The sequence below is a fragment of the Heloderma suspectum genome, chromosome 2 (genome assembly GCF_057233095.1).
Source record: "Heloderma suspectum isolate Gila_16-S chromosome 2, 16-S_ref, whole genome shotgun sequence".
Taxonomy (NCBI): Eukaryota; Metazoa; Chordata; class Lepidosauria; order Squamata; family Helodermatidae; genus Heloderma; species Heloderma suspectum.
Window position 1 is genome coordinate 126,402,859 of NC_139459.1, and position 229,099 is coordinate 126,631,957.

General features: G+C 45.1%; 1 protein-coding gene across 1 annotated transcript; it reads left to right on the forward strand.

The window, feature by feature from the left end:
• Positions 1 to 12,599: 12,599 nt before the first annotated feature.
• Positions 12,600 to 224,005, forward strand: PLPPR1 (phospholipid phosphatase related 1). Its single transcript, XM_084834727.1, has 8 exons — positions 12,600 to 12,714; positions 117,222 to 117,326; positions 177,943 to 178,131; positions 197,568 to 197,700; positions 203,387 to 203,637; positions 218,342 to 218,518; positions 219,504 to 219,635; positions 223,564 to 224,005. The coding sequence occupies exons 2-8, from the start codon at positions 117,264 to 117,266 to the stop codon at positions 223,594 to 223,596; spliced, it is 978 nt and encodes a 325-aa protein (XP_084690853.1). The 5' UTR covers positions 12,600 to 12,714; positions 117,222 to 117,263; the 3' UTR covers positions 223,597 to 224,005.
• Positions 224,006 to 229,099: the final 5,094 nt, after the last annotated feature.

The following is a 229,099-nucleotide window of genomic DNA, read 5'->3' on the forward strand; positions in this document are numbered from 1 at the left end:
ATAAACATATGGTGCAATCTACATGTGGATAGCACATTCATTTGTGTGTAGGAATCTAGCCATGTGTGAAGTGATCCTTAAACACTGGCATCAATGGAGGCTTTTTTTCTTTTGTTAACCCCACCCCTGCCCCAGATTTCAGGAGACAACCGGTGTGCGGGGAGAAGGTTTAATTGTCCCCTCCCAATGTGCTGTCATCCCGTCCCAAATCAGGGCTGTATGTGCTTACAGTAGAGTAAAAAAAACAGCTAACTCTCAACTACATGATTAGCATAACATATAGTTTGGCTCTAAGTGCTTAAAAAATGCAAATAAAGCATCAATACCAGAATGGAAAGACAAATGAAAGGACAAATACCAGATCCCTAGAATATACATGTTTTCTAAAACCACAGCACATCCAAGCAACATAGTAGACAGGATAATGGAAGTGGTGAGATAGATGGTGAGCGCAAACATACGTCAAGGGGATGACATGTGCACACAAGCAGACAAACCCATAACTCCATTATAGGAATGTCACAGCTCACTGAGTGTCAGTTCCAAAAAGCATTTATGTGTCAGCCACGGCCAGCTGCCCTTTTCAACTCTTTTCAGAAAGGTTGATCACATGAACCCTTCTTTCAGAACTAGTCCCCTGCTCCTGGCATTGTGTGTGTTTTAGTGCCACAGTTCGACTGGTTTTTTGTGTTCTTTCCCTATCAACAAAAGTTCATGTTTGCCATCTCTCTCTATTCCTCCTTCCCTCCCTCCCATCCTTTTTCTTTTTACTCCTGTGACCCTGCCTTCTGCTTTCATGCAGTTCATTTTCTCATGCTTCCTAGCAGGTTAATTTTGCTCCCAGGCATATACTTAAGCACCTGTTCTAACATGTCTTCTAGCAGCTGGTCTTTTCCATCTGACTGCGGCCCAGAAAGTGCCAGTTTTTTTATGGGCACAGAGCTTTATATCATATTGCTGCTCAGTCCCCATCACTGATTTGACTTCATGCGATGCATTGCTCAATACTACCTCTGAAGAGAAGGCTGTGCCATTGAATGATGTCTAAATAAAGGTTGTTCCGTGCATCCCACTGAAAAATGAGGCAACCTGAGCTATTATTGCACTCCATAGTGAGGTGAGCTGTTCACCTGGCTCTTCAAATTAAATTACATCATGCCATAATGATTTGTCCATGTCAGCAATATTTCATCCCATTGGCCACTGACCAGTAGATAAAGACAGCCAGGTAGAGAGGCAGTTACACCTTCCCTCATCACCAGGTTTATGTTGGCTTAAGGAAAATTAATACAAAGTGTTAATTCTATTTATATATTTATGATGGTATTTTAAAAGAAGTGTTATTTATTTAGGCAAACCCAGCAAATTTTATGCATATAAAGTTCAATGTGTGAAAGGCTGACACTACAGCTTAGCTCTCTCAGAGATAGCAGAGATAGTAAACTAGTTCTCCCTGACATCGAGTTTTCTATTACCATTACTACTACTATTATCATCGTCATCTACATTTCTATACAGCCCAATAGCCAAAGCTCTCTGGGTGGTTTCAAAGACTAAAAACATTTAAAAAATACAGTATACAGAGATTAAAAGCCATTTACATAAAAACAACAACATATGAACAGACAATATGCACAAGAGAACATATTAGGGGGTGTGTGGGCATGTGGGTGTGTATGTGTGTGTTCATATGGAGGACCATTCAGTCATGTTTGTTCCCACTTGCAATCTAAAATGGTACAACCCAAGGTCTGAGAGGGCCCTCATCCAGGACCAGATGCCCTCTGGTGGGCTTACCTGGCAGTGGCAGGAGTAACTGGCACCACCGGTAACACTCTCAACAGTTGAGTGGCCCCAGTGGGGGTCTGAGGGCACCATTTAAATTTCCCACAATAACCCCAATTCAGCATTATGGGTAATTAAAATGGCAGCCCCTAGTCTCCCTTGGGAGCACCATTTTACTTTTAAACAATGTTCCAGAGGAACACTATGTCAGGGAATTGTGGGAAATCAAAATGCCCAGTACGAGGAATGAAATGTTTAAAGGGGGGGCAGGTGTCAGTGTTGGGATGCTGAGATGCCAGCAGCTGCCCAAGAATTCCAGGTGCTGATGTGACTCCAAACACAAGTTTACTAAATGTGACTGAATGTTCCTCTGTATGAACACGCACATACACACCCACATGCCCACACACACCCTAATATGTTCTCTTGTGCATATTGTCTGTTCATATGTTGTTGTTTTTATGTAAATGGCTTTTAATCTCTGTATACTGTATTTTTTTAAATGTTTTTAGTCTTTGAAACCACCCAGAGAGCTTTGGCTATTGGACTGTATAGAAATGTAGATGATGATAATAGTAGTAGTAATAGTAATAGAAAACTCGATGTCAGGGAGAAAGGATGTAGCCCAGCCTTTTCTGTAATGCATTGGTCTTTCTGTGTGATATTTTAAAATCTGGGTTTGGTATTTAACCATGTGGGACTCCCCTTGTTGTCTGAGAGTCAGGGCTGAGCCACAGACAGTGTGCTGGAGCAAGCTGAGAACTGGGAGGCAGGACTGAAGAGCAATCAGGATCAGTGGCTAAACCAGGAGGCAGGATGAAAGAGCAAGGACAGAGCGGAGGTAGACTTTGCTCGAGCAATACTCAGCTGCAACAGGAAGTTCTTTATACTCCTTCCTGCCCAGAAGGATCCAATGGCCAGCCAGGGTAGGCGGGATCAGTCCAGGGCTGGAATGCTATTCCTGACACTTTCCTAGGAGCCTACAGTTATGCCCTTCACCGCACGAGGGAGTGGTCAGCAGTTCTTGACACTGATGCTCAAACTATACATTGGGAGGACTTCCATGTTTCTTTCCCCAACACATTTTTTTAAAAAATCAGCATGGGCTGGCTGAAGTCTGAAGATCAGAGTGAAAGAAGGGTGGGTGGCAAGAGGCAGCTTGACTCTTCCCCTCTACTTGATTTCTGGCTCAAGATCATTTTTTTTTCATACTTGCATGTATGAAAGATACAGGGAACATAAGGGAGAATCCTGTGTCTTCTCTCACCCTGAAGGTGGAAATGCTGCTGGGAGGGGGTAAGTCTGAACTGGAAAATGACCGAAGGAAAAGGGGTTGTGCAAATCCTCTCACCATTTGTCCATTCCAACTCACAAGCTAATTTTGCTTTTTAAAAAGAGAGGAAAAAATCATGCAACCCACGTAATGTAAGGTGCAGGTTTATCACCTCAGCAGCAACCAGCCAGTGCTGATATTTCTGCACAGCCTGAGATCACCTGGAGAAATACTGTTCACAGATCAGATGTTAGGCTGAAACCTACTAGAAGCAGGTCCTGGTTCTATTGGCAGTGGCTAATCCAGGGTTATTTCCCAAACTGCTGATCACATTTGTCTCTGCATTCAGTTGTGTAATTGAATATGTGAAAGGACTGTGAGTCTTCATGTATATGTAATTAGAAAGAGAAGAAAGGGCTAATCTCCCTCTGGCCACCTGCTAACTCTCCTTGAGAAGTCCATCCATCAACCTTCCCTAATCTTTCTCATTGTGCGGGCACCAGCCTAATTCACAATCTGTTTTGTGGGAGCAGTAATGGCAGCGCACTGAAAACAAAGGCCAACAATTTCCACAGGCAAACCTAATGGAGGCTCGATTTATTTTACCTCTCATCTGATATAAACATGATAAGGGATCAGACTGATAAGACAATGCAAGTGGGAAGCAGTGGGTTCAAAACATCTATCTTGAGACCGGTTTGTTGCCGTCATTAAGGACCACTTGTGGACTGAAATTATGCAAGATGTCCTGCTGTTATGGGCCCATTCCCTTGTCATTTTTGGAATGGAACTTTAAAAACACTCCTGACAGAATCCAATAATTTTGCAGGAATAGGCCCCAGGAGCTAGAAAATTCCTAGAGCTTTCAGTTGTTACCAGTGCTGCCACAGCAGTTAATCTAGCTACTGAGAAGGCAGAAAGATTGACATGCTTGTCAACATATAGAAAGGAATTTCTCTTAAAAACAAGTCTCCTGGGATTATTCTTACATCGGCATTGCTAGTGATGAATTATGGGTAATGTCTCTTCAAGATGGTGGAAAGAAATAAAACAGAGTGAAAAAGATCCTCTCAGAAAGAAACCTGTAGCGCTTGTGCAGCACTTAGCTCTGGTGGGCATATTACTGACAGACAAAGTAATTCATGACTTGTGCCATCCAGAAAATACTAGATGTGCCTACAGCAAACCTGCAGCATTGCATTTAATTTGTAAATGTTTCTTTTCTCAGTGAAATAGTAGATGCCATGTTCAACACCAAATTTTTAAAATGCATAAAATGAATGTGTCAGTATCACATCAATAAGACTCGATGGTCTTGTAGGCCCCTTCCAACCCTATGATTCTATGATTTAACTATGATCTCTGATCTCTGATTTTATGATTTAACAACAGTTCAGGAAGGGATGGTTTCAAGGGGGTATACTGTGAATCACATAATGCATTTATGTGATTGGGCATTATCACTTACAAAGCATAAATAATAAAAGTCATTGCTAATTATTAATCCCGTATCATTTTGGTACTTGGAAAAAACCCACAAGGCTCAAATACACACATAATACTGGCCAGTAAATCAAGCACACTGCTCACAGCAACATGCTGTTATCACCGCATGATAGCAAACCACACAAGCCAGCAGATGTCATGTATTACAAAGATGTGGTCATGCTTCTATAACAGTAGCCTCCTGTGCAAGGCCTTACCTCAGAGTACTACTGCACATGCAGGGTAACACTTATAAAAGCTAAACCTGTGTTTAAGGGAGGAGCATTTTATATTTATTTATGGGAAAGAAACAAGATTCCTTAGAAATGGAGCCAAGCTTTTCTGGAGTACTATTTTCTATCCTGGTTTGGTTATTGAAGTGGAACACCTTTTGGTTATGTCCTTTGTTTATTTTCCTGCTTTCTGGTAAGGATTTTTTCTCCCATTGAAAAATATTCTCCCTGATATAACTTCTGGGGGTGCTTGGCCTAATTTAGGCTAAAAATAGTATTTTCTGCTGCTGTCTCTTCATGCAAGCGACACAAGACCACCCACACGCAGAAAAATTGTTCCCTTGCTGTGTTTCCTTGAAACCACAAGCAAGTAAAATCCATGACCATTGGGACTGAGATTCAAACTCCGTCTTGCTCCCCCTTTTTTTAAAATGATTTTATTAATTTTCCAAATACAAACAAACAAAAAGAGAAAATTCCATCTTCCTGATACTTCCACTTCATTTCTGCTGTTTTAGGTTTTCTTTTAATGGAAGTGGCTCAGAAAGCAAATGGTTTAACAAGCAAAAGAAAGAGATGTAAAAGGAAACTGTAAATAGAAAGCAAACCATTTCAGGGCTGTATACATGGCAGGGCAAAAAGTAGGGCTGTCTGCCAACTGCTGATTTTAGAAACACCATCCTGTCCCTCGGATGGGGCTGCAAGATAGAGCAAGGATAGATACAGCCAGTGCAAGATGACAAGTCAGGGCTGCATCAGGGATGGAATTTGGAAAGCCATGAGCACAGAATCATAGAATCATAGAATAGTAGGGTTGGAAAGGGCCTACAAGGCCATCGAGTCCAACCCCCTGCTCAGTGCAGGAATCCAAGTCAGAGCATCCCTGACAGATGGCTGTCCAGCCTCATCTTGAATGCCTCCAGTGTGGGAGAGCCCACCACCTCCCTAGGTCATTGGTTCCATTGTCGTATTGCTCTAACAGTCAGGAGGTTTCTCCTGATGCTCAGCCGGAATCTGGCTTCCTGTAACTTGAGCCCATTATTCCGTGTCCTGCACTCTGGGAGGATCGAGAAGAGATCCTGGCCTTCCTCTCTGTGACAACCTTTCAAGTACTTGAAGAGCGCTATCATATCTCCCCTCAGGCTTCTCTTCTCCAGGCTAAACATGCCCAGTTCTTTCATTCTCCCTTCATAGGGCTTTGTTTCCAGTCCCCTGATCATCTTTGTTGCCCTCCTCTGAACCCTCTCCAGTTTGTCTGCATCCTTCTTAAAGTGTGGTGCCCAGAACTGGATACACTACTCCAGATGAGGCCAAAATGTGCTGAGTAGAGGGGAACTAGTACTTCCTGGGATTTGGAAGCTATGCTTCTATTAATGCAGCCCAAAAGAGCATTTGCCTTTTTTGCACCTACATCACATTGTTGGCTCATATTCAGCTTGTGATCGACAACAATTCCAAGATCCTTCTCGCTTGTAATATTGTTGAGCCATGTATCCCCCATCTTGTAAGTATGCATTTGGTTTCTTTTTCCTAGGTGCAGAACTTGGCATTTATCCCTGTTAAATGTCATTCTGTTGTTTTCTATCCCGTGCTCTGGTCTATCAAGATCACTTTGAATTTTGTTTCTGTCTTCCAAAGTATTAGCTATCCCACCCAATTTTGTGTCATCTGCAAATCTGATCAGCATTCCCTGCACCTCCTCCTCCAAATCATTAATAAAAATGTTGAAAAGCACTGGGCTCAGGACTGAGCCCTGTGGTACCCCACTTGTTACCTCTCCCCAGTTTGAGAAGGTCCCATTGATGAGCACCCTCTGAGTCCGATTCTGTAGCCAACTGTGGATCCACCGGATCGTTGTTTCATCTAGCCCACTTTGAGCTAGTTCGCTCATCAGGATATCATGGGGCACTTTGTCGAAAGCTTTGCTGAAGTCGAGGTATATTATGTCTACAGCATTCTCACGGTACCCAAGGGAGGTTACTTGATCAAAATCATCCAGTGGATCCAAATGGGCTGGCTATTTGGCCGAGCAAGGCAGCCCAAATCAGGCAGCTGTTTTGAGGTGTCATGAAAGGATGGCAAACTGTCCCTCACTCAGCTGGAGTCCCTCAGTTCTGGAAAAGGCCACGGAATATTCATGAAGGAAGTAGGCCCTCATAGCCCACTGTGGGCTGTAAGGGCCTGCTTCCTTCAGGAATATTCTGTGGCCCTTTCCAGAACTGAGGTGCTCCAGTTCAGTGCCTTCTTGAGTGTCATCCTGGTAGAAAGGCAGGGTATAAATTAAATAAAGAAATACAGAAAGACGTTTTTAGTGTTGTAATGTATTATCATTGCATTTATACTGCTGGGGGTGGGGAGCCATTTATTTATAATACTTTTATACCGTTTCATATAATAAACTCAGCAGTTCACACGTGTGGGACTTTCTGCCTCAGCAGCCAAAATAACTTGACCAGCCTTGGGTAATATGCCTCCTATCTTGAAGGGAGGGAAGACATTTGCTGCTTTGCCTCTGGCCTACAACTCCCATCAGCCCTGGTCAGCATAGCCACTGGTGATGGATTGTAGACCAAAACATTTGGAGGGGCACGGAGATCAAATTTAAAGTGTGGAGTGGGCTGGCAGGGTGGGCTGTGAGGGCCTGTTTCCTTCAGGAATATCTCATTGCCCTCTCCAGAACTGAGGTACTGCAGCCAAAAGGAAATGCTGTGTGTGTGTTCCAATAGGATTGCGGATAGCAAATGTTCTCTTTTTCTTCAGGGCGTTCTTTAATTTGTTATTTTTTCTTCAGGTATTCCATACAGATATGTGGATCCAGAGTCAGGGATGAAAACCATTCAGCCATCGATGTTGACATTGTGGTGTCTCATAAAAGTAATTCACTTCCAACCTAACAGCAAGATTGTATGTGGGTTGTAGGCAGATTTGAGTCTGACATGAAGATAATGCACACAGTGGGTAGTTATCTTGCATTTTGTCCAGGCCTGGTTTTGTGCGAGAAATGCTAAATGTAGGGCCAGATCCTGCCCCTTTCAGATATGTGCAAATGGTTTCCCCCTTAAAAAGAGAGAGCGAGGATATAGATATAGATGGGACCGCAGTGGCTTAGTGGTTAAGACGCTGAACTGCAGACTGGAAGGTCGGCAGGTCAGCAGTTCGAGACCCGAGTGCCGCGTGACGGAGTGAGCTCCCGTCTTCAGTCCCAGCTCCTGCCAACCTAGCAGTTCGAAAGCAAGAAATTGCAAGTAGATAAATAGGTACCGCCTCGGCGAGAAAGGTAACAGCATTCCGTGCACCTCGGTGTTCAGTCATGGTGGCCACATGACCACGGAAGCGTCTTCGGACAGCGCTGGCTCTTCGGCTTAGAAACGGGGATGAGCACCGCACCCTAGAGTCGGACACGACTGGTTGGGGACACCTTTACCTTTTTATAGATATAGATATGCTGGGCTAGGGGTGGGGCTTGAAAGAATAAAGGGACATACCAATTTTGAAATTATGAAATGTAGAATTTATAGCAATAACAGGAACTTCAGAAACATTCTTATACTGTACCAAGTTGGACCATCAATCCTTCTAGCACTGTGCCGGCTTGAGGTTTCTGAATGCTCTTGGGCAAGACAGCTTCAGTGGGCTTCTTCCCTCAGTGAGTCACCTTCTCACCACCATTGTCACCAGCTGCTATTGCTCCTCATCCTCTTTCTTGTCATTGCTACTATTTGCTTTCTTAACAGGCAGAGAGCCAGTGAGCAAGCAGCCGATGGCATCTACGGCTCCTCCTTCTCACCACCACCATTATCTGGGCCAGAGCAAGAAACAGATGATCAAACAGATTGCAGTGGTGAAGAGGAGGGGCAACTTCAAGGAGCTTTTGTCAGTGGGCCCCTGCTGGGGTGTGGGAACTCAGTATGTGCCCGCCCATGCCTATCTTTGACACCAGCCCTGATCTTGCTCAGTGTCAGTGTTGTCTATACTTACTAGCAACACCTCTCCAGGGTTTCAGGCAAGGGTCTTTCCCAGACCTATTTGGAGATGCCAAGGACTGGACTTGGGGACTCCTTTTGCATACAAACTGTGTGCTCTACCACTGAGCTACAGCCCTTACCCAATAATACTGCTCCTAAGGCCAGGCTTGAAGTAATAATAATGGTAATATACCATTGTTGTTTATGTCGCACATTTATATTGCGTGTTTCGAGCATTCCAAATGCCTCACATACTTCAGGACTGCACAATTTGTGATCACCAAGCTGAACTCATGCCACCAGCCATGTATGGCAATCCACCAAGGGTTTGATAAACCTCCTGGTTTTGCTGCCAGAACTCTTTATACGGCAAGGCATGGAGCGCACAGACAGCAGCCAGACATTTCTAAGTGGAGGACTCAGTACAGCTCACACTTCTTGCATACATCATCTGTTTAACCTTCATACCGTAACTCCTGTAGTACTCAAGACTCCACAGCAGATAAGGTACACCCAACAGTCAGGCTTATTATTGAGTTGCGTGTGTGTGTGTTTTGTTTTTCCAAACTTTTTTTTTTTTAGCAAATCAGAAGGCAAGTTTAGTATATATTAAAATAACTGAACAGAAACAAAATACCAACAGCCTTCCCCCCCCCCCCCGGGACAAATGGCAATTGGGCAAACATCAAGGGAGAACACAGCTTTGTCCCCCAACAAAGATGGCTGTGCTTCCCACCGGTGCCCCCACAGTTCTCTGGTCATGGGAATAAAGTGATGTAGCCCAATGTACTGTGTATCTTAATACATCATATACATAAACTGTGTTCTCATACTAGGCTATGAACTCCTCATGCTGTGTCACAGTTGGCTGATAGGTTAATCAGAATCCCACCCTCCAACGTGGCTGGGGTGAGGGGGGATTTGGGTCTCTCCATTGATTCCAACGAGAGTGTTTTTATGTATTTATTTAAAAATATTTTAAAACTGCCCTTCGTCTTTATGGATACCAGGGTAGTGTATCATGCGTATGATCATAAATAATCGTACAATACATTCGCTATGTAATAAAAGAGCAGATCTGTCCATCGATGCCATAGCGCCAAGACCATGAAACGTGGATGCCTGAAATGTGCATGCATGCTAAGGAGACACTAGGGGGTCACCTTGGGCTCGTTTTTGTTTTTAAAACACATGGAGAGAGCAATCCTATGCCCCTAGACAGCATCTGGGGAGATAGGATTTTTCGGTCTCCCAGCTCTGAGCTCATAGCTGGGAAACCGTGTTCCCCACCCCCTCCCCCTGATAGCTGGGGTGGAGAGAACTGCGGCAGCTGTCCCTCTGTGCCCGTCCATGGTTGTAACATGGAGCACAGCCAGGGAGAAAAGGGGAAGTTCCCGGGGGAGGGGAGGAGACCACGGAAGCTGTTTTAGACAGCTTCCTGTGAGGTCTCCAGCCCCGTTCCTGCCCCCTCCCCAAAGCCATGCTTAGATGCCCAAAATCAGGTGTCTGAGGAAAACTGCAGGGCAGCCAGAGCACGGAAGGAATCCTGTCCTCTGTGCTTCAGCTGCCCTGCATTGGATAGGTGGTTGCCTCTGACTTCAGTCTATCTCAATAGGATTGCGCCCTGATGAATTTTATTAATGTAAATGCGTTCATGTGTTTGAAGCCTGTGGTGCCACCTTCAGTCACTAGATGGCAGACGCCCCTAAGCAGTGCACAGCTTGCAGTTGATACTGGAGCCAGGAGGGAGTGTTCCAAGGGACAGAGTGGGCTGTCCCTTTCCCCCTGCTGTGAGGAAACACCTCTTCTCTCCTCTGGGTCCATTTGCTAGAATATAATAAAACCACAACTGATAATATATCTCTGTACAATATACACTACCTAATTTGCAGGCATAACCCTGCTATGGTTGGGGCAGGATGACCTTTGAGTATGCATAGGATTCTGACAAAGTTCTGTTCCTCATCTTCTATGTTCCCAAATCTGGTCATTTTTTACCTTTGCACCTCCATTATGGTTACACCAGTAAAGCATTCAGCCAGTGCAACAGTATAACTACAACAACATGCCCCCATGATTCCAGCATAAAACTGCTACACTGGCAGGAACAGTTTATTCTCCCAGGAGAAGGAGATACAGTTATGCCAGTTGACAGGCTACTGAATATGGTGGAAGCCACACTGCACTGCCAGAATGCAAGATATGTCACTGTCATGATAGATATCCCAGCAAAAGCCCCTCTGATGCACCAGTAGAACAGCTAAATGGGAAGAGGACCTTGGAAGCAGGGCCATACCGCAGCTCTGGCTGCCAGTTGCCAGTCTTGATAGTATTGCAAATCTTTAGAAAGATGAAAGATTAAAAGCCTATCCATGGCCTATCCTATCCTACCACAATATAATCTGGTGCGTCAATGTAGCAGAGAGTAGCTCACCCTCCAAAAAAGTGCTCACACAAAGCCCCATAAGTCAATATCCCCATAAGTCAATATAACAGTACAATTGTGGTTGTATTGTTATATTGTGGTTTTAATGTTCTATATATTTTTAATTGTTTCATTGTGTGCTGTTTGGTTTTAATTTTTGTGAACCGCCCAGAGAGCTTCGGCTATTGGGTGGTGTAGAAATGAAATAAATAAATAAGTAAATAAATAAATATCCGACACGTGGCATTCTCTGGAGAAGTGAGACTGGTGCAATATAAATGCAGGGGAGATCTTGAGGCATTGCCTTCGGAGGGCGCACTTAGTGAAGGACGCCAGATTTCGCCTTAAAAATCCGGCCAAGGAAGCTCACGAGGCCGGACCATCTGGAAACAACCTTCCAGTTCCAGCTCCCCTCCGTGCATTCCTAGTTTTGACCTTTAGTTCTCTCCCCCACCCGCGCCCCATCTACAGATCAGCCTTCCCCAACCTGGTGCCCTCCAGCTGTGTTGGGACTACAGCTCCCAGCATGACCGGCTGGGGAATGCTGGGAGTTGTGGTCCAACACGCCCGGAGGGCATCAAGTTGGGGAAGGCTGGAATCTATCGGAAGGCGTCCTACAGCCCTAATGGAACTACCAAGAGCAGGAGCTGCTGCTGCTGCTGCTGCCGCCGCCGCGGTCGCTGAGCTGAAGATCGCAGTGCTACAGACTGCAAGAGAAGCGAATACACGCGCACTCTGTTCTCACGCACGCGGTCTCCGCCCCTACCTCGCTGAAGAAAGCCAAGAGGAAGACGGGATGTCCATTAGGCAGCACTAGAGTCTACATAGGCGCTACACGCGGAGGGAAGAGGCATACGGGCTGGAGGGGGAAATCCTGGAGACAGGTGGAGAGCGCGCGCCTTGGCGCAAAGGGGGAGAGAAAGCGCCTGAGGTTGCTACCGAGAGGGCGGGACGGGGAGACACACTCCAGCCCGGCGCCACGCCCCTTCCCCTGAAGGGCAGCTCCGTTCCTGCTTCCAGGACAAACCGGAGGTGGGAAGCGCAAGGGAGCTTCTGAGCACGCCTGAGCGAGCGCTTGGTGTCCCCTGCCTTGCGCCTGCGCGATCCTCCTCTCTCTTCCCCCCACTCACACCGTCATTCCCCACCTCCCATCATCATCATCATCATCATCATCACCACCTCCCTCCTTTCCACCCCTCTCTCTCGTTATTTCGCCTTCTGTGAAGCGAAGATCCTAGACCTTGTGGAGGAGGAAGACCAGAAGGGAAGGAAGGCAGGAAGAGCGTTGCCAAGCGCACTCCAAAATTAGACTTCTCTCCCATACATACTTTATATATATATATATATATATATATATATATACACACACACACACACATATTTACATATATTTACATATATATATATATATATATATTCAGAGATCATCATGCATTGGATGGAAATGGTGTCTCCCGGCGGCAGCCTGAGTGGATATTGCTACTCCTAGCCTGGATAGCGGCGCTGAAGCAAGGCAGAAGGTGGAAGCGGGAGAAGACGACCCAGGAGGTGAGGCAAAGGACAACTCGGGGTGTTGCACGCTTTTGCGGGAGTGGGGGGGGCGTCACTGGGACTGGGGTGCGGGCTGCCGCTGCTGTGGGAACCTTGAGGGATTGGCGCTGAATTGAGTGGAGTGGGGAGGAGGAAGCTTATGGAATGGAGGAAGCTTGCTGGGAAGGGGGAAAGATGCAAGGTTGGATTTTAAAGCAGGAGCTGGCTGGGTTTTTTGGCGGGGGGAGGGAGGGTTAGTCCCACCAGGAAACTTTTATCTATTTATTTTCCTGTCTAGCTCAGGCAGGGAGCAAGGTGGGTGACTCCAAGAGCACTTGTTAGGGTCTGCAGACCAATTGTAGGGGTTTTTAAAATGTAGATTTGTATTTTTATTTTTTGCAGAGGGAACAGCATGGGATTATGTGGGTGTTTATGTAGAGCACTCTGGCTGCATGGGCATGTTTATCATGCACCACCTGCGGTTGTGGGTCTGTCTGGATTTCAGGGTGCATTTCACAAGGTGTGTGTAGCAACCTGCATTTGTGGGGTTGCATGCGTTTGTCTTTGTATGTGAAGGGCATGCATGCATGCCTGGGACTGCAGCATGGCTTACTTTCAGCCTTTCAGTGTGGGTGGATGCCAGAGTGCGTATCTGGGTGCTTGTGAGGTTTGGCTCATGATTTCTTTGTGTGTGCAGTTGAACTCCCCATATGTAATCATTTTGGGGAGACAGTTGCAGCTAAAAAGCTCGTTTTAAATTAATGGGGGCATGAAACCTAGAAGTATGTGAGAATGAGGAGCATTAAATAGTGTGGCTATAATGGAAGCATTTGGACTTGAGAGGTTCATTTGAATAAAGTTTTGCTGCGTATGAATTTGCAGAAATGGATTTTCCTGTACCTGGGTACTGCTAAGGGTAGGTTGGCATCTCTGTCTTTGTGAGTGGGAATGCTGCTCTCTTTCATTTGACATTTCATTTGGCAGTTTTCTTTTGAGAGGTTCACACTATGATAAGATATTCCATTTTTTCCCCTGATCTGCCGTTGCCCGAGAGACTCCACCCCGTGTCACCAGCTGATGAAAAGTGACCGCTGTGAGAGAGTGTGTGAGATGGGTATGAGAAGAGATGAGGTTTGTTGTTCGTTGCTCTTTTGGAGGTGCCTTGCTAGGCATGTGCTACAATCAGCCAAGGTGAAGTTCAGGGCATTGATGGACACTGAAAAGGACTTTGTTGCTGAGATGCGGGTTTGAAAATCTGCCCCTAAATAAGAAAGGAGGCATAGGTAGAAGGTACAATGTGGATATGTGTAGTGGATATGTGATTGCTTGGTATATTTCAGGGAACATTTCCAGGTGTTGTATCTTTTTCCGTCTAATGCATGCCAACGGGAATACTGTGTCACTAAATATTTCCTCTCTACCTTTAACATTCCCATGGAGAATAACATCCCTTAAGAAAGCAAGCTGTGGTTGTCCAAGCACCAGGGCATCACTCCTGTAATGAATGGTGTTACACTGCAAGCTAGCCTGGAAGTTGTGCCCTCTGACCTGGAAGCTCTTCTTCTTAATTCAAATAAATGAGAGCTTATAATGGTTACACGGTGGTGAAAGGAAGGCAGTTTCTTCATGGTCACTGAAATCAGGTTTGGAGGCTAAACCTCAGCTCAGATTAAGTCCTGGCAAATATTTTATTACTGACTTATTCTCTTTGGAAGTTCCTTGGTTTCACTTTACCAGTGCTGGTTTATCAGGGCCTGTTTCCACATTATACAGAAGCAAACTTTGGGGTGCCACTGAAAGTACACCTGTCAGAAGGCCAATCTCCATTCCTTCATGAGTGTATCTATCTGATACAAGCGCTTGAAAAGACAAGCTGATCCTCACTTACTCTTCATGCTGTACCTTTTGAAATGAAGGTGTAAACGTAAAACACATAATATGTGATCAGCCTTCAGATTTTGCCACTGCAGGATGATCCAAGTAACACTGGAGAAGTAGTATGGATAGTTCTCAGATTTGGAACAAATATTCTTGTCACATATTCTTGGCAAATGAGGGTGTACTTCAGTTGCAACGAGACTTTTTGGGCGCTACAGAAGTAAAATGGTTAACACTTAAGAACATAAGAAGAGCCATGCTAGATCATACCAAGGGTGTATCTAGTCCAGCATTCTTTTTGCACAGTGGCCAACCAGTTACCTGTGGGAAATCCACAAGTAGGACGTGAATGCAATAACTCCCTTCTGCTTGTGCGTCCAAGTAAGTGCCTCTGATACCTGAGGTAACATATAACAATTATGACTAGTAGCCACTGATTGTCTTATCCTCCATGAATTTGTCTAATCCCCTTTTAAAGTAATTTATTTATTCATTTCATTTCATTTCTATACCGCCCAATAGCCAAAGCTCTCTGTAATCCAAATTGGTGATCATCACTACACCTTGTGGTAGTGAGTTCCATAATTTAACTCTGCATTGTGTGAAGAAATACTTCCTTTTATCTGTCCTAAATTTAAAGTTGCCACAAGACAGCAGGGGAGGGGTGGGGGAAAGTACACATTAAAGCAGTTACGGAACTCCTTCCACTATGCCAGACTTGTAGCAGGAGACATTATTATATAGCATAATTTTTGGCTTGGCCCAATTGTGGTTCTCTGTTAATAGCAGCAATATTAATAGACGAGGCGAGGGCCTTACCAGTTACATGCAGATGTATCCACAATGCCCCTCAGAAAGGGGTTGTACCTAAGATAAGAACACCCTCGGTCACAGGAATAACCCGTTGGCTAGTCCTGGCAAGTGAGAAAGCTGTATGATTCCAATAAAAATGGAGGCTGGTTTGGGATTTGAATCAAAATGAACAGTTCATATGATAAGAGTTGTATGGAGGACAACAGGCTTGGATGGTTGAGTTCTGAGGAGTCAATATTTTGACTGTTGCTGGTTTCTTAACCTCCATCCTGTCTCCTTTGATTTGCAGTATAGACTATGCTCTAATAAGAGAAATATACTTCCAAAATCTGAAATAACTCTTTAACTAAAGGATGTCACACACAGTTTTGTGGAAAATAAGAGGTTCCTGCCTTGCTTGCAAATCTCCCATTGGAACACTTGACTGAAGGTTGGGAAGGGTTCACATTTTCTTAAAGAACTCTAGGTTTTCTTTGTTTTGAGGGAGCTGATGTAAAATAATTTGATGCAATGGTGTCTCAGTCCAGAGAATAAACGAGATCTATTTTCTTAACAACAAACAGACTCTCTCTGAAATATGGAAGAACGGAAAAAACTCCCTCTGCCTTTCTTGTGCTCATTTGTCTCACAGAGAAAAGGAGTGGGAAACTGGAATGAAAGTAGCACAGTCTGCTACATAACTGATGTGCAGTATGTCTAAAAGGATATAAGGCCATACTGGGGTTCCAGCAAATGTTCTTAATTGGAGAACGAGGCATGGCTCTGCAGGGCTTTTCAGCGGCTACACCAGTACTGTGAAACACAGTATTGGAGGTTGATGAAGACATTTCTGTTCTGAAAGGGTTTTGCCTGAGAAGTGCTTGTTTTGTTTAAATGTTTTATTTATGGTCTCTGCCTCTGTCCTGGGACATGTGTCATCCCTAAGGGGGAGGAGAGGATGGGGACGCCCTGTTGCATAAGTGGAAGTCCCACTGCGTGATTATATCTAAGCGACACCCAGAGTCTTTTTGGCTGAGGAGTGGGATAAAAATACTGGTTGCAGGACTTACAATTGGAAAAAAAATGACACACAAGGAAAAAGGAATGAGGAGGGAAGAGGGGAAAAAAATTAAGTATTTCCGCAGGGCTGCTGGAATGGTCTCGCTTCCTCCTCTCATCTCTCTCAGTATGGCCTGCTTGAATGGCCGCTACTGGCTGCATTTCACACACACATCTGGATTAATTGTCATGCTAAGTACTCCACTGAGTACTTTTCTAAGTGTTACCTAATTATCTGGAGCTTCCTGGTGTGAAAATCTCCCTACCTTGCTCCCCTCATTGGGGTTTTCTTCAAATGTTGGCTGTCACAAGACTGGGAGCCATAGCAGCGCGACTGGATGAAAAGATACAGTTATATTTGTAGCCTGGTCATCTTGTGGAGCAGGGTAACCTCTGAAGTATGAAAGAATGGCTGTGTTTATTATTCAGTTCTGCACAAATATCTAGCAAGTGTCAGGCCATTGTGACTGCAAAGATAGACTTGAATGGGGCTACATCTGGTGAAATCTTAGAAGGCATATGGGGGCTCCTTAGAATTTCTGGCTGCCACGGGTTTCAGTCTTCAGTGGCCATACTCAGGGAATGAGTTCACTATTAGTATATAGGTTAATAGATGCTGGTGAAAGAAACGTTGCACTATATTATAGGGATTTTCTCTCCTGTACTTGGTTATCACAAAGCCTTTATCTGTTTTTGGCTGCAACCTATGGAATATTTGGTTAAGTTAAGGCAGTACAGAAACACATCTCATGAAGCAAGGTTTTGCCCATGTGGTTTAAGAGCCATTAAAGAGCTTCCTTACTCAGTATGTATTGTTTTGTTCCCCTTTTCGGGGCTCCAGTTTTTAAACAATCAGTGGCCTGTTGCCGAATTTCGGTGGCAAACCACTCTAGCGCTACAGAAAGCTACAAGGGTTACATTTAGCTTGTTTCCAAGCTGAATTTAACCATTTGGATGCTCTGCAGTAGTTACTGAGTGCCCAAAGGGCCAAACCTAGCTTGCAAACAAGCTACATTTGGTCTCTTTGGCACTCCATAGCTATTACAGATGCCTTTTCTTTTTTCTTGTAGATTTAAAAAATTGTGGAGCCGCAGAGGGTGGTGGGGACTTCACTGGGGGGGGGGGCAGGGAAGCACTATGCAGCACATGGGTCACAGCTCCTGCGTAAGGGGTAGTAATTACACTGTCTAGGCCCTGTTTGTTCTCTCTTCCTTCCTTTTTATAAAAAAAACTCTTGATCTCCAGTCATTCACTACTGACTTCCTAATATTTCTCCATGTGTAGGTCAGCTGTAAAATAAAATATAGAGAACCCTCTCTTAGCTTTCTCTGAAGGCTTATCTGTCCTTCTTTAATTTGGATGGAAAAGGCATGCTATCTTGGAAGTTTGCCTTCCTAGACTCCCAACTGTCTTGCCCTGGCTGACCTGAGGATCATAGGAGACTTCCCAGCATAATTTGATAAGGCTTCAGGAGGATTATTGGGCCTTGGGTTTTTCCCTCTTCTCTAATAGGTTCTTTAGCATTTCCCCTGAGGCCAACTGCCATAAGATTGATGGCTTGTCTTTTTTCTTCTCCTTTAAAGCAAAATTCAGTTTGTTTTATTATGTGCTAAGTAAGACTCCTGGATTTCTGAGGATGGACGAGGCAAATTTTCCTCCTACCTATTTCCCTGCTTAAGAGAAACAGTGGGCAGGGAGAGCGGAGACCAGATGGTAAAACTGCTGGCAATCTACATACAGCACAAAGGCACTGGGGAAGAGGAATTCAATATATTAGAGCTTACCCTTTCATCATAACCATTTTTTAAAAACCCACTAGACTCCCACTCATTGCATTAAAAAGGGGGATCAGGTTTGGCTAAGTTGTGAAGGGAGCACCTTCATATCAGAAAAGACATAAGGATGCACAATATAAAGCTCTCCCTAAGTGTACAGAAGCAAAGCCTCCACCTAATCTAGTCAAACTCTAGGTAGTTATGCTGAAAGGGTTGTGGCCAGTTTGGAACCTTTGTCTCCTTTGGTGGGAATGCCCAACTACTTAGCAGTTGGGAGGTGGGCTTGGCAGCTGATTTTTTGCCCCAGGAGCATCAGTTCCATGCCTGAGGTTTAGCTTTTCCAAGTTTTTGCTGCTCAGATAGACAGCTCCTGTTTGGAAGCCGCTGTGAAAAAGCCTGCTGGCTCCTACTGTTCAGCGTCTCTGACTTTCTCCTCTTCACCTGAGCAGCAAGTCATGGCTGAATGTGCTTTACTGTGTCAGGCTGCGGGCTAGTCAGAAGCTGCAGTGTTGCCACTCTTCTTGGCCAGTGTGGTTCTCACTAACCCCCTGAGCAAGTGGCTGTCAGGCTTTTCATCTGCCATCTTGAAAACATGCTTATTGTTCTGAAAAGAAAATGTTGTCTAATTGAGCATACTGTCAATGGCCTAGTTAACACATAACGCTAATCTATGATTTATTTAACCCATGGTTTAATTGCCCTACCAGGTTTTGTCTGGCAGATGATCAAACAAACCATGGTTTGTTTTCTCAATCCCCAGGTTGTTTGTTTCCTTGTTGCCTTCTCCCTCCCTGTATCCCAAATGCCTTTGTGGCGCTGTAGTATTGGCATGTAGAGCAGCTGTGTTTTGTTTTGTTTTTACCACTCTTACCCACCACCTCTGTAGCCTGGTGAAACAACCAATGAATGACCCGCAGTTCTGGGTTCATATGGAATGACAACCTATGGTTTAAACAGCCCAGAGTTCACAACCCAACAACAAAACATGGGTTCTCTTTCTGGATTGTTTGTGGTTAACAAACCATTATTTGGCAGTATAGCTGGATTCTTACATCATGACAACCCAGAATTCAACAACCCCAACCATGGTTAGTGTTATATGTCAATCAGGCCAATATCTGCTGATGCTCACTTCGCTTATCTGACCAAGGGGCTAGGGAAAGTGCCCCTTGTCACCCCAATCTCTCTACATTACTGAAGATGTGAAAATGAATTGGATGCATATGCATTGCTGTGACTTGGCAGGGGTTGGGGGATAGAAAAAAAAGCATAGTAGAGTCTTGGAAAGGTGCAGCTGGGAATGGAATTTCTTCTTTTTTTAGTAGGGAATGGAGCACTCATTTACCCAATCTGGTTTATGTGGTGGCATTTCCCTTTTTCTGCATGATAAACCGCAGCTATCGTTTTATTGCTTGATTGTGTCAAATTGTTATGGTACCATAGATCATTTCTCTTTTATCGTGTCGGCTTGGCACCAAATAAAAGGATGCAGGCTGGGATGTGATAAGGAAGAGCAATCCGTGATGATGTTTCTAGGATAATGGCTTTACAAAATGAAGCAATCAGTTCATAGTTGCTGTTTATCATGTGGTAAAATGTAGATTCTGTCACAAAAAATGATCATGTACATTGGCCCTGAAAAACAAATGTGCAAGTGTGAATAATGAAAACACACTGACCCTGAAGGGGTCGAATGATAGCAGGTTTTGCCTTGCTGGCTTTCCTAAGGTAGATGCAGAACAGCGATGGCCAGGGAGTTTGTGCCGAATGATGGAAATCCAGTGATCTTTCTAATGATTAACCTGCAGCCTCAACAGGAGATGGGAGAGAGCTAGAAATGTATCAGTCCATTTTGCTAGACGTTTGTGTAGGCCACAGAACAGAGACAGAGCAGAATGGAACATGAAGCAGGGCCTTGGCCTTACAGGGGAGATACAAGGAACATAGGAAGCTTCCTTATATCAGATCGGACAACTTTGGGTTTCAATACTCTTTAGCAAAAAAAGAACACTTGAGATCAAACATGCTAGGTAATACCATTACATTACCATAATGTTGTCATTATTTATTAAATTTATGCGTCTCTTCCCACTGCCACGAGCACACACACATATAAATACAGAAATCCATAATTAATATAAAATCTAAAAACAAGACAATAGGAAAAGTGTTCATCCACAATATGCACATCTCTACCCACCCACCCCCTCCCAGCCTAGAATGAACACTACAGAAGCAGCCTACAACAATTGAGCCATAACTAATGACCACATGCCTGGGAAAATAATACGTCTTTGCCTGGCAGCGAAAAAATGACTGTGCCAGTAAAGATATACTTATTTTCCTAGGCATTTGGGCATTAGTGATGGCCCGATGCAAGTTTCCATGGGGAGAGAGTTCCAGAAACCAGCATCACAAGCTATATGTTGTAGCAGTGTTAAGGAAACATTGAACATGAATAGACATAGAAAGCCAGCCTAAACCAGCTCCATCAGGCTGCATTGCATTTCCTCTGACTGGTGGCAGCCCCCATGGAGATCTGGGTGGAGCTCTTTACCATCACCTGACCTTTTAACTGGAAGTGTCATGCAAAGCATACATTCTGCCACTAGGCTAAAGTCCTTGTTCCTGAAAGCACATATATGTGAGCTACTTACAATTGCCACATACGCATATCTTTTATAGAGTGAGGAGCTGAATATTTGCAATATATAGGGCAGGGGTGCAGAACCTTCTGCCCCAGGGTCCCAATTCAGCCTGCCTGGGGTCCCAATCTGGCTCTCTGGGGTTTCCCAGAGAGACATGCCCCCTTTCCCTGACCCCACCCACTGTCACATTCCTTCATCCTCCCCCTTCGCAATCAAACACACTCTAGGAAACAAGGCTTCAGGCTAACACTATTATTTAAGGACTAGCTTCTTTACAAATGTAGATTCTAGGAAACTTTCAGACTGCAATGAAACAGCTAATCCACACATTTACACAGGTTAGGGAAGGTGCCAGCAGTCTCAGCCAGACTAGCTTTGAAGGGATGCCCCTCCCTTAGGCTGGCTTCCTCCTACGCTGGCTTCCACGAGTGGCCAAGCTGGCAGAGCGTCTGAGCCCTGCCTCTAACTTTTCCCACTTCACTCTGCGATGGAACCTAGCATCCCTCGAGTCATGCCCCTCGCCATTCTCCTCCTCTCCCATCGAAACTTGAGTTCTCATGGAGGAGGAAAGGGGTGTGTGTTCAGGCTGCATCTGTGTGTCAAGGTCATGGGAAGGAAGTCTCACTGTATCTGGGCTCCCTAGGGAGGGTGCCTCCTTCTGTTCTGGCTGTTCCCATTCTGATTCTGAATCTGAGCTGCCAGACACCTCCACATGCTCAAATTAATTCCTGACAGCCACTTTCTCCCGACCACCGATCTTTTGGTGGTTTCCTGGCTTTTGTGCAGTTTTCCCCCCATTTTGAAAGATGGAAATACCTCTCCTAAGGCTTAGTTACTGGCAGTAAAGAACTTTAAGCCTAAAATATGTGTGGTGCTTTGGATACTTGGCCTCACCCCCTTTCGCTTTCAGCTCCACCCCTTTTGCCTTTGGCCCTGCCCACCACTGGAATGTGGCCCCCAAGAGTTTCTCTGAAATGGAATTCAGGCCTTCTGCTGAAAGAGTTTCTTGGGCTTATATAGGAGATGCTGTTCCCCTGTTTCATACAATTGCAGTTAGTTTTTGCATATTTGGGTTAGCCATCATTGACTGTTAAATGTGTCCCAGGGAAACAATGGCATTTTTTCCCTCCCTAAATGGCCACAGAACCTACTTTTCATAGGTTGCTTTTGAAAGCATAGTTGGAATTCTAACTGTAATCTTTCTGACTCTTTCATTTTAAGATGAACATTCAGCAAGCTGCTAAGGAGTGTGATGCTAAGTGATCCTTGTTCTCACCAGCAATACATTGAGTTTTCTCTGCTGGAAAGAACGGCTGTCAAAAAATTAGGCCCACAATTATGTATCTACTCTATGAAAGAACTCTTATGGATTTAGTGATTTATTTATTTTTCAAATGTTTGATACCGCTGTATTAGGCTGTCCTCTTGCCAGGAGAAATCATGTTGCCAATCTAATCTTTTGTCAACATATGAATTTCAGTTTTTATTTGAGAAAGAGGTAGCACATGAGTTCTGGGAATGAACTAGCTTTGGATTTCCTGCATCGAGCAGGAGGTTCGAGTCTATGGCCTACAAAAACCCCTCCAATTCTAATTCGATGATCAACAGTAAAATCCAAAAATTGAACGCTTGGATCAGGGACTGCTGTTTGATCTGGATCTTTGTGTGATTTGGAGTAGATCAGCATGGATTTCTGACTTCCAGTTATTTCACAATAGCCACACTGAAAGGACCGAAAGCCCCTCCCAGGGCTTTAAGGGTGCTGCTGAAATGAAATCTTGGGGTAACTAAGAATGGATTTTTGTGTGGAAGGACTGTGAGCTCTGTTCTCTGTTTGTAATATTTATATACCACTAAATATAATAAAATCCCTCAGTGGTTCACATATAAATATTAAAATGGCATTAAAATACAATATTAAAAACACAACATTAAAAACAATTCTAATAGAAGGAGCAGTAAGATGGAGTGGCATGATTAGTATAATTACAGCCTGGGGAAAGCCTTGGGAGAACAAGTATGTTTTCAGGAGGCGTTTAAAAGATGCCATACTTTCTGCCTCCTGAACTGCACGAGGGAGGGTTTTCCAAAGGGGGGTGCCACTACCAAGAAGGTCAGCCAGTGGGGTATTGCATGGTGACATTCCGTTAGTTTCTGAATGACCAGTTTTTGGTACTCAGAACAAATTCCTTGACTCAGAATTCTTTAATTCTAAGTCTTTTACACCAGGCTGTGGTCGGTAGATCTTGGGGTTCTATAAAAGAAAAAATAGATCCCACAAGCCTGAAGTCTGCCCACTTCTTGTCTAGAGAACTTATCCCCCCCCCCCGACTCTGTCTCTGTCTGTCTCTGTCTGTCTGCCTCTCTCTCTCTCTCTCTCTCTCTCTCACACACACACACACACACCAGCGAGCCTCACTACTGGCTATGGAAGACAAGCACAAATCATTACATACCCAAAGAGAGAGAAAAACAGATGACTTTGTTCATAGTACTCAATCACTAGATTATGGCCAAGACAAGCAAGGAAAAAGGGTTCTGTCTTTGGCTTTTGTATGAAGAGCCCACAACTCTGTTGTGATCCCAGTAAAAGTCATGTGTGTGTGTGTGTGTGTGTGTGTGAGAGAGAGAGAGAGAGAGAGAATATGGTTCTAGTTCTTTAAGAACATATTTGGCTAAGGGTGGAATCCTATTCAGATAGGTGGCCGCCTCTGAACTGGGAGGCGACCGCCTATCCAAAGCAGGGCAGGAGAAGCACGGAGGGGATCATTCCCTCCATGCTTCTCCTGCCCTGCCTGTTCAGCTAGACAGCTGATTGCGGCTGTGTAGCCGTGGGAGAGCTGAGTGGGGCGGGGGAGGTTGCTGTTGATACATTGGATGTGTCGTACAGGCATTTCCGCCCTCCCCATCCTGGAATGCCCCCCGGAACGCCCCTTTTCAGCCACTCCACACTCCTCTTGCAAGCGCAGAGGACGGGGCTGTTCCATGCTGTGTCAGAGGCAGCGCGGAAGTGAGGGAAGGTCAGTTCCCGGAAAACCAGATATCCTATGGCCGTCTAGCCACTGTCTAGTGGCCATAGGATTGCTCCCTCCAACACTCTATGATAAAGATGGTAAACCAAAGCTAGAGGGTTAAAACAAAAACAAAAACCCAACACAGGGTGAATACAGGTGGCCATTTATTTATTTTCAAACTTTGGACCCTGTTTTTCCATTTGTAAACAGATTTCCAAAGTCACTGGCAACTCTGCTCCCCAAAATTGCAATTAAAATGTAGCAACAATTAAAATCTATTCTCATATCAGCAGGTCAGACGAATAATAATAGCATTGCCAGTAAAAATAACAAAATGCCAGGTGCGACAGTAAAACGATCTACACAAAAGTTCTCAGATTAAAGAAGTTCTCTGATGGTAAACAGTACACTTCTGTGTACATTTACTTGGAAGTCAGTCCCACTGACTTAAATGGAGATTACTCCTAAGGGAGTGCACACAGGGCTGCAGCCTAGAAAATGCTTTTCCACATACTTGTGAAACTGAAAAAAGAATTTCAGACAGGCCCATAGGAGGGACAGAGTGCACCAGCAACAATGGCCCTTCTTAGGTTACCACCCATCTTACCTTTGATGATAGGTTATCTGATGGAGGAGGGGCTTTTATAGAGATCTCCATAACTAGGCAGGTTTGTATTAACCAGATGGTAACTAGCCACATTGGGCATGTAAGTGCCACTTGCCCATTTGACAGATTGCCTATAACATCCTGCCACATGACAAAGAGAATTATATCACTCCAGTGCTTCCCCAGAGTTCCCACTGCATGCAGGCAAAACAGACCAGATTATCTGAAGGACCAGTTTGAACCATATAGTCCCGCTCATACGCTAAGATCTGCTCCAGGGGTCTTTTTCCTTTGCCAGTGTTAAGATTGGTTAGCTTGGCATGCACAAGGGACAGGGCCTTTTTGGTGGTCGCTCCTGAATTGTAGCCCTCCCTTCCAATGGAATGATGCTAGATGTTTAAGCAGGTTTTGAACTCTTTTCTCTTTACCACTGCCTTGAACTAGGAACATAAATTGTTTGCCTGCTTCAGAGCAGCTTTCTAACATTAACCATACACCGATATGATGTTGTTGTCTATTGTATCTATTATTGCTTATATTGCTTCTTTCTTTGTACATCACTTTGTAATGATGTGCCCTAAAAAGCAGTTTATAAATACCCTGATGTACATAAATGGATCAATCTTATTTATTTATTTAAAATATTTCTTAGCTCTTCTCCATGAAATGGATTCCAGGGCAGTATACAAAACTGTGAATAAACTATTCACACAAACATGTAAATAACAATATAATAAAAACAACAAAGAACCAAAAGGAAAACAATCAATTGAACTAAAGAGGCTAATGCATAAAAAGAAAAATTCCTCCAAACAAAAACATTCCCTCTAAAATGCCTGGTTAAATAGAAAGATCTTATGCTGGCCCTGGAAAGATGAATTTATCCTCACCATTATAGATGGCTGGGCTTACCAAGGATGAATATAAGCAACCATTTACCAAGTGGTACCTCGCCATTGTGTGTATGTGATAACTTGGTAGGCCAATAATATTCTTCCAAATGGTGAGATGATTTTTGCCATGCCTTTTCCCTATTTGATCAAATGCTAAGGGTGGTGTTCAAATTTTCCTCACTACTTGGCAGGATTTTACAAATGACCAGCTTACTAAGAATTTGCAAGCAGACTGCCTAAGGGTTAGTAGAGAGAATCATTTATGAATTTGTCATTTAAAAAAAAAAAAGGTAAAGGTATCCCCAACCAGTCGTGTCCAACTCTAGGGTGCGGTGCTCATCCCTGTTTCTAAGCCGAAGAGCCAGCGCTGTCCGAAGACGCTTCCGTGGTCATGTGGCCAGCATGACTGAACACCGAGGTGCACGGAACGCTGTTACCTTTCCCGCTGAGGCGGTACCTATTTATCTACTTGCAATTTCTTGCTTTCGAACTGCTAGGTTGGCAGAAGCTGGGACTGAAGACGGGAGCTCACTCCGTCACGCGGCACTTGGGTCTCGAACTGCTGTCCTGCCGACCTTCCGGTCTGCAGTTCAGTGTCTTAACCACTAAGCCACCGCTTCCCTTCATTTGTCATTTACCACTTTGTAAATAGTTGTCTATATTCATCTACAGCCAGAACCATATATTATGATATACACATGGCTGCAACCGAAAATGGCAGCAATGTATCCTATTTCCCCTCCCACTTTTTAATGTCTAGAACAGCTTTCCCCAACCTGGTGTCCTCCAGATATTTCGGACTTCAACTCCCATCAACCCCAGAAAGCATGTCCAATGTAAGGAATGTTGGGAGTTGTAGTCCAGAGCATCTGGAGGGCACCAGGTTGTGGACAGCTGGTCTAGAACAATTTATTCATATGGCGTCTTCACAACGTTGTGCATTTCCCTGTGTCCCACAAGCAGCAACTAATGTTGTGGGGTGCCAGCAGGGAGTAACAGTATGTTGTGATGTCAGGACATGGGCAAGTTGTGGTAGACATTAGAGAGTGGAAGAGGAAAGTAGACTCATTGCCATCATTTTGTTGTGCATATATTATAATCACCAGTCATGTCTTATCTAGAATGTGTGTGTGTTTTAAAGAACACAGTATATGGCTCCAATATTTTGGCCACCTAATGCGAAGAGAAAACTCCCTGGAAAAGACCCTGATGCTGGGAAAGACTGAAGGCAAAAGGAGAAGGGGACGGCAGAGGATGAGATGGCTAGATAGCATCACGGATGCAATGAATATGAACTTGAGCACGCTCCGGGAGAGAGCGCAGGACAGGAAGGCCTGGCGTGCTATGGTCCATGGGGTCACGAAGAGTCGGACACGACTGAACGACTGAACAACAACAACAACAAATATGGCACACTCTCACTAGTTTTATGCTGCTAAATACCTGCTTCCATGTGTGTTCCTTCATGCTCAGTGTAACACACACACACACACATACACACACCTGATTTTGCTCTTTCAGTAGCATCATAAGTGTAGGATTGGATGTCTTGCTCACGATACTTCCTGTCAACAATAGCAATGAAGCTCATGGACATGCTTCCTCCAGGGAAGAAAGCCATTCAAGTTCATGTGATATTCTTAAATGTGTATATGACTTTTCACAAATGCACGCCATATATTTATTCTGTCTTCTGGGGTTCTCCCTGGAGAGACAAGGTAATTTTCTTCGTTCCAGTGGTGCTTATGGCAAGAGCTAGTGCATTTATATTGAAAAGTCTGATGTGCCTACCTTATTACAGTTTCTGATTTGCCCTGTGCAGCTGAGATCTTGCATATTATGTTAAAAACAATATATAGTAAAATGCTGAAGATATAATTACTTGGGAAGGGGAAAAATGTCAGCTGTTGGCATTTTGCTCAGCTCTCGTACAAACATAGAGTTCCATCATTATTCTCATCACCTAACCAACCCAAGATGTTGCTTTTGGGCAGGCTCAGATATGCACATGATGTAGTAGTAATCAGTCTAAAGAAACCTCTCTGGCGTGGTTGGAAACAAAAACACAAAACACTGCCTTGCACACTGGTATTAAAAATAAAAAAGTAACTGGGAGTGCAGTCTTCCTCTTTTATTCTTTGTGCTTCAGATAAACGTTAACCCCGATTTCTTTGGCCTGAAACCAAAGACCTTCGAACTGATGTTACAGGAGCCTTGTTTTACTCATGAGAGAAAGGTAGATTGAATCTCGCTCTCTCTCTCTCTCTCTCTCTCTCCCCCTCACTGGGGTCCCCAGTGTGGTGCACATGGGTCCCAGTGTGCCCACAGACACCTCCCTTGGCGCTTGCCAGGCTCTCTGCCCCTCCTGATTTTTAACATTCTCTGGCAAGTTACTTTTCTTTTAGCCTTACCAGTTTGTCTTCTGGGAAATGGGTGTTTTGTGACTGGCCATGTCCAGCATGGAAACCATTTTGTGAATAGGAAGGACCCCCCATGGTAGCAATTTTGTGAGAGTACCCACGGCACTGTCTCCAATTCCAAATGTGTCCATCAGTCCCAAAAGCTATAATTTTGATAACAGTCTTTCAATTATTGGCCGTTTCTTTCAAAAGGTAGCTCTTCCAGGGCCAAACAAGATATTACATACAGATATGTATAACATTACCTTCATATGATCTTTTGAAAATAGGAGACTCCTTACCAGAGGGGCAATTGAGGTAATAGTGGGGAAATAGGAGAAGGGAGGTGCTTAACCCTTGTCCTTCACCCCCACCCCATAGTGGCCTTTCTCTTTGTGGAATTCCAAATGCTGGGCAGTAAAAGATTCTGACTGGCGTGATGTTGGGAAGCAGGACTGGCTAGGGAGCAGGAAGAACAATCGGAGACTTGAGAAAACAAAGAGTCTTTCTAACTGCTACCTGTCCTTTTTAAGAATAAACTACTGAGACTGTGCAGAGGTAATAGGTTTTTGATTTGTTTGTGATTGGGCATTGATTGCCCTCAGGAATGCACATCTGGGGGTTTTCTTCCCCACTGCAGTCTCTGCTTGAACACATTTTGCAGGTTTTGAAAGCAAAACTGCAGAACCTCAACAAAACATTGCTTGACCAGAAACTGTAGTGAGTTAGAGGGGGCGGGCGGGGGTGGTGGTGTCTGTGCACTTACAGGTCCTGATCAGTGGTGTAGTGGAAAATAATGGAAAAAATGTTTCCAGCCCCCCCCCCTCGCTATTTTTTGTTTATGCGTTTGTCTGTGTGTTTGGTGTGTATTCATATTTCCAGCCCCACTCCCAAGGAGAGTTCAGAATTCAGGCAGCTCTGTTGATCTCTGTCTGTCTGTCTGTCTGTCTGTCTATCTATCTATCTATCTATCTATCTATCTATCTATCTATCTATCTAATCTCTCTGTCTGTGTGTGTATTGTGTGTGTGTATATATGTATGCAGACATATACAACACGGATACCCCTTTTGGATACCCAAAAGAGCAGCAGTACATGATGGCACCATACCCAATTTATTAGGATCAACTGAAAAGCCATAGAATAGTGACCTGGCAAAGGGCAGTGCAGTGGTTAGCATGTTGGACTTTGGCTAGAGATTGCAAGAGAAAGGGAGAGGGACGACACACCATGTCCCCAAATAGTATAAGATGATCAGCTCAAGATTTTCAGGAATTTCTTTCCCGGGACCAGGGAGAAAATACATTTCCTTACAGCTACTGTGAAGATTCCAGCTACCCTAATCAAAAAGTCCTGGAGCTTCAACCCTGCAAAGCCTGGCTCCACTACGCCATTGGTAATGATGGCTTTTTTTTACACCATCTTCAAGAGTATGAAACTCACCTATGTATATCAGTATTTTAGCATTTTAGCTTCCTAGTGTTTTAGGTTTGGTGTTTTAAATCTGTAAAATCTCTGCATTGATGCTAGGTTTTATTATGGTTATATTGTTATATTGTGGTTTTAAGCATTCATATTTTATATTGTTTTATGCTGCTTTTTGTGGTTTTAATTTTTGTGAACCGCTCAGAGAGCTTTGGCTATTGGGTGGTATATAACTAACTAACTAACTAAATAAATAAATAAAATATACACAGTGGTAGCCAGCTGCTGTTAGCATCCTGCATATCCAGGGCTTAAACTGTGAACCTCATAATCTGTGGTTGGGACCAAGCCTAATGAGCTACAATGGATGTGTGGGCTCAGCCCTCCGAGTCCTCTTCAGGTACATAAGACAATATGGATGTCCAAAATCAACCCTTGTGACTAGTTGGTAACATGAAGCAGGGCCGGCCCAACACATTTTGCTGCCTGAAATGAAGGAGAAGATGGTACCTCCTGAATTCTGTGTACAAAAGCCAAACAGACTGGCAGTTTTTACTTCAACACTGGTGATGGGACAGCATCCTCTGCTAAATCTGAGGGCAGTAGGCTAGCTTTGGGGCGCATGGCAGTCTGCATGGCACAGATGGTTGTGTCTAGTCACCACTCATCAGCACTTGGACTTGCCCTCTTTCCAAACCCCGGGATTGGCCAGGGATGATTTGGATAGGAGGAGCTTGGTCCTCGGCCCATGACTGGTCCATAGAGCAGAGCATTCTGCTTCTCTAGCTCAGGGTTGGGCAGAAAGTAGGACTCTGGATGTTTAGGATATCAAGTCCAAGAAGCCCTTGCCAGTGTGACCAGTGGTCAGGAATGCTGGGAGTTGATGTCCAAAACATCTGGAGATCTATTTTCTGCCCACCTGCGCTGTAGCACATACTGCTAACCTCAAGGACCCTGGCTTAGAGAGTGCACCCTCCAGGTCTGCATTTGTGTGCAGCTGCTCATGGCTGTAGTCTGTCCCTGAGCCAATCTATCATTGCAGGGGAACAGAGGACAATGAAGATTGATGTGCCAATGTGTATACAAAACTGACATTACATTTAGATAGCACTGTACGTTCTGTCACCCATGCTTATAAAATATTTGCAGACAAACAGCATTTTATTTCCTACAATAAATTGTAACTGATGCTTTTCCTTCCCTGCTCCCTCTTTCTCTTTCTCTCTCTCTCACTTTAGCAAGTGCTTTTATGCATACAAAAAAAGTCTTGCTGAGTCTTCTTCCATATCTTCCAACTTCTCCCAGAATATGTTGGCATACTTCCATTTTACAAATGATGGAGTAGTCGCTGATTGTGGTTTTGCTGACAAGCAAGTGGCATGAACAAGCTGCTTTGGGGGGTTTCAGTGATTGGCATCTTCAGTTCAAGAATCCCTGAAAGTTAAACTTCAAAGTATCCCATTTCCCTATCACATCAAAAAAGTCACTTCTTCTTCTTCTTCTTCTTCTTCTTCTTCTTCTTCTTCTTCTTCTTCTTCTTCTTCTTCTTTTTTGCATTTCAATAACCCTGAAAGTATACATTCCCAATGTGCTGCTGAATGTAGCTCCAAAATACTCTGTATTCTTTTACACCAGAGTGGAGGACCCTTTTTCTGTCAAGGGCTGCATTCCCTGGCAGGTAATTAGTCAAGGGCTACATGTCAGCAGTTGCGCGCGTGGGGGGGGGGAGGAGCAAAGCCAGTGGTGGGAAGAGCCAGAGCTCAAAGTGGGTGGGTCACCCCCTTTCCCTTTCTTTTACTGCCACCCCATTCTCTCTCTCTCTCTCTCTCTCTCTCTCTCTCCCCCCCTCCCTCTATCCCTCTCCCTCTCCATTTTCCTCCCCATCCAGTGGGCTTCCAGGGAAGGGACAGATCACTTTTGCCAGAGGTCTGAACTGATCCCAGGCAGAGGGCTTTGGAAATGAGGCTGGGGGCCACATGAAACAGGGCAGAGGGCTGCATGAGAGAACACTTTTTGATACATACTCAGTAACAAACCAGCAACTGACCTAGGGATTTAGACAGTGGAGGCTGGTGGCTCCGATGTCAGTGGGTTATTGAATCCGATCTGGGTTTCAATCAGAACCAGTCAGAACTCTAAAGGAGCTGTCCAATGTGCGAGCACCTGCTTCATTCACAGAATTTTATGGGGGTGGGGGTCCAGATGAAGACATCTACCATTTCTAATCCTCCTGTGTTGTCATTCATATTTTTTTCTTACTACTGAAAATCTGTTAAGGAAGGAAAGGCAGAGTAGCGTCACAGTGCCTTGTGGTTGGTAGCATTAGGAGCTGCCTGTCTGGAAGTGCCTGTCTGGAAGCGCCCTGTGTTTATTAAACAGGCACAGTTAGAGGGATATTGCATATAGATGCACTTCAGCCTGCTACTCTTGATCCTGCTGGGTTTCTAATCCAGTGAGAGCCAAACTACAAGTTCTACTAATCGTGTTGGTGTAGTTGAACCTGCTGTTTTTCTTTACTCTTGGAGTAAGCACACTTGGGGAGGGCTTCTGCCCCTTCTGTTCACGCTTCTGCCCCCACCCCTCCCCAATTCAGCCGTTCTTCCTTGGCCATGCTTAAATCTTTTTTCAACCGCTTTAGAATTCTGCGGTGTCTTCTCTGATTATTAGACAATGGAGCTGAACAACGGGAAAAGCCATCACAGCCATGACGTGCTTGTGAGCTTCAAAGGCGCCTGGTGACCTGCTGTTGGAAACATAATAATTTTTTTTCTGTAAAATTTTAACAAAACAAAAACCAAGGAAAAGAAAAAAACAATGTTGCTACATAGGTTTGAATATAACATAAACATGAATCTGGACTGGATGATGGTCTCAGTTCAAATCCAGACCAGTTGTCATGCTCTCCCTTGTCTTCTGATAAAAGGGACAACCATGAAATTTTGCGTTGCAGAGATCTTTAAGGCTGACCTGTGCAAGGAGCACAATGGGTGTATTTTTCCACACTAGGCCACTTCCACCTAGTTAGACCACATGCTGGAGCCCACATTTGTCAGTCTTACCCTATTGTGCTGTCCCACTCTATGGTCTGTAGGGGAAGGATCATAACTCAGTGGTAAAGCACGTCCTGTGCATGGAGAATGTTCCAGGTTCAATCCCTGGTCTCTCCAGTTAAAAGGGTCAGATAATAGGTAGTGGGAAAGGCCTCTACCTGAGAGCTGCTGCCAGTCAGAATAGCTAATACTAGGCTGGATGGACGAATCGTCTGATCTGATATACAGCAGCTTCCAATGTACATCATGGTCACTTTGGGCCTTGCTAGTGATGGGTTGTTGACATAAATGTGGAGGTTTTACATAGGGCTACTTATTTACTAATTACATTTATAAGGCACCTATAAAGCAAGTTCTTAAGGCATCACACAATTTAAAATAGGATAAAATGCACCATTCAAAGAAACACAGTCCAATATATGAACAACACAATAAAAACATACGAACACACATACAAAGCGAGTATGATAAAAATGCAACATAAAACCAGCCTGATCAAATACAGTAATAATGGGGAGATAAAACCAGCCAAGAAATAAACAGGAGTTAAAACCACCAACATCAAGGCAGCAACATGATGAAGCTTAAAACAGCAGCCAGATGCCTGGCATGCATCTGTACTTTTCCTCACCTGCTAAACCTGGATTGTAAATAGCTGCTCACCTCATCACATGAGTGTTGGCAAGCCAGCTAGTAAAAATTGCTGTGGACTAGTAATTTTGTGGATTGTTTGCAAGGTTGCATTAAAGTAGTTCTGTACCTATTCATGAAACACTGTAAGAGCTCCAACAAGCAGAAATCTGCCTCTGATTTCTAGGCTATGAAATCTTCTGCTGCAATCACTTTACTTGGTTTTGAAATAGGCTAACACTGCAGACCGGAAGGTCATCCGGACAGCAGTTCGAGACCCGAGTGCTGCTTGACGGAGTGAGCTCCCGTCTTCAGTCCCAGCTCCTGCCAACCTAGCAGTTTGAAAGCAAGAAATTGCAAGTAGATAAATAGGTACCGCCTCGGCGGGAAAGGTAACAGCGTTCCATGCACCTCGGTGTTCAGTCATGCCGGCCACATGACCACGGAAGCGTCTTCGGACCGCGCTGGCTCTTCGGCTTAGACAGAGTCGAACATGACTGGCTGGGGACACCTTTGTCTTTTTGTTGTTGTTTTTAACATTGCCATGCATTCAAATGTGTTCAAATCACAGCGTGCAATTGACAAGCCTGCAACTGACAGTGTGTCTAAGGCAGGCTTGTATGTAGTTTGTACAAAAACAAAACAAAGAAAGCCTGTGCCAAGAGAAGCCAAAAATTAAGGCCTGTATTAATTGCACTATTTTGCATAAGTTCTTCAGCAGTATATTTTTATACTATGTTTATAGGGAGGAGAAAGGAGTGACTCAGTGCATGAAAGTCCTGCCCTTGACACTGTTCAGGTACCCCTCTGGCTTCTGAAATGTCAGCAGGCATTGCCCAGACAATTCCAACCATATCTGTGCAGCCATGAGGGTTTGAAACTTGCATTTAAAAAAAGTTGAGATTCTCAGCACTCAGTATCCAGTGCTATAGTATGCGGGCTTTTGGCACTTCTGCGGAATTGCAGCATATGCACAGCCCTACCCAAACATTGACTGACTCGCCCTGCAATCTGGGCATGTGGTAGCCCCAGACTGTCAGGGTGGAAACTGAGCCCATAGAGCCCCAGAGCAGTTCTGATTCTGAGGAAGAGCAACAACCCGTGGGAGAGGAGCTCGCTCATCGCTCACAGGCACAGCGGCAGGGAGAGATTCCTCCTGCCTGCATTCCTGAGGAGATAGTGACCCTGGCAGTCAGAGAGCGGGGGAGGGGGCCTTGCTGGATGCTCGGCGCAGACGCAGGGAGCGGCGCCAGATAGAGGGCGCCGAGAGGAGGCGCTCTGCCTGCTTGGCTCTAAAGCAACGGTCGCGTCCCGAGGACCTACGGGTAAGAGGGAGGACCTCTCCATAGCCCATAGGTTCAGAGTCTTCCCGCCCTCCTCCTTCAAACGGGGACCAACTGCCTTACCTGGAGCTTGGGCTATTCTGCTAACTACCCCAGTGCAGTTCCTGGCTTAGTCGCTCGTGATTAGCATCTGAAAGAGTCATTAAGTTGTAAAGGAATAAAGCCTTGGAAAGAATCCTTTTCGTCTGTGTTTTGAGTTGGCTATTGGAGGGGACTGTAAGAGACAGCTAGGTTGCTCCTGACACAGACAGAGCCTGCTTGCAGTGGTTCCCAGGTCCTTGGTGAGCTGGTCGTGCACATCTGCTAGCTTTGGGCATGTTGTCACAAGCATCTCTTTTCAAGTGTTTATGGTAGTGTGCCAAAAGCTGAATCCTGCGCTTCACAACAAATGCTTATGGTCAGCTTGCCATGGGCTAGGAGCCAACATAAGGCAGGCATTCTGAGCCCTTTCACTATGGCCATCGTGTACACACCATAATCATGTGAATTCCTCTAATGTGTTGAGATTGCAGTAATCCAGATGTGAATTGTTCATTTATTGTTCATAGGGTGCCGGCTGACAGTGACGGTGATAGAATTCTGGCATGCGATTCCTCTGGAGAATGTAGGCTACCCTTGGGTAAACCTTAAGATTCTAAGCGGCTGAGGTTGCACAAGCTTGCATCACACTGTGGAGTACAAACTCTACTGTTTCAAGGGTGTGCATGTGCTTTTATTTGAAGATGCATAACGAGATGTATCCTTTCTTAGCGGATCTCCCCTCCACCCACCCACCTCTCCGTATGATTTGATAAACAAAACAGTTCAGGGAATCAGTTGCTTCTGTGAACTCTGCCTGTGCAAATGTTTTCCCTTTCTTCTGTAAAAATTGTCTAGCTCTCTTTTTTTTAGTTCTTATACAGGCTGCTATAACTATTTCTGGGCAGGAGATCATACATTTTGGCTGGTCTTGGTGGCCAACTGAAATTCATGCCTGCCACTGATGCTGCCTGACCCCCCAAGGGGAGGGATGGTGACTTGACTTTGGAGGCTTACTGAAGAAGAGGCCCCCCTCCTGCCCACTCATGGTGTTCTTCAGCCTTTCCCAACCTGGTGCCCTCCAGATGTTTTGGACTTCAGTCCCATCAGCCCCAGCCAGCATGGTCCATGGTCAGGAATGTTGGGAGCAGTCATTGAAAACATCTGGAGATTTGGGGAGGCTGGTGTGCTTAAAAATGCCCCCCCACTACACACAGGATTGTAGCTCTAATCTGAATCGCTTTCAGCTCTTTTCAAAAACCGTATAGCTCTAAAAAAAAAAGAACACAACAAAGCTGTTATAGGACCAGCTAATCCATTTCTTGCCAGATCCCCCTCAGTAATTGCTTTCTGTCCAGACGTCCTGAAGGCACTTAAACAACTTTCAGGAAAATTAATTAAACTGCCTGCTTTGTTATTTATCAAATGACTGGCTCGTGCTATTCTGCTTGAGCTTATTTCAAATGAGAGTATGGACAACAGAAGCCCCAGACTCGTACATCTCTTGACAAAGGCACCAGTCAATTTAATTGCTTTTGGGCATATTTTCTGACCTTGCATGAGTCTTTGGATTTTAAATTATTGATCTGTATCCAAGAACTCACCAAAGGGATGTATCAAAGAGTATTCCCTCTAGTTAGGGAAAGCAAAGGGCATGAACTGACAAGCTGTATGTTTTTATTGGAAGCTGCTTGTGCTTAGTGAAAAGATGCATCTCTCTCTAACATCCCACTGCCGTCTGAATGTTGATGCTCGTGCAGTGCTGCTGCCATAGAGAGTTTTCTCAGTATATTGCCCAGCTTTGTTGTCAGTTTGCTCTGACAGAAGCTAAAGAGGGGAAGGGAATGTACACTCAGCATAATTCCTGGCCAAGCAAGCTGGAGACATCATGTGTGTGATAACAATGAGAGTAAGGATGAAGACAGACATAAAATTATGATCTATGTTTCACAGCTTGCCATGCACACATATGTACCATGTGTGTTGAATGTTGGTTCAGCTAGCTGTCTTTTATATTTTTGATATATCAGATGTGTTTTATATTTTAAATTGTTCTTATGGTGATATAATTTAAAAATGTATTTATACTAGTCTGGTTATATTTGAAGTCGCTTTATGGAGGCTATTTGTCTAGAAAAGTGGGATATAAATACTTAAATAAAAGACCCTTATGCTTCAGGTGGGCTGTCAATTTAAAATAAATAAACAAACAAACAAACAAACAAATAAATAAAGGAGCATATGTAAGTGTATGTATGTATATGTCCGTCCTCTGTCTTATATAGTGTGCCATCTAGTCATGTTATGGATACCTTTTGGCTTGTGCAACGTGAGGATGTGGACAAGCTGCTTGGAGGACTGAGGCCTACTACTTGCCCTTTAGATCCTTGTCCATCCTGGCTTGTGAAATCTGCCAGAGCTGGGCTGGGTACCTGGACCTCCAAGGTGGTAATTGAAAGAAGCTTTGAAAGAAGCTGTGGTGAGGCCTTTGCTGAAGAAACCAAATTTTGATCCTATGGTTTCAGATAACTGCCTCCCTGTGTCAAATTTGCCATTCTTGGGCAAGGTGCTGGAGCATGTGGTGGCCTCACAACTCCAAGCCGTTTTGGATAAAACTGATTACGTAGATCCATTCCAATCAGTTTTCAGGCCTGGTTATGGGATGGAAACAGCCTTGGTTGCCCTGGTTGATGACTTATGCTGGGGAATGGATGCGGGGAATGCAACCCTGTTGGTTCTTCTGGACCTCTCAATGGCTTTTGATACCATCAACCATGGTATCCTTCTGGATCATTTATCTGGATTGGACTTGGGAGGCATGGTTTTACAGTGGTTCCAATCCTTTCTGGAGGTGTGCTCTCAGAAGGTGGTGCTGGGGGTCTTCTGTCCCACTGCATGGCCATTAGCCTGTGGGGTGCCACAAGGTTCTGTCTTGTCCCCCATGCTTTTTTAATATCTACATGAAACTGCTGGGGAAAGTCATCAGAAGGTTTGGGCTGAAATGTCATCAGTATACGGATGATACTCAGCTGTACCTCTCATTTCCATTTGCATATCCCAGGGAGGCTGTTGAACTCATGAACCAATATGTAGAGGCTGATTTGGGATGGATGAGGGTGAACAGGCTGAACCATAATCCAGACAAGATGGAGGACCTGTGGGTTGGGAAAACAACTACCCTGGATGGAGGTTTACAACTGGTCTTAGATGGGGTTGCACTCCCCCTAAACGACCAAGCACTGGGAGTCTTCCTGGACTCTGTGCTAACTGAGGAAGCCCAGGTGGCTGTGGTGTCCAAGGGCAAGTTTTACCTGCTTAGGCTGGTTTGCCAGCTGCGGCCCTATCTGGAGAGGATGGACCTTGCCTCAGTTATCTATGCACTAGAGATGTCCAGGCTGGACTACTGTAATGGCAAGTATATGGGGCTGCCTTTGAAGATGGTTCAGAAACTTCAGCTGGTGCAGAATGCGGCTGCCCAAGTGTTGGTGGGAGTAAGCCAATTTGATCATAGAACTCCTATACTGCACCAGCTGCACTGCTTACTGGTATGTTTCTGAGCCCAATTTAAGTGTTGCTTTTGACCTTTAAAGCCTTATATAATTTGGGACCAAATTACTTGAAGGACCACCTTCACTCATATCAGCAAGAGGAGCCCTTCTCTTTGCCCACCACCAGTGAGAGCAGTTAGGTGGAGGAGCACACATGAGAGAGCCTTCTCTGCAGTGGCCCCACACCTCTGGAATAAGTTGCCATTTGGGGTTCCGCCATGCTCCATCATTGCAAGTTTCTAAGAAAGTCTTGAAAACGTATTATTACTCTGGCTTTTGCCTAATATACTTGTTGTTGCTGCTGTTTTTGTTGCTGGCTTTGTTGTTGTTTTTACTGCTGCTTTTATTGTGTTTTTATCACACTTAATATTATACCTTTTTGTGTTTTATTGCTGTATGTCAAGGTGGCCAAGAAATATTATAAATAAATAATTACATAAATAAGAAACCATTGTAAAAAATCTTGGGGATTGGGAGAGCAGATATGTTGGTGATGCTATGGGTGCTAGCCAATAGGTGGTCTCCTCAGCTGCAGTATTCTTTGTTCAGATTGAATCCCACTGAAAACCTGCAGAGCTAGTTTTTCAGAGCTTGCTCCTGGACAGAAAGCATTTGTTTGCATTGAACACAGCCAGGGTGTGTTCAAAGCACCCCCACTGCTCATAAAATATTGTGTATGTTTTCAGCCTGATTCATGGTCTGTCAAACAAGCCAGACTTTGCCTTGTCAGATATTAAAAGTATAAAATGTTTTAAGCCCTGATCATATCTGAGCTATGAATATTTAAAAACACGTCACCTAAGATGGTCTGACATTTCCTGTTGTCAGATGTGGATTTCTGTTGGCTGGCGTCTCTGATGTAAGCACCCACTCTTTCCTTAGATGCTACCATGTTTAACATGCGCCTATAGTGGTTTCAGTAACCTCGTATTTGATAATGGATGCTTTCATAATGTTTGCTTGCATTATTAATGTTCTCTGCCACTCAGTAGCGAAGTGTCATTTGTCTTCATACTTTACCCTCCCTGCTTATATATAATTGAGTCTTCTTCCATCAAGTAGTCACTGCCACTGAGGTCCTTGGAGATGACTTAATCTCATGTAAGGACTACTGTCCCCCATTACAACTATTGTTGTTGAGAGCGCACCCCCACATCACTCACATAATGAAAATACTAACGTGGGAAGGATGGATTATATCAGGCAGTCACAGTTTATGACCCACCAAACTGAAGGCAATCCACTATATGGTGGTGGCTCACTATATGGTGAGGTGATTGTCAGCTTCCCTCCCCATCACTGAAGCTCAGCCTTCTCCGTCCTGGAGTAGGGATGAGAGAAACAGTGAGCTTTCAGCTCATAGACATTCTCCTATAAGGGATGATGGAAAAATTCAAGATGGACTAAAATGAGCTCGGATTTCTAAAAATCTGACCTGCGGAATCCACTGTGGAGCGACCCCCTCAGGCTGCGTGGAGTCCATGGACTTTCAGGTTTTTTTTTACTTTCCCAAAATTTACACATATTTATTTGTAGGAAAATATGCAAGTTTCTTCTGAGGAATGTTATGTACTAAGGTAAATTATGTAAATTCTTATGAAACCTCATACATAATTATTTGTGTATTTTTCCACATGATGAAAAAATATATACTTGCATCTGTCTGAGAGTGGACGACGGAACAAAAGGCACCTGACAATCTGCAAAACACAGAGTGGATTTTACACAGTCCGTACACCCCTGTCTCCTATTTTCATCTCTATGTTTCGTTCTTCTTGCATGTGAGGATTTTTCTTTTCAAACCGAAGAAATGCGCATTTCAGTGTGCATTTCTGTGCACATTTTTAAAAGACCACACTCAAAATGCACACATTTCCCCCACAGATTAAAGTGTGAAAGTGCGCTTTTTAAAAAAGTGCACTTTTAAAAGTGGCTTTTTTTTTAAAAGCACCCTTTTCAAATGCAGCCACATATTTGGGAACTTGCAAGCTTTTCCAGAACATGCTCCCCCGCCCCTCTTTTCACATTTGTGTTCAGTGTTGCGGATGAGGCAAATTCAAAATAAAAACAAACCCAAATGAAATCCTCATACATCCTTAACCTGGAGCCATCCAAATGTGGTGGACTGCAACTTCCATAATTCCCAGCAGTCCATCACTTCTGGAGGGCTCCAGCATGGGAAAGCCTCTTGTAGCCCTATGCAGACAGCAAAACTAGGAGGTTTATTGACACCAGATGGGTCATCATACATATCTGATGTTCTGCCCTCAGCTTAGTGGGTTAAATGTTTTGCAGAGCGGATGTAGATCCACATCTGTTTGCAACATGGATAGAAATGTGTTGGAGAATCTGGAGTTGGCTCAGCATACCTGTATGTTGATTTGTGGGTACGTTCCAGTTAATGGAAGGTATACATTGGGGAACACTACTCTTAACAGTGAAAACCTAAATGTGTTTACTCAGAAGTAAGTCGCAGTGTATTCCAAGGGATTTAGTCCTAAATGAATTTAGCATTGCAGCCTAAGCATATTCACTGACTTCTTCAATGTATAATTGAGGAAATTCAATACGGTACCAAAATTTCAGTGGTGGTATGTTGCTATCTTTAATATCTGAGCTTCTCATAGTATTTCATGTATTTTTATGTAGTGCACCTTGCTGAAAAATATACCTGAAGTATGTTTATTTTATTTATCCGATTTATGACTCACCCTATAGCCAAAGCTCTTGTGGCAACATACATAATAAAAGCAAATACAGTAAAACCAATGATAAAACACATTGAAATAATTGTTTTAAAGCAGCAACAATAATTCAGAAGAATTTAAAAGAGATGAATAATGAAGCAGCTAAAACAGAGAGAAAGATGATTTTAAGATGCAGCATTAAACGTATCTTTAAAAATAAAGCATGCAGCAGGTTAAAACATTGGTTTAAGACCTGGGGAAATTTTTTTTAAAGCCTTTGCTTGTTGCCAAAAAGTCAATGAAATAAGCGCTAGGCAGCCATCTCTATGGATGGCCTAACACAATTTGGGGGCCATCACAGAAAAGGCCCATTTACACAAGTACCATCCACTGAATCTCAGTATGTTAGGGCACTCAGAGCAGGGCCTCAGATGATGATCTCAGGGCATGGGCAGGAACATACGGGAAGAGACAGTCCTTTGGATACTGTGTCCCTATCAAGTAGGGCTGGGGCAGGCAACCTGGTGATCTCCATGTATTTTCGACTACAGCTTCCATCAGCCCAGCCAGCATGGCAAATAGGCACAGATTATGAGAGTTGTAGTCTAGTGCCTGATCAGGACTCCGCCCCCCCCCCACACACACACTACCCTGGTATCCCACTCAATGCTTAAATGTTGGGAAATGGGGCTAGTGGGGTGTGGCAACTTTGGGGGCAAAGCCAACAGAACTCAGTTATGACTCCCCCCATGTATTTAGTGTATGGATAGAAACACATGTGAAGAGGCCGAAAGTAGCAGCAGCATCCTGTCCAGGCCCAAGGAAGCTTATCGCTCTGCAACTTTTCAGTTACAGTTCCATTATATTGTACCATTAGGACCAGTAGTACGTCTGTTAAATTATGTAGATGAATGCGTATCTCATGAAAAATGAGATCAGGTTCTGTATATACCAGCCTTCTCCAACCTGGTGGTCTCCAGATGTTTTGGACATCAACTCCCATCAGCCCCACCCAGCATGGCCAATCAGGAAACCTGGGAGCTGTAGTCCAAAACATCTGGAGGGCACCAGATTGAGGAAGGCTGGTATATACTAACTACAAGGGTCTTCTTCGCTAAGACTGGGGAAGTAATCCAAAGCCAAGCAAGTAAGAACTATTAAAGAAAAGTTGGAACAGCTGGAGTTGGTGAAATGGACTGCTTGAATGTAAAATCCACAAAAACATAAAATGACATTAAAGAGATTGGACTCGGGAATTAGGATGGGAATTCTTCTTGGCAGAGAAGTTAGGATTAGAAGTTGCAGGAAGTGAGTTTGTAGTGCTGTAAGCAGTTTTTCAAGTGGAGAACAAACACTTTTTGTTGTTATGTGATATTCTTAGACATTAATATTTTTATATCTCAAAAGGATATGATTCGGCATTTAATTTCTGTTTTGGTAAGGAAGGAACCATAGCCCTCCCATAGTGAGCCATTTGGAATAGAGATGGAGAGATTAGGCTATTGGGAAGGGAGGGACCATAGCTCAGTGGTAGAGCCCATTCTTGGCATGCAAGAGGTCCTGGGTTCAATCATCGGCATCTAGAGGTAGGGCAGGAAAGACTCCGGAGAGCTGCTGCCAGTCAGTGTTGACAATGCTGGGCTAGATGGACCCAGGGTCTGACTCAGAATAAGTCAGCTTCCCATGTTCCTGTTTCTGGACCACATACGTTTTGCCTGTGATTTAAAACACATGCATACACACACAAATGTATTTTTGTACAGAGTTTTCCCCGATATATGTATTTTTGTATGTAACCTTTTCTAATGTATACATTTTTGTAATATATGCCATTTTTGAAGGGAGAATAGCATTGTGAAATCCGGAGAAGTGTGCGATCCAAGGGATAACTGTGTTCTGTTCCAGGTATTAGTCTAGGAAGTGCAGATGCAAATGTAATCACCACCTGTAGGTTAGTCGTCCCCAAACCTGTTCCCATCCCTCCCTGATCATACCCTGCTCCTCCATCCCTGTGCTGTGCAAGCAGCTATCGGCACTGCTCCAAACCCTGCTCTGATACACGGATGCTTGGAGCGGTCGCCATGACACCCAGACTGGCTTGGTTCCAGCCTCTCTACGACTGTACTTCAGGACAAGGGGATGAGGTGCTGGTCAGCCGTTGCAGTTGCTCTGTTTTCTTGCTTGTCCCCAGTTTCTTATGGCTTCATTATTTTTGGCTCTTGGCTTGGTTTTGGATACAGTGGTTCCTTCTGGCTAGACAGACTAGCTTGCTGTATTGGTTTTGACCTCTGGCTTGTCTAGACCAACCTTCCCCAACCTGGTGCTCTCCAGTTGTTTTGAACTACATCTCCCATCAGCCCCAGATAGCACTAATGGTTAGTGATGCTGGGAGTTGTAGTCTAAAGCATCTGGAGGGCACCAGATTGGGGAAGGCTAGGTCTAGACCATGTCCTTGCCCCGTCATGATTTGGCATGGTCTTGATCCTACTAGGTGCACTGGATCTGCCTGGTGCTATCCCATTGGGGAACTGTTTCAGCTTACTTCCTGGGGGCTGGATGACATTGGGGTGGACTATCCCCCCAAGCTTTGCCTCTCCCCTGAAGTCCCACCCTCTGATGCCATAGCAGAGTTGCTCCATACCTCTCCCTGCATGGAGAAATGGCTCTTTTTCCATGCAGAGAGAGGCGGGAGCCATCGCTCCCTGCCTTTCCTCACAGAGAAACTGCTTTTGTAGCAGGGAGAGGAATCCCTCTTGTTATCTCCAATCAGTGATTGGAGATAACAGAGGAGATTCCCCTAGGAGGGCAGGGCTTGGGCAGGGAGCCTGATGGGGCTGCAGGCCAGATGTGGAAACTCTGCAGGCCGAGTTAGGCCCACGGGCCAGAGGTTCCCTATCCCTGCTAATGCAGATGTACAATATGCTGAATTGGTCATGAAGCTGGCACACCATAACATTCCAGAAGACCTGCTTTTGCACACCATTCTAACTGCAATGTATAGGGATGAATCTTACATGTAAGGGTAACTTGGAAATGTAATAAGTTGCCTTGAGAAGTCCTGGTGCCATCTGGAGAACATCTTCCCAGGATGTGTGTTCGGGCAGAATGGTGTGGATGATGTTGAAGGACTCTTACAGCCATATGATTATAGGTGGGATTCCAGTCATTTCAATCCTAAAGACATGCACCTCTTTAAGATCAGCGGTGGAGGAGGTTCTCCATGTCCCATTGGTGATGTAAGCATGACTGTCTGAGACAGAGAAGAGGCCTTTTCTCTGGCCACACCTAAATCATGGAACTCCTTGCATCAAAAGGTCCATTTGCCCCCCTCTGTCTTGACCTTTCAAGACAGAGGGGGAATGCTGGGAGTTGTAGGACTTTCTTCTGTCTAAACATGGATAGGATTGCACCCTAAGCCCTTGTTTTAGGCTATTTTATGCTCCCATCTCTTGTTTTTGTTGTTCTACAATATGGTTCCCCTTCATGGATCACTGCCTTGTTGTGGCGAAGGGGCTTGCGTAACTCAATGAAGCCATAAGCTATGCCATGCAGGGCCACCCAAGACGGACAGGTCATGGCAGAGAGTTCTGACAAAATGTGGTCCACTGGAGAAGGAAATGGCAAGCCACTCCAGTATTCTTGCCAAGAAAACCCCATGGAACGTATCACAAGGCTAAAAGATATGACGCCGGAAGATGAGCCCCTCAGGTCGGAAGGTGTCCAATATGCTACTGGGGAAGAGCAGAGGGTATTTCCAAGTAGCGCCAGAAAGAGTGAAGCGGCTGGGCCAAAGCCGAAAGGACACTCAGCTGTGGATGTGTCTGGTGGTGAAAAGAAAATCCGATGCTGTAAAGAACAATATTGTTTAGGAACCTGGAATGTCAGATCAATGAATCAAGGTAAGCTGGAGGTGGTCAAACATGAGATGGCAAGATTGAACATCGACATCTTGGGAATCAGCGAACTCAAATGGACAGGCATGGGCGAATTTAATTCAGGTGACTATCATATCTACTATTGTGGGCAAGAATCCCTTAGAAGAAATGGAGTAGCACTCATAGTCAACAAAAGGGTGGGAAAAGCAGTACTGGGGTACAATCTTAAAAATGATAGAATGATCTCAGTACGAATCCAAGGCAAACCATTCAACATCACAGTAATTCAAGTCTATGCCCCAACCACTGAGGCCGAAGAAGCTGAGGTTGATGGGTTCTATGAAGACCTACAACACCTTCTAGAACTAACACCAAAAAAAGATGTCCTCTTCATCATAGGGGATTGGAATGCTAAAGTAGGAAGTCAAGAAATCACCGGGATAACAGGCAGGCATGGCCTTGGTGTACAAAATGAAGCAGGACAAAAGCTAATAGAGTTTTGCCAAGAGAACATGCTGATCATAGCAAACACTCTTTTCCAACAGCACAAGAGACGACTCTACACATGGACATCACCAGATGGTCAATATCGAAATCAGATTGATTATGTCCTTTGCAGCCAAAGATGGAGAAGCTCAATACAGTCCGTAAAAACAAGACCTGGAGCTGACTGTGGCTCAGATCATGAGCTGCTTCTTGCAAAATTTCGGCTTAAATTGAAGAACGTCGGGAAAACCACTAAACCGTTCAGGTATGACCTAAATCATATCCCTGATGAATATACAGTGGAGGTGAGGAATAGATTTCAGGGATTAGACCTGATAGACAGAGTGCCTGAGGAACTATGGACGGAGGTCCGTAACATTGTTCAGGAGGCAGCAACTCAATCCATCCCAAAGAAAAGGAAATGCAAGAAAGCCAAGTGGCTGTCTGATGAGGCTTTACAAGTAGCTGAGGAAAGAAGGGAAGCGAAAAGCAAGGGAGAAAGGGGAAGATATACCCAACTGAATGCAGAGTTCCAGAGAATAGCAAGGAGAGACAAGAAGGCCTTCTTAAATGAACAATGCAAAGAAATCGAGGAAAACAACAGAATGGGAAAGACTAGAGATCTCTTCAAGAAAATTGGAGATCTCAAGGGAACGTTTTGTGCAAAGACGGGCATGATAAAGGACAAAGAAGGCAGGGACCTAACAGAAGCAGATGAGATTAAGAAGAGGTGGCAAGAATACACAGAAGAACTATACAGGAAAGATCTGAATGTCCCTGATAGCCATGATAGCGCGGTCACTGAACTTGAGCCGGACATCCTAGAGAGTGAAGTCAAGTGGGCCTTAGGAAGCATTAGTAACAACAAAGCTAGCGGAGATGACAGTATTCCAGCCGAGCTATTTAAAATCCTAAAAGATGATGCTGTTAAAGTGCTGCATTCAATATGCCAACAAATCTGGAACACTCAACAGTGGCCACAAGACTGGAAAAGGTCAGTTTACATTCCAATTCCAAAGAAGGGCAACGCCAAAGAGTGTTCAAACTACCGCACAATTGCGCTCATTTCACATGCCAGCAAGGTGATGCTCAAAATCCTACAAGCTAGGCTTCAGCAGTATGCGAACCGAGAACTACCGGAAGTACAAGCTGGGTTTCGAAGAGGCAGAGGAACTAGAGATCAAATCGCCAACATTCGCTGCATCATGGAGAAAGCAAGAGAATTCCAGAAAAACGTCTATTTCTGCTTCATTGACTACGCTAAAGCCTTTGATTGTGTGGATCACAACAAACTGTGGCAAATTCTTAAAGTGATAGGAGTACCAGACCACCTGACCTGTCTCCTGAGAAACCTGTACGAGGGTCAAGAAGCAACAGTAAGAACCAGACATGGAACAACCGATTGGTTCAAAATTGGGAAAGGAGTACGACAAGGCTGCATATTGTCACCCTGCTTATTTAACTTATATGCAGAGTACATCATGAGAAATGCCGGGTTGGATGAATCAGAGGTCGGAATTAAGTTTGCTGGGAGAATTATCAACAACCTCCGATATGCAGACGATACCACCCTAATGGCAGAAAGCGAAGAGGATCTCAAGAGCCTCTTGTTGAGGGTGAAAGAGGAGAGTGCAAAAGCTGGTTTGAAACTCAACATTAAAAAAACTAAGATCATGGTATCTGGCCCCATCCCTTCCTGGCATATAGAAGGGGAAGAAATGGAAGCAGTGATAGATTTTACTTTCTTGGGCTCCAAGATCACCACAGATGGTGACTGTAGCCATGAAATTAAAAGACGCTTGCTCCTTGGGAGGAAAGCTATGGCCAACCTAGACAGCATAGTAAGAAGCAGAGACATCACCTTGCCGACAAAGGTCCGTCTAATCAAAGCTATTGTTTTCCCAGTAGTAACGTATGGCTGTGAGAGCTGGACTATAAGGAAGGCTGAGCGCCGAAGAATTGATGCTTTCGAACTGTGGTGCTGGAGAAGACTCTTACGAGTGCCCTGGACTGCAAGGAGGTCAAATCAGTCCATCCTAAAGGAAATCAACCCTGAGTGCTCATTGGAAGGACAGATAATGAAGCTGAAGCTCCAATATTTTGGCCACCTAATGCGAAGAGAAAACTCCCTGGAAAAGACCCTGATGCTGGGAAAGACTGAAGGCAAAAGGAGAAGGGGACGGCAGAGGATGAGATGGCTAGATAGCATCACGGCTGCAATGAATATGAACTTGAGCACGCTCCGGGAGAGAGCGCAGGACAGGAAGGCCTGGCGTGCTATGGTCCATGGGGTCACGAAGAGTCGGACACGACTGAACGACTGAACAACAACAACAATATGGTTATTGTTTTATTTAAGGATTTTGTTGTTTTTACATTTTGTTGTTAACAACCCAAAGTAGTGTGGCTGTAATAGAAGGGGCAGGATATAAATCTGCTTCAATAAATAGAAATAAGTAAAGACAGGGAAATAGCTTTTTATGTGTCAAGTGGGGTAGTGGATAGTTTCTTGGACTTGGACCAGGTGATCTAAGTTAGAATCCCCACTTTGGCCACAAAGCTCACTGGGTGACCTTAGGCCAGTCATTCTGTCTCAGCCTAATTTACCTCCCAGGGTTGTTGTGAGGATAATGTAGCATTAACCCCTATATACACCATCCTGGGCTCCATGGTGAGAGACAGATATGTTAAATAGCAAAGTGCGAAATTAATGTCCAAATGACATTTAGAACATCATTGGCTGAATTGTCATCAGTATATTGTTTGTTTAAAATCTACAACGGACATACATGAACTCTGTAATCTTGTACAGTCTCTCCAATATTTTCCATAACACCACCTGGGAAGCATGTAGAAGAAATCAATTTGATCTTTATTCCTCAGGTATCAAACCAGGTTACTCTCCTATGTACTGCTGGCTTAAAAGGACTGCAGCATGTTGGATAAAAATTATAGGAAAAATCACTTAGATTAATCTTTAGTTGTTTCTAAAATACCTATATTGATACTGATAGAGCTATCACTGAAGAAATACAGCCTCATTTTGTCTTGGATGGTCCAGAAAGCTGAACAATGAATCCCTGTACACCAATATTGCATCTAATAACATTTCGTGGTGAATTTTCTCCTCTTTCAGACCTATCCACCTCTGAAATCCCATTTAAACCCAATGTGTGCAATCCCTTCCCCAAGCAGAGGAACAAGCAACTTCTAAATTGTGACTTAATCCCTATTTTTTTAGGTCTCTGTCCCATCCCAGGTTCAGACTGCAAATTTATCAAGGAAAGAGACACCATGTTCTGCTATTAAACTCAAAGAACCAACTGTTTCCTTTATTTTTGTTGTTAATTTTACAACAGACAGATTTGGATTAACTTGTCTCCCAATCATTCCTCCACTTTTCACACATGAAAAATGGCCTGCATTTTAAAGCATTGGGGCATTAATTATGTGAATACTGTATTTTAATATCCTTGTAAAATACTGAGTAATCCATATCAACCACTAAAAGGAGCCAGTGTGGTATAGCAAATAGAGGTAGACTGGGACGATGTGAGTCCAAAGGCTAGCTCAGCTACAAAGGTGGCTGGATGACTTTCACTTATGGATGGGATGAGCAATTTTCAAGTATGACACCATTCTCCGAACGTCAGCTCACCATGTGTCTTGCACTCAATTTACGTTCATGTTTGTGTTCACTGCTTGCTTTGTGCAAACAGGAGAGTTGTGCTAAGCAAACAGCTATCAGATGTGAAAGTTGTGCAAAAATCCCTAAATTTGCACAAATTTCCAAGTTTGGGCAAATTTCCCCCGTAGACTAAAGCGGGCTGATTTTAAAATTTGCACAAATAGAATGGGGAAATCGCACAAAGTGAACAAGACCACGTGTTGTGAACATTTTTGGCAGACAGGTTCTCGCGCTTGCATTCCGGGTTGTGAACAGGGTGTGCTCACCTATTTTGGAAGCAGAAACAAAAGTCTCATACATCTCTACCTTAGCTCAGACTCTATTTCTCAGCCTAACTCACCTCACAGGGTTGTTGTGCAGATAAGAGAAAATTGGGAAGATCTATGTGTTGCCTTGAGGTCCTTGTATGTGTGTTTGGGGTGGAACGTGGATATACATTTGATAAATGCATAATTAAAAAGAATCTGTTTTTTTATGCAAAGTCCACAAATCCACATGCCAGAGATAAGTGACACTGATTCTGGTAAGATGGATGCCCGACAATATGTATCCCCTTTTCTAAACTCTCACTTGTTCTGGTGTTTGGACAAGGTAAGAAATGGCATAGTGGGGTCTTTCCCACCGTTTCTTATGTTCTCTATTCCCTAGCACAAGTTAGATAAATTCTTATCTCTTACCCAACTCTCTGCAAATGTTAAGAGGGCTAGTGGGAAGGGACAGGGTTTATTTATATTTATTCATTTATTACATTTATATCCCACCTCTTTTCCTCCTGTAAGGAACCCAAGACAGCTTACATGATCCTCCTCTCCATTTTATCCTCAAAACAACCCTGCACGGTAGGATAGGCTGAGAGTCAATGACTGACCCTGTGAGCTTCATGGCAGAGTGGGGACTAGAACTTGGATCTTCCCAGTCCAGCACTCTAACTGCTTTACCACACTGGCTCTCAGTGTTAATGGCAAGCCCAAATGAAGACTGGATAGTGAACCCACCAGTGTAACTAAGGACTAGTGCGTGTCTTTGGGGCTTTTCCCCTCCTCCCTCCCAGCCCCTTTTTCCTTTTGTGTTATGTCTTTTGGGGCATAAGCCCGAGGGCAGGGAGTCTGTTATTATTGATCTTTGTAAGCAGCTCAGTTTCTGGCCCGCTGTACAGTGCCAATTTTACATGCTGTTTTTCAAACTGTGACAAGTAAAAATGAGGCCAGTCGTAGGATCTTAGGAGGCTGCTTTATACGAAGTCAGATCATTGCACCCTCTAGCTCAGTATTACTTATTCCAGAGGTATAGAACCTCTTTCAGCCTGAGGGCTGAATTCAGTTTTGGAGAAGCACTTGGCGGCTTCATTCCAGTAGTGGGTGAGGGCCAAAGTCGGGGGGGGGGGACCAAAAGCAAAAGGGGTGGGGCCAACAATATTTGTATGTATGTATTTATTTTATTTGTACCCCACCTTTCTACCAAAACATGGCACCCAAGGTGGCTTACAGAAACAATTAAAATGGATTAAAACAATAAAACAGTACACTCAAATACAATAAAAACAGAAAATTACAGAATTGGCAGAAAACAAAATCTTATTAAATTACTGAAACAATTAAAATGGATTAAAGCAATAAAACAATACATTGAAATAAATAAAAACAGAAAATTACAGAATTGGCAGAAAACAAAATCTTATTAAATTACTGAAACAATTAAAATGGATTAAAGCAATAAAACAATACATTAAAATACAATAAAAACAGAACATTGCAGAATTGACAGAAAACAAAATCTTATTAAAAACAGCAGCACCCAACCCAACAAGCCCAAGTAAAGGGCTTCTTAAATAAAAGCAGCCTTTGCCCACCAGTGGAAACAGCAGCACGTTTTAACTTAAAAGCTGTTCCTGCCAGTAATTAATCATTAGTAGAGGCATTTCAGCCTTTTAGAATGGGGGAAAAAAACTGCAAAAGCTGGGAAACCACCAAGCTGGGAAACCCCTTCCAGGGGAAGGGTGGGGCCAAGGGAAGGGAGCGTGGCCATCCAGCAAACCCCTAGGTGGGCTACATTTGGCCATGGGCTGAGGTTGAACACCCCTGGTATATGCTGCTTGGGAGCACTCACTAGCATCTCAGGTAGGAGTCTTTCCCAGCGCTGTCTGGGGATTGAATCTGGGACCTTTGGCATGGAAAGCATGCGCTCTGCCACTGTGCTGTGGCCCTGCTCATGGCTCTCAAGGAGCTTCCATTTTGGGTACCTGCTGGTGCTGATCCTATTCTCAATATACCCCGACAGTAAAGCTGGTTCTCTAAAGCTGCTGTTTGTTCCTCTTTTTTTCTTCTGCAGCGAGAGTGACGGGCTACACGCTGAACGAAATATGTGCACGGTATTGGTAGCCCTGCAGTGTATCGTGTTGTCGTAGCCACCTATCAGAAAATGGCACAACTCTTATGAGTGTGAGAGGCGCTCGCATGAGGTCTGTGCTGAGCACACAAAGAAGGCATGAGCAGAAAGTGGGGCTGGGGGGTGGGAGGAGATGTGGAGAAATGGCTAATGCCTTCCTATTGCTTGAGGGGAGAGGCGGATGGGGTATGGGCAGCAAATGGAGAATTAATTATAGAGAAAAGGAAAGCTATGACAGCAGGTGTGGCAGGCACCCAACCCAACAAACCCAAGTAAAGGGCTTCTTAAATAAAAGCAGCCTTCGCCCACCAGTGGAAATGCTCAGACACAGAGGGAAGAAAAAGTGGTCTTCGGAAGTTTCATTTTGTTTTGCAGAGACAACGCTATTGACTACTGATAGACTTTTTACACCAACCACACATTTTTTTTAACAGTGTTTGGACCCCATCCACAAGCCAATTAAGCTGGAATGCTTGGATGTAAACCAGTTAATAACTACTTTGGTAAGAGTACATGGACCAAAATCCAAGTACCGTGATTTAAATTTGAGGAGTGTGGTGTTAGCATGAATACAAATTCTTTATTGGATTCCACCTTCTACCCCCCTGAAATACTTCACACTTTTAACAGGGTGTGTGTGGGGGGGGGGTGACTTAGAATTTATACTCTTTGGCCCAGCCCTGCAAGCCATTCTTTAAAGTGCACCAGCGATCTCCAAGGAGAAAGGAATCAAGACATCCCCGACAGGAGAAAGCTATTAGACTGGCCCACTTTTAAAATGGAGAGCTCAAGTGACAGCATTCACTGCATTATCTCAAGCTTAGAATTTGCTTTCCAGGGTGGCTTGCCTTTGATCCTCTGGAAGGTGTCCTAATGGGGAACAGACCTGCTAAGAGGATGGCACAGGATTGTGGGGCAGGGAGGGGGGCTGCAGCTTCAGTGGCTCTTCCTCCCAATGGATTTGCAAAATGGAAGATCAGTGAGTTGAATTTTAGCTCTTTTAGTTTTCTACTCTAGATCTTCTTTGTGTTATCAAAGCTACTGTGATGTGAAATCAAGGGTTGAAACAATGGTGACTAGTTTTACTAGCGGCAGGGGGTTTCTGCTGTGGGCGCTCCTTAGAACTTCGCTGAAGCTTTAGATGAGACCAGTGGGACTGCAACGATATGTTGCAGCATGGAGTGCTTTTATTCAGGATTCTAGCCATTCTGTTCCCCACCCCCACCCCACCCACTCCAATGCTCAGCATTCTGTGGCGACTGAGCAGGCTCAGTCCTCACTGTTCTGCTGATTCAAATCTGTTGTTGTGGTCGTTCAGTCATGTCCGACTCTTCGTGACCCCATGGACCAAAATCTCTCAGTGGTTCACAATATTAAAATATACCATTTAATCACGTTCTCTTCTTCAAAGTGTTGTGTTTGTCTTACCAAACAAAACTAACCTTGTTCGCATTGAAATACAATCAGGCAAGCTGATGGCCTGCACTTCAAACAAAGCAGGTGAAATAAAACCCAGGAATGGTACCAAGATGAAATGCAAAAGCAGGGGCGGGGATATAACTGTAGACCCAAATCTGGGTTCTGAATTGTCGTTCAGTCGTGTGCGACTCTTCGTGACCCCATAGCACGCCAGGCCTTCCTGTCCTGCGCTGTCTCCTGGAGCATGCTCAAGTCCATATTCATTGCATCAGTGATGCTATCTAGCCATCTCATCCTCTGCTGTCCCCTTCTCCTTTTGCCTTCAGTCCTTCCCAGCATCACAGTCTTTTCCAGAGAGTTTTCTCTTCGCATTAGGTGGCCAAAATATTTGAACTTCAGCTTCAGTATCTGTCCTTCCAATGAGCATTCCGGGTTAATTTCCTTTAGGATGGACTGATTTGACCTCCTTGCAGTCCAGGGCACTCGTAAGAGTCTTCTCCAGCACCACAGTTCGAAAGCATCAATTCTTCGGCGCTCAGCCTTCCTTATAGTCCAGCTCTCACAGCCATACGTTACTATTGGAAAAACCATAGCTTTGACTAGACGGACCTTTGTTGGCAAGGTGATGTCTCTGCTTCTTACTATGCTGTCTAGGTTTGCCATACTTTTCCTCCCAAGGAGCAAGCGTCTTTTAATTTCATGGCTGCAGTCACCGTCTGCGGTGATCTTGGAGCCCAAGAAAATAAAATCTGTCACTGCTTCCATTTCTTCCCCTTCTGTATGCCAGGAACTGATGGGGCCAGAAGCCATGATCTTAGTTTTTTAATGTTGCGTTTCAAACCAGCTTTTGCACTCTCCTCTTTCACCCTCAACAAGAGGCTCTTTAGATCTTCTTCGCTGTCTGCCATTAGGGTGGTATCGTCTGCATATCTGAGGTTGTTGATAATTCTCCTGGCAATCTTAATTCTGACCTGTGATTCATCCAACCCGGCGTTTCTCATGATGTACTCTGCATATAAGTTAAATAAGCAGGGCGACAATATGCAGCCTTGTCGTACTCCTTTCCCAATTTTGAACCAATCAGTTGTTCCATGTCTGGTTCTTACTGTTGCTTCTTGACCCTCATACAGGTTTCTCAGGAGACAGGTAAGGTGGTCTGGTACCCCCATCTTTTTAAGAATTTGCCAGAGTTTGTTGTGATCCACACAATCAAAGGCTTTAGCGTAGTCAATGAAGCAGAAAGAGACGTTTTTCTGGAATTCTCTTCGTTTCTCCATGATGCAGCGAATGTTGGCGATTTGATTTCTAGTTCCTTTGCCTCTTTGAAACCCAGCTTGTACTTCTGGTAGTTCTCGGTTCACATGCTGCTACTGTGTTTTAAATCTCTGCATTGCTGTTACATTTTATTCTGGTTTTACTTTTATACTGTAGTTTTAAATCGTATACTGTAATTTATGCTGTATTTTGTGGTTTTAATTGTTGCGAACTGCCCGGACTGCTTTGGCTATTGGACAGTACAGAAATGTAATTAAATAAATAAATAAACAGCTATCAAAATCTAAAAACTAAGTATCTAAGGGTACAATCCTAACGAGATAGGCAGCTGCCTCCGACCTCAGAGGCGACTGCCTATCCAAAGCAAGGCAGGAGAGGCATGGGGGGATCGTTCCCTTCACGCCTCTCCTGCCTTGCTCTTTTTCACTAGGCAGCCATTTTTGGCTGTCTAGTGGCAGGGTGGCCGGCCGGCCGGCCAGCCGGGAGAGGAAGCTGCCATACGACACATCGGATGTGTCGTATGCACAGCTCCGCTCTTCCCGCCCCGGAATGCCCCCCAGCCCCAGCCCTTTTCAGTCGCTCCACACTCATCTTCCAAGCACAGAGGATGGGGCTTCTCCACGCTGCCTCCGAGGCAGCATGGACGAGGTGGGAGGTAGGATTTCCGGGAACCGACCTTGGAGTGCAAGCTCAGGTTCCCAGAAAGGAGCATATCCTATGGCCCTCTAGACAGTGTCTAGCGGCCATAGGATTGCTCCCTAAGGCTTTCCCCTAAATATTTGCTGTACTTCTGTAAACCTTGGCATGGTCCCCTGGCCTGCTGTTAACAACACAACTAGCCACTCTGAAAAAAACAAGGGTGTCAACCCAGTGTGGGTTGTCATGTTGTGTGAACCAGGTCTATATAGGTCTCTTCAGCCCCCCTGCCCCAAGGTAGATAGACCTATGTATGACATCTTAAGATCCTTCTTAAGGGACCTCATGAACTGTTCCTGGCTCATAAGTATTTGGGATGTGTTTCCCCCCCAGCCCTGTTGTCTGTATTTTATTTACAAACTACATGGTGGATTTGCAGTGGCCTACAACAGCCAAATTATTACACTTTTTCCCCCATTTCTGCCTCAAAAACATCAGTCAGATCTTTAGTGCCAGATGTGGACTGGTGATCTCCAGCTCCAGTGGACTCAAACCTGGCCATGTATGTATATAATATAATTTCAAATCCTTTAACTCAACTAATTTATGCTAAACCAGGGCTGACTTGGAACTATTTACCTAGTTTTGTGATGGTTTCCGTAGATGTCGAAAAGCGCTCCCCTTTTTGGTGGTTTTGGATTTCATGAACACGTTTGCACTGCTTTGATGTTGTTCAGTGCCTTTTTGTTCTCCTGGACTGCTGCTTCTCCTCCTTAGCACTGCTTCACATCTTCTTCTTTGCCATTTCTGCCGCCTGCCTTGGTGTCATGTAAACTGTCTGGCTGTGACAGTGTGACTTTGTTGATCATATCAGAATGTTATGTCTGATATGGTGATGTTATGATTGGCAATAAGCAAAATTATGTGGACCACTACAGCCAATCAGATTAAATGGCAAATGAGGAAGGGAAAATGGGGGCAAATGAGGAAGAGGACAGTGGAGGCAGTGATGAGGAAGAATAGCATAGAGAAGCCCAGGTTCCAGGGAAACAAAAGGACACTGAGCAGCATTGAAACAACTAAATGTTTGATGAAAGGTGTTTTTGTTGTTGTTCAGTCATGTCGAACATGCTAATTTCAAATTTTGAAATTCAATAATATTTGATGTAGCCCTATTTTAATCTCTACCAATAATTACCCTATTTGTTTAAAAAGCAGCTTTTTCTAAAGACACCTTTTACCCCAGCGGGGAACACACAATGCTGGAGAGAGGCTATTAGCTTTACAGCCATCCTGAAGATGAAAAGAAACTGGAAAAATGAACAATGAGACAAAAAAACAACAACAACACGTGGCCACTCTGATGCATGTCTGAATTTCAAAGGATGCATTTTTTTTCTTTTGATGTCCCTTTCATGCTATAAATGCAGCTATCCTTCAAGATAATGTTTTTCTGTAGACAATGATCACTGTTCTACCACTGCACTATATTTGCGAAGCTCAGGACCTCTTGGAATTAATGGTAAAAATTTTGTTCACTCCAGCAAGGTTTGACCCACAGCATGCTTCTGATAATATCTTGTGGGGGGCACAGTCAGATGTCACCATTTTTGTTCATCTGGTGTCGAATATATAATTTCCTACCAACGGAACTGTATTTACTTGAATGAAATACTCGAATGATTTTAACACTGAGTTTAAACTATCACATCAGTGGTTAAAATCATGAGCTGTATTCGATCTTACTTGTCCAGCAATTGTTTGGTAGTCTGTCTTGAGCCAGCGAGGGAGATCCACACACAAGAACATCTTCCTTGAACCATGTGCCCTCAATGCATGTGGATGCAGTTATTGTATCTGCTTTGCGGTGTTCATTTGGGTGTAAGGCAGCTGTCCCCAACCTGGTGCCCTCCAGATGTGTTGGACTTCAACTCTCAGCATCCCCAGCCAGCTGGCAGGTGTAAGGCATCCGCACGAGCGCTAAGGTGTGATTGAAGGCATGTGTTTCTGTCCACGTTGTAATACAGATGGGAATGCCAATACTCAACCAGTGTCATGGGCTATGTACATGTTGCACCTGGATGTATAATATTAGCATTTCAATGTCCTTTTTGTTGATGTTGTTGCATTTTCATAGTATCTTATGTACAATATTCCAATAAACCTTACAACAAGCCTGTAAGGTAAGTCACTGTGATAATCCACACACTGCAGATGGGAGGCAAAGGCCAAGAGAAAGCGGCTTGCCTTAGGCCACCATCTCAACTGATGGGAGAGATTTGAACCAGAGCCTTCCTGGTTCACAGCTTAGCTCATGTGCTATGTTAACATTATATCTGGGTTGGGGCTTCTGCGTTTACCAAGCCAGCAAGTGTTCAGGACGTACCTTGAATTTGTACTCCAGCAACCAGCTGTCAGGAGGCGTTTCATCTTCCTACTGGCTGTGATTTAGATGGGCACACAACCTGGGGGAGAATTGTTGCTGCTGCCCCAGATTGCTAAAATTGCCTTCGAGTATACACACACACCAACAATCAAACCTGTGTGTCCACTTTTTATTTGTTTTTCACATGCTTCATGCTTCATGAGAAGCTCTGACAAAAAGGCAGTTGTGCTCCTAACAACATCAGTTGCTTTTTCAGCACTGGCTGCACCAGTTTGTCAAATGATTGATTGATTGATTGAATTTCTATACTGCCCCATTCCTGAAGCTCTCGGGGTGGTGTACAGAAGTTAAAACATTAAATACAATATGAAAAGTTTAAAAGCCATTTACAAAAAAGCACACAGACAATATACACAAACAGCACATACCTAAAAACAACACTGAACTATCAGTTATAACTAAAGACACATCCAGGACTGATTAAAACTCATCGAGTGCTGCCAAATGCCTGGGAAAAGAGATAAGTCTTAACGTAGCTTCTAAAAGGTAATAATGTTGGCGCCAGGTGGACTTCAACAGGGAGCCTGTTCCACTGATGGGGGGCAACCACTGAGAAGGTCCTCTCCCTTGTTGCTGCCTTCTGAGCTTCCCTTGGAGGAGGCACTCAGAGGGGGGCCTTAGATGCTGAATGCAGTGTACAGGTAGGTTCGTTTCGGGAGAGGCATGCCATCAGGTATTGTGGTCAAGCAAGTTTTAAAAGGCGGTTTGAAAATTCTGTGGCCATAAGCTGATGATGGGGAATCTGGACCTGGAGCTGATGCAGATATTCTATCACAAGGGTGGGGAGCCTCAGGTCCCCAGGTCAAATCTGGCCTGCCTGGGGTCCTAATCCTCCATAGTTCCCCAGATGGCCCCACCCCCTTCATCTGGTCCCACCCACTTTCCCCTAACTACCAATTGTTTTGTGGCTTCCCAGCTTTTGTGCAGCCCCCTCCCATTCTAAAAGGTTGAAATGCCTCTCCTAGGGCTTAGTTACTGGCAGCAATTGCTTTAAGGTAAAATATGTATGGTATTTTGGGTGGGTTTTGGCCCTGCCCCTTTTGCCTTTGGACTCACCCACCGCTGGAATGCAGCCCCCAAGAGCATCTCCAAAATTTAATTTCACCCTTGGGCTGAAAGAGATCCCCCCTCCCATTCTATCAGCTAGCTAACCCCTACAGATAATTACTAATGCAAACCATCTGTTTGCAAGAGCAGTGTAACTTCAAATAAGAACGCTCGTGGAGATTGGAGTGGCTGCTTCCGCGAAGACTGCCTATTGGGGATGCAGGGATATCTACTCCTAAAAGCAGCTGCTCTTACTTCCATAAATGTGATCATCAGAAATTAATGCCATTCATGTGAGTCAATTGCTTGCATGAGTAGCTCTTTGCAAGGGCTAGTCAGCTGAGAAGATACCCATAGCAATGCTCAGCCTGCCCTACCTCACGGTTGTTGTTAAGACTGAAATTCTTCTCCTTGTCCCTTGGCAGCAGGACAGGTATTAAACAAACAAGCAAATAAGATAGCTACTCTTTTGGAATTTGAAATAATTGACTTCCTTTCATTTGTGTAATTGGAGGGCCCCTGTTGCAAAGCAGCCACTGACGTTCCAGTGTGGATTTTAGAAAAATAGAATCTGAGTACCTTTTTTAATGTGGAAGGGAAGCCTTTCTCATTCAAGGTCAATTTCAAATCTTCTGGCCGTTTCATTCCATCCCACATAATCTATTCATCATGTTTTCTGGCAGCTTATTCACATCCTACCTAGTCTTTTCCCTGATCTTGAAAAGAAAAATTGGAAACTGATGAAACCAAACAAGATTCTCCATGGGAAAAAAGAAAAGACATCATAAGTGCTTTTCCAGACTCATCGTTCTTCCATTGGACAGCCTGTGATGCAGAGAGATGGTCCTTGAGGGGGTTTTGTTTCATTTTGTCAGAGATTTCACCAGAAAGCTTTTTGTGTGCATGTGTGGAACAAGCTAAGATTCGAATGGGTTCAAGTAAATCGCCGTGCGTATGAAATATATTAAGTTGACAGCAAGAAAAGAGATTTAAGTCCTTATACTTTAAACACAAACCAGCCTCTGTCATTCCCCCCCGCCCCCACCTAGTAGATGGCATTCAAACATCCCTTTCAAATGTGTGTGTAACTTCCGTACACTGGACCCAGTTTAACCTGGAGCTAAAGGATATTTGAGAGTATAAAAGGTATTTGTTTATTTCAAATACTAATACCCCGCCTTCTTTACAAAGTGAATTTAAGGTGGCTTACAGAAAAGTACATCATATGATAAATAAGAAACACAATATAAAATTACAAGAAAACTAAACAGCTCAAAGAAAATATCAGTCATGGAATTAAATATCACTAAAATACTAAGGCCAAGTGAACACGCAATTAAAAGCCTTCTGGAACAGCCATGAGTCTGACAGACCAGCCACATTTTCATGCTCGGTTGCTGTGCTTATTAGGAGATACTCTCCTGGTGGTACCCAAGAGTTTGGAGGTTCAGTCCATCACAGCTCGGAATAGAGCCTTTAGTATCATGGTGCCCACTTTCTGGAACTCCCTACCACTAAAAGTTATGTAGGCACCAGCCTTTGGGTTTTCAGCTCCTATTAAAAACATACCTTTTCCAGCAGGCATTTCCACAACAGTAATCTTGTCCTCTGTATGAAGACTTGTTTTGTACATCACTTAGAAATGTCTTCAATATAAGCATTCGTAAGTATTGTTAAATAAATAAAATAAATATGGAACTTAGTATACTGTGTTGACAAAACTAGGGGACGTACCTATCTTCTTTCAGTGACTGCAGAAAATGAAGTTGTAGAAAGGGAAGGAGACCCCTAATAAGGATCTTCTACAGCCCTGGTCTGCAAGAAGATCAAACCCGTCCATCCTCCAGGAAATAAAGCCAGACTGCCCACTTGAGGGAATGATCTTAAAGGCAAAACTGAAGTACTTTGGCCACATCATGAGAAGACAGGATACCCTGGAGAAGATGCTGATGCTAGGGAAGTGGAAGGCAAAAGGAAGAGGGGCCAACCAAGGGCAAGATGGATGGATGATATTCTGGAGGTGATGGACTCAACCTTGGGGGAGCTGGGGGTGGCGACGGCCGACAGGAAGCTCTGGTGTGGGCTGGTCCATGAAGTCACAAAGAGTCGGAAGCGACTGAATGAATAAACAACAACAACACAGCCCTGGTCAGAAAATAGTTTTACTGGGGGCCCACTGTCAGTAACCATTGAAGCATAAGCATGATGTGCCTTCTACACACACACCCCACAACCACCACATACCAAAGTGCACCACCAGTAAGTTCCATGGCCACTTCTGCCACTCCCTCCAGACTGCCTTCTTTCTTCCACTTTAGTGACTATGGAACAAGTTAGCACCCTTCAGAGGGCTGGATTTGGTCCAGGGGCTGCCATTTCTCATTCTATGTCATTGCCCTTCAGTGGGTGGGTCATTCCCTGGCTTAAAGTGGGCTGCCCTGTCAGCATCACCGCCACTGCCATTTTCTTTTGCAAATAGTTTATAGTTACAGAGAAGGGGGCAAATGGGGGAGAAGGAAAAAGAAGAGTATATAACTGAAAATGGGGTCCTGTTTTACAGGCTGGGTGGAAGTGGGTCCCAGGTTTGGAAAGGCTAGGGACTAGTCTTCTGCACTAACAGGCAGGACTTTACTTTGAGACACAGCCGATTTCAATGGTAAGGCTGAGATGCAGAAAGTCAAAACAATAGAGAGAGAATGCCTTGAGGCAGAATGCGTTCACCCTAGAGTAATCACAGCTTGGCCCCAGAGATCTCTACATCCATTTCACAGAAGGTAAGCTGATGAGGCTTAGAGTTAAGTAACTTGGCCAAGGAACTGCATACAAGAGAGCAGTGGGGGCTGATCCCCAAATGCCAAATCACATATTTGCCTCCACAAAGCACAACAAAATTCCAGTTTCACACAAGGTACACTGGTAATACTCAGAGAATTGCAAACACACACACACCCACACACACCTACAGGCAAAAGGCCCACCCACACCACAAACCAAAACAACAAAAAATCAGGCAAAACACATCACACATAGGCAAAACAGCCACCATGCCAAAAGAGCCACCCACCATTTTTATTTTCTAATGGCGCAATCCTATGCATGTTTAAACGGGGAATGTCCTCAACTCCATGCTGGCTGGGGAACTAAATATGCATAGGATTGCACCTTAAGAATGTGTCTGGTGCTCAAGAGGCATCCTTGGAAATAAAGATGCCACTAGAGGTTGGTAGTGTATATATGTATATGTGTGTGTGTGTGTGTGTGTGTGTGTGTATGTATAATAAAAATCAGGAGAAGCCAGGTAGGCACTGAGAGAGGTGTCCATGAGCCCATGGGTGCTACACTGGAGACCCCAGCCATAAGGATTGAGTCGTGTAATGTCATCTTTCTGTTCCTACCTCCACCCCCCCTTAATCACTGGTTAGCCAGGTTTCTGAGTGTTCCCTGAGGAACAGGGAAGCATGTAGGCTGTTGGCTGGTTTCAGGACAGTGCCCATGGGAGGCCACAGGAGGATCAGCAAATTCTTGCCGGATGGGCAGAACTTGCTGCAGGATGTGCCGGTAGGTCTCTGTCCCTCTGCTCTGTCCTTATGAGGGCTCACATCAAAGCTGAACCTTTAATAATATAAGGACACAAGAGCTGTGCTGGATCAGACCAATCTAGGCCTATCTAGTCCAGCCTTTCTTTTTCCACAGTGGCCATGTCCCTTTAAAAAGAGATGGGATTGCTTCTCTCGCGTTCCCTGGTAATGGGGCTCTGCATTACCCCATGGAGGATTCATATGGGTTGCAGCTCACCCCACCTCAGGGGGAGCCCTTGGTGCCCCCTTGTATGCTTTCTTAGCCTGAGGATGCAGCTCTCCCATTGACGTCTGGCTCTGAGCATGACCTCCCTGCAGCTTCTCCATCCCCTCAGCCACACAGGAGCATGGGACTGCAGGAACAGACACCAGACCTTTAAGAACTGCAGTCAGCTTCCAGCAGGGGTGCAGCCACAGAAAGACCACCTCTGCCGGCCTTAAGACCTCAGTTTACTGCAGTTGTCGTCGCTGGGACAACAGATCCTTACAGGAGAATACTCCAGGCAGCACCCCTGCAGTGTGCTATCCAAGGTCCTGATGTGACTACTGCCTAGCCTGATGTGACCAAAAACAGACAGTTGCCCTGTTGCAGTCTATTTTCCTGGACTTATGCCTATATACTAGGGGTGTATGAAACCCCGCTTACCTGGCTCCGCCAGGTTCCACAGGTGGGGGGAGGCGCTCCGGCCCTCCCCCCAAAATCTTCGCTGGGGGGGAGGCGCTCCGTGCCTCCCCCTGGAATCCTGGCCGGCTGTCTCCACTCCACGGCCAAGCTGCGGAGCCACTGGCCGGCTCCAGCTGCCCGCAGCTGGACATCGGGCTGCTGGGCAGCCCTGCAGGGACACAAATGGCGGCTGTCGTAGCCGGCGTCATTTGCGTCCCTGTAGTGAGCCATGATAGGCTACGTAAATATTTACATAGCCTATCACGGCAGGGAGAAAACCCCAGCATACGCAAATGGCAGTAGCCGCCGCCTTTTGCATACGCTGGGTTTTTTTCTCCTTGCCGTGATAGGCTATGTAAATACTTACGTAGCCTATCATAGCCTCCACAGGGACGCAAATGGCATTCCTGCGTTAGCCGTGATAGGCTACGTAAGTATTTACGTAGCCTATCATGGCTGAAGAAGGAGGAAGTGAATGGCGGCTGCAGGATGGCCGCCATTCGCACAGCAGCACGGACGGGAGCAGGTAAGTGCTCCGTTTGGTGCGCCTTTCGTGGGGTGGGGGCAGTGGGCACTTCGTCCCACGTGCCTTTCGTGGGTTGGGGGGCAGGGGCTTCATTCTGCGACAGTTTTCGGGGGGCTGAATGCACTGGCATTTGGCCTCACCGAGATCCATCATGGAATTCTCTGACATCCCTACTATATACCTTTCCAGCTGCATTGGCTGCCAGTCCATGTCTGGGGCTGATTCAAAGTCATGGTATTAACATGCAAAGCCCTAAATGGCTTGAGGCCAGGTTATCTGAAGGATCGCCTCTTCCCATATGTACCTGCCTGGACCCTAAGATCATCTTCAGGGGTCCTTGTGAGGGAGCCCCTGCCAAAGGAAGTGAGGCGGGTGGCTACCAGGAAGAGGGCCTTTTTTGCTGTGGCACCCCGGCTGTGGAATGAGCTCCCTAGAGAGGTTTGCCTGGCACCTACATTGTACTCCTTTCAGTGCCAGGTGAAGACCTTTTTATTTTTTTCCCAGCATTTTAGCACTCTAGTCTTTTAGCTCAGCTGTTTTCAACTGTATTTTAAATCTCTGCATTGCTGCTAGGTTTTATTCTGGTTGTACTTTTATATTGTATTTAAAACTACATTATAAAACTACAGCTTTCATATTTTATATTGTTTTATGTTGTACTTTGTGGTTTTAATTTTTGTGAACTGCCCAGAGAGCTTCGGCTATTGGGTAGTATAGAAATGCAATGAATTAATGAATGCCTAGTCAGGACAGCTTCATGCCACTGTGGGCCTGGGACTCCTGCCACCCCCACCAACATTCTCCCAGCATGCCCACCCCAACTGGGCTGTCCAGTGACTGAATTCTTGCCCTATCCCACACCAAACCCTTTTAGCTGTAATCAATAGAAGTTGTGGCCATTTTAACCCACTTCTGTGTACACATTGTTCTTGCTCCCACGCCCAGCCCCTGTTCTGTAGGAACAACCCCATTTTGCACATCACCCTGTGATGAGAAAGAAGAGACAATCTCTTTGTTAGCACAGAGTATAGCTGCCCACTGTCAATAGCTGTCATGTGCTTCCTCACATGGACAAATATTCCAAGTGAACATATTAACCAATGGCAGCTAAATTACGTCTTCCTTTCTATGCCGTTCTGATAAAGGCTGGAGGGACAGCTCAGCCTTTTTCTCCCTGCTCATCTCTTCCTGTGTCATATTCCCCTTTATCTCTGAATCTCTTGCTCTTTGACCTTTCTTCTCTTGAAAGCCTCATGAGGGTTAACCTTATGAATGTTATTTTATGCTGACGGCCAGGTTCAACCTTCTGCAAGGGGAATTGTATTCAGAGAAGCAATGAACTGCATCTCTCTCTTTCTTTTGCTCACTGGTGCCTACAGATCACAGAGCCCAATATGCTTTGCTGCCCTTAGTGCTGGTTTTTCGAATGTAAAAATTATGTTTATTTATTTTATTACATTAATATCCCACCCTTTTTCCTCCTTAAGGAACCCAAGGCGGTGTACATAGCCCTCCTCCTCCATTTTATCCTCACAACAACAACCCTGTGAGGTAGGTTGGGCTGAGAGTCTATGACTGGCCCAAAGTCACCCAGTGAGCTTCCATGGCTGAGTGGGGACTAGAACCCGGATCTCCCGACTCCCAGTCCAACACTCTTGCCATCTTGCTCTGCAGAAAATGGCTTTGGACTGCTGATTAGTTCTCACCCTTGTTTTCTTGTTGTTCATCATTATTTCTCAGGGGCAATTATATTTCTAAGTATGATCAGGTATAAAAATTAAAACGTAACAAATACTGCTTGTCATTTGTTGCCAAGCACCCAGCCACATGCGTACTGGAAACCTAAATGGCATTGCTTACACACATCTTCCCACACTACGTTTAGAACCTTTAGTACAGGGGTGCAGAAGCTCTTTCAGTCTGAGAAGCAGATTCAATTTTGGAGAAGCTCTCGGGGGCTACATTCCAGTGGTGGGCAGGGCCAAAAGCAAAAGAGGTGGGACTAAAAATACCAAAAATACAAGCTCTTACTGCCAGCAATGAAGCTTTAGGAGAGAAATTTCAACCTGGGGAAGAAACTGCACAAAAACCAGAAAACTACCACACATTCAGTGGGTGGGGCCAGGAGAATGGCATGGCCTTCTGGGGAACCCTGGAGAACTGTATTGGAACCTTAGGAAGGCCAAATTTGGCCCCAGGCCTGAGGTTTTGTACCCAGTTTTAGTGCTAACTAGGTGCATACCCAAGGAGGCCCTGTTTATCTGATCCATCCGTCCACCCCCACATCCATTTTCCACAGCAGATGGATTCTGTGAACAGGGCCTGCTCACAACATATCCTCTTCTGCTTATTAGCTCCTGCTCAAAGAAATCAGTAGTGTGTTTTGGGAAAAAGTTTCTAAGCCCAAGGCTCCCAACCCCACTGCATATACAACCTAAAAGCTGGTGTCATGTGTGACCAGTCCCTTTCTCTGATCATGTACCCTCCAGGAGTGTATATCCACTATTGCTGAGTAACCTTTATTTGAAAGGTTTATGGGTGTTTTCCCTAGAAAATTTCTGGAATATTGCCTTTTATTTCTTATTTTTAATACCACTTTTAAATTAAAATATCAAGAGCAGTTATAGTATCCCACACAGCCATTTTGAATATTTTTATGTGAGTAAAATATGGATGACCCATATTTCAAAATGGGGCCGTCATGAAACATGAGAAAAATGATTCCACAGTTCACCTTAGGATTTTTATTTATTTTCATTTGATAGGGAAACTGCATCTGCATCTTTGTGGTCTCGTGCAGCTGGATCCTTTCTGGGATACTTACTTTTATAGTTTCAGTTAAGATATATATATATATATATATATATATAGAGAGAGAGAGAGAGAGAGAGAGAGCGGAACATCTAGGAGACTAATAAAATTCTAGGCCTACCTCAGAACAATTATGATTTTTTAAAAAAACCAGTTAATGGTATATAGACTTCAGCTTTTTATCATTTTGCGGTTCACTCTTTGAATCTCTTTTCAGTAGGTTCTAATATAATCCTTTCAGAATAGAATTCTTCAGTTTTAGCCTGTGAAACAAATCAGGCACTATTGGCTGCATACAAATGTTAGTATATATTAATACAGTGCAGGTACATGACTTCTGTGGAAGCCACAGCTTAAGGGCAAGCTTAATGAATTGATTTAGGCTGCAATCCTATACCACTTGCCTGGGAGTAAGCCTCAGTGAATTCATTGTGACTTAGGTCTGAGTAGGGATGTGTGAATTAGCAAAACTCAAGCTCACCAAAGTTCTCTGAATTCCATCTCAAAGCTCATTTTGACTTGAATCTGTATTGAATTGTGAGCTTGGGTCCCCCGCCACATGAAATCCATGCGTATTTTTCCAAATGGACACATCAGGTTCGTGCATCTTTGAAATGTATGCATTCTGCTCCCATTAGTTAAAGTGTATTTGTGTGCATTTTTCAAAAGGATGCATTTTTTTATGTACTTTTCTCAAATGTATGCACGCTGTTGAATGATGTTGTTTCTGGTCTGGGAATCACACTGCAAGCTTTGAAATGTACATACGTTGACTACAGATTGCATCTGAGTCCGTGTTCAATCCAGAAGGTGCAAACTGGGTAAATCCTGATTTAAAAAATGAACTGAAATGAATTTCTCGTACACCCCTACGTCTAAGCAGACGTATTCTGAATGAATACACCAGGGGATGGGATATATCTTCAGAAGGGGGCCAGATTGCCTCCCAACAGGCCCTCCTTGAGCTGGATAACATAAGTGGGCATACTGCACCCACTGATGTCATCAGCCCTCACACATTTTGACTTTCTCGGTGCCTCTCCTCAGCATGGAGGAAGGGACTTGGTGGCACGGGGAGGAGCAGGGATAGCAAGAGGTATGCGAAGGAAGACTCGGCTAGGAAGAGTGGTTGTTCTTCCCAGCAGTGGCTGAGTTCCCAATCACCCACATCCCCCTGTTACCTCTGACCTCAAATCAGAGATAGCAGCAGAGGATTTCTTGAGAGAAAATCACCCAGGGGGCTCCAAAGGCCAGATTGCAGAGCCTGGCAGGCTGTATTAGGCCCACGGCCCAGGGGTTCTGCATCCCTGGTATACACTCTCCCCACCGGATAAATGTGACATATGTCTGAAGCTCCCGCTCTTCAGCGAACACTGAGAGCTAGTATATGTAGTACTCTTGTCAAAGGGATGCAACCAAATATTTATTTATTTAGAATATACCCCACCTCTCCTTACATAGTTCAAGGCAGTATCCTTATGTGGCATGCTCCCCATGCTCAGTTTTCCATGCCTCTCGCCAGCAAGAACATGAAAAATAACTTTAATAGTACAGTCCTATGCACTGGAGTAAGTTCCATTGAACTTAATGGGATAGATATGCATAGTAGCTTGTATTGCACCATAAGTCAATGACCTCAATAACCTCAGAAATTGCAAGCAAACCCTTGGGTGGGAAAATAAATTCTGTAACCGAATTTTATTGCCACCCTCTTTAGTACTGTAACTTTTTTTTCAGGCAGGCCTTTGGCACTGGAAGCTAATCTTCTGTTGAGGGGGGGTTGAGTGCTGTCTATTTCTTTTATTGATGTATTTTAATTGCATTTTTATGGATCTTCTGATGTTTTAATTAAGATTTTGCTTTTAACCGGTATTTTTATTATTGTTAGCCGCGTTGAGCACCATTTTCAATGGAAAGGCGGGATATAAATTAAAAACTAGTAACTTGGTGGTAATGAGATCTCTTTCTCAAAGACCCCAAGAAGCAGCCCTTTGTGCCTTTAGGCAGTGGAAGAAGAATAAAGATGACTATTGTTTTGGATGTCTCATTTAATTGTATTAATTGTACAGATTTTTTGAAGAGATTGTGTCAGAATAAAGCCATGGTGCACATCCAAGGAATTACTAACTAACAATGGTACAGAACTTTGCTAATTTGTTATGGGATATCCATAACTCACTATTTGTTAGTGGATTTACCAAGCTGGATAATTATGGAATCTGTTCTTGCTGCTGGCCCTGGTTTCATGTTCGATTCCATCCTCTACATGGAGAGAAAGATAAGGGGAATAATCTGGCTTAGACCTGTATTGTTATTTATGGCTGACTCTCTGAATCCTTTTTATTCTTATTGATTAAAAAAAAGCTAGCTCTGCATTGACTGGGAGACAAGTTAATACCTCCATCTCGGGCCAGTGTTAAATTCTATTATCAAGGGGATCATGGAAAAGCTGTGTAACATTTGAGAAGATATCCTAAGTTCCTGCAAGAAAATAAAGTCAGGGTTTTCCATTCAGCCCTACATTCCTTTACACATGAGAGTAACCAGAAGGTGATTTGGACAAGGTGTTATTACTTTCTTGTGGCTAGAAAGATCCGGCATTGTTGGAGCATCTAATATATTATAGATTGGGTCCATTGTATCTGTAGAGCTTTAACCTCTCAAAAGGGAAAGCAAACACCCCCCAATCTGTTTCTCTACACCTGCATTCATGTATGAAAGGGCTTTCACATTTGCTCAAGTAAATCACACAGTTAAGACAAGAATGTGAAATTTTCCCAGGGAAAATATTAAAGAATATTTTTAACAGAACTATTTCCCCCCTTCTCATGTCTTCCAGATGCTTTTGACTACAATTCCCATAAGCCCCAGCCAACATGGCCAATGGTAGGGGATGCTGTAGTCCAAAACAGCTAGAAGGCACCAGCTTGCCTACTCCTGTTCTAAATGAATGATACCGAAGTGCTGTCATAAAGTGGGTTGGATAAGTACATGGAAATAGGGCCCTTCTGGTGCCACCACACTGGATGAGTTGCTGACGGACGCTTAATGGCCTTTTTTGCCCATCACAATTTATTTATTTATGTATTATATTTTTAATCCACCCAATAACCAGCGTTCTCTGGGCAGATAACGTGTGCAAAGGAGAGTGAAGGAGGTTCTTGCCCTTACTTTAGGTGCACCACCAAGATTCATGGAGGACAGAAACGTCTCACTTGATTTCCATAGACTAGATTTCCAGTGCCAATCCCATTGTCCATACAAGTGCTTACTAGAGCCCCATCCTTTCTGGTCATCACAGCACCAAATCCACTGGCCTGTTTCCAAAGAACTGCATGACTAAGGCTGCAATCCTATGCCTGTTTAGATAGAGAAAAGTCCTACAACTCTAACTATGCATAGGATTGCTCTCTAAGTTTCCTAAGCCCAAAGAAGTCCATTGTACCATATTTCAAAATCTGTTTTGAGACTGAGGGGAGTTTTGTAAGCAGTTTCTGATAGGGATGGGGACCTGCTGTTCAAAGTAAAAAAAATAAAAAATACATAAATAGCAAATTCAGCTCACCCAAGGCCGAAAGAAGCTCTTTGAATCTTATCCAATATGTATTTCTCTGAACGATTGCACAGGCCAAGATTGATGAAGATTTTCTACAAGCAATCTGATAGTTAAATAATACCAAGAGGCACCCAGCATAAAGAAATGGGCATGTCTGATGTAAAATGCACTCTACAATTTCAATTAACATCTAGAAGACATTATTTTGCATCATTTGGGTAGTTCTGCTTTTTGAATCAGGATTATTAGAGTCAGTGGGTAGCCTCTGAATTAAAATGTCTGACAATGTGAAAAGAGAATTAAATTCTCTCTCTCTCTCTCTCTCTCTCTCTCACACACACACACACACACACACACACGTTGTTGTTTTGTTAGCATCTGGAAGATGAATTAACAGGGATCAGAATGGATTTTTTTTTTCACCAGGGCGTCTCCCAACTTGAAGTCCCACATTTTTAATCTGCTGTCACTGAGCTAATTGATTAATCAGACTGATAAATGGACTAATGGGTTCAACCCCAGCCAAACACCAGTCCAAATTGGCCCCCACTAGAATTTCTGTTGCTCTTTTAGAAAACTGTTTGCTGTTAGCTTCATGTAATGTATGACAATCAATCATAAGAGGCTCTGCCTTCCTGAGCAAAGATTTCATATAGATTTCTTTTCCTAAAGAATTAGAGATGAGTGTCTGGACAGCTTCTTCACAGTGAATGTCAGTCCTGTACATTCTTCAGTTTTTGTTAGCCGTGCACAGATTCTTGGAGGGAGCAATCCTACGGCCGATAGTCAGCGGCTAGACAACCATAGGATACGTCACTTTCCGGGAACCGACCTTCCCCCCTCCTGCACTGACTCGCAGGCAGCGTGGTATGGCCCCGTACTCCGCGCTCGGAAGAGGAGTGCGGACTGGCAAAAATGGGGCATTCCTGGGCGCGTTCCTGGGCAGGGGAGGTGGAAATACTGGTACAACACATCCTATGTGTTGTCCAGCAGCCACTTCCCCCACTCCGCCTTCCACAGCTAGACAGCCGAAATCGGCAAATGCAGGGCAGCTGAAGCACAGAGGGGATGATCCCCTCCACGCTTCTCATGCCCTGCATTGGATAGGTAGTCATCTCCGAGTTCGGAGGCAGCTGCCTATCCTGATAGGATTGCACCCTAAGTGTTATAGACTGTCAGCTCAGTGTATTAAAACTAAAGATGGAAGATGGATCCTTTGTTGTCTAGTCACATTTAGACTACTGCAATGCATTCTATATGGGGCTACTCTTGAAAAGCGTCCAGAAGCTTCAGTTGGTGTAGAAAGGGGCAGCTAGGCTGATAACTGGTGCACAGTATCAGGATTAGAGAAGTGATAAAAAAACAGCAGCAAAGCAGAATTATCAAATAAGTAGGGCCTTCAAGAAAATGTTTCAGTGTATCCACTTTCCTAACAGGAGTTGGCATACATAATTTCCCTCGCTTTGCAACCAGAGGGAGGGAAATTGTAAAAGAAAGCTGGGGGGGGGGAATACTGCTCCCCCCTTCCTTCCACCCCACTTCCATGAACATGGCAAGGCTTTGGATAAGATGGTTCCTCCACCTTCAGATCTCACCTCGCCACCAGTAGGATTGGTTTGCCGCTCTGATAGATTTAGTTAATTTAGGCATAATGGTGCATTCAAATAGTTTGTGTTATTGCTCCTTTATAGGATGGCCACTTCTGAATCACTCAAAAAAGAGGACATCTATTTGCATAAAATTTGCATATGCTAATTTTTATGTATATGCAAATTTAGAAATACTTATTATAATTTAAATAAAAATACTACACATCTCACCATAGAGTGGAAGGCTTTGACCAAGCTGCTGTCCAGGTGCTGTTGATGGACAACTTCGAGGCCCAGCTCTTCCTTCTGATGGTTCTTTATCTTTATACTGGACTTGGACTGGGCAGTCCTTCAAATAGAGGATACCTTCAAAACAGAGGACAGTCCTCTGGCAATCCTTCAAATGGAAGACTGTCCTCTGTAAAAGAGGACACATGGCCACCCTATAAGGTATGATCTCATTCCCTACTTCTCCAACCCCACTAAGCTTGTATTATCATTCTTGAGGCAATCATCTAAGATAAAAGTTCTTGGTCTTTGTACCCCAAAGATTTAGTGTACATGAACAACAGAGAACTGGGTTTGGTTCTAATTATGCCTGACCTGTTATTTCATTAACAGTTTCTACAATAGTATTTATTAAAATATTTATACCTTCCGTATCTGTACATTCAAGACAGCTAGAAAATGTTGTGGAACCCATGAGTAAGGTGATAATTTTACATGGCTATTTGTGTGTGTGTGTGTGTGTGTGTACACACATTCAGGCTAGGTTTGGGGGGGGGATCCTTAAATCAGATGAAATGTTCAGGCATATGACAAGTTGAGTAGCAGCACATGTATAAGCTGGCACAGTCTTCCTTAAAGCCACTTGCAGATGCTACCTTTGTTTTGAATGAAGATGTATTACATCTTGTTGTTGTTGTTGTTCAGTCGTGTCCGACTCTTCGTGACCCCATGGACCATAGCACGCCAGGCCTTCTTGTCCTGCGCTCTCTCCCGGAGCGTGCTCAAGTTCATATTCATTGCAGCCGTGATGCTATCTAGCCATCTCATCCTCTGCCGTCCCCTTCTCCTTTTGCCTTCAGTCTTTCCCAGCATCAGGGTCTTTTCCAGGGAGTTTTCTCTTCGCATTAGGTGGCCAAAATATTGGAGCTTCAGCTTCATTATCTGTCCTTCCAATGAGCACTCAGGGTTGATTTCCTTTAGGATGGACTGATTTGACCTCCTTGCAGTCCAGGGGACTCGTAAGAGTCTTCTCCAGCACCACAGTTCGAAAGCATCAATTCTGCGGCGCTCAGCCTTCCTTATAGTCCAGCTCTCACAGCCATACATTACTACTGGGAAAACCATAGCTTTGATTAGATGGACCTTTGTCGGCAAGGTGATGTCTCTGCTTCTTACTATGCTGTCTAGGTTGGCCATAGCTTTCCTCCCAAGGAGCAAGCGTCTTTTAATTTCATGGCTACAGTCACCGTCTGCGGTGATCTTGGAACCCAAGAAAGTAAAATCTGTCACTGCTTCCATTTCTTCCCCTTCTATATGCCAGGAAGTGATGGGGCCAGATGCCATGATCTTCGTTTTTTTAATGTTGAGTTTCAAACCAGCTTTTGCACTCTTTTGTGAAGCTTTTGCTTCTTGACCCTCGTACAGGTTTGTCAGGAGACAGGTAAGGTGGTCTGGTACCCCCATCTCTTTCAGAATTTGCCACAGTTTGTTGTGATCCACACAATGAAAGGCTTTAGCGTAGTCAATGAAGCAGAAATAGACGTTTTTCTGGAATTCTCTTGCTTTCTCCATGATGCAGCGAATGTTGGCGATTTGATCTCTAGTTCCTCTGCCTCTTCTAAACCCAGCTTGTACTTCCGGTAGTTCTCGGTTCGCATACTGCTGAAGCCTAGCTTGAAGGATTTTGAGCATCACCTTGCTGGCATGTGAAATGAGCGCAATTGTGCGGTAGTTTGAACACTCTTTGGCGCTGCCCTTCTTTGGAATTGGAATGTAAACTGACCTTTTCCAGTCTTGTGGCCACTGTTGAGTGTTCCAGATTTGTTGGCATATTGAATGCAGCACTTTAACAGCATCATCTTTTAGGATTTTAAATAGCTCGGCTGGAATACTGTCATCTCCACTAGCTTTGTTGTTACTAATGCTTCCTAAGGCCCACTTGACTTCACTCTCTAGGATGTCCAGCTCAAGTTCAGTGACCGCACTATCATGGCTATCAGGGACATTCAGATCTTTCCTGTATAGTTCTTCTGTGTATTCTTTCCACCTCTTCTTAATCTCATCTGCTTCTGTTAGGTCCCTGCCTTCTTTGTTCTTGATCATGCCCGTCTTTGCACAAAACGTTCCCCTGAGATCTCCAATTTTCTTGAAGAGATCTCTAGTCTTTCCCATTCTGTTGTTTTCCTCGATTTCTTTGCATTGTTCATTTAAGAAGGCCTTCTTGTCTCTCCTTGCTATTCTCTGAAACTCTGCATTCAGTTGGGTATATCTTCCCCTTTCTCCCTTGCTTTTCACTTCCCTTCTTTTGTGAGTTACTTGTAAAGCCTCATCAGACAGCCACTTTGCTTTCTTGCATTTCTTTTTCTTTGGGATGGATTTCGTTGCTGCCTCCTGAACAATGTTACGGACCTCCGTCCATAGTTCCTCAGGCACTCTGTCTATCAGGTCTAATCCCTGAAATCTATTCCTCACCTCCACTGTATATTCATCAGGGATATGATTTAGGTCATACCTGAACGGTTTAGTGGTTTTCCCGACGTTCTTCAATTTAAGCCGAAATTTTGCAAGAAGCAGCTCATGATCTGAGCCACAGTCAGCTCCAGGTCTTGCTTTTACTGACTGTATGGAGCTTCTCCATCTTTGGCTGCAAAGGACATAATCAATCTGATTTCGATATTGACCATTTGGTGACGTCCATGTGTAGAGTCGCCTCTTGTGCTGTTGGAAAAGAGTGTTTGCTATGATCAGCATGTTCTCTTGGCAAAACTCTATTAGCTTTTGTCCTGCTTCATTTTGTACACCAAGGCCATGCCTGCCTGTTATCCCGGTGATTTCTTGACTTCCTACTTTAGCATTCCAATCCCCTATGATGAAGAGGACATCTTTTTTTGGTGTTAGTTCTAGAAGGTGTTGTAGGTCTTCATAGAACCCATCAACCTCAGCTTCTTCGGCCTCAGTGGTTGGGGCATAGACTTGAATTACTGTGATGTTGAATGGTTTGCCTTGGATTCGTACTGAGATCATTCTATTATTTTTAAGATTGTACCCCAGTACTGCTTTTCCCACCCTTTTGTTGACTATGAGTGCTACTCCATTTCTTCTAAGGGATTCTTGCCCACAATAGTAGATATGATAGTCACCTGAATTAAATTCGCCCATGCCTGTCCATTTGAGTTCGCTGATTCCCAAGATGTCGATGTTCAGTCTTGCCATCTCATGTTTGACCACCTCCAGCTTACCTTGATTCATTGATCTGACATTCCAGGTTCCTAAACAATATTGTTCTTTACAGCATCGGATTTTCTTTTCACCACCAGGCACATCCACAGCTGAGTGTCCTTTCGGGTTTGGCCCAGCCGCTTCACTCTTTCTGGCGCTACTTGGAAATATCCTCTGCTCTTCCCCAGTAGCATATTGGACACCTTCCGACCTGAGGGGCTCATCTTCCGGCGTCATCTCTTTTAGCCTTGTGATACGTTCCATGGGGTTTTCTTGGCAAGAATACTGGAGTGGGTTGCCATTTCCTTCTCCAGTGGACCACATTTTGTCAGAACTCTCTGCCATGACCTGTCCGTCTTGGGTGGCCCTGCACGGCATAGCTTATGGCTTCATTGAGTTACGCAAGCCCCTTCGCCACAACAAGGCAGTGATCCATGAAGGGGGTATTACATCTTACCTAGATGCTAATGTTACATTGTGAAATAATAGTTTCCATTGCATTAAAAATGTCTTGGTGGATAAATTCAGGGTCTTCAACAGAATGTATTCATAAAATTTCCATTCGGGGCTGTCACTATATCACAGCATGGGGAATGGTGTCATTCTGCTTCTGCAAAGCTTCTACTGCTTGCAGAAACATTGTTTTCATCTTTGCACAAGTCTCAGATCCAATAGTTTGATTGTGCGCTCATGCACACTGTTGCATCTTCTTTAGGGCTGGATGTTATTTGCGCTAGTGGTGCTAGTTTTGCCAGCAGTTGTGAAACTGCTAGCAGAACAGTGCCACTGCTTGCAGTTTTTCTGCTAGCATAAAATTGGGCATGACCCATAATTTTCCATTATTTTCCCACTTATTGCCTCTGTGTTATTGGAAGAGAGCAAACAAACATTCTTTTGGTAGGAAGAAGTAATGCAATATCGTTTATTCATTTCACATTCACTCAAGCCCTATACAGCAAGGGAGATGTGCATGCAAAAGCATCCTTTCTTGCACAGAACTGAAGCAGATACACATCTGGTTGCGCATCACCACCTGCGCTGCAGTGCTCTTCTGGGCCCCACTGAAGTGGCTAGATGCATTTTAAATCTTTTCATATGCACATGGGCCCACATCCCGATCTAGAAGAACTGGTTGTTAAATGCCACTCCTTGCCCACACTGAATGTATGTGAACTAAAGCTAAGGCTGTACCCCTGTGCACACTTACTGGGAAGTAAGTCCCATGGAACTCCGTGGGACTATCTGTTGTCAGAGATTATTACTCTTTCAGTTTCCTTCTTCTAAGGGAATTCATTTCCCTCTGAGGAAGTATCTTTCAAACTGCACTGTTATTTTTAGTGAATCATTGAGGGTCTGTCTCTCTCTTGTCCTCTCTGTCTGTCCAAGGCCCATAATCAGTGCTTCACCTGCCCCCATATGTTCTCTTTTTTTAGAAGTTTTCTTGTTGCTACCCTCCCCAGTATCACTTAATCTTTATACTTTTTGTCTAGGTCACATTCCCCCAACAGTTTCCCCGTGAATTGAGATAATCTTCCCCCATAGCCCCAATAATAGTTTTCTGCAGGGATTTACTGAGAATTTTGTTGTTCAGTCGTTCAGTCGTGTCCGACTCTTCGTGACCCCATGGACTATAGCACGCCAGGCCTTCCTGTCCTCCGCTCTCTCCCAGAGTGTGCTCAAGTTCATATTCATTGCATCGGTGATGCTGTCTAGCCATCTCATCCTCTGCCGTCCCCTTCTCCTTTTGCCTTCAATCTTTCCCAGCATTAGGGTCTTTTCCAGTGAGTTTTCTCTTTGCATTAGGTGGCCAAAATATTTGAGCTTCAGCTTCAGTATCTGTCCTTCCAATGAGCAGTCAGGGTTGATTTCCTTTAGGATTGACTGATTTGATCTCCTTGCAGTCCAGGGGGGGTTAAGTTCTCGTTACGGTTTTAATAGGGACAGGTGAACATGTGATGTTCAAGATGGCCAGGATTCTCCCAACATCGTCTCAGCACTCATCTCGTGCCTGCTCCCCTTTGCGACTGCTGCTCGCTCTGTATGAATGGAAAACTTGGGCAAATTGAGCAGTGATCAGACGGGGAGATTTGTGCATTTCCCAAAATTTGCACAAATTTCCTAATGTGCACAACTTTCCTCCATAGGCTAAAGTAGGTCTGATTCAGTCTATGGAGGAAATTTGGGCAAATTAGGGAATGTGTGCAAACTGAACTGGGAACTGGGAATGAGACAAAGGCAAGCACATGTTTGGACAGTTTACGAACATTTTTGGCGGGTGCAGACTTGTGCTCGCATTCAGAGCTTTGAACTGGGTTTGCGCTCATGTTTTGCAAGCAAAAACGATATTCACATATAGCCCTCTTTTAAAAAAATGTTCAGCTGTTCATGGTCTTAGCTTTTGGAGTCTTTTCACTGCTGCTGTTGGGATAAAATGTGTCCCTAACAGACATGCCTGGTTGCAACCCAGAGAATAAGTATTTACATTTAATTACAGCAAGAAAGCAGGAGACAGGGTAGTTGTGGATGCCTCTGTCATCTCCCTTCCCTGGTACAGAGCTGATAGGGGAAGTGGGGCGTGAACCCTACACTCAAATCCAGCTGAAAACCCTTTATCAAAAAGTGATACTTTTTTCATAATAATTGCAGGATTTTTCAAGTGCTTGAAATAATGTATTATTCTTAACTAAGAGGCTATCAAGCTGTTTGCCTTTCTACATTGTCTCACACACAAATGCTCATAAAGCACAATAGCCAGATAAATGTGCATTTGCTTGTTTTGCTCTGGAGCATAAGGACAGTCGCTACAAACTATTGACACCGTGGAGGATGAGAGACATAAAAATGGGCTGAATGAAAAGCAACCAAGACTTAATAATGGATTCTGATCTCGAGCAGTTGTGTTTTTCTGCATCTTTGTTACATCCTGTCATAACTTAACAGCCAGGCCCTTTTGTAGCTAAAATGGGAGTTATCTATGCACAAGAGGGAGGTATCAGGAGACTTTGGGGAACACCGGGGTTTGCAGAAGTACAAAATGGTTTTATGGGGATCTCACCCCCCCCCCCTGCAAAATGGTGGGAAACCCAAACCAGCTCAATGAAGGCTAAGCATGCTCAGGAGGCACAGAAAGCTGACTGAATGCTGGGGAGGATGGAACAGAAAACTTGGATGGGGAATGCAACAGAGTAGCCTGGAGAAGGCTGGCTCACTGACTTGCAGTGTGAACACGACCACTCCACACTGCAACATTTTGTTGCAGGTCCTGCATGTTATCCTTATTTTCCTTGCAGAGCAGATCTTAGTGTTGCTGTCATATTCCGGAGGACCAGATTCTCAGGGTGCAAAATGAAGATGCTTAAAGAGTACTTTTGTGCAAGGCACATTTCAAGCAAGTGTCAAATAAGCTGACACTCCAGATTTGGCAAATTCTGTGTAGGAGTTAATATAGTTGCCTAGAAGGGAGAAGTTCCTGTACCGTATTGTATCAAGGTGCCTTATGTTGAATCAGCCCAGTGATCTGTATAGCCCACTATTTTCTCTTCTGATGGGCTGTGTCTCTTCAAGATCTTGGGGCCAAACTAGATGTGACATGAAATATCTATGAGCAGGGTTTCCCTCATGGATTTTTGAGGCTGCAGTCTGATAGATGTTAAACTCAGTGGGATGTACTTCTGAGTAGACATGCATAGAACCGCTTTGTTAAAATATTAATAGGAGTTACCAGGGAGCCCAATTTCAATCAGGACCTGGTGCTGTCAAAAGGTTTTTCTTTTAATTCTTCCCCCATGCCATTTTCCTGATTAATATCTCAGAGCTCCTCTCCTGGAGTAAAACATAGTTATCATTTGGGTACTTTTGTGTTTCGCCCTCAGGGGCCAATAGCAGTTTTGGAATGGGAGCATTTTAATTGGGAAAACAGTACTGGGGCGGGGAGAGTTAAGCCCATCTCCCCTAGCACCATGGTCCTAGTCTGAATATTGTCCCCCATGGTTGCTATTAATGCTTTTAAGACCATGGGAGATATCTCCTCCATGATCATATCTACTTTGGTCCACAGGCAGAAGTCATTCCCATCCCTTCTTAGCAGAGATGTTTTCGCTGGACATGGTAGGGACTTTGGCATGCATAGCATGTGGGCTACTGTTGAGCTATGGCCAAACCACTCCCATCATGGAGCCATTGTTATGGGAGAAATCTGCTGCTGCTGCTACCACCACCATTCTCCCTTCTATATAACTAATGAAGGGACTCTGGCAACCCTACCACCAGAAAGGAAAGGCACCTTTTTGTTTTCCTGGGTAAAGTCTCTATATCTTTAACAGCTGCATAACAGGTGGAAATCCAGAGAGGAAGCTTTCCCCTTTGTGGTGTTGCCATACAGGGAAGAGCTTTGCCTATTGATTTCTGCCTGCTAAAGGCACAAAGTCTCTGTCCATAAAAAAAAAATGTTGGCATGTCTTCCATAGCTTCACCAGGAAATCCTTATCATACAGTGTGTCTGAACATACTATGATCTGTGACAGCTGTCTTCTGGCCCTGGATGTTAGAGTGAGCAGATGCAGAGGGGTGTTGTGCATCTAAGAGCTGTGTACAAACACAGCTGTTCTTGGGTTGGATCCAGATTTAAGCTGGATCAACTGTGCTGGGGGAAGTGGATGTCCTTCCTCTTCCTTCCCAGGGCAGACCTTCCAGCCCCCTGAAAATGCTACCCAGAAAGTCAGGAGACCCTGCTGAATGGGGTGAGCTGTGTTGTGGGAGGAGAGGGGGAGATCCCCCAAAATCAGGCAGAGGGAACTTTCACAAGCAGATCCCTTCCTCTAGCAGACAGCAGATCCTGGATCCAACCCCTCATCTCCATGTGACAAGCTGCACTTGATAAAATGTAGTCATCCTACTCAGTTCACTAAGGAGCCCTACTCACACATGAGACATAGGCTTGCCAGGTCCTTTTTCTACCAGCCCCTACTCCTGTGGCTTTAACAGCACCATGATCTGCAGGTGTTCATGTTTACCTGGATGTTGTGAACAGCTTCACCCACCAATTTCTGCAGGTCAAGCCATTATTAAGGGCACAAGAGCAGACTAGGGTTTTTCTTGTGTCTTTTTCCTACTGGTTGGGGTTGCATTGAGGTGCCATTTGTGTCAACAGCTATGTTGGCTGGGGGATTATGGGAGTTGTAGTCCAACACACTGGGAGGGCACCAGGTTGAGAAAAGCTAGTCTACTGCTTGCAATCAAGCTCCAGGGCTCTTGTCTTTCAGACACCAACAACCTGCATCACTTTGAACCTGTCTCAGTACAACATGTCAGAAAGGGGCAGAAACATGTTCACCCTTTCATCTGGCTTGAGGCCAAAACAGACGTTCCTTTAAATCTGTGTCTACCAGCTATGTCCTTTTCATTTTTACTCTAGAGTAGGTGCAGGACATCAATCTGGATCTTAAAAGCCCCCTGCCCCCCTCAATGCTAAGGGCTCCAATCTGGATAGGGGGTTCTGCACCTACTCTAGAGTAAAAATGGTGGGGATGCAGCAGCTAGACACAGATTTAAAGAAATATCTGTTTTGGCCTTTGGTTGGCAATGTAGAATTGCTCAACATTTTTGCCCAGCCTCCCTTTGATTGTCAAGCTAACTTATCACAATAAGCAAGCTGTTTATATGTAACTAACTAGTATACTCAAAATGGATACAAAAGCTTTTCCACTCTGGCACTTTCTATCATTCAGCTAACTGGGAAGCTAGTCTGAAAGAGAGAGAGAGAGAGAGAGAGAGAGAGAGCGCACTCCATCAGTGTTGCTTATGTAACTTTTGGCTGTAGATGAACTATGCATTATTAAAAATAGTATGTTCTGCCTTAACATCACAGTTGAATTTAAGCTGGCAGTGCTCAGGGAGCCTTGCTCTTTTGGGGGAGGTTTTTGCTCACCTTTTAGATCACTGTCGACAGAAGATAGTAAAGAAATCTCGTTGGGGAAATATTCCTAGTATGGGCAGAAGTCTGTCTTTTAGCAGGTACATCTCATAGGAACCTTTTGTAATTCCCTGTTCTTCCAGACATTTGTGTCTTCCCGAGGAGTTGCAAGATTTAAAAAGGAACCAGGACCCTCTACTTTAGATTGTTGCATAGGTAGGAGAAATGTAGCTGCCGTAGGTTCTCTAACCACTGCATGTTGTGCTCCTCATTATGACAATCATCCTCCTAGAGTAGGGGTGGGGACCTCCAGATGTGACTGGGACTGTAACTCCCATCAGCCCTCACCAGCATGGCCAGTGGTATGGGGTGAGTGGAGTTGTAGTCTCAGCAAAATCTGGAGGGCCACAAGTTCTTAATGAGATCTTAATGATATAAGGTGGGATATAAATGTTTTAAATAAATAAATAAAAATAAGTTGCCTGCTGTCCTAGACAACCCTTCAAGGCACAGGAGCCCCATCTTCCCTTGCCAGTAATGGAAATTGGCTTCATTCCTAAGCCACCATTTTCCATCTGGCTTTGGAGTGAAGCCAGTTGCAAAAGTTGTAGTAGGAGAGGAAAAAAAGATCCCGCACACCTGAAATCTACACATGCAAAGCAGCCATCCCCAACTTGATACCCTTCAGATGTCTTGGGCTTTAACTCCCATCAGCCCCAGCCAACATGACCAATGGTCAGGAATGCTGGGAGTTGTAGTCCAAAACATCTGGAGGGCACCAGGGTGGGGAAGGCTGGCCTATTGTGTCACCAGATGCAAAGGAGGACAGAACTCCTGTGTCGTCATGTCCAGAAGAGAGTTTCCTCATGTGTCCCTCAAGTGCCTTTTTCTACACAACTTGTTAAATGATGGGAATCCTGTTCTCTTTTTTGCCTTTGTTCAGCCTACCGGGCCATGGGCTGGAAGGGTCAATTGCCACACAATGAAAGAACTTCCAGTCAAGTTGCTATGTCACGTAACTCCCCTGGTGCTGTCAGAGACAAGGTGGCTTCTCCCACAGGTTTGTGCCCTGATGCTGCTGCCCTCCTTCCCCAGGACTCCATTTGTGACTCGTTATCTGACCAGGAGAAAATGGTCCAGCTTGCTCTTGTGCCATTAACAATGGCTGAAGCCACAGAAGTCACCAGGTGAAACGTTTCATGGCATGTAGAGAAGCATTGTCACATGCTAATTCCTGCAGATCATACTGCTGCTTAAGGCATCACCACAGGCCTAGGTGAAAAGGTGGGGCTTTAGGGGAAAGGGACAGATGAGAGAACTGAAGGCAAGAAGCCACAGGACTCTTATTGCTGGCTTCTTTGGGGAATTTAAGGAATCAGAGCAGATCCCCAGGTTGAGGCCGAAGAAGCTGAGGTTGATCGGTTCTATGAAGACCTACAACACCTTCTAGAACTAACACCAAAAAAAGATGTCCTCTTCATTATAGGGGATTGGAATGCTAAAGTAGGAAGTCAAGAAATCACCGGGATAACAGGCAGGCATGGCCTTGGTGTACAAAATGAAGCAGGACAAAAGCTAATAGAGTTTTGCCAAGAGAACATGCTGATCATAGCAAACACTCTTTTCCAACAGCACAAGAGGCGACTCTACACATGGACATCACCAGATGGTCAATATCGAAATCAGATTGATTATGTCCTTTGCAGCCAAAGATGGAGAAGCTCCATACAGTCAGTAAAAACAAGACCTGGAGCTGACTGTGGCTCAGATCATGAGCTGCTTCTTGCAAAATTTCGGCTTAAATTGAAGAACGTCGGGAAAACCACTAAACCGTTCAGGTATGACCTAAATCATATCCCTGATGAATATACAGTGGAGGTGAGGAATAGATTTCAGGGATTAGACCTGATAGACAGAGTGCCTGAGGAACTATGGACGGAGGTCCGTAACATTGTTCAGGAGGCAGCAACGAAATCCATCCCAAAGAAAAAGAAATGCAAGAAAGCAAAGTGGCTGTCTGATGAGGCTTTACAAGTAGTTCACGAAAGAAGGGAAGCAAAAAGCAAGGGAGAAAGGGGAAGATATACCCAACTGAATGCAGAGTTCCAGAGAATAGCAAGGAGAGACAAGAAGGCCTTCTTAAATGAACATTGCAAAGAAATCGAGGAAAACAACAGAATGGGAAAGAGTAGAGATCTCTTCAAGAAAATTGGAGATCTCAAGGGAATGTTTTGTGCAAAGACGGGCATGATAAAGGACAAAGAAGGCAGGGACCTAACGGAAGCAGATGAGATTAAGAAGAGGTGGCAAGAATACACAGAAGAACTATACAGGAAAGTTCTGAATGTCCCTGATAGCCATGATAGTGCGGTCACTGAACTTGAGCCGGACATCCTCGAGAGTGAAGTCAAGTGGGCCTTAGGAAGCATTAGTAACAACAAAGCTAGCGGAGATGACAGTATTCCAGCCGAGCTATTTAAAATCCTAAAAGATGATGCTGTTAAAGTGCTGCATTCAATATGCCAACAAATCTGGAACACTCAACAGTGGCCACAAGACTGGAAAAGGTCAGTTTACATTCCAATTCCAAAGAAGGGCAACGCCAAAGAGTGTTCAAACTACCGCACAATTGCGCTCATTTCACATGCCAGCAAGGTGATGCTCAAAATCCTACAAGGTAGGCTTCAGCAGTATGCGAACCGAGAACTACCGGAAGTACAAGCTGGGTTTCGAAGAGGCAGAGGAACTAGAGATCAAATCGCCAACATTCGCTGCATCATGGAGAAAGCAAGAGAATTCCAGAAAAACGTCTATTTCTGCTTCATTGACTACGCTAAAGCCTTTGATTGTGTGGATCACAACAAACTGTGGCAAATTCTTAAAGTGATGGGAGTACCAGACCACCTTTCCTGTCTCCTGAGAAACCTGTACAAGGGTCAAGAAGCAACAGTAAGAACCAGACATGGAACAACCGATTGGTTCAAAATTGGGAAAGGAGTACGACAAGGCTGCATATTGTCACCCTGCTTATTTAACTTATATGCAGAGTACATCATGAGAAATGCCGGGTTGGATGAATCAGAGGTCGGAATTAAGATTGCTGGGAGAATTATCAACAACCTCCGATATGCAGACGATACCACCCTAATGGCAGAAAGCGAAGAGGATCTCAAGAGCCTCTTGTTGAGGGTGAAAGAGGAGAGTGCAAAAGCTGGTTTGAAACTCAACATTAAAAAAACGAAGATCATGGCATCTGGCCCCATCACTTCCTGGCATATAGAAGGGGAAGAAATGGAAGCAGTGACAGATTTTACTTTCTTGGGTTCCAAGATCACCGCAGACGGTGACTGTAGCCATGAAATTAAAAGACGCTTGCTCCTTGGGAGGAAAGCTATGGCCAACCTAGACAGCATAGTAAGAAGCAGAGACATCACCTTGCCGACAAAGGTCCGTCTAATCAAAGCTATGGTTTTCCCAGTAGTAATGTATGGCTGTGAGAGCTGGACTATAAGGAAGGCTGAGCGCCGCAGAATTGATGCTTTCGAACTGTGGTGCTGGAGAAGACTCTTACGAGTGCCCTGGACTGCAAGGAGGTCAAATCAGTCCATCCTAAAGGAAATCAACCCTGAGTGCTCATTGGAAGGACAGATAATGAAGCTGAAGCTCCAATATTTTGGCCACCTAATGCGAAGAGAAAACTCCCTGGAAAAGACCCTGATGCTGGGAAAGACTGAAGGCAAAAGGAGAAGGGGACGGCAGAGGATGAGATGGCTAGATAGCATCACGGCTGCAATGAATATGAACTTGAGCACGCTCCGGGAGAGAGCGCAGGACAGGAAGGCCTGGCGTGCTATGGTCCATGGGGTCACGAAGAGTCGGACACGACCGAACGACTGAACAACAACAACAACAACAACAACTCTAATTACATCTTTGGTTCCATGCATACTGGATTAACCTTTTCATGCTCCCGAAAGGGACAGAAATGAGATGTATTTATTTATTTCAGCAATGTTCATGGTTAACATGAAGCTGACAAATAGCTTATCCATCTTTCTTCTCGGTGCCCCAGTAGAGCAGTAAAGGGTTATTTTGCCCCATTTTGTAGAAAGAGAATTGAACTACAGAGGGCTTGATCATGCAAAACAACAAGCATATTAACAGTGATCCTGCAGTGTCCTTAAGCACATTCTTAATTAAGTACTTTTGATGGCATCCCTTTGTTATTTGATTATTTAAATGCAATACATTTATTCTCATTAAAAGTTAATCTAAAAGCAGTGTAATCCAGATGCAGTCTATTTTAACCAAGGTTGTCTTGCTTAAATACAGCAACCAATTCACAAGGTTGGGTTAAGCCTCTTCTTTTTTTTTAGCTGATTGCAGAACAGCCATTAGAGTGAAAAGGAATGTCCTTACCGGGTAACATATAACTGTGGTTTTATTTAAAATGATGGAAACCCACACAAAGAGCATGTTGGTTCACTCTGAAGCCGTCTCCTTGATTTGTTTGGTTCATATTGTTCGAAAACCCAGGCCAGGAAGACAGAAGAGAGCGAAAACAAGCCTTAAGCAGGCAGAATAGGATTAAGGTCTTACCATGCAACCTAAAGCTGCAATCCTATGCATGCTTACTTAGGAGTAAGCCCCACTGAACTCAGTGGGACTGATGTATGAGTAGACTCAAATGAATTGGATTACATAGCACTTTTTCTTATACGCCTATGTCTTGTAATAACTTTGTAATATGGCCATTCACGTTCATGGCCTTGCCTGTGTTGGCTCCCACTCATGTCAGCCCATGCACATGCCCATGTGAACTAGCCCTAAGGATGAAATGGAGGGCCTTTCAAGGCAGATGGTATGGTTTTGCTGCTAGCTGGACCTTCAGCCCTACCCCTTTAAGCTTTGGGTGTGGTGGGAAACTGGGATGAAAAAATGGGTGTAGTGAGTTATAGCTCCCTCTGTTAGGGCACAATCCGATGCATGTTTAGACAGAAAAAAAGTCATGGCTTGCTGGGGAATGCTGGGAGTTGTAGGACTTTTTTTCTGTCTAAACATGCATAGGATTGCACTCTTACTATAGTAAGGAGAAATCTTTGCTTCAAGGAAAACAGCGAAACATAGGAAGTTGCTTTATTACAAGGTCAGTTTATCTACCTAGCCCAGAGTTTTCTCCTCTTAATCATAGCAGCTTTCCAGAGTCTCAGGCAGACTTTTTACACATCGCTTGCTCCACTGAACAGGAGATTCTGGTGACTGAAGCTGGGAATTTCTGCATGCAAAGCATATGCTATGCCACTGAGCTATGGTCTTTCCCCATCAGCACATCCTCCAGGTGAGAACCAGTGTGGTACAGTGGTTAAAGTGTTAGACTGAGACTTGGGAGACCCAGGTTCTAGTCCCCACTCAGCCATGAAGTTCACCGGGTGACTTAGGGCCAGTCGCTGACTCTCAGCCTAACCTACCATACAGGGTTGCTGTGAGGATAAAATGGAGAGGAGGAGAATCATGTAAGCCATCTTGGGTTCCTTGGAGGAAAAAAGGCAGGATATAAATGTAATAAATAAATAATATAACTTCATTTGTTTTTAATATTTTGATTTATTTAACTGATTTCCAAAATCTGTATAAACTTTAAACTCGGTGTTCCCTACCCAGTGCCTTTTTAACAGGCACTTTTAATGCAGAATAAAAGCAAAACGATTACTTCTGTAGAGTACATTACGTCCTTGCTTGATTTGTTTTTTTTAAAGTTTTCCTCTCCTTCCAAATGTCATTGGTTGAAACTATGAAACGTTCTGTTTATGTGTGATGGTGTCATAGAAAGATATGTAAGACTCATCTTTTGTTGTAGGGATATGATACTCCATTTCACAGCAAATGTTTTGGGATGTGATTGGCCTGCTATGAAGATAGGAGGTTACTGGGGGCAGCCAGGAATTTCCATGTATGTTCGGTGTTACTACATGGTATTCAGATTTGGGTGTTGTTGTTTTTAATTGATTGTGTTAAAAATCACAAGTACATCTCCTGACTGGGTTCAGCTTCCAATTTCTGATGCAGTTTTTCTTGGAAAGAGGGACCATGTCGCCCACTGGGATTATGTTCCAGAACAAACACTAACTTGGTTTTGCCTGACAACTTTTAAGATGACATCCATTGGACATCTACACATGCAAACCAAATGCAAATAAAAATGACTTTACGTTTTCTAGTTCATAAATATTTTTTATCTCCTAATAATTTGAAGCATTATCTCTTTGCTGTGTTTGGTGCCCTCCTGCACTGCTTTTGTTTCGTTTTGTTTGTTTCAGTTTCCAGTGAACTGTGCATTAGTTGGTATAACAGCGAAATGGCATAAGCAGTTATTCCATGCACAAATGCATAACTCAGCCATTGCCTTCTACAGAGAGAGCAACCCTATGGCCGCTAGACAAGGATTTTCTGTTTTCTGGGAACTGAGCTTGGAGTCAGGGCTCCGGGTTTGGTTCCCAGAAACTGTGCTCCCTGCCCCCTCCCCTGCCACCTCATAGGTGGCACAATTCTTCCCCATCTCCTTGCTCATAACTGCAGCAGGGAGTGAGCGAAAGGGGGGCATTCCTGAGGGCAGGGAGGGGAGGAGACAGCGGAAGCATCCTTATGATGCTTCCTATGTGCCATGCAGCTTCCCCCTCTCCCACTCCGAGTCCCCAGCTAGACAGCCAAAATCGGCTGTCAGGCCTCAAATGCAGGGCGGCTGAAGTGCAGAGGACAGGATCCCCTCCATGTGCCACCCACCCTGCATTGGATAGTCATCTGCCTCCCAGTTCAGAGGCAGCCAAGTATCCTAATAGGATTGTGCCCTTTTTGCCTGGATACTTGTCATCTTTGAATGACAACATAGGTAGAGCAAATGAAGACTATTTAAATAGTTGAAATGTTCTGAATTTATTAACACAGGTGTTGCATACATGGGAGATTACTTTTTTCAACAGTGATTTAAAAAATTGTTTCTCTCTCTCTCTCTCTGTTTGAATAACTGTAGCTTGTTTAGCTGCATTAAAGCTGTAGGTTTTAAGAGCCCAGCTTAAGTCATTTGAACATACTTTTAATCGTACTGATTTGTCCTGTAATAGCCAAGAATTTATTGACAATGAACTCTCATAGTTAAGTACTTATCTGAAGTGAGGCAACTATATAGTTTAAATTCAAACAAAGGGGTGGCAACCTGTGGCCCTCTAGATGTTTTGGCCTACAGCTCCCATCAGCCCTAGCCAGCATAGCTAATTGTGGGAGATCATGGGAGCTGTAGGCCAAAACACCTGGAGAGCCACAGGTTGCCCACCTCTGCTTTAAATAGAGGCAGCAGCATCCTACATAGCTAATCTCCAGGTTGCCAAATTTGTAATGGGATTACCCTACATTGAAGTTAGTTTTGCACTTTAATAGCTTTCAAACTAAAGACTGTTCTCAAAGTGTATTTACATAGTCATATGTCAGTAGATGTGCCAAGGGAACACTCAGTTCAAATTATACTGGGCATGAAATAAATAAATAAATAAATAAATGGATAGCTGGGATTGGATCCAGATTTAAAATGGTGGGAATGGACTTCCCCGCCCCCTCCTTCCCAGGGCAGCCCCCTAGTTGCCTGGAAATGCTACACAGAGGGTCAAGAGTCCCTGCTGAATGGGGTGAGCTATGGGGGGGGGAATACTAAAAATGCCGGTGGAGGGATCTTCCACAAACAGAGGAGAGCAGATCCTGGATCCAACACTTTATTTCCTATGTGAAGTGGACTGAAGCATTGTATTGCCATTAAATTCCATTAGGAACATAGGAAGCTGCCTTATACTGAGGCAGACCATTGGTCCATCTAACCCAGTATTGTCGAAGCCAACTGGCAGCAGCTCTCCAGGGTTTTAGGCAGGATTTTTTCCTAGCCCTACCTGGAGATGCCGGGGATCGAACCTAGGACCTCCTGCATCCAAAGCAGATGCTCATCAACTGAGCTATGGCCCCTCCCTGAGTTACTGACATCTAACCAAAACAGGGGTGGGCAACTTGTGGCTCTCCAGATGTTTTTGCAAGCATAGAGAATGGTGAGGGATTATGGGACTTTTAGGCATGTCTCTTCACAAAGTACACCCATCTCTCTCTCTTGCCCACTGTGACTTAGCATTAATTAAACTGTGCTGTATGTTCCCTCTTGATTTCAGCAGGGCTTGCTGAGGGGAAAGCCACTGGGGTCTGGGTCCTTGTCCTTTTGTCAACTGCTAGTTCTGCCTTTCCCAACCTGGAGAATCCTAAGGGGATTCTGGGAGTTGTATTCCCAACACATCTGAAGGGCACCAGGTTGGGGAAGGCTGTGTTAGTTGTTCAAATCACTGCAGCTCTTCAGACAAATACCATTTTCACATATTTCCCAGTTCATTCCAGGTTATTCATCCCCTTGTAGAATAGAGGTGGGGAGAGAGAAATATAGGGTAAAGCTCCAACATAAGTCCTACCTAGAGTAGCCCTATTGAAATGAATGGGCATTAGAATAACTTAAGTCATATTCATTTCAATAGGTCAACTCTAAGTAGGATTTACTTTGGATTTTACCCATGGTTCTGGAAGAATGGTCTCCCTCCAATTCAAATGCCCCATTCTCCTTGTTGAAACTTCTGGGTGAACAGTGCGAGATCAGGCATCGCTGCTCTCCCCCCACCCCACCAGAGTGATTGGCCAGGGCACATGGACACAGCTGCTTAACTGAGAGGGAAATATTTTTCCAGGAGTGCAGTTGTAATCTTTTGTGTGGACACAGCTAACAGCCCTTATATGCCTGAAAAGTACCTAAAATTAAACCTCAATGGATCCAACGTACTGTATCTGTCACTGGTGAGAAGCAAGATCTGGAAATTGAGCAAATGCAAAACTGCAACAGAGACAGAATGTTTTGTTAACTTAAAAGCCACCTCTCTCTCCCACCTGAATTCATTCATTCTTATTTTGTAAGGCAACTCTACAGTCCACCTGTTTGTAACTTTTTAAATAGATGTATTACCAGAGAGGGAGAGAGAACATTTCCCAGATGTCCTGAAAAAAACAGAATGCTCATCTCTCTTATTTCCATTTCAGTGGCTTTATCCATCCCAGTATTGTAACTAAGGGTATTTAGTCTACTTCCTATTTGGAGCATTACAAATGGTGGTGGTTTCTGCTGTTGGGAAACAGTTTTGTAGTAATTGGCCAACTCCCGTGATTCTGATGGGCCAGATTTCCTAATGTATTTGTACCCATTTCTTCTGAGGGTTGTGAATTGGGTGCTTTATTTCAGTGGGGGAGTTTGTATGTGTCAAAAGCATGTAGTTCTGGATATCATCTCTGCCCACATCCCTCATGTTCATTTTTGGTGTCGTTTGCCCCTGAGAGTTAACTTCTGTTATTTTTATGTGGCCTAAAAATAATTTTAAATAAAATAAATAAATAATTGCATTTACTATTTCCTGTAGAACATCATTGGATCTTCATGAGATGGTAAATAGATCTCATCACGTGGGGTGCATTTTACAGGGAAAGTTCACCAGTGGGAAGAAGAGGTATGTTATGGTGACTTCACCACGGCAGAAACAAAGATAAGAAGATAACAAACTGTCTTAAGCAGACAGCATGGATTAAGTACAGATTCATATTTCTAAATATGTGATTGATTATCTTTGCTCTAACCTCTTGCAGATAGCCTAGATCTATTGAATGATGACAATATCAGTACATCCCAGGTAACAAGGTAGCCTCCTGCTCTATGTGGGTACATACAATCATGGCATTTAGAAGGGGAGGTTCATGATTGCTAAGGGGCAAATAGTATTGCACATAATCAAACAGGGATCTCCATATTTAAAGGAGATTTAATCAACGTTTCTGTTTGCTTAAGTCTACTGCTTTGTTGAGCTGGCTGGTTGTTGTTTTTAAAATTACCTTGTGCCATGTCTATGCTCCTAGCTGCCTAAGAAATCATAAATATTATCTAGAAATAGTTCCTGATTTACCCAGCATGGATTCAGCATTGGAACTGAAGGATGGAAAAATATACTCAAGTATGCCTTTGGGTATGTATTATCAAAGTATAATTAGAACACACATGATTCAGCCAGAATTGAAGCAAAATGTGTGGGTTTAATTGGTTTGTTTTCACTGTCCTCCTAACATTTTATTATCATGCAAATCTATAATGACCAACAGTAAACTAGAATAATGAGAAATCATGGAGAAATGCTGCCTGCCAAACTATACAGTCCACAAAATCATGTGGTTCAGCTCTTCACCAGGAGAGGGATTTTATGGCTGAATTCTCCCCCATATAAAAATAACTTCCTACAAATAGAAAACAAGCATATGAGGAAGAATAAGGATTCTGCCCTAGACACCTGTCAAGGCTGGCAGCCAAGAGGAAGGCCTACCAAAGGAGGTTCAAACAGGGCTTCAGATTGTCTGTGAGGTGTTCTAACTAAAGAGCCAGGGCAAAGGCAGCACTTATACAAGGTCCGATGGAATCCGATTGGTTTCTCAGGTCAGCTGATCCTTGAAAGCTGTAGTACACACGTTGGCCTGCTTCAGTGGTGGTGTTGCACTGCCCCAGAGTTCAGTCCTCATCTCTCCTCACAAGCTGCCCCCTGATGGCATAAATAAGGTGTACGGAGTCCTTGTTGTGAGAACCCCAGCAGGTTACAACTTCTCCCTGCTAGTTTTCTGTGCACAGGAAACTTTTATGTTGGGGATCATTCATACATGCACTTCACTACCCGCAGTCTAAAGCGGTAATCTCCAGAAAGAGCTGTACCATGTGGTTTTGTTGACTGTGCTTCATCTCCAAGTTACAGGGTAACTAGTGGGTAGAAAGAGATCCCAGTAGAGTTAGGGTCTCCAACACCAGCTCACTGTGCCCTCAGGCACCTTCCTTCGTGCCCGCCAGGCTCCCTGCACCTCCTGATTTTTTGTAAATATTTATTATTTAATGAAACAAACAACAACCACAAACATGGCATGCCACAAAGCAAAGGGTCAGTGTCCAGTGCCATCTTCATTTTCTAAGAATGCCTCTGGGCCGCATGTGGGCTATAGAAACATTCTTGGTAAATAAATATGGGGGGTGGCTGCAGCCCAGTGTTTCATTTTAAAGTGTGCCTAACCAGCCAGAAAAATGAAAAGGTAAGCTGCGGAGTGGTAGGGAGTGCCCTGGTGGGCTGGGGGTGGCTGGGAGAGAGGAAGGAGTAGATATGTCCATCACTGAGAAATCCAGTTCTTTTTTTGACTCAACAGAGTTCTGTGGCATGTACAGCTTGATTTGTGTTTGTGAGCTGAGCTACAGGCTTTCCCCCAAACTCCAGGAACACTTTTTGTGCATTTTCTGCAGATTCTGCAATTCGCACAAATTGCTGAGCAATTTGCACAAATTATGGCCAAATTTGTGCAAATCACAGAACCTGTGGAAAAATGTGCAAAATGCCCAGAAAATTCACAAACTGGCCCAACTCGCTGCAGATCAAGTCTGGTGCGTCAGTGGGAACTGAAATGAAATCCGGAAGCTGAGCCTAGGAAAACCCGTCAAACTCCACCCTCCAAACAGATTTCTGCAACATCTCTACTAAGGAGGGAGTTTTCCCTGTGTGTGTTTTGCCTCTTTAAAAAAAAAAAAAAGTGGTGTGTGCATGTCTTAGCTGGTTGGTTGGTTGGTTTTGATACAGTATGTGTTTTGTCTGAAGGGTCTCTGTGTGTGTGTTTTGCCTGGAGCCTTTGTGTGTGTGTTTCTTTGAGCATCTGTGAAATGGGTGTTGTGCTTTGTGGGGACAAATATGTGATTTGGCATTTGGGGTTCAGACTCCACATCTGCCTTGTACTCAGTTTCTTGGTGGTTACTTGTCTCTGAGCCTCATCAGTTTGCATTCTGTGAAATGGGTGTTAGTTCAGAAAACTGTGGGTTCAGCATAGTGGTTTTGTGTTTTGGAACTCACACCTTACCTCTGCTTTGTACTTGTTCTAGGGGAAAGTTACTTTTGTTTTCTCCTCACCAGTTTGCCTTCTAGGAAATGGGTGTTTATGGATGTTTTGTGAGTGGCCAAGCCCACTATGACAGTGTTTTTGTGGATGGACAAACCCCCATGTCAACTATTTTGTGAGAGCACCCATGACACTCTCAAAATTTCAAATGTGCCCACTGGCTAAAAAAGTTGGAGACCCCTGAAGTAGAACAATAATGAAAGGTGGTATCCTACTATAGTAAAGGTCTCTGAGAAGATCTTCCTGAATCCCATAGAGAGTGTCACATTATTATTCAGCAGTTTTGATATAGGGTGATGGATGTGCGTCCAGTTCATAACCCACTGACCCCTGCAATTTCACCAACACCAAATCCCTACCCAGTGAGGTTATAGCAGAGCAAGAATTCAAGCCATTGTCTTGCTTATATTTTGTTCATTGAACGTTGCTGGTTTTCAGTGGCTAGCAAAGCAGATATGCAATATAGCATAGAATATACGAAACAGCCTTCAGGGATGACAAAAGTAAATATAGTCATGTGATCTTCACTTTTATTTATGTCATGATCAGAGCTTTCCAGGTGATATGCTGAATTTAAACCAATTAATTGTCGCATTCTAAAAAAAGATCATTTTTATTACCTCTATTGTTTTAAAGAAAATAGGAATATTGATTAAATAAAGGCAATTATTTTTCCAGCCCTTGAGTTTTCAATGCAGTCTTTAATTTCCCAAGGAGCCCTATACCCTAAGCCCTCCAATAATAATAATAATAATAATAATAATAATATGGAAGCAGCTTAGCAATCATCATGTTAACTTATTATGGAGATTGCTCAGTGCACACTTATTTGTACATAATCGTATCTCATTGAAGTCAAACCCATTGTAGATCCCACTCATTGTTGCTAGGTTACAAGGAGTGATCAGGATCACCATTTGATAGCTTCCATAGAGCTCCTGTAGTGCTTTCCTAGTTTGTTGAGGAAGCATTTCTGTTCCATGACATGTAGATGGATACACGCATGTGGTACCTGGTTTCTTCTGGCATTTGGAACAGCAGAGGAACGAGGCAGTCATAGTTCTTGTTTTATGGGTATTCTAGAGATCAGCAGCTGGCAACCCTAGGCCAAATCTAGCCTGTTCGGGTATGTTTTTTCCCCATGCAAGTGCCAGCCCAGACATGAAAGGGGTGTGTGGGAGGGAGTGATGGGGCTGCCAGCAACTGGACTACCACAAGACATGGTGATGGCTCCCAATTTCAGTGGCTTTAAAAGGGGGTTAGATACTGTCAAGGGCTCCTTGGAGGGCTGTCTCAGTCTAATCCAGTAGCCAAGTCCAGACACAGACAAAGGGATTCTTTTCAAAGCTTTATTCTTCTTTTACAACTTAATAACCCTACAGGTAGCAACTAGATCTGAGCAGCAGCATCCCTATGCCCTAAGTTGGAACAGTTGGTCCCCGTTTGAAAGGCAATTACTGACAGACCCCTGAATATAAGGACTAGGGAGAATCCCTCCCCTTTTCCCTTGGATCCTCTGGGCGCAACCGTTCTTTGAACGCCAACCGGGCGCTACGCCTCCTTTCCGCGCCCTCCATTTGGCGCCGCTCTCTGCGTCTGTGCCACGCATCCACCCAGTCTGCTATCTGTGCTGGGTCACTCCCTGGACTGCTTTCTAATCTAGGAATGTTGGTGGGAGGAATCTCTGTCAGCTGCGGGCCCTGGGAAAAAGGGGCGTGCTCCTCTCCCAGGAACGACTGCTCTTCCTTCAAATCAGAACTACTCTGGGATTCTATGGGCTCAGTGTCCATCCTGACAGATACATTCCTGGAGGAGAAGGAGAAAACTGGCTACTAGTCTAGATGGCTATATGCTACCTCCATTATCAGAGCAGTATGCCTATGTGCACCAGTGGCTGGGGACATGTGCAGGAGGTGCTGTTGCACTCATGTCCTGCGTGTGGGTTTCCTGTGGGCAGCTAGTTGCCCACTGTGTGAAGAGAGTCCTGGACTAGATGGACCCTTGGTCTGATCCAGCATGGCTGTTCTTATGTTCTTATGGACTTGCATTTTCAAATACGTGTAGTATACAGGCACACTCATGACAGAGCTCAGATTCAAATCAGCTCCCTGGTGACTGTACACTCTGTAGTATTCACTGTTTGCCACCATTACATGGCAGCCTCAAGGCCATTGTCAAATTCAGAATTTCCATCAACTTCTGTTGCGTCTATACAGCTATTTTCTGTGAATGTGGCTTTCATTTTCATGGTGCAACTTCATGTTGCATTTAATTCCCCGAGAATATTTCAACACCTGAAGGAATTTTGTTTTTATTTTGCTGTTGATAGTATAAAGTCATTGTGATTACCTTTCTTAGCTTACAGGTCACACCTTTAGACTGAAGTATTTTGCAGTCTGTCACAGCCAGAAAAGCATTTTATTTTCTCCATTATTTTAGAGAAAGTGATTGATAATGGATTGTTTTCTCACTCCTTCAACTAATTGAAATGTAACGTTTTACCTGTTCACTGCAGGATGTACTGCATATTTTATTACAGAACATATCCCCTATGAGGGGACAATTCTCCAATGCAGAAAGGTAACAATGTCTGGGACTATCAAAGAAGCGGGTATGGGGAGACAAGACAAAGGTGTACAAAATTATTCATGTTGTGGAGAAAGTGGATAGAGAGACATTTTTCTCCCTCTCCCACAATACGGGGACCTATGAAGCTGAACGGTGGGATATTCAGGGCAGATAAAAGCAAGTATTTCTTCACACAGCACATCTCTGAACTATGAAATTCACTTCCAGAAGATGTAGTGGTGGCCACCACCTTGGATGGTTTTAAAAGGGGATTAGAGAGATTCATGGGGGATAAAGCTGCCAATGGCTACTAGTTGTGATGACTATATATTACCTCTAGTATCAGAGGTATATGCTTCTGTGTACCAGTTGCTGTGGAACATGAGCAGGAGGGTGCTATTGTATTCATGTCCTGTTGTGGGTTTCCCATAGGCATCTGGTTGGCCACTGGGCCTTTGGAATGCTGGACTAGATAGGCCTATCTTCTTATGTTCTTATGTGGAAGAAAATATCTGATTTTAGAACAGTTCCTATCTAAAGGGGGAAGCTGTACTACTTTTTAAGAGAGCTTCTGCAACATGGTTGATATGCTTAAAGAATTTGGTGCTATTTCTGGGGGTTATTTGCCATGCCAGCTGGGCTGGAGAATCTGAGAAGGAAGCTAAAACTCTAAAAGATCAAATCAGACCCTGAGACCTTTGGTGGGCCCATACAGGACAACACTGGAGAAGCTGGGCAGTCTTATAGCCTTGCCTGCTCACTAGAGCAGTGCCTTCTGACAGATCCCTGGTTCCAGCTTTAGCAAGTGAGCTTGGGGACCCTGTTCTGACTCTGGATAGCCACCCACTTACTTGGCCTGGTTCTGAGACAAAGCTTGCTCATGAAGGGACTTTTTGCACAGCCAGGCCTGGAGCCAAGAGAATGTTAATGTGCCTTTCAGAAATCCGCAATGCGGCTCTGAGGAAGAGGAGGCCCGTTACATCCTTAGCAAAAATGAATAACTTAGCGCCACCGCCAAACATTACCTTGTCTTTCTAATGACATGGTTCCTTTATACCGTGCTGCAGTGATGACAGCTCTGTGATCAAAGAGTAATTCAGAAGTTGAATTTCAACTCCTCTATTAATATGCTATAGGGTAAATAAAGCCCTACTTTATCCAGGATAATACGTAATCACTTCAGAAGCTGCCTCGCATTACAGGTGTAATGAATGAGTCACACAGAGCAAGACTCTTTTTCTCTGTCGACATCTGGTATAAATCCAGAGTAACTCTTTGCTTTCTCCAGATTTCTCACTTGTGTTGGTGCAAGAAATACAGCAGCCACGAGCAGCCAGTAGATGTAAGAGCTCTTGAAAGAGAGCAGGAATAATTAGCATTCTTGGCTTCAAGTGAGTCTTATGTGATCAAAATGGGAAGACAAATGAAGAGCAAGTTTTATGTTTCCTGGAGGTTTTGTGTATCTGAAAAGGTGACAGTATTTCAAGTATTTATAGGATTAAAACAGGATTTAGATTAACTGCTAGGGTCTTGAGTGGAAGCTCTTCTCCAGTGGCACTTAGTGTCTGCCCCAAGCTGGGAGTCAAATCTGTAATTTTCCAAACAGTGGAGCCCGATGGTCATGGGCTTCTTGTGCATGGGATCACCAGGTTACCAGCGGTGGTTCTTGAAGGCAAGATGGAATCATGGGAAGCTAATGATTGGCTGGCTGGTGTAGAGTATGACAGACAAATGGGTGAATACACTCTATTTATTGTTGAGCCCCTTCACACAGGGCTGGGAAGTACAAATACTTCAGTGCCTGCATACACTGCATGTCACTGGGATTCTTCCAAGTAGCCAGTATTTTACAGCCCTGACTAGTTAATCCGTGCTCTGTCTGAACAGTCACTGAACAGCAGATCCTGCTAGGTGCTTTCTATGGCTGTCTGGTGCTAACTCTGCCCCTTGACTTCCCAGATTTTTCTAGGCCAGGTGCACGCAGAAAGCAGATCGGGATCCACTGGCAGATTTCTGGGAGATTTCGACTTGATTGGCAAGGGTGTCTGATTCCCAGTATTTTAACAATAGCAAGTAAAATTGAAAGGTGTCTTTTTTTCCCTTTGGAAACCTCTCCTAATTGCTTATCTCAGGGGTGCAGAAGTTAACCTCTTTCAGCCCAGGGGCCAAATTCCATTTAGAGAAGCTCTCAGGGGGTGGTGGGTGGGTGTGGATGAAGGCAAAAGGGGGCTGAGCTAAAAATACCAGCATATTTTTGCAAAAGCTCTTTCTGCCAGCAACTAAGCCTTAAGAGATGCGTTTCAACCTTTTAAAATGGAGGAAAAACTGCATAAAAGCCAAGAAACCACCAACTGTTCTGTGGTCTTTAGGGGAAAGGGTGTCAGGCCAAGGGAAAAAGCGTGGCCTTTGGGAGAATATTGGAGGGCCAGATTCAGACCCCTGGAGGGCCAGATTTGGCTTCCAGGCCTGAGGTTCTGCACCCCTGCTATAACTGCTTACCTGGAACTAACCCCATTGAACTCAGTGGCACTTATTTTCGAACAGACACGTTCAAGTTAAGTATCTGTTTCTTCCAGCTCTTTTCTATTGCATGAGATCTTCTGCGCTTTTAACAGTGCAATCCTAGATAGTGGGTGCTACCCTTAAAGGTGGCCTAAAATCATTTTAAATAAATGGAACAAATAAATACGTCTACTCAGAAGTAAGACCCATTGAGTTCAATGGGACTTACACGACAGAGGATGAGATGGCTAGATAGCATCACTGATGCAACGAATATGGACTTGAGCACGCTCCAGGAGAGAACGCAGGACAGGAAGGCCTGGTGTGCTATGGTCCATGGGGTCACGAAGAGTCGGACACAACTGAATGACTGAACAACAACAAGTCTAAACCTGCCTGGTCACTGAGGTCATTGGAAGGCATGCTTCTGGAGGTTCCACATGGACCTATGGCCCAACTGGAATCCACCAGGAGAAGAGCCTTCAGTGTGGCGGCCCCCTTTCTTTGGAACTCCCTGCCCCTGGAGGTCAGGCAGGCACCAACACTGTGTTGTTTCCAGCACCCCCTGAAAACAGCGCTGTTCCAGTAGGCATTCCTTAATGACCAGCCATGGTTTCTATTGGCATTGTTTTTTAAAACGCATAATTTTAGTATGGTGTTTTAATCTTTTTTCTCTTTCACTGCATTATCTTTTGTGGTCACCACTCCTAAATCTGTATTGTAAATAAATAAATAAATAAGTCCACTGAACAAGCAGAAGAGGGAATTGTCTTATTGAAAAATGCAGTGAAAGAAGCCCTTCAGTGGATCCTTCTGGTTCTTTTGCATTCCATTCCTTTTGCTCTCCTTCAGGGCCATCTCAAGGGATTTTGGCACTCTAGGCATGGTACAATTTTGCCCTCCCGCGCACACACTCTATTAGTTTCTGAACTGCATGAAATCGATTCATGGGGCCTCTAACTGCTGCAGTGCCCTCATTGGTTACATACCCCCCCAAAGATAGCAAGCTGATTGGTTCAGCGCACAGCCTCACACACCAGGGAAAATATTGTGATTTAAAATAGCACACAGCTACAGCCTGAACTGGCCAATGGAGCGCTTTCCTTTACTGTGCGATACGGATGCCAGGTAAATCCGAAACAGAATCAAATGAGTTCGGATTTCCATGAATCTGACCTGTGGATTCCACAGTGGGCCAGCTTTTTCCTGAGTCACATGGATTTGATGGACTTGCGGACCAGTTTTTTTTACTTTCCAGAATTTTATGCAAATTTAGTTGTAGAAAAATACGTAAAATTAAGAAACACCAGCTGAAAATGCACATTTCCCCCATTGGCTAAAGCATGAAAATGCACATGGGGGGGAGAGATGTGCGCATTTTGGGGGGTTACATATTTCATTGGGGGTTTACACATTTTCACAAGTGCGAATTTGGGAAATTGGAAAAGATCCTGTTCCGCCAATTAGTGGATGATGGAATGAAAGGCATCTGACAATCCGCGAAATAAAGACAGAATGGATTTTACAAAATCTTACATCCCTAACTGTGTGCCACTATTGCTGCTGCCTACCTGGGGGTCGTTTGATGCCCTGGATCTCTTGGGGCCCTAGGCAACTGACCACTTTGACACCCCCTAGATACTGCCCTGCTCTCTTGTTTCGCTGGGCTTATGCCAGTATAACAGATTAACAGAGCTGTGTCCCAGACTGTGAGTTTAGTCAGATTCTGTTTTGAAAAGGAATAAATACATTCTTACCTCTTATTTTTGGTTTGTCCAAGGTAAGAGACCTCTGAGCTACAGCCGGCCTTTATGTTTCCAGAAATGGAGATCAACCATTGCATCTTTCTCCCAGAATCCTCGATTCAGTAATACTGGCAACACCTACCAGGGACTGAGTCTGAGCTGTAGACCTCATGACCACAACATTTTTGCACCCCTTTGTCCCTCCTATCCTGCTTTTTGTACCATCTAGCCCAGGGGTGGCCAACCTTTTTTCTGTTGAAGGCCACATCCCCTCATGGGTGATCTGTGAGGGATCCATGTTAGTGGTGAGCAGGACCGAACAGTGGAAGGCAGGGTCAGAGTCCAAATTTGGTGGTCTTTTCTCTTCTACCCCTTTTCTCTCCCCCACTTTCTTCCTATACAGCAAGCTGCCAGTGAAGGGACAGATGGCTCTTGCCAGAGGTCTGAACAGATCACATGCAGAGGGCTTTGGAAATTAGGCTGAGCGTTGCATGAAATTAGGCTGAGGGCCACATGCGGCCCACCCCTGACCTAGCCTGATGAAGAGTTCTGAAGAACTCAAAAGTTTGCATGCTCTTTTGTGGCATTGGTATCGCCCAACTGGATTTTGGATCCCACCCGCCCTTACTGTTGTTCCTAGATGAATGGCGCATTTGTGGAGCTGCCTCCCGGGGAAATGGATGGAGGTTCCCAAACCATTCTTTCCTCCTGCGTGGTTTCTAATATTATACTTCACCTGCCATGCTGGTGAAGCAGTTCAGAAGCAGGAGGTGAACAGATTTGTACACTGGAAGACATTTTAAAACATTACTGGTAGAGATTCCAGTGTCACAGTCCTCTTCCCTCTACAAGACAGGCTACTGCAGGGTGAAAGACTGGGAAGGAGAAAGAAATAAAAGAATGGATACCGCATCCAGTCATAAAGTAAATGTGACTTTTTAAAGAAAGAATCTGAAATGTTCCCCAGAGAATTCTGTATGTCTCTGCGTTCTCGATTTTAAATTGATAGTAATGGGTAGCCAGAAATAAGTAGGACTCTTACCAGAATTTTATAGAATTTGCTGATACTTATTTATGCAGTTTGTTTATTTTAGCAATTTTGTAAAATTCTAAGCAGTTTACAATAAAAGACCAAAGAGATGATTGGAACATATTCCATATTTGAGGGGATGCATTCTCTGGTATGATCCCAGTCCCTCTGTTTTGAGATCAAATGATGTCCAGCCTTGAGTTTCATCTACCAAGGAGATTAACTGTGCCATCCTGTGTACGTTTGTTTGGAAGTAAATCTTGCTCCATTCAATGGGGCGTATTCCCTAGTAGGGGTGTTTAGGATTGCAGCTAATGAGAATCCAGGGCAGTACATTTTCCACAATGGTGCCACAATTCTATGGAGATCATGTAGAGATCCTTTTTTCTGTTTTTAGGAAGAAGGAGTTGCTTTTATAAAGCTCTTCTCAGGCTATTGAGTCCAGTGGAACTACAACCAGGTAAACGTGTATTGGATTGCGACTTTGAAGAACTAGAAATATATTACTAATGAACTGAGCTTGTTGCTGTGGTTTATTGGTGATTTGGTTTTTGTCATCATTCGTTACTGTCCTGTTTTTCCAACATAGATTTTTTACATTTTAATTTGCTTTGAGCTTTCTCAAAGGAGTGGAATATGAAAGTGGAATGCAAATATGATAAGCAAACAGCAAAACGAGTGCTAAAATACAATAAGGGAGCCCCAATTTTGTTCTAGGTGCATTCACTGAATGTGACACTGAGTAGACCAAGGGGGAACTCACACCCCATTTGCATAAACAGATGAACCAATCGAGTTCATTGGAACAGGATAAGCACAATGGAGATGCGCATGCACCTAAACTCCATGCGCGAATCTCCAATGCTGTACCAAAGCGAATATTGGCACTCAGGAAGCAGCTGTCATCTAAATGCATGCATAAAAAAGACCGGAAAATGCACATATTAAGGCAAGGAATCAGTTTACTTTGGTAAAAGAGTGAATTGAGTAAAGGCTGTTCTGATTAAAATAAATCCAATGGAAATGTATTCCTTGTTGAAGCTACGTGCCACAGGCTGTTGTGTGTGGTCATTTGGGAGAGTAAAGGAGCAGAGATGACCTACCGTATATAAATATTGGCTGCTCCTTCAGCAAGTCTAAACATACCCAATACCACAAATGGAACTACAGCATCAGTCAGACCACCCCAGAGAAACAGTAATTTATAGGTCAGCCTTTAAAAAGAAGTTGCTTAATGCTTCTTTCTTTTAAACTTTGAACAATCCTCCCTTTTACAAGCTTAAAGAAACTAAATGACAAGCAGAGGAGATGCTGTTACCCCAAGTCTTGTGTTATTTATCTTCCCCCCTTTTCAGACGTCTGTAATAAAAAATAGTTTGCTCAAGTGGCTATGTTTGGAAATCGTTGATGGTTCCCTGCTCCCTTGAGCAGTGAGAGTTACAAGAGTGTCTCTGTGTCACATGGTGTAGTTTCCTTTTGATTACAGCAGGGGTGTTGAACCTCTTTCAACCTGAGGGCCCAATTCCATTTCAGAGAAGCCCGCAGGGGCCACATTCCAGTGGTGGGCGAGTGAAAAGCAAAAGGGGCAGGGCCAAAAATACCAGCGTATTTTAAAGCTCTTAATACCAGTAAGTAAGCCTTGCTTAGGAGAGGGATTTCAACTTTTTAGAATGGGTGAAAAACTGGGAAACCACCACATGGTTTGTGGCCAGAAAAAGGGGGTGGGGCCAAGGGAAGGGCGTGGGGCCTTCTGGGAAACCCTGGAAGGCTGGAATTGGCCCCTGGGGCTGAGCTTCTGCACCCCTGGATCAGAGATCACTGGAGACTTGTAGTGCCTTTTGTAATATTTGTTTTATGTATAATTTGACAAACACAGCCGGGGGCGAGGGGAATACTGCTTCAGCAGACAACACAGCTGCTAATCCTGTACCAGGTCCCCAATGAGGGCGACGGCATCCCAAGGATGCTTCAGCTAACTCACAGCCCTTGTTCTCTTGTTTCTGTCTGGTTCTCTCTAAATTCATCCTGCAGATTAGCTCCAAGCTGTATCTTTGCTCCTTCCTTCTCACTAGTTGGAGGGTGACAAGCTCAAGAGAGATTCCCAGCTATCAGGCATTGATTCTCAGTGTTGAAACTTCAGTTGATCAACCTGAACTATTAGCAGGCCATCAAACTAGCAAGTAAGGGTTAGCTAGGCTCTGTAACTTGTTATGGACGCATCTACACAATAGCCTTGAAATAGCTTAACCACCTTCTCTCTCCTCCCTTGGAAATTCCACAGGGTTGGTGGGCACTGAAATCTCTAACAGAACATCCCCATCACCCTCACAAAGATACAAAGCCCCAAGATACTTTGGGAGAAACCATGATGGTTCAATTCTTATCAGACTGACATACATTGGTAGCAATAGCAGTACCTAACGCTGTGGCAAAGGGTAGCAATTCTACATACCCCCTACTGTAACATCAAGAGGTGCTTGTTAAATTAATCCTCATGATCCCATGGTGCTTTTCTACACCAGTGCCAGATTTCCTGGAGGTGTCCGTAGGGTTTCTTCAGCTCTGAACAGTCCTTTTAACAGTGCTTTGATCTGCAGCACTAACAGGTGAAGCTTTGAACATGATCATCTGCTAATCCTGATAGAAGGTGCTGTTCAAGGTGCAAGACCAGACCAGGCAGTTTTTTCCCCCGGGTCTGTTGGCAACTTAAGTATCTGTCGCTCTCCATGCAGTTGGAAGGATTCCTATGGCAAACCATGCTAGATATTACAGGTGGGCATGAAGATGCTACAGGTGGGCATGGAGGTGGCCATGATGTTACAGGTAGACATGAACTGCCATGCAGAAGAAGGATAAGATGGCATACAGACTGGCCCACAGTTGCCAATCAGCAGGATTATATATGTATAGAATCAATCCCCATTCCATCTGTATGAGCCTCCAAAAGAAAGGAGTATGCTTCCTTCTCCAGCAGCCATTACAGGTGGCAGCAGCTCAGGAATGCCAGCCAGTGCTCACTTTTCCTGCACCAGCTTCATTCCTATCCATTTACTGTAGTGGCCTTTGCTTTTCCCAAGCAAATAGGCAGATCTCAGGGGGAAATCTGCCCTCTTGATCAGGTGGAAAGCAGACAGTGCCAGAGTGAATGGGCAGGGAATGGAGCTAGTGCTGGGTGAATTTCAACTGGAAGTAATTCCTCAAGGTCAAACTACATCTTTTATTTAATGCAGGGGGGCAGGACCATGGGTCAAATCCTGCCTGCCTGAGGTTCCATTCCACCCCTTTGGGATTCCCCAGATGGCCACACTTTCTCCCCCTGGCCCCGCCAACTTTTCCCCTGACTGCCAATCGTTTGGTGGTCTCCCGGCTTTGGCACATTTTTCCCCCATTCGAAAAGGTTGAAATGCCTTGGTGGGGGGTTGTTCCCACAGCTTGGGGGTCACCACCAGAAGAGCTCATTTGACAATGGCCACTAGCCTAATGGATGATGGGACCACCAAAGATTCTCAGCTCCAGATCTTACAAAACAGGGAAGCCTCATTGGAAAAAAGTTGCTTCCCTAGGTATCACTTAAATTCACTGTAAACAGTGCATATAGTTCCTATTATGCTAGAGCAGACCATAGGCTCCTGCTCCCTTTGCTATTCTTGCCTTGCCCACCCCTCCCCTTTCTCTGTTTTTGTTACCATGTCAGACATTGATTTTCATGTTCCCTGGCAAATGGACTTTTATTTCACGTAAAGCCCCATGCACAATGACAGCACTGTATCAATTAAATAGCCATAACAGCAACCAGAAGCCACAAGACGGCAAAAGCAAGTAGCCGTTTCCTTTTTCCTTTAAAAAAAAATTCTATCACAGAAGCGAACCACCTTCATTTTCTTCCAGCGCTACCAAATGCTCCTCATTGATGCATTATCCCCAGGGGACACTCTCTGTGCAGCACCTGGCAGGTCTCCACTCTTAAAGCTAAACCGACAAGCCAGGCAATGTGTGAAAGATGAAACTGCACAATACAAAACCCATGTTGCCTCCTCAGCACCTGCCCTACAGGACAACCACAATGAGACATCTGCAGGTTCATTATCCAAACCAAATATTTGGCAATCCTCTCCCTGGAACAGAAGGGCTGCCTTAGGGAAGGAAAAGCTTCTCCAGGCCGTTCACAGAATCTTTTCCCTTCTCACAGGTCGCTGGCACTGAGCACTGGTTAAACCGTTTCATTGCTCTGCTAATTATGAGGGAAAGGGATGGTAGAAAAAGAGAAAGGAAAAGGAAACCTGTCCTCCATAATGGTGGTGGTGGATGGAAAAGGGACGTTTACTTATTTTCCAGTTGGCTTGCTAGCACCGACAAGCATTTCAGTAGTCAGTCACTTGTTTGGCCATTTTGGAATATAGTTTTGTTTGGCGTTCATGCATTTTGTGGAAGTTTGCTGCATAGGTCAGTCTTGGGGACATGCTAAAGGTACTGCAGCTGATTTGTTTATTAAAAGGTTTTGTACACAGCCCTTCATCCAATTGATTCCTGGGCGGTGAACAAAAAGTATAAATAATACATTATTTCTACTATAAATCATTAAAATATACATTAAAATGATAATATGCACAAAAAATATGATGCAGCAGCTAAAAACATACAGCAGCCTAAGGGCATTACACAATTTTCTCAAGGGCGCAATCCTGTTGGGATAGGTGGCCACCTCCAAACTCAGAGGTGACCACCTATCCAATGCAGGGCAGGAGAAGCATGGAGGGGATTGTCCCCTCCACGCTTCAGCTGCCCTGCATTTGTGGCTAGACAGCTGATTTTGGCTGTCTAGCTGCGGGAAGGCAGAGCAGGGGAAGCGGCTGCTGGGTGACACTTTGGATGTGTTGTACCAGCATTTCTGCCTTCCCTGCCCTAGAATGCCCCCAGAACCGCCCCGTTTTTACCGCTCTGCGCTCCTCTTCCGAATGCGGAGCACGGGGCCTTTCCAAGCTGCCTGTGAGGCAGCACAGGACTAGGGGAAGGGCGGTTCTCAGGGAACTGACCTCAGACTGTGGGCTCTGAGGTCGGTTCCCAGAAACTGATGTATCCTATGGCCGTCTAGCCACTGACTAGCGGCCATAGGATTGCTCCCCAAGTTGATTTTTTTTTTCAGTAACAATGAACAGTAATAAATTTAAGTACACCACATGTGAAGTCAATTTCTTTACAGTCTTGCTGATCGCTCAAGAACTCTATTTGGTACAAGCAAGGCCATCTGATAGTGTTATCACTCATCATGCTAATAGGTCACGCCATAGAGTTCCATGTGTCTTGGGAGGTTGTCATATATTCTCAGTATTAGCGAAGTCAATAAAAGGATTCTATATTCCATAAAAGTGTCAGTTTTTACTCGGCCTCTTTGTACCTGAAGATGTTTAATGAGTTTCTTTATTAGTGCAAGGTCCCAACTTTTCTGATTCCATATGATAAGAGAAAGTTCATTTGCTGATTTCCAGTTTCCAGCCTGAAAGAACTGTAATGTAGGTACCAGGCACACTTCTTTCGGAAGTTTGCTGCATGCTGTAGGGCAGGGTTGAGGAATGCGTTCCCTCCAGATGCTGTTGAACTGCACCTTCATTCATCCCTTGACATAGGCTATGATGACTAGGGCTCATGGGAGTTGTAGTCCAACCATATCTGGAGGGCCACATATTCCCCCATCACTGCTATAGTGTTTATAATCTTCACAATGCAACGTCTTAGTTTAATTCAAAATGTCTTTTATGATTTACTAATTTTCCTAACTTTGATAGCTTTGAAGAGTTCAGCATTGTTAAAAAGTATACTTAAAATGATTGCATAATTTAGTTTTAATGTGCATTATGTTGCCTAGCAATTTGCTTCTAAGAGAGTAACCGGGGCTGCGCATTCATAAAGGATACCGATTGTGCAGAACTGATTGTGCTAGGGCACAACTACACCCAATGCATGACACGAGATTGCTGCCCCAGATCAACCCACATTAAGTTCTGCTCGTCTCCCCCATAATGTGTAGGATCATTTACCCTGTGTCACATCATCCTTTTTTCTGGTTCGTTTCTCTGACACCCATTTTGACAGCCTTTAGAGCAGATTTGTCTTCAGGCTGCTCTTGCTGGACACATTTGTTTTAGGGCAGAGTGCAGGGTAAACAAGCCAGGGATAAGCCATGGTTCTGGGTTCAGACATCACAACAAGCCATGTTTAAACAAGCCAGATTTTGTAAGCCAACAACAAATCATGGGTTCTATTTGTTCTTTACAGCTGGATAACAAACCATGGTTTGTTTGAAGGGATGAGTTTGGACACATGACATGACAGCCCATGGGTTAAACATGAGCTGGAGAGAGAGAGTGGCTGTGGTTAACCTACCAACAAACCATAGTGAATTGCTCTGGGTTCAGATGACATGCTAATTAACCTATGAAGGAACTGCTCTTGGGTTGCTGATTAAAAGTGGAAGTGGTGGGTGCATGGGATGCAGAGCGCCCACTCTCTCCCATTTGTCTTTGATAGCCAATGGGTTGTTTAATCCATGGGCTGCCATGTTGTGTGAGACAGGTCAATGACAAGCCAGATTTCAATAAACCACACTATAGCTTAGCATTATGTGCAAACCAAGCCATGTGTTCCTAGTTCCCATTCTTTCTTTCCAGCTAGTCTTACAACAGGCTGACTTTCCAACTTTAGCCCAAACCTTCCTTCAAAAAGAAAAATAGCTGGGAAGTGGTGGTTGGACCTAGTGCAACATAATTTCCTTTGTCTAATCTGTTACACATTCCAGTCCCAAGCATCAAGTGTCATTGCCACCCACTTTATACCAGCGTAAAAATAACTGTTTAAGAAGTGAAGGCGTTGGAGGGTCCAGCCAATACCACTTACAAGCTCAGCCTTGCTAACTGCAAAATTGGCATTTCCCCTCATTTAGTCATCACTGAGGCATGTGACTTGATTTTGGCTCTTGTACTCACTCATCATTTAGCATCATTTTTGAGTGTTCATAGTTAGCCATAATTTGTTGGACATGGCAAAACTCATCTCATCCAATCTCTCCTTACTTTCATCTCTACCTTTCGCTTCTCGATGTCCTTGGTTAGTGATATATGGCGTATGAATTTGTAGGTTATTTGGGTGCAGAGATCCCAACTGGATTCCTTTGTGCTGGGCAAAGAACAGAGTGGTAGGCGGCAGTATTGCAACTGAAACTCTCCCCACGACCTGAGTTCGATCCCAGCGGAAGCTGGGTCTCAGGTAGCCGGCTCGGGTCAACTCAGCCTTCCATCCTTCCGAGGTCAGTAAAATGAGTACCCAGCTTGCTGGGGGAAAGGTAGTCATGACTGGGGAAGGCAATGGCAAACCACCCCGCTATAGTCTGCCATGAAAACGTCAGTGTAAGCAGGCGTCCCTCTAGGGGTCAGCAGTGACCCGGTGCTTGCACAGGAGGAAACTTGCCTTTAATTTAATGCTCTATATTGGTCTTCTCAAGGAACAAATACATTCATAACCTCTTCTGTAAGGAAAAGGCATATTGTAATGGTTACTTGCATGCTATCCGAGGCATGCATATTATTGGCAAATGATTGGAAATCTGCCCTTCTACCATCTCTCAGTCAATGGAGATGAAAAATACGGAATACTATGATAATGAATAAAATCACAGCTTATAAACATTTCTGGGAGGGAAGGAATACCACAATGGAGTCATTTCAACAGAATTGGGTTTTATTTACTCAATTTTGCAATGGCTATAGGCTCAGTGCCAGTAGACCTTTTGACAGCATCTGTTGTGCTTTGGGGTTGTGGTTTGTAAAGTTGGATTATATAGTTGCTGTTGAAGTTAATGTTTGTGTACAATGTGTCTAATAAGAATAAACTGAAACGTGGTTTTTAAAAACAGACGGACTTTTCCTTTCTCCCCAATCTTGATTAAGATCTTCCCTGCCACTCCATGCTGCTACTAACCTTTTACCCAAGTTTAATAGCAGCAGAGGGGAGAGGCAGTCTTTATCATGCATCCTGTGGGCCATGGGTTGCCCAGTTCTGGTACAGACAATACTGAGCTAGCCATGCTGGCTGGGAATGATGGGAGTTGCAGTCCAACACAACTGGAGGGCACCAGGTTGGGGAAAGCTTCCCTAACCCATCTGTGGAAACAGGATTTGCTGGCTATTGGGCGGTATAGAAATGAAATAAATAAATAAATAAATAAATAAATTTATAAGAACAGGCCCAGCAAACAAAGCGGTGTTCTTTCTGTCAAATCCTCCCCCCCCCCCTGTATTTTATTCAAATCCATCCTGCCACTTGTGTGTGTATCTTGGAGCTCTGTTCCCCTACAAATTAGTCCTTCATTGGTAAGTGCTGCTCTGATATACCGCAAATTGCCTTTGATGCAAAAAATATCCCTTTGGCTAATTAGAAGGAGATAATTTAGTACTTCCATTTTCCTTTTGTATGAAGGAAACCTGCAGGCATTGCTAATTGAAGGTGATGTTCAGGTGTGTGGATGGAAGCCAGGCCCAACCTCCTCCTTCCATCCAACCATGTGTGCAAGTATTTCCATTAGATGTTAACGCAAAAGAATTTGCCCGCTTTGGCTGGGGCAGCTGCGGGGGGCGGGGATTTGCCCTTTCTTAAAGCACAATCCTGTACAAGTCCACTCAGAAGTAAGTCCCACTGAGTTCAATGGGGCTTACTCCCAGGTAAGCGGTTATAGGATTACAGCCTTATGTCTGATGTATCTGGGGAAATATTTCCCTGACGAATCCTGGCAATTTCATTTTCACCTCCAAAGCACCCTTGATTACTTTTTGATGGTCACTTCCAAGGTAATGATTTACCCATGCATGTTTTTTTAGTTGTTAAGACAGTTTTGACCATTATAATTTCAGAAAACGCTGCAATGCTTGTCTTGCAACCACTCAACTTCCTTCCCAAATAAATCTACCCCTCTGTACAAGCCATTAAAAACTAGGATGGCCGGATTTTATATGACATGCAGATAAAAGTTGCCAGCATTTCCCCTGGAAGGGCTGCCTGCCATGCTGAAATTTAGCAGGTTTTCCCATCACTCCACCTCCACCCCCAGAAAATAAACTTTACCGACTACATTTCTCTTTCTCACGCAGCCGTAAAAGGTACAGGAGTTCTGCCATGGGGAGAAATCATTTCAAACTTGCCTCACTGTGCAACAGTGGCCCATTTCCCAGAACTGCGGTGAGTCGTCTCAAGCCTGGCAAACAGTGGTATCACTGGATGCTGCCATCTGGATGTATGAGTGTTGGCTATGCTATCTGCCTGTATAAGGGGGTGTAAGCAGGATCCGGCGAAAGCTGCTCACGGTTAGCCCCATAGACTAAACCAGGGGTGGGGAACCTCTTTCAGCCCAAGGGCCGAATTCCATTTCAGAGAACCTTTGGGGGAGCCACATTCAGTGGTGGGCGGGGCCAAAGGCAAAAGGGGCTGGGCCAAAATGCCAGAATCTTGTAGCTTAAACCTTTTACTTCCAGTAATTTAGGAGAGTAACCTTAGGAGAGTTATTTCAACCTCTGAGAATAAGGGGTGGGGCATTGCACCAAAGCTGGGAAACCACCAAACGATTGGTGGTTGGGAAAGGGGGGCATGGCCATCTAGGGAACCCCAGAGGCCCAGATTGAACCCCAGGAGGGCAGATGTGGCCCTCAGGCCTCAAGTTCTACACCCTTGGACTATACCAGTGGTATTAAAATTCACAAGGGCGCAATCCTATGGAGATAGTCAGTCGCCTCCGTACTTGGAGGCGGCTGATTATCCAATGCAGGGCAGATGAAGTGCAGAGGGGATCTTCTCCTCCGTGCTCCGGCTGCCCTGCATTTGCAGCTAGACAGCCAATTTCAGTTGTCTAGCCAGGGTGCCTCTGAGCTGGGGGAGGAGGCTGGATAGTGCATAGGAAGCATTGTAACGGCGCTTCCACTGTTCCCTCCCAACCCCCAGGAACACCCCCTTTTTGGCCAATCTGCACTTCTCTTCTAAGCGCGAGCTGAGGATGAACTGCACCACCTATGAAGCGGCAGGGGAGGGCAGGGAGTCAGTTTTCTGGGAACCAACCTCAGAGCGCTGGCTCCAGGGTTGGTTCCCAGAAAATGAAAAATCCTATGGCCGTCTAGACACTGTCTAGCAGCCATAGCATTGCACCCTTAGTCCTTTTATGTCCCATTGTTCACAATGGGATTTAGAAGTGATTTATAATTTACTAGCGCATTGCAGTATGCCTGAATTCCACACTGCTTCCTAAACTTTTGAACGATGGAATTGTATGGGATTGCCATAATCACATGGATAATAGCCATACTAGCATCTGTGGTCCAGATGGGGTATGTACGGGAACAGTGGAGTTGGTAGCAGCTATGGGATCCTCATAATTCTATCCCTAAGGAGCATTGGATTCAAACATGAGGAACTGGCAACCGTACCACTTTGGCAATAAATAGATCAGGCCTTAGTCATTATTGCTGAGGATTGTGCTGTATTCCCTAAGATTTTTCCATGAAACAGGAACTTTATAGTAAGGCACCCTCCTTATGGAATGGAATCCTCTGCCTAGGGATGACTTACAGACCATCTCCTGCTTGGGTTCTTGACATCAGGACTGGTTTTGTTCTTTTGAGGGACCTGTCTAAATAATATTTCTGCTGCTGCTGTCAGTTGTTTCTCTAGTTGTTTTATCCTTGCATTTATCATTGTTAATAATGTTGATTGACTCTTTTTAATGTTGCTACATTAGATAGAGTTTTTCTTTTTAAGTTGCTTTGTTGTAATTTTCATGTGAGCCATCTTGAGGAGCCCTGTTGGGTTCTTTAAGGAGGCAGCACTTGAGAGCTTTTACTGCTGATGAGCTGGACTTTCTGGACCTCTCTTGTCTGTTCTGAGTGCTGATTTTATTATACTATTTCATTTTGTTGCTTTGGTATTATTTTAATTACTTTCCACATTTCTATGCTGCTGGCTACTTTAAATTCCCCAGTGGGAAAAAGCGGGACAGACGCTTTTGAAAAATGAATACATTTTAAAAATCAGTATAAATGGAATAAGTATATAAATTGACTGGGAAGACCTGACAATGATCCTCATATAGGATCAGAATCAAACTCTTAGAAAACAAGATAAGATTACAGCTATGTGAGTCTCTCTCTCTCTCTCTCTAGACCAGCCTTCCCCAACTTGGTGCCCACCAGAGGTTTTGGACTTCAACTCCCATCAGCCCTGGCTAACATAGCCAGTGGCCAGGGATTCTGGGAGTTGTAGTCCAAAACATTTGGAGGGTGCCAGGTTGGAGAAGGCTGCTATAGACAGTTTCTCATTTACAGTGCAATTCTGTACATAGATACTCAGGAGTAAGTCCCATTAAGTTCAGTGGGGCTTACTTCCAGGTAGGTGGGTATAGTATATAGCAGCCTTAGGCTGTCATTCTAAATACACGTACCTGGGAGTAAGCTCACCTGAACACAGTCTGATTTAACATGCATAAGATTGTGTCAATAGGGAATGAGTAATTGCTAACTTGCCTATTCTAAGGATCAGAAAAATATTTCATTTACTCAGATATCAGAGTGGTCTTATGATGATTTTTCTAAAGGAAATGGTTGCAATAATTACAGCCTTCTAAAACTTTTTGTATCCAATTAAAAAGTGCAAAAATTCGCTATTAATTTATACACCATGAAGGGGTGTTTGTGTGCGTGTTTGTATTCACAATACAATTCTAGTGCTCTTGTCTTAAAAATCAGACATATAAATCCCTCTAGTTGCATGGGTGAAGTTGCATCTCTGTGCATAGTTGTTTTCCCCCCCTCTTTTTAAAAACATGTTCTTTAAGAGTGGAAGTAGATGTCAGGGAAAACAGGAGGCTGCCAGAACAGTAAAGCAGAAGCCCTTTGTCTCTTTCTCCTGTCTGGGAAGGTCTGTGGGTTGGCTTTTCAAGACATGGCATGGGGCACACACTTGTATACCTCCTTTTACCTTCTCTTTATTGGTTGCTATTTGCAAGCATTAGGAAAATTGGAGTGGAGTGACATTGGCCTGGTTCACATGTAACGCTAACCCAGGGTATGGGTTGTTGAATTCTTTGTTGTCATGAGTATGAACACAGCCATGCTAAGAAACCATAGTTTGTTAACCACAAACAACCCCAAAAGAAAACTCATGGTTTTTTGTTGGATTGTGAACTTTGGGATGTTTAAACCATGGGTTGTCATTACATGTGAACCCAGAACCATGGGTTGTTCATGGGTTGTTTTGCCAGACTACAGAGATGGCGCACAAGAGTGGTAAAAAAAAAAAAACCCTCAGCAGCTCTACATGCTAGTACTACAGTGTCACAAAGGCATTTGGGATACAGGGAGGGACTGGCCAAAGGAGGAAGGAAATAATCCAGGGATTGAGAAAACAAACCATAGCTTGTTAGAACATCTGCCAGAAAAACCCTGGATAGGGCATTAAACCATGAGTTAGCATTATATGTGAAGGAAGCTATTACGTCACAAGTCTGTGTTTGTTTTTTTACTCCATGCTTCTAGGAAGAGAGGAGGGAGAAGTGAGGTAGGATTGCTTTTTTCAGCAGCACCCTCATGCATTTCCCACAATGTACAGCGTTGGCCTAAGCTTGAAGAGAAATTATCCTGCTTGGCAGTAACCGCCAGACCATCTCCACTTATTAAAATTTCCTTTCTCCCCCCACTCTTTTTTTTTTTTGCTCTTTGACTTTGTAACCATGCCACCCACCCCTCCTCCTCCTCCTCCTCCTTGAGGAAATAAGAGCTTTTCAGGGTGAGAAGTTTGCCTTCGTGGCTCTTCTTTCTTAACTGCCTTTGTAGTTAATTTCCAATTCACATAATATGAATTCCACAGCTCTGTATCATTTCCCAGGAGAGCATAGATGGTAACCTCCACTTCTTTCTCTGTGCTTCAAGGGCTTTGAGGAGGTGTGCGTGAGGTAAATTAGGCGAGATGGGAGCAGCTCATGCTAATGAATTCACTGCTGCTGTATTACCAATCTGCATTGCCTTATTTAAAGAGCTATAGCACCTCCTTGTACTCCCAATTTCTTCATGCTACTGTTCTCTTAATCAACTGGAGCAGGACTGGCTAGGCCTTGCAACATGGTGGTGCTTGTGCTTCAGGAAGAAACAGAACTGAGCCCACAGCAAAGGATCTCTGGTCTTATTACCATGAACTTCTGTTACGTGACCACAACGAAATAATTCAAGCTACTACACGTTTAACTTGGAAATAGGGTGGCCCTGTGTCCTGCTCCCCAGAGGACAGTCCTCTGTTTCAGCCTTCCCCAACCTGGTGCCCTCCAGATGTTTTGGGCTTCAGCTCCCATCAGCCCCACTCATGGTGGCCAACTGTCAGAAATGCTGTTCGTTGTAGTCCAAAACATCTGGAGGGGCCCAGGTTGGGGAAGGCTCCTCTGTTTTAAAGACTGTCTGGTCCAAGTCCAGTTTAAAGACAAAGAACCATCAGAAGGGAGAGCAGCAGAAGCCTTGAAGTGGCCCATCGATGGTTACTAACTGGATGGGCAGACTGAGCAGGCACACGGGTCTGCTGCTTGCAATATTGTATTTCTGTTTAAATTATAGTAATTATTTCTAAATTTGCATCTATACATATAAATTAGCATATGCCAATGTTATGCAAAACAGGTTCCATTTCATGGTGTGTGTGATGTATTTCCTCTTTTGGGGTGATGCATAAGTGGCTATCCTACTAAGGAAGGTAGGTACGGACAACACTTGCTCTAGTCATTGTCTTGGGGGCAGGAGATACGAACATATGAAGCTGCTGAGTCCAGCCATTGGTCAGTCTTGCCCAGTGCTGGCTAGACTGACCAGTGGCTTGACTCACCAGTGCTGGCTAGACTGACTTGCAGAGTTTGTCCTGTTGCTAAGACAGGATAACAAATGTATTCCACTTCTCTCTTCCTCTCTCTCAATTTAGCCATTAATGCCAAGTCCCACATTTTCTTCCCTAACCATTCGTTTAAAGAAAGTCTGTGTAAGAGCCACCTGAGATCCTTTTTTAAGAGTTGGCGGGAATTGAACCTGGAACCTTCTGTTTCCAAAGCATGTGTTCTATGGCCCTTCCCCCAAAGTGTTTTAGCAGCAATTGAACTGGAAAGAGATCTTGAGGTTGTGGTGGACACCTCAATGAAGATGTCAACCCAGTGTGTGGCCACTGTTAAAAAAAAAAAAGGCAAACTCCATGTTAGGCATAATTAGAAAATGAATTGAGAATAAAATTGCCAATATCATACTATAGATAATCTATGGTGCGACCACACTTGGAATACTGTGGTGGTTCTGGTCACCACACCTAAAAAAAAGATATTATAGAGCTGGAAAAAAGTGCAGAAAAGGGCAACTAAAATGATCAAGGGACTGGAGCATCTCCCCTATGAGAGAAAGTTACAACAGCTGGAATTGTTTAGCTTGGAAAAAAGGAGGCAAGGTGAGACATAATAGAGGTCTACACAATTATGTATGGTGTGGGAATGTGGATAAGGAGACATTTTTCTCCCTCTGACAAAATACTAGAACCTGGTGTTATCTGATGAAGCTGATTGGTGGGTTATTCAGGACAAATAAAAGGAAGTACTTCTTTGCACAGCACATCGTTAAACTATGGAATTCGCTACCACAGGAAGTAGTGATGGCCACCAATTTGGATGGCTTTAAAGGGGAGTTAGACACATTCCTGGAGGAGAAGGCTATCAATGGCTACTAGTCTTGATGGCTATGTGCTACCTCCAGTACCAGATGTAGTGAGCCTATGTACACCAGTTGCTGGGGAACATGGGTGGGAGGGTGCTGTTGCGCTCATGCCCTGCTTATGGGTTCCCAGTCGATACCTAGTTGGCCATGGTGTGAACAGAATGCTGGACTAGATGGACCCTTTGTCTGACCCAGCACAGTTCTTCTTACGTTCTTATGAACCCACAACTTTTGAATACCTCCCAGTAGCCTTCAGTTCTGCCTCCTAGAAGTGCAATGTGTTCTGCATTGCATGATCGCTATCATAGAGGCAAGCAATGGGCTCTAACATCCTTGAGGAGCTTACTCCAGGGAAATAAAAATGCTATGACAAAGAGGAAGTTGCTGGCCCTCAAGTCTGTCATTCATCATAAGTAATTCTGAGTTCAGGGAGCACACTTACAGGCAGCTGTGATGCTCTGATAGGAATGCAGCAAATTTAACACTCTGGTACTCTCTGTTTCTAACCCATTTATATGAAATACATATGGAGATTCGGTGTGTGTTTTCCTTACAAGTGTCAGGGTTGTATCTGAGCCCATAGAGTCCCAAAGCAGCTCTGATTCTGAGGAAGAGAGGCAACTTGTGGGGGAGGAACTTTCCCAGACTTCAGAGGCGCAGCTGGAGGGGGAGCCCCCCCTTCTCACATCCCTGGGAGTGACAGCAAACAAGGTGTGGAAAGGGAAGGACAACCTGAACTTTTAGACACGAGGCGCAGACGCAGGCACAAGCGAGAGATCACAGGGGCCAAGATTCGGCGCTCAGCCCAATTAGCTCAACGTCAATAGCTGTGCCCAGAAGCATCACGGGAGAGGGGGAGATCTTCCCATCCCACCCCTTAAGTTCAGAGAATTGCCTCCCTTTTCCCAAATGGAGATCAACTGACTAGTTTCCCTTTGAACCCCTAGATGGCTGTTCCATTGTAGTTCTCTGAGTCTCTAGCAATTAGCATCTGTATGCCTCACTAGGGTAAATGGAATTAAAGCCTTGAAAAGCAGCCCTTTTGTCTGAGTGTTGATTTGGCTATGGGAGTATTCAGTAGGCAAAAGGGAATCCTGACCCAAGTCAAACTGTGAGCAAATATTTGCGTGCCACACCTTGATTAAAATCTGATAGAGCCCCTGGGACTGGGGGTATTGGCCATCTCTGTCTTAGGACAAGGCCACGGTGCAGGGGTGGACCTGAATTGAGGATCCTGAAAAAAGATGGAAACGACTCTTGTCCAAATAGGGGCAGCAGGTTGGAAATAGCAGAGGACACAAAGCAGGGAGGATACACTCAAGGATCAGCATCATTGGGCAAATGCCAAGGCCCACACTCCAGCCTTGGGCCCACTGGCAAGCCCTGGAGCCCCCTGGCCCTTTCCCTCCTCCTCCTCCTCATCCCTATCACTACCTGCTCACCTGTCCCCTCCAAACAAATGAGAAATGACTGGAGTGAGGAGGAGGAGCAAGTTCCACTCACCTTACCTTCTCTCACCTTAAGCAGTTGTATGGCACAGGCCCAAAGGGGAAGGGCATGTGAATGGGCAGTAGTGATGGGAACACGGAGGAGATTGGCCCTCTCAGAGATGCCCCCCCCCCAATGACATCTTGCCCAACCCCTCCCCAACCCCAATCTAGAGCCAGCACTGCATAAGTAAGTTCATCAAGCCTTGCTCTCCACCCTTTAAAGTGGAGGAAGCAACAACAGGGAGTCAAAGTTTATGAAGTATAGCAATGCACCACATAGGGGGCCTGTTCTGGTCACCAGCGTAGCATCCCTCAAATTGCTTAGGCAAGGCCCTACAGCAGTGGTGGGGAACATGTGGCCCTCCAAATGGTGTTGGACTGCAACTCCCATCAGCCCTAGCCGTCATAGCCAATGGTGGGGGGTGATGGGAGGTGCAGTCTAACAACATCTGGAGGGCAACATGTTGCCCAACTTTGTTCTAAAGCAAGGGTGAGCAACTTGGCACCTTCCGGGTGGCTTTATTTTTTACTAAAACTCCCATAACCCCTGATCACTGACCATGGTGGCTGGGATTTATGGGAATTGTAGTCAGAACATCTAGAGGATAGCAGGGTGCCTACTGCTGTTCTAAAGGGTGAACAGGAAGCTATGTAAGGACCATGCCCATTCATTGGGTCAGAAACTGCTTGCCCTGGAATGAGTGCTCCTATGGCTGGAATGATTCTGGCTGATGGGCAAGGAATTTGCCTGGAACCATGAAGGAGATTCGCCATAGCTCAGTAGTAGAGGGGGGCGGGCTGTAGCTCAGTGGTAGAGCCCTTGCTCTGCCTGTAGAAGACCCTGTGTTCAAATCCTGGTATCTCCAGGTAGGGCTAGGAATGAATCCTGCCTGAAACTGTGGAGAGCCACTGCCAGTCAGTGTTGAAAGTACTAGGCTAGATGGTCTGAGTCAGTAAAAGGCAGTTTCCTATGTTCCTAGAGCATATGCCATGTATGCTCAAACTTTCTGGTTCACTTCTTGGCATCTCCACCTCAACAGATCTAGGAAAACAGCTTGAAAAAACCTAAAGATCACTATCAGAACTGACTGACAGCTCTGGGTAGATCATCTCACTCATTATAAGGCAGCTTCATACATTCATATGCACATGATGTTTGAGGCCCTTGGATCATCCCATTTGGTTTCCAGTGTGCTGTGACACCACACCATAATACACATACCACTTTCTTGGCAATGATAAATGATCCATTTCCAGCCTCTTTTCCCTTAAATGATCCTGGTTTTTCTTTTTGTCAGCCTTGAACGACTTCGGACGCTTAACCTCAAGGGTGATGAGAAATGGCTTTGCGGAACAACACACAGCGAAGTTACTCCATCATCCCATGCTTCATCTTTGTCGAGGTGAGTGCAGTTTTCAGACTTCTGGTTTGGGGAAATGAATATCAATTTCATCAGGCTGTGTTACACCCGAAGGGAAAATGTGGCTGAGAAATTATGACTGCTGGGGTTATGATCCTAAGCGTATTGACTTCTCAGTGTTCGTCTTCAGAGTCAGCCTACAAGACTGTACTGATCGTGCAGGAGTAGCATGTACTTGTTTGATGTGGCTTGGAGAAGAGCCCTAGTTCCATGAAAGTAAAACTGTAAGAGGCTGAGTACGCAGATTTTCTGTGATCATCAAAATGTTGGTGATATGTCAATGTTATTGTTGAGTTGCAAAGGCCTCGTATGTGTGTGTGTGTGCATGCGTGTGTGTGTGTGTGTGAGGCCATATGGCACAGAACAGCCTTTTTTAACCTGGTGCCCTCTAGATGGGTTATACTACAACTCCCTGCATCCCCAGCCTGCATGGCCAATGCTGGCTGAATATGATGGGAGTTGTAGTCCAACACATTTGAAGAGCACCAGGTTGGGAAGGCTGCCGCTGAAGGTTGTTCAATGTATGTATCTGTGGAGGCTTAAGAGTGCTTTGATTGTCTGCAAGAGGACATACTTCTGACTCCATGCCTCCACAGAAGAATGTAATAATGGTCTTTTCTGCACAAGCAAATTATGCTCCTTCCGCCCAGTTGTTCAAAACATCTGAAGCTGAGCTATCACATCTCCTCCCATTCCCATAGGGCTGTATTCAATACATACATTCCTCCAATGGGGGTAAGATGTGTAGGCTGAGCTTCAGAGACTCTGTGGCTGCAGGCAGACAAAGCAGATATTGCACTGAGTTCTTCATCGCCCAGGGTGATCCTGGCCTACCCCCAGCTTTGCAGTTTACAAAACAGATACACCAGCACATCAAATGCTGGCTCAGCCAACAGCTTCTTCTTTTTTTTAGTAATGAATTATTCTTATCCATTCACCCTGTTATTGTTTGTGTGTGTGTGTGCATGCATGTGAGTGTTTTAAAGCATAAACAATTAAAATAGTTTGCGAAACTGCTCTGGGAACTAGAGGCGATGTGTGACATCATAGGCATTAGTGAATCAGTGGATTTCCTCCATCGCTGTGAGTGGGAGAGGGAATGGTACCTTGAAATGAAGATTGTGAGGCCATCGATAAATATTACATCTCTTTTCTTCATCCTAAGCACATGTGAATAGGAAGTCCAATTTACTTTCCTGTCCAAAGACACTCCCTGTGGATTTAATTAATTTTGACTTTGTATGAGTTTTCTATCATGCTCCAGGCAAAGAGCAGATCTCTTGGATGCTAGATGCAGTCAGCGTGCAGGTCTTTCATTAGGGGTTGGTAACACTGGGCACCTCCCAAGGGCCACACCTCAGTAGGGAGCCCACCACCAATTCCTGGAGCCTCCTGGTCCTGCTGTTCTTCCTCCTTCTTATTTGTTGCCTGCTCACCTGCTCTTTCTGAGTGAGACAGCAGCCAAAGGTGTGAGGAGAAGGGCAGAACCTTTCGCACACCTTATCCTGTGTGTGTGTGTGTGTGTGTGTGCACACGCGGGCACGCGGGCAGTTGTGTGAATTGCACCCAGAGGGAGAGGCAAACCAATGGGTAGCAGTGAGGAGAAGGAGGAAGAGAAAGGTCCAGTCAAGAAAAGCTTGTCCAACCCCACAACCTCCTGCGAAACGTGGAACTGTCTGGTTGATATTTATATCCTGTTTTTATATTCCTGCCTGTTCTTGGCTTGTATGCTGAATCTTCACCATAACACCCAACTATGCTTAAATTCTGGATCATTTCTACTAAATAAACAACTCCCCTGTCTGGCCATATAATCCTTTGGATGTGTGTTCCACACAGAGGTGAATTCTGCAAGCATTGTGGCCTGGGTCAGGCACGGTTTCTCATGCAATGGATTGATGTCATATTGGGACAATGCTTAGCCCTTGCACTGAAAAGAAGGCCAATTATTTCATTATTATTTGTTACATTTCTATATTGTCCTATAGCCAAAGCTCTCTGGGCAGTTTACAAAGGTTAAAACATTAAAAGTACAATATGCAGAATTTAAAATATAAAAACACTGGGGCTTCATGCAAATGCCTGTATGCACAATGGCCTGGTTTGTTCAGTCTTTCCCTCCACCCATTTTTAAGGGGGAAGAATTGTGTGAACTGGTCCTATGTGCTCTCCTATTCCTGTTCCCTCTTCATGACTAGGAAGCTTTCAGTGCTGTTGCATCTTCCATTGCTTACACTCTATAGCCCCCGTCATGAGTTACCCTCCATGTGTTCCAAGGACTCGTGGAATGGAGGTCGGGGATTGAGTCATACATGCTGGCCCCACCCCCAGCATCCCCATCCTCACCAGCTCCACTGCCAGACCTTTGCAAATTGAGCAGAAGGTCTGAAGGGAGAACAAAGACGGCATTCAGCTGGATGCTTGTAGGTGTCAGGTTTCCCAATCCCTCAAGCACACATGCTCTGGCACTCTGACACCAGACACCCAAATCAGTGAGACTTCTTTATTGTAGGAAATCACACGTCCAAAGCTTGTTAGAAATTACGTAGCTGGTGGTCAGTAGGTATCGGCTCTATGTAATTCCAGAACTGTCAAAAGCTAAACACTACCACCATGACTGAGCTCCGCAACAATGTGGTTTCCCCGTTGCCATCTCCACGGCTCTGAATACAAGGGAAGGAACTCAGGATTCCTAGCATAAATCCAACCCAGGCAATGAATGATTCCTGGAATGATCCCTCCCAAGCAATCAAAGGGTAGTTTTTAGAAAGGCCTAAACAAAACCACAGCCACAGAGAGTTTGACCAACTTTGAATCTTTCGTTGGAAACTCCAAGCTACATGGTCGAGACCTCTAACATCCAAGAGTAAACTCACATGAGAAAAGAGTTCTGCACCATAGCTTGTGCCTTAGTAACTCCACGTTGCATGATTCCAGACAGAAAAGTGTCCAAGAGTCAAGATCAAACCCTGCCTGGCGGCACTCTGGGCTGACAACAAGGAAGACAGACAATCCACAGCAAACAAGAGTTCAAAGTCTATGAAAAGCATCATGGTACTTATCATGGCAAGCCCTTAGCAATCCAAAGTTCCAATTCGAAAGAGAGTCCATGTGCAGAGAGTGTCTCCAGAGGCTAAGATGATGGTGAATCCAAACAGAAAGGGTTTTAGGCAATGAAGAGAGATGTTCCTAGCAAAGGCTCCTCCCCGTTGCGTTAGCTTAAAAGGGGAAAGCGTGACTGTAAGACACCTCCTCCAGACCCCTTGACAGACAAGGGCTTTTGGCCTTTCAGCAAAGCCCCTGTCCAAACAGGGCATCACTGCTCAGCGATCCAGCATTGACACTTTAACCCAGGCAACCCTTCTGCATACCCCACCACACCTCTGTCAGGTTCTCATGGACAGCATCCAGCCTCCTTGCTTGCCAAGGGCAGACCAGCAGGTGGACAGGGAGCCGGGTCCCCCACCGCCTCGCAGCTCTGCTCTGGGAACACTGACAGAGACAAGCTCACACAGACTCTGACGTTCCAGAGGCTGAATAGGCCCAAGCCCTTCCAGGCTACTCCTAATCAAATCCTGGCTATAACCTGCAAGGCCCACTGCAGTGCTGTAGCTGGGCCCTGACAGTAGGTACTGTAGGAAAAATACTTTCCATCCAGTGTGCAATGGGCTGTGGGTGGAGCCAGGGGCAGGGTAGGGTGAGGATGTTTGGGGTGAAGCCACATGCAAAGTCCCACTCAGCCCTCTACAGATTTCTAATTTACTGTTTTATACATTTTAGTTTATATATCTTAATCCACTGCTCCATACATTAAGAACATAAGCACAGCCATGCTGGATCAGACCAAGGGTCCATCTAGTCCAGCATTCTGTTCTCACAGTGGCCAATCACCTGTCCACAGCAAACCCGCAAGCAGGACATGAGTGCAACAGCACCCTCCCACCCATGTTCCCCAGCCACTGGTGCACATAAGCATACTGCTTTGATACTGGAGGTAGCAAATAACCATCAGAGCCAGTAGCCATTGATAGCCTTGTCCTCCATGGATTTGTCTAACCCCCTTTTAAAACCATCCAAATTGGTGGCCATCACTACATCTTGTGATAGCGAATTCCATAGTTAACTATGCGCAGTGTGATGAAGTACTTCCTTTTATCTGTCCTAAAACTCCCACCAGTCAGCTTCCTGGGATGACACTGGGTTCTAGTATTTTGAGAGAGAGAGAAATGTCTCCCTATCCACTTTCTCCACACCATGCATAATTTTGTATACCTCTATCAAGTCTCAACTTAGTCTCCTTTTTTCCAAGCTAAACAGTCCCAGCTTTTGTAACCTTCCCTCATAGGGAATGCTCCAGCCCCTTGTTCATTTTAGTTGCCCTTCTCTGCACTTTTTCCAGCTCTTTGGTATTTTTTTTTTAGGTGCAGTGACCAGAACTGTACACAGTATTCTAAGTGTGGTTGTACCATAGATTTGTATAAGTGTATAACTTCGATATTTTAATTTAGCACATCATATTTTTATCCTGGTGATCTTAAAGTATTGTGTCATTTATTTCAGTCTATTACACCTGGGTAATTTATCTTATGCTAAATTTGACTGATTTGGGTGTGTCTTTGTTTGTTGAATGGATCTTTGACTATATAGTAAACTTGGGTTGGTTGATTCTTAGAATGCATGAAAGGTAATTTGTAAAGGAGGCTTATGTACATCTTTGTGTACATTTTTTAAATGGAGGGCGAAGAGAAGGAGTCTCTCTCCAGTTTTCTCTGAATTTGAATTTTGAGGGCAGCCTTTTCTCCCTTGTCTCACAACCACCTTTATCTCTTTCCCTCAAAATGTTTGGAAAGTTACAGTCCCAAGTCAAGGATAAGGCAAGGGTGAAGAAACTCTTTCAGCCTGAGGGCCCAGTTCAATGTCAGAGAACCTCTTGGGGGAAGGGGGCTCATTCCAGTTGTAGGTGGGGCTGAAAACACCATAAATACCAGCATATTATAACTTAAAGCATTTGCTGCCAGTAACTAAGCCTTAGGAAATGGTATTTCAGCCTTTCAGAATGGGAAAAAACTGCACAAAAGCCAGGAAACCACCAAAAGATTAGTGGTTGGGGCAAAGGAGGTAGAGCCAGGGGAAGGGGCGTGGCCTTCTAAGGAACCCCAGGAGGGCTGAATTTGGCAAGGTTCTCCACCCCTGTTGTAAGGATTCTAGATACACATATCCACCACACATATAAAAAGACCACTGACTTGTGTATTCCATAGGCCTCCAGTGTGCTAGGAATGAAGTGCAAGTTTTCAGGCCAAGGTATTTTTAGGATAAAAAAATAGGGATGTACGAAAGTCACTTACCTTTTTACGAAATTGATTCGAGGTGGGAGGGAGGCACTCCGTCCCTCCCCCCTGAAATTCTGGCCGGGGGGGGAGGCACTCCGTCCCTTCCCCCCCAAATCCTGGCCAGCCGGGTCCGCAAATGGCGGCGGCCATAGCCGCCGCTGTTTGCATCCCTGCAGTCAGCCGTGATAGGCTACGTAAACATTTACGTAGTCTATCACGGTATTTTTTAAAAATCTAGCCGTGATAGGCTACGTAAATCTTTACGTAGCCTATCACATTTTTTTTTTTTTTTACTGGAAATGGCGGCGGCGGCAGCAGCCGGTCAGAAGACCGGCCGCCGCAGCTGCCGCCGCCGGAGCTGCCACCGCCAGGAAGATTCGCCCAAGGTAAGTCCTGTCCCGGGGGGGGGGGGCAGACCGTTTCACCACCGATTTCGGGGGGCCGAATGTGCTGGCATTCGGCCTCCCCGAGATTCGTGGCGAAATTCTCTGACATCCCTATAAAAAGACCCTTATGTGGTGCAGAGTGGTAGGTGGCAGTATTGCAGCCGAAACTCTCCCCACGACCTGAGTTCGATCCCAGTGGAAGCCGGGTCTCGGGTAGCTGGCTCAGGTCAACTCAGCCTTCCATCCTTCCGAGGTCGGTAAAATGAGTACCCAGCTTGCTGGGGGAAAGGTAGTCATGACTGGGGAAGGCAATGGCAAACCACCCCGCTATAGTCTGCCATGAAAACGCCAGCGTAAGCGACGTCCCTCTAGGGGTCAGTAATGACCCGGAGCTTTCACAGGAGGAACCTTTCCTTATGGGCCGCAGTGGCTTAGTGGTTAAGATGCTGAACTGCAGACTGGAAGGTCGGCAGGACAGCAATTCAAGACCCGAGTGCCGCGTGATGGAGTGAGCTCCCGTCTTCAGTCCCAGCTCCTGCCAACCTAGCAGTTTGAAAGCAAGAAATTGCAAGTAGATAAATAGGTACCACTTCAGCGGGAAAGGTAACAGCGTTCCGTGCACCTCGGTGTTCAGTCATGCCGGCCACATGACCACGGAAGCGTCTTCAGACAGCGCTGGCTCTTCGGCTTAGAAATGGAGATGAGCACCACACCCTAGAGTCGGACACGACTGGTTGGGGACACCTTTACCTTTACCTTATTTTTAGGATGAGTTTATCAGGCCCAATTCATACAAACAGCAAATGAGGTAGTCATCCTGTATCTGAGCTCTACCACTTCAGACTGCAGATAGGGGTCTCATGTGACTGAATGTTCTGTCACACACACACACACACACACCCTTCACACAGAAAATTAGCATGTCAGAGAGAGAGAACCTTTCCTGGCATATTAGTTTTCCTATGTGCAGGGAACATCTACAGGAAATGAAGTATTTAAACATGCCCATCTCCTTTTTGGAATCTGAAATGGTACCACCTAGAAATGGGTTTATCTCCTTATCTGCTATTGGTGTGCTTTAGTCTCCAAGGAAACCCTGAAGGGTTTTTTCTTTGGCCTCTTGCAAATCTAGGGAACAGATGAGGGGAGAAATCAATCTGTCATCCCTTCACACAATCAATATTTTTTTAAGGGACGAATGAGAGACACCAGGTTTCAGAAGTAAGGTCTTTTAATTTATAGCCAGACATGACCATCTCTGAAGACTTCTTTTTTTTTTTTAAGCCCTCTAATGTGTGAATGATGAGTCTGTCTGAAAGTGCAGGTGAGAGAGTTATAAATTGGCCTTTCTTTAGTCAAGGCTGACATGGACATAAAAATAAATCAAGTAACAGTGTACGGGGAGATGTGAGTATCCCAAATATCTTTCTGCTTGCTACAAATGATGCCAGCATTCAGGATTGATTTGGGAAGCAGAACAAGAGTGTGTAAGAACTCTGGTATTCTTTATTGTCTTTAAAAACACACACATTGATATTATACAATTTTGTGAAAGTCCCCTCCAATAACTAACTTATAGTTTCAGGTTTTGAATACACTGATTTTACGCCATGTTAGAGTTATTTTTGCAAATCCCTGAGTTTCATTTTGCAAACAGATAGAATTCCCTGTCCCAGATGTCCCTCCCTCTCCTCCCTTGGCCCTTTAAACAGGATTTTCAGACTTCTGATGTTTAGTGAACCTTTTCCACTTTGACTACATTTTCATGCAATAATAAGCCAGATTTCCAGAGAATTCTGACTGATTGTGAACAAGGTGCATGCACGACCGCTAGGCAAATCAGGGGTGCACAACCTCTTTCAGTCTGAGGACCAAATTTCATTTTGGAGAAGCTTTCAGGGGCCACATTCCACAAAATACTCCAAATCCTGGCATAGTTTAGCTGAAAGCTCTTACTGCCAGTAACAAAGCCTTGGTAGAGGCATGTCAACCTTTTAGAATTGGGGGTGGGGAAAAACTGCACAAAAGCCGGGAAAACCACCAAATGATTGGTGGTTGGAGGAAAGGGGGCAAGGCCAGGGGAAGAGGATGTGGCCACCTGGGGAACCCCAGAGGGCCAGATTGGACCCCAGGCCTGAGGTTCTGCACCCCTGGTTTAACATGTCCGAATTAGGGCTCCTGGCTTGTTTCCCCAAAGCAAGCCAGGAATTGTAAACCAAGAGCAAACCCTGGTCTGCAGTTCTGGCCTGTGGAGGGAGCAACAAGCCAGGATCCCCAGTTCAGACAACAAGCTAAACAAACCATTTCTGGTTTGATTAGTGGTTGTGCTAGCAGTAACGAGCAAAACAGGAGCAAACATGCTGCATATACCAGCATGCAGCTTGTTCACAATTAGCCAAGATTCTCCAGAATTATGGCTTATCGTTCTGTCGAATGTAGCCATAGTCCTAACTGCTGAGGAGCTACAGCATGTCGCAGAGGAGTGTTGGGGACCAGGCCTGTTGGATCTCACAATTTCCCCATATACAGTGAGCACCCCATAATACATAACCAATACACTTCGGTGCCTCTATACTGCTGGGGAAAATCCACTCTGGTTGGCAAGGGAAGCCTTTTTGCCACTACTGTTCTTCTCATAGAGGAAACCTTGTTAAGGTTTTGAGGAACCCCAGGGTTCCCTGAAAGACATTTTTATAATTTTTAAAGCTATTATTTGACAACATACACATTCCTGTATATAGTTCCAGTCGGCTCCCTGAATTCTCATTTGGGTCCATGCATGCTAGAAATAGGGACCATGTATGTGAAAAGTGAGTCCAGATTACTGCAATTTAGGCCCCTTTCCCAAGCGTCATTTAAACTAGTTTTTGCACTTCCGGCGTCTGCCGTTCCAAAAAAAAAGCAAAATGATGACATTGACTTGAATCTAGATTTTCTTGAAAGTAGCTGTCTTCCATTTTCTGTAACTCATTGATGGCGTTCTACAAACAATGCATTCCAGGCCATTGTAAAAGCATCTCTGTGCCATTAAAAAGTTGATATAGGATGCGATCCAGTTTGACAATGAATTAGCCTTGCTTAAGTAGATATGCAGGCTCAGAAAAGTCTGCCTGGTTAAAATATGACAGCCTTGTTAAACTCAGAAAAACTGTCATCGTGTCTCAGTTTGTGCTTAATCTGAAACATTTAAAGTGCACTATTATACATGTTTCAGTTTCAGTCCCAGTTTACATATCATTACATATTCTGACCTGACGATTAGGTGTTCACTGCAAGAATTCACACTGTACTACTAGCTTTAACAAATTCCTTTGTAAATCTGGAATTTGAGTTTTCCAGTAATAGAGAGGAAGTGTTAGACATCTAATCTCTAACAGTAGAAAGGTTACATCAACATTTCAATCCTTAATTGGAATATCCGCTTCCTATTTAAATTGGACAAAAAGGTGAAGCAGGGTCTCATTAAAACAGTTCCCAGGCATTGATCAAACCGATATCTAAAGAACTCAGAAAATGGAGCTTTTTGAGGAAACTGCAATCAAAGTGTTTTATTCAACTAAGAATTGCCTTGTGGGATCACAGCAATGGTCCATCTAGGCCAGGGGTGGGCAAATCATGGTACTTCAGATATTTTGGCCTTCAACTCCCACCAGCCCTCGCTATTGGGTACACTGGCTAAGCCTGCTGGAAGTTGTGGGCCAAAACATCTGGAGGGCCACAAGTTGCCCATTGATCCAGTCTGACATTCTGTTTCCAAGAGAAACAGAAACCTCTGAAAAGTTAACAAGCTGGACTGAGAGTGACCGTTGTCCCTGTTTGTTCTCAGCATCTGTCAATCAGAAGTTTACTGTCTCTGAACTTGGAGGTTCCATCTTAAACTATCATGGCTTAGTAGCCTCTAACAAACCTAATAGCTGTCATGGTTAATAGACATAGATGTGCCTGTGGCTACTATCCATGGACAGATTCTCCATGAATTTCTAAAAAGCCATTTAAGCTTGCGTCCATCACTACATCTTGTGGCAATATAGTAATTATGCATTGCATGAAAAAGTCCCTCCTTTTTGTTTCTCAGGAACTTACAACTGATTTAATGTTGTTGGACAACCCTAAGTTCCAGCATTTTGAGCCAAGCAACATTTCTACTCACTCTCTCTACAACATTCAAATCAAAAACCTTGTATCATTTCCCCTCTCCCCTCTTTTAGGGATGGTTTTTGATAAACTAACTCCCTCCACACTTCTCCTTTACTCCTGAGCAATTTATTTGCCCTTTTCTGTACTTCCTCCAACCTTATGATTTTCTGTTTGAGATAGATTGACTAGAACTGCACAAAGTATATCGTGTGTGTGTGTGTGTGTGAGAGAGAGAGAGTTATATAACAACAATACAATACCTTGGTTTTTGTTGTTGTTACCCCCCTAACAAAACATAAAGGTCTTCCTTCACCAAGACTTGTTCTTCTATATGCTTAAGAGATCTATCCTTAATAGACTTTACCATCAGTTTATCTGGGATGGACATTAAACTGACAGGTCTATTATTATTGTTGTTGTTGTTGCTGCTGCTGTTATATCAGCCATCTTCCAACCTTCTGGTAAAGGAGGTTAACTTGACTGATAAGTTAAATATGTTTGTTATTGGATAAGCAATTTGACAGCTGGGTTCTGTAAGAATACTTGCTTGGAAATGCCCTATAGTGTTGTTGAATGGTTACATTTTAATGGCCCATTAGTCTGGAAACATCACCCATTGGCAACTCTGTGTGACATTGTTCTTTAGATATGCTACAATGGTTCATGCCCAAGAGATGCTGGGAACATCTGCACCAAGGATGGATGCAAAGGATTTCTGAGCCCATATACATTTCCAGGTGGAATCTTGTTCAGTGATATAAACCTATAAGTGCCAATGGGGTTGCTTGCACATTAGGCAAAGTAGATGTCATATTACTTTGTCCTTTGCTTTCAATAGATTCGGGGGTGGGGATTCCAATGGGAATTTTCCAGTGTAGGTATTCTTGAAATGGGTCTGTTTGATCAAATCACCACAGCATGTGATTTGTGATGGTCATAACGGGATGTGTCCTGCCATTCTTTCCTCTGATGTATGCACTCATGGTGAAAGAAATGAGAAGTGGGAGAGAGAGAGAGAGAGAGAGCGAGAGAGAGAGAGAAGGTTGTCATGGCTGCCATGTTGCACCTCTGCAGTTCAAAATATCTTACCTCACCAAGCTGGCTCCTTTTGAGATATAGTGAGTGTGTGTGTGTGTGTGTGTGTGAGAGAGAGAGAGAGAGAGAGAGAGAGAGAGAGAATATATATATATTACCTGAAGAAGAGTTTTGCAAGCAGGAAAGAAACAGTTATTGACAGCTCAAGCTATAGCACACTCTAGAGAAACAAGGAGATTTTGAAGGATAATTAAAACTGGAGTGACATACTGAAAAATGTATCAAGGTATTATGAAGTTGTCAAGCAGGGTGTCTGAAGCAAACAGTCACTCAGGACACACTGCACTTGGATTAGTCCTTCTGGGGTGTTTACCATACTGTTTTATCAGAGAAGACATGTGTTAAACTGTTTGGGTCTGGGTTCTTTTGGACAGACCGGATGATGTCTTTAAATGTTTGCTCAATCAGCACAGCCTCCCTGGGATAAAGTATTCCCATGGACTGCTCCACTTTACAATGCTGTTGGGGTGTGCGTGTGTGTATGTGTGTGTATGAGTGAACATTCATATCAAGAAAAAGAAGAAGAAATAAATTCACAAGCAAAATTATATTCCAGGAGAAGGGATCTGACCTAGCCTTTTTGCCAACATGCTAGTTGTGTATGTGTACAGATTTTTTTAATTATTCAAATATGAAATCCTCCTGTAGTTTGAAATGGTAGAGTCCAGGAATAGTTTTATCACATGGTGAGGTGTTTTTCGAGACAAGATCTTGGGCCTACAGACCTGACCAGATGATGATAGTAATGATCCTTCTCGCTTATCGAATACTTTGAGTGTTCAAAGCACTTGCAACACCCTATGGTAAATCAGAATATAATTATCCCCATTTTGAGGATAATAGCCTGGAACTGACAGTGGCTTGCCTAACGCCACCCCATAAGTTCATGACTAAGGTGAAATTTTGAACTGGAAACTTCCCAACTTCCACCCACTACAGATACCTCACCTCTTCATTTTCTTCTCTTCTCTCAATTAAACAGCCAGACGAGTCTGTCAATTGTAAGATGCAGGTGATAATCAGAGGGACTGGTCAGGAACAATCTTCTCATGGGGTGTCATTCTGTGGGGCATTAAGCACAGTGCTGTGTGTGTGTGGTGCTATTATCTTACCACCAACAACGGTGCATGGCATGAGCATGTTTACTCAGAGATGTGGCTGTATCAAAGGGGGTTGCAGCCCACTTAAGCTTTTATCAGCCAAAAAAAAGCACCCCTCCCCCTTTGGGTAATTTTCGAGGGAGCCTGCCAAAGTGGGGTGAAAGTGTTTGCCCGTTCAGGGTGAGGTCAACAAGTATTGTCCCAGCTCAGAAGTTGCTTCATGACATAGCCAGATCTGATTGGCTGCATGACTTCATGACATCACCCTGTTCACTCCGTTCAGTTGTTCAGTTCAGTTGGCTGAAGTCACATTTACAGGAGGAAGGTGCAGGGTTTTATTTTTAAATGTTGCTGCAAAAGCTGCTGAAAGAGCCTTGAAGAGCCAGTGAAAAATGGGTGAGGTGGGTGTCAGGAAACGCATTGGTTTCCCCAAGGCACTCTTTTTGCACCAAAAATACTTGCAAGTGAACATTCAGATTAGCCCTGGTTATAATTACTGATAACATTCTAAAGGCCCAGAAATGTTATCAGGGTATGTACACCAATGGGTGCTATAACAGGAGGGTTTTTACCTCTCTAACTGCTGCATGGGGAGTGGGAATGGAGTGATTTGAGGGAGGGGTTAAACCTCCCCTTTGCTTATTTGTTTGTTTGTTTGTGTATTTCATTTCATTTCTATACCGCCCAATAGCCGAAGCTCTCTGGGCGGTTCACAAAAATTAAAACCAAACAACACACAATAAAACAATTTAAAATATATAGAACATTAAAACCACAATATAACAATACAACCACAATAAAACCTAGCAGCACTGCAGTAGTTTAAAATACAGATTTTTAAAACAGCAAAGCTAAACGTTTAGAAAGCTAAAATGCTAAAATGCCTGGGAAAATAAAAAGGTCTTCACCTGGCGCCGAAAGGAATACAATGTAGGTGCCAGGCGAACCTCACTAGGGAGCTCATTCCAGACCTGGGCTGCCACAGCAGAAAAAGCCCTCCTCCTAGTAGCCACCCGCCTCACTTCCTTTGGCAGGGGCTCACGGGAAGGGCCGCTGATGATGATCTTAAGGTCCGGGCAGGCACATATGGGAGGAGGCGATCCTTCAGGTAACCTGGCCCCAAGCCGTTAAGGGCTTTGAACGTTAACACCAGCACTTTGAGTCGGGCCCGGAAATGGACTGGCAGCCAGTGCAGCTGGAAAAGTATTGGCGTAATATGAGCTCACAGGCCAGTCCCTGTTAACAATCTTGCTGCCCTATTTTGGACCAGCTGAAGTTTCCGGACCGTTTTCAAAGGCAGCCCCACGTATAACGCGTTGCAGTAATCCAGACGAGAAGTTATCAGAGCATGGATCACTGTAGCTAGGCTATCTCTGTCCAGATAAGGGCATACTTGGTATACCAGCCTAAGCTGATAAAAAGTGCTCTGGGCCACTGAGTTCACCTGTGCCTGAAGTGACAGTTCTGGGTCCTAAAGCACCCCCAAACTACAAATGTGATCCTTTAGGGGGAGTGCAACCCCCTCCAGAACAGGTTGAATATCACCTAGCCGGGCAGACGAACCACCCACTAACAGTACCTCCGGCTTGTCTGGATTGAGTTTCAGTTTATTGGCCCTCATCCAGTCCATTACCATGCCCAGGCACTGATTCAGAACAGCCACTGCCTCACCTGATTTTGATGAGAAAGAGAGGTAGAGCTGGGTGTCATCCGCATATTGATGGCACCTCAGCCCACACCTCCGGATAACCTCCCCCAGCGGTTTCATGTAGATGTTAAACAGCATGGCGGATAAAATAGAGTCCTGTGGAACCCCATGGCACAATTGCCATGGCACAGAGCAATAATCCCCCAGCACCACCTTCTGGAATCATCCATCCAAGTAGGAGCGGAACCACTGTAGTGCAGTGCCTCCAACTCCCAACTAGGGGTGGACGAAAGTCACTTACCTGTCCTCGAAGCTTGTTCGCGGTGGGGGGGAGGCGCTTCGCTGCTCCCCCTGCGAAGTTCAGGCCGGGGGGGAGGCTTCCCGCCTCGCCCAGCCGAAATTCAGGCCGGGGGGGAGGCTTCCCGCCTCGCCCGGCCGAAATTCAGGCCGGGGAGGAGGCGCCTCGCATCGCCCGGCCGCGAACTCAAAAGCTTAAAAAAAAAAACATCCCCGTGATAGGCTACGTGACGATTAACGTAGCCTATCACGGCTAGATCTGCAAAGTCAGCCGTGATAGGCTACGTTAATCATCACGTAGCCTATCACGGGTGACTTTTAAAAAAAAAAGTACGTACGCAAATGGCGGCCCCCATAGGGAGCCGCCATTCGCGTTCCTTATTTGGTCGCTGTAGTCTATGTAAATCTTTACGTAGACTACAGCGACCAAATAAGGAACGGGAATGGCGGCTCCCTATGGGGGCCGCCATTATCTGTACGCGCTTTTTTTTTTTTTAAGTCACCCGTGATAGGCTACGTGACGATTTACGTAGCCTATCACGGCTGACTTTGCAGATCTAGCCGTGATAGGCTATGTTAATCGTCACGTAGCCTATCACGGGGGCGTTTTTTTTTTCTTTTATTGGAATGGCGGGGGCGGCAGCCGGTCAAAAGACCGGCTGCCGCTCCCGCCCCGGACGAACACCCGCCGAACCGCCGGCTGCACCCGCCGCCGGGAGGGACATTCGGCAAAGGTACGTCCCGTCCCGGGGGGGTGCGGGGTGCGGGGGGTGCGGAGAATTTCTCCCCGAAACTTGTTCGGGGGGCCGAACACGTTGGCACTCGGCCCCCCGAAGTTTCGGGGAGAAATTCTCCGCCATCCCTACTCCCAACCCAGACAACCTATCCAGAAGGATACCATGGTCGATGGTATCGAAAGCTGCTGAGACGTCCAGAAGAATCAACAGGGTCGCACTCCTCCTGTCCCTCTCCCAGCAGAGGTCATCCCACAGGGCGACCAAGGCAGTTTCCATTCCAAAACCAGGCCTGAAGCCTGATTGAAATGGATCTAGATAATCCGTTTCATTCAACAGTGCCTGGAGCTGCCCTACAACCACCCACTCAAGCACCTTGCCCAGGAAGGGGATGTTGGCCACTGGCCTAAAATTATTAACATCTTCTGGGTCCAGGTTAGGCTTTTTCAGGAGTGGTCTAATTGTTGTTGTTCAGTCGTTCAGTTGTGTCCGACTCTTCGTGACCCCATGGACCAGAGCACGCCAGGCCTTCCTGTCTTGCGCTCTCTCCCGGAGCGTGCTCAAGTCCATATTCATTGCATCCGTGATGCTATCTAGCCATCTCATCCTCTGCTGTCCCCTTCTCCTTTTGCCTTCAGTCTTTCCCAGCATCAGGGTCTTTTCCAGAGAGTTTTCTCTTCGCATTAGGTGGCCAAAATATTGGAGCTTCAGCTTCAATATCTGTCCTTCCAATGAGCAGTCAGGGTTGATTTCCTTTAGGACTGACTGATTTGACCTCCTTGCAGTCCAGGGGACTCGTAAGAGTCTTCTCCAGCACCACAGTTCAAAAGCATCGATTCTTGGGCGCTCAGCCTTCCTTATACTCCAGCTCTCACAGCCATACATTACTGCTGGGAAAACCATAGCTTTGATTACACGAACCTTTGTTGGCAAGGTGATGTCTCTGCTTCTTACTATGCTGTCTAGGTTTGCCATAGCTTTCCTCCCAAGGAGCAAGCGTCTTTTAATTTCATGGCTACAGTCACTGTCTGTGGTGATCTTGGAGCCTAAGAAAATAAAATCCCTCACTGCTTCCATTTCTTTCCCTTCCATATGCCAGGAAGTGATGGGGCCAGATGCCATGATCTTCGTTTTTTTAATGTTGAGTTTCAAACCAGCTTTTGCACTCTCCTCTTTCACCCTCAACTAGAGGCTCTTTAGATCCTCTTCGCTTTCTGCCATTAGGGTGGTATTGTCTGTGTATCTGAGGTTGTTGATAATTCTCCCGGCAATCTTAATTCCGACCTGTGATTCATCCAACCCAGCGTTTCTCATGATGTACTCTGCATAGAAGTTAAATAAGCAGGGCGACAATATGCAGCCCTGTCATACTCCTTTCCCAATTTTGAACCACTCGGTTGTTCCATGTCCAGTTCTTACTGTTGTTTCTTGACCCTCATACAGGTTTCTCAGGAGACAGGTAAGGTGGTCTGGTACCCCCATCTCTTTCAGAATTTGCCACAGTTTGTTGTGATCCACACAATCAAAGGCTTTAGCATAGTCAATGAAGCAGAAATAGACATTTTTCTGGAATTCTCTTGCTTTCTCCATGATGCAGCGAAAGTTGGCAATTTGATCTCTCGTTCCTCTGCCTCTTCGAAACCCAGCTTGTACTTCCGGTAGTTCTCGGTTCGCATACTGCTGAAACCTAGCTTGTAGGATTTTGAGCATCACCTTGCTGGCATGTGAAATGAGCGCAATTGTACGGTAGTTTGAACACTCTTTGGCGTTGCCCTTCTTTGGAATTGGAATGTAAACTGACCTTTTCCAGTCTTGTGGCCACTGTTGAGTGTTCCAAATTTGTTGGCATATTGAGTGCAGCACTTCAACAGCATCATCTTTTAGGATTTTAAATAGCTCAGCTGGAATACTGTCATCTCCGCTAGCTTTGTTGTTACTAATGCTTCCTAAGGCCCACTTGACTTCACTCTCTAGGATGTCGGGCTCAAGTTCAGTGACCGCACTCTCATGGCTATCAGGGACATTCAGATCTTTCCTGTATAGTCCTTCTGTGTATTCTTTCCACCTCTTCTTAATCTCCTCTGCTTCTGTTAGGTCCCTGCCTTCTTTGTCCTTTATCATGCCCGTCTTTGCACAAAACGTTCCCTTGAGATCTCCAATTTTCTTGAAAAGACCTCTAGTCTTTCCCATTCTATTGTTTTCCTCGATTTCTTTGCATTGTTCATTTAAGAAGGCCTTCTTGTCTCTCCTTGCTATTCTCTGGAACTCTGCATTTAGTTGGCTATATCTTCCCCTTTCTCCCTTGCTTTTCGCTTCTCTTCTTTCCTCAGCTACTTGTAAAGCCTCATCAGACAGCCACTTCGCTCTCTTGCATTTCTTTTTCTTTGGGATGGATTGAGTTGCTGCCTCCTGAACCATGTTACGGACCTCCATCCATAGTTCCTCAGGCACTCTGTCTATCAGGTCTAATCCCTTAAATCTATTCCTCACCTCCACTGTATATTCATCAGGGATATCATTTACGTCATATCTGAATGGTTTAGTGGTTTTCCCTACGTTCTTCAATTTAAGCTGAAATTTTGCAACAAGAAGCAGCTCATGATCTGAGCCACAGTCAGCTCCAGGTCTTGTTTTTACTGACTGTATAGAGCTTCTCCATGTTTGGCTGCAAAGGACATAATCCATCTGATTTCGATATTGACCATCTGGTGACGTCCATGTGTAGAGTCGCCTCTTGTGCTGTTGGAAAAGAGTGTTTGCTGTGATTAGCGTGTTCTCTTGGCAAAACTCTATGAGCCTTTGTCCTGCTTCATTTTGTACACCAAGGCCATGCTTGCCTGTTATCCCAGTGATTTCTTGACTTCCTACTTTAGCATTCCAATCCCCTATGATGAAGAGGACATCTTTTTTTGGTGTTAGTTCTAGAAGGTGTTGTAGGTCTTCATATAACCGATCAATCTCAGCTTCTTCGGCCTTAGTGGTTGGGGCATAGACTTGAATTACTGTGATGTTGAATGGTTTGCCTTGGATTCGTACTGAAATCATTCTATCGTTTTGAGATTGTACCCCAGTACTGCTTTTCCCACCCTTTTGTTGACTATGAGTGCTACTCCATTTCTTCTAAGGGATTCTTGCCCACAGTAGTAGATATAATGGTCACCTGAATTAAATTCGCCCGTGCTTGTCCATTTCAGTTCGCTGATTCCCAAGATGTCGATGTTCAATCTTGCCATCTCATGTTTGACCACCTCCAGCTTACCTTGATTCATTGATCTTACATTCCAGGTTCCTAAACAATATTGTTCTTTACAGCATCGGCTTTCTTTTCACCACCAGACACATCCACAGCTGAGTGTCCTGAGTGATACGTTCCATGAGGTTTTCTTGGCAAGAATACTGCAGTGGGTTGCCATTTCCTTCTCCAGTGGACCACATTTTGTCAGAACTCTCTGCCATGACCTGTCCGTCTTGGGTGGCCCTGCACAGCATAGCTTATGGCTTCACTGAGTTACGCAAGCCCCTTCGCCACAACAAGGCAGTGATCCATGAAGGGGAGTGGTCTAATTACCGCCTCTTTTAAAGAGGCAGGCACCACTCCCTCTCTCAAGGAGGAATTTACAACCTCCTGGACCCAGCCAGACATTCCCTCCTTGTTTGATTTAATAAGCCATGAAGGGTAAGGGTCAAGCACACAAGTGGTCGATCGGACTTGGCCAAGCAGCTTGTCCGCATCCTTAGGCCTCAGTAACTGAAACTCATCCAATAAAACTGGACCAGACGGTGCTCTGAATGCCTCTACCAATGGAACTGCATTAATCGTGGTGTCCAATTCATGACGAATCTGAGCGACTTTATCTTCAAAGTGCCATGCAAACTCATCACAGCATGCCACCGAGGGTTCCACTGTCTCTCTCCCTGGCCCAGAATGTAACAGGCCGTGAACCACTTGGAAAATCTCCGCTGGACAACACTGAGAAGATGCAATGCTGGTGGAAAAGAACTGTCTCTTTGCCACCCTCACCCTCAGAGTAGGCTTGATAGTGGGCTCTTACCTGTGTTCGGTCAGACTCAGCACGAGTTTTCCTCCACCTGCGTTCTAGCCATCTCTCCTCTTGCTTCATTGCCCTCAGCTCAGGTGTATACCAAGGAGCTGGCCGGGCTCTGCTCAGAGGGAGAGGGTGCTTGGGCACGATCGTGTCAACCGCCCGAGTAATTTCTGCATTCCACAGAGCGACCTGGGCTTTGACAGGAGCACCAGCCATACCAGCAGGAAAATCCTCCAGAGCCCTCCAAAATCCATTAATCTCCGGGGCCAGACCATTTTAATAGGTCCCCCACCCTTGCAAAGGGGGAAGGCTGCCAGGAGTCTAAACCTCAACAGGAAGTGGTCTGACCATGACAAAGGGACAGATGTTAATTCCTCCATTTTCAGATCACCATCCTCCTGCCCAGTTGAGAAAACCAGATCAAGCATGTGTCCTTTTATATGTGTTGGGCTGATGACATGTTGGGACAGCCCCATGGTTGTCATGGCGGCCATGAAGTCCTGAGCCGCCCCGGATACAGCGGCCTCAGCATGGAAGTTGAGATCCCCCAGGACCATAATTCTAGGGGTCCTCAACACCAAGTCCGAAACCACCTCCGTCAGCTCAGGCAGGGAGTCTGATGGGCAGCAGGGTGGGCGGTACACCAACAGAATCCCTAATCTGTCCCGGGTACCCAACAAAAGGTACAAACACTCAAGATCTTCACTCGAATGAGCAGGAAGCTTGGAGAGGGAGATTGAATTCCTATAGACCACAGCAACCCCCCTCCCTGACCCTCAAGTCGGTGTTGGTGCTGCACCGAGTACCCAGGAGGGCACAGCTGGGAGAGAGTGACCCCGCCCAGTTCCCCCACCCAGGTCTCAGTAATACATGCCAGGTCAGCCCCCTCATCCACAATCAAATCATGGATGAGGGAGATTTTATTTTGGGCCGACCTGGCATTCAGCAGCAGCACCACCAGACCGAGGGCAGACTGGTAAGGCTGCCAGGAACCATCAGGTTGGGGGAAGAACCAGAAGAGGGGACAGCTGCAAGGTGTCTAGCCCCTCTTCTCTTCAGCTGGCCTGTTAATCCCCCAACGCCATACCTCCCCCTGCCCATGACCACAGTTATGGTGGCACCTCCCCCACCCCCTGAGTTGCCCAATAGTCCTCCCAGGCACATATTAAAATGTTAGGGTATAAAATGTTCGACAGTATGCTGCAGTCCTGATCCATATCAGGAGTTGTTCTTCAGTCGTTCAGTCGTGTCCGACTCTTCGTGACCCCATGGACCATAGCACGCCAGGCCTTCCTGTCCTGCGCTCTCTCCCGGAGCGTGCTCAAGTTCATATTCATTGCATCCGTGATGCTATCTAGCCATCTCATCCTCTGCCGTCCCCTTCTCCTTTTGCCTTCAGTCTTTCCCAGCATCAGGGTCTTTTCCAGGGAGTTTTCTCTTCGCATTAGGTGGCCAAAATATTGGAGCTTCAGCTTCATTATCTGTCCTTCCAATGAGCACTCAGGGTTGATTTCCTTTAGGACTGACTGATTTGACCTCCTTGCAGTCCAGGGGACTCGTAAGAGTCTTCTCCAGCACCACAGTTCGAAAGCATCAATTCTTCGGCGCTCAGCCTTCCTTATAGTCCAGCTCTCACAGCCATACATTACTACTGGGAAAACCATAGCTTTGATTAGACGGACCTTTGTCGGCAAGGTGATGTCTCTGCTTCTTACTATGCTGTCTAGGTTTGCCATAGCTTTCCTCCCAAGGAGCAAGCGTCTTCTAATTTCATGGCTACAGTCATCGTCTGCGGTGATCTTGGAGCCCAAGAAAGTAAAATCTGTCACTGCTTCCATTTCTTCCCCTTCTATATGCCAGGAAGTGATGGGGCCAGATGCCATGATCTTAGTTTTTTTAATGTTGAGTTTCAAACCAGCTTTTGCACTCTCCTCTTTCACCCTCAACAAGAGTGGCTTACTTATGGCATCTCTTTCAGCTGGAGGGCCAAATTCCATTTCAGAGAAGCTCTCTGGGGCCACATTCCAGGGGAGGGCCAGGGCAAAGGCAAAGGGGGGGCAAAATACCAGCATACTGTAGCGTAAAGCTCTTCCTCCCAGTAGCTAAGTCTTAGGAGAGGCATTTCAACCTTTTAGAATGGGGAAAAAACAGTGCAAAAGCCAGGAAACCCCAGACAATTGACAGTTGGGGAAAGGGGTGGCCCCAGGAGAAAGTAGGTTGGGCCAGGGGAAAGGGGGTGGAACCTGGGGAAGGGGGTGATGCCATCTGGGAAACCCAGAAGGGCCAGATTTGGGCCACAGGCCAGAAGTTCCCCACTCCTGGTTTAGAGTAAAACAAAAATTAACATCTGTCCCTTTGTCATGGTCAGATCACTTCCTGCTGAGGTTTAGACTCCTGGCAGCCTTCCCCCTCTGCAAGGGTGGGGGACCTATTAAAATGGTCTGCCCCCAGAGATTAATGGATTCCGATGGATTCCAGAGGGCTCTGGGGGATTTTCCTGCTGGTATGGCTGGTGTTCCTGTCGAAGCCCAGGTCGCTCTGTGGAATGCAGAGATGACTCGGGCGGTTGCCACAATTGCGCCCAAGCGCCCTCTCCCTCTGAGCAGAGCCCGGCCAGCTCCTTGGAATACACCTGAGCTGAGGGCAATGAAGCAAGAGGGGAGACGGCTACAACGCAGGTGGAGGAAAACTCGTGCTGAGTCTGACCGAACACAGGTAAGAGCCCACTATCGAGCCTACTCTGTGGCGGTGAGGGTGGCAAAGAGACAGTTCTTTTCCACCAGCATTGCATCTTCTCAGTGTTGTCCAGCAGAGCTTTTCCGAGTGGTTCACGGCCTGTTACATTCTGGGCCAGGGAGAGAGACGGTGGAACCCTCGGTAGCACACTGTGACAAGTTTGCACGGCACTTTGAGGATAAAGTCGCTCAGATTCGTCATGAATTGGACACAACCATTAATGCAGTTCCATTGGTAGAGGCGTTCAGAGCACCGTCTGGTCCAGTTTTATTGGATGAGTTTCAGTTACTGAGGCCTGAGGATGCGGACAAGGTGCTTGGCCAAGTCCGATCGACCACTTGTGTGCTTGACCCTTGCCCTTCATGGCTTATTAAATCAAACAAGGAGGGATTGTCTGGCTGGGTCCAGGAGGTTGTAAATTCCTCCTTGAGAGAGGGAGTGGTGCCTGCCACTTTAAAAGAGGCAGTAATTAGACCACTCCTGAAAAAGCCTAAGCTGGACCCAGAGGATGTTAACAATTATAGGCCAGTGGCCAACATCCCCTTCCTGGGCAAGGTGCTTGAGCAGGTGGTTGTAGGACAGCTCCAGGCACTGTTGAATGAAACGGATTATCTAGATCCATTTTAATCGGGCTTCAGGCCTGGTTTTGGAATGGAAACTGCCTTGGTCGCCCTGTGGGATGACCTCTGCCGGGAGAGGGACAGGGGGAGTGCGACCCTGTTGATTCTCCTGGACCTCTCAGCGGCTTTCGATACCATCGACCATGGTATCCTTCTGGATAGGTTGTCTGGGTTGGGAGTAGGAGGCACTGCACTACAGTGGCTCCGCTCCTACTTGGATGGCCGATTCCAGAAGGTGGTGCTGGGGGATTACTGCTCTGTGCCATGGCAATTGTGCCATGGGGTTCCACAGGGCTCTATTTTATCCCCCATGCTGTTTAACATCTACATGAAACCGCTGGGGGAGGTTATCCGGAGGTGTGGGCTGAGGTGCCATCAATATGCAGATGACACCCAGCTCTACCTCTCTTTTACATCAAACCTAGGTGAGGCAGTGACTGTTCTGAATCAGTGCCTGGGCACGGTAATGGACTGGATGAGGGCTAATAAACTGAAACTCAATCCAGACAAGCCGGAGGTACTGTTAGTGGGTGGTTCGTCTGCCCGGCTAGGTGATATTCAACCTGTTCTGGAGGGGGTTGCACTCCCCCTAAGGATCAGGTTCGTAGTTTGGGGGTGCTCTTGGATCCAGAACTGTCACTTCAGGCACAGGTGAACTCAGTGGCACGGAGCACTTTTTATCAGCTTAGGCTGGTATACCAACTACGCCCTTATCTGGACAGAGATAGCCTAGCTACAGTGATCCATGCTCTGATAACTTCTCGTCTGGATTACTGCAACGCATTATACGTGGGGCTGCCTTTGAAAACGGTCCGGAAACTTCAGCTGGTCCAAAATAGGGCAGCAAGATTGTTAACAGGGACTGGCCTGCGAGCTCATATTACGCCAGTACTTTTCCAGCTGCACTGGCTGCCAGTCCATTTCCGGGCCCGATTCAAAGTGCTGGTGTTAACATTCAAAGCCCTTAACGGCTTGGGGCCAGGTTACCTGAAGGATCGCCTCCTCCCATATGTGCCTGCCCGGACCTTAAGATCATCATCAGCGGCCCTTCCCCGTGAGCCCCTGCCAAAGGAAGTGAGGCGGGTGGCTACTAGGAGGAGGGCTTTCTCTGCTGTGGCACCCCGGCTCTGGAATGAGCTCCCTAGTGAGGTTCGCCTGGCGCCTACATTGTATTCCTTTCGGCGCCAGGTGAAGACCTTTTTATTTTCCCAGGCATTTTAGCATTTTAGCTTTCTAAATTTTTAAGTTTGCTATTTTAAATCTGTATTTTAAACTCCTGCACCGCTGCTAGGTTTTATTGTGGTTGTATTGTATTAAAATATTGTGGTTTTAATGTTCTGTATATTTTAAATTGTTTTATTGTGTGTTGCTTTGGATTTAATTTTTGTGAACCGCCCAGAGAGCTTCGGCTATTGGGCGGTATAGAAATAAATAAATAAATAAATAAATAAAATAAAAACAAACCAGAAAGCTACATTCTATGAATTCCATGTCATGTGTCAGTTGACCCTGCTAAACTTAAGCACGCCAAGGCCTGTACGTTGTGGCTGAACAAGACTACCTTGGACCATATTCCACCTTCTGTGACCGCGTTGTAGGAAGACTGGGGTTTAAATGTAATAAATCAATTTATAAAAATACTAACTCTTACTAGCACTGCCTATATGCTTCTGATATCAATTCAGGGTGCTGGTTTTAACCTGTGAAGCCCTACGTGGCTTGGGACCACAATGCCTGATGGCACGCTTCTCCCGAAATGAATCTACCCATACACTACATTGAGCATCTAAGGTCCTCCTCCGAGTGCCTCCTCCAAGGGAAACTTGGAAGGTGGCAATGAGGGAGAGGGCCTTCTCAGTTGTGGCCTCCATCTGTGGAATGAGCTCCCCTTTGAGGTCCACCTGGTGCCAACATTGTTATCTTTTTGGCACCAGGTTAAGACCTATCTCTTTTCCCAGGCATTTGGCAGCACATGATGAGTTTTAATGGGTCCGGGATTAGTTTATGCCTTTAGTTATGACTTACTGTTCAAAGTTGGTTTTAGTATTATATGTTGTTTGTATATATTGTTTGTGTGCTTTCATGTAAATGGTTTTAACTTCTGTAAACTGCCCAGAGAGCTTCAGCTATGGGGCAGTATAGAAATGTAATAAATAATAATAACTCTTGTATTGGCTTTGTGACATATGTGGCTCCATTAGCAATGCTGGTAGTGTACCGTCACGGTTAGGATGACCACTTCCATAAATGGCTGTGTCTGCAAAGCCTTAGGTTGCCTTGATCCACTTACTTCTGAGTCACTCCATTAATGTTTAACAGCACAATTTCAGCGCAAGTGGCACTAGGATTGCAGGCTGGATATGAGATTGTGAAGCCAACACAAGCCCCATTTGTTTCCATTACAAGGTTTCAAGAAAGTGGCTGCCAGAGAAGAAGATTGGCCACAGGGCTCAAAATGGCATGCACAATAAATCAGGCTGAAGCTGCTTGAGCTGGTTTCAGAGCCAAATGGAAAAGATGTACTCAAATGTCCATTGAATCGCTGCTGTAAATTAGGGTAGGGTTGACAGTAGCACTGAAGAAAGCAGCATGCAAAATGTGTTGGATGGTATAGAGGAGTTATCACAACTCTTCTTTTGAAAATCCTCCTGGAAGTTCTTCCTGACCTAATGTACAACTGTGCCCCGTGACAAAATGTTGCAGTGTCCCTTATGTGCCGCTCTTACTGGAGCCTGTGGGTGAGGGGACTGAAAAGCAAAAGAAAGCATCAAAGACTGGAGTCCTTGCCCTAACTTGGGTCTTACTTCATGGACAATTTGTTTTAAAGTTTTTGAACCAGTCAGCATACATGTCAAGGGAGGATACATCTTCTTCAAGCACTTGGTGGTGCTGCTGCTGAATGCCAGGTCGGCCCAAAATAAGACCTCCCTCATCCATGATTTGATTGTGGATGAGGGGGCTGACCTGGCATGTATTACTGAGACCTGGGAGGGGTCACTCTCTCCCAGCTGTGCCCTCCTGGGTACTCAGTGCAGCACCAACACCGACTTGAGGGTCGGGGAGGGGGGGTTGCCGTGGTCTATAGGAATTCAGTCTCCCTCTCCAGGCTTCCTGCTCATTCGAGTGCAGATCTTGAGTGTCTGTACCTTGTGTTGGGTACCCGGGACAGATTAGGGATTCTGTTGGTGTACCGCCCACCCTGCTGCCCATCAGACTCCCTGCCTGAGCTGACAGAGGTGGTCTCGGACTTGGTGTTGAGGACCCCCAGGATGATGGTCCTGGGGGATCTCAACTTCCATGCCGAGGCCGCTGTATCCGGGGCGGCTCAGGACTTCATGGCCGCCATGACAACCATGGGTCTGTCCCAACATGTCATCGGCCCAACGCATATAAAAGGACACACGCTTGATCTGGTTTTCTCGACTGGGCAGGAGGATGGTGATCTGAAAGTAGAGGAATTAACATCTGTCCCTTTGTCATGGTCAGATCACTTCCTGCTGAGGTTTAGACTTCTGGCGGCCTTTCCCCTCTGCAAGGGTGGGGGACCTATTAAAATGGTCCGCCCCCGGAGATTAATGGATTCCGATGGATTCCAGAGGGCTCTGGGGGATTTTCCTGCTGGTATGGCTGGTGTTCCTGTCGAAGCCCAGGTCGCTCTGTGGAATGCAGAGATGACTCGGGCGGTTGACACGATCGCACCCAAGCGCCCTCTCCCTCTGAGCAGAGCCTGGCCAGCTCCTTGGTATACACCTGTGCTGAGGGCAATGAAGCAAGAGGGGAGACAGCTAGAACGCAGGTGGAGGAAAACTTGTGCTGAGTCTGACCGAATACAGGTAAGAGCCCACTATCGAGCCTACTCTGTGGCGGTGAGGGTGGCAAAGAGGCAGTTCTTTTCCACCAGCATTGCATCTTCTCAGTGTCGTCCGGCGGAGCTTTTCCGAGTGGTTTGCGGCCTGTTACATTCTGGGCCAGGGAGAGAGACGGTGGAACCCTCGGTAGCACACTGTGACGAGTTTGCGCAGCACTTTGAGGATAAAGTCGCTCAGATTCGTCATGAATTGGACACAACCATTAATGCAGTTCCATTCGTAGAGGCGTTCAGAGCACCGTCTGGTCCAGTTTTATTGGATGAGTTTCAGTTACTGAGGCCTGAGGATGCGGACAAGGTGCTTGGCCAAGTCCGATCGACCACTTGTGTGCTTGACCCTTGCCCTTCATGGCTTATTAAATCAAACAAGGAGGGGTTGTCCGGCTGGGTCCGGGAGGTTGTAAATTCCTCCTTGAGAGAGGGAGTGGTGCCTGCTGCTTTAAAAGAGGCAGTAATTAGACCACTCCTGAAAAAGCCTAAGCTGGACCCAGAGGATGTTAACAATTATAGGCCAGTGGCCAACATCCCCTTCCTGGGCAAGGTGCTTGAGCGGGTGGTTGTAGGACAGCTCCAGGCACTGTTGAATGAAACGGATTATCTAGATCCATTTCAATCGGGCTTCAGGCCTGGTTTTGGAACAGAAACTGCCTTGGTCGCCCTGTGGGATGACCTCTGCCGGGAGAGGGACAGGGGGAGTGCGACCCTGTTGATTCTCCTGGACCTCTCAGCAGCTTTCGATACCATCGACCATGGTATCCTTCTGGATAGGTTGTCTGGGTTGGGAGTTGGAGGCACTGCACTACAGTGGTTCCGCTCCTACTTGGATGGCTGATTTCAGAAGGTGGTGCTGGGGGATTATTGCTCTGTGCCATGGCAATTGTGCCATGGGGTTCCACAGGGCTCTATTTTATCCCCCATGCTGTTTAACATCTACATGAAACTGCTGGGGGAGGTTATCCGGAGGTGTGGGCTGAGGTGCCATCAATATGCGGATGACACCCAGCTCTACCTCTCTTTCTCATCAAAATCAGGTGAGGCAGTGGCTGTTCTGAACCAGTGCCTGGGCACGGTAATGGACTGGATGAGGGCTAATAAACTGAAACTCAATCCAGACAAGCCGGAGGTACTGTTAGTGGGTGGTTCGTCTGCCCGGCTAGGTGATATTCAACCTGTTCTGGAGGGGGTTGCACTCCCCCTAAAGGATCAGGTTCGTAGTTTGGGGGTGCTCTTGGATCCAGAACTGTCACTTGAGGCACAGGTGAACTCAGTGGCACGGAGCACTTTTTATCAGCTTAGGCTGGTATACCAACTACGCCCTTATCTGGACAGAGATAGCCTAGCTACAGTGATCCATGCTCTGATAACTTCTCGTCTGGATTACTGCAATGCGTTATACGTGGGGCTGCCTTTGAAAACAGTCCGGAAACTTCAGCTGGTCCAAAATAGGGCAGCAAGATTGTTAACAAGGACTGGCCTGCGAGCTCATATTACGCCAGTACTTTTCCAGCTGCACTGGCTGCCAGTCCATTTCCGGGCCCGATTCAAAGTGCTGGTGTTAACATTCAAAGCCCTTAACGGCTTGGGGCCAGGTTACCTGAAGGATCGCCTCCTCCCATATGTGCCTGCCCGGACCTTAAGATCATCATCAGCGGCCCTTCTCCATGAGCCCCTGCCGAAGGAAGTAAGGCGGGTGGCTACTAGGAGGAGGGCTTTTTCTGTTGTGGCACCCCGGCTCTGGAATGAGCTCCCTAGTGAGGTTCGCCTGGCGCCTACATTGTACTCCTTTCGGCGCCAGGTGAAGACCTTTTTATTTTCCCAGGCATTTTAGCTTTCTAAATTTTTATCTTTGCTGTTTTAAATCTGTATTTTAAACTCCTGTACTGCTGCTAGGTTTTATTGTGGTTGTATTGTTATATTGTGGTTTTAATGTTCTATATATTTTAAATTGTTTTATTGTGTGTTGTTTGGTTTTAGTTTTTGTGAACCGCCCAGAGAGCTTCGGCTATTGGGCGGTATAGAAATGAAATAAATAAATAAATAAATAAATAAAATCTGGCCTGGGAGGAGGTCTGAGGGGACAATTTAAATAGCTTGACCATTGCTACAACCTGAGAGTTATGGAGGATTCTTGACACCGAAACCAAATCACCTTCAGCCCCACCACTGACCCCCAAATATTAATAATGGACTACATTGCAGAGCTGCTCTATCTATTTATTTGTCTGTCTGTCTGTCTGTCTGTCTTCTGCCTTTCTGTCAAAAAATGGTGCTCAAGGAGGCTAAGTATACTATCCAGATTTTTCTTTAAAAAAATGAAATGGTTCTCTCTACCCTTTTTATATCAGTGTCTTTTCTTGTGTCCTGTTGTACACTCTCTCAGGGGAGCAAAGGGAATGAGAGAAATGGAGAACAGATGATGGAGGAAGAGACAGAGAAAAAAAATAACACCCATCTTCCACTCTCCTCCGTACCCTGTCTGCATTCCTTATCTCCTGTCTCAGCTAGCTTTTCCTACCTCCCTGCTAGATATTTTTATTTATTATTGCATTTATATCCTGCCTTTATTCCTCTTGCAAGGAACCCAAGGCGGCTTACATTATCCTCCTCCCTCTCCATTTTATCCTCACAACAACAACCCTGTGAGGTAGGTTGGGCTGAGAGTGTGTGACTGGCCCAAAGTCACCCAGTGAGCTTCCATGGCCGAATGGGGACTAGAACCCAGATCTCCCAGCTCCCAGTCCAACACTCTTGCCACTACACCATACTGGCTCTCACACTGATCACACTGATCTAGATGATCAGTGGCATTTTCCTTCCCTCTCTCCTTTTCACTTTCCCCCCCTTCAACTAAGCAAGAAAGATTCACAGCAGGAGGGCAGTGAGGAAAAAAAAGAGAGCAAGTGTTGGTGTTGCCCGTCAGCCATTCTAACCCCTCACATTCAACTGCTCCACTTCCAGCCGGCCATACCCTTCTCCAGGGTTACTCCATTTCATTCCCCCTCCCCCTTTTCTTTTCCAGCCAATTTGTGGCTACTGACCGTGCACAGTCTTCACTGGAATGTTTTAGGGAAGAGGGGTTGATTTTTTAAAAAAGTACTTCAAATGTAAATTCACCTGAGCTTGCAGGCACCTCCATTTCCTTCCCTGGTGACCCCAAAGCAGTCAGCACTCAGGGAGTGAGTCCAGCATTGACAGGAGTGAACAGGTCTTGCATTTCAACTCAGCTGACCCTTTGGGAATTTTAAGATGGCAGCAAGAGATGAATAAATTCTCTAATGTCTTCTGGTGACTCACAACGGACACAATGGGATTTCATAGGAGCTGAGAATAATTTTTTAGAAGGTCAGCGACAAAGAGCTCTTCCCCTCCCAAAGACAAGTTTGCTGGAACAGTGAGCAAAGACATCTCAGCAATGTTTTCTATGGCTTTTGTTCTGCAATGCCTTCTGGCTGTTATAAAGATCCAAGTGTTTAGTACAAGAGGTTCCTCATTTGTACTAATTATGCCCTGCAAAATGGGGTATGCACTGCAAGGTAATTTGTGAACTAAATACAGTGGGCTGCACAATGATTAAACAAACACACACAATTTTATGGATAATGAGGAAATTCTCCCCAAGCAAATTTCTCTCCAGATTGTGGGGTTCCAAATGACTGGATCTTTTTTTCTGGAGCAGCACTTACACATTAGTGATGCTTCATTTTTCAGGTATTGTTTTTTAAATGTTCAGATCCAAATCACATTTTCCTGCAATTTTCAGTTAATGCCTTTTTTCATCTCCCTTGCAGATTACCAGTATGCAACAGCGAATATGGACTTTGATAAAAATCACTGTACAATAATGAACCTTGCTGTAACTGTATGACTGCAAGATCCCTTTTTGCACTGTGATTTAATGTTCAGTGCAGAAAAACACACAAATATCCTGATGTGATCATGCAGTCACACAGATTCCTTTTTGCACTGATTTAACCAATGTGCCCATGTGCTGGTGTGTGTTGGTAACCTGTTATAGGGAGAAAAAAAATTGAGATAAACTGCATGGGCACCAATTCTGAAATTTAATTTTTGAAATTCTCCAAGTTTAAACTAGAAGGCAGGTAGAATGGAACGTGGGGCACAGCAAATTCACAGGACAGGAACAGAATGGAACAGGGGAATCCCATCCCTAAGAGCCAGCGCGACATCATGGTTATGGTGTGTCTATAACTGGGGAAACCCAGGTTCAAATCCCCACTCATGCATAAAGCTCATTGGGTGAGCCCGGGCTGGTCACTATCTCTCAGCCTTACCTGCTTCACAGGGTTGCTGTGAGAATGAACTGGGTGGGAGAGAATAATCTCTCACAGGTCTTGAAAAATCATAGTGTTTCCTTCATTCTTATCCTAGATCAAGAGTGTCCAACTGCCACCCACAGACAGTTCTGACCCACTTCGTTTATTGAAGCCCTTGTTAGCATAGCTGTGGGGCAAGGTACACATAACCACTACTTTATCCCACGTCAGATCCTTTGACCAATCTAACTGTGGATTGTCTACACTGACTGGCAGAGACTGTCCAGAATATCAGGCAGGTGTGATTGCTCAGAGCCTATAGGACAGGAATGGGCAAGTTGTGGCCTTCTAGATGTTTTTCCCCATAACACCCATCATCCTTTGCAAGAATGGCCAGTGGTGATGGATTTTGGGAGTTGTAGGCCAAAACATCTGGAGGGCCACAAGTTGCCCACCTCTGCTATAGGAACATAGGCAGCTGCCTTATACAGAGTTGGACCATGCTCAGCCTAACTCAGTATTGTCTCCTATGCTGATATTCACATGGGGGTATATCTGTGTCTTCAGTGAATATCTTTGATTTCCAGATTACCACACAGCTTATTCACTTGAACTTCCTCTGCCAACACACACACAGACCAACACACACACACCGGCATGCTTTCCTCCTGATAGCTGTGTGAAGGAACCCTACATGTTTCATCTTCTCCATGTGAGGGGGGTCCAAATTGACCCAGGATCCCTACTCAAATGGAAGGGTATGCGGGTGGTGAATGCGTTGGCAGGGACAGGGCTATGCAGTGTAACTCTCACACGTGTTCTTTCAATGCGTGAGGGCACTGAAGTAACCCCCACCCACCCACCCCCCATTGTAGTCTGGAAATCACAGGTATTTGCTGAAGACACAAGTCCTCTTCAAGCGTTCACGAAGTGTGTAGGGTCTACACATCATGAGGGAGGTGGCAACAAGCATGATAGCTCTGTCCCCCCTCCATCACTGTTCTTGCCACCCTCCATGTGTAGAGGGTGACTGTCAGCGGTGGGGAGTCTCTTCTATCTGAGGAGGCTCCCCGCACGATTTAGAACCCCATATTTTCTATCACTAAAATAGAGGAAATGCATCACCCAATCAGAGGAAACATATTTGCATAACATTTGCATATACTAATGTATATGTATTGCTGCAAATGTAGAAATAACTACTATAATTTGGATAGAAATACAATACATCTCACCATAGTGGGGAAGACAATGACCAATGTGCCTTCTCAGTCTGCTGCTGGCCAGGTGGTAACTGTGGATGGCCAATTTCAGAGTCGGGATATACATTCAAGCAAAACTTGAAGTCGTTAAAGTTCTCCAGATTCCCCCCCAAAGCTCATGTCTGCATCAGATTGTGACCTTTGAGAGTTTTTTCTTTCTGCATGAAGATTCGTACATATTTTCATGCACAGTTTCCCAAATGTATGCCTCAGTTGTGCACATCTTTGCAATGTTTGCATTCTTCTCCCATTGATTAAAGCATGTTCGGCCATATTTTTCAAAAACGCATTTTCCAAATGTGCATATGCTGTCGAATGCATTTTTCATGGGGTCCACAAATCACATTGCAAGCTTGGAAATGTACGGATTTCGACGGCAGATTGGGTTCGAGGCCATGTTCGGTCTGTGAGTTGTGAACTGTTTAAATCCTGATCAAAAACAAATTGAAACACATTTCTTATACATCCCTATTTCAAGGTTCCTGCTCTCCCTTCTTATGGTTCTTTATCTTTAAACCAGACTTGGACTGGACAGCTCTTCAAATAAAGGACTGTAAAGTAGGACACATGGCCAGTTACTGCTAGATTCGACTAAGGGTCCATCTGTGTCCAGTATCTTGCTTCTAACGGTGGCTGACTGTTTTTGCCTATGGGAAGCCCACAAGTGGAGCATAAATGGAACTCATCGCCATTATTCATCCCCCAGGAATGGACAGGGGTGAGGGCTGTTGTCTATTCCTCCTTTAAAGCCTTCTAAAGCAGTGGCCAAATCATTTTTTGTAGTGCATCTCACAAGTTAATAATGTGTTATGTGATGGAGCATGTCCTTCGGCCTTTTATTGGGAGACCCAAAGGGTTGTATCCAATGTTAGTCTATCTCAAGTCCCATTCATTTCAAATGGACTACTCTAAGTAGGACTAATATTGGATGCAACCCAACGTTCTGGTAATACGAGAGAAAGAGAGACCCTCTCTATTCTCTTTCTCCACACCATACATACTTTTCCAGGGGCAGGCAGAAGGTAGACTGGGATCTACTGGTAGATCTCTGGGTGATTTGCAATAAATCTCCAAGGGTTTCTGACTCTCAGTGCTTTGATGAGGGAAAGTAAATTTACAAGGAAAACAATCTCTGCCATGGCTATTTCAGCCTCAGTGTTCCTCATCTATAAATTAGGAATATTAATTGGTTGTGTTTGACCAGTTCTGTGTTCAGTTCTGCTGACCTGTTTTAGAGTGTTGTGTTAGAATCCCTGAGTACGGATAACTCACATATAGATTTGTATATCATAGAATCAGAATAATAGAATAGTAAGGTTGGAGGGGCCTATAAGACCATTGAGTCCAACCCCCTGCTCAATGCAGGAATCCAAGTCAGAGCATCCCTGACAGATGGCTCTCCAGCCTCATCTTGAATGCCTCCAGTGTGGGAGAGCCCACTGCCTCCCTAGGTAATTGGTTCCATTGTCATATTGCTCCAACAGTTTTTTCTGAACAGTTTGTTCAGCCGGAATATGGCTTCCTGTATATCCTAGTGTATGGTTCATGGGGTGCAGTAGATAATTGACTCTAACTCCTGAATCACCATTTTGTGTGTGGCTCTGATTGGTACAGTATTCTAGTAAAAAATAAACATATTAGATCCCACAATAGATCCTAAACTCTGTCCACATCTGTTCTAAACTTCTCATACTGGTCATGTTTTCTGTAAACTGAAAAGCCCCAAATTCTTTAGCCCCCCTTGTAAGGAAGGTACTCAAAGTCCCTGATTATTTTGGTTGCCCTTGTTTGAACCTTTTTGAGATGGGATGACCAGAACTCCAAATGCCATTATTCCTTTTAAAAGCCATTATTCTCTGTTGGATTTCCTCCCCCCACCCTGCCCCTCACACATTTAAGCATTCTGGCAGAACTATTATTCAAGGTCAATGGGGAAAAATGAATTTGTTGTTGACTAAGGGGCTCTTTGAATGTGCTATTTTAGTTCAGTGCTTTGAAAAGAAATATCTTGTAAGAGAATGCATGTAGGGCTCCTTGCAAACTCATTGCAAAAATATATAGCTTTAATTTTGAGGAGCTAGGCAGAAAAATATTTATCTTTCCCTGCATGTTGCTGCTTTGAATATGTGATAAATGGATTCTCATTTGGGGTGAGAACTTTAGAGCAATGCTGCAATTGGGTTTCTTCCTCTCATCATATCTGTCTTCGTACTGCCATATCTCAAAGGATTTTGTTAAAGTTGCCACTAAATTCCATGTTAAATAGATTTCAGGTCATAATTTGAGGTCTACATAACTTCTTTACATCTGCTGCATATTCATTTAGGAAGAGCTCTATTGTTTTTAGTGCCAGGCCGATGGTAGTACTGTATTTTCCCAACATTGGTTCTTCTTCTTTTTTAACATGTGCAAGATAAACAAAATATCTGCACAGCTTTAAGACTATGAAACCTATGATGCAGTTTGATTGCAAGTGAAATTTGCAACCATGCATTGCACAATCTGTATTTTCACAATATTTGAACCCTTTCATGCCAAACCATATTCATCAAGCCATTTTAACCTTTGGTTCAGGACAGCTGAGAGTAACATATGTATGTGCAAGTATCTCTGTTTGTGCTACGTTAAGGCTACAATGCCTATGATACAGTGAAAGCAAAAATATACATGTATGAAAATCTACAGGGCTTGTGACTGACACATATGACTAGACAAATGGAGCCAACCATAATCTAAAGATTTCCTTGGTGCACCATCACCGTTCCCTGGGCAAAGGAGGAAATGTAAGGATATTAACCAGGCAGACCAGGAAAGAAGCATCTTGAAATCAATAGGGAAAAGCAGGTCATGTAGTAAGGTCTGACCTCTAGAAAGTCTTCCTGGTCTGATTTGTTCTCTTCTGAATTACATGGAGCTTGTTATAATTGCTGCTGGTGGTCCCAGACCTGCCTTGCTTATTATTTGCCTTGATTTTGCTTCTGCCTTGCCTTTCTTCCATGATTTTACCCCTTCCCCCAGTGTGGCAGAAGTCATTTCATCCATTTTCTAGCCTAGGATGACTTTGGGCTTTACAAAGGAGTGGCATCAGAGAAAGTGTCGGGGATGCATGCTTCCTTTTTTCATGTTCCTGTGAAATGTGTGAAGTAGAAACCCACACATCAAACCATGTAAAAAGAAAAGTGCAAGTCAGACACTCTTCCTGTCTTGTAACTCCACAAGCTGACCGCAGTATTCCATGCCACTTTGGGACTGTGGCGTCTCAGTTTTATTCACCTGGCCAGGGGGTGGGGGAACACCTATTAATTTCCCTTTTCATTCCTACCCCTTTAAATTTCTCTTTGTCATAGTTTTCAAGCAGTTTTGCTGTCCATGCCAGTCACGCCTCTTTGCTTTTATGCTCTGTGGCTTATTCTTCATTTTGTTCCAGTTGACCAGATAAAAGTCAAAATAACAAAACTGTATTGACAAATAAGCATCTATTTGTCCACTGTGGCATGCGTGTGTGTTTTATTGAGCCATTGGGTGGTTTTAACGTTACCTGACAAAAAAGAAACACCTTCATTTTGGAGGATAATAATTCAAGAAGGCTTTACATAACAGGCAGAAGTTACGACAGGGCTGCTTCTTTCCTGAAGCCAGTGCTGCAGTAATATCACAACTGTGTAAAGACCTTCTTATTCATTCCTAGAACAACTCTTTTTTCCTGAACTGCCATTTTGAGATGTGGGCATGGGGACGGCCCAGCTCCCTTTGGTAACGTCTTGAAATGCCAATGGTAGACCATCACCCCAGTCTCCCTAAAGTGGCCTGCTAGCAAGTTTAGTTGCCACCGCTGCAGTTTTTTCCTCCCTTCTTGCTGCTAGTGTGGTAACTTGAGTTGTCATGCAGCATTCCTCAGCAGGCTGGATTTGGCCCCAGGATCACCACCTGTTGACCCTGTACAATACATCGTCACTTGTGGTGAACAGGTACGTGTCTTAATTTGCTGCATGCACAGGAAAAAGGAACCCACGTTTGACCATAGCTTCACATTGTAGGTGGATGTGGTACATCCCTTTGTCATATGTAGTGTGCACGTGTGGTTTTTCCAGCATGGAATTGAGCTTCGGCTACTGGGCTGTATAGAAATGGAGCGACTGACTGACTGACTGACTGAATAAAATACCTGTGACAGAAAATCATAATGTGGGAAGTGTTCCTAAGTTAATTATGCAGCAAAAACATATACTCATGGTTAACACTTGTACATTGTACTTTGCCCTTGGCCAGGTGGGGAAAGGAGGGGGATCAAATGAGAAACCCAGCTCCTGTAACCCCCTCATGTGGTGTTCTTTCTGCCCCATTGTCCACTTCCCACTACTACCCCCCATTATAGCTTGTGTCTGGTAGTAGTGATCTGCCTCCATCAAGAGGTATCTTGGGCAACAGGCACATTATGTGGAGCGGGTGACAGATTGGATCCTACATGGAATGCCTATTTAAATAGACCTGGGGCAATCTTTTTGTGCCGATGGGTACATTTGACATTTTTTTTAAAGTGTCCTGGGTGCCACCACGAATTGTCACAAGGGGTAAAATGTTGGGAGTGCCCCCCACTCTGGATTCCCACTTTTCTTTCTCCCGCCCAGCCATATCTTGTCCCCACTTCTGTTAAAGTCAATGGAGCACTGCCAAAAAGGGTTCCCTGCCCAAAAAATGGCTGGAGAGGGGGAGAAGACCTCCCACCACCAATGGTCCTTGGTGAGGGGTGGTCTTACTCTCCTCACGGTGCCTTTTTCTCCACCTCTATTAAAGTAAATGGAGTGATATCACCTCATTAATAGAGGTAGGGGAAAGTATGCTGATGGGGAGATGAAGGGGCAGCAGAGGTGAGTGGAGGGCAGTGGAAGGGGCTTCACAGGCACACTGGGCATCTTGTCAGGCGCTGCATTGCTGATCCATAAAATAGACTCTGCATCCAAGAACAGGGATGAAAGATCTTGCAGAGGCAAGTAGCAGGCAAGTTCAGCATCGCCACATATACTGTAAAGTAATCTCCCCCATACTGGCGCCACCCAAATGTGTTGGCTTACAACTCCCATCATCCCTGACCATGCTGGCTGGGGCTGATGGGTATTGTAGTCCAAAACATCTGGAGGGCTCAGTTAATTCATGCATCACTGAAACATGATTAGCTTGCTTCAAGCTGGGACCTTGGTATGACAAGACCCTCCCTTTAACCTGGCTACTGGCAATGTGGGTGAGGGCAAGCATGCACTAGCCACCCACACCCATGGCAAGCACAAGGCCATCTCAGAGTAGTGGCCCACCTAGCCCAGGGTTGTCTGCTGAGACCTGCAGGGCTCTCTGTGGCAGAATTCATTCCCAGCCATACTGAGGTCCTTTAAGTCAGGGGGGTTGAACCTCTTCAAGCCCAGGGGCCAAATTCAATTTTAGAGACGCTCTCGGGGGCCCACATTCCAGCAGTGGGCAGGGCTGATGGCAAAAGCGGCAAGGCCTTAGGACAGGCATTTCCCCTTTTAGAAAAGGGGGAAATGTGCAAAAGTCAGGAAACCACCCCATAGTGGGGAAAAGGGGGCCTGGCTATCTGGGGAACCCCAGGGGGCTGGATTTGGCCCATGGGCCTGAGGTTTGACACACCTGCAGTTTGACACTGGTTTGACACTGGAGATGCCATAGGTTGAACCCAGCATTCACTGAGCCCTCCCTAGATTTTTGAGCTGTTTCCAAAATGTGTTTCGCACAGCCTACCCCAATGTAGTACCCTCCGGGTGTTTGGAGCTACAACTCACATTAACCTCTGCCAGCGTAGCCAGTGGTTAAGGATGATGGGCACTGTAGTCCAACAGATCTGGAGGACACCAGGTTAGAAAAGGCTAGCTTAGCATCTTTGACAGCCTTTGTTCAGATAACATGCCTAGGCAAGGGTAATACTGTTTTTCGGAAACAAAATTTGACCATCCGTAAATCAAGACACACCTTTCCTACCCATCAAAGGAGCATTCTTACCCCTTCGGCATGCTGCCAGGCTGGTCTGCTTTATCCTTGTGATTTATAGATAGCAGTGTGATATTGGTCTTCTCATAGTGCTAAGGGAAAGACTCACACCTCCCAGTCTTTGGATCAGTCAACCCAGAAATTGATACACTAATGCTCTCTATCTAAATGAATGAAAATATCTTATCATTTACGGCTGAAACAATGAATAAAGGATCAGGGCCTTCCAGCACACGACTGATGAATCACAAAAGGAGTTGCTGGTTTGCTTTGCTTTGCTTTTGATCTACGTTAGCCTCGGCTGAGGTGGCATTTTTAATAGAATCATATTAAAAACAGATGTAATTTTATCCTGGAAATAGAATGTAGATTTTATTATTTATTTATTTATTTATTACATTTATTACATTTATATCCCGCCTTTTTTCCTCCAAGGAACTCAAGGCGGCATACATAATCCTCCTCCTCCTCCATTTTATCCTCACAACAACAACCCGGTGAGGTAGGTTGGGCTGAGAGTCTGTGACTGGCCCAAAGTCACCCAGTGAGCTTCCATGCACAAGTGGGGACTAGAACCCAGATCTCCTGACTCCCAGTCCAGCACTCTAGCCGCTACACCACACTAGTCTCTAGCTAATTTATGAATCCAATTACAACAGAGTGGAATAATCTTTCAAACAGATTGGATAAGGGATTACACGTTTATTATTCTAGTGATATAACTCACTTTGAGTTGTGCCAGTTTACGGCAGAAGTCGAAGGAGATTCTTCTCGCTCATCTGGACATAAACATGGATATAAATCTAAGTAGCAGTTTAGGAATTACCCTCCAACTCTGCAGTGTCAATGCTCATGCAATGTATGTTCTTCGAGTTGTCTTTGGCCAGATTCTGGGGTCAAGGGAATGAATGGTGCTGCCACACATTTCACAGCAAGGTCACAGCCTGTTGTGGGGGATCTATGCCTCTTCCTTAGCGATGGTGCTTCTGATGCAGGGTGGTTTGCCACCACTCAAATTGCATAATGCATTATTAGCTTCTTGTGCTTTCCCAAAACATGGAGATGGCCACTGGCAAAGATTAGGCAAAGAGATTAGACAAATCTACAGGCCAGGATCCAGAGAACTATTTAGGCATTCTCAGTCCTTGGGGAATGCCCAGCAAATTAAATTGAATGAATGAATTTATTTATTTATTCATTCATTCCATTTCATTTCATTTCATTTCTATGCTGTCCAATATTTCCAGTAATAGTCAATGGGAGACATGAAGATCTGGATTTCTGAACTGAGAGTTGGATTCAGACCCAAGTCAAATCAAACAGCCTCTGAATCAGTCTGAGACAAAGCAGGCTGTTGTCTGAATCATCAAATCAGAGTCAGAACTGAATCTTGTGGTTTACTTTTTTTTAATTAAAATTCTTAATCGCCCATCTGGCCGGTCACCCAGCCACTCTGGGCAATGCACAGCAACACAAACAGTTTTAAAACAATAAAATTCTACATTAAAACATCATATTTCTAAAAATACCCTAACCCACCCCAAATGCCTGCCTGAACAATCACATTTTTAATGCATTTTTAATGGTTGGTGTACATCCCTGATGGATAGAAGCTGGGCGGGCGGGGGGAGGGGGCGGTGTCCCAGTCACTGCTGCTCACACACGGAAGCTTATTTGCAGACATCCATGGCAGACATATGGATGGCAAGGGGGCAGAACATGTGAGGGATATGAAATTGGGGGCAGGACCTGTTAGATCTGTGATTGCCCTGCACACGAGTACTGCATGAAAATCACTTATGACTTTTCACTTTCTGAAAAGCTGCACATGAAGTAGAAGCTGGATTTGGCAATGGTCTAGAAATGGGGCAAGAAAGAGAAAAAGAGGGTAGGATTGGCAACCCCAGGATGAGCGCCTGGAAAATTGGGAAATTATTTTTGGCATTAAAAAGATATAGAAAGCAAATAACTATACCTATAAAATAAATGTCTTGAAAACAGTTATGAAGGCAGTCTTTCCCTCAGCAGGTAGCAAAGTAGAAAGACTGGATTGTTGGCCATTAAAAAAAACACAGATTAAAATATTCTTATAGATATAGAGTGGAGGGAGGCATGGGGGATGGGAAACCAACCATCTTGGAATATGGAAAACAGCAGTTTTTTTTCATATTCGAAGTTAGTTTGTTAATTTCTTCACCCAGCAGGAAATAAAAGCTAGAAGGAGGAAATGAGAACTGCTGTTATATATTTTTTTCATAAGAACTCGACAGAGAGAGGGAAAATATGAAAGCACCTTTTATGGTAATTGATAATATAATTAAAGTCTTTTATGAGAAGAGGAGAAGCAAAGCAGTCATACAGCAAAAAGTGTTAGAAGGAGCTCCTTTTATTTCTTTCCCTCCCTAATTCAAGAGCAAGGAAATGGCTGTGTTTATAACTTGGTGGTAAATAACTGTTTTCTTCATTCTTAGGTGGTTATTTACTTTCATAGTACCAACAAACACTCTTCAACTAGACTAGACTCATAGAAAATCTTCAGGCCGCATTCTTGGGTGCATGTTCCAAAAATACAGCGGTTTGCCAATTACCATTCTGAGGCTCAGGACCAGCTTATATTATCAGCAGAATCCAGCAGTAACACTCATCTGGATCTGGATGGGGTCAGGGATGACCTGAATCTCTTAGAAATGAGCCACATTTCAAATTAAGGCAGGAGACAGATATATAGACTTTGACTGGTGAGCCCTTGGTAGATCCAGCCATCTTATTTGTGATTAACATTTTATTGAAATATTTTGCACAGGACCAAACAACCCTATTCCCCTTTTCCTCCACCTCCCTCACCCGTTTACCTCCCTCCCTGCTCCCACCCCTCTTTTGCATTTTATACAAGTATGCATGTATATATGCATACATACATTTTGGGAAAGAAATGGGAAAAGGCAATTTAAGTAAATATATATCACCGTCCACCAACCCAGTACCTTCCAGATGCATTGGATGTCAACTCCCATCATCCCCCAGCCTGCACAGGGAAGGCTGATATATAATGAACATACACCATATGAAACACTCTTGATGTATAGCTAAAATCCACACAATTGACATTCCCTTCTGGCACGGCTCAAGTAGCAGCTAGACCATAAAGCAAACGGATCACTGTTTTGCAACAGAACTTGCAGGTGTGGGCAGGGCATGATTGGGCATCTGTCAAAGGCCCACACCCCAGCAGGGGCCCGCTGACAAGAGCCCCCTGGAGTTTCTCCTCCACCCCTGTAACCGGCTTGTTCACCTGCCTTTTACTCTGGCCCAGACAGTGGTAGTGGTAAGAAGGAGTAGATGCAGTAGATGCCATTGCCTATGAGTTCTTTGCCTGTCAAGCAGGCAAGTAGTACCAATGATGGAAAAGGGGATGAGGCGCAATAGCAGCTGATGACAATGGTGGTGGGATGGTAGACTCACTGAGGGAGTGGGCCGACTGAGGGTGTCTTGCCCAAAGGCCCTCAAAAATCTGAAAATCAAAAATCTGAAGCTGGCACTGGATGCGGGGGCCCTGATCCAAATCAGACCCATAGTTGGGGGAGGAGGGTTAAAGTTACCCTGCTGCACATGCTAGGATCCCAATCCAGATTGTGGGCCCTGTGCCTACTGTACAGTAAAAATGAGGGGGAAGGCAATTTAAAGTACTATCACTTTTGGCCCCAAGAGAGCCCCTTAGCTGCCTTATACTGACTCAGTCCATTGGTGCATCTAGGTCAATATAGGGATGGGCGAATCACCCTATTTCTTCTCCATGTCAGTTTCATATGAATTGAAGTCCTATAACCATTCTGCCCAATTTCCACATCAGTCTGTAGTTTTCCAGGGTTTGGCATTGTGCAGGGGACCTACACAAGTACTGACATCTCCCCACTTCAGAAGTTATCCCTCCACCTTGCAGAGTGATGATGATGGAGTGGACCCGGTGCTAATATGCTCATCCGGGGTAGCGTGGCCACTTAAGCATCACCATAAAAGAGGAAATGCATCACCAAAAAAGAGGAAACTGATTTGCACAACATTTGCATATGCAAATGCATGTGTATTGGTGCATGTTTACAAAAATAACTATAATTTAAATAGAAAGGCAATATATCTCATCACAGGGAGAAGATGGGCTAGGTGACCTGTGTGCCTGCTCAGTCTGCTGTCCAGATGCTGACTGAGGATGGGCAACTTCAAGGCTCCTGCTGCTCTCCCTACTTATGATTCTTTGATTTTAAACCAGACTTGGACTAGACACGTCTTCAAATAGAGAACATCTTCAAATAGGAGACCGTCCCCTGCCAGCTCCCACAAATGGAGGACTGTCCTCTGTAAAGTAGGACACCTGGCCACCCTACAACTCTCCCCCCTTGAGTGTTTCCCTCTCGAGAAGTTGAATGCCTAAATAGGGCTCCTGGCATTGCATGCATGCAGCACAGTCCCATGCGTGTTTACTCAGAAGTAAGTCCAACTGTGTTCACTAGGACTTACTCTCTTATAAGGATTGCAGGTTTTACAGGCTTATCTGCCTGAACTGTCTCTTAGGCTTTTGCCATGCAATTGCTTTTGTTCTGGGGATCATTACAAAAGAACAGCTTTCTCGGGAACTTTCTGAGCCAGATTTGAGAGTGCCTGCGATTCCCCCGCGATTTTGAGAGGAGGGTTCTCAAAAATGGCAAAGTTCAGCAACATCTGGCAACTGGTCTTGCTTCAGCCTTCTTGAAATGCTAGTGAGACATTTCGAGTAGATATATTACCATTCTAAACCAGATGCTTGTGACAGTATCATTTGAGGAATGGGATCCCTCCCCCACCCTCACCAATTCCAAGTAAAGTGAAAATGGTCATTAAGTTAAAATGCCTTTTGAGCAGAAGACAGATTTAATAGTTTTTTATGGGCCATTTGTACAGTGAAATGTCATCAGTCAGCACACCATGGCTCTCAGGGATGCAGTCAGGAAATTAAAAAAATGTTTTGGAAAAGGGCAGTACTTTAACTTTGAATTCAGTGCTGTGGTGTCAACCCTGCTAATAGTGATTCTGCTATGCAAAACAGAACAAACTGAAATGGAAACACATCACAGTTCACCAATGAGGGCACAAAATTATTACACTGCCAGTTTACTGAACTGTGCTTTCAGTTATGAAGCAGGCCAATGGTTACTAGAAGCATAGCTTCCAAATCCTGGGAAGTACTAGTTCCCCTCTACTCAGCACTGGTTAGGCCTCATCTGGAGTACTGTGACCTGTTCTGGGCACCATACTTTAAGAAGGATGCAGACAAGCTGGAGAGGGTTCAGAGGAGGGCAACAAAGATGATCAGGAGCCTGGAAACAAAGCCCTATGAGGAGAGACTGAAAGAACTGGGCATGCTAAGCCTTGAGAAGAGAAGTCTGAGGGGAGATAGGATAGCGCTCTTCAAGTACTTGAAAGGTTGTCACAGAGAGGAAGGCCAGGATCTCTTCTCGATCCTCCCAGAGTGCAGGACACGGAATAATGGGCTCAAGTTACAGGAAGCCAGATTCCGGCTGAGCATCAGGAGAAACCTCCTGACTGTTAGAGCAATACGACAATGGAACCAATGACCTAGGGAGGTGGTGGGCTCTCCCACACTGGAGGCATTCAAGATGAGGCTGGACAGCCATCTGTCAGGGATGCTCTGACTTGGATTCCTGCATTGAGCAGCAGGTTGGACTCGATGGTCTCATAGGCCCCTTCCAACCCTACTATTCTATGATTCTGGGAATAGAAATATGTTTTCCCCAATATGTAGCATAGCTTGGGCTGACACAACACAACAATCAACACTCAAGGTTGAGTATGGGTTGTCATTGAACCGTGAGTTGTTGAATCATGTTGTGTTGTGTGAACTCAGCCATGCTAACAACCATGGTTTGTTAACCATGAACAACCCATAGTTCACAACCCAACAACAAACCATGGGCTCTCTTTGTGGGATGTTCGTGGTTTACAAACCATGGTTTGTTAGCATGGTTGGCAATGCAGCAGCCCACATTTCAGCAACAGCCCAAAGTTCAACGACAACCCACACTACCCATATGCAACCTTGAGTGTGGATTATCATATGGCTGGGTTGTGTCAACCCAGCCATAGAGTCAGAACAGCCCCGGCTCCCTGTCACTCTCTGCTGTGACCAAGAAACAGAATGGAAAGCTGAGCTATGCAAATGAGTGGGTGTGGCTGTATGGAAAAGGGCAGAATTGGTTCTCAAAAGCTCCAGTGAAGTTCTGTGGAACAAAGGTAGTGGCTGTAATCAACAAGATTGCTGGAAGAAAAGAAAAACCTGCTTCTACCACCATGCCACTCAAAAAAACATGGACAAATGGACAGTGTTTTTCCCCTCTTCCCCGCAAAGTCTTCTGGACTGAGTACATGCCTTTGAGAGGTGTTTTCCCATGTAAGTTAATGGTGGCCACTCATTGTTACAAGAGAAAAAGTAATCACTGTAGGTAACGACAGACCTGCTGGGTTGTGCCCCAGGGGATTTTTTCTGTCAGTGGGGTCTTGAAAGCTAGCTACGGACGCAGTGTGCTCTGGGGGATAACCTCCATGGTTTACTCTGCCAGACTGCAGGAGGCTTTATAGGCCACAGGGCCTATGTGGCTTGTTCCAGCTTTCTTGTTCTAAGATCCTGTGAAATGGCAAACTCTGTGAAACAGGCACTGTGTTGGAGATTTTGAATGCTAAGTGCCACATTCAAAGCAGAGAATTATTAGGAAGGGGTCCCCTGCCCCTGGAGGATCAGGGGTTCGATTTGTATCAAAGTCTGCCAGGGCCAACATTTTGTAATCAGTCAAGTAAGAAGGATATGGCAACTGAAATGGCTTTTAAGGACACACTTTGACTGCTTCACACAATATTTGTGTTACCGATCGCCATGTATAAAATATGTGTGAACTAAGTCATTTCTCTCACCATTGGCTCTTGGCTAGGGCTGATGGGAGTTGTAGTCCAGCAACATCTGGAGGACCACAAGTTGCCCACCCCTGGCTTAAGCCTTCATCTGCAATGGATAATGCCAACCTACCTTACAGGTTTTGTACACAGACAATGCATGGTTGTTGTTGTTCAGTCGTTCAGTCGTGTCCGACTCTTCGTGACCCCATGGACCATAGCACGCCAGGCCTTCCTGTCCTGCGCTCTCTCCCGGAGCGTGCTCAAGTTCATATTCATTGCATTGGTGATGCTATCTAGCCATCTCATCCTCTGCCGTCCCCTTCTCCTTTTGCCTTCAGTCTTTCCCAGCATCAGGGTCTTTTCCAGGGAGTTTTCTCTTCGCATTAGGTGGCCAAAATATTGGAGCTTCAGCTTCATTATCTGTCCTTCCAATGAGCACTCAGGGTTGATTTCCTTTAGGATGGACTGATTTGACCTCCTTGCAGTCCAGGGGACTCGTAAGAGTCTTCTCCAGCACCACAGTTCGAAAGCATCAATTCTTCGGCGCTCAGCCTTCCTTATAGTCCAGCTCTCACAGCCATACATTACTACTGGGAAAACCATAGCTTTGATTAGACGGACCTTTGTTGGCAAGGTGATGTCTCTGTTTCTTACTATGCTGTCTAGGTTGGCCATAGCTTTCCTCCCAAGGAGCAAGCGTCTTTTAATTTCATGGCTACAGTCACCGTCTGCGGTGATCTTGGAGCCCAAGAAAGTAAAATCTGTCACTGCTTCCATTTCTTCCCCTTCTATATGCCAGGAAGTGATGGGGCCAGATGCCATGATCTTTGTTTTTTTAATGTTGAGTTTCAAACCAGCTTTTGCACTCTCCTCTTTCACCCTCAACAAGAGGCTCTTGAGATCCTCTTCGCTTTCTGCCATTAGGGTGGTATCATCTGCATATCGGAGGTTGTTGATAATTCTCCCAGCAATCTTAATTCCGACCTCTGATTCATCCAACCTGGCATTTCTCATGATGTACTCTGCATATAAGTTAAATAAGCAGGGTGACAATATGCAGCCTTGTCGTACTCCTTTCCCAATTTTGAACCAATCGGTTGTTCCATGTCTGGTTCTTACTGTTGCTTCTTGACCCTCGTACAGGTTTCTCAGAAGACAGGTAAGGTGGTCTGGTACTCCCATCACTTTAAGAATTTGCCACAGTTTGTTGTGATCCACACAATCAAAGGCTTTAGCATAGTCAATGAAGCAGAAATAGACGTTTTTCTGGAATTCTCTTGCTTTCTCCATGATGCAGCGAATGTTGGCGATTTGATCTCTAGTTCCTCTGCCTCTTCTAAACCCAGCTTGTACTTCCGGTAGTTCTCGGTTCGCATACTGCTGAAGCCTAGCTTGTAGGATTTTGAGCATCACCTTGCTGGCATGTGAAATGAGCGCAATTGTGCGGTAGTTTGAACACTCTTTGGCATTGCCCTTCTTTGGAATTGGAATGTAAACTGACCTTTTCCAGTCTTGTGGCCACTGTTGAGTGTTCCAGATTTGTTGGCATATTGAATGCAGCACTTTAACAGCATCATCTTTTAGGATTTTAAATAGCTCGGCTGGAATACTGTCATCTCCGCTAGCTTTGTTGTTACTAATGCTTCCTAAGGCCCACTTGACTTCACTCTCGAGGATGTCCGGCTCAAGTTCAGTGACCGCACTATCATGGCTATCAGGGACATTCAGATCTTTCCTGTATAGTTCTTCTGTGTATTCTTGCCACCTCTTCTTAATCTCATCTGCTTCTGTTAGGTCCCTGCCTTCTTTGTCCTTTATCATGCCCGTCTTTGCACAAAACGTTCCCTTGAGATCTCCAATTTTCTTGAAGAGATCTCTAGTCTTTCCCATTCTGTTGTTTTCCTCGATTTCTTTGCATTGTTCATTTAAGAAGGCCTTCTTGTCTCTCCTTGCTATTCTCTGGAACTCTGCATTCAGTTGGGTATATCTTCCCCTTTCTCCCTTGCTTTTCGCTTCCCTTCTTTCCTCAGCTACTTGTAAAGCCTCATCAGACAGCCACTTTGCTTTCTTGCATTTCTTTTTCTTTGGGATGGATTTCGTTGCTGCCTCCTGAACAATGTTACGGACCTCCGTCCATAGTTCCTCAGGCACTCTGTCTATCAGGTCTAATCCCTGAAATCTATTCCTCACCTCCACTGTATATTCATCAGGGATATGATTTAGGTCATACCTGAACGGTTTAGTGGTTTTCCTGACGTTCTTCAATTTAAGCCGAAATTTTGCAAGAAGCAGCTCATGATCTGTGCCACAGTCAGCTCCAGGTCTTGTTTTGACTGACTGTATGGAGCTTCTCCATCTTTGGCTGCAAAGGACATAATCAATCTGATTTCGATATTGACCATCTGGTGACGTCCATGTGTAGAGTCGCCTCTTGTGCTGTTGGAAAAGAGTGTTTGCTATGATCAGCATGTTCTCTTGGCAAAACTCTATTAGCTTTTGTCCTGCTTCATTTTGTACACCAAGGCCATGCCTGCCTGTTATCCCGGTGATTTCTTGACTTCCTACTTTAGCATTCCAATCCCCTATGATGAAGAGGACATCTTTTTTTGGTGTTAGTTCTAGAAGGTGTTGTAGGTCTTCATAGAACCGATCAACCTCAGCTTCTTCGGACTCAGTGGTTGGGGCATAGACTTGAATTACTGTGATGTTGAATGGTTTGCCTTGGATTTGTACTGAGATCATTCTATCATTTTTAAGATTGTACCCCAGTACTGCTTTTCCCACCCTTTTGTTGACTATGAGTGCTACTCCATTTCTTCTAAGGGATTCTTGCCCACAATAGTAGATATGATGGTCACCTGAATTAAATTCGCCCATGCCTGTCCATTTGAGTTCGCTGATTCCCAAGATGTCGATGTTCAATCTTGCCATCTCATGTTTGACCACCTCCAGCTTACCTTGATTCATTGATCTGACATTCCAGGTTCCTAAACAATATTGTTCTTTACAGCATCGGATTTTCTTTTCACCACCAGGCACATCCACAGCTGAGTGTCCTTTCGGCTTTGGCCCAGCCGCTTCACTCTTTCTGGCGCTACTTGGAAATACCCTCTGCTCTTCCCCAGTAGCATATTGGACACCTTCCGACCTGAGGGGCTCATCTTCCGGCGTCATATCTTTTAGCCTTGTGATACGTTCCATGGGGTTTTCTTGGCAAGAATACTGGAGTGGGTTGCCATTTCCTTCTCCAGTGGACCACATTTTGTCAGAACTCTCTGCCATGACCTGTCCGTCTTGGGTGGCCCTGCACGGCATAGCTTATGGCTTCACTGAGTTACGCAAGCCCCTTCGCCACAACAAGGCAGTGATCCATGAAGGGGACAATGCATGGTACGCAGTTTGAAACTGTGTTGCCAACTTTTCAACTGGCTGCTGTAGCTGTGCTTTGAGAACAGCTTAATGGGGCATCCATTAGCAGGTGACACTATGTGTCCATGCTGAGAAAGGCTTGTCCTATAGAATTTGTCCAATAGAATTTCAAGTTACTGTGATAGGTAGAAAAGGCTCCCAATTCAGATTGAACCCCTTACGCCTACTTTAGAATAAAAAAGAAGACATATCTGCTAGTCACAGATTTAAAATAATTTATCTTTTGGCCCTAAGAACCATGTGCCTGTTCATGTACTATTGACACATGGAAGTTGTACCTGTAATTCATGTTGTTCATGCGTAAATTGTATTCAGAAATAGGAGATCCTGTATTGTGTAATGGCTAGAGCAGCTTTCTCCCACCTGATCCCCCCCCCCAGATGTTTTGGTCTTCCAACTGCCATCAGCACCAGCCAGTATGGCCAATGGTCAGGAATGCTGGTTGTAATCCAAAACATCTGGAAGGCACCAACTTGGGGGAGACTGGGCTATAGAATGGAGCTCTGCTGTGGGAGAGCCACATTTGAATTCCTTCTCAGACATAATACTCCAAGTGTGCCCATGGGCAAGTCACTGGGCTGGTTTGCACGACAGGGCTGACACAGTGAGCTGTGGTCATGCCAGATGTGTGCGGTCACCATATTGAATTTGCAACCCCCAATCAGAGGTTGTGGTGTGACGTGCAAACCCAGCCATCATGGGTTATTCAAGGGTTAAACAACCCCTGCATAACCCTTGACTAGTAATAGGGTTATGCCAAGGTGGACGGGTTCACAAAACATGCTGCAACCCCCAATTGAGGGTTGTGTATTCAAATTGCCAGCCACACACACCTAGTATGCGCCACAGCTCATCATGGGTTATTTAACCCATGATAACCCACCATGTCACGTGAACTCGGTCACTCTCTCCCAATAGTGTTATTGTGCGGATAACAAAGGGTAGCTCCAGATCCTCTACCCTGAGCATCTTGGAAGAAGGGTCCAAATGGGGCAATGTGGTAGAAATAAAATGGGGAGGTTTCCAAGCGTAAAACAGTGTAAAAGTAGCCTTAGGAACTTAGGTTGGCAATTTTACTACAGGGATGGATTGGGTTGCAGCAGTCGTTTGGGGCTCTGATGGAGCTGGCAGGAGCCTCAATTTGGTCAGATAAAGGGGGTTGCAGTTGTAAATGGATTAATCATAGAACAGTAGGGTTGGAAGGGGCCTATAAGACCATCGAGTCCAACCCTCCTGGGGGGGGGGGTCTGAGAGGGCTTACAAGCAGGCGTGTGTGTGTGTGTTAGAGAGAGAGAGAGAGAGAGAGAGAGTCAAAGCTTCAGAGCTGTTGCAGGGAGAGTTTGTATCATTCCATGGATGTGAGCCTCAAACTTTCAAACAAATGCCAAAGTGTGATAAGTGATTAAAGTAATTGTGAGTGAAAATGAAGCTATAAAATATTACAGGGCACAAGATTCAGCTGAATCATTGAGAGATTTGAGAAAACGAGTGAGAAAAGGGTGCTGAGAAACAATTTCATACATTGGGAACTGAGCAGATAGACATTATACAAAAGCCCAGGTAGGATCCGAAACATTTGCGGGGATTGAGATCCCTCTAGCTGACCCCACCACCTCACCACCCCCTAAGTACTCTGCGGGCAGTATCCTTACAGTGTCATTCCACAAGCATAAATTACATTGCACTAGCATAAGAGACTTCTAGCACAACACCAATAGAGTTAGCTTGTGTGACGGGACTCTTCAGAGAACACATCTTGCAAGCTAACGCTATTGGCATCGCACTAGAGATCCCTTACACTAGCGCAGCATAACTGGCATTTGCAGTAGGTCACTGCCCTATGTATTCAAGGCCCCCTCTACACAGGAACCTATGTGCATATCTTCCAGCTGTACAGTCCATACCACCCATTTTTACGGGATTCAGTTTGCATGTTCAGAGTTTAGGTTCCCGACCCTAAAGGCAGACATCAGGATGAGACAGGGACAGTGATTTACCAGCAACAGGTACCAGCAACTGGAACATATGTAAACTGAAACTGATTTATAGTGTAATCCTATGCATGTCTACTCAGAAGTAAGTCCCACTGAATTGTCTACTCAGAAGTAAATCCCACTGGGCTTACTCCCTGGTAAGTGTACTTAATAATGTTTCCATCTTTCCTGGGATACTTGGGAACTGTATTTGGTGGGGAAGGGGGTGGTATCTCTAACAGGACATTCTCAGCACCCTCACCAAACCACAATTCCCACTGTTGCTGGTTGCTGCTTTTGTGGGAAACCATGGCAGTAAAGCTGGGCATGTTTGTTCTGTAGCAGCCTTGACACTAAAATAATAATTAAAGAAGACATAAACCCCATGCTGGTGTAGTTTTAACTTACAGCAACAGAGACGCATTCCCAGCTCTGATTTTCATTTTAAAGCACGTCAACTGTGACATATTCATGTAGATTTTATGAGGGCGGTGGGGGGGGGAGAGATAGTTTGTTTCTCCAACCGCTTGTTGATCATTGCTGACTATTTCTGTGTCAGTGTTGGGTTTGGATTGGATAGAACATGAATGCCCCCTGCTGATAAGCTTCCAGCCATCTGCTTTGCAGCAGCAGGATCATAAATCAGACAGATAGACCTGAATTATTTTGAAGTTACTGAAAATAACAACAGCAACGATGACTAGTTGCTAGCCAGGGTCTTTCAAATGCATGTGCCATCATGACATTCTCAGCAGATCCATTTTCTCCAGGAAGAACTTGCTTAATTGCCATTCTGATTACAGTTGCCTGGTCCCAACCCGGAGATGACTGCCCTGTTCTTTTAAAGCCGCCACTCAGTCAGGAGATCAGGCAGCTGCAGTTTCTCTCTCCAGTTTTTCCCTTGCTTCTCCCCCCACCCCCTTTCAAGTGCATTGTGCAACAGACTGGGAGAAAGGGTCTGTTGAAAGAGCCCCAGGAAAAACTAGAGAAGCCACAAGAGCATTTAACATTTAAAGTTACCTGGGGATTCTCTGGGTTGGGATGTGGCAACCTTGATCCTTATCCTCCAAGAGGAAAACAGAGCCAGGATTTCAGAACATGGGGAAAATCACAGTGTAAACATCACCTAATCCTCTTTGGTGGTCTGGCACTGTAATATTGTTAGCTCTGGGAAAAGAGGCCAAGAAGCGATAACAGACACACACACGCACCCAGCTCCATATCAGACAGAGCAAAGAGATGGGGAAAAGGAACCATCTAGGCACCAGCAAGCCGGAAGGAAAGGTGTAGCAGCAGGGAGAGATTTCAGAACCAAGCACCGCATTGCCATGCCTGTCACTAGCACATCGTGGAGAAGGCTAGCGCAGAATTGTAAAAGTGCTACTTTTCCAGTCACTTGTGGCAAATAAAAATGGCCTTGGACTGACTGAGGAAGGGAACTGTTTAAACTGGGAGACAAGGGCTGCCAGGTTGCAACCTGGATATTTATGCTGTACCTTTAAATTCACTGGTGAAGTGGGAGATGCAGCAGCTGTGGCTTAGAATCATCATAGAATAGTAGGGTTGGAAGGGGCCTACAAGACCATCGAGTCCAACCCCCCTGCTCAGTGCAGGAATCCAAGTCAGAGCATCCCTGACAGATGGCTGTCCAGCCTCGTCTTGAATGCCTCCAGTGTGGGAGAGCCCACCACCTCCCTAGGTCATTGGTTCCATTGTCGTATTGCTCTAACAGTCAGGATGTTTCTCCTGATGTTCAGCTGGCATCTGGCTTCCTGTAACTTGAGCCCATTATTTCATGTCCTGCACTCTGGGATGATGGAGAAGAGATGCTGGCCTTCTTCTCTGTGACAGCCTTTCAAGCTTCTCCTGCCTGTTTTTTTCTTAGAAACTTTCATATGTCCCCCCACTCCACCACATCTAGCAACTTGAACATTTGCCGAGTCAGTAGGCAGGGGAGCAGACCAAAGGACCGGGGTAGAAAGGGGCAGAAGCTGTGGGAGTGATCCCCCGCACTTCATCAATTAATTTACAGCACAATCCAGTATGTGTTTACTCAGGAGTAAGTCCCAAGATATCCAGCAAGGCTCAGTCCTTAGTAAGTGTGTTTAGGACTGCAGCCTTAAAGGTGTAGCATGAATCTCTGGGTTGCAACCTGGCTACTCCATAGAAGAGAATTGGTTCCCTTCCATCCCAACTCTCAGGCTAGTAAATAGTTTTTCTGGACTACCAACGTTTTGTGGACTTATTTGCAAGGCTGAGCTATACCAGAAGCCTTCTCCCTGGGATATTTGCTTTGCACATGGAGGAAGCATTCGATATAATGGCAATTTTAACCATCCCATTCCCCCATGTACATTTTGAGTTGATATTTACTGTGCAGAAGGCTGTACCACTGCCTGTTTGGATCTGTTCTTACTTACTGGATAGCCCTGTGGAAGCCACTGTCAGCTTGTTCAGTTTCCCTTCTGTACTTTGACAATAATCCTGATCTAGAGTCCTAAATGAGATGAGGCTTGTGAAAAGCTACGGAAAATGTGGATTGGAGCCTTCAGTTAGTTTGGTGGCATGAGCTTTGGAGCATCAGTACTTTTGTGCTCCTGTTAACTTTCATTTATTTTCCTTCCATTGCAATATTTTGACTGCAATCCTATAAACACTTACCGAGAAGTAAGTCCCATTCAACTCAATGGGACTTACTTCTGAGTAGACATGCATAGGATTGCATGTTAGACTCGTAGTTCCAAATGTCACATTTAACCATCCTTTTTCAACAAAAAACAAAAGGGCATTCACTGTGTGAAGATTAAGTGAAATTCCAGCCCTTCTTTGGGAAATTAAGTGGTGTTGGAGGGGGAATGTATACAGCAAAGGGAAAGACATTCTTTAAACAGCATTGTCTGTCTGCAGAAAATCCAAGGAAGCGTTAATCCCCCCCCCCCCCAGCTGCTTAAGCCTCTGCAGATCTGCTTTAGGTCTAAGTAGAAACATGGATGTATGGAGCTCAAGGGCTACCTAACGCTCTGCTCTGTTCTGCACTTAACACCGTTTCCAAATGAAAAAGAAAATAAAATCTGAACTCTGCAATGTGGCCTAAAGCATCATTTCTTTAAGGAAACGTTTTAGGAGATGGTTGAAACTGACTGCAGGGCAATAATACCTTTATTAGAGACAACTAAAATGTCACAAAACAGTGAACAACCTTTCAAGGAAAGGCTGGATGTTAAGCAAAACTACAAGAGAAGTGATGGGGGGCGTGGAGTGGGGGGAAGGCTGGGCACAATGGAAAAGCCTCAAAGTCTGCAGTTCATAGCAGTCTGAAGATGGAGCATAAGAAGTGCTCAATCAGATTAGAGCAGGGGCAGGCTACGAGATGTTGTGGACTACAGCTCCCTTAACCCCTGACTATTGGCCCTGCTGACTGGGGCTGATGGGAGTTGTAGTCAAAACCATACAGAGAGCATCAAGTTTCCTATTCCTGGATTAGACAGTGGTAGTAGGTGCAAAACAAATGTGAGGTTGCCTCGAGGGCAGGGCCAGAGTCAAGGGTAGGCATGCTCAAGCACTTGCCGAAGGCCCACACCCCAGCAGGAGTTCACTGATGAGAACCCCCTGGACTTGCAGCTCCTCTTTCCCATTGCAACCTGCTCGTTCACCTGCCTCTTGCTCTGGCCTAGGCCATGGTGATGGTGAGAAAGAGGAGCAGTAGATGCCACGGCCTCCTTGCTCACTGGCTGCCTGCCTGTCAAGCAAGCAAGCAAGCAAGCGGCAGCAGTGCTGAGGAAGAGGATGAGGATCAAGAGCAGCTGGGGACAATGGCAGTGAGCAGGTGGACTCCCTGAGGGAGGGGGCCCACGGAGGGAGTGTTGCGCAAGGGCGCTGGGAAGTCCGGAGCCAGCACTGCGCAAGGGCTGCTGGGGCAGAGACACCACAATGGCAGAGCACAGCCTTCCCCAACCTAGTGCACTTGAGATGTGTTAGACTACAGTGCCCATCATCCCAAGCCAGCATAGGCATTGGCCATTGCCGGTAATAGGTCTACCTGGTGTGAACGTCAAGGGTGTTCAAAGCATGTTTAATTCTCTGGGCAGAAGTGGAACCCCCAGAAGTGGAATGCCCTGTCAAGGGAGCCTTCCCCACCCACACCCTGCTGCTTACTGCCAGGGCTGAGGGCTCCTTCAGGCTCCCTGGGCCCTGGGGAGCCTGCCCGCTCAGTCCTCTGGTTCTCAAGGCCTGCGCTAGGCCAGTAGGTGGCTGCACTGTGCTCTCTGCTCTGCCTGGGGCCCAGAAGGCCTCACCCCCACAGGCGCATTCCCTGCCCACCCACCACCACCACCACCACCACCTACAGAGGCAGCCTGAGCACTGCAGCACGGAGGAGGTACTCTGCAGCACACAGCAACACTGGCTTCCCCCACTTCCCTTCTTCCAATAGGTCAGCCTTCCCCAACCTGCTGCCCTCCAGATGTTTTGGACTACATTTGCCATCAGCCAGGTTGGGGAAGGCTGCAGCAGGTGCGTGGCAAGCCCTTGGGTTTATCATCTCCTCCCCCATCAGGTTTTGTGTTCACACCTGTTCTTTGGCATGGGCCCTGTTTTATCCTTATCTCTGCTCTTCCCGTCTTTCTGCAATCCTGCTTTTTCCTCTGTCCCAATTTTGGGTTCACAGATGAATCCCTGTTTCAAACACATCGCTACTTTGTTTTACATTTACATATATGCTCTCACTGCACTGTACATTTAAAGACCACTTGAGAGACACCCAAAACATCCTATGTTGCCTGCCTTGTACAGCTGTAACATTTTACGTATGTGTCGTATGCTCAGCCGTTCCACATTGTAACATGAGTGTACCACATTAGGTGTTGTTCTTGTTGTTAAATTTGTATTCTATAAACCAGTGACCTGAGCAGGAGGTTATTATTTTCTTGACTGTCATTTTGAATGTTGGTGGTCAGGCGTCTGTATATGCGAGCAAAGTTGCTTAATTTTCCAGTCCAATTCAAGACTTTTGATTCATTGTGCGCGTTGAAGTCACCTGGAATTCTAAGGCAACACTAGATGGGTCTCTAAGGAGGTTTAGTTTTGACTGGCAAAGGTCCTTTTGACAACTGATGTGAATACTTCTTCCTGTTCCCCCAGTACTCACTTCGCCTTCTGCCTAAAAAAGGGTGTGTGTGCCCAAGACAGCTGAAATGGAAGTGAGAAATGTTCAGCTTGAAATCTAAGTTGATTCTCCCCCTTCTCCCCGACGTACACACACGCACACACACACAGCTTGAATTGCCAGTCTTAATGAAATGGTGAATGAAATGAAATATTGTCCAATGAGAGGATAATGGCATATATTAGGATGGGGGTGCTTGTGGTTTAATTTGAACAAGGTTGTTCTCATTTCTTTCCATAAGAGGGCAGTGTGCTTCTTTCCTGCATTTCTGTTTCACTGACTGTATTTAAATCTAAGGGCTGATTCTTGTTTTCATTTTTTAATACAGTCACAGTTCTCACAGGCGCGGGCTGGGGTGGGCTTCTCTGAAATGGATGCGCAGCTGGCTACTGCTCCCTGTTGCATATTGAATGCTTAGCCCAGTCACCTGCCCCTGCTATGAACTTGTGCCCTAGTGGTTAGAGCAGAGGTGGAGAATGTTCCCTGGCCCAGGGTGAGAATGTTGGTCTAGGACTGGGAAGACCCTGGTTCAAATCCCCACAAAGCCATGAAACTCACTGGGTGACCTTGAACAAGCCGCTGTCTCTCAGGCTTACTTGCCTCACAAGGTTGTTGTGAGGATAAAATGAGAGAGAATCATATTGTGCTGCTTTGAGCTCCTTGGAGGAAAAGTGAGATGTAAATGTAACTATTTATTTATTTATTTATTTAAATTGTGTTATTCTGAAGGAGCTCAATGCATAGTAAAGGGTAAATGCGCAGATACCTGCTAGAAAGTTGTTTTATTTGCGTGATTGCTTTCCTGAAAGCAATCCCAAAGGCTCAGGAAAAGTAGTACAGTTGCCAGCTGACCAGAAAAAAACCACCCTGCCCTGCTCTTGTGCATTTAACAGCAGCTTGATCTGTAGAAATCAATGTACATACACACGCCCCTTTGCAGACATCTACACTTAGGAGCCAGAAAGCTCCACCCCCTCCATCCTGCAGATGTTGGCCCTATGCGCGGAGGACATGTATGAATAGGCCTATTGTATGTTAACTTATCACTTCATAGCTCAGAGCTGAGTGAGGTAACTACCTCAATTGAAAAGGGTTGTGTTTGAGTTGATATGACACTTCTGTCTGTTTCATACAAGAGTACTGTCACTTGACGATGTCATCATTAAGCATTGAACAGGCTGAAAGAGCTTAATCAAAGGTGTAGAGTGCTTAGAATGATGTTTGTCTGGCCTATAGATGGGCCAGGAGTGTTCTCTGTGGAAGCAGCATGGGCAGCCTTCAGAACCAGTTGTTCTATAGATGCAAGTCTTGAAGCTGGGTCTTCTTCCAGTACAGATATGTCATTGTGCCCCAGTTGTAGGTCTCGGAGGTAGAGTCACTTTAGGCCAAGGGAATGCAGTCCTGTAGAGCAGCTCTTCTCATAACTTATGGATCAGACTTCTTGTGTCCAGAGGAGTCCATCAACCCCAACGAACAGAATTCATCTAATAGAGAATAAGTCCCAGATCTGGGGCTAAATCCTATTTGAGACACATGGAAGGCAAATCTCTAGGGTATGTTGGGCCTAAGCCATTTAGGGTTAGGATGTAGTGGGGCTCTGTTCCAAAACCCCAGGTACCAGTTGTGGGGAAAGTGCTTCTGGAGCAGAACCTGGACCTACTGCATTCTGGTGGGTTCATTCCAGAAAGAGTGATAGGCAGGCACAATGCAGCCCTGGGATGTTCCTGGTGTGCTATGTGTTCACTTCACAGGTCTGGCAGCTTCTAGTACCATCTCTTGCTATTCTGGAGACCTTCTGGTAGGCAGGGCAAAGCCTGCTCTGGGCTTGTGACAACAAGCTACCCTGATCCCTGCTTGCATGATGAGCGACAAGGACATCCCCTTGCCGTGCTGGAAGCCTTGGAGTGAGCACCTCTGTACATGCCTGGAATGGACTGTGGAATCCATTCTGGAATCCAGAAACCCGTTCTAGCATTGTGGCAGATTTACCCCAGCTTCACCAGAATTTTCCTGAGCAAAACCAGGAAATTATGTTGTTGTTGTTGTTTATTCGGTCAGTCGCTTCCGACTCCTCGTGACTTCATGGACCAGCCCACGCCAGAGCTTCCTGTCGGCCATCGCCACCCCCAGCTCCCCCAAGGTCAAGTCTGTCACCTCCAGAATATCATCCATCCACCTTGCCCTTGGTCGGCCCCTCTTCCTTTTGCCTTCCACTTTCCCTAGCATCAGCATCTTCTCCAGGGTATCCTGTCTTCTCATGATGTGGCCAAAGTACTTCAGTTTTGCCTTTAATATCATTCCCTCAAGTGAGCAGTCTGGCTTTATTTCCTGGAGTATGGACTGGTTTGAGCTTCTTGCAGTCCAAGGCACTCTCGGAATTTTCCTCCAGCACCACAGGAAATTATACATATCTCTAAACTAAGGTTTTGTAGTTTTCAAACTAACACCCTGACTTAGGCCTGGAAGAGTGGAGTCTTCATTGTCAACAACAGAGAGAATCTGATCTTCTTCCTTGGAAAGGAAATAGTGTCCTGAGTATTTGATCTGATCACAGTGTGGGGATTTGTATTCTGCTTTCACTTTTGAAGGCCTGGGAGCAAATTAGTTGCAGGGCTCTTGAGACTATTCGATTCAGGATCTGTAAGCAACTTTACTGATGCAAAACCTATTGGGGAGAATGCAGTCACCACTCCTAGCCTCCTGTAGGCCGTTTGTATCACAGCCTGTGAAAGCAATGCAGTAAAAATAGAAAATAGGAAATGTTGTGTTCCTTTCATCAGTGTTTTGTGTGAAACCTCTAATACCTTTAGGATCCTTTACTAAAGTTGTAAATATGCTACTTTTAATAATCATGAAAGAACCACATAGAAGTCAACCATTTTTAAAATACCAGTTGGTGATGGATGAAAATAAAGATTTTTATAAAGGACAGAATAAAAACATGGAGAAAGGTTCCCCACCCTCACACTGATGCATCAGAGAAGAAAACACAAAATGAAATGTTTAATACCAGAGTACAATTGGTTCTTTATGTAGAGCAAGCAGATAAGAACACCAATATTTTTATTGATTCCTGTGCTGTTTATTGTTTATAATATTGTATTTTATTTTATATTTTCACTGTGTTTTAAAGGGGCATTTTAGTTTTTTAACTGGTTGTAATCCGCCCAGAGAACATTAGTTATTGGGTGATTAGAAATGTACTAATAAATAAATAAAGAAGCCCTGCTGGATCAGAGCAAAGGGCCATCTAGCCCAGCATCTGGTTTCCACTGGTGCCCAGCCAGCTCTTTCCAGAAAGCATGGCTTTCCCTACATAGTTGCTGTCACAAAAAGCACACACACACTCCACCCCCACTAATTCCAGGTCTTGGCTCTTTACAACCAGGAGAAGCAAACAAGATAAGTCTGTGTGAGACAGGAGCAAAATGTGCCCCTTATATTCTGCAGGGTAACACCATCCCCTGTTTTGTTCCTTGTCTCTCTGGCTGGGGAGCTTTCTTATGCCTGGCTTTGTGAGCAGGTTCCTTGACTGCCCAGCTTCTTTATCTTGGAGCCTGGGAAGTTTCCTTAAGCTGACTCTTTGGGGGCTGGGCTTAGGGACCGCCCATTTTGCTTCTCCCTGGGGTCGAAAGCAGAGACCTATTTTCAGTGGTGTAGTGGAGCCAGGACTTGCAGAGATATAAATCGGCACTTTTTGATTAGCGGGGACGCTGACTTCATCTGCCTCCATCACCACCCCTCAGAATTTCCTGTTCCCTCTGAGTTTGGTTGCAGTCCTCATGGGGGGGGGGGGATTTTCCCAGCAACAATATATTGTTCCCTGTTGTAATGCAAAGACTTTTGGGGTGGTCTGGTCTTGAGTGGGCAGTTAGGACCCATTAGCATGACAGAGGACCTGTTCCTGGTGGAGATGAAAACTGCTAGAAACTGGTTTGTTGATACGGATCCACACAGCTGCCTGAAGGTTTGGACTCTCCTTGGGGCGTGGCTATGGAGACTGTCACGATGGGCACCTGCACTCCAAAATTTACCGCCAGACCACTGCCTATTTTCATCAGAAAATGGCACGGCCTGATGGATGGCCCAACTGCTCTGGCCCTCAGAAGCCCAAATTTCAAGCTGGAATTCCATGACACACTTATCGGTGGTGAACTTTGGAGAGCAGGAAAGTGCCTGGCAGCACCATCGTGGTTGCATTCGCCATTGCTCCTGGCTCTTTTAAGGCCAGAAGGGACAGCTCTCCCCTGTGCATTAATGCTGCAATGGAAGGACAGCAACAAAGTGGGGTGGGAACTAGGGCAAACCTTGCAAAACGTTTACAAGGCTGGTCTAACCACCAGCCAAGTCCCTGTACAAGTGACTGGGGACTGGGGGGGGGGGGTGTCACAGCAGCATCATTGCTGGATGGATTTGGCTGCCTTCTTGACCCCAAGCTGTCATGTTCCCAGCTCCAAAATGTCGACCAGGAAGCATTAGAAGGCAGCCCTGCTGCCTTCCCCTTAAATCCCATTTGCTGGCTGGGATGGTAGTAGCAGCAGCGCTCCAGCCCCACTTAGCGTGCTGCATGGCTGCGCCCCAGGATGAAAGGCTCCTGTGGCCCTTTGGGAATGTCATTTCTCCAGGACCACTGACATTTCAGGGGGCTGGATAGGGAGGAGGGGGGATTTGAGGCTTCACTGATGGGGTGGATTCAGCTTCCTTGACTTCCAGGGAAATATCTCTGCTAATGTCTGACCCAAAGCTGTCACGGTCCACGTCATCCATCCTAGACCTGGCTCAGGCATTTTTGCAACTGACCTGTGCATTCGTATGCAGTAGCAGTGGGCAACATCTAGGGGTCAGGGGGCTGCATTCCCCCCCCCCCCGAACCTACCAGGAGCAGCACTTCACCCCACTGCCTTCAAAATTGTCACCAAATTTGCCTCAGCAGCAAAAAAATAATACCAATAGAAGAACACAAGTACGGAAACATAGCAAGCTCACATGGAAGCCGGAGAGATAAAGACAGAAAGTAGGTGGGCAGAGAATATCGGAAGATGCTTCGGTGTCTCATATTGCCTCCCCTCTTTGTGAAACTCTCTTCTCGGCTACATTTGTATCAACCAGAGTAAACCTTGTCTGGACTTTTTGCATCAGGGGTTCCTTTTCCATCTGTGGGTCAGTTCCCGGGGGGGGGGTGCTCCAGTGTGGGCTTTTTAGCCGGTAGAGCCTGCCTTGCGGCTGGCCGGCCCATCCCATTGGCATCAATCCGTGCTGCCTGTGACAGCAGCATGCTTCTTGACAAAGCAGGCACTGCTATCTCTCCCATCCCTTTTTGCAAGGCGTGCTGTGGTCCCCGATTTGATCGCAGACTTTCACTAGGTTGGAAAGGGGGTGGGGGAGTTCCCCGAAGGTTTATGTCACAGATGTTGTCGAGTGAAGACACCAGCCTGAGCACTCGCTCACTAATGTTGGCATTGCTGTCGGGATGGAGGGTGGCCGTTGCGAAGTTGCTCGGAGGCGCCGCTGCTAAACAGCTGCTAATGTCTCTGTGTAAACCATGCTGTACTTTCAGCTCGTCATTATGGCTGGGACCGTTCTGCTCGCCTACTATTTTGAGTGCACGGACACTTTCCAGGTGCATATCCAAGGCTTCTTCTGCCAGGATGGAGACCTGATGAAACCTTATCCAGGAACAGAGGATGAAAGCTTCATTTCTCCACTTGTCCTCTACTGTGTACTGGCTGCAACCCCAACAACAATTGTAAGTAGATCAAATGGGAGGAGGAGGAGGAATAATAATAATAATAATAACAACAATAACAATAACAATAATAATAATAATACAACAGCAACAACAATACATGTCTTGGCTTTTAATTCTTTACTGCTGATTTGTTGCGGGGAGAGAAGAAAGGGATGAAATATTGTTCCCCCCTTCCCCACCAAGTCCTTCTTTCATGGTTCTAATTGATGGGGATTTGCTTGGAAAGAGCTGAAAGTTGGCAGATTAATAAAATCTGTGCTGGCCATTCATTACCCCATTAATTATCTGCACACGATCGCACAGTAGGACAAAGCTCCATGTTCTGTGTTGCTCGAACACGGTGCAATAGCTGTGTACATCTCTTTTGACAGATGGTTTGCATATTTATGGTTCAAGCACAACCTCAGGATATGAATGCTTGAGGCTGAAATCACTCCTATAATATCAGATTTTAATGAAACTGAAGAGGGAGCATGCAGAATGTATGAGATTCTAAATGGATTGCTAGATGCAAAACAGGCAGTTTTAATCAGAGTTTCTGACAACTGAATAGTGCTCATGAGCTGATGCAAGGCACTTTCGCAAATCTGATTTCAGTTTTACCTGTTCTTTTCTATATGATTCCCACACCAAATGTTGAAAAGCCCTTGCAAGTCCAGGAAAGCCATTCTTAAGGAGCAAAATACCAAAATGTGCTCTTAATACACTCTTTTCACAGTACACATTGACTCTTTTGTGCTTCAAAACAGAGTCTGCTGCTGGCTTAATTTTAAAAATCTGGTTAAAATGAACTGTCGCAAGCAGATTTGTCTGGATTTTTTTTTCTCAGTTGACTCCCCCACCCCATCATGATATGTTTTACTTTGTGTTTTCAGCATCATCTTCACTTTCATACTCCTGCATGCATTTCTGTTTATGCTCACCATTTTATCAAAGTTAGGGTCAGGTAGGAGACGTGATTACGCCAGTGTCTCGTCAAACACTTCTTTCGTTTACATGTTCATTGGCATGTGGCCCCGTATCAGAATTAATAAGGGAACCCTTTTCACAAAAAAAGATGGACTGTGTATATTAAAAACACCTAGATAGTCCAACATCTATCCATTTAGGCTTGGGGTGCACATGGGGCAGACATCGACCAGTGAAGCTGTTGGGGAAGCACACTTACCATATATTATACAGATACATTGTTCCTAGTCCAGCGTCAGGGGGAACTGGTTCTGCAGGATTGCAGCTGAAGCCAGCTGTGTATAGTACTGATTGGCTAAGACACTTGTGATGTCACAAACCCACCGTATTCCCCACCCCCACCCCCCCGTCCCTGGAGAAAAATTTAAATGGATTTTCCTTTCTTTAAATAACAAAACAAAAACAAAAGATCTAAAGCTACAAACAAATGTTTAAATTGATAAATGTTCTTGCTACACTTTAAAAAAAAAATGTGAAAAAATGGAGAGCCCACTTGAAGGTTGCAGAGCAGACGAATATAGATGACTGAGATAAGCATTGAAATTGCTGAGAAGGATGCCTGTTGAATGTGATGTGAAGGAGGGAGGGAGCCAGAGGGAAGAAATGAAACAATTTGTAAGACTCAGGAGTGTTCAGCCCCCTCCTGCTTTCACTAAACACATGTGGGGGAGAAGGATCATGCTTGCTAATCACACCCCCTCCATGCCGACACATGCTGTCCATGCATCCCCAGTGGCCGAGCATCCCGTGTCAGTGTGAAAGGACTAAGTGCACATGTAGGGACTCTTCTGCATGAATGGGAAACCCGGCTAATCAAGGTTCCCACACGTAGGGAGGAGCCACTGTGCACATGAGCCTGTGCAAACGTAGGGCCCCTTCACACTGGTGCTGAACACACAGCTGCAGGGTGCGTGGCCAGCACATACTTGAGGAGCTAACAGGGTGAGAGATGCAACTGTGCACATAAATGGAATGCATAGGGGAGAAGGGTGTGAGTTTAAGTCAACCCTCCTTTGGTCAACTTCATTTCATGCTCCCCTGAGAAAGAGTTTGTAAATGAAGACATTGCTGTGCCGTGCAGTGTGGAAGCGCTGTTTAAGTGGAACGCTTAAACCACCAGTGCATCCACCTGATCCAGGGAGTTCATATTGGTATCCTACGTTCCTTCTAAGGAGCTTCGTGCACCTCTGAGCATGGGCAGTGACTTGCCCATGGCTATGCGGTGAGCTCCACAGCTGGGCAGGGTTGAGAACCCAAACTTATCCAATCCAAGTTCAAGATTAGCATAAGTATTCATTTAGTTATTTAGAAGAGTTATATATCCCGCCTTTCGACCAAATGATCCCAAGGCAGCTTGCAAGACGTGGTAATCACACACACACACACACCCCTGCAGCCTGTATTCCCTGGCCGATGGATGGGCCCAGAGCGGGCTTCCCTCCAGCTCTGCTGCCTCAGGGCGGCTGGCTGTTGGAGCCGAGTGTGATTTCTGATGGCAGTGGGGAAGCAAGCTCTCTGAAGATTGGCTGATGGATGGGGCCAGGCTCTTCACTGGCCAATGGATGGGGCCCTTGCCATGAGGCGGGGGCAGCCTCCCAGTGGCCCTTGGTTCTCTGGCTGATGGGTGAGGCCCAAATGTGCTTCCCTTCAGCTCTATAGCCCCAGAAGTAGGCAACCTGGTGCCCTCCTGATATTTTGGACTTCAACCACTCAGCCAGCATGGCCAGCGGTAAGGGATTGTGGGAGCTGTATCTGGAGGACACAGATTGCCAACCCCTGCTCTATCTGCTATACCCCATAGGGTACTTACATGTTTGGGAGTGGGATGCACGTATGAAACCCCTCAGCCCACAAGGGCTTCCCTGTTCTTTTCGAGAAGGATCAGATTCATTTGCATATTCCATTACACACAAGGATCTGTTCCCCCCATCGAAATACATGAGGCAGCTCCTGCAGGCAGGAGCTTTGTGGGCACCCCGTAGTGCATGCAGGGCTCTGGATTGGGACAGCTGCCTGGAAAATCCCAAAACCACAAATGGAGGCAAATTTGAGTGAAGCTGTAGCAACGGGGAGGGGCCTAATCTTTTCCATGCAGACCCTTTGTCATTAGAAATCATCCACCACACATTCCTTTTGTCCCTGCAGTGGGGAAGAAGCATCGACACTGTGTCCTTCTCCCTGGAGATGGGAAAGCAGAGGGGGAAATTCTGATCTGCAAAATGGCATACATGGAAAGAGGACGTGCCTCCTCCCCTCTCCCTTGCGGCTGCTCCAATCCAGTTTGACACATACACACACCCCACGGCTGCATTAAAAGAATGAAATACCATCAGGACTTTATCACATCTGGTTTGGTCTTCATTCTATGCACATTTCGACAGAAATAGGTCCTACAACCCCCAGCATTCCTCACCTAGCCATGCTGGCTGAAGAATGCTGGGAGTTGTAGGATTCATTTCTGTCTAAACGTGCATAGGATTATGCCCTTCGCATCATAAGGAGATCTGCAAAAGCTTGCTGGACAGTTCATTATAAGAAGAGGGGAATGGATTAGTCCTCCCAAGATGCAAGAAACCTTCCCCACTGCTGCTGTTTTATCACAACATGGATTTACATACAATATAAGCCAGCCAAGACAGTCCATGCATTACTTAATAACTTGGTGCAGGGCGCAATCCTATGCCAATAGGTGGCCGCCTCCAAACTCGGAGGAAACCACCTATCCAATGCAGGGCAGGAGAAGCATAGGGGGATCGTTCCCTCCGTGCTCCTCCTGCCCTGCATTTTTGACTAGACAGCCACTTTTGGCTGTCTAGCTGCGGGAGGGCAGAGCGGGGGAGGAGGCTGCCAAATAATACATAGGATGTGTTGTATAGGTAGTTCCACGCTCCCCACCCCGGAATGCCCCGTTTCAGCCACTCCGTGCTCCTCTAGCGGCCATAGGATTGCTCCCTCCATTGCTTAATGACTGCAAGTGATCCTTAATTTCACTTGGTTTCTTGTTAATGGGACATAGGATAGTGCTTACAATTGGTATGTTCAGCCCCTATGGAATTACTCCCTCTGCGCTAAGCTGCTGAGTGCCAATGGCTATGTAGCCAAAATGGGCCCACTAAGGGCGTCATCTGAGGGGCACCCAGGCATGGGCCCCAGATCTTTTTGAACTGTGCCCTGGATCTTTTGAGCTGTCCTAATTGCCTTTTTTTTTTTTTACATTTTCCTATAGACTTGCATTGGAAAATAGAAATGGACATAACTACTTTAGTTTGTATGATAAATATATGAAGTTCAGGGACCTGGTAACCCCCAAGGAGCTGCTTGAACCTGCCAAATTTCAGGCACTTAGATCCAGTGGTTTTTGTGCTAGACATGCATAAAGTTTCATTTTCTCAAAGACTAAAACAAAAACTAAAAACTGTCAAGCCTCACAGGGGATTAGAAATCCTAATCAGAAGGTGTTTAAGGTGACCATTAGGAGCTCACTATCCCTAATCCCTGGTGTCAGTTTTTGTTTCGTTTTGCCTTTGAGGTGCAAAAACCTCTCTCCCTCTACTTTTCTGCTATTACATGCCCACTGCTGGGAACTTGCTTGCAATTAAATTTTGAAGAGGGAGATGGAAGGGAAAAAAGAGTTCTGTGTGAAATACTGGTATTTCACACAGCATCTGATTTCACTGCCCCAAACTGGAACCTTTGGCTTCTGCAGGAGTTTAGCATCTTCAGTACAGCAAAGGATCCAATCAGCCTCCACAGACTTCTTTCTCCCCCTCCACTTTAATTTCTCCTAAATAGCTGTAGGACTCGAATTATTCCAAAAGGAGAGTTAGGACTATGTGGCATCATGATTGAGGACCTGCTGAGGCTTTTACATAGGTTCTAGAGGTTTTTTGAAAAGGCTAGAAAAAGCCCTCAGCCACCTCACCTCATAAAGTTAATTTAAGTACATGCAAACCTTACAAACCCTCCACAGCCTCCTAAATTCCTCTAAAGTACTACCTCTCTGAAAGGAGCCACTTGGCTTAGGGAAGTCTCTCTACCCCCCACCCCTGCACAAATTTCCAATCACCATTCTTCTTTCCTTCTTCCCTCCCCTCCCCTATCCTGTTCTTTCTTTCTCTTCTTTATTCCACCCAGGGCATATCTTGGGGAATTCTTAAAGAGAATTCTCTTCCATGGGCAAGGGAAGTTCTGAACTATATTTGACTTTATACGAACAGACAAGAGGGTTGGTTTTTCTCCTTCTCACTTGAGTCTTTGAGAAAAGTGGGTTCGCATGGTTGCAGAGAAACAAATCTGGGGCTGTTCAGTTTGTCAGTTGCCATTATCCAGCAACAGGAAGGGCTGCAGCTCAGTGGCAGAGTACATGCTTGGCATGCAGAAGATCCAGGTTCAACCCCCAGCATCTCCAGGTAGGGCTAGGAAAGGATCCTGCCTGAAACTTTGGACAGCTGCCACTGCCAGTCAGTGCCAACAATTCTGGGCTAGATGGACCCAGGGTCTGACTCAGTATAAGGCAGCTTCCTATGTTCCTATGAACAGAAAGCTTTAATTTAAAAAATAGGAGTTTGGGGTTTGTTTTTTTAAGTGGAGGGGAGATAAATACTGCTCATTTATACAAGCCTATGTATGCCTACTCAGAAGCCCCATTATGTTTAATGAGGCTCACCCTCAGGAAAGTGTGCATAGGATTCCAGCACAAGTTACTTTTGCAGGGAGGTTTTCACCTTGATGTTCTGCATGCTTATTCAGAAATAAGTCCTGAATTGTGAGCATGGTACTGCAAGCTTAATACAGTGCCCACCCAGTTCCAGCTAATGAATTGACTACCCTTTCAGCTCAGTCCTATGCATGTTTTGTCATTTGTCATTTGTGTGTGTGTGTGTGTGGGGGGGGGTGTTGCATGAACTCTAGCTTCAGTGGTGAGGGAAAGGCACTTAGTACATGCTCAGAGTTTCTCCATAACTTAGCCTTAGTTTTGAAAACAGACTCATTGGCTGAATCCTGGTGAAGTCTTGGCACAAATGAAGTTATGGGGAGGAAGATACAATGAGAGCTTGTGCATAACAAGGAGGAGGTAGAGAGGAGTTGCACAAAACAAGACATCTGTTTTTATGAAGAGATGCTGGAGGATGGTAGGATGAGGAGGGATGGTTGTATGGAGGGGAATAGAATTGGTAGGGGGAGAATGTAAGTGCTCAGTGGTGGAAGAAAAGCATTCTGCATATGCTCAGAGGCACTCTATATTTAAAAACATAAGAAGAGCCGTGCTGCATCAGACCAAGGACCATCTAGTCCAGCATTCTGTTCACACAGTGGCCACCCAGACGCCCACGGGAAACCCACAAGCAGGACATGAGTGCAATGGCACCTTTCCACCCATGTTCTCCAACTGCTAACATTGGTGAAATGTAAATAAATTCTAGTAATTCTAAATTTGCATGCATGTATATCCTTCAGAAACTCTGCAGGTTTCTTGCCTGGGGGACACCTCTAATGACCTGTGCATTTTCATACAAATTTACCCAAAAACTATTGGGGAAGGGGTGAAGGGAACGGAAAGCAAATCACTCCCTCCTCCAAATTGGAGAACTCCCCTTCCACATGAACTGCTGCACCTATCCTTCTGAAACTTTGCTGGTTTCTTACTTAGGGACGCCTCTAGGCTGTCTGTAATTTTTAGAACAATGGTCCACAAGGAACATGGAGAGAAGAGTATGTCCTCTTTTGAGACCTCAAAATGTCAAGGCCACCCTTGCAGAAAAACCCTTGTGGCTATCATTCTGAAATTTAGCAGGCATCATCTCCTCTGATGGGGCAATGAATCTGAAATTTTTATCCAATTCTTCCAAGGAATAACAACGTTGTTGGCAGTTGCCTTTAAAAGAAAATCAAAATAGAAACCCTGCACCTATTTTTCTGACATTGGGCAGGTATAATCCCCTTCTAGGGGGCTACTATGCCTGAAATTAACATCCAGTTCTGACCAAGAGAAAAAAGTTACAGGTTTTTTTTTTCTAATATCCCATAGTAGTCAACAGGTAGCATAAAGACTCATTTTTTCCAGACCTTGACTCCGGTTTGGTGCTGAGCTTAAGTGGACTGACTACAAATTGTCCCGAGCAGAAGCGGGTTGTTTTGCAAAACGCTGAATTGGGGTCTGAGTTGAAGTGGGGTGTGGGGTCAGTGCACACTTCTTAGGTATGTATGTATGTAATCTATGCACACATGTACACATGCACACCACACACAAACACACACACACACACACACACACACACACATATAGTATATATAATAGAGGTCTGCTTAGACTTGGAGATATCTGTCTATCTATCTATAGATATAGATATGCACGTGCAAATTTGTGTCATGGGCCTGTGCCCCGGATCTTTTAAGAACCTAGCAACGCCCCTGGGGCCCGCTTAAGAAAAAAGATGAAGATATCACCAAAAAATGTGCAGAAGTACAAAAAAATCAGGGAGGGGATCCTAAAGGGGCAAAAAAAGAAACCCCAAACACCCCAGTGAGGACTGAGTAAGCTCAGTGACCACAGAATGCTGAATTAATTTGCTGGGTGTGGGGGGAATGGGCTGGTGAAGAGGAATGGAATGGGGTATTGTGGAATAGGGTATGGCTGGCTAGGTGGAACACTGAGAAAGAGCACTAACACCGCAACATTTTGTTGCCAGCTCCATTTAGCATTGACTAGTTCTGTGCTACTCCAGTTATAACAATTTCAGCTTAGATTCTGCTATGACTCCATTTCTATGAATGTGTCAGTTTTGGACAGTTTCCGAATTTGGTTCTCTATGATATGATTTCCTTAACCAAAGTTCTTTTAACATGCTCCCATGTTTTCATCGTAGCTTGATTACCTGACCCCAATAGGGTTGGCAACTGGTGCAGGGGCATATAGCACCACTCAAAGAGTGTGTGTGTTGGGGGAGTGGATTTCACCCAGGGACCTACAGTTGCTGACCCCCCGCCCTGGAGCCAGTGTCCATTCACTTCAATGTTACCTCCCCAGAGTACATGGATATGCTCAGCAGCTCCACCTTTACTGCAAGTTTACGTGTTGCTCTGTTGCTATCAGGACTAATCACTGCCAACTCAGCCAGAGTTTGGAAAGTGCATTAAAACCAGGACTGTTAAGAAGTGACAGCACTCATGCAAGTCAGAGTATTCTTGCCCTTCTGAGGAGAAGGCCAGCCCGGTCCTCTCTCCCTCCCCCATCTTTCCAAGGCAGATTGCCCACACCTATAGGGAAGGGGATCAACAAATGATACCTCCATTAAGATTAACCCATAAACCACAATCAACACACTTCTGCAGGCTTTTCCCAGCAGGCTGCTTGTGTTTGTGCATCTGAATCAAAGCCTAATGGCTCTGTTTGCCTAAGAGGATTTGTCTTGGTGAATTCAACCTGCCCGTAGTCTGCCTCAGAGTGCCAACACCATGGCTTCCCCCAACATGACCAAACAGCCAGGATATTGATTTATCACGCCTTCCCTGACCCAGCAGATGGGCTGGACTGCAGTTCCCATCACCCCAGCCACCATGGCTGGGGATGATAGGGATTATAGTCCAACACATGTTGGCAGGGGGGGTTGATTCAGGTTGATTTATAACCCCATCCTTCCTTTAAGGAGCAGCATCCATGAAGGGATTTCATGTGAGGCTGCAATCTTGTATTCACCAACCTGGGAGGAAGCCCCCATTGAGCACAGTGGGGTTTACTTCTGAGTAGACATGTATAGGATTGCACTGTAAGCCTAACCACACCCCTGTTAGGTAGAGATGGAGATTGTGACTGGCTCAAGGCCAGACTCATGAAATGGAACTCTAGTCTCCACAAAGCAAATCATTGTCCATTATCCCAGATGGTTGGATTCCAAAAGCAAGCAGATTCACACTTCATCAAGCACAGTATCAAGATATGGCGCCAGGAAGGCCATATATGATGAGAATATGAGAAACAGTAACTAAAGTGGAGTCTTTGGTGTGCTGTACCAAAGTGGAGTCTTCGGTGTGCTGTACCACTAAGTTTGAACCACTAAGTTTGAATAGCTCAGAGCTGAGTACCTGAATGTTGCAACCTACATAAAGTATGCAAATTTGCATATTAGTTGGCATACTTCTGTATAATTTATTCTAGGGTTCTTAGTCAAGGGGGGAGAGAGCAAGCAGCACTGAGGCCCCACCCCCCAATCCCTGGAAATCTGATTTAGCAAGTTCTCTAGCTTCTGAGATTTCTTCACACATTTGCTCCATACTTTCAAATGTATGTTTGCAGTCACTGGGACAAGTAACTTGCTCTTTTGAAAAGAGATGAGAGCTGAGATTCTCAGGAGGCTGAACTGTGTGCCTTATACTACATTCTAAAGTGCTTCTGCACTCATAGTTTCTCCCCCATTCCTCTTGTCGTTCTCTCCCTGTCTTTTCTTACCCCTTTCTCTCTCTGATGACACTGTATTAACAATACTGGTTCTAAAAGGTGGGATTTCCTTTTCAGTTATGGAACAGTTTTCAGATTATGATGATGGTGATGATGATGACAGTGGGGGTAACAATAAAAGGAGACAGGAGAACACCAAAGCAACAAGGGGTGGAGGTCAACAAATGCAGGTAGAACGCTTTAGACTTGGTTTCAGTTGGGATCACATGTTTTTGAACTGTGCAAAGGCCTTATGGTAAGTAGCATGAACAGGAAACCACCTTACATATTTACATCCTTCTGGGTGAGGGAACATCGGTTATTGGGGAGTCTAAAAGTTTAATGAATTAATTAGCTAAAGCCATGACAACTTTTGACTGACGAATGATGTCATACATATGTGCTAACAGCCATCCACTGGGGTCCTTTGTGGTTTAATGAGAATAACATTTTGCATTGGAGCAAGGTAAGGCGGTCAGTACCGAGAGTGGTTTTCCTAAAGCCGTCTACTGTGTTCATGGCTGTGGTAAGATCTGAACCAAGAACTTTGTGATTCACAGTTTAGCCACTACAGCAGCTTTAGTATTGGGTGTTGTTTTTTTTTACATATTCCACCATAGGGGCAACCATTATGTTTTCCCCAAGAATACTCATGGGAGGGGCACTATGTCTTCATGATGTTTTGTTCCCAGGGGCATTTGTCCCAGGAACATGGCAGAGCAGGCAAACCACTGCTTGAAGTGGGGACAAGACTTTTTGGAGGAGTGGGAGGTAAAGCAAGAAAATAAAAACCTTGGCCATCTTGCATTTTGAGGAAAGGCTGCCCCCTCATTCTTAGAATTCACTCCCCCCCCCAAAAAAAAGTCTCTGTATATCCCTCCACCCACTTTCACTGGGGACGAATGGCCCCATTAAAGGGGAGATATATTCAGCTCAGCTTGGCTGCAACATTTTGTTACAGGCCCCTCTTGTTTTTCTGGTCTTGACTGTCAGGACATGGCAGCTTTAGGATAGGTTGCCTGAGGTGGAGAATAGACCATAGCTTTCGGCTGTCTTTCACCTTCTTTTCAGAGTTTCTTGTGTATGAGCTTGCCTCATAAGCGCTTGTCTTTCTCATATGCAGCTGTTCCCTTTTGCTGCTAAGCAATCCTCTTCCTCCTAATTAATTTAGTTTGCTCGTGTTCTCAGACATTTAATATGTAGTGACACAAATTATCACTTATGCGCTGTGAGAAGAAGTACTTCCTTTTATCTGTCCTGAATCTCCCACCAGTCAGCTTCATAGGATAATGAACCGGGTTCTAGTATTTTGAGAGGGAGAAAAATGTCTCCCTATCCACATTCTCCACACCATGCAGAATTTTGTGTACCTCTATCATGTCTCCCCTTACCCTCCTTTTTTCCAAACTAAACAATCCCAGCTGTTGTAACCTCCTCTCATAGGGGAGATGCTCCAGCCTCTTAATAATTTTAGTTGCCCTTTTCTGCACTTTTCCAGCTCTACATTATCTTTTTTTAGGTGTGGTGACCAGAACTGTACACAGTATTCCAAGTGTGGTTGCACCATAGATTTGTATAAAGGCGGTATGATATTGTCAGTTTTATTGTCAGTTCCTTTTCTAATTATGCCTAACATGGAGTTTGCCTTTTTTACAGCAGCCGCACAGTAGGTTGACATTTTCATTGAGCTGCCCACCAGAAACCCAAGATCTCTTTCTTGGTTGGTCACCACTAGCTCAGATCCCATCAGGTTATACCTGAAGTTGAGATTTTTTGGCTCAACGTGCGCCACTTTATACTTGCTTACACTGAACCTCATTAGCCATTTGGATGTCCATTCTCCCAGTTTGGAGAGATCCTTTTGGAGCTCCTCACAATCCCTTTTTGTTTTGACCACCCTAATTAATTTGGTGTCATCTGCAAACTTGGCCACTTCACTGCTCAATCCTAATTCCAGGGCTGAATCTACACATAGCAGTTATACCAGTATCATACCGTTATCATAACTATTGGTGCCCATTGGTGTCATATGTACCAATAGTTGAGATAATGGTATAACTGCTATGTGTAGATTCAGCCCACATTCTTTATGAACAAGTTGAAAAGCATTGGTCCCAATACAGTTCCCTGTCAGACCCCACTATTTACTTCCTTCCATCGGGACAATTTACCATTTCTTCCTACTCTCTGCTTTCTGTTGGACTCAGTGGTCTTATGAGCCCCTTCCAACCCTACTATTCTATGATTCGATGTTCTTTAACCTGTTACTGATTCATAAGAGGACCTCTCTTCTTATTCTGTGACTGCTAAGTTTGCTCAGGAGTCTTTGGGCCCTATCTACATGATCCATTTGCCCCAGTGCCTCTTCGAAGGGAAGATCTTTGGGACAGATGACGCAGTCTCTGCTTCGCAGCCCAATCGTGGTTTTCACGGAGAAATCCGGGTTTTCTCAGAGTCCCTTTGCTGTGAAGTTTTCACTTGCTTCAGGTTCACTGAGGGGGGTTGAGCTGTCTGTCCCTTCCTCGGGCTGAAATCGCAGCGTCGTTAGTGATCTGTCCCCCTCTTCCTTCACATCTCCGCAGTTGCAGGCATGAAGAAGCTGATTGGTGGAAGGGAAAGTAGCCTGGGGTGGGGTGGGGGAGAGCAGAGGGGCAAACATGTCTACCAGGAAGTAACTCATTGCCTTCACTTCCACGTCGCTGCCTCTCACTTTTAAGTATTGAGCTTGAGAGAGTAGAGATGTTCAGCTACAAAGGAACACAGCTGAGAAACACTGGATGCCTGTGGATTCACAGCTGCAAAGCTGAGAAAGGGCGGGTGCCAGGGCAGATGGTTTTCATGAACATGTGCTCAGAAGCACTTCATGCTCTCAGCACCTGCTCGGTCTCTGGAGGCAGCGGCTGCCTGCTTGCCTGCCTGCCTGCCTCAGAAGTGTGTATGCAGGGTTTGTTACGAACATCTACTCGCAAGCAAGTCCTACATGCTACTCGCGCACCCTCCTCCCCAGTTCTTTACTTTCTGTTCTTCCCAGCTTGGGAAGCCTGCTTTAACCCTCCCATCTACCGCCCCAGTTGTTAGTGCTGGAGAAGACTCTTACGAGTCCCCTGGACTGCAAGGAGGTCAAATCAGTCAATCCTAAAGGAAATCAACCCTGAGTGCTCATTGGAAGGACAGATACTGAAGCTGAAGCTCAAATATTTTGGCCACTTAATGCGAAGAGAAAACTCTCTGGAAAAGACCCTGATACTGGGAAAGATTGAAGGCAAAAGAAGAAGGGGTCGGCAGAGGATGAGATGGCTAGATAGCATCACCGATGCAATGAATATGAACTTGAGCACGCTCCGGGAGAGAGCGGAGGACAGGAAGGCCTGGCATGTTATGGTCCATGGGGTCACGAAGAGTCGGACATGGCTGAACAACAATACTGTGCAGCTCCTACCGAGCAAACAATGACATCGGTGCTATGTAGATGCGGCCTTTGGTGAGGGACTTCGTCAAGGGGGCAGGTGGCTGCGATGGCAATAGCAGCGGTGGCAGCACTAGCCATGCCGTGGGGAGGGAGGAATTCAGCAGAGGAGGGAGGGATGTCGTGGGCACCTATGGCAGGACACAGAAAAGGTCTTGGTGGGCCGTATGTGGCCTGTAGGCCACTGGTTTCCCTACATGTTCTATAGAGTATATGGGGCAGATAGGGGAGACAAGCAGACTACTTGCTAAGACAGAATAAAGCAAAATGTACCCACCCTGTGCATGTTTATTCAGGAGCAAGTCCCTCTGGTTTCAGTAAGACTTGCGAGGTTTGCAGCTTTAGCAAAGAACGATGAGACAGCATCTGGCAGATCAAATAAAATGATGCATCGTGTACTCGTGAGACCTCCAACAGTGTGGGCACAATTGTGCTTCCAGGTTTGCATTGTGGGGTTTCCAGTTGATGTTATATCCCTCCCACACAGAGAAAGACAGTGATATTATTAGAACCATTGACAGCATTTTCTCAAGAAAGCACCACCCGGTGTGCTTCAACAAACACCGCTAAATCATTGATTTGTGCTAAAATAAATAATAACCCTGAAGAGAATGGGGGAAATCAAGCAAGGCAGGTTGGGTGGGTGGGGGAGGCTGAGAAGGAGAGTCAGTTAGAAGCAAAGATGGAGGAAGACAGACTCTTTCCTGCATCAGCAGTGCTGAGATGCTGCTGAGAGAAATGCATTCAAGAGAGAGAAGCAGGGATAAAAACAGCATTCTAAAATATCAGTCCTCTTTGGGAGATAGATAGTACTGTGAGGAGTCATTTCTAGTCCACAAAAGCTTATGCCAGCCTTCCGCAACATGATGCCATCCAGATGTGTTAAACTGCAGCTGCCATCATCCCCAACCATCATGACCAATGGCCATGCTGGCTGGGGATTATGGGGGCTGTAGACCAACCCATCTGGAGGGCACCAGATAGAGAAAGGCTGGCTGATGCTATCATAAATTTGTTAAGCCTTTAAAGTTCCACAAGATGCTCAGTCACAGTTTTTTGCCTTACATGGCAAAATCCTCTGGGAATTTCTGTCCTGGAGATGGTTTCCAATTCTGCATCCCACCCTGGGATCCAACCTGGAATCCGGCACCAACAAATTAGAAAAGATAGTACTCTAGTAGATCATCAGTACAAAGTTTATGAAGTATAAAAGTGGAGTTACCCCTGAACTGATCCCAGCTGAGGAGTGATGGATAAAATCTGGGGTAAATTTAGCATGGCTGTGGACATTTAATAGCACAGCTGCAGAACTTCCAAGTTCCCTTCTTCCCCACTATTCAGTGGCTGAGGGTCAAGCTAGCCATGATGGAGGCAGCCATATTTGTTCGTACACATGCCTGCCCTGTTCACCTGTAATGTGAGGGTGGAGTCTGATTTATTTATTTTTTTACATCAAAAGGAATGAGCAGGTGAGGAAAACTAAACCCTTCCCTTGCCTTATCTCGAAGCCATGTTCTTTTCTCCCAGCCTAGCTCACTTCTGGTTTAGGAGCCTCCCTGGAAAAAAAGGAGTATGGACAGAAGGAAGATATATTGTGGGTGAGGACTCCTCTCTCCTCACCCTCATGTTCCTTACACGTACACGCACACCTACCCCCACTTAATGGGCCAGCCATGTGAACAACAAATATGGCTGCCCTGATCACATCTTGTTTGGCCTTGAGTTGCTTTACCATGTTGCAAATAAAACTTTACGCTGTATAATGTTGTTTCAGTAGCTGTAAATGTGATACATGTTCTGTGATGCGCATTTTGTGCCCTTGCCCAGGTTGTACTGAGGGCATGTACCCTTATCACCCTACTTCAGTTACACCACTGTAAGAGTTTGGGTTTTTTTAAGCCCTAACCCTCCACCCCCCAGATCCTGAAGTTAAAGGGATTGTTGGAAGATAATGCTGTGATAATATTCCTCTATGGATGTGAACATCCAGAACACCTTAGATGGTTTAGACTATGGCCTAATCTACACAGCCGGTTTAGTATGGAATGACACCACATCAGGGTCGTTCATGACAGATGATGCTGTCACCAATCCACAGCAACCTTGCAGCTTCCCTCTGGAAACGGTGCATTTTAGTGCATCTTTTTTCCTTACATGTGGCTCCCATGCAGTTCAGCTGCAGTGTGCCCCATCCCCCTGCATTAAATCTTGTGCATGCCTATTTCTCTGACCTAGCAGTGACCTGGTCAACAGATGGGCCACCTCCCTTCCCCCCCCCCATTCCATCATTTTCCCCATTCGCAGTAGGGCTGCTTTCCCATTCACAATATTTAGCCTCATTTTCCCATTCACAATATTGAAGTATTGAAATGGTATTTTTTCAAGCATTCACAATAGTGCAGTAGCTGCTTTCCCCATTCATAGTCTGTAGCCTGTTTTCCCCATTCAGAAAATCGCAGTAGCGCTGTTTCAAGCATTCACAAAATAGTGCAGTAGCTGCTTTACCCATTCAGATTATGTTGCCTCTTTTTCCCATTCACAATAGTGCAGTATTTTTTAATCTTTCACAATATCCCAGTGGTGGATGAGAGGGGAGAGGTGTGGGGTAAGCTACAGGGGCTTAATTCAACACTTCCAATAAACTTCCCTGAGCAGGGGAACATGGACAGGAAGAACAAGCCTCTGTCATTCACTGAGCAGCACCTATGGCATTGATGACTTTCAGTTGTACTCTGCCTACCCAGCCCCAAAGTATGGGGGTTTCAAGTGCTGTGTGACCTGTGAAAGCAGGTTTTTAGGTAGTGTATACTCTGCTCATGTGCCCCTAGTGGACCAAAGCAATTTCATGAAAATGTGGATATAAACAAAAAGCGCTTCTCATTCGTTTCCATGTAGATGGAGCCTATGAAAATAAGTTCTGAGTCGTTATCACTACATGATAACTATTCACATCATTTTGGCATTGCTTACATTGCAAAACTGCTCTGTTTTTACTTTGGGGTGGTGGTGGTACTGCGTGCCAGGGCTGGACTTCCACGTTATAAGGAAAAATGTTTGTCTCATAAAACAGATGTGGGAACAGGGGAAGTACCTTTCAAAGGAATATCGGTGGGTGTGAAAGTGCTTATTTAACATGCATGGCCATGTGTCCTACAAAGAGAGGGCAGTCCTCTCTTTGAAGGGCTGCCAGAGGACAGTTGTCTATTTTGGACGTGACCTGTCCAGTCCCAGGCCAGTTTGAAGATAAAGAACCCCAAGAAGGGAGAGCAGCAGGGGCCTTGAAGCTGCCCATCCACAGGTAGCACCTGGGCAGCGGGCTGAGCAAGCACACAGGTCACCTGGCCACAGTCTTCCTCACACAATCAGAAGTCTGTTTGCAGAATGGGAATTTCTCCCTCTCCCCTGAAAAGCTGCTCTGGTGGAGTCCCCCCACCCCAGCTGCAGAGGGGAGAGGGAATCACTCCCTCCTGGTTCCATCAGCAGAAAAACTGAATTGAATTTCACCCGATGTGTATATCAGCATATGCAAATTTTATTCAAATCACTGTCCTTTTTGCCTTTTTTTCAAGGGTGATGCATTGCCTCTTTTTAGCTATGCACCCCTATCCTGAAGCCTTCTCTCCTCACCCACACTCTTCTGCAAATAGGGCCCCCGGGCTGTTCTAATAGGTTTCTTTTCCTCCAAGCCAAGTTCCAATGCCAGGAGTAAGCCAGCTGAGCAGAACACAACTGGGGGGAGGGCACTTGTAGGTATGAATCATCGTAGGGTGGCCATGTGTCCTCTTTTACAGAGGACAGTCCTCTAGTTGAAGGTGCCCTATATTTGAAGTCCTGTCCAGCCAAAGTCTGCCTTAAAGGTAAGGAATGAGACAGGCCGTTGCCCATCAACAGTTAATGCTTGGACAGCAAACTGAACAGGCAGGCACACAGGTTGCCCGGTCGCAGTCTTCCTGAGATTAGGGATGTATGGATTGTGTGAAATCCATTCCATCTGTGTTTTGTGGATTGTCAGGCGCCTTTAGTTCCATTGTTCACCCATCGACGGAATTCATTTTTTAAAAAATTTCTGAATTTGCGTAAATGCGCACAGGTGAAAATGAGCAAATTCCCCCCAAATGTGCATTTTCATGCTTTGGCCAATGGGGGAAATGCACATTTTTGGCCATTTTTTTATTTTGTGTATTTTTCTATGATGAAATTTGCTCAAAATTCAGGAAGGTTAGAAAGCCGGTCCACAAGTCTGTGGAATCCACCCGACAGGGGAAAAGCTGGTCCACTGCAGAATCCGCAGGTCAGATTCATGAAACTCTGAAATCATTTGGTTCTGTTCTGGATTTCTCTGACATCCCTAGGTGAGATACACTGTATTTCTTTTTAAATTGTAATAATTATTTCAAAATTTGCATCTACCCATATACATTTGCATATGCAAATTTTATTGAAATCGGCATCCTCTTTTGTCCTCTTTTTGGGTGATGCATTTCCTCTTTTTTGTCGATTCATAAGTGGCCACCCTAATAATCAGGCATGGAGAGATTAAGCATCCCCTTCCGTTTGGTGATTCTGCCCTACAGATGCACCTTCCACCCTTGAATTCACATTTGACAAATGTGGGTTGGGCAACCTGCATCTGTGATAGTAACATGTAGTTCCTCCCTAAAAAAAAGTTGTGTTAGTTTGGCCAAGTTGTCATGCACTTATCTATTTACTGTGCTGTGTTTTTTGTCTTTTGATCTTGGGCAGTTAGGTACTTAGTAGCCCTGGGAAACTTAAGGAGATGACACGCATTATCCCCATCACTTCCAATGTAAGCCACCGAGGGTGCAATCCTATGCATATTTAGACAGAAAAAAGTCTAAAGTCATGTCAGATCTCACCAACTAAGACACAGGCTTAAGACTGTGATATGGAGGGCCTTCTCTGTGGTGGCCACCACTCTGTGGAACTCACTCGCTAGGGAACTCTGCCATGCCCCCTCTTTAATGAGCTTCCGCCACGCATTAAAATGTGGTTGTTCAGGCAGGCATTTGGGGTGGGTTAGGGTATTTTTAGAAATATGATGTTTTAAATTAGAATTTTATTGTTTAAAATTGTATTGCTGTACATTGCCCAGAGCGGCTGGGTGACCGGCCAGATGGGCGATTAAGAAATTCAATAAATAAATATAAATAAATGGAGATATCAGACTAGCATTGTTTGTGAAAATCTTAATGTGGGTTTGAGGTTTTTTTATTTATGTATTTATTATATTTCTATACCACCTAATAGCCAAAGCTCTCTAGGCAATTCACAGCAATTAAAACCATAAAATACAACATGATAAAATACAATATAAAAGTTTAAAATGGCATAATAAAATAAAATAAAAATCTAGCATCAGTGGAAAGATTTAAAATATAGTAATAGAGTTAAAATGACATAAACTGAAAGACTAAAATGCCTGGAAAAATAAGAACGTGTTCACCTGGCACCCAAAAGAGCACAATGTAAGATCCAAGCAAGCCTCTCTGGAAAGCTCATTCCACAACTGGGGTGCCATCACTGAAAAGGCCTTCTTCTTAACAGCCAACTGCCTCACCTCATTTGGTAGGGGCACTCATAGAATCATAGAGAATCATAGAAGAGTAGTGTTGGAAGGGGCCTACAAGACCATTGAGTCCAACTCCCTGCTCAATGCAGGAATCCAAGTCAAAGCATCCCTGACAGATGACTGTCGAGCTTCATTTTGAATGCCTCCAGTGTGGGAGAGCCCACTACCTCCCTAGGTAATTGGTTCCATTGTCATATTGCTCTAACAATCAGGACGTTTTTCCTGATGTTCAGCCAGAATCTGGCTTCCTGTAACTTAAGCCCATTATTCCGTGTCCTGCACTCCGGGATGATCAAGAAGAGATCCTGGCCTTCCTCTCTGTGACAGCCTTTCAAGTACTTGAAGAGCGCTATCCTGTCTCCCCTCAGTCTTCTCTTCTCCAGGCTAATCATGCCCAGTTCTTTCAGTATCTCCTCATAGGGCTTTGTTTCCCATCCCCTGAACATCTTCATTGCCCTCCTCTGAACCCTCTCTAGTTTGTCCACATCCTTCTTAAAGTGTGGTGCCCAGAACTGACAAATGCCAGTGTCAAATGCTTGACTGATCTTCAGCCTCTTGCTCTCTCTCTCGCAGGGTCCCCTGTAATTCTTCCTCTGCAGGCTGTCCTTCAGTCTCATCCTTAAGTACCTAAAAATGGTTCCATAGTTCCACTGCTTCCACTGATCCAGAGAGGCTTCTAGTTCTTCTGCTCCTAACTGTCAGCCTTTTTCAAGGAGTATCCTCTACTTCATTTTTCCTCGCCTCAGCAGCTTCCTTTTCTGCCTCAGCTTGTTGTTGCTCTTCTAGGGTCTGAGCTGGTAAATATAGCAGGACACAGTCCTTCAGGTAACTTGGCCCCAAGCCGTTTAGGTCATGTGGCATTCCACCCTAAGATGCCCACAGTAAACTCCAATAAGAAACAAGTTTGGGTTCAGCAATGACTACCATGTTTGCCTTTGTCATTCTCAGCATTTTCCCCCCCTCCCCTTTTGCAGATTTTTATTGGAGAGATATCCATGTATTTCATCAAGTCCACCAGAGAAAGCCTGATTGTCCAGGAGAAAACCATTTTGACAGGAGAATGCTGTTACCTGAATCCTTTACTTCGGAGAATTATTCGATTTATAGGTAAGCCATGATAAATGCAGTGCAAAAAAAAGCAAAAAAAATTAAAACACACACATACACAATTTTTATTTTGCAACTGCACTGCATCTGTTAGGTTCCTCTACCTAGTTTTTTGTATGGCCATATTTCACAAGTACCAAATCACACTGCATAATGCTGGTTGATACACAGAGCCCTGTGTGCTCTTTGCTTGATAAATAGATACCTTTTGGTCAAAGGGAAGTTCCCTAACGAAAGGGGGCAAAGCTGTCTTTGCTGTGTTGGGAAAAGGGGGAAATTTCAAGAGTGGATGAGGCCAACATTAGCATACACTCCCGAGGCCTCCCTTTGGCTAGTGGCCACTATTTTTATTTCTGTTTTATTGTTGTAACATGGAGTCGTTCAAGCCCAGTTCAGGGGTGGGATGGAAATAGTGGCAATATTCTCTCAGCCCTAGGATAGATACCTATCTTACCTATCTGTCTTAGGGCAGAGAGAATAAAGTATATAGATAAGCAAAATTCTGCAACAAGGAGGTCTAAAACCTGTATAAATTTTGAAAATGTACTTAGTTTGCCCCATTTCCCTTATTTATTCTTCAATTTTTACCAATTTGCATAATTTATTCTACTTCTGCTAACCATGGGAACAGGCAGAGAGCTATATATTGATAACCCTGCCCTTGGCTACTCCTCTGGCTTCTGAGATTTTAGCAAACATTGTCCATAGCCTTTTAAGTATATCTCTGCAATCATGAGGACTAGAAAGTTGCTTTTTACCCCTCAAACAAAAGCTGAAATTCTTAAGGCAGTTGAATTCTGCAGCCAGCACCACAGTCCACACAGCTTTTCTGCACTCCATATACATAGCACCCTGTATATGCCAACCTGCTGCGCATAATGTTTCCCTGGGAATCAATGTTCCATCCATCAAATGTCTCCTCAAATAGTATTACTGATATTTTCTTTGAAGAATGTGTAACTTCTGAATTAATATTATTTTCTTTGCAAGTTTAATTTAATATCAGTACCACCACTTACCAATGTTTTGCTCCGAGTCTAAATAAGATGGGGAATCCTGATGCAAATATTCATCCTCTGTTCATCAGAGATGATATTAACTGAATTGCTAAGAAACTGATATTTTAAAAATCCCAGCTCTCATGCATTTGAAGAGTTCTTGGTTTGCCACATTCAATTCAACCTTAAAACAACTGGTGCAATATCCCTATTTGTAGGGAGCCTTTAAACCTGGGATGGGAATATGTTACCCTCCGAATGTTGCTGAACTGCGACTACCATGATCCCTCACCATTGGCTATGCTTGCCAGGGCTGACGGTAGTTGCAATTCAACAACAACTGGAGGGACACACATTCTCCACCACTGCCTTAAACCATAGTTTCCCAGTTTGGTCGACACAGGAAACTGGCTTAACAAACCAGGAAAATATCGCCAAAGTCGGGCAGCCAAGCGCGGGAGGGGTAAGAAGAAGAGCACATGCAGGCATATGACTCATTCCCAGATTGAGGGTAAACCATGGCTCATCTGACCAGGATCATTCTGCCTGAACCAGGCCACGGGGTATTTGGAATTCCCCCAATACAGGTGGGATACAAAGAGGATGGAGACTGAAATCCACCCATATATTTTATGTTGGTGGCTTGCTTTGGAGTGATGTCAGCTTGCTCATATTTTGTTTCACCTTTAGTGAGTGAGTAAAATGGTCAGTAGCAGACCAGATTTAAGTGAATGGCAAGTGGATTTGTTGGTCCAAGGGCAAAACAGAGTTTGCTACATTTTTCTTGTAATTAAATGCAGAATTTGGAAGGTCTCCAAATGACTGGGTTTTACTGAGTGAGTTCAGTTCAGGGAGTGAGTTTAGTGAGTTTGCAGTTTAGATGAGAGTTGAACTTGGGACTTCCGGACTCGTAGGTCACTCTCTTAGCTACTACTTCTTAGTAATTCTTGCTTCCCTAACTGGTAATTAAGGGGTAAGCAATGGCGCTGCTTGGGGGAAATGAAAGACATCTTTAATTTAAAAAAGACAATTAAAATGCCCTTGAACTTTAGACAGCCTCTGGGCTGTATTGACAGGCAGTGAAGTGCCATTAACAGAGAGCAGGAGACCAGCCTGCTTTTAGGCACTCAGCACCACCGTGCTGCTTCGGCACATTCTGCATGCTACAATAAGCTCATCAGGTATTATTGCATGCAACACCAGTGCTAAAAGTGCCTGTGGAGTACTTATGTTTATTTTTGGCTCTCGTATGGAGATGCTTCTCCGCAGCTTTTGCTTTCATTAGTGTTTGTTCCTAAGCACTTCCTCTTCTCTTTTCTTTTCTGCTGGAACTTTGGATGGGCTGGGGATTCTGCCTCCTAGGGCTGCTTCAGTTGCACCATTTTGCATACATCTACCAGCTTCTGGAATGATTCCATAGATGTAACACTGTTTCCTTTATATGGATCATTGATGCCACCAGTTCAAAGACATGGGACTGTTTGAAAGGACCAGTTCTGATGCCCCTGGAACGGAGTGGTTGCTGCCTCCTTTTGACCCCATCCCATGCCACTCTGGCAACATAGGAATGCAGAAATGAAACTGGGAGAAACATACATACAGAACTGGAATGGCGCTGTGGTGGCAGTGGTGGTGGCATTGCCGTGGTTATTCCTGCATGATTCTGTCCCTCCCAGTTGGCTTTTATTTTCCTGTAGGTGGAGGGGACCTGTGGCCCTCCAGATGTTTTGTACTCCAACTCTCATCAGCCTCAGCCAGCATGGCCAATGGGTAGGGATGGTGGAGCTGTAGCCCCACAACATCTGGAGGCCACATGTTTATTTATATATTTCTTTGTTACATTTATATCCTGCCTTTCCTGAAGGAGCCCAAGGTAGTGTACCTGATCCTCCGGCTCCTCTCCATTTATCTTCACAACAACCCTGTGAGGTAGGTTAGGCTGAGAGTTAGTGACTGGTCCAAAGTAACCCAGTGAGCGTCATGGTTGAGTGGGGACTTGAACCCAGATCTCCCAAGTTCCAGTCTGACACTCTAACCACTGTACCACACTGGCTCTCCCCAGCCATACAGTAAAGGGTGGGGAGGACTCTTGTCTGAAACTCTGGGAAGCCACTTCCAGTCCGTGTTGACAGTATTGAGCTAGATGGACAAATGGTCTGATTTGCTATAAGGCAATTTCTTAGGTTCCTATGACAATCCGTCATGCTGCTTCTGCAATATAAGAACCATCCCTAAAATTCTGTTGGAGAGACAACCAGAACTGTATTCTGGAAGGTAAATAAGTTGTTACTAAACAGAAGCAGAAGTTTTTGCACATGAGACAAGAACATTTATATTAAAGAGGCAAAAAATAATAATATATGTTTCCCTGTAAATTTGCTCATGAATTTTGTAAAGAACAACTCAGAATGTGACCCGGTGAAGGAGAAGTGTCAAGATAATGGGTCTTTGTAATTGATGCTTTCCTGTAGCCTTGGGGATGCAGGGAATAAGAGATCATTGGGTTCCTTGAAGCCTGCTGACACCTCCCTCTTGTATATGGATAGTGTGTTTTGGGTACAGCAGGATCCACACTCAGAGAATGGGTTTGTTATTAGTACAGGATTAAGTCATGTGCGTTCAGTGCCCTGCCATCGCACAACCAATGTTTGCTGCCCAGCTATTCAAAAAAGCAGCAGCACAAAAGTGTTGCCAATTGTTTGCCGTTAATGTGTATTAACAAATGTCATATGCCGGCTACCACTGCTGTCAAATACAAAGCTTGGTAATACCTAACAGTGGGTCAGTTGGATAATGAAACTAAAGCTTCACTCTAGGTAACAAAGGCCAACGTGATTTCTGCATCAGCAGAGTCAATTTTTAATAAGCAGGATAAGCCAGAATGCTTGTGATCTTCCCTTCCTTGCCAACAAGAAGGGGTGGTTTAAAAAATCTTGATCCTGATGCCTGGATGTATTGTAAAACAAGATCATTCTCTCTTATCAGCCTGGTAGCATTTAATAGGGATCAGAATTAATCTTGTTATATTCAAACCACTTAATTAAGCAGGGATATTACTCTCTCTCTCTCTCTCTCTCTCTCTCTCTCTCTCTCATTCATATCATTGAATGTTAGGATAGTGACCATATATGACTGGGGTGGGGGTTCCTTGCAGTCTCCCAGAGGACCAGCAGCATTCTTTGCCATTCGCCCTGAAGTACCCATTTAAGTAACTTGGATTTTGGCTTATACTGATAAAAAGGTTTCAACATTAATACATTAATTCTAGCTACATGGCCACCAAGTGGAGTCTGAAATCTACAGCTTGCCTGAACTTTCTGTTTAGAGCTTCTCCTTTCTAACATGGAAATAGGAAGCAGGCATGTAGAGAGGACTGTTCTTCTGGCTGCTGTCACAGTCAACCCTCATTCTGTCTTTCCTTATTACCGCTTTTCTTTGGGAGATGGGGGTGGGGGGGTGGCTCTCTTCCAGGTCACAGGTTCCCCAAACACAGTTTACCTTTCCGACCCTCTGAGCTTTCTGACAGTACCTCTCCTTCCTGCACCAATGAAGCAGTTCAGGAAAAGAAGGTGGGCAGATGCATACACAGACATCTAGGTTAGCGGTGGGGTACCAGTTTATAGAAAACCAGTTTATAGTGACACCGACCCACAGGAAATGTCAATCGGAGATCACTTCCGATGGTGAACCAGATTGGATTGTTGGCAGACCCAGAGCCAAAGGCAGGCAGAGTCAGAGCCAAAAGTGGATATGTATGCCAACATATCTCTGTCACTACTAACACAGGTCTGAACTTGCAGAGGACTTCCTCCCCACTCAATCTTTCTGTCCATTTCTGCTGTTTTCCGTATTCCCCCTCCGCCTCTTTAACTCAGGCCTGAACTGATCACTTGCGGAAGACATTCCCAATTTCCTCCATCACTTTGTCTGTTCCATTTGTCTCCCTCCTGCCTTCTCTCCCACTAGACTCCCCCCGCTTCCTGGACTCGCCACACAGCACCTGCAACTCCTTCTCTACCTGTGTCTGTCTCTCTCACACACATACACACAAAGCAGAAGAAGATGTGATTCCCAGAGGGCCAGTTCAGGGACAGTCCAGAGGAAGTGATTTCCAGAGGGGCAGCAACAGTGGGCCCAGAGCATCCAGAGAGCCAGATGACGCTGCGGACTGAGTGTGATTTGACATGCAGCCCACAGGCCTCGAGTTCCCTACCTGGGTTACTATTATGTCGATTACTGTGTCTGGTATGCATTATTGAGAACATGGATAGAAGATAGCTTATTGCTCTTCAGATGTGACATGCAATTATGTTGGTGCCTCAGGACTTAACTGGAACCAGGGCCACGATCCAGATAGGGCCAATATCCAGCAAGGCTGGGCAACATTGCAGGGCTCCTTAATGTTTGGCCCTGCACCTGCATGGCCTGCTGCTCAAATGAGATTCAGAGCCCCTGGAAGTGTTTGCTTGGTTTCTTTAATGCCAAGATCCCCAGACTCCTTCATCATCATATGTGGCTTGGCCCTAAGCTGTGCCTTGCCTTCCCATGCCCATGGCAAGTTTTCCTTTTCATGTTTCGAAAGAGAAGCTATTGGGGTGACTGTTCTTCTTTCTACCACACTCTGTAACGTTCCAGGCATCATCATAGTAATCCCAGTTTTCTTGTTGTTTTACTTTCTCTTCTTGCAGGAGTGTTTGCATTTGGCCTTTTCGCCACGGACATATTTGTAAATGCTGGCCAGGTAGTGACGGGGAACATGGCGCCCTATTTCCTGACTGTGTGTAAACCCAACTACACAGGGAGTGACTGCCGGGCTCACTACCCATTTGTTAACAATGGGAATATCTGCACCGGCGACCAGGATGTGATTGAGAAGGCAAGGAGATCCTTTCCATCCAAACATGCTGCTTTAAGCATTTATTCAGCCTTATATGCTACAGTAAGTACATACAGAGTTTCTTCCTTTATCGATGATGTTCCCCCTTCTGTGCTATCGCTTTTGAATGCTTTAAGGATCTCCCGCTTCTCTTAGGACCGAAATGTACAGTCATAGAACAACTGTACCACTTCAAGATCAGGTGAGCATAGCTTTCCCCCTGACGAGCTAGCTTTTATAGCTACAGGGAGTTTTCCCTCCGGAGAATATTCAAGCGTGCAGTCCACCACTTGCGGGTCTGAAATGGTACAGTCGAGCAAGAAAGAGCTGCTCCACGTGATTCCGCTGGTTCTAAAAACATAAGAAGAGTTCCTGCTGGATCAGGCAAAGGGTCCATCTTGTCTAGCATCCCGTTTCCTACCAGACCATCTAGATGTGATTGAGAATTAGCTCTTCCTAAGAACTGCTCAAGCAGGCAGGATGAAGGCAGCAGCCCCCTTACCCCCACCCTGTTCTGGTCTGCAGATCCTGGTATTCCGTGGTATACTGCTTTGTAACACAACATTTGCCTGTGATTGCAAATAGCCATTGACAAATCTACCCTGCACGAATTTGTCTGATACTTTAAAGAAGCCTTCCATGTTGTTATCTATCACCACATCTTGTGGCTGTGAGTTCCATAAATCAACAGTGTGGCTTGGCTGTTATTTATGCTATACTATCAATTTGCATTCTACTGTTATTGGGCCTCGTTAGTGATGACACTCTTTTAAGTGCCCTCTTTTATTGGTGGTATGAAAATGGATGCCCGAAGCAGTTAATGTTATGAACCTGCCCAAGCATTAAGATTTGCAGGAGAGGCCCTTTTGAGGGCACCATTACCTGCAGAGGCCAGGCACGTGTGAAAGGGCTTTCTCCCATGTCACTCCAAAACTGAAATGCACCCTGAAAAACTACAGTTGGCCCCCACTCTCTTCACTTTTAGAAAGGGTGTAGAGGCCCATCTGTTTAATTTAGGCTGCAATCCTATACACACTTACCTAGGAGTAAGCCCCATTGAACTCAGTGGGGCTTATTTCTGAGTATATGTGCATAAAATTGCACTGTTCGCCCCTTAAATTATGTCTCTGTTTTAATGTTATAATGTTTAACGTTTTTTAATGTTCTTGTTTTCATTGCTTTTGATTTTATCATTTTAAATTACTGTGCACTGCCTTGATGGGTTTTTGGCAGATAAGGCACTATATAAATGTCAATAACAAATTAATAGATAAGAGCGCAATCCTATGGATTGTTTTCCCCTTAGAAGGAAGTCTCTGATCTCAGAGGCTTCCATTTACCCGGTGCCCTGCCAGTCTGCCACAAGCAAGGCAGGAGAAGTGACAGAGGCAATGTTCACTTCTGGGCTTCCTTTTAAACATTTTTCCTCTAGATGGGGCTTTGAGCCCATCTAGAGAGGGGGCGCAGGCACTGGGCCAGGGTTGGAAAGGCCATAGGATTCTTCATATCCTGGCCTCTCCCCTCCCTTCCCACTGGGACACCCCCTTTTCCCTTCCTCCAAGACCACATCTGTGACCTTGGGAAAGCAGCCACTGTGGTTCTTTCAGCATGGGCTGTGAGGGGGCAGGAGGAGGGATTGGAACACAAAGTCCCCCTCCCGAGGTCATAGCAGCATCTATGGTGGCTTGAGAGGGGGACTCCAAACAATCCTATGGTCCCTGGGATGCCCTGCCAGGGACCGTAGCATTGCTCTCTAAAGTATTTCTAAAAATAATCTCAGGATTAGGACAGTCCATTCTGAGGAACGAGACCACTCCAATATAACTATATCAGCAGCTCTTGAAAGTACACTTCAGCCTTTGAGACATTTTTTAGAAAACGACAACAAATGTGTTTAAAATAGCCTTTAGAATTAGATCTGAGCATTTGCACATATTTGGTGACACCCAATGTTGCAAGATTAAGGGCACAATCTTGTGCATGTTTAGACAGAAAAAAAAAAAAGCCCTACAACTCCCAGCATTCCCCAGCTAGCCATCCTGGCTGGGGAATGCTGGGAATTGTAGGGCTGTTTTCTGTCTAAACATGCAGAGGATTATGCCCCAAATATGGGCGAACCTCCTCAACATGAATTTTTAGAACAGTTAAATCTGGAGGAAATTTGGAAGCATACCTACTTGTATGTGGACACACGAGCTGCATTTGTACAAGTTTCCTTTGGACATAAACAGCTGTCTTATTTTCAACTGTTTTCTTTTACAACAATGATAACTAGAAATTTTCCTCTCTAAAATGAAAGCTAGAATCCTTCTCCTAATAGGTATCTTTGTTGATAGGATCTTTATTCTAATAGGAATTATTATTATTATTATTATTATTATTTACATTTATGCATCACTTCCCACCGCAACAAGCAGTCTCAAAATGACTTTCACAAACAATACAGAAATTCATGATAACGGGGGGAAAACTACCCTAAATCAATATAACTCATAATCAGCACAATAATACAAATGGGAGTGTATACCATAAATCCGTAATATAAAAATGATACAATATGAAAAGTGTTCATCCACAAATGCACAAAATCTCCCACTGCTCACAGCCTAGAACTAACATCACAAAAGCAGCCCACAATAATTGGGCCATAACTAATGTCCAGATACCTGGTAAAATAAAGATGTCTTTGCCTGGCACCAAAAAGTGTCGGCACCAGACAAGCATTCCATAACATCATAGTAAAGGCCTGTTCCCAAAATGCTGCCCCCTGAGTTTCTCTCAGAGGGGCCACACAGAGAAGGGCATCTGAAGCTGACCACAGGAACTGGACAGGTTCCTATAGGGAGAGGCAGTCCTTGAGGTATCGGGGCCCCAAGCCATGTAGGGAATTTGGGATCAAAACCGGCAGTTTGAATTTGTCCCAGAAACAAATTGGCAACCAGTGCAGGTGAACCAGGACTGGGCTTAAATGTTCCCCTTGCCTAGTACCAGTCAACAACTTGGCTGCTGAATTTTGCGCTAGCTGCAGTTCCCAAACTGTCTTTAAAGGCAGCCCAGTTGCAGTAAACTAACCTAAAGGCTATCAGAGCATAAACCACTGGTGCTAGCTCTCCCCATCCAGATAGGGTTGCACCTGGGCTACCAATGGAAGCTGGTAGAAGGTGTTCTGTGCCACAGAGGCCGCCTGAGCTTCCAGTGTCAACTATGGATCCAGGACTACCCCCAAGCTGTGCATCCGCTCCTTCAGGGGAAGTGTGATCCCATCCAGAGCTGGTTGCGCTTCCCCCATCCATACAGAGGAACCACCTACAAGCAGAGTCATAGTCTGGTCTGGATTGAGCCTCAGTTTATTGGCTCTCATTCGAACCATTACTGAGTTCAGACACCAGTTCAGCACATCCACCACAATATCTGGGTGATATGAAAAGGAGAAGTAGAGTTGTGTGTCATCAACTTACTGATGACAATGCACCCCAAAACTCAGGATGACCCAACACAACAGCTTCGTGTAAATGTTAAACAACATCGGAGATATAATTGACCCCATGGAAGGGAGGAGCCATGACTGGAGGTTCCCTGAAGCCGAGCAATACTCCCCCAAGCACCATCCTCTGGAAACGACCGTCCAGGTAGGAGTGGAACCACTACGAAACAGTGTCTCCAACTCCCAGCTTGGACAGCTGCTCCAGGAGGATACCATGATCAATGGTAATGAACACTGCCAAGAGATCAAGGAGTATCAACAGGGATGCATATCCTCTGTTTCTCTCCCAACACAGATCATCATACAGGGCAACCGGGGCAGTCTCAGTACCAAAACTGGGCCTGAACCCCAGCTGAAATGAATCCTGAAAATCAGTCTCATCCAAGAGTGCCTGGATCTGGTCAGCAACCACCTATTCAAGGACCTTGCCCAGGAAAGGGATCTACGCAGCCAGTCTAAATATATCACAGCAGGCCTCCAAGGATTCAGCCACCTCTTCTGGGCTGGTGTGTAATAGGCCCCAAATTTGCTGGAAAAGCTCCGCAGGTTGGAAGGATGCAATATAAAGCTGTGAAGCAGCTCTTCTTCACTGCCTTCACCGCCACTAAGTAGGCTTGATGTTGACCATGTACTAAATCACCATGGGCCTTTGTAGCCTGTTCTAGGGCTTCTTCACATGGAGCTTTTATCCTGCTATTGAACTTGCTCACTCACTGAAGTTTGCAGGTCCTTTTCATGATGTCGTCAACCTCCAGGGCACATCCAGAGGTATTTCCTAGTTATTCCATCTTAAAAAGATCTGGAAATAATAAAATATCAATTCAGTCAGATTGTTGCTCTATTCAAACAGCCACTAGATGGAGCTGTTTCATTGAGTTCTATGGAAACTTGAAAATTAAACACTTCTCTCTGCAATCATGTGGTCGCCATCTGGGAGCCCACCGTAAATGCGGAAAGGCTCCACAACAGGAGGACTGCAGGTTTTTTCTTTAATGTAAGGCAGCCTCTATTTCCATGTAAAATCATGTAAAGACAGGCAGCCCTTGTCACCCAAGTTGAAAGGTCAGTCATCCTGAGTCACCATCCAACTTGGTTTCTATATGCTGTTGTGAAGCTTCAGGCCCCCTCCCCTTCCATCAGACCACCCAGTAACAAGGCAAAGGAGACAGAGAGAGACAGAGAGAGACAGAGAGATGAAGCCTTGGTATATACAGCATAGATCTCTTAGACACTCACCACTACAAGTAGATCTAGGAGGGGGTTCTAGTCATCCTCATTATCGTTTACCCCCTTTTCCACCATCATCTGCTTCTTTTATATTGATTTTCCTTGTCCCCATGCCCTCCAGCATCCAGTCTCTCCCGTTCACCTGTTACTGCTGTACTGGAAGCTAGGATCAAGCTATTGCCTGCTGGGTCCTAACTTCTAGCAGCCTACAGTCCTGCCTTCCCTTTTCCAGTTACTCTTTTCCCCATGCCTCCAGGCTTCCATGTAGTGAAGATCACCTCATCACATTCACAGGCTCCATTTAAACTGAAAGGTTGGCAGTCATAATGGTCATAGTGTTTTATTTTGTTTGTAAAGATATTTTATTGATTTTTCATTCCACCGAGCCACATCTATGGTATGAAACAGAGCTGGAATCTTTTCTTTTCAAAAGCAGATCTGATCTGACAGTCTTCGGCTCTGCTAGCCTTGTGCGGTCTGTATCCATTGCTGTTCAATTGTGGATGCTCCATTTTCATGCATCTTGGGTTTAATTTTATTCTCTCCAGAATAAACCTTGGAGTTCGCACCTCCTTTGCTCCTCCTTCCTATTAGACTGAATCACCTTGAGAACAGCTTCTTTTCTCATCCAACCCGTGGTTCACCTTCTTTCCTGAAAGAACAAATGTACCCCCCGATGCCAAAATAGCAGTTATCACACCAGGAATGGTATGCTTGCGTGTGCAAACTGATAATTTTCACTGGACCATTACAAAACCAAACTGCTTCAGCAGTGTTTGAGAGTCAAAACTCTCCTTTCTCTTCTTACACTTCTTAGTCCCCTGTTGAGTCATCTTATTTGCTTCTCCGGCCAGAGATAGGAAGATTTGCAGGGGTGGGTGGGTGGGAACTCGTATGAATACAGATATGCTTTTGTAGCTGACATCAATCTCATTTTCCATGTAAAACTGTGTCAGGGCATAGTATCTTTGAGCTCTTGAGACCATTCCCAGTTTTTAAGTAGCCATTGAGAAATGAGCTTCCCAATTTTGCCCACTGTCTTTTACTGAGATGTAGGTGCCATGTGTAATTCAGTTTTGCTGCTTGGCATTGTATTGTATTGTATTGTATTGTATTTATTTACTTACTTACTTACTTACTTACTTACTTACAATATTTATATACCGCTTCACATTTCAGAGTGGTGAACAATGAGATAAAAGAATAAAACACCAGGTTAAAAGAGTTAAAACATTTTTTAAACGACAAATCCCAATAAGGTAGAATTTAATAAACTGCGGTTGGCCATGCAAGGAAGGCCTCTCAAAATAACGTCTTCAGGAGGCACCAGAAAGAACACAATGTTGGCACCTGCCTGACCTCCAAAGGTAGGGAATTCCACAGGAAGGGGGCCACCACACTGAAGGCTCTTCTCCTGGTGGACTCCATCTGGGCCATAGGTCCATGTGGAACCACCAGGAGCAAGTCCTCTGATGACCTCAGTGACCGGGCAGGTTGGTAAGGAAGGAGGCGCTCTCTCAGGTATCCTGGTCCCAAGTTGTTTAGGGCTTTGTACACTAGTACTAATACGTTAAACCTGGCCCGGTAGTGAATAGGCAGCCCGTGCAGTTCCCTCAGCAGAGGAGTTGCATGCTGAAAAGGGGCAGCTCCCGACAGGAGCTGAGCTGCTGCATTCTGCACTAGCTCCAGCTTCCAGACCAGCCTCAAGGGCAGCCCCACATACAGCACATTGCAGTAATCCAGTCTTGAAGTTACTAATGCCTGTACCACCATAGTCAAGCTATCCCTGTCCAGGAGAGGCCGTAGCTGGTGAACCAGCCGAAGCTGGTAAAAGGCACTCTGAGCCACCACGGCCACTTGGGCATCCAGCAACAATGATGGATCTAGGAGTACCCCCAGACCACGGACCTGGTCTTTCAGAGGGAGTGCAACCCCATCTAGAACAGGCAATGAGCCTATCTCCCAGACCCGGGAAGCCCTCACCCACAGGGCTTCCGTCTTGCCAGGATTCAGCTTCAGTTTATTGGCCCTCATGCAGCCCATTACTGAGTCTAGCCACTGATCCAGGACTTGCACAGCCTCTCCTGATTCAGATGTCACAGGGAGATAGAGCTGCATGTCATCAGCATATTGATAGCATTTACCACCAAATCCCCTAATGACCCCTCCCAGCAGCTTCATATAGATGTTAAACAACACTGGGGACAAGATGGGATCCTGCAGCACCCCATAGCTCAGTTGCCAAGGGGCTGAGGAAGAGTCTCCCAATGTTACTCTCTGAAATCGGACCCATACGTAGGACTGGAACCACTGTAGCACAGTGCCTCCAATACCCATCCCATGGAGTCGACCCAGGAGGATATCATGGTCAATGGTATCAAAAGCCGATGAGAGATCGAGTGGAATTAACAGGGTTGCACCCCCCTGTCCCTCTCTCGATGAAGGTCATCCATCAGGGCGACCAAGGCTGATTCAGTCCTGAAACCAGGATGAAATGGGTCTAGATAATCAGTATCCTCCAGTTGCTCTGCCACAACCCTCTCAAGTACTTTCCCTAAGAAAAGGGGTATTTGCTACTGGGCGGTAGTTGTCTAATACCGTTGGGTCCAGGGTGGGCTTCTTCAGGAGTGGCCACACTACTGCCTCCTTAAGGACAGCAGGGACTACCCCTTTCATAGGGAAGCATTTATCACTCCGTGGACCCACCCAGTCATACTCCCTCAGCTAGCTTTTATTAGCCAGGAGGGACAGGGATCAGGAGGGCACTTGGTCGGTTGCATTATTGCGAGCATCTTTTCCACATCATCAGGCCGCAACAGCTGAAACTGATCCCACAAAATCAGGTAGCATCTGACACCTCGACTGGTACTGCATGAACAACAGCATCAAGTTCGCTGCGGAGACAAGCGATTTTGTCCTCAATGTACGATGCAAAGAGGTCACAGCAGATCCTCAATGGGGCCAGGACCCCAATTACTGGGGAAGGTGTTAACAGCCCTGGACCGTCCGGAAGAGCTCTGCTGGATGGCTACTTGAGGATGCAATGGAGGCAGCAAAATAAGCCTTCTTTGCTGCCTGCACTGCCACACAGTAGGCACGATTATGTGCTCTAGAGCATGCTCGGTCGTGTTTACTTTGAGTCTTGCGCCATGTGCGCTCTAGCCGACATCCAGCCTGTTTCATTGACCGCAGCTCCCCAGTATACCAGGGAGCAGAATGGCCTCCACAGTGCCGGAGAGGGCACTCAGATGCAGTCAAGTCGATGGCCTGCCGCATCTCACTGTTCCACTGTGAGGCAGGGGCCTCAGCTGGATCACCAGCTCTCTCCACTGGAAAATCCCCAAGAGCATTCAGAAATCCATTGGATTCCATCAGTCTGCAGGGGGCGGACCATCCGAATAGGTCCCCCACCCCCACGGGAGGAGAGTAATGCCGTAAGTTCAAATCTCACCAGGAAATGGTTTGACCATGACAATGGGGTTACTTGAAACCTCCCTGTGCCCCCAGTCTTCAGACTATCTATATCACAACTTGGAGCAAAACCTAGATCAAGGTGTGCCCTGCTTCATGTGTTGGGCTGATGGCATACTGAGACAGCCCCATGGTTGTCATGGAGCCCATGAAGGAAGGAAGGAAGGAAGGAAGGAAGGAAGGAAGGAAGGAAATAAATAAATAAATAAATAAATAAATAAATAACAGATTTATTTATTTAAAATATTTCTGTAGTGCCTCTCATGTACAACATATCCAGGCGGTGTACAACAATAAAACCACAATATAAATATATATTATATCTAAAACAAGGCACAACATGATCAGTAGGCCATAAACTAAAAATCCTAACAACAGGTGTCATAAATCAGTAACCCCTGAGGTGAACAAAAGTTTTCAAAATGCACCTAAACTGCAACAGAGTTGGTACAGGTTTTATTTCTGGTGGGAGGGTATTCCAGAGAGTGGGTGCCACCGTGGAAAAGGCCGTCGTCTTGGTTGTTGTCACCAGATGGCCATCTGCAGAATGTGGCACAATCAAGAGGCCCTCTGAGGGTGATCTCAGCAGCTGGGCAGATCTATATGGGAGAAGGTGTTCTCTCAGGTATCCCAGTCCCAGGTTGCTTAGGTCTGTATAGGTAAATACCAAAGTCTTAAACCTGACCAGCAGCAAACTAGCAGGCAGTGCAGTTCTTTCAGCAATAGAAGAAGTCCACCAAGCTCACTCAGCCTTAAATGGTGGAGGTGTGTAATTCACCAAGTGGCATTTGAATAGCAGTTATTAAACTCTAGACTATCTAATGTACATGCAATGCCAGCTTCAGGTTTTTGAGGGCCCTTGGGCAAGGCACCTCCAGTGCCCCTCCCCCCATGAGTCTACATTCTCACAACCATTGTCACTAGCCACTATTGCTCCTCATCCTCTTTCTCATCATTGCTTGCTGACTTCTCAGGCAGAGAGCCATTGAGCAAGGAGGCCGTGACATCTACTTCTCCTCCCTCTCACCACCACTGTTGTCTGGGCCACAGCGAGAAGGAGGTGAACAAGCGGGTTGCAATGGTGAGGAGGAAGAACAAGTCCAGGGGCTCTTGTCAGTGGGCTCCTGCTGGGGTGTGGGTTCTTGGCAGGTGCCCGACCATGCCTACTCTTGACACCAGCCCTTCATACACCCAATAAAACCACTGTGCTTTTTGTAGAGTTATCTAATACCTAGAAGATGCCAAAAGTGGCTACTTACTTGCATGTGCTAATTCACATGCAAATTATAAATTGGTGCATATTATCTAGATCCATTTCAGTCAGGCTTCAGGCCTGGGCATGGGACAAAAACGGCCAAGGTCGCCTTGGTGGATGATATGAGGAGGGCTTTGGATAGGGGTGAATGCTCCTTCCTTGTTCTCCTTGACCTCTCAGCAGCTTTTGATACCGTTCACCATGGTATCCTCCTGGACCGCCTGGAGGGGTTGGGCATTGGAGACACTGTATTACGGTGGTTCTGGTCCTTCCTCTCTGGCAGGTACCAGAGGGTAGCACTGGGAGAAGAGGTTTCGGACCCGTGGCCACTCACTTGTGGGGTGCCACAGGGTTCCATCCTCTCCCCGATGCTATTTAACATCTATGTGAAGCCGCTGGGGGCTATCATCAGGAGGTTTGGGGTGCAGTGTCATCAGTATGCAGATGACATGCAGCTCTACTTCTCGTTCAAATCTTCACCAAGAAGGTTGGCCGTAGAATCCCTGTCCAAATGTCTGGAGATGGTGAGTGGCTGGATGGGGAGGAATAAGCTGAAACTGAACCCTGACAAGACCAAGGTACTTTTGGTGGGAGACAAGAGGAGGTTGGGGGATGTCGACCTGGTGTTAAATGGGATATGGCTACCCTTGAATGATCAGGTCCGCATCCTGGGGGTCATTTTAGATTCCCAGCTGTCCATGGAGGCTCAGGTGTCAGCTGTGAGCCGAACAGCACTGTACCAACTCCATCTGATATGGCAGCTGCACCCCTACCTTCCTGACCATCTGCTCCCATCATGCCCTGGTCTCCTCGTCTGGACTACTGTAATGGACTCTACGTGGGGTTACCCTTGAAAACAGGTCAGAAGCTGCAGCTGGTGCAGGACGCAGCGGCTTGCCTGATTAAAGGCGGACGCTGGAGTGATCACATCACTCCAGTGCTGAAGGAGTTGCACTGGCTACCACTGTTTTCCGGGCCAAATTCAAGGTGTTGCTTTTGGCCTTTAAAACCCTATATGGTTCTGGCCCCCTCTGTGGTGGCCCCCACTCTGTGGAACTCCCTCTCTAGGGAACTCCGCCATGCCCCCTCTTTAATGAGCTTCCGCCACGCATTGCAAACGTGATTGTTCAGGCAGGCATTTGGGCTGGGTTAGGGTATTTTTAGAAATACGATGCTTTAATGTGGAATTTTATTGTTTTAAACTGTTGTATTACTGTACTTCACCCAGTGGCCGGGTGACCGGCCAGATCGGCAGTTAAGGCATTTAATGAATGAATGAATGAATGAATGTTCTTGCAATGTTTTTTCCCCACCAAAAAACAATCTCTAGTGTACAACACATCTTGGGAGCTTGTAGTCTGGCTGTAGTTAAGTGGCAGACCACATGGCTTACATGCATAAGGTTCCCAGTGTAGTCCCTAACACGTTTTATTGAGGAGGAGGAGGACAACACCACTCAGGTTGCAGAATATAAGAACAGCTTGAGCTGCTGCTGCTCAGAGGAGATCGTACTTGGCTGAGGCACTCTCATACGCTCACGCCTAATGTGATGTGGAAAATTCAAGTCTGCTAAAGTCAAATGGTAGCGTTGTCCCCCAAAATCATCAGGCTGCTGTTGCATTCAGAAAGCAGCTCATTAAGGAACCAGTAACTACAAATGCCACAATCCACCAGGAGCTTCAATTCCACAACATTCCTTTGTAACAAATGGTGTGTATGTAGAGCACAGAAGCTGTGTTAACATGGGACTTGCTCAGAAGGCATTTCTGATGAATTTGTGGCAACATTATTTTGCTCTGCATTACCATCATGTTCATGGAGGCTGTCGGTGGCTACTAGTCATAATGGCTATACATTATGTCCGGTATCAGAAGCAATATGCCTCTGTATAACAATCGCTGGGGAACATGAGCAGGAGGGTGCTATTGAACTCATGTCTTGCTTGTGGGCGTCTGGTTGGCTGCTGTGGGAACTGCTGCAGACCTGTCTGGATAGGGCAGGGCTTGGCAGAGTATCCACAGATCATGGGCCTACAGCAGGGGTGGGGAAGGTGTAGCCTTCCAGATGTTGGCTTGCAACTCCCAGCCACTTTGGCTGGCAGAGCCAGTGGTGAGGGATGATGGCAGTTGCAGTCCAAGACCATCTGGAGGGCCACACATTCTCCATCCCTGGTGGGTTTGGGATGAGTTCAGCAGAAAAGCAATGTATATATCCTTATTGGGGCAACTCTGACATTTACTAGCTTTTGCAGCCTTGATATTACTTACCTGCCAGAACACAGTATTATTGATTGGACTAGTAAAATAATGGCCAGTTGGAAGCCTTATTTGTACCTGCCTTTTCCGGTGGGTGTGGTGCAGTTCATCCTTATGTGTGTTCGCATAGGCGCATGCTGAAAATAATCTGTCTGCAAGATGTCGCTGTCAAGTAAGTGTTCCATTATACAGTCCAGATACGTTTTGATTTTGCCCCTAGCCAGGGCTGCATCTCAGCTGCAATTCTGCAGAAGTGCAGAAAAACACAGAGTGCGATACAGGGCACAGAGGTCAGATTCCTGCAAATCTCTAGCCTGTACGATTGGGAAGTCACGTTTGGCCTGGTGAAATCTCAAGTGCCAAAGTGGTGCCAGAATAAGATTTAAAGCTGTTAAAAGGTGAGGCTTTCTTGACCCTCCTCCTGACTAGCAAAACTAGAATAAATTATGAAAAATAGCAAGAATGCAGAATGAATTATGCAAATTTGCTCAATTTGCACAGAATTTAATTTCTTGGAACATTGTTGTCGTTGCTGCTGCTGTTATTATGTACATTTCTATACTGCCCAATAGCCAAAGCTCTCTGGGCGGTTTACAAAGATTAAAAACATTAAAATTCAGTATACAGAGATTGAAAACCATTTACATAAAAACACATGAACAGACAATATACACAAATGACATATATCTAACACAACTTCAAAACGAACAACCTCAAAAGCAAACAACCATAACCACAAGACATTCCAGGATCAACTAAAACTTATCATATGCTGCTAAATGCCTGGGAGAAGAGAAAGGTCTTAACCTGGTGCCAAAAAGATAACAATGTTGGCTCCAGGCAGGCCTCATCGGGGAGATCATTCCATAATTTAGGGGCCACCACCAAGGAGGCCCTCTCCCTTGTTGCTGTTGTTATTATTTAGCATGGAACAGACACACTTTATACTCATAGCTCTTAGGATAGCTGATTGAGAACAACTTTCCCTTCTACCTGATGAATTCAGCCCTACTCAAAATACCTTCACTCTCTCTTACTAAGAGAAGATAAAGATAGATACCCTCACTCCTCTGCTCTTTTCTCTCCCTCATTTTGTGTCTCTGGGGTTGAAGCTGACCCTAATCTAACCCCCATTTATGCCTCATTATGTCTCATATGTACGACACTTAGAGGCATCTGTTGCTAATGTCCTGCTGCTATTTTGGGAGGGTGGGGCTGGTCTTAACAACAATCAGTGGAGAGGTTTTGCATTGTGTGTGTGCTGATTTAGCCTGTCACCTTTTATTTTAGTACTACTGCATCTTCCTACTCTTGTCACCCTTGTAATTACAGGCTCAGAAATTAGTGTTTGTCTCTTAATTGGGTCCCCCCCCCCCTTCCTTTGTCTTCAGTGCTGTTGAAAATGAACTATCATGGCTTTACGGGTTTTACTGAAGGAACGGTTCTAAGCACAGAGAAATCTTTCACCCTGTAATTACGCTTCCATTGTCTCCTGCTTTTGTTTGCTTTTTTGAAGAACCCCCCCCCCCACTCCTGCATGTGCTTTTATTTTGTCTCATTTATTAAATTGCACTGAAAATTAAAATGGTGGCTCTTACAAGGGGAGAATGGAGGAAACATAACTTTATGGGGAGAACCAATCTAACCGCTGGAAAGGGTGAAGACGTGTTACAGGTCATTTCTGTTGCCGATGCATTTCTGCAACCTCATTTTATTTAGTGAAAAGGACCAGGTCCCACACTTGCCCATGATCACCCCCAGATACTGCCCCAGAAACCCAGAAGCAATTTCTGTGATCACAGCAATGTGTTGCTGTTGTTTTAAGATACTGGGATTGATTTCAGTCTGCTGTGATTGTTTCTGGAGATCAGCCAGTTCATACGTTAAAAAGCAAAGGCTGTCCATAAAGAAAAAAGTCCAAAATCCATGTCAGGTTCCCCCCCCCCCCGCCTTTTCACTGCCTGCTTTTTGTGATGTCTTGAAGAGGTCATGAGAAGATCTAGTGATCTTGAAGGCCTGCACATTTTTGTGTCCTTTGAGCTGGCATAATAAAGGTATTGCCCTAATATGGATTTTGCAGTTCATATGTTGCATTTTTTTCACATGAATAGCGGCCCTGGGAATGTCTGGGATGCTTTGTGCAAAGTCAGTTTTCATCATGTGAACCCACCTAATAAAAGTGTCTGTCTGTGGCAGTTGCCCGACCTGGCACAGGAAGCATCAACCAGTTTCAAGATCATACATTAGCAAAGGACTCAAAAATTAGGGATGTACGAAAGTCACTTACCTTTTTGAAGGGTGACATTTGCGTTGGGGGGGAGGTGCTTCGTCCCTCCCCCCGAAATTCTCCCTGGCTGGCTCGGCTCCGTGGCGACTCTGCGGAGCCGCTGGCCAGGGCCTTCCGCAACTGGACATCTGGCTACTGGGCTGCACAGGGACACAAATGGTGGCCGCCGTAGCCGCTGCCATTTGCGCCCGTCTTTTGCCGTAATAGGCTACGTAAATATTTACGTAGCCTATCACAGCAAAAAAAAGGGAACACAAATGGCGGCCACCATAGCTGCCGCCATTTGCGTTCCCTTTTTTTTTTTGCCGTGATAAGCTGCGTAAATACTTACGTAGCCTATCATGGCCTCCGCAGGGATGCAAATGGCATCCCAGAGTTAGTATTTATGTAGCCTATCACGGCTATAATGAAGAAGCAAACGGTGGCCACAGACGTGGCTGCCATTTGCAAAGCAGCGCGAATGGCAGCAGGTAGGTGCTCCGTTTTGCATGCCTTTCGCAGGGTGGGGGGGTGGGGGGCTTCGTTCCGCCACGGATTTCGGGGGGCCAAATGCACTGGCATTAGGCCTCACTGAGATCCGTGGCGGAATTCTCTGACATCCCTATCAAAAATTGGTCTCTGGGCCAGTCGCCTGCTACAGGGTTTAATGACAATGTGGAAAGGATATTCAAACTTTGTATACAGGTGGAATAAATAAGAAAGGGGATTAGAGCTGATATGAGATGGGTCATAGGGGAGGTGGTTATCTGTTGGGTCTTCAAGGCCAGTCTGTTTGGACTGTATTTCAGATGTACATCACTAGCACAATCAAGACGAAGAGCAGTCGACTTGCCAAGCCAGTGTTGTGCCTGGGGACTCTTTGTGCTGCGTTCCTCACCGGGCTCAACCGAGTCTCTGAGTATCGAAACCACTGCTCGGATGTCATCGCGGGCTTCATTTTGGGAAGCGCAGTAGCTCTCTTCCTGGTAAGTGAATGGTTAGTGCTGTCCTTTCCAACACTTAAAACCCATCTCTTGTAGTGCCCCTAACCTAGTGCCCTGGAAGGCTGCCTTTCACAAGAGCTTGGAGGCAGCAAAAGAGCATTTTATAAAATGGTATGGCCACATGCACCTGTCTCACTGAGGCAGTCCTCAAGAACGGCATAGCACGGAAGAACAGCTCCCATGTGGAATGATCCACGTGGCAGCCATAATACAAATCACGCCTCGAGATGGTTTTGCCCTTAAAGGCGGCCTAACAATGATTTTAAGTAGACACCTTTGCTAGATACTGTGCCAAGGTGAGTGGGCTGCCACTGAATCTCAGCAGGAACTAGATTTTATAGTAGACCTGGGACCTTTTGGTGAATGTCTGTGAAACTATGGAGGGGACTTCTGCCTTTTTCTTTAGTCATCGAGTATCAGAACTAGTGGTATATTTAAAACCCAACGTAATTCTTTCAAAACAGGATTGGACAACTTCCAGATGTCCAGCAACCAATTTCTTCACCTACTGGGGGCCACACCCCTGCCCCCACTGCCGTGGTGCTGAAATTTAGTGGTGTGGTTGCACAGCAGTGAAAAAGGACCGATTTTCCCTTAAAAATTGACCCTTTTTTGCTGCTGTGCTGCTATGTTGCTGAATTTTGGCAACATTTTGTTTTATTTAAAATAAGGGGGAAATTGGCCCCTTTTTGCTGCTATGCCACCAAATTTTGGCAGCAAGTTTGGCAGTGGGAGCTGCAAAAAATGCCATGGGGCCACACACTGCCTGCAAGCCACGTGTTGCCCATTGCTGCTTTAAAAAATAGAAGCCATGTCCTTTCCTAATTAATGCCTCTGAATTATAAGTGTCTGCAAAGTCCCTTCTGGGGGTAGTTCCAAGCAAGAGGCTTCTTTGTCTCCTGTTAAATGAGGGACTTGCATGATTGCTGCAACAATCCCTTTTTTCTTCTTTTTCCTCACCCCACAGGGAATATGCGTGGTTCATAACTTCAAAGGCACACACGGAACTCCTTCTAAATCGAAGCCTGACGAACAGCGAGGAATGCCGCTGATGGCATTTCCAAGAGTGGAAAGTCCTTTGGAGACATTGAGTGCACAGGTGCCATCTATCCTCCCCTTTTGAACTTTGATCTATTGTGGGGAATCCTGTCTCATTATCCAAGCCAAATCCCCATTGTTGCCAGAATAGAATAATCTGTACAGGAATATGGTAGTGTAAGGCTTAATACTCAAGGTCTACCAGACTGACTTTGCTCATGTTTATTTTCAACTGGAGCTGGAGCAGTGTAGATGCGCAGAAAAGTTTTAAAGTTCAAAAAAGTTAAAAGCTCGAGCTTTAATGGCAGTTAATTTCTTCCACGCCAAACAGGCAGAGCAGCCCCTACTCCACAAGGATAACAGACAGCCCTGTTTGGCCAATCACTGTGGCGTGAAGATGGGCGCTGGGCTTACCTGCACAGTAAGGCTGTCACCACTAGCAGGGAGGGGGAAAGAGATGGAGGCAGCCAATCGGGACACGGAAGGGAGGGAGCAGGGCTGCACTGCATGCAAATTTCAGAGGGAGGATTCACTATGCATGAGCCACATCTGCATCATCCATGAGCCCCACTGTGCTGAGGGGCAAAAAAGTGGGAAAAGAGCAGGATTACTAGAGCCCATGGCAACATGGGTGTACACTAGTATCTCAGAATACATTATTTGGGGAAGTTGGTCATTCTTATGCCTTACTCCTTCACAGTAGTTGAATCTTTATTTCAAATAAACTTCTCTTTGTTCCAAATAAGCTAGTCAGGAAGCTTTCTGCCATATTTTTAATATCACTGGCATTATAAATGGTGGCAAATTTGGGAACAGTGGTGTTGGCAGCTCCGTCATCTTAATTAGAGCAGTCCTGCCGAGCCACACGCTGAATGTATTCCATCTCTGCAAATCCCTTGTTTCCCTCTTCATATCAAAGGTTTATCTGCGATAACTGGCCCGACTATCCTCTAAATTGGCCTTCCCCAATATGGTGCCTTACAGATTGTGTTGGACTACACATCCCATTATCTCCAGCTGATGGGACTGACTGTCCACCATCTCTGGAGGGCGCCAGGTTGGGGAAGGCTGTGGTAAAACAACAACAACCAAGTATCAAACCTTGCAATTTCCTGAAGTTCTTTCTTAAGTGCATTTGGGCTTGTAGTTCACACTATTATCTCCCTAATGAAAGAACAGGCTGTGTTTAAATCAGGGGTGGAAAACCCATAGCCCCCTGCCCCAAGACGTTGTTGGGCTCTAGCTCCCATCAGCCCCAACCATCATTGCTGATGGACAGGAATGATAGGGTTGCAGTTCAAGATCTGTAGGGCTACAGGCTCCCCACCCGTTTTAAATCCTCCTCTGTCTGTTTTGACATTCTGGAGCAGGGAGCAGACTCCCTTCTACCAATAGCCACTAAGGTTTGCCTTGCCCTTCCAGAGAGTAGGAGCCTCACCCTTGTCTGCAGCAGCCCCCATCTCTAACTTTATTTGAAATTGTAACACATCACTGCTGCACTCAAGATGACCACTTTTTTTTTTTACTGCTCCTGCTTTAACGTACACCAGATCAAAAGAAGCTGCCACCAATCAAACTAGCCCATTGGCCCATCTAGCTCAGTATTGTCTGCACTGACTGGCAGTGGCTCTCTATAGAGTGTCAGGCAGGAGTCTTTCTGGAGAGGCCAGAATTGAACCTGGGAGCTTTGGCATGCAAAGCATACGCTCTACCACTGGGCTGTGGCCCCTCCCCAAGCGCCCGGTACCCAGACATTGAGTAGGGGAGGCTTTCCCCCGCAATTCTTTCTATGCCTGGAAAAGCTTTGCCTGCTAAAATTGTGTGTGCCCGAGAAGGCGGCCACCAACCGGGCTAGGTGGCTTTTTGTTTTGTTGGTGGTGTTTTACTATTGGGCCAGAATTTTGGCCAGAATGTGGGGCTTGTTGCTAGTATTTTGTTGCTGCTGAGTAACAGTCAGCAGCAGCAGCACTTTCCGCTTAGTGCACAGGATTAAACCATGCAGTGCGCACACATGCATTAATGAGCAAGGCTGTTGAGCTCAACCCCAGCACACCATTTCACATGCTGCTGCATGAGAGACTGCAGGGCATGTGCCTTTGTGTCCTCTGTCGCTTCCCCTCTGCAAGCTTTGTTGAACAGAGGAGGGATCAGTGGCAGGAAAACAAGGCAACTTGGGCACAGCAGCTGTCAGGAGTGTCTGTGTTTGCATGTCATGCTAGACCATAGTTCAGTGTGAGGAGAATGAGCTGCAGTAAGGGTTGGGCTTGTGCATTCACCTCGCCTGTCATCCTGTAGCCTGAAGTTGAGAAACTTTGGTTTCATTTAGAATGGTGTCAGAACCTAAAACCAGGAGTGCAGAACTTGAGGCCTCAGAGCCAAATCCGGCCCTCTGAGGTTCCCTGGATAACCACACCCCCTTTTCTCCAATCACCAATAGTTTAGTGGTTTCCCAGCTTTTATGCAGTTTTCCCCCATTCTGAAAAGTTGAAATGCCTCTCCTAAGGCTTAGTGAGTGGCAGGAAGAGCATCAAGCTCAAACATCCTGGCATTTTTGGTGTTTCAGCCCTGCCCCCTTTTGCCTTTGGCCCCACCCTCCAGAGATATGCAGCCCCCGAAAACTTCTCTGAAATGGAATTCGGCCCTCGGGCTGAAAGAGGTTCAGCACCCTTGCCTTAAAATTTGGTAAATCTTAATTATGGCTTGTTAAAACATGCCAGCTTCATAACCCACAGTTTGAAGTTGGCTCATTCCAAAGATAGGGTGGTTAAGATTAACCACTCTTTGTCAGGTTCAGATGACACGACAAGCTGCAATTAATCAAAAAACGTGCCCGAACTCCTTGTTGCAGCCATGCCAGGGGAAGAGGGGAAGGACCAATTGAGTCCGAGGTTTGCGGTGCCTCATTCCCATCACAGTAAACTATGATTTAGCCTGGCCTTAGTGATGTTATCGTGTATTTTCTGTTTTTAATTTGTCTGTCCACTGCCTAGAGAACTTCAGTTATTGGGCGGTTTAAAGATGAAATAAATAAATAGATGCCACAACTAAAGATGGAATAAATAAATATCCAAACTCTCCCATTGGGTTGACATCCACTTCTACGCACTGCACAACTCCTTCATCCCCCACCAGCTAGAACCCAAATGTAGGCTTAGCCCCTGCTTTTGCTTTCATCTCCCTCCCCACTTCAGTCCATCAAGCCCTGGCCCCAGAATTGTCCCTGCCTTTGCCCCCTGCCCTCGCACATAATGCTTGCAATCAAACATTGGCAGCTCTGGAGTCCAGCTGCTATTAAAGGCGTGGGAGCAGAGCTGTTAAAAAAACTGGCAATCCCCCCCCCCGCCCCCGAGAATGTGCGTCTTTGCACTAGGGTCAGTGGTTTTAAATATGTTAATGGGCACAGGTTTACAGTCTATGAAAGCCTAACGATATATCCTGGATTTTCTCTTGGGGCCAAAGTGTGCTGCTAATCACATATAGTGTAGCTATGTGCAATGGTTTTCATTACTCTTGTGTAAGCACATGGGGGCCCAGTTCAGACTGGGACCACAGCACTACAGGAGGAGGGGTTAAACCCTCCCTGCTCCTGTTTTTTCCTTGAAATTCCACCACCAGCAAGGGGAGGGATTAAAAAGGGGGGGGGGAAGTATCCAATGAAGACATTTTGTTTTTTTAACGCACACACACACACACCCGGTGTGTGTGTGTGGACAGGGAATTAAATGGGAAAATGGGTGTGGTGGGAAGGTTCAACACACTGCCTGGTGGAGCATCATCATCCCGATCTGAATCGGGGGCCCACGTGCTTACACAAGAGTAAGAAAAACTCATGCATAGCTACAGTATGCATGATTAGCAGAATGTTTAGTTTGGCCCTTGAATAGGTTTTGTTGTTGTTGTTACCTGTCCTGAGACTTGACAGTCCAGACCACATACTGACTGTATAATACTAAAACGTATTCTGTGCTTTGTGTCCTCTTTTTCCATAGAATCATTCTGCCTCTATGACTGAAGTAACCTGATCTGACAGATGGGAAGAGAAGCTATTTTTTATCGCCCTCCGGTACAATATTCCCTCAACAACACACAGTTATACTAATTGTCAAACTGTGATGACCAGTATTATGTTATGTCTAGTTAGAAGCTAATGTTTTGTACATTTTTGTAGGAGGAAGTGATGTAGCTTGCCCTGGAATTTCCCCCCCTTTTTGGTCAGCTTTAATATATTTATGCCAGAATTTAAAACAAAAGAAAACAAACAAAAAAAAGAAACAGAAAAAAAGTTTTTAAAATGTGAGAGAGACCTTTTCTTGTTTAAAATGTGTTCTGAGGCACTACATCTTTGGGAATTGTTGATGTTTTGTGATATTTGTACACAGACCTTTTTTGGTTTTGTTTTATATACAATAAATTAAATGATAATTATAATACTAATTCACTTTTACCTTTTTGTTACCAGGGAAAATGCTTCCAGTAGGTGAAGGGTCCAGATTCAGTCATTGTTGTACAATTCTGCAGTAATCCGTATTCACTTTGATGAAGTTAATATAGAGTTGCCACGGCATGATATGGATCTAGCACTTTAGGCTATTGATAATGAGAAATATGTATTTTTGAGTCCTGATTCAGCATGGATAAGGACATGATTGAGGACTAGTCTGCTGCAAACTTCTACTCCTGCTGTACAAGCCCCATGGATGCGAGTGGGAGTTGAACAAATTCCTGAACTGCCTTTCAGGACTCCCATTCATCTCTATGGAGCTTGCTCAGGAAATTGCCCCAGTGGGTCATGCCCAGGGTGTGCAACCTCCAGGTTGCTTACTCCAGACTAGTAGTTTCATTGGGCCCAAGGTACGCAGCCTGTGTGCGCAATCCGCAAAGCTTTCCTTGTGGCTTTCTTTCCGTAGTCTTCCCAGTACCTGTGCTAAGCAAAGCCTGCTCATGTGATCCCACTTTTTTGAAAAACCATACATCCTTGGAGGTGTTACCATGGAAGAGAAATCCTGGGTGCACACGTGCATGTCTTGTGCATTGTGTTTAAGATCACTGCCATGGATTGCACGAATCAGTGAGCGCAGCTTATGGGCCAAGGTTAATATTAAGACTTTGGTTTAACACGAACGCTGCAGAATCAAGAGTCTAGTAACTTGGCTCAAGAGATGCCATTGTGCTAGTTACACTCAAAGAGGTAGTACAACATAGTTAGCATTTTTATACAGATGTTTGGGATAGAGCCACACCTGGAAACTTAGACAAATATGGAAGTATTATTGCAGTCATGGGCCAAAGAACAACGGTCAACAATAAGCTTTAGTCCGCTTCCGAGCAGTACTTTTTAAAGACGTGCATCTTAAGACCTGTTGCTTAAGAGGCATAAAAATGTTGTGTAGGAAACTTCACAGACATGTTCATCCAACCACTTACCAGAGTTGTACCAAAATGCGCATCTTCGCTGTGAAATAGACATGTGTGTAACCCTTCCTTTGTGGCATATGCATGCATTTTAAAGACATGGGTAACTGGGGAAGTGGCACTTACCCTTGGACCAAATATACTTGACCCTTAGATGCACATGAAATGCTGTGCACAAAGTGCATTGCAGAGGGCCCCAATTGGTCTTGAAGGTCTGAAGCCATCACTGTGGTTCCACCTAGTGTTTTGTAATAGGAGGAGTGTAAATGTTTCATTGCCGCATTACAGCATCATATAACAACCTAGAAAGGAGCCTTAGGCTAATAAATCTGTGATTCAATTCCACTGGTGCTACTATGAAGAAACCATTCATGTTCACATGAGTGGGAAATTAGATCCAAGCTGGGTGTCACACTTAACCATGTGAAAAGCAACTTGGTTGTGCCTGTTCAGAACTCTGAAAGCTCCCCGCTTACCAGGAAGGAAAGCTAGCGGGGCTTTAAGACATATGTACAAGGAGGAGGAGGAAATTGTAGCCAAGCTTCTCTTCTCTTGTTATCTCTGGCAGCTAATCTTCCCTCCTAACTGCCAGGGAAGATTAGCTGCCAGAGAGATCAGTGGTGATGACAATAGAAGCAAAAAGCTCAGCCATTGCTTGTGTATGACTTCAAGCTACTGCAGTTTTTCTTGTTTGGGAGGGTGGCCTTCAGAGCTCTAAACAGGCAGCACTTGGCTGCTTTATATATGGTAAGCATAATGTGTGGCCCAGTGCTTAAATCCTAATAGATTTGGGCATGCCTTTCCCATAGAAGTGCCTGCCTCGTCATCACAAGAACAGGCAATGTCGGCCTTTTGTGGGTCATTACGTAATGCATTTGTATCCAAAACTGGTTTTCACTTTGCACAGTATTGTTAACAGATCAAAAGAAAACAAATGGACCAGTTTGCTGGTCCATCTTTTTGTCCTAGGGCTTTCCTGCTGCATCTCATTTTTCTAGCATGGTGATAACCAATAGCGTGTTTCCTTTGAGGAGTTGAGCCTCTCTCTGTACTTTTCCTGGAATGTCTACCATGTTGGTTCTTGGGTTTTTGTATATAATTTTTTTTCCAAAAGAGATGAAAAAAAAACTTATCACAAAACTATTTGCATCAGGGCTTTGTCATTTGTTCTAGGAGCTGGGAAAGAATTATATGGGAGCTGTCTTGCTTCACAACCACATCACTCGGCTTTCCAGGGCACAGACAACAGCAAACCGCCACTGCTAGCGTCATCTGGGATCAACTTGTGGCTTGGGCCTAGTCTCTGACCCTTGGGTGTGAAACGAAAACATCCCTAGTCCAGATGTTCCCCACAAGGCTACTATGTTGAGGTCGATATACATCTGAATCAGCTGTGGTCACTTTAAAGAGATGGATCAGCTCTTCCCACTGGGGAAACACATTACGATACTGACATTGAATGTCCCCTAAGTTATTGGCCTTCCATGAAAATAGTAAACAGTCATCTGCTATGTCAGCATTGATCCATCTAGCCCAGTATTGTCAACACTGGATGGCAATGGTTCTCCAAGCAGAGGTCTGGGCCCTCCCCTATGGATCACAGCTTCCCCTAATCAAACATGGATGATGTGCAACATCTGCCCCACCTTCCTAGTTATTGGGAAGTTACCTCTGCACTAAGAGTATAGATAGCAGGGTGACAATGAACTGCATGTTAGCAGCTGCATAAGTGCAATTACAGCTTGGAGTTTTAGTAAGTCTTCCAAATACTATCTCACTACTGCCACGTAGCCCATTTAATGCTCAGCTTTCATTAACAGAGTAGTGGGTTTTCTCCCATTTCAGAGATCTGCATGCCTAACATTACACACCACGTTTATCCAAAAGGATGGCAGGGAGGGAATGTTGAGATACCGAGAACTTTGAAAAATCACATTGCATTTTACCACCTATGTATTCCACTTTCCTCCAAGGAGATCAGAATGCGCACACATGGAGTCATTCCTATTTTATTATCGCAATCCTGTGAAGTAGGTTAGGTTGAGAGTCAGTTACTGGGCCAAGGTGAGCTACATGGCTGAGTGGGTATTCTTTGCCAATTTTCTGTGGGCCCATTCTATCCCTAACACCACATTTGTTTTTTAGAGAGGAAATGTAGTGAACTCACAGCAGCAATGTTCATACATGTGTTACTATGAATATGTACAATTTGGTGATTATTGACATTCACGTGTGAATGTTGACAATCCCAGACACATGTTGTGAATGTCTGAAAACATCCCTTGGTCTATCTTTTTGAATCAACGGTCACCTATATGTGATCAGCTTGCTCATGTATTTCTTAAATGTGTGTGGGGGAAATAAGTCTATTGGGTTACTCAGAGAATTCATCTGGGATTGTCAGCATTCCTACTTTAATTTGACATTCACTAAATATTGGACATTCATAGTAATGTGTACAAACCAGTCATTTTGCTCTTATGAATCTGCTTTTTGGGCTGAGGAACACTGGAATATAGAAACTAGAGATTTACTAATATGAAATTGCCTGTTTGGTCCAGCTCCAGATATTTCGCCTTTGAATGTGGATTCTCTCATTCTCATTTTAAAGGCTGAACTAGCCTTGCTGTATAAGATCAGTTCCAATGACTAGAAGATCTGTTGGGCCACAGTTCCAATCCAGCCCTGTGCACTAATTTGGTTTCCCCTACAGAACTAATTTCAGCTGATAGTGGTCACTGTGGAACTCTGAGGATCTAAAATTGGGTGTCACATTTCTAGGTCAAGCTTGCCCAAACTTGGTAGCTTCCATGAACACAGACATAATTGCTAGACTAATGAAGCTAATATATAATAGTTCACAAAGACATACACATCAATGTAGCAGGTGGCATTTTCCAAGCATCATCTTCACTGACCCAGCAAAAAGGGGATGGACACCAGCCTGGAGGCATTCATGACTCTCAAGGCATCGGATGAACACAAAAGCTTGCTAGTTGTCACCTCTAGTTGTGACCTAGGCAAAAGGAGCATCAGTACCTCCTGGAACATCCCTACTGACAACTAAATCCATCACATTGGAAAGAAAGCATCCAGAATATCTCATAATTTGGATAGGTTCCAGACAGGATGTTAATGAAACCTAGAGGACATGTCATGTGAGCCATTGCCAGTGGCCCACTCTTGGTATTATGGTTTTGGAACTTCACTGGAACCCACTGCTTATGGAGACCTTGTCTATTCTCTCACTTGTATCAGTCATCTAGGCACAACTTCTGTTTGTATTCTGCCATCTTTCAGAAAGGGAGTTTTGTTTCTTAAGACAGCCTTTATTTTTTTATTATTTTTATTACATTTATACCCTGCCTTTTTTCCTCTTGCAAGGAACGCAAGGCAGCTTACAGGGTCCTCCTCTTCATTTTATCCTCACAACAACTCTGTGATGTAGATTAGGTGGAAAGACAGTGACTGGCCCAGAGTCACCCAGTAAGCTCCATGGCCAAGCGGAGACTAGAACCCCAGATTTACCAAGTCCCAGTCCAACACTAACCACTACACCACACTGGCTTTACACCATTAGCACTGATGCCTAGTCCCTTTTACTGCAATCAGACTGATAGTGAGGTAACACAGTGCTAATTTTTAAAGCAGCATCACATTCCCCAAAAGCAACAGTGTATCCTTGAAGTACCCCTCCCCAAGCAGCTTATCAGCCAGATGCAAACACTCCAACTTCTCTTTCATTGGCCAACTTCCAGCAAGCAAATTGTTTCCTTCCTTGAGCAGTTGGCGTGTTTCCAATAGCTAATAGCCAGTATCCAACAAAAGCTGTTAAGCAGGATTTAGAGACTGAATCATTGAAAGAGATGGATAAACTGTAACAATAAAGCAAATAAACAATTCAACAACAACAAAACGAATAAGCAATTTGAAAACACTGAAAACACATAGGAATTACAGAGCTTTCAATTACAAAGCTTTTTGAAATATAAGTACTTTTACCTGTTCCCTGAACCTGCACGACAAAGGGACTCAGCAGGTCCCAGGATCAACTTCTCAGAATGAATAATGTGGTTCTAGTTTTAAAAGTATGGCTTGATTTTATGATTAAGA

What these genes read in the sequence shown, in the direction of transcription:
- PLPPR1 (XM_084834727.1), top strand. Translation starts at nt 117,264, where the DNA reads ATGGCTTTGCGGAACAACACACAGCGAAGTTACTCCATCATCCCATGC. An exon ending in CATGCTTCATCTTTGTCGAG is followed by an intron (nt 117,327 to 177,942) that starts GTGAGTGCAGTT and finishes CTGTACTTTCAG; the next exon opens with CTCGTCATTATGGCTGGGAC. An exon ending in ATTCAGCCTTATATGCTACA is followed by an intron (nt 203,638 to 218,341) that starts GTAAGTACATAC and finishes ACTGTATTTCAG; the next exon opens with ATGTACATCACTAGCACAAT.